This window comes from Vidua chalybeata, chromosome 15, assembly GCF_026979565.1.
Source record: "Vidua chalybeata isolate OUT-0048 chromosome 15, bVidCha1 merged haplotype, whole genome shotgun sequence".
Taxonomy (NCBI): domain Eukaryota; kingdom Metazoa; phylum Chordata; class Aves; order Passeriformes; family Viduidae; genus Vidua; species Vidua chalybeata.
The window spans coordinates 2,496,361-2,713,883 of NC_071544.1; the positions used below are offsets into that span (position 1 = coordinate 2,496,361).

At 48.0% G+C, this 217,523-nt stretch overlaps 11 protein-coding genes and 1 long non-coding RNA gene across 18 annotated transcripts; 1 reads left to right on the forward strand and 11 right to left on the reverse strand.

Moving 5' to 3' along the window:
• Positions 1-37,319: 37,319 nt before the first annotated feature.
• LOC128795543 (protocadherin alpha-C2-like) lies at positions 37,320-130,474 on the reverse strand. 5 transcript variants are annotated; one of them, XM_053956382.1, is made up of 6 exons: positions 127,964-130,474; positions 77,605-77,663; positions 75,429-75,517; positions 41,015-41,116; positions 40,504-40,577; positions 37,320-38,123 (listed from the first exon to the last, which is right to left on the reverse strand). In XM_053956382.1, the coding sequence occupies exons 1-5, from the start codon at positions 130,439-130,441 to the stop codon at positions 40,507-40,509; spliced, it is 2,799 nt and encodes a 932-aa protein (XP_053812357.1). In that variant the 5' UTR covers positions 130,442-130,474; the 3' UTR covers positions 37,320-38,123; positions 40,504-40,506. The 5 variants fall into 5 exon arrangements, with proteins under 5 accessions (XP_053812357.1, XP_053812356.1, XP_053812355.1 ...); XM_053956381.1 differs by having other exon boundaries at positions 37,320-40,577; XM_053956380.1 differs by lacking the exon at positions 37,320-38,123 and having other exon boundaries at positions 40,433-41,116.
• On the forward strand, positions 46,367-52,939 carry LOC128795545 (uncharacterized). Of its 3 annotated transcripts, XR_008433582.1 has the most exons (4): positions 46,367-46,482; positions 47,067-47,120; positions 49,992-50,130; positions 52,494-52,939. It is a non-coding gene; the product is annotated as an uncharacterized LOC128795545 (long non-coding RNA). The 3 variants fall into 3 exon arrangements; XR_008433581.1 differs by lacking the exon at positions 49,992-50,130; XR_008433583.1 differs by lacking the exons at positions 47,067-47,120; positions 49,992-50,130.
• A 4,335-nt stretch (positions 130,475-134,809) lies between the features above and the next one.
• On the reverse strand, positions 134,810-137,427 carry LOC128795840 (protocadherin alpha-13-like). The gene is given in 2 exon segments (XM_053956907.1): positions 134,810-134,926; positions 134,929-137,427. Coding segments are annotated over 2 exon segments (2,616 nt in total).
• Positions 137,428-140,494: 3,067 nt separating this feature from the next.
• On the reverse strand, positions 140,495-143,216 carry LOC128795653 (protocadherin alpha-6-like). Its single transcript, XM_053956637.1, has one exon. The coding sequence runs from the start codon at positions 143,181-143,183 to the stop codon at positions 140,661-140,663; it is 2,523 nt and encodes an 840-aa protein (XP_053812612.1). The 5' UTR covers positions 143,184-143,216; the 3' UTR covers positions 140,495-140,660.
• A 6,595-nt stretch (positions 143,217-149,811) lies between these two features.
• LOC128795841 (protocadherin alpha-3-like) lies at positions 149,812-152,412 on the reverse strand. The gene has a single exon (XM_053956908.1). It carries the CDS (start codon positions 152,377-152,379, stop codon positions 149,812-149,814), a length of 2,568 nt encoding a protein of 855 aa, XP_053812883.1. The 5' UTR covers positions 152,380-152,412.
• A 4,847-nt stretch (positions 152,413-157,259) lies between these two features.
• Positions 157,260-159,794, reverse strand: LOC128795842 (protocadherin alpha-13-like). Its single transcript, XM_053956909.1, has one exon. The coding sequence runs from the start codon at positions 159,759-159,761 to the stop codon at positions 157,260-157,262; it is 2,502 nt and encodes an 833-aa protein (XP_053812884.1). The 5' UTR covers positions 159,762-159,794.
• A 5,163-nt stretch (positions 159,795-164,957) lies between these two features.
• On the reverse strand, positions 164,958-167,660 carry LOC128795651 (protocadherin alpha-6-like). The gene has a single exon (XM_053956634.1). The coding sequence runs from the start codon at positions 167,625-167,627 to the stop codon at positions 165,093-165,095; it is 2,535 nt and encodes an 844-aa protein (XP_053812609.1). The 5' UTR covers positions 167,628-167,660; the 3' UTR covers positions 164,958-165,092.
• Positions 167,661-172,718: 5,058 nt separating this feature from the next.
• Positions 172,719-175,511, reverse strand: LOC128795655 (protocadherin alpha-2-like). The gene is given in 2 exon segments (XM_053956639.1): positions 172,719-174,621; positions 174,624-175,511. Coding segments are annotated over 2 exon segments (2,526 nt in total). The 5' UTR covers positions 175,479-175,511; the 3' UTR covers positions 172,719-172,950.
• A 4,816-nt stretch (positions 175,512-180,327) lies between these two features.
• On the reverse strand, positions 180,328-182,853 carry LOC128795660 (protocadherin alpha-3-like). Its single transcript, XM_053956648.1, has one exon. The coding sequence runs from the start codon at positions 182,851-182,853 to the stop codon at positions 180,349-180,351; it is 2,505 nt and encodes an 834-aa protein (XP_053812623.1). The 3' UTR covers positions 180,328-180,348.
• A 5,174-nt stretch (positions 182,854-188,027) lies between these two features.
• On the reverse strand, positions 188,028-190,730 carry LOC128795636 (protocadherin alpha-13-like). The gene has a single exon (XM_053956610.1). The coding sequence runs from the start codon at positions 190,695-190,697 to the stop codon at positions 188,163-188,165; it is 2,535 nt and encodes an 844-aa protein (XP_053812585.1). The 5' UTR covers positions 190,698-190,730; the 3' UTR covers positions 188,028-188,162.
• Positions 190,731-194,406: 3,676 nt separating this feature from the next.
• Positions 194,407-197,720, reverse strand: LOC128795661 (protocadherin alpha-2-like). Its single transcript, XM_053956649.1, has 2 exons — positions 195,216-197,720; positions 194,407-194,593 (listed from the first exon to the last, which is right to left on the reverse strand). The coding sequence occupies exons 1-2, from the start codon at positions 197,685-197,687 to the stop codon at positions 194,543-194,545; spliced, it is 2,523 nt and encodes an 840-aa protein (XP_053812624.1). The 5' UTR covers positions 197,688-197,720; the 3' UTR covers positions 194,407-194,542.
• A 4,774-nt stretch (positions 197,721-202,494) lies between these two features.
• Positions 202,495-205,107, reverse strand: LOC128795843 (protocadherin alpha-2-like). The gene is given in 1 exon segment (XM_053956910.1): positions 202,495-205,107. A coding segment is annotated over 1 exon segment (2,580 nt). The 5' UTR covers positions 205,075-205,107.
• Positions 205,108-217,523: the final 12,416 nt, after the last annotated feature.

A 217,523-nucleotide genomic window follows, 5' to 3' on the forward strand; every position in this document is an offset into this window, starting at 1 on the left:
ACAGCAGGATGATAAAGTTGTCCGAGGATACATCATCTTAAAGCTATTCTTTTCTTACTGGGTATCACACCTCGCCCGACTTTTACACTTTTCTACGTGGAAAAGATGCTAAACCTGAAGTCCTGTATCTGCCTTAGGATGTATGGCCAGCAGGCGGTTAATACGAAAGGCAAGGAAACAAACAGGGAGCTTCTGAGCTAAACTCCTCCATACACAAATGCTAACGAGGAGCCAACGGAGACAATAGCAAAGATAAGGCTCTCATCACGCTAATTGAGGGCCATTAAAAGAATAATTGAAACGTAGACTTCAGAGGTTCATATAAAACTCTGTAAAAGGTAAAGGAAAAGAAAAAAAGTTCTAAAGATTCTCACGGATTATCAGAAAAAAAAAATGTAATGGAAAAGAGCTAATTGATTACGAAGTTTTTGAGGGGGGCTCCAGGAATTTGCAAGGCTTATTATGAGATCATTAGAGGCAGAATCAAACTCGCTAAGAGTTAGATGTCTAGAGCAGACCTGCTAGGAACAACCGTGGGAAAACGGAGGTGGCAGGAGATATGAGGGGTACTGTGAGGCAGAATTCGTGCCGGGAACCAGATAAAAACCGCAGGGTCAGGCAGGCACGGCTGTCCTCGAAGACAGATTTACACCTCGACTGCTTCTGCGACGAATGCACTGAAGATGTGCACAGCTGCCTGCGAGCCCAATCCAACCTTTTTCTTAGAGAATTAAAAACTGAAGGAGGGAACAAAATAGTGCTTGCATTATTTACCTGTGTCTCAAGCATTTTTAGTTCGGATTTTACTATAAAAGAAACGACGCTATTAAAAATATTATTATAAAGTATCATAACCGCCTTGGGTATGGTACATTTTCTTTAATTTCCTAGATATTTTCCCCTTATTTTTGTTTGCTAAAAGGAGTGACGTTGTTAAACAATACTCAAGAGCTCAAGTCCTAGAAATTCTCTGATGTCTTAATTAGTTTTAAAACAAAAAAACTTCGTGCCTCTATCCGTGGGAGAAAGCAACAACTAGGGTTGGCTTCAGGATTCCTAGAAACTTTAACTACTAAAAGATCTTGCGCGAACGAAGTGATTTTCGGCGATTTCCTCTTATCGCCCCTTGGCTTGGACTCGTGATAAGATCTAAACCACTAACATACATCAAAGGGCAGCTCCTCCTTTCTTCCCTTCCATGCCTCCAGCTGCGATCATTATCACCGACAGAGAAGTCAAACCGTAGGCCAAGCACAGCAGCAGATGTGCTGGGAAAGTGGCTACTTTCTTTAATCTTGCCACGCAAAAATAACTGTGACACCTGTAATCCACATGCTTTGTGCCCGTTTTTTCACCTCCGAGGGGGAAATGTGTATTTCCTTCCACTTATCCTAATCTTTGGCACCACTGCGCAGCACGGGGAAAGACACAGGCCGAGAAGAGCTTCCACAGACATTTCCTACCCTGAGCGCAGGAGCCCCGTTATTGTTTTTGCCATCATTTCAGAGAGGAAATCGTGTCTTTTAGCTTCAGGTGTAGAAGGGCGTAAGAAGAACAGTGATCCCTAACGGAGCTCTTGGCTGTAACAATATCTTTGCTTATCATCTTTGCTGCTCTTCAACAGACGTTTATAGTTTTCCAGATTTTAGAGAAATTATAAAGAGGGTCATTTACCGTGCAGCACTAGAGAGCTAATGCTGGTGTTTTCCTTTGGGTCACAACAGTGAAATGGATGGGTATTAATTAAAAAAAAAAAAAAGAAGTTTGAACACTGCCAGACGGAGACACTCTGTATTTTAGGACAAACGAAGGAACTATATCCATAATAAGGCATATTTGCATAAATGTGCCAGAGAATTCACTTATCTCCTCGGGCATATCGTGATACTGCAGGCTTCCTCATCTTTTGTTTTAGTGATGACATCTTTAGCCTAAGAAGAACCAAAAAAAACCAGTTCTCTTCACTCTGTCATTTAAAACTTTATGCTAGAAAAGCGTTACAGCAGCATTCCTGCTCAGTTCCTGGTATGGCTCCGTGTTTCAGAACACAGAAGTGCTAAAAGAAAATTCTGCCTGCGCTTCCGAAGCGTGAGCAACTTCAATTTCCAAAATCCTTCTTGGTCTTACACATGGGAATTCAGATCTGCTGAATGAAACCGTGCCCGGTTTTGTGGTCCCCTCAGATAAAGGCTTCTTCTCCATCCCTGGAGCCACTGTCCGCTCCCCTCCAGAACACCCTGAGGACAGGATGGCGTGGGAGGAGCCTGCGGAGCAGAAGAACAGATACTTCCCAGAGTCACAGCGTTTTCCATGCCTGAGTGCAAGGACGGACCAACACTCCCGACCTCTCCTTCCCAGAGAGCTCCCGGGATGGATTTCTTCTTTTGTCTCTGTAACAATCAGGCTGCATCCCGAATTCCCAGCTATCCTGCGGAACTGGGGCCGGAGCTCTCAGCTGGATGCAAAGGTGAGGAAAGCTGGGAGAATAATTCTTAATCTTCTGGCTCTCGGCTATGTTGTAAATACCACGGGTACCTGTTCTGAAGCTCATTTCCCGAGACATACACCAGCCTCCTCCCTCTGTCTGCACTCAGTACAGCGAGTGCTTTCCCCATCATCTGTTCTGATCAAATGTGTATTTCTCTCGCTAGTAACTCTGTGCTTACCAACCAAACGACGCTGAGCTACCCCAGAGCTCCGGTGAAATCCTCCCAAATCCCGCACGGATGCCCCTGGGAGGCTGTCTGCGTCCTTCACACTCCCTGTTTCACCTTGTGCTCTTGGCTTTTCCAGGCACGTCTCGATGCGGCGATTCCCAGCACATCCTTTGGAAAGGCTTTAAACCAGGGCATATTCCGGGGCGTTTCTGCGGGGCTCTCAGCCGGAGCCAGCCCCGCAGCATCTCACGGCTGCTGGCTGGGCTCCCCCTGCCCCGCCCAGCAGCAGCAACGCGCGCCCAGCGCTGGCCAAGAGCGCCACTGGGCGGCCAGCGCAGGAACTGCACGGGGGCGTCTGCCCCGAGCCTCGGCTGGAATCGCCTCTCTCGCCTTCCGGCTATTGCAAGGAGGAATTCTGAAATATATTTGCCACCTGGACTCTTTGGCACATAAATGTGCTCCCTTAGTATTTTTTGAGACGTTTGGTTTGGCATTAATAATCCAGGCAAACGTGAAACGTCCTACACAAACCTTCCATCAAATGCTGAACAAAGCACGGGCAAACCTAGCAAACATTGCTCAGTGCTGGGCACTGCTTCTTCCAGAAGCTAGGAATAAAGGCGTCTTCAAGCACAGGCTGTTTCCAGAAGCTAGGAATAAAGGCGTCTTCAAGCACAGGCTGTTTGGAGGAGGCTGAGTTTTGAAGATGTTCTATTTCAGAAGGCGATCTCCGACTGTTGGATGAGCTCTCCTAAAATATTCCACAGTTAAGAACAAATTCAGTGCTAACAGCAGCACCAACCCCTGCTGCCCCTTGGATCAGCTGCAAGAGATTTCCAAAGAATATCTTAAAGATGAGCCTGCAGGTACTGCTGTGTGGCCAGATCTCCCCTTGGTCCAGTGACTCCTTTAAAGTCAGGATTTCAGTGTTTTGATTGAGGCAGTAATGCTGCTGCTGCTCCTCAGACACAACGGAGAACATATTTCTTCCTAGGTAGCAGCATTTCCTTTCTAATGTCACCAGTTTATGAATCTATCTGCTCTAAAACCTCCCTGGGTACCTTCCAGCTTCAAAGAATAACAGAAATTCTCCTGCTTCCAAAGTCTAAGTTCATGTATTTCCTCAGAGACATTCTGCATTCTTCAGTCTCCAAAGACAATTCTGGACAGAAGATACCTGCCAGACTGACTGGGAGCAGGTTTAGATGAGGTATTAACAAGAAATTCTTTACTGTGAGGATGGTGAGGCCCTGAGTTGCCCAGAGAAGCTGTGGCTGCCCCATCCCTGGAACTGTCCAGGTTAGACAGGGCCTGGAGCTACCTGGGATAGTGAAAGGTGTCCCTGCCCATGGTAAGAGGTTGAAACAAGATGATCTTTCCAATCCAAACCTTTCTGTCATGGTATGTGTGCTTAGATTTTTCCCATCCTTCAAAGGCAATAAATTCTCTCCCCTTTATCCATGACAATCTCATTTGGAAATAAATCCTCTCTGCTGCAACACTTTATTATCTTGAATGCCTTTTAAAGGCAAGTATTTTCATCTTTGTAAACTTTGTGCTTAGTGGGATCCAATTTTTCCACCTTCAATCTCACTCCTAGGTCAAATACGCAGAAATTTTCTTCACAAATCCCTAAACCCACGTGGGTTTTTTATGTCCTGAGGTCTCAAATGGCCAACAAATAATATTTCAATTTCTAGAAGTTGTGGGGCAAGTGTCCTCTACTGAGATTGTTTTCCCCATGTTCTTCTGTTCAATTCTTTATGACTCCTTCCACAGTTTCCTGCAGTGGCTGTTTCAGTTGACTCAGAGGAGATATTCAAATGGAAACTCACGTGTTCAACAGTCAAGCAGCACAAGGTTTTCAGGTATTTCAAGTTCACTGGGTAAATAGTCTTGGCTTTCTCCGTGCTTTTCATGAAGCAAAAGAGAACAGGATGATTTTCTCAGTCACATTTGGAAAGCCTTGAAAAAGACATTTCAGGGATGGAAGTGCCACACAGGCATTCATGAACAGAGGCAAGAATCCTCAGGCTTGTGAAGAAGTCTTTCTATGATTGCCTACCCAAAGATAGGAATTAGAAGTGTTTGAAGTCAAACAACTGAACATTATAATAAGAATGTAAGAACCAGGCAGACTGTATGCTGTCCAGGGCAGAGAAACAGCACATTTTATCTTAAAAGGACATGTCAGGAAGGAATGGATATGGGAAGAGGCTGGCTTTGGACAGGCTAATTTTGGAAATCTGACTGGTCATCTGAGCAAGGCTATTGCAAGGACTAATTCTGAAATCCTTGCTTTGTGCCCATTTTTTAACTTCCAAGGGGGACATTTGTGTGTATATATATATCTATATATATATATATATAAATATAAAATTTACTTCAGCTGAGAAGTAAACTTGAAAGTGAAGGAGAGAGGGGGAGAGCAGAAGGAGGGACAGCAGTGGTTAGAGGAGGGAAAGATGCTATGCAAGAGGGACCAAGAGAGGAGAAGCATGAAGCTCTTTGGTTGACAAGGCTGACCAAGCAGGGGAAGGACAAAGAAACACGGGTAGGATCCATGCTGAGAACAGCTTAGGAAGGGCTGGTTGATGTGACACCTGTAAGAAAGGAGCCACAATAGGCATTAAAGGGAGAGTGGGGTCCAATCAACCACAGTAAAAAGGACATTGGGAATTCTGTGGAGAAGCAGAAAGGGCAATAAATCCAGTTTGAAGTCAAAGTAGGTGCATGGATCAGAAAGGAGCCAAAATAGACACAAAGGAGGAAGAAATAAATGAGTTAGGTAGGAGGAAGAAAGTGTGTATATGATCCTTTAAGCTTGCACTGGTCTTTCTCCAATTCTCAGTGTCTGGCTTAAGACTTAGATTGCCTCCCTTCCACCTTTCTTCCTCCGAATGCCTTTCTTTCTGATGGGAGAGTAAAAAAATTATCAGAAGGTAGCAACAAACCAAAAGGAACTCTTCTACCTCAGCCAGTGTAATGGGAGGCGTCCAGTACCCAACTTTCTGTCTCCTGATGCCAGGCTTGGCCCTTTGCAAGGCAGGTTCTGAATCCTGTACCCTTGGGTGGCACAAACATACTGAGATCAGCTCTGGAAACCACGGCCCAGTGGTACCTAAAGGGAAGGTCAGTGGAGAAGGGATTCAAGCACAGCTTCATGGACAGCCTGGTAGGAAAGCAGAAGTTCTGAACTGAGATTTTCAAAGGAGATATCTTGGCGTGATTTTTTTTTTTTTTTTCCTTTTCACAAACGGGCTGGGATCCATTCCTTGAGCCTTATTTGCAGCATCAGCCTCGTTACATGGTTGAGACAGTAGGAAGATGGCAAAGCTCACGTACAGCCCACAGCAGCCAAAGATTTCTTTGTTACAGAGCATCTTAAAAACTTTTTAGCCAATAACACATTGCTACAGCTCACAGACCTCACATTGGTTTAGCCAATTATTAAAAGCACATGTACACCTGCTTCACACAATGCTTGCTTGACTTCTTTCTATTAACAATACACAACACTCCAGTATTAAGCTTAAAACCTTCTACTACCCTCCTAAGCATATTTTTCTGGAATCTTAAGGTCTATCTTAGCCAAGCCTAAGACTCAAGCTATTGCTCAATGTCCTTGCTTGCTATACCATTGTAACTTTCTCTGCTTTCAGATTTTGCAGCTGCAGCTAGCTCTAAATTTTCTCTACTTTCTGTTTCTAAGGCCTGCTCTCCCAGCTTTCTGAAAATCTTCTTACCTTTACTAATTCCCACAAGACAGAGATCAAGGGAGTTGTGGTGTTTGCTCATGGCACAGGTGAACAGAGATGCACCAGCACAAGGGGCTCACCCCTCAATTCACAGTTCAGCAGTTAAATAAGTGGCCAACACTATTTCTAAACCACACCCAGCTGAGTGGTAAGAGCTGTGCAACCCCAGAATAAGGGAAATCTGGCTTCTGTTTTACTGAAACAGCAGAGGTGTCCTTTTTTTGGAAGATACTTGGGAAAGTAAAGGGGTTTGGGGCCCTCTATTTAACTTCCTTTGTCCTCAGGTGCAGGTCACTTTCTCCCACATGATTCCAGTAGCAACTGCAAACCAGGCACTGTCTGGGATCACAGGATGGCCCTTGCACCTCTGACACAACTAAACCACCCCCCAGAATACAGAGTGACCAGTGTATTACCTGGGTTGCCTTTTACACAAAGCAGTGAAGTTTAGACTCTTGCTACACCACTTGTATCTTGTCTTTTATTTTATTTTATTTTAAAATACTTCTGTATTTTGACAAAGTTGGGCAGTGAAAAGCTGTCCTTTTCTTGGATGATCCTTTGACATGCTCAGTGTTTTTGACCAACAACATGTAGATACACTGAAAGAAAAGAGACTTCCAGAAAAAAAGAGACTCACAGAAAAGAAAACATCCATTCTGTAGGCAGAAATCCAGAAAGAGTTTCTTAACTGTTCAGGCAGCACACAGGTACTCATACCTGTAACACATTTTCTAAAGGAGGGGACACACTGGCAAAGACAAACCGAAAACCAATTTCAAGACAGATGCACAAACACTGTTCCTCATGAAAAATTATAAAGTAAACAGATACAAACCCAACACATTTAGCAAGTACCATTGAAAGTGTATGACACTTTATTTTCCAAATAATTAATATCTCCATAGGTGAAACACAGTCCTGATGTCATGATACTCCTACTCCTAGGTTCATACATTCGGGAGAGGGAAAAAAAGTATTTTTATATTAAAACCCCTGGATTGCATCAATGATGGGGAGGGCTAACAGAAAACAGCTGGTAGTGCCTGTATATCTGTCATATATAAAACTATTACCACTTTTTTTGGTCAGACTAGACCAGGTGAGACTTGTAAGCTCCTTGGAATAACTTAAATGCAGTTTATTGACCAGCTGCAAGTTGGTCCTTGCCCTGAGCTCTGCCCTGGGAGCGACAGAGGCAGCGGGGTCCAACCCGGCTGCTGCAATTCCCGCATTTTCCCACCAGATAGCAGCCGCCACAAAGGAAAAAGCCAGCGGAGAATCTGCAAGTCACGGGAAGGAGCGGCGGGGCTGGACCGGGAACAGCCGGACTCGGCAGCATCGCGGGGCCGGCTAGGGAAGGGACAGTCCCGGAGAGAGGCAGGTCTCTTTCTTATCTATTATCTATCTATCTATCTATCTATCTATCTATCTATCTATCTATCTATCTATCATCTTCATTTATAGATCTACCTATCAATTTATCCATCCATTCCTCCATTTATTTATCTACCTACCCATCCATTCATCTGTTACCCACCCACCCATCCATCCAGCAGCATCCTTGTCCACAGGATCTGGGTTCTGTTGTGCTGCTCGCTGCCCTGGGGAAAGGAGCATCCAGGGAAACTCAGACCCAAGGAAACCATTTCAGATCACACTCAGACTCAAAGCAAGGGGCTGGGGAGATGTGAGGTCGTGAGGGAAGCAGTGAGATTGAGAGGGGGACCCAGAACGCTGGACTGAGCGGGGTGTGGGAGGGGATGTAGGTCATGGAGCAGCCACGGGGATCGGTTTATCCCCTGGGGTCCCCAGCGCTGGCTTTTTGTCCTTGCCACTGAACAAAAACCAAATTGCAGCAGTATTGAGCAGTGTGCTGGTTTCTCCCAGCACTGGGGCTGCAGGGCACGTGAGGACAGCAGCCAGCTTAAACCCTGGGAATCTGGGATTGGTGTAGGAGACACCAACAGCTAAATAATCTCCTAACTTGCTTCCCTGTCAAGCCAGTCTCTAATGCAGAAAGTACTTGTACCATTTAAAACATGCTTAAAGAATTGTGTCCACTACATGCTTGTCTTCTGTTTAATCTTTACAGAAGACAAAGAAAGGGGTCAGAGGCACCTCTTCAGAGAGGCAGTTGTCAGGAATACATGTATATAAAATATTTCTCATCACACTTAGTTTCAAGTAAAATTCCCAGGTTTGTCCATGACTGATTTTGTGATTTCAAATACATTTTGAGAAGCAAGCATATCCTGCACTACTGTACGTCTCCCATTTACACCTTAGGGATTTAACAAAATAACTTGTCTCCTTTTTTCTTCTTCTAAAATGATACCTAAAGAAGGTGTCACCTCTGGATATCTGATGACAGGAACTTTAGCACAGGACTGGAGTGATTTTTAACCTTCCACTCCAAACAAGCATTACACTCATTAGCCAGTGGCAGTTAACAACTGAATAAGTGTCTCTTTTCTTCCTCATTATTTTCTTTCATCTACCTCATTCTATTTCTTGATGTATTAATCAAGGTAGCTAAAGAAAGAAATACTCAAAAAAGCACCCCCAAGTCCAAAACAAAGTCATAGGTGATTCTGAGAGTGGTTAAGAATTACTATGGGCTGCCTGGGTGAATAAATCCCTTAAATTGAACTTTTAAATCCCAAACTCAAGTGAATATTCTTTGGAACATATGGGGGGAAAAAAAGCTCTGTGCCCAATACACAAACATCTGCCATTCTGAGGGGAGAACTGGGGTAGGGAATACAGGGACAGGAACAGACAAATGTTCACTACAGTGTTGCTCAGTAGATGGAGTATGAGTTATTTACATTCAAATGCTAAACCAAGTGACTCCCACTTCCTACTAAATGCACATAAAAACGTCACAGAATCTATTTGGCAAAACTTTTAAGACAGAATAAACTGTGTTCTTGCCTTGTACATAATCTTTACTTAGTTATGCACGTGGCTCACAAGTAAAACATCAGAAAAATCAAGACAGATGTTGAACTGCACAGATAATTGAGGTCCAGCATCACCAGACACAACAAAAATTTTCTTAGAAGCAATCTTGCCTAAAGGTGAACTGCAACAGCAACAACAACAAAAGCAAATATGATAATACTGTTTTCATTTCTGTAGCATTCAGAATGATGGCTCAGATGCTCAGCAGCTTTGGAACAGTGAGACACCTCTGGCTGGAAACACAGCTTCCACAAGGAAATACCCAAACTGGTCCAGGGTGTTGCAAGGGAGAAAAGCAGTGAGGCCTGGTACCAGCAGTAAGAGGTGGATTAAAGCAACAGCTCTAATGTGGTAAGACTGAGAATCTTATTTAATTTCAAATCACCACCAACAAAAAAAAATAGGCTTGTTTGTAGCTGATGAGAGAAGAAATTCTGAGAGATCATCACACAAATCTAGTAATACTACCAGCCATTGTTCAGCAGCTTCTGATTTACACTGCCTTTAAGAATAGATAAATATTTCAGGAAAGAGATACCATCTTCTGAAACACACTCCTGCTTGCTGCTCTTACATAGAGGCCACCCATCTGTTGTCAGCTCAGTCATTTGAAATCTAGCTGTAACATTACCACAGTGCACATGCTGTGTAGGGCACTCGATGCTGGACATAAATTGTTGTCAGAGATCCATGACCCCATCACAGAGGTCAATAGCAGTAAGTACAATCCACTTAAAGAATTCCTGAATGGAAGATGCATCACATAATGCAGTCTCCTGCATGTGTTGCAGGGTATTTAAAAAGCTTCTAAAGCTTTGCAGAGAGCTTTGGTTTGGATTAAGATAACAATTAAGAGATATAATAAAGTTCTGTCCAGCAGAGAGAGCACATTATCAATGCCAGGTAGATAACAGCCAATGGGTCCTCAAGACAAAAAAGGAAATGCAAGTTATCAGCAGAACTGTTTTTTCAAAGGTGAATCAACCAAACCCCTGAAGCTTCCCCTGGGAATAAACAATTCTGAGCTGACAGCAAATGGTAAAATCAGAAAAGCTCCCCCTGACTGCCCAAGAATAGCACCTAAAAAAAGCAACCCCCAAGCTGGTGTAGCTACCGACCCACCTGAATACCCAAACTAAGAAGACTCAATAAGAAAGGTCAAAAGCATTTCTTTCAGAAGCCAAAGCAGTGCTCTAACAAAAGGTCTTCATGCATCATTTGAAGTTTCACATCAAATTAGAGGGAGGGAGAGATGAGAAGAAATCCTTCCTATTGGACAGACACTTGCACTTGCCTCTGAAATAAAAATGTGTGAGATCATGCCTAGTAAAATCTCTTGGAAAGGGATTCTCCTGTCAGTTAATGAAATGGTGAGAGACACTGAGGACATTTCAGGGGGCTGCAGGTGCTGGTTTCTTGGCCCATGGGAACAAATTCCTAAATCTATTCTGAAGCTTTATTAATTAACATTGCAAATTCCCCTATATATACTCTAATTACATATTCTCAAATCATAGCAGAATATATACAAATAAGTATGCAGAAGATTTTTCTAACGTAATTGTTCGGAGAAACTGGAAATGGCTGGGTTTTTTTAATGAGGTGTAAATTTCCTAAATTCTTAGAACCCTTTTGTTTCTTAGGACTTAAAAAGAAACAGAAAGTAGATAAACTTTCTTGTTACTCGTGTTATCTGAATGAGTAGAAAAGTTAAGACAGTAATCAATTATTTAAAAATATGTTATAGAAGTATGTCAGTTTAAACATGATATTTTGGTGGTTGGGCCCAAAATGATCATCATACTTTGGAAAAATATGCATGAGAATACTACGAAAGCTGTGCTGGCAAAGACTGCATACTTCAGAGGAAAAACACCTCATATTGTGGGTTCTTTTCCCTTCTGCTCCATGAAATGTTTATCTATAATTTTTAATTATCCAGGAGGTGGCTGTGTCACTGCTGAGATCACCCTGACTTTGTCTCTACTGCTTTTGTCCTGGCAGTGCCTTAGAGATTTCCTGGCTCTTGTCATGGATCCCTACTCAGAGATCCACAAGAAATTTACCATTGCTCTGCTCCTGCCTTTCTACCAGTGCTGGAAGGTCCTCTGTTCAAGCATTATGGAATTGCATCATTAGAATCAGATTTCTGAAGCAGTTTCTGCATAGAAAACTTCCAGTCCTCTGTGGGTGTTCCAGTTACTGTTGTGTGTGGCACAGACTGTCAGCCAGTAGACAACTAATAATAAGAATGAAAGAGGTCAGGTTGATTTATCTGTTTGTTTATTTATTATTTAGCTGTTTGTTTAGTTATTACCTGGATGCCCCATCCCTGGAAGTGTTTAAGGCCAGGTTGGATGGAACTCTGAGCAGCCTGGCCTGGTGGGAGTTGTCCCTGTCCATGGCAGGGGGTTGGAACACGATGATCTTTAAGGTCCCTTCAAACCCAGCCCATTCTGTGATTTCCAAAACACAACTGTGGCACTTGGACACAAAGGCAAATGTCACAAGCAAGGGTCACAAGCAAGGGGAAGGAAGTGCTTCAGCCATCAGGAAGCAGAAGTGAACAGGCCAACCCCCAATTCCTACTGTATCCTATCTTATTCATTACTTTGTTTTAGATATTCCTCTCATTGTGTGGCAACAGCTTAAACTCATCACAAGCCTAACGAGGAGAGTGCAGCTTAATGGAAAGCAGATTGTGTCAAAGAGATTTGATATCTTTCTCTGACAAGATTAAAAATAGGAATCATAATGGAGACTATATTGTTGATATAACATAATCAGACTTTTTTAGACTTCTGGCTTTGTGCCTCTAAAATCAGACAAAAAAAACCTAAAAACAAGAGCATCATGAAACATCAGAATGGCACATACTAAACCAAATTGAATGTGTCAAGCTGATAGTCTCACTGCAATTAACGTGAATGCATCAAATCATTGCAATGAGACTTGTAATGTCCTATAAATGCTGTTCTATTATAAACATATAATCTTATTTTACAATGATACGGATACGTAATGGTAGTGTAAACATACATTTGTTCCTGGAAAGCTTTCAGATAACATAAACATTGAGATGTGGTAATCAAGACAGCCCATGAGCAGATCACAGAGCTGTGAAATATTTGGCATGGCTTACCAAGGCATTTTTAATACAATAAATCCCAGAGTTATTCCTACAGGACCAAAGAATCACATGCAGAGACCTGGCTCTGGACAGACTGGAAATTTCTGTAGGCAACCTCTTGAACACCACCGGGATGGATGACAAAATAACAGAAGAGCACTGAGGAGAAAAAGAGCATTTCTTTGTAGCTGTTGGGACTCAGCTTCCACGTGTGCCCTTCAAAACTGACTCTGGTTCACAGAGGAACAGTCAGGGCAATAACTGGTCTGGAGAACAGGACAGAGACCCAAGGAACTACAGTCTCCAGCTTACCATTGGGAACTTACAGGTGGTTTGATCAGAATCTGATGAACAGAAATCTCTCAGATGGCTCTTTAACCCAGCAAGGGCATTTGACACATCCCTGTTATTATCCAGCAGTTTAAAGAAATGGGAACAAGGAATAAATCACAATTTAGAACACCTAAAGGACATGGCCAAGGCACATGCTGTGTTGCCTCTCATCTGATCCCTTTAAATCAATAGGTGGGGTCTTTCTAAAGGTGGTTCACATTCTGTCATGAGTCAGTGGTCTTGTGGCAGGGAGAGGTGCATGTGAATATGCACAGAGCAGGTTAGATGATCACAAAATACATCCTGTATCTGTGAAATATAAACATTGGATCTAACATCCTCCAGGTCAAACATGGCTTCTGTATTTGCCTCTCCACAATTGAATCCCAAATTCCAGCTAACTGCCAGCTTCCAAAAACCATCTAATCTGCTAATTAACATTCAGAGTGCCCAGAAAATACATTTTAAAGCAATAGAATGAATCAAATCAAGAATTCAGCTTTTACTCTGCTTTGTGTCTCTAGTAGTGATAGACAGCTGAAGATTTTCTCCCAAGTTATTGGAAGAGCAAAGTTTTCATACCTTTGGAAACACACAGAAGTCCCTTTCCTTCTGCTCAAGACATATGTGAGCATCAGATGTTGCTTCCTGGGAGTTCATTTCCCACAGGATTCTCTCAAATGTCAGAATCTCTGTGTTACCTCTCAGGGACTGCACACTTAATATTCTATTAAGTAGAATAAGGTGGTGTGGTGTTCTTTATATTCTGTCATATTTGAAATATAACTTAACAATTCCAATTATCTTCTAAACATAGATAACAAATAGAGCTGATTCTTCAGCTACTGCTTCTGCTATTTATTTTCTCCTTTGAGATGTGTAGAGCCAACTCTGCTCTGCCTTTTCAGTATCACCAAGATGAACTGAAGTGTTAATGAAGATGCATCTGCAGTGCCAGATGTTGGCCTCAGCCATGGCTGCAGCCAGCTCCTTGCCTCTCTGCCATTGTATATTCTGAAATTATGGTTTTTAAGAAGATGAACATTGATGGGATGTGTTACATAATATCTTCCTCAGGCACCTGCCCATTAGACAGGGCTAAGAGTCTGACTTTAACCAGAAATGGTGTTTCCTGATGAGAGAAAACATACTTCTTGCTTATATTAGAAACATGCTTGATCTGTGTTTAGATAGTAAGCATTTGCATAATTTCTGCATTTGCAGCCTGGAAGAATCCATCTGTTAAACCCTCTGTTGTAAAAGTTCCTGTGTTTCTGAAAAGGCAAAAGTACAACACAGAGATTACTTCACTGTTCCAGCACGGCCTGATAGAATCTAATAACTTAAATTAATTATATTTGCAGCTGAAATGGTCCAGAAGGTGTGAAAGAGCAGGCACTGAAGGTAGCAGACCTTTGGATGTGAAGCTGGAAAAGAGTCTGAGGCAGAAACCCTGCTTGAGAAATCCCCAGAGTGGCTCACAAGGAGAATGTGAGGCAAAACCATGGGAAATACTTCCTTGCATGAAGCTTTTGATGTCACATTTATTGAGCTAAAAGGCACTCTGAGATATGAAAACTCAGAATGGGGGAAATATCTCACTAAAGATAGGCACACTTCAAATGTTGTTAGTTACTACTTGGAATTTCAACTGTTTGTCCAAATTCTGTGTTTGTACCTACCTAAGTCTATAAGGCATGAGCTCCAGGATGTGATTTTTGGGTGAATTCTTCTACCATAACATACCTACCTCTGCAAATAATTATTGTCTTTTCTAGTCCAAAGAAAATGCAGGTTATTAAGCCATTTTTCAGTGTAATATAAAATTCATATAATTGTTATTTTTAGTTAAGGCAACACAATTACTTATTGAGCCAGCTTTGTAAATATTGATTTTGGGAAGCATTTTTTATTATCTCTGAAATAATACATTAACATTACATAATATAATCATATAATATAATTATATGATCTGCTTATCTCTGAAATATCCTGAAAAGCATCAGCTCCTCTGGGCTGTCAGCATGGTTTTAGCTGGTGTAATCTGAGGTAAAAGGCAATGTACTCTGCGAGTCACTTGTGCACTTTGGCAATTTTTTACATCACTGCTTGCTGCTTTGTCTGGGTGTTTCTTTAAGCCATCTACTCTAAATTAAAACTACAAGGAGTTCAAATACACCCCTGCATCTCTGTACTCTGGTACAATGATTTTCCAGAAAACTTCCTATTTTCTAAACTGCACTCATGAAGCTTTTGTTATACTTTTAATTAACTCCAGTTCCCAGGTCCATGTGTAATTCCAGCTGATTTTTTTATTCTCTCAGTTTCTCTAATATCCGGATGGCCACAGCACACAGGAGAACTCAAATGCAACATGTTCATAAACTAAGCCAGACCAAAGAAATATTATCACCTGATGAAAGTCTTGAAGGAAATTAAATGTGAGGCAAGAGAGTTTCAAATGTTTAGCTCAGGGAGAAAGAGATGAGAAAGTGAGATATAAGTCTACAAAAATCAAAAGTGTGCCAAGACTGAAGCAAGAAGCAGCAGAGGCACAGGAGCACACAACTAAGCCTGTGCACAGAGTGACTTAGAGGAAAATGTAAACTGAATGCTAAGGAGCTGTTGGGGTTTATTTACATATAGATCCCTGCAAGTCCAAACACAATCTCCATAAAAAAGCACATTCTAAAATCGATTATAGCATTTTTTGTGAATATTCCGGAGTAAAATAGAGACAATGAAAGAAAACAATCAATCTTCTTGATCTACTTGATCGTTTGCTTTCTAATACCTTTTCTCCAGCTACATGTTATATTAGAAAAATTTAAAATGTAGAGGGAAGCACCTAAAATTTAAGAGGAATTACTGCAATTACTGAAACAAATAAGCACACTTAATATTAAAATTCTAGGCTTAAGTTTATCCAGCTGTACAAAGAGAAGGAGAGCATGAATAAAAATGATGAATTTTTATCTCTGCCTTATAGTTGTGCCTTGTATATGTGTCTCTAGTGATATGATCATCATCATGCAAAGGTAGTTTATGTGCTCACCTTGTTTTTATCACCAGCAAGCCCATAATATTACTGAACAAGTTTGATTTTGACCAGGTTGCATAAGGTTTTGGCAAAGAGCACATGGCCTGTGAGTACTCAGAAGCAATCAAGATATCAGCAAAACTGGCAACAGCATTTCAGCCACATGAGAAACAAGAACACCCATGGGAATTACTGAAAAAATGGAAGCATTAAAGCAAGCCACTTTTCCCAGGAACAGCTGTTATTATTTTAGAAAACAAAACATGCTGAAGGGAACTGGAATCTTGCCAGATCTGGTACTTAAAAGAAAAGCAAAAAGAAGATAATAAAAGAAAAAAATCAGAGCATTTGAAGATTAAGCAACTGTGCAAAACAAGAAAACCTCCTTTGCAGCATCCTGAGGCAAGTACCAAAAAATGGGCCAATATTAGCATATGTATTCAGCACACTTCTGGAAGCAAGGACGTGTTGAAAAAGATTCGTGTGTAATACCTGTCTTTTGTACTAAGGAAAATACAAGACTAAAAAAAAACGCAGAAAGGGTAACAGAGGACAGCATTAAGGCGAGATGGAGCAGGCCAGCTGGACTGTTATGATTTAATTAAGAAGAGTTTGACTCAGTGGGATTCACACATGGGAGATTATTCCTATCAAATCTGACGGAGTTTTTCACAGTGGTAACATATCACAGAGGGAAGCTGTAGACATAAAACCAATTTGACACTGTACTGCACACTGTTAAATTAGAAAGTTAATGATTAGCATATATACAGCATGAAAAGCTTGCAAAAGGGAAGAGCTGACTTTGAAATCTAATACATGAACTAAAAAGATACAGTGTAGACCACATTTTAATTCACTCAGCTTCATCAAATTACATGTATCAGCCTACTCCTAATATCTTTTGGTCAACTAACCATAGAGGCATAATACACCACTTCCAGCAAAACATGAATTCCCATCTTCTACCTAGAAATGCATAAATTGCATATTATCTAAATGTGACGAATTCTTTCTGGGATTCCAGACTTGTCTTTTTGTCCTAGCAGCTCACTGTCAAGCACCTTTGTTAAGAACTGTTTTTCCTATAATTCACAGAGCCAAAGAATTATTGAGGTGAGGATGGACCCTGTGAGATTGTCACCACATGACACCAACTCCCTCAACCCCCCAAATCCTGGGTAAGTTAAAACAGGTTGCTGAGGTTCTCAACCAATTGAATTTTGAATTCATCCAGGAATGGAGACCTGTGGTCAACTACCATCAGAGCAGGAAAGCTTTTTCCTTAATTTACCCGAATTTAGTATATTTCCATTCTGGCCTATTGTCCTGTTGGACAACCTGTCTGCATGCTTTACTCCCACTTTACTACCCTTCCAGCTATTTGACTGATTTTTAATTCCCCCTGATTTCTCTTCTCTTCTCTTCTCTTCTCTTCTCTTCTCTTCTCTTCTCTTCTCTTCTCTTCTCTTCTCTTCTCTTCTCTTCTCTTCTCTTCTCTTCTCTTCTCTTCTCTTCTCTTCTCTTCTCTTCTCTTCTCTTCTCTTCTCTTCTCTTCTCTTCTCTCTCTTCTCTTCTCTTCTCTTCTCTTCTCTTCTCTTCTCTTCTCTTCTCTTCTCTCTTCTCTTCTCTTCTCTCTCTTCTCTTCTCTTCCCTTCCCTTCCCTTCCCTTCCCTTCCCTTCCCTTCCCTTCCCTTCCCTTCCCTTCCCTTCCCTTCCCTTCCCTTCCCTTCCCTTCCCTTCCCTTCCCTTCCCTTCCCTTCCCTTCCCTTCCCTTCCCTTCCCTTCCCTTCCCTTCCCTTCCCTTCCCTTCCCTTCCCTTCCCTTCCCTTCCCTTCCCTTCCCTTCCCTTCCCTTCCCTTCCCTTCCCTTCCCTTCCCTTCCCTTCCCTTCCCTTCCCTTCCCTTCCCTTCCCTTCCCTTCCCTTCCCTTCCCTTCCCTTCCCTTCCCTTCCCTTCCCTTCCCTTCCCTTCCCTTCCCTTCCCTTCCCTTCCCTTCCCTTCCCTTCCCTTCCCTTCCCTTCCCTTCCCTTCCCTTCCCTTCCCTTCCCTTCCCTTCCCTTCCCTTCCCTTCCCTTCCCTTCCCTTCCCTTCCCTTCCCTTCCCTTCCCTTCCCTTCCCTTCCCTTCCCTTCCTTCCCTTCCCTTCCCTTCCCTTCCCTTCCCTCCCCTCCCCTCCCCTCCCCTCCCCTCCCCTCCCCTCCCCTCCCCTCCCCTCCCCTCCCCTCCCCTCCCCTCCCCTCCCCTCCCCTCCCCTCCCCTCCCCTCCCCTCCCCTCCCCTCCCCTTCCCTTCCCTTCCCTTCCCTTCCCTTCCCTTCCCTTCCCTATCCATTAGTCTGTAGGAGGAAGCTCTGAAAGCCATAATCAGGTCAGGGTAAACAAATTCCACCATTCCTCCCTCATCCAGTGAACTAGTCATGATTCTGGAAAGACATCAGGTTGATCAAACATGATTTCCCCTTCATAAAATCATGAGTACTACTCACAATCACTTTCTTGTGCTTCATACAAAAGGGCTTACAGGGTTATTTGCTCTGCATCCTCCCAGGGACTGAGGAGAATCTAATGAGCTCTGGTTCTGTAGATCCTCCTTCTTACCACCTTGCTCTTTGTCACCACCTCCCTCACATCATTCAGCAGTGGGCCCTCACTTTATTCATCTCCCTCTTGCTGCCAGCTCACATTGCTTTTCCCACCTTTCATTACATTCAACTCCAGTTGAGCTTTGGCTTCCTTATCCTACACTTGCCTGAACATTTAACAGCTTCTCTATATTCCTGTGGGGTCACTCGTCCCTTCTTTCACCTTCTGTTACACTTATTTTTGATATTAGAGTTGAGCCAGGAGCTCTTTGATCATCTGTGCAGGCTTTCTGCCACGCTCATCTGATTTTATGTACATTCTGGAGCTTGGAGAAGGTAAAACTTTTAAATCTCCAGAGCTCCTCTCCAGAACCATCTTCTACATGGTTCTAATTTTACCAGTTCCTGAGCAGGCCAAAGCCCACTCTGTTGAAACCTGGGAGGCCACTCTGGGGTCCAGAGGCTGCTTTCTGCCCAGTTCCCTCCTCCCAAAATCCTTCCCTCCATTACATGATCCCTAAATCCAAGGCTGACTCAGCCTTCACACTCCAGACCAGTTTTTCTTGTCTATAAGCATCAGGTCCAGCAAAGAACTTCCTCTCCTTGATTCCTCAGTCCCCTGTATCAGGGAGTTACCATTGGGGCACTCCAGAGATTCCCTGGCTTGCTTGTGTCCCTCACTGTCACTTTTTTCAGCAAATATCAGAGAATGGTTTGGTTTGGGAGGGACCATGGGACACCTTCCACTAGACCAGGTAACTCAGAGTCCCATCAATCTGGTTTTGAACATCCCAGGGATGAGGAACCCACAGCCTCTCTGCACCCAGAAAGTAATTTTAGAGGAACTCCAAGACATTGCTTGTTGAAAAACTTTAGAGAGTGCTCCTAAGCTCCCTGCTTGGCTAAGAATGAAAAGTTTGGTGATTTTGGCCCTGAAATTGTACTTAGCTAAGGCTGAAGTTGTTTGTGCAAGTCCACAATGTTTCTGGATAAAGTTTAGGGTTGAAGGCAGTCACTCTAGATATTATCACAAAAAATAACAAAGAATGGTAAAGTTAAAGAATGACTCATTTATTTTACCCAGTAATGTTTACAGCAATGTAATCTGTTACAAAGATCACTCTAAAATAGCCTAATATTTGGAAGGAAATTAAAAGCAGGCTTTGACAGTTATCTGTTCTGAAGATCAGAACTGGGGCCACACATATTGATTCTCTGTAATAACATTCAGTTTGCAGACTCTCAGAACTCTCAGTTTGGCAGCAAGACAGCGACACGTTTATCACTGTCAGGCTGATATTGTGGTTATTTCATAGACAAAAAAAAAAAAAGAAGATAGTAAGCTTCTTAGCAAGAAAATGTAATAACATATCTAAGTTAAGTAATGTCTGGAAAGTTGAGTTTTCATATACATTGCAATACTTTTTATAAGGCACACTCTGGTGTGGCATTTAGTGGCAGATCTCACACATGGCTACAAGTGTGAAAGCTGCATCACCCCTGAGCTGGAAGAGATCAGTGAAGTGCAGCTCCTGGCTCTGTGCCTGAGAGCATTGTCCAAACCCTCCTGGAGCTCTGGCAGCCCTGGGGCCGTGCCCCTTCCCTGGGGAGCCTGGGCAGTGCCTGACCACTCTGTGGGGAAAGAATCTTTCCTGGTATCCAGTCTAACCCTCCCCTGACACAGCTCCAGCCATTCCCTTGGGTCCTGCCCTGCTCACGAAGAGCAGAGATGGGAGCTGCACTCATGAGAAAGCTGCAGACCCTGGTGAGGTCTGACCTCAGCCTCCTCTCCTCCAGCTGAACAAGCCAAGTGTCCTGAGCTGCAGCTCCTGTGGCTTCCCCTTCAGGCCCTTCACCAGCTTTGCACCCCACCTAACAGTTTTATAGTCTCTAATAACTTTAGATCTCTCCTCTGCTGTGGCATCCAAAACTGCCCCCAGGACTCGAGGTAGAACCTGCACAAAGAGGAAGTGCAGCCCTGAAACCTTGTGTCAGTATTATTCCTCAGGGCAGAAGATGCATAAATTATCTTTTTTGGAGTGATTTGCAAATGGAGGGAAAAAGTCAGAGGAAGAATTCTTGCATGCCACCACGTTGTGAGGCACTTCTGTACCACAAATAGAAGGGGATACATTGCACAGAGGCTGTGAGTATAAGGAAACAAGATTTTAAAATTACTTTTCTTATTATTATTCTTATTTTTCTGCAGGTTTAACCTCTAAGGAAAGTTTTATCTTGTGTGTGGATATTTTAGTACCTCTCTGTTCTGCTGGTACATCACCATGTATGTGAAAACTCTACAAATCTGCTCCTCACAGTATCTCACTGCAGCATTTGTTGTTCTCACAACTTTCTGGAGCATGGACTCTGCAATAGTTTTGTCAAGCCAGGCCAAGTCTCACCTGGGGACCTACCTCAGGCTTGTTGTTAGGAATGCCAAGAGTCAGCACTGCCCCATCCCACAGCTGTGCCACTTGTTCTCTACTCAGAATTACACAGCTCCTTCAAACCTTGCTGTTTCTGGGTCCTCCCCGTTACTGCTCTTCACACATCATTGTGACAAAAGGCTGCAAAAACCTGCATTTTGGACTCTGGCCACACCATCTCTCCTTGAATTAACTCCTTTTTCCCTCAAATCTCATTTACTTGATGTCCCCCATAGTGGTCTCTATCATAGCCAGTGCCTAGAATAATACCAGGGAAAACTTCCCAGTTGTCCAAAATGCCTTGACGTCTCAGCTGGCCCCTTGTAACTTTTGTATAACCACTTCCTTATTTCCCTCTACTTACAGAACCTTGTGTGCCCTTGTGTGGTGTCTGAAGAGCACTTACCTTTCTTACAGCTACTTATTTATGCACAGAGACGGAGTTTGTGCTGACTAGTGCCCCAGAAAGCAGACAAGGACATCCTAAAGGTAGGCTTCAGTGAGTTAAAATTCAGATTCAACTCTTTCAGCTCTTAAACACAGCTGAACTACAGCAAAGCATCAAAAGGAAGGAGGATGTAGATATCTTTAAGTAAGAACAAAACGCCCTTGAGCAACAAAGGGATGCAGAGTGAAGGAAGCATGAGCAGAACAGAATGATTCACACATGAGAGACGCTGGGAACTGTGCAGCAAAAGGTGCTTATTGTGCACAGGAGCATCCAATTCCACGGGCACCAGTGGGCTTGGCTCACCCCACTGTGCTGTCAGCCCGGGTTACACAGAATTTTAGTGACAGGAAATGTATAGGGAAATCCCAGACTGCTGTGACACAGAGAGATGGCACACAAAGGAGGGGCTTGCATCACGGGAAGTGGTTACCCAGTAAGTTTTTGATTCTTTACACATACATACAGCTTTAAATACCTCCTCTGGCAGCAATGCTGACTGGGCTCTTGACAAAGAGGTAAATCAAACACAGCTTCTTCAAGGGTTAAACTCCTTAAAATCTCCATGGTTTAGCAGACAGCTTTGAAAAACTCTGTGTGAGTTAAGCCTGCACTGTACATAATCCATCTCAATTCCCATGTTTGCTAGAGTGAGCAACATCTATTTTTGGAGAAGATAAATAAGTATCTATTATCTCTCGCTGCTCTTTCCCTTCATCTGGTTGTTTACCTGCTATCCACAATTTCAGTCTCCTCTTAGAACCCCCTCCTGCCCCATCACTGAGGTTACTGCCCCATTTCCTCTGGTCTCCTTCCATCCTAAGGGAGTTGTTTCCACAAGCAAGACTTGGGGTCCATATCCCAAACACATTTCTGCTGTGGCTCATGATGTTTGGCAATTCTGTAAGAATTTGTCTTTTGGTGATATGATCTGTCTGCTTTCCAAATTATGTTCTTCAAATCTGGTCCACTTCTGACTATAGAAAACTGTGTCTCTTTTCACACTTATTTCTCAACCTCCAGTATGTCTCTTAACTGTCTGCTAATATTCCTCTGTTCCTTTTCTTCCAGAAAACCTTTGTGAATCCTTGTGCCTGGCCTCATCTTCCTTTTCTCCAGAACATTTTCTTTTCTTTTCTTTTGTTGACCATGTAGGTCAACAGTCCTTTTAATGACCTTTTCCTCCAACTCTGACTTCTTCCTTCTCCTCTCCTCAAACTGAAACTTAAATTTTATGTACTTGAATTTGCAAATGGATTTCAGGAAGCAACCTCGTTATATCCTAGAAATGGTGTGGATTAAATCATCACAATGCTGATAAACAATTGGCTCTGAAAAAAACCCAACAAACCAAATCCAGTGTTTAAACCATGGTTTCTGTCAATCTGGGATGACATTTCATGCATAGTCCTACAGGGATCTGTCATGCATCTGAGCCTAAAAAATTATTTTACTAGCACCTTATATGCTACTTCCATGCACACAAAATCTTGGCTGATGCCAAACTAGCACATGGAAATAGGGAAACTTTCTGGAATTGAAAATACCATGTCAATTTGGGAGGGAGAGTTTGAAATAAGACAAAATTTCCTAATGACACATTCAAAAAGGTACAGTCAGGAAGGGCAGAACAAATAGAGCAAAATGAGGAATTAAATGAGTGAGCAGTACTGCAGAAAATATCTGGGGTTATAGTGGTTCACAGGCCATAAGATGACACTTCCAAAAAAGCAGAAAATCTCATTCTGGAGTATATTATCAGAAGTGCTGTGTGTAAGACAAGGGAGGTAATTATTCTGCTCTACTTGTTACTAGTGAGAGCTTGGTTCCTGCTGTGAGTACAGCATTTAAAGAAGCAAGAACATAAAGAATATCCAACAGAGAGCAAGAAAAATAAGGTTTTTATCCAAAATTAAAGTCCTGAAGATTTGTTTATATGATAAATAAGGAGGCTGGGGAAAGGTGAAAAGAATCTTCCAGTTTATCAAAGGTTACTGCAAGAAAACCAGTGATCCATTGTTCTCCGTGTCCTCTGGAGGAGGGCAAGAAGTAATCTGCTTAATTTGCAGCAAAGAGGATTTACATTGCACCCCAGGAACATTTGCCACTCCAAGGATAGTTAAGCCTGTAGGAGGCTAACCAGAGAGTTAACATCCCTTAAGAACAGGTTTGACTGGTGTGTCAGGGATAGGATCTGCATGGGTTTGAAGTTTCAAGTGAGGTAGAGAAACGTTTGGTCATCTCCTGCATCTTCACTGTCACTGTTCATTTTATACTGCATCTACACATCCTCTGTACCTTCTGCCCCTGGACCAGGCTGTGCCTCTGACCTCCCACTGATCAGCATTTTCACGGCACAGTTAGCAGGAATTCCTGCGAGAGGCCTGCTGAAGTGTTTGCTAAATTACATCAGGATGCTTTCCAACCATCTCTGATATAATTTGTTATTTACACACATGCTGACAAGGTTAATTAGCAGCACTATTTGATGACAACATTCGATTATGAACCGGAACAGAAACAAAAGTAAATTATTACAGGACAGGTCCTGCTAGAGCAGCCTGTGACTGTCAGCAGGTTGCTGAAGGATTTTTGACACTGGACTTCACAAATTTCTAAAATTCTTTTGTCAAGTAATACCCACAGAGTACACCATATCTGTATTTGTATGTGAAATATGAAGTGCAATGTTTTCCCATTTGAAAAATTCAATATATTGCTTTTAATTTATAAAGCTTAATTTGTGTTTTTTTCCCTTGGAAATCCTCTTTTTTCCCCACGTGACACTGAGTGAATTCCGAGTTCCTGAGCTGCTCTGACACACAACAACCTTTTCAAACGGCAGAAACCCATTAGCCTGATATTTTCTTTTGGTGACCTGCATGTTGAATTCACCTCCTTCCTAGATATGACAAGACACAATGTTAGTCTCTCAACATAAATGTGATTAGTGGGTTTAATTACACTGAGCCTAGGAGCTTTAGATTTGCAGAAGAATAAGGTATTTTTAAGGACAGAAAATTTGCTGGAATTTTATATTTAACAAACTTATAAAAGTGTCCAGTGGTCCAAGTTAAGTGCTTTGAGTAAATTAAGTTTAAATAGACAGATAAATAATATGCTTATACTGAGCTGTGATCATGACTTAACATGTTTAAATTTTCATAATCTTCCACTTGTCTGTTTCTGGGACTTGTATTTTTTCATGCCAGTAACAGAATCAGAGTTGTTAGAATTTCAAAATATATTACATGTTCTCTTTCTGAAGGATCAATAATGTTTTCTTTCTGAAGGATCAAGAATTGCTTGAGTTCCTTTCAAAACCCCAGTTCTTGCTTTTTTGCATTATTTTAACAGGCAAGCAGTGAAGCACACTGCAAGGTGAGAGACCTGTACCTCCAATGAACACATGATCCAGCAACCAAAACAAAAGCTGGGAGTTCATAGGCAAGAAATAACACCACCAATTATTATTGGATAGAGATGAAAGAAAATATTGTTAATGCAGACTTAAGACAGCTATTTATCATAAAACAGATCTATCTGGGAAAAAAACCCAACAAAATCCAAATTCCAAGAATTACAAAGTGAAGCAACCTGAACCAAAGGTGCATAAAATATTCTAGAACAACAGGCTGGCCCAAACATAAGCCAGTTAAATTGCTGCAGCAGTTAATGACTGAGGAGCTCAGAATTTGATCTGATTCCATTGTTTTAAGCTTGTGAGTAGAAATGCAGCCCATCAGGTGCTTTCCGAGGTTGCAGATTTCCAGTAGGAGCAAAGGAAATAAAAATGCTTTTTCCCTACCACTGTAAAAAACCAAAACAACAACAGCAAAAAAAAAAAAAAAAAAAAAAAAAAAAAAAAAAAAAACCAACAAAAACTACAAAAACTCCAACCACCAAAAAAAACCACACAAACACAAAAAAAAAAGAAAAAAACAAACAAACAAACAAACAAACAAAAACACACACCAAACAAACAAACACAAACAAAAAACCCCAAGGAAACCCCTTTAACAAGTTTTCCTCTCCTCTGGGCCTAGGTAAGAAAGGATTGCTTTTTAATGCTGGGCTGGCCAGGTAGCCAACTGCCAGTCCCTTTATTACATCAAGGAACAACTGCTTTGTTCCAACCCAATGTTTTCCACTTTCACCTGGTATTTAATATTAATTCAGAAACACCCAGCAGAATCTCAGGAAGAAGAGTGGGACAGGTTGGGATGTGTTCTCTTCACTCTCACATGGTAACAGAGGCAGTTCCTGTGTATTTGCATGATAAGAGCAGAAGAGCAATAAGATAAGAGCACCAAGATCAGCACAGGCCACAGTGGATCTACCCCAGGAGTCCTGGGAAAGGCAGACTGGGACACTCTGCTCCAGGAGCTGGAATTGCTCAGGGAATCCAAAGCCTGGTGGCTGAGAAGGAAAGAGAAGGGGGAAGAAAATGTTCTACAGTACTTTTTGTCTTTTACTGCCTGTACTTTCATGTCATGCTTACCATAATTTAGATTTAAAGCAAATGGAGGCACCTTGAACCACGTTTCTAATTTGTCCAACAGGTTAGGGAGATGGAGGTGGAGCTGGAATACATGCAAAAGGGACACAGCTTTTTTTTTTTTTTTCCATTGAGTCAGCAACACGCAGCCAGTGTAAACCACTTGTGTTTGTTCCATGCCTTTAATCTGTCTGCAGTCTCTAGAAGAATACATCCCCAGAGTCTTTAGCAGACCTTGAATTCGAGCAGCTGTCACTTTAAATTTATTTCTTCCTCTGTCTGGGAGCTATTTTAGTGCAAATGCAGGCACACGTGCTCTGAGCAAGGCTCCCAGGAGCAGCCACCATGACAGGTACACTCCCACATATCTCTATTGGCTTCTTTCAACAGGCTTGAAGCCGGTGGCAAATATTTTTCCTTTTAGTGTATTTTTTGTCTTTGGTGTATTTTTTGGCCAGTTGTAGTGGTCCTTTTCCCCACTGTTTCCAAAATCATCTTCTGTGGCATAAAGCCTTGGGTGCAGCAGCTTTGTAGAGTTTGGGGTGGTGCTGGGCTCAGAGCAGCCAGAAGATCCTGGGGAAGGAGCAGCACAGGGACCTGCTCTAGGGATCAGACTTGTCACAGGTCTTCTCCACTGCAATCTTCCATGCCTGCATCTCTTGAGGTCCAGCCTGTTCAGTCAGCAATTGCTTTTCAACCATGAGAAAAGGAAATCTCAGACTCAGGAGTCACGCTGCCCTCCTTTCTGGCTTTTTCATTTTTGCCTAAATCCCTACAACCAGTTCTCCAGCTCTGCCTCTTTCTGTGCCAGTTTGTGCTACATTATGAGAAAGTGACCTCTAGAAGAGCCTGGATTTCATTCCATTAGTCATCCTGTCCCTCTACCCCGAATAAATTGTGTTGTCATCATCCCTTGCTCCCCAGAATATTTCTAGTTTTAGAATTAGGAAGCCAAAGAAACAAGGGAAGCTTTAAATACTAAAAATCAACCCCACTTGATTTGCCTGATGATAACAATAACCTTTTAATTCTTTCATCAACTTAGAAACCTGCGTTTCTCCCACACTCAAACAATAATCTGCTGGGATTCAAACTGGGGAGCAGAGCAGGGTGTGGTAAAGTTTAGGGAGAAGGGAGGCTGGGAGTAATTTAACCAGGGGGAAAAAACCCCACAACTCATTTAACTTATTCACTCAGGGCTTATTAATGACTAATCAATAACTACTTGACTCCAAGAACTGAGCTGCTTGAAGAAGATTAGAAATAACAAAAAGTAATTTTGCTGGGCTTTCTTGCTCTGTCTAAATGAATATTTTAGTAGCTTTGCCCTGTGAAGAGACAGAAGAGGGACCTCTGGCTAGACAAGCTTCCAGGAGCAGACATCCCTAATAGCCAAAGGGTGAGAATCCCCTGTCAAAAAGGAAATGCTCGTGGTGCAGACTGTCACCTTGGAGCTCATTGTCTGGGCTGTGTTGACAAAGAGACAGAAATAGGCCTTTCAAGGGTCACCTCATCTCACTCAGAGACAGGACAAATGGCTAGAATTTCAGAAGAATTTATTTCCCTCCAGTGGATATGAAAGGAGACATCAAGATTAGATCAGATGCAGATATCTGTGATGCAGACTCCTCAGGTTAGGTGAGATGAGTCTCACTGGGCTTTGTAAATCTTGCCCACACACTTCCCTTTTCTCCCATGTAACATGAAATACACAAACACTAGATATAATATGAAATATTAGACATTTTAGTCTTTCTCTAATGAGAATAAAATTCCTTAGTAGATCCCTTACCATGCTGTAACTGAATACAACTGTACTAATTAGGGAAGACTGCTGCCATAGGAACATTCAGAAGCCAGATAAAAGAAAGCAGCTTTAAATTCTAAAAAATCAACCCCACTTGACTTGTTAGATATTAACAATACACACAGTGAATGTTTGTTGGTACTTACTATTAATGACCATCACCACATAGTCAGAGAGGTTATTTTAACAACCTTATTCTAATTTAGCTGTAAGTGGCCAATGCCATGGAGAGGGTGTCATACAGGCACAAGAGCTGCAGTTCTCGATGACCTCTCAGTCCATGAGGTGAAGGTGATCAGTTCTGAGAAACAATTCCCCCTTCCTTTACAACCCACAAATGCAATGTTTTCTCCTTTTCTAAGTGTTTCATTTTCTAGTCAGTTCTAAGCCATTCACTTGTTCACTGCAGCGTGCTGGGGGTGGGACTTTCCCCAGCTACTAAAAGTGTCTTGGCCTGTGACTTGTTTCTTGTTTGGTGCTCGTATTTATGTGTTTTTTTTTTTTTTTTTTTCTTTTTAAATCTCTTGATAAGCTGATGAACTTGCTGCCCCCACCACCACCTCACAGGAGCAGCAGTCCTTTCCCAGTTTTTCAGGGTGTCTTTAATCACCAGTGTCTGATCAGCAATGATCAGTTTATTGCTGGGGCTCTGCTTCAAAATGTGCCTGTGTTTTCAAGGCCTTCACTGCTGTCCTGTGTTTAAATTGTGGATTTAGCTGAAGTTCACACAAGGTTCTTGTAGGAAGGATTGCAGCCTGGCACCATTCATATAAAGCCTGTGAGCTGCTCCTGGCAATGCCATTATTACTTTTACTGGGACACCAGGTACAAAAATGTTTATCCAGTTTGATAGTTGTGCAGTATGAATGTCCTCGTGTTTGAATTCAAAACAAAGTGGTATTAATTATATCCTGCCTATGGACTTCCTACTTCCAGGGGTGCAAAAGGCTTCCAGTTTGGATATGGAATGTTTTGAAAGCTTCATGTTCTCTAGAAAGAGCTATCAGTCTCAAGTGCCTTGTCCAAAATACAAGTACTCATTATACTAATAAAGAAACTGCAGCCTTATTTACAATTTAAAGAACTTCATTCTTCAAGCTGCTCTGTTTGAATTAGTGGCTCTTACTCCACTTGTTTTTCAGTGAGACTTCTATGTTTGCTTTAAAAAGGAGCATAAAAAGTTCAGTGGAGATTAAACAAGACTGTTGCAGAAGAGAATAAAGAGCCTCCTCTGGAAAGTCTGCTAAGTCTTCAACAGCATAATTTCATACTTGTGATTTGGAGTAAAACTATTTATGACAGTTTGCAACACTGGGGACTAAGAAAACATGGATAACATTTCACATAGTTGAAAACAAGGGATTTTCTTTTAGACTGAGTTTTCAAAAACAGCTAAGCTTTTCTTACTTGGTACTGTTCAGGAAAAAAAAGAGCTCAAAAGTCAGCATTTAGACCAACATCCAGCTATCTGAGGTCCCTTCTTAGAAATGCCTTCCTAAAAATTTTCACAGGGAAAGAAAACAACAGATTTCTTGAAGGAAATAAATTTTGCATAGAAAGGATCATAACTAACACCAAATACTACTTGATTTTTTTCTGCATCAGAGAGCTGGTGATTTATTGATAACGATTCTCTGAGCCATTACTGAGAAAAAGTAAATTTAAATAGGCATAAAGAACAGAAAAGACCAGCTCTCCTAACAAGTGAGAGAGCATCTCCTCCAAGGCAACAAGGAAACTCTAAATATTTTCCAGCTGTTTCATCAGACTCCACTTAGTTTTCTAGACTTCTTAAGCAGACAGCTACCAAAATTTGCCAGTTCTGGACAATTTCTCTAACAGCAGTAACAGCACTTCTTGTAGGATCTGGTGTGGTCACTGCCCAGGCAGGCACATGCAAAGAACAAACACTTTTATTAACATTGCTCTGGTGGAAAAGGAATAGTGCCTGTAAAAGCCTTGAGTCTGCACGAGCCTTTTCTTACCCATATTCACAGTAAGCCATGATAATCTTATATTAGCAGGGGAAAAGAGTGGTCACAGTGACCTTGTTGGATGTGTTTGAGGAAGAAGCCCAGCTATGAGGCTGCAGAAAGAATGTCTTATACTGACAGAAAAAAGAAGTGTATGCAATAATTCACTTTTCCCAAAACATGCCAGCAAAGACAAACTTGCCCCCAGCTTTTATTGTGGAATGTTACATTTCATTGCTGTTAAAAACTAGAGGTTGATGAAAGACCTTGTGCCATTTGCCCACTGCATGATCAAATTCCTGTTTTCTTTCTGTTATTTCCTGCTTTTCCTTGTCACACAGAAGGTGTGTCTCCATTTTGAGGGGTTGTCCTAAGTTGCCAGTCAGCGAGAAATGTGAACTGCCACATCTCAAAGAGCTGAAAATGGTGAAATGAAACATTCATAGTTCAAAAATCAATGCCTTTAGCTCTTTCATTTTTACAGAAAAGCTTCTTTATCTACAACTCTCTCCCACATTTTTTCATGTGCCAAAAGCTCCAATTCTTTTCTAATGACTTTTGACACTTTCTCTGAGACTATTTTCTGAGAATAGGACTATCAGGGCTCTAGAGAAAAAAAAGAGGAAGTGTGTCATGTATGCAATTTCATATTAAGGGAAACAGTTCAGAAGAACTGTACTGATTATGTGAGCAACTGAAAAAGAAACCACTGCAAAATTTCTAGTCTTTTGCACCAGGGAACTGTGGAATGAGCTGCTAGAAAGTAGGATTTAGGACTCTGTTTGCTGCAGCATGTACATGGCCTTGGCAATTAGATTTGTGACATTTCTCTGTCCTACACTAAACTGCAGTTGGCAGTGGCATTATTTTGATTATTACACGTCACTGTGGCCCAAGTAAAAGATTTCATCAGAGTCCAAGCTTCAGTACACCCCACTATTAATAAAAGGGTGACTTTTATGAGATAAGAAACAGGCCCTGAGAAGCTGTGAGAACATTGAAGGGAATGAGAAATTGCTAGATAAGTATCTGTCCAAAATGACTGCAAGAAATGAGAACATTTCTGGACAGGTTTCTCATGTGCTATGCATGGATTTTCAGTAGTGATTGTTATTTTATCAAAATATTGCCTCATAGGCTTAATCTAAAATGGCTGTTCTTCTTTGTTAAGTATAAAATAGCCCTTTGGTGTGATGACAGGCTGAGAAAGTTGAGCCTGGAGAAGAGAAGGATGCATGGAAGCCTTGGAGCAGCTCTGATGTGTCAGAAGGGGCCCACAAAGAATCCAGAGAGGGACTTTTCATCAGGACCTGACAAGAAACACTGGGTTCAAAGTGAAAGTGGGGAAATTTAGGTCAGATATATGGAAGAAATTCCCCCCTGTGAGGGTGGGCAGGCCCTGGCACAGGGTGCCCAGAGAAGCTGTGGATCCCTGGAAGTGCCCAAGGCCAGGTTTGTTGGGGTTTGGAGCAGCCTGGGACAGGGGAAGGTGTCCCTGCAATGGCAGGGATTTGGAACTGGATGGGCTTTAAGGTCCCTTCCAACCCAAAGCATTCTGTGATTCTGTTCTGTGATTCTTTTTCTTCATTCAAGTACAATACAAGAATTGGCTCAGGTTCCTTCAGTGACTGAGTATTTTTAACACCTCTTGGAACTCTGGAGAGAGACCTGTAAAAGAGACTGAGCCACTTTGCTAAATTAGTGGGCAAAGAGCCTGAAATTTGTGTCAGGGGAAAAAAAAATACTAGAATGATAAGTAAACGGTAAAAAGCAAAACCATGAAAAATGAGTCTTGTCAAATAACTGCAATACAATTTTTAATTACTCATTGGCCTGATTTATATCAAAAAGTGTGTTAACAAAAAACCCAACCAATTTCTGTGCCTTGGTTTTCCACAACAGTGATGATATATAACAAAGCTGTAATTGAATATCCTGACTCGGATTGTACCCACAAGGGCGTTGAAAGATTCTGGCTACAAAATATCTTACAACAGATAGAACGTGACCAGTGTGAATTTTTGGGATCTTCTGTATGTCCTTAGGGGATTTCTTCTTCACCAAAGGCTGCGAAATGAATAATGTGTAAGAAGATACACAATTATTTAAGGAAAAACATGCAGATGGTGCACTCTATCAGGAATGAGACACTTAGATCAATCACACAGAATAAGCTCAACTAGTTTGGAAGGTGGAGAGCAACAGAGACACATCTACTTCATGACATCCAAAGGCATTATATGATCAAGAATGTAGGTCATGTGTCTGACTGGAGGAATCATATCCACGGACTGAAAAGGGCTTTGGAGCAGTCACTGAATGAATCCAGGGGAGCTTATGCTGAGCTGGGACTGTGCTGGAAGTGTAAGTGTTGCTAGGGAAGGATTGGGATGCTGCTTAGTGGAGTTTGGGGATGTTTGACTTGTTTTGTGTCAGTCACTGGCCACTCAAATTTACAAATGGCTAAAAATCCATGAGCCAGCTGTAGCCAGGAAGGAGGAACGTGGCATTTCAAAGCATTTTTATGAGTTTTCTGTTACAGAACTTGGGGTAGGTGGGTGGATAGGAGAGCAGAAGAGAAGCCAACATGATGGGCTTAGACAGGAAATGTTTGGACAGTTTTTAATTTTAAATTTGTGTTTAGACATGGGCAGAAATCCAGTCTTGCTGAATAAGCCCAGTTCTGCCCTTTAGGGGAGCTGGAGCAGGGGAGGAGAAGGAAGCACATAGAAAATACAGGAAGATGTAATTTTCTCTATGCATTTAAAAAAGGCCACAGGGCTTCTGGATGAGCTAACTTTCCAGAGCAGAGGAAATGACCTCATCCAGCTGCACAGGCAGGAAGAAACTTGGGATCTTACAGTATGGGATGAACCAAATCATTATTTGCCCTGGGTAAGCATCAGGTCATCTATCCCATTTGCCACCATAATGCCATCACTGATTAGCTGCATGTATGGATTTTGGGGCCAGCCCCATGCCTTTACACAGAGCAGGTACCAGCAGCCCAAAGCCCACTGGCACCCACAGCCAACAATACAAACACTCACGGTGCAGTGTACACGTGTCCTTACACACTGAGGTCAGGGAGCACGGCCAAATGCCCCTGGGCTTTAAGAGATTTTAGTACAAACTCTGTGCAGGGGAAGGACAAGACTTTGCAGAACATAAATTACCCCGTGGGGCCTGCAGCCCCCCGTGAGTGCTCATGGCACGGTGGAACAGCTGGGCTGCACACACACCTGCAGTCTGCCCGTGACCTAGTTCTTATCTCACACAGCTGCACGCTTCTGGCAGCCACGGTGGCAGCAGAGCTTCACCACAGATCTCATTTATTAGAGGGGTTTTGCTCTGGAAGTTAATCAATGCAGAACTAACTGCACCATCAATACTGATCAGGCTGGGAAGGCTTTGGCACTGCAGCACTGCAATATCCTGCTCCTTGCAGGCTGCCTTGCAGGAGCCTGTGTGCATGTTAATGACTGAGCCCACACGGCCTGGCAGGTTCACAGAGGAGCCCAGCAGGGCACAGTAAGGGCCTAGGCTAAGATGCTTCATAGGAATTCTAAATTTTTTCTTAGATACTAAAAAAATGGAGCAGTGTAACTCACAGGTCAGCAGTTCCTGCCATGGGCCCAACAGCATATTTGACAGCTTTAAAGATGATATGGGCTGTGCATTTGTGAAAGCCTGCTTGACCCAGGGGGCCATTAGCGAGCTGTGTAAGCAGAGCAGCCACTCCCTGTGGCTGAAAGTAAGTGCATTTAGTGACCTGGACTGACCTGTCACACTTCCAATCTCTGGTACCTTCTAATGTTGTGAAAGAATTCAGTCACATAACCCTTTTATCGCTTTCTGGCTAATAAATATCTCTTTGCCGGTGCTGTTGCTCAGAATCTGACTCAGTGTGGCCAGCTGAGACCCACTCTTGTGCATTTGAAGGGAGCCTGAGGATAAAATAAAACTGGTTTCACCTTTTTGTGTCGTTTGTTCCTTGAGAACAGAAGGAGGTATTTGTGCCTGCCATTTTCAGCACAGTCACCCTTCAGGGTAAGATGCAGCTCATCTTCAGGATTGTATCTATATTGTGACTGCACTAAAGTAGATTAACAAGAGATTGTTACACATGGCTTTGGAAAGATTAAGGTAGCTTTTGTGATGCTTGGTGGCTGCTTATATTTGTACAAAGAACTTTCTGAGTCTACAAGTAGCTGGACCAACACAATTTACACACCCTTGGGGTTTGGCAGATCCTCTTTATTGTGTAAACACCCATCAGGAGCTTTGTGGATCATTTCCTCAAATGTCAGTAGCCAAGTGTTGCATAATCCCCTTTTAAGCATGTAAGACGACAAGCAGATTTTAGGCTAGAATTTTCATTATTTTAGGCTTGTCTCTTATCTAGCATACACCTCAGGAAACTTCTATACTGAAGGGGAAAGGTGAGAGCAAGTTCAGCAAAGTTAAGCCCCTTATCCTGTCACCACGTGGTGCTGCATGAAACTGCTCACAGCTGGGGATCAGAGCATCTGGGAAGAGCCAGCCTGAAAAAGCTGCTCTAGACAGGTCCTGAGCCTCTTGTGCCAGCCCATGGAACAAGATCCTGGGTCCTCACTGGGCCTGAGGCTGTTTGCACCACAGGTGATGATGAGGAAGTTGGACATCAGCCAGTAAAGGCTTGAACAGTGTCGATATTTTGGGGGTAGAAGTGGGAATGTATGGAAGGCTTTAAGTCCTATAGTACAGAGTTGATTTGATTTGGAATTGCTCAGCACATCACTCCACTGAGAGACTTCAGGCTTCTTTAAACACCCACAGAAGGAAGTTCTTCAAGGTAGGGAGTGATTCATGCCTCCCTCAATGGGGGCTAAGACACACTGGGGGCTTGCTTAGGATATTTTCAGTCTGGCTTGCCCCAGAACCACACACATTGCTCCCACTGAGTCTGCACTAAGCAGAATTTGAGCCACTGAAAAGCTGAAGGATTTATCTAACAGGAAAACTATTGCAGGATTAAAAGTCTAGGCTGGCTGTGATTGATGTGTTTTAACAATTACTACATCTTGTCAGCCTTGTTGTGCAGCACCATTCCTGTAATTAATGGGCAAGGACTTTCTAATTCTCCTCAGTGCAGCTCAAGTGGTGCCAAGACACTCGAGGTGTCCATAAAATATTGCCAAAGGAGCTGGAACGGGGCTGCCAGGGCCAGTTCTGTTACCCCACCTCAGTGCTGAAGCTGAAATCACATCGAATGCCCCAGCAGTGATGCAGCACCCACTGCTGAGCTCCCAGGGATGGCACCTTGGTGACATGGTCCCACTTCAGCTAACACTGTGCCCCACAGGTGTCCCCAACACCCCATTTATGTTCCTGTTGCCATGGTGTGCCTGGAGGAGGACATTTCCCACCTGGAAGCATAAATGGGATTTTCTCTTCAGGATTCCTGCTTCCCACAGGTCCCCCCACCACAGTGAAGGAGCAGGGCAGCTGAGGAGTGGGAGTGACACAGACTTAGGGCTGCTCTATTTGGTGTGAAGGCCACCTTAGTATTTCTGACCCTCTGTCAAGGTTTTAAAATCTGGTTTTCAAGCCTAGCATGTCTGTTTTGTAATATGCTTCAGACATCAGTTCCTAAATGTGGATGAGTCACTTGCTGTCTCTTTGCAGACAACAGTGACACAGCTCTGGGCACCACTGCCAGGCAAACATTTTTTGTATTTTCAAGCTGTGTGGCATTCTGAGAGATGTTTACTTCACCACATCTCTGTCATCTTTTGATGTTAATACCTGTGTCAGAGTGATTTCATGGAGGCTGTCCTGGGATGTGAAAGGGAATCCATGGTGCAGTGTAAGATATGCTCTTCTCACCACAGAGATAATTCTGTGCTACTTCATGCTGAAGGATTTCATTCATTAGTTCTCTAAGCCAGCCTAAGGCACCTGAGCTACAAAGATTCTAGAAGTAGGTGCCTAATGTCACCATATCAGAATCACTTTGAAAAATCAGATTTTCATGATACCTAAGCAGGATTATCACTGACAGTGGGTATTGAAGTTTTCCGTACAACAATATAACCATGCCCCAGATTTTTATATATACAATCATAGCATGGTTTGGGTTGGAAGGGACCTTAAGTATGATCTAGTTCCACCCCTCTGTTATGGGCAGGGACACATTCCACTAGACCAGATTGCTCCAAACCCCACCCAGCCCGTGCCAGGGCCTCCCCACCCTCACAGGGAAAGTTTTTTCTCTAACATATAATCTAAACTGACAATCTCTTAGTTTGAAGCCATTTCCCTTGTCCTGTCACTCCAGGCCCTTGTAAATTGTCTCTCTCCATCTTTCTTGCCAGCTCCCTTCAGGCCCTGCAAGGCCACCCTGAGCTCACCCCAAAGCTTCTCCTCTCCAGGTGAACAATCCCAGCTGTGCCAGCCTTTGCTCCCAGCAGAGCTGCTCCATCCTCTGCTCATCCTGGAGCCTCCTCTGGCCTGGCTCCAGCAGCTCCAGCTCCTCCCTGTGCTGGGCCCAGGGCTGGGGCAGCTCTGCAGGTGGGAGCTCACCTGGGCACAGGGGCAGAATCCCCTCCCTTGATGGCCACACCCTGGGATGAGCCCAGGACAGGGTTGTCTTTGTAAATGCTTGGATAAACACCCCCCAACGCTGCAAATGCAGAGCAGTGACACTGGATCCTCCAGGGATCCCTCTGGGGATCCACAGAGAGGAGAATGAACCCAGGAGAGTAGCGAGCACAGCATCCCCATATCCAGAGCTAATGGGAAATTAATGTATGTGCTATCAGTATTGATTCCATAGCATGCTGGTTAAAGCTGCACAAGGTCAGTTCAGTGTGCTAAAGCATTTATTCTGTTAGAGCTGTGCTCTGCATTCTCTCTCTGCTCAGTTTTGGTGCAGCCAAGCCAGCCACTCAGGCATGTGTGAGCCTAATTCTGATTCCAGCCACCACATGAAGCCCTTCCCATTCAGGATTTATTTCTGCTGTGCTTGGAGCCCTCAGCTCTGCTTTCCTGAGTAACTATCTGCTTCATGCAGGTTCAGCTGTGTGTGATACCAAAACATTGTCAGCTGTTCACTCTTTTCTCCTTCAGAGACCTGTAAAGGAAGAAACCAAAGGACTTCAGGGTACACTCACTTCCCAAAGCCAGACTTTTGATTAAAGTGATGTTTCTGCATATTTACAGGAGCCTTAACAGAACACAGGGCTCTTGGCATTGTCTTGAAAAGGTGCCTGTGTCGAGCAACAGTCAGTAGTTTCTAAGCAATCAAATAACAGCAAAACTGAGGAACTTGCTCATTCTTTAGGACTCAAATGAGGAAAATGGCTCAGCTCCTTCCTTAATATTTGTCTAACACAGGATCCACAACACTGCTGCTAGGAGAGAATTGGATTTGGAAGGAAAATTGTACCTGGTTTATTTTACCCAGTTGTTGACACAAGCAGGTCTGAATGAGTGAAGGCGAAGCAGAAATGACAGAAGATTCTAAAAGGTATCAAAACTACCTGCAATTAATTTCATGACTGATCTTCTTATATGAAATTTGGGAAAGGCATTTTGGGTTCCGTGTTCTTCCTCTGATGTGAGAAGACTGGAAAACTTTTAATCAGATCCCCTCATATGATCTGCAATGACCCATGGACTGAGCAGAAAGAAACTGCACAAGACTGAGTCTTAGAAGCCTAATGTAAAATGAGATATTTTTTAATGACAGGATGTAATTAATGTACAACATAGCTCAGGTTTATTGTTATAAAAGCCCAGTAGTTTTCATCAGTGATCTTGTATGCATAGAAACCAGACTTCCAAAGACAATATGCTCACAGAGAGTATATATGGATTCTGAAAGACATGAATTGTTCAAGTGGTAAAAAGCCCCAAAACTGTAATTTCCTTGTTAGCAAACTCTGCAGTGTATTTTGTCGTGCTCATTTCATTGTCAGCAGGAGGATTAAAGAATTTTTTTTTCTTAATCTGTGCTGTTATTGGCCACCTCTGGTTCTCAATTTCCATTGTTGTGTGGTGTTAAAGCAGTAACCCCAAAACTGTGGTGCAGATCCTGCCCCCATCTACCCCTGGTCCTCCAAACTCTTGCCAAGGGTTTCTCCTCCTGGACACCCAAAATCAAGGATGTCAATGGTACAATTTGTATATTAGTTATGAAATAGCCAAATTTCACTGTAGACATCTCAGCATTCCAGAGGGTTCAAATATGGAAAAATCTTTATAAAATCTGGTGAGGTGCATGATTCAGTATTCAGAAAACACAGTGAGTGTGTGGGATGTATCTCCTCCTAGTGCAACCCAGCCTCCTTTCAAACAATTCCAGCAAGAGCTCCTCCTCTCCTCTGAGAGTTTTTTCTCTGTTCTATCAGCTCTCCAGACTGGAATGATGATCATCATTGATAATTATGCTGGAATGATTATCTTCAGATTATGTTTTGTCTCCCCAGGCATGCAAGGACACAGTCTCCCTGCAGTAAGCACCTGCAACAAAGGCAGCATTGGTAAATGTAATTTTGTTGGTAAATGTAATTTTGTGTTAAGACCAGCAAATTGGAGACAGAGTGCAGCTCTTGGTTCATTCTAATAGATGCAAGCCTTGGAAAACCAGCTGTGTATGGCCACTGATGAAAAATGAATGAGTCAGACTGGCTTGCATAGGGGAAAATGCAAGCACTCAAAAGAAAAACCAATATTCCATTAAAATCTAAAAATAATCAAGTGTAGAAGATTCCTATAAGAATTAAATCTTTGTACTGAATTTTTGCCAGAGGCATTGAGAGAGCTATTTTATGATGAATATGTAACAACAGTATTCTTCTGTGTGTTTAAGCTACCACTGTAACTACGGTTGATGAACGTTTTGGGAGCTGTTGGATTAGTCACCAAATAAAAATAAACACCTAAATGTACTTGCATAGCACATTTGCATAAAAGAACAGTTCCCTCCCCAAAGCTTAAGTTTTTTTCCTCTTGCCTAGCCTTTAAAAGTGAATCAAGGGTTCTCTTTCTTAAGTAGCACCTTTTTATTGCCAGTAAAACAAGACTGGTAACAAAAGAAGACTCTAAATAGACCACGAGGCCATTGGTGGTTCATGCTTTGAGATACGAATTCTTTTATTAGAGCTTTGCTGTGATGTTTTAAGATTTGCTGCAGGTCCTTAAAAATGAATAGGAATTGTTCTATTTGAACTGTCAGCAGTTTGGAAACTTAAAACATCCAGGACATGTCTCAAGAAATCCCGTTGTTCTCTTTGATCCTAGATTAAAGGGCCTTTGGAAATTTCAGAGCTATGTAGTTTCTTACACAGTTCCAATTAACACGACACTTGAGCTTTATTCTGTGAATGTACAATAATGTAGAAAACTCCTTGGAATTCCCTCCTCAGCTATATTCTATTTAAAAATACATGTATTGGTTTTATATCAACATCCTCAACCACATTCAATACTCCATTTATACCCTTAGGTTTAGTAATTCACAGAACTTCAGCTTCACAGATTCTTACCAAGAAATCCCAAAATGCATGCATGGCTTGGTTTAAGAAAGATATTTTACTTGTGTTTCATACACAAAAAAAAACTGATAATCAACAGTGGCTTAAAAAATTAACACTACTCCACTTTTCCACAAGTGTACAAAAAAGAAATAATGAATTTACATTCAACGGTAAAGCTTAAAGTCCACTCTAATAATAGTTGCATTGACATTCACATACACAAGCACAGAATAAATATTTCAGGATTCTTATAAGAGCATACAGCATACATACAGTACTTCAATTTTACATAAGGAGTGTTAGTAGGGTCAGAAATTCATAATCTCATAGAAAAGTAAAACTAAAATCAGAAAAGGTCGTGTGGGAGGTAACACCAAGGTACTGCACACAGCTAGCAGGTTAATAAATCCATCTGTGTGAGGAGTTTGCTTCTGCTTCTTCATATTAGGACAGTTGGTTTGCAAAGGTGTATTCAAAGTGCAGAATGATGCAAAAAAAAAAAAAAAAAAAAAAAGAGAAGATATTCTTGTATTTATTAATACATGCAAGAGGCAGCCCCCAAGTCACCCGACAGAATAAAGCTGTTATTGGCAAGTGGCCGATATAATACAGATGTTTCAGGCAATTTTTCTAAAGCACTTTAATAGCAGCAATTGTAATTTATAATGGCTCTAGATTGACTTCTGTTTGGGTTAAAGGGCATCATATTTCTTTAACATTTACAGCTATATTTCTTTATAAATAAATATCTCAAATAACAAATAGCATAGTTAATGTTACTTTTTTCTCTCTTTTGCATAAGTGTCGTGGAAAAACTCTGACCTTTTCAGAGACATAATGTGCAAAATAATGTGGAAATAGGGACACACAGCATCACAGTTACATTCCTGGGATGTCAGCCCAGCCCTTCTTACTCTCTGAGGGCTAGCCTTACCAGGGTAATAATGCAGGGCTTTAAGGGACAATTTTTCCAATGGCTTGCTTGGTAAAGAGATAGAATTTACGGTGTCTTAAAGAGCTGTAAATGTGAGGTTTCATTTGAAGCAGTGTGTACAATACGTCATGTATAGGAGTCAGTATTTCCACACAGTGACTTCTCAGGAGTTGACAAGTCTGCTCATCTCCTTTCAGACATTTTCTCCCCAGCCTGAACATCTTTGAACATTTTGTGTTCATTAGGTGTTTCCTCTGTTGCATATTTACCAGCTCTTCTTGCATTTTATAATCTGATCTCATATCACCTAGCTGACATCTGCACACAAATATTTCCAATCAGATAGAGGGTGCAAAACATTAAAACTTTTAAACCTATCCTGTAAGTGTCATCAAGACAGGAGCACAGGAACCACAGTGCAGAGTCCAACCTCTCACTGGCTGTACTGTGAAGATTCTCCTTTTCGGCGTAGGAGAAAGGAAACTTGTGTCTGCTTTTTAGATTCTGAAAACAAGCCAGAGTGGAGAAAAAGAGTTAACACCAGACTTAATAAAGCTTTTAAGACAAAACCTGTTAAGCAATTTAGACAGACACTGAATTTCCTGCTGATTTTCTCAAGTCTGTACATAGAGGAAATTTGTTAACAGTAGGAAGAAGTTGGGATTTGCTACATAGGAGAAATCTGCCATTATTACAAAAACTGGCTAAGAGGGTTTTTTCAGTATAACTCCCTCACTGGTCACTGTTCTCAGTGGTGCTGTTGCCCTTTTCTTTTTTCTCCTGAGTCTTGTTTCCCTTCTTCTTTTTCTTCTTTTTCTTGGTCTCTTCTTTCTTGCCAAAGGTTATGAAGTCACTTTTGTCAATTTGGCTGTTTGGTGGCTCCTGCCGGATGGAGATGATTGCAGGAGATCCTGGGATAATGAATTTGTCTGGCAACTCACCAGGACCACCTTGTTTGGAATTGCCCGGTCCAAATTTAAAGGTCCAGCTGTTGCTGTTCACACCAGCTCCTACTGGGGGGGACACCTCTCCCGCCTCAGGTTCTGAAAAAGTCAAAACAGCAAGAAAAGCTTAAAGCATCTTTAAACACAGGCACTCAGTGAGCAGCAGCTTTCTGTTTGAAAGGCTTCAGCCTACAGCGACTCTCGCTTGCCCGGCTGCTCATCTGGGGGTTATCCACTGGTTCTTGTCCAGTCTGCTCAGTGTTTGCATGCACTGACCCCCTCCTCGTGCTGTTGGGTGCAACAGGCTCTGGATCCCATTTTGTTCTTTTGGATTTGAAGTGTTTGGAGTAAGAGATCGCTGTGGTGCAGCCCATTGTAGTGTTTTATAGCAGGAAACACAAGCACGTGCATCGCATGGCAAAAGGGTGTGTTTGAGGGTGTTGAGCCTTTTGGGACAGGGTTAGAAGAGTGGCCAGGGCAGGGGGTGACAGCCTTGGCATTATGCACATCCAGGTGGGATTTTAGCAAACCATCCTGTGATGGATGTGTCCAGGAATCCTCGTGCAGGGAAAGAGGGGACAGTGTCCAGAGGGTGGAATGGAGCCAGGCTCTGCGCAGTGGTGCCGAGCAGCAGGACAAGAGGGAACAGGAATGGATGCCCAGGAAGTTCCACCTGAACACGAGGAGGAACTTCTTTCCTGTGCAGTGACTGAGCACTGAACAGATTGCCCAGAGAGCTTGTGGGGTTCCCCTCACTGGAGATATTTCAGAACCATCTGGATGCAGTCCTGTGCCGTGTGCTCTGCTTGAACAGGGAGGTTGGACCAGATGAGCCACTGTGGTCCCTTCCAAGCTGACCCACTGTGTGACTCTGAGCTGGTGCATCCCAGAGAGGAGCCTGGGGCCAACCAGCACGTGTGCTAGTGTGTAGGTATGGATGCAATGTGGCTGAGCAGCAGACACGGCCCCAGAGCAAAACCAGAATGAACTGAATCGTCTGGGCAGAGACGCTGCAGGACTGCTTCCATCAGGGTGCACAGTCTGGTCTCAGAAATCATAGAATACCCTGGTATTCTCTCTAGATCACAGTGTTTTATACAGGCAAATAGAAAGTGAAGTTCTATGCCCAGTTTTAGGCTTGCAGGATGAAGTAAGTTTTAATTTTGTTTCCATTATTTTGATTAGTTTGAGTTAATCAGATTGAAATGTCTGCCTATGTTGCTCTGACAAGGACAAATTTCTAGCAAAATAAAATGCTACAGAATTAGGTTTTGCTGTGAGAGAAAACCTTAAGACTTTGTTGTTTTCTTTCCTTTTATACTTTGAACATTTGTTGTAATTTACATAACTGCCAATTTTGAATAGGAACAGCATATCTATTTTAATGTATCATGGTAAGTGTTTTAACAACTGTGATCAGGGGAAAGCTCAATGTTTATGCACTGATGCTAAAGCCCTCAAATCAGATGAAATTTTCTTATCTACACCCTATAAGTGCAGTAACAAAACATGGGACTCTCACCCTTGTAGCACTCTTAGCCACACACAAATCCTCACAATACCACACAAACAATTCCAATTCCACTGATCTGATTAAATCTCAGCATCATGTGTGAGAGCTGTCCAGCTGAAGAGGCAAAGATGTTTGGGGTAAAGAAGGAGGGGGAACTGTGCTGGAAAACCATTTCAGAGGGATTCCATGTCCCTTGGAAGAAGAGACAAGGACACTCAATGGGGGAGAAGAAAAGGACAAGTCCAAGGTCTCCTGCTGGTTAAAGAGGGCAGGAAGAGAAAACAAAGCAGACATTTTAGAGGGGGATCCCCAATGTTTTGCCAGCAAACACCTGGTACTGCCTGCTCTGTATCCCTGCAGCTGTAATGAAGAATGCTGTATTAACTTCAGCAGCTCCTGTATTTCTCAGTCTTTAATGATTCTTCATCTTCTGTTTTGTTGCTTGTACAATTTTCTATTTTAGGAAATAAACGGTGTATGGTGCATGCAGACATAAAGCTCTGCTTTTAGGTTCAAAAACTGAAAAGCTATATTTTGCTGCCCGATAAACTTTCTCCTGCCTGGCAGCAAAACAAGGCTGGGAAGCAGGATTCCTTTTTTAAGCTTTTCTGTAGTGATGCAGCAGGTCCATGTTACAAAGCCCAAGAAATGTGTGTACAAAACACATCAGAACCATCTCTGAAGCCATCTGTGTGAGAGGTTTGGCACATGAAATCTTTGGCATCTCTGAACCTCCACGGCACATGGACATGACAGGGCTGCTTTTACAATGTGGTATTTAATCAAGAACTAGAAGGCACTGCACACTTCTTTTCCCCCTAAGATTGTATTTAATGATGAAGAAGCTTTGACTTTATGTTCTTTCCAGGAGCTGCTGACATTGTTTTAGTGACCTTAACCTCTCGAGTCTCAAGTAGCTTTTCTGAAGTTATTATTAATGTAAAAATTCTTCTATTTTATCAGTTGTAGCTTTTCTGTATATTTCCTAAGGTCCTAAGTATCAGCTTCAGATTTTTTACATGTTTCCTGTAAGTAACAACAATGTCCTAGAAAGTCCTTTCATAATAAATGCATTAATATGAACCAGCTTTCATTTCTGCTTAATAAATTGTTTTGTTCAGGTATCTTTTATCACTTTTGTTTCTCTGAGATGATAAATTACAAAGGTGGAAAATGTGTGTCTTGGCCTTTTTCCAAATTATTAATCAATTGTCTTTCTGCTGCAATAGAAAATGTGAGCTTTCATATTGCACATAATAAATTAAGCCCTATGTGACAAATAAATCCTCTCTTTCTCCCAACAAACCCACACAATATGCACTCCAAACACCGGCCCAGACCCAATGCTCTTTTTCTGTTCCTGGTAGGAAAAAGGCAGCTGAAGGTGACCTCAAACCATGTTAGACCCAGCCTTGCTGTGGCTGGGGAGAACCCTGTAGCAAGGAATAGTAGAAGCATTACTTTGAAGAGTACAGGGTGAGAACTCTGTGGGCTGCAGGGCCACCACAGCACAGCTGGAGCTGCAGGGCACGCCTGGGCCGCTTTGATGTGAGCATAGAAACATAAAGTCATAGAATGGCCTCTGTTGGAAGGCACCCCAAATTTCACCCAGTTCCAACCCCCTGCTATGGCAGGGACACCTTCCTCTAGACCAGGAGGCTCCAAGTCCCATCCAACCCGGCTTTAAATACTTCCAGGGATGGGGCAGCCACAGCTTCTCTGGGCAGCCTGTGCCAGGGCCTCACCACACTTACCTTACATTCTTCCTAATAACTCAACCTGTTCTCTGTAGGTTTGAAACCATTTCCCTTTCCTGTCACTCCAGGCCCTTCTAAACAGTCTCTCTCCATCTTGTGCACTCCCTTCAGGGCCTGGAAGAGGCAGGTAGGTCACCCTGAAGCTTCTTTTCTCCAGGCTGAGCAATCCCAGTTCTCTCAGCCTTTCCTGGACAGGTGCTCCAGTCCTCTGATCCAGTCCTGAACACAGGGCATGGGACAATGACAGTGACTCGATGTTATCCATTTGACCACCCAAACACAGTCACGTGCAAGAATCCAGGGTATCCCTGAGATAAAGAATCTCCTGCATGAAACCTCCTGCCAGACTAACGGGGCGCACATCCACACCTGCACTACTGAAATCTAACTCAGAGCAGGGAAACGACCCTTTAATCTGGTTCTGACTTGGCAAAACAACTCACCAGATGAAGTCGGTAGCATTTGTCACAAAAACACCTGACTTCATGCATCCAAACACAACAAACCCATCCCACCTACCCTGGAATCTGGATTCTGTCAGACTTTGGGGGTTTGCCTGCACTTATGTCTGGTTTTGTTCCAGCTCCTGAATATGTCTGTTGTCCATACCAACTAAGCATTTTAATACTCCTTAATACTAAGCCAAAGAAAACGAATTATCCTTACAGCTGGGTGGAGAGCTTGCATACAAAAAGACAGAGACACAGAGAATCTAATGAGTTAATAACCATAGTTTCCTGCAAGTGGGGCTTCTCCAGTCCTCAGGAAATGTCTCTTCTGCATGATTTACCTGAGAACCTGTGTGTTTATCTGTATTGGCAGGCTGGAAGGTCACAGTTCAGCTGTACTGACAAAGTCATATGTTTAGGCATTTCGGATCAAGGATAAATGCCATTTACCACCTACTTTCCAAGGCTTCCTTAAACATCTCTTCTGTTTCTTATCAGCAGGGATTCAACAACAAAAGCTTTCTATTTCTGTGTCATTTTACATTTAATGGGATTAGTTGTACTTCTCTTGCATATTTTCTGCATCTTTAATTGAATGCTTCAAATTTGTTTATTAAACTTAGAAGAAAATCTTAATAAAACAAACCCCCTGGTTATATTTATAACACTTAATTTAAAACATTACACTTCTTTTCTTCCTACAGCTAAAGAGGGGGGTTGCCAGAGTTCATACCTAAAAGCCCAGAGTCTGGTCATTTCCTGGGGTAATTTTTGGGATTACTTTGGACCTTTTCTTTTGTTCTCAAGGAATACTTTAGACTTCATGTTCAATGACCAAATAATTAAATTTTTAAATGCTTGCATGCAGCAGAACCCAAAATCTAGACTGCACCTGCAGTTCCTGACGCTTCTTTGCCTGTGTGTCTGCAAGCTAAAACGGGAGATGAACTTTTCACCCCATCCCTTTCCTACTCTCACCGAAATACAAATGTCTCAGAAGACTTTAAATGGAACCCAGAGCAGCAGAGACTCTGCAGCTGAGTAGGTCACATATTTAGCTGGCATGAAAGGACTGCTAGGCTGTCTTTCAAAATACTTCTTTTTCCATCCCGTGACTGCTGTCTGAAGTGCACAGGCAGACTTACACAAGAAAAAAACCTCCATATCCTCAACTCACCTATGTGAAAGCTGGAGGGAATTGGGTATGGTGCAGAGCTAATGCTTCTTCTCTTCCAGAGGCATTTAATGGTCATGTATTGTAGCCCTCTACCTCTCACAGGACTTGAAAAACATAAAAACCCCAGTCAACAGGCACTGATTCAACAAGCTCTAATTGCTCTGAAACACCTGATTTCCTACACAGTGTCAGATATAGAGGGCCATGTCTGCCCAGAGCAGCTGTGGCTGCCCCTGGATCCCTGGCAGTGTCCAAGGCCAGGCTGGACAGGGCTTGGAGCAGCCTGGGACAGTGGAAGGTGTCCCTGCCCATGGGAGGGGGTGGCACTGGATGAGCTTTAAGGCCCCTTCCAATCCAAACCATTTGAGGATTCCATGCTGATGTCACAGTCTCCAAGATTCCAGAAAGGGAGCAGGCTGCAGGTGAGCTGTCCCCTCACTGATCCTCACTTGCCGACTCCAGGCAGTCCTGCTCTCAGCACACAGGTTTTTCAGAGGTACCCATGCTCTGTGCAGGAGGCCTGGACACTGACAAGGAACCAGGTCCCTAAAATTTAACCTGTAGTAACTGTAGGTACCTACATTTTTTTTTCTTATAGAGTTAGACACCCCTTTCCTAAATTCAGACACCAGAAATGTAGGCATCCAATCTACCATGTCTAATTGAATTCATGCTGTAGTCTATAAACAGGCACAGAAGTTCAAACCACCTGGTTTAAATGCTTGTTTTAAGAGGTATTGAATTGGAGACTTTATCACTCTCTTTGGAGCCTTTCTTGCTTTCTACAACTCCCTGACAGGAGGTTGTAGCCAGATGGGGATCAGCCTCTTCACTCTGGCAACCAGTGGCAGGACAAGAGGACATGGCCTCAAGCTGCATCAGGAGAGATTCAGGATGGACATTAGCAAGAATTTCTTCACAGAAAGGGTTGTCAAGCATTGGGAGGAGCTGCTCAGAGAGGTGGTGGAGTCACCATTGCTGGTGGTGTTCAAGAAATGGCTGGACATGGCACTCAGTGCTCTGGTCTGGTTGACACGGTGGTGATCAGTCAAAGGTTGGACGTGATGATCTTGGAGGTGTTTTCCAACCTAAATGATTCTGTTGAAAAAAACCCAAATTTTCTTTGTTCCTCTCCTCTCTCTGCTGGAGACAGCTAACTTTTGGGTAGCTAGTGAAAAAGGAGCTGAATTCTACCCTCAGGAGCCAGGTAAGCAGCACCATGGCTCAGCAGGTGTTGTACTAATGACCATGCCCAAGCATTTTGGAAAAAAGAAGAAGTTTGGAACTAATCTCTTTAATGGTGGCAGCCACAAAAAAAAAATTCTGTGAACTGTTTGCAACTTCCTCAGCCCTAATCCTTTCATGGGATTTTCACTTAGGTAGGCAGTGGCATCTTCTGTCCAAAACTGCCTGAGAGAGCACAGCCATGTTCTTAAGGTTGCCCCATTTCCCCCCACTTCAAAGGCCACATTTTAGTTATGACAGCAATGCCACCAGTAGAGCTCAGAACCTCTGGTGCAGAACTCTGAAGTACAGGTCTGTCACTGAGATTTAAGGTGCTGTCTTTTCACATGTGGAATTTGCAAATTCACTCAGTTGAAGGGCTGGCTTTCACCAGCCTGTAAAACCATCCAAGCTGAAAGCTGATGCTGAGCGATGGGTACAGACAGTCTGAAATTGAGATGTCTCATACATTTGGGGCAAAATGTCTGCTCATGGGACATATCATCACTCAGCCCAGGAATCACTATCCCATCAGGTCTGGGCTATCCCATCAGGCCTGCAGTTTCTATCTCACTGACGTTTTTCTTGCTTTTGGGGAGGCCACATGGTTTTTCCCTGACCCTGCATAGCCCCACAGCTCCAATCTGGTGTTTACTGAGAACAGGTGGTGCTCACTTCCCATAATGCGAGCTGCCCATGTATCCTGAGTGTCATGAACATCCTCTCCACCTCCTATGCCTCTGCTGCTTTCTTAAAGAACCTTTGTCAGAGGAGGGATAACTCGTGTTAGAACAGATGTGCCCCTGCTCAAGGGGGAGAAGAGGAAAGCATTTCTGTGCAGCTCTGTCTCCCTGCAGAGACATCTTTGACTGTGTGACATGCTCAGCCAAGACAGCAGCTTGTTTTCACTCTGTTCCACCCCTCCCCACTTTGTCCCTGTCTTTAAAAATTTGGTAGCTCACAGAATGAGAAAATAGAAAAGCTTTCAATCAAAGGTTCTGTAATATTAAATTTAAAGGAAATATTTTCCAATGTTCTTTTTCAAGACAGCAGAACATGGGGGCTGAAGCCACTGTAAGACTCGGAATACCCCATCATTAATCACAGCCCCTTCTGTCCACAGGTCAAAGTAGCAAAACACATTAATTAAATGAATTTGTTTAAAACTGAGATCAGGCAATAAGCAGGAAGCAAATTGCAGGGAAAGCTAGTCATTAACCTGATTTCTCTCTTCCCTGCCTCCTCCGCTGATGCTGTACTGACTGCAGCTTCTGCCTCTGGCAGGCTTAATGAATATTCACCATGATAAAGAGTCTGAAACAGCACATCCAATGCAAACAGCACTGAAAAACCCTCTCTGTGTCATTTGGAGGATCTCTGCGGACATTCTGGCTTCTCTGATCATCCCTAAGCCTTTTTGGGATTAAAAAGTCCATTTAATCTTTCTCTTTTTTTTCTGAAAAACAAAACAAACCAAAAACTCAAACCCACAAAAAAAGAAAGCGAATAAAACCCCATCATCAGCATGATAAAATGACAGAAATAGAACTGAAAGACAGAAAACCTATTCAATCAGAACAAAACTGAACCAGTTTAACTAACACTCTGCCAAACAATCCCAAACATCACAAATGACTTTGTAAATTGGAGTATTAAACAAAAACCCCAAATAATTCTCACTGTCTGCCCTCTCATCTCTTTGACCTGTTGTGCATTAATGAATCCAGAGGAAGGAACAAAATGGAAACTTCTCCCCACCAGGAGCCTGTAGCTTTAATCCAGCACTCGGGTTCAAAGTCAGCATCATTAAACAGGGTAATTATGGCACCCACCGTGGGAGATTTGCAACCCCCCTGCTGCTCCAACATCCAGGCACCAAGAGTGGGCACGGAGGTCACTTCCAGCTCACTCTCAGGTTACTCTCCATGCTGACACAATTAATTTAAATTGAGATTATTTACCTCATTATAAAAACCAATCTTACATGGCTATGTATTAAGGGAATTGTCTCAGCTATGGAATAGCTCTGCCAGCACATTCTGAGATATTGAAAGCATAATTTGATTTGCTGGCTACCACAGCCTGCTGTGGCCAGAGCACAGCTCAGGGTAAATTGCTTCCTGCAGCTGCTGAAGAAGCAGAGCACAGGATCTGCAGCTCCTCTCACTCTTCTTTGGCTAAAGGATGCTTTTCTTCCCATAAAAATATCGACTTTTTCAAGTAATATCCTTCTACTTCTGTACTTGAGCCCAGTCCTGCTCCCACAGGTAGAATTTTACCCCTTTCCTCCTCAAACTGAGGGTTAATCTGCTGCATCCCTGGCTCTGCATGTGCACACATCCAGGATGCTCCTTATCATCTTTTGAGCTCTAATCAAATGTTGGACCTGGGGGATGCAGCATTGAATGTCTGTGTTGCACAAAGAGGTGATTAGAGAGACATTACTCTTGCAATATATGAAAAAAAATTTGGGGGGTATTTCCCTATGTCTGCAGGCTCACAGGGTCTGTTTTTAAGAGTTCACAGCTGAAAACAGACCCCCCCCCCAAATCCAAACCCAAACCAACCAAACAAAAAAAACCCCTAAATTATTCTAATCTTATAAATGTGTTTTTAGTACAGTGTGGGCAGTTACAGCACCAGCCATCCCGCCCTTGTTTTAATGCAAACAGTGAGGTAAAGAGCAGGGAATAGTGCAGGAAAATTGAAACTGGAGCTGAGGGGACGGCTCTGCCCTTCAGTACCTGGGAAGGGTGTGGGCAGTGGCTGAGGACAATGTGCCCCTGAAGATCTGTGGTGGGTTGGTCTCGATACCACAAAGGAAAGGCTTTTCTTTGCTTTCATGTCCAACCAGGTGCTACGTAGCCTGAATGTCTTAATTAAATGTCCTTAAATGCCCTAAACTGAAAGACCAGAGCAGCAAGCAGCTACCCAGACCTCTGCTGAAGGCTGATTTTAGGAATGCTTGGCAACACATCCCAAAAAAGTGGACTGTGAGTCAGATCTTTAAAAATATTTGAGCTTTGTGGCTCACATATTTTGTATGTGACCAGGAGTGGGGATGGCACTCTAACCATTTTCAGGAGGCTGCTGCTGTGGGTGGGGTTTGCCTCTGTTATATAAGGACATGAAATATTGTAAAGAGAGCAAAAGTCACCGCAGAAGACAAAGCCCTGAATGTCGGCAGGACAGAACATGTGCACTGCTTAATCTACATTATAGAAAGCCAATTCTGGTTACTGTCTTCTGTCAAATTTAAATTAAAAAAAAAAAATCTAACATACAAGCCCTTTTATGTGAGAGACAACAGGCTCACCGAGCGTCATAAATCCTGCTGTGAAGGTGAAAAGGAGGAAGCATTTCCTGGCTGCTGCTGGAGGCTGTACCAGTGCCCTGCAGGCAGCCAGCCCCCTCCTCCCCTCGCTCTCCGAGCTGTTGAACTGAAGCCAAAGCACAGATGTGCATCCTTTCCAGGCATCTCCTGCCACTGGAGGCCACTCTGCCTCCATGGGGTGATACAGCATCCACCTGGGCTCCTGTCCACAGCCACCTTCTGCCTCAGTGCCTGTCCCAAAGCCTGGCTGTGACTGATCCCCAAAGAAGGAAAATTTTCCTAAAGGGAAGACAGGATTAAATGTTCCAGTACTGGATTTCTATTTACAAGCACATCGAGTGGCAGGACAAGGGGAATGGCTTCAAACTGACAGAGGACAGGTTTAGATTAGATATTAGATAAAAATCCTTTACTGGGAGGGTGGGCAGGCCCTGGCACAGGGTGCCCAGAGCAGCTGTGGCTGCCCCTGGATCCCTGGCAGTGCCCAAGGCCAGGCTGGATGGAGCCCTGAACAGCCTGGGATAGTGGAAGGTGGCCCTGCCCATGGCAGGGGATTGGAAACAAGATCTTTAAGGTCCTTTCCAACCAGGCCATTCCATGATTTTGTGATTCTATGTTTTCCTGGGCAGGCTTAGATTGGTTTTGTTTGTGTCCATCTTGGAGAGTGAACACTGCTAAGAGAAGTGACTTCAATTCTGTCCCTCCCTCCTGCTTCCCCTCAAGAAAACTTTATCAATTACCAACCTTTACAGCTCTGAAACCCTTCCACAGGTACCCTTACCTGAGCACAGCCCAAATTACTGCAGGTGCACAAACAGCAGAGTCCAGCACAGCTCCCAAAACCAAGTGGGACAGGCAAGAGAGAATCCCCTCTAACTGAGCACAGTTAATAGAAAGACAGTAACTATGGAAACTTGAAGCATCAATTTTAGCCTTTCAAGGCAGAATCTAATTTTAACCAGCTAATTGGGTGCTTGAAGTGGTAGTGAAAGAAAAAGGGACACATTTTTGTCAGTGCTCTTAGAGGCATCTATTTTAAACATGAATGGAAGTGTGAGCTTCACCATTTAGAGAGGACAGGATAGTAATGGAGCAGGGACACATGAGAAATGGCCTTAGAGATAATTTTTTTCTTACTTTCTTCATCATCTGTGTTTAGCTTATGGACTTGAACCATTCCTCTTGGGCTCTCACCCCAGTAGCCCAAACCATTGCAGGCCAGATGATTTCAGGGTAAAGCTTTCTGTTTGGATATTCTTTAAAAAACCCCAAACACACAAAGCTTCAGACAGTGGGAAATGCAGTTCCTTGTCTCTCAGAGGCTGGAGATGGCTCTGAACCTCAGAGCTGACACTGTTCCCTGGCTCCCTCTGGCTCTGATCTCACATAAAGGGATAATTTTACCAGTATTTTATAGATGAAACCTGAAACTGGTCTTTTCTCTATGAAGGGGAAGAAAGGGTACTATTAATGTTTAATTCAGTTTGATTTTGTTATCCCCAACTGATTTCATAATATTAAAAGTAAGCTACACTACACAGGTACATAAAATTAAATTAGACCTACAAATCCTTTAGCTGACCTACTTTGCTTAGTTTATCACTAAACCTCTGCAAACTTCTCCTCTGAAAGCCAATTAACCAAATACTAACCAATGTCTATTTTGAATCTCTCCAACGTGGCTGTTAGCCAGCAACCTGCCCTAAAAGACATCTGTCTTTTAATAAATACACGCCACAAAATGGGGCTGTAAAACTCAAGACATCAAAGGCCTCAAAACAGACTCTGGCAGTCACAGCACTTTTCCCCTTCCACAAGATATATGTCACATTAGCAGCTTCCTATCATCTCCTGTTAGGATCACACCCCATTATTATTCCTTTTTACTGATATGGGATGAATGGAGCTAATAATATTCCACATCAGTTAAAAAGGAATCTTAATTAAACGTGATGAGTAAGTGCTAATACAATATGATAAGCCCTCTGGATAAGCATGCTACATAATTTCTCTCTTTTCCAGACTCCTTTAAACATTCTTTGAGAAGAAAATGGAGGTGACCTTGCAAAGGCTCCCCACATCCCTTCTCCTACTGCAGAAATAGTTTTGCTCTTTCAAGGGCTTGCAAGGCCCACATTTGGAGGATTTTTTTCTCAGCTAGAAGGTAAATCCAGGTGTTATGATCACTGAGAGTCATCTGGGCCTCTAACTCTTTAAAGCAGATTTTTTGGTGCTGATGAGATGAACGTGCCCGACTGCTCTGGAAGTCTGGACCTGCTGGGTGATGGAGCCAAACCTTCTGTGTGCCTTCTGCTGCAGCTAAAGGTGTCCTCTCAAAACAGAGCCAAATGATGAATTAGGTTTTCAGAGGATTTTTATAGGCATAATTCTGCATGCAGATCTATCAAATATCAAACCCCAGCTCTGGATGGTTGTTAAAATCCCATTTAAATGTGTTTATGAATCTCCTAACTTGGTCAGTGCTTTATTCTGCTTGGTCACACAAACTGAAATCACAAACTGTTAGGTGACGTGCACCTAGGCCACATAATGCTGAAACAAAATAAACTTTTCAAAAAGGTAACTTGGAGGGGGGATAATACACAGCTAGGGAATATTAAGGTATGTTTACCTCAGTAAAGCTAAGATCACATTTGGCAGCTGCTCGAAATGGATGGCAGCACATTGCAAAAGGCACTTTAAGAGTTGCAGCTGCCTTTGTGACTTCTCTCAGACTACACTTCCTTAAATATTCATCAGATGGTGAGCATTAATTCTGGGAGGCTCTTTGAAAGTCTAACACACAAAAAGTGGGCAGAGCTATCTCACTTGATCACTTTAACCACTTGAGAATAGACCACTCATAATCCCAGTGTATGAGTTAGTAAATTATATCCTTTGTATTTCAATATTTTGATTTTAGTTTTATAGCCCCAGTCATGTTTAAGCCAAGAATTGTTCCCTCATTGGAACAGCTGGGGAAATGGCTCAGACTTGTCCTTCCACATAAAATTATGCTTTACATTATACTCAGGAACTGCTCATCTGTGAATGAACTGTCTTTCAAGAAAAGCTCAAATTGTTGTAGTAAAACATCCAAAATTTATTTATTTAATATTCCTGCCCTTCACTTTTCTGAAGGAAATAGTAAAAATTGAAGAACTGGCTTGAAACAAACAGGAAGATCAAATCTGGGAAATTAATTATTACACATAAATGGTAATGGAAGTAAAATGGGTATCTGAGAGCAAAGAAGGGGAAATTAACTTTGTTTCCATATTATTGCTTAATGGAGGCTGACTCTGGAAAAAATCCTACCCTAGTTAAATTGGAGATTTTTTTTTTCTTACTTGTGATCCCTTTAAATGAATAGGCAGGGGAAAACATCAAGGACAGACTGTATCTGGATTGATAGCATAGTTATTCTCCTTCCAGGAAATGTGTCATATGCTCAGGTAACTAGGACAAGCTGTCAAAGAATAGAAACATTTAAAAGATCTTAATGTTCATAAAGGCTAAAAGGTGATGTTATTGCTTCTTGAATCCTTCACTTCAAAGGGAATTTTAATTTGCCATCTGGTGGAATCCACATGTAGAATATTATAAAACTATTTTAACACCATATTAAACTTTACACTTTCATTTTCCCGCTGTAACTGTGTGTATTATACATGTCCATGTTAATATAAAACTGGGTCATTTGTTTTGAGTTTCTGCAATTCTTGAGGTGGTGACTGCCTTCTAAATTTTACACATCAGAGTCCACTTTCCCAGAATCTTTTTCAGTCCCACCACTACCAGGTCAAGTCATGGAGAAAAAAGCTTCTTAAATTATCAATTCTGTATCTGGAAGTAGCTGAGTAGGTGCTGTCACAGAATTTTGAGGAGTGAAAGGGAGCTCTGGAGACCATCCAGTCCAACCCCCCTGCCAAGGCAGGGGCACCTGGAGCAGGTGACACAGGAACGTGTCCAGGTGGGGTTGGAACGTCTCCAGAGAGGGAGATTCCCTGACCTCCACGAGCAGCCTGTTCCACTGTTCTGCCACCTCAGTGTGATGAAGTTCTTCCTCATGCTGAGCTGGAACTTCTTGTGGTTTAGTTTATGGCCATTGCTCCTTGTCCTGTCACTGGGCAGCTCTGAAAAGAGTCTGGCACCATCCTCTGACACCCCTTGGAGATATTGATGTGCATGAATGAGATCCCCTCGCAGTCTTCTCTTCTCCACACTAAACAGGCCCAGCTTCTGTGGTCTCCCCTTATACAAGTGATGCTGCAGACCACTCATCATCTCTGTGGCCTCCACTGGACCCTCTCCAGTGGCTCCTTGCCTTTCCTGGACTGTGGAGCCAGGTCTTTGGTGTATGAGTTGGTAACTGCCTGAGGACCAGCACGTGTCAGAAGGGGAGCACAAAGTGAAAAATGCTTCATCCTCAGACTGTGCAACCTGACAGTTCCATGAAAGGAGATTTTTTTTCCAGCAGTTTCAATACACTCCCTTACTAGAAAGGGGAAAAAAACCCAAACCAGGCAACTCCTGCAGCCAATGCCAGTTGTGTGTTCAGCAGCAAGAGCTGCCATTCATTAATCCTGATGTGCCTTGCCCCACTAAGCTCTAGGTGTGAATGGCTGCAACCTTCAATTGCTTCAGCTGCTCTCTGTGATCCACAACTGCAGCACCAAACATCACTTCAATGTATTCCCTTGACACCAGACTTGAAGAAGAAATAGCTTGGGGTGGCCAGCGGAAACACAGGCCATGACAACAAGGAGAAAAAATCTCTATTTTTATCTCTTCCTGCTGGCACATGGAGCAGCACACACTTCATTCGAGCATACACACAGCTGCTCAGTGGCTGGAATTTCTGCAGCAGCTCTGAGGCTCGAGGAAGTGCAGTCAAAGCAGATATTCTCTGCACCGAGGAGGAAAGACAGCACAAGGATGCTTTGAAATGCTCTGGCTGATCTAGTTCATTCTACTCACCAGGGAGGCAAACAATTTGATATTCAAAAACATGTGTGCATATTTCCTGAAACTAGCACGAATATTTAATACCTCTTCTTGCAAAAACAAGATAATCATGCCTGCAGATCTTCCACAAGCAGCTATGGACCATTTTTGCCTCAGCAATCATCCAATTTGCATCTCTAGTGAAACAACTCAGTGAACAGGCAAAGAGATTTTTATCTCTGTGCTTGAGCAGATCTGCCACTTGCTTAAAGCTTCAAGTGTCAGTCTTCAGGCAGGGACAATACCTGGAGAGAGGACAAATATTTAGGCTCAAGAGCAAATACCAGAGAGAGACTCTTCATCAGGAACTGCAGTGATAGGACAGGGGGGAATGGATTCAAACTGAAATAGGGGAAACTTAGGTTACAAGAGAAATTCTTCCCTGGGAGGGTGGGCAGGCCCTGGCACAGGGTGCCCAGAGCAGCTGTGGCTGCCCCTGGATCCCTGGCAGTGCCCAAGGCCAGGCTGGACAGGGCTCAGAGCAGCCTGGGGCAGTGGGAGGTGTCCCTGCCCATGGCAGGGGGGTGAAACAAAATGATCTTTAAGGTCCCTTCCAACCAAAACCATTCTATGGTTTCATGTTTCTATGCTTCTACTGATATGACCCATACAGCTTTTAGTGTCTGAGAGAATCAATTAGCAAAAATTAATTATGATGGCTTTACTATTTTTTTTTTTGCAAGGCTTTCCCTTGGCACATGTTTTTTAGAGATACAAAAACAACTTAAAAAAAAGAAGTGAGAGGGAAAGCCAACAATATGACAACAAAACAACTGTTTGCAGCTACTGAAAATATCGTGTTAATTGCTCAGCTGCTCTCTTCAGGGCCTCAGACTTTCACCAAAATATACCAAGTGGTGTAAGTGGGGTGGCTTCACCCTTACTGAGGAAGCTCAGATAAACTCATTAATCCATGGACACAGCAGGAATCTTCTGTTTCTCCTTCCAGCCAAAGTCTCCTCTTTGTACAAATATGTCTGCAACTGCACCCAAACCTGCAGAGCTTTCTTAAGGCAAAGCCCACTCTTCCCCCTCTATAAATAACTCGGGAATCAGTTCCTGCTCCTCCCAAATATCGTTCCCACTCCTGCCTGCAGCTTTGATTTCATGCTTGTCTTCAGAAGCCAGAGTGAATCACCCATTTCCTGCCTCCTAATCCTCACTCTGTCACAAAGCTCTGCAGGTTTTCTGCTGCTCCTCCAGGTATTTCTGCTTTGGGCTCACTAAGAAAAGCTGCATTGGGATAGAAAAATGCTGAGCAGGTGGCACTACCATAGTCTAACACACAGAGCAAGGAATCAAGCTTATTTCCCTCGTGGCTGTTGTATTTTAAACACAATTAAATAATGAAAGAGCATAAATTACAGCCTGGATTTTTCTCATGTAGGTTTTTCTCCCCATGTGGGGTAGAGAATTCCACGTGAGGTTTTAGTGTCTCCAGTCTTTGCCATGTAGATTTATGTCATACCCATAGAACCTTGACAGGTATCTTTATTTAAATAGTAGTTTTGTGAGAATCTCAGGTGTCACGTGGGAATAAAGAAACTCCAAACCTTAAAATGTGAATTTTGGCTGTTAACACACCAGAAAGCAAACAAAGTCACTTGAGGCTTAAGTTTGGAATGTTTGGATTGGCAGCATAGGACTGACCCAATGCAATTTCATGGTCTGTTTATCCATCCTGTTCTCTACACCATCATGCATTTTATAACAGGTGCTTTCCCTTACCCAGGCATCTGTGACAAACAGAACATGCTGCAGAGAATGCAACTGCCCTCATAAATCTCATTCCAGTCAATGAAGAGCTCGTGTCTGAGAATCACAGAACTGCATAATCAATAATCATGGTCTGCAAGACAGAAAAATATCTTCTGATGGCTTCCTCCAAAGCTGTGCACCAGATTCTGGATTCTTTTTCAGTATTTCAGGATTATGCAGCTTCCCTAAAGGCTGTGAGGACCAACACTGTTACCCTGCATAACTCTATCTGGCACTTGACCTGAATATGTTTCTCCCGATTAGGCAGTGACATTCTCATCTGGAAACTCTGTTTGTACATTCAAATTGTTGTCTCAGCATAAAGGTGTGCTGGAGTTATTCTGAAAACCCAGATGTGTGTCTCTGTCTGTATTTCAAAAACTTTATTAGCATGATTTGGAAGCTTCCACTCCCAGATTCCAAAATCTGCTGCACCTGATTTCTCCCAGCACACGTGTTATGAAGTGATGAGTCTCTGTCAAGTGGTGGTGCCAACCTCAGCAGAGAAAAAAAGACTTTTTAACACCTAAATAAGAATTAGCCAGTGGCTGCTAGCCTGGATTCTTCCAGGTCACAGATGATGCAGGTCTGCAAAGCAGGTAGAATTTCTGCCCAGCACCTCTTCTGTGCAGCAAACAGGAGACTTCTCTACAAGGTGCAACAATTTGTTCCCTTCCACAAATACTAAATTGACCTCGACACCCAAATATCCCACTTACCTTAATCCATGTTGTATATTTGTCATATTTGCCATGAGAATTGCACAGTCTCAGATCAAATCTTCTGTATGGAAATAAAAGCCTGCAACAGCTGCCACTTTGCAGATCAAATAAAGGCCATTCAAACCAAAATCATCTCCTGTCTCCTCAGCTCCCCTGGGAAAGCAGGACTTTGCATACAGACCAGAAAGCCAAAAACTCAGCATATGGCAGAGCAGAAAGCAAGCTCTGCTCCACAAGAACAATTATTTGGCAGTTCCAAGAGTATCTGAGCTGACCTTAACTATTAATCTAACACAGGATGTGAGTAGTTGTGCTTCCAAAAGTCACAAAATGTTCACAAAAATTAATACCACAGAGTTAACACAGCTCCACTTTTTACCAGGAATTACTCTGAAGTGCAAAATGCCCATTCTCTCATTTTGTGCATGCTACATGCTGGCTGCTGGAGTTTATGAAGGCTCAAAAGCTGTTTCAGCATTACATAATCACAAAATTAAACAAAATTAAATCTATAATCTCTCTGGCTTTAGAAAAAGCTGGGCAAGGGGGGAAAGTAAGAAAAAAATCACAACTCTAATGACGTAGAAAAAAACAAATAAGTTTATTTTTTAAAAAATTAGATGATGTCTAACTACTGAGCTCTGCACATGGGGTTGGTAATAATTAACTTTTCAAGAATCTTCTCAAGTATAATGCTCTGCACAGCTCAAAGGAAAGGTTATTGCCATGAACTCAAAATGGTAGAGCAAATATTTAATTGCTGTTTAATCCAAGTCCTAGGCTGTACCTCAACAGTAGAGTCCAATGCAATCTTGCTCACTTTAGCCAGAATCCATTAGCATATTACCTAAATCCCAAATAGCAGTATCAAAGACTGATGAAATGTTTGGAAAAAAAAAAAATCTTTGGCTTTCTAGGCACTGCATATCATTTTGGAAAGACATCAACTAAGTTGGGCGATTGAACTAAAAATAAAATTTTTAAAGATACAGATAATCAGGGTCTTCAATTAAGAGGCTCCTCACCACAACCTCAGCATTTTAGCTTTTTAACAGGAGCAGGTGCAGGTCAGAGCATGACTGGTCAGCCTGTGTAAGGAGAGAACAATCATTTGCCTGAGCAGCCTCACTTTCCATGGAAAGCACTGGATAAACATTCATGGAAGATTTTCCCTCATTTCCAGGACTCCAGCTGGCTACAGACCCCCTACTCCCACTTCTAGGGTATGAGGTGAGGATTTTTCTCCGGGCTTGCTATCTTTCCAAATAAAAGGTAATTCGGTGGCATTGGTGCTATTTAGATGTCTAGTTCCTCTATTGTCTGCATATATCATCACATTTTTTCCCAAGCCCTAATGCCCTTAAGCACTTACTCCCAGAAATGCCTCCTAAAAGGTGAGGCAAAGACAGACAGACAGTTCTGTCTGGCAGAACAGAGTCCTGCCACCACAGCCAGGAAATCCTGCCTTGGGCAGGTCACTTCGTCCTCAGATGGAGGAAATAGCTGACATTTTTATCAGTGGGCTGCCAGTGATGATTCTCAGCTTACCCACAAATTTCACAATAATTATTTAGTTGTGGATTTGCTTTCTATTGCAATGAAGATAACACTTCCCTTTCTTCTCACACTCTGTTTTTTCTACAGTGCTATTTCTGCATCTGATGGCCATTGCATTTCAGTAGGTTCATGAACAGTGGGCTCTGTTTTGACTTCAGCTTGCTCTTAGAAACACTCTTAGAGGGTGTGGGAAGGGGAGAAGAACACAAATGAGTTCTCCCTTCTCTCTTGTGAATATGCTCAGGCAACACTGCAGCCACATGCAAGAGTGACTCTGCCTACTGGGATAAATTCAGGATAACAGAGTCTCCTGGTGCTGGGTTTCTTCCCCTCAGCCTGCAATTGCCCAGCAGCCATTAAACATTAATCCAACACTGGTTCTCCAATCTGGTATTGCTGCTCATCAGCACTGCTGATTTTATTGCAGCTGGCAGCACAACCCATCTGCAGTGGAACTGGTCATTGATCAGGCTGCCCAGATGGCAGCTGAATGCCTGGCAGCTCTTTGTGGTGAGGATCCACTGAGGCGCTCTGGCTCTGCAGAATCACACCATGGGTGTCATCTTCAGCCTACATTTCCACATTACCACGTGGATTCTTGTACCTGGTTAGTTTAAGACTGGATGGCTGCTGTATCCAGACTTGGAGTAATTTTTTTTTTCCATACCCACATAATGCTTTTTCTCTTCAATCTAAGTCTTATAAGCTTTTAGAGATAAGCACTATACTCTTAATAGCTCAACTACCTCAAGTGGCATAAAAGAAGCAAAATGGCTCTTGTGACAGTGTTAAAAAAGTTTTAATAAAAAGCAAAATAAAAAAGCTTTTTACAGAAAAAAAACAAGCTAAAACAAGAAGTTTTTGCTCTTACTAAAACACTTCACAAAACAATTACTTCTTTTGTTCTCTTCTTTTTCTAGTAAATTACTTAAATGAGACTTTTTAACTTCTATCTAATTACCTATCCTTAAGTTTAAAGTCAAGTCCCTAAAGTCTTAAAAAGTGTCTTTTAACCAAATTAAAGAGAAAAACTTCTACGCTTTTTTTCCTTTTAAAGAAAAAAGAATAATTTGTTTACTCCGTCAACAAGAAACACATCCCTACACCCAGAGATCACTGCTGGTCTTTCCCAGGAAAGGGCAAAGGCTATAGTCATGGCTCTGGGTATTTTCACTTCCAGCTGCAAAACAGCATTTCCAGTAGTGATGATAAAACTACTCGAATAACAGTGAAAAGGGAACTAGGTGAACATAGTTCAGCTGATCTCTTTAATTACCTGCTCAAGGAAATGACAAATTGAATGTAACACATCACTTCTCTCCACCAGAACTTGCCTGAGCTCACAAGTTTGTGTGACCAGCTGGGATGGTATCATTGACACCACAGGAGACTAAAGGTTAACCAAAAACTCATCTTCTTTTTTTTTCCTGATTTTTAGTTTCTTACTTGTCTAACTTGTTATGGCATAGCTGTAACTAAACTGCATTTCATCTGTAATTTCTAAATTTGATGTATTGAGCGCTACAGTTCTATATTCTTCAAGCACATTTCTATTCAACATTCTACTTCATACAGACACTTTGAACCCAACAAATTTTAGAATAATACTTTCAGGGGGTTACTATACTTGTCAAACCCCTTATCAAATGCTTTATTATTCTTAGCATAGTATCTCTTTCATTGTTTGTGTTTTACTTACTCAGATAATGAAAGTCTTTATCTTTCTCTGCTTTTCATCATCTGTTCTGATCAACTCTACAACAGGACCAGTTGTTCTTTCCTCTTTCTGCCTTGTTTTCACAAGTCTGATTCTCTACAATCACAACAGCCCTTTGTTCTGGACATGCAGTCCCACCCATTTGGTCGGTGGTACCCCTAACTCCTTTTGTGCCAGTCTGAGCTCTCAGCAGCAGCTAATTGAGTTGAAAATCGAGCCTCCCTCCACAAGCCTCTTCAGGCAGAGTGGTTCCCTGAACCAGCTAATTCTGTATCAGAGGAGATTTGATAGAGCACTGGAATATATGGCAAGAACTAACAGAAAAAGCAGAACAAAAAATCCCAAGATTTCATACAATAGCCTGGATTAGAAGGGACCTTAAATCTCATCTCATTCCAAACCCATGCCGTGGGCAGGGACATCTCCACTCCACCAGGCTGCTCTGAGCCCCATCCAACCTGGCCTTGAACACTTCCAGAAGAGACCTAGACAGGTAAAAGCTGATAGGGAACTACATAAAGCCACTCATTTAGTACACACAATCTCCCTGAAATGCATGCAAACTATTCCTAAAGTTGAAACACAGCTCTTTCTAAAAAATTAAAATTACTTGCAGGTAGGACTACAGACATCAGGACAGAAATCAGCTTCCTAATGTTTTCTTCAAACTGATTTGTGCAGCTTCCACTGAGGAAGGAAAAAAAGAAGAGGAAGAGCAGCAAAAATCTGTCATGCTCATGATATCTGTGCACTACAGATGAGGGATTTGTATTTTGGTTTCCTAGCAACTCTGAAGGCCAATTCAGCAGTGATTTTATACTGAGCACCGGTTACAGGGTTTCTTCATCTCTTCTCACAGAGAGACTTCAGAATCTTTAACTGCCTCCTTCTCTCCTTTAATGCACAGGTAAAGTGCAATCTTAGGCTGACTGGTGGATCAGTAACACCTACCTTTTACCTGCATTCCATCCTCTGATGATTTTTTATTCCACATGAAAAAATGATGAAGAGCTCTTAAGCTAGTGTTTAATCAAATTGGTCAGGGAAAATGAACAAATGGAAAGGAGAATCTGCAGATTAAAATGAAGCTATCATCAAAGAAGATCAAAGCCAGAGCTGACCTCACATCATAGCTATGGAGGACCCAGATGCAGTTTCTGCAATGTCTGTTACAAAAACTTGCCATCTTTGAATGGGAGAAAAACCAGGCAAGAATAACGAGGTTAATTCTAGACCTTGATAAGCACTAAGCTTTTAAAATGATATTTGGCATATAATTGCAAAATTCATAAAAATGCATCAAGAAATAAACACTGGGAGCATCAGTATTTATGGCTGGGAATATATTTTCCACTGAGAACAGCTCCAAAGCTGGCAGAAATGCTCCAAGCTTTCCATCACGCTGTCTGGCCAAGATGCCTCAGAGAAGATCAGAAGCTGACCTGCATGGATTTAGTCTGCACAACCCCCTGGCCTCCCTGCTGGGGCTGCCAATTAGTTTCAGTTGTGAGAGTGTTTTCTGCGATGTAGCAAGTTGCCAGTGGGGAACTGGATTAAGATCACCAAATTACTGCGCCTGCCAGCCCAGAAGTAAAGCAGTTCTCTTTTCCATTTACTTCTGGATAGGCTCAGCTGCAGTTTGAAAGCCTGTGCACCAGGACGGATGCACTGATTTACAGCATGGACCAACAGAAATGTGCTTTGTTCTGCCTCCAGACTTCACTGCTGAAAACAGTTTTACTCTCTAACTGCACCTGCTCTCTTCAGAGGGGAAAAGGCAGGGACCCAGAGCAGTCACCAGCATGGGTGGTCCTTGAGAAACTCTGTCACCTTCCTTGCCCCACAGAAAATCAGTTCAATTAAAACCAAAATGTGATGTTCCTCACGGTGCTTTATTTCTCCTAACTGAAGGCTGGGAATAAATGAAGCAGATCATCTGACACTAATGTTATTAATTTATTTTAATTCTTTGGTTTGCACTACACGTGTGGGAGACTCTGCTACCTACTTAGCATAAATTTGCAGCAAGATAATAATCTACTGAGAACAGGTAATTTTCCCCGTGAAGAGATGACATTATTCATGGTAACTAGAGAGAGCAAATCACCTGGAAACCGAATCAGCAGGGTGCTGCTGGCCCACTCCTCTTGCTGATAGCCTGTGCATGCTGCAGTCACAGGGTTTTAGAGAATTTATCCTCTACATGTGACTGAAGACATTTGACTCCAGGCATTTGGCAGGGACACTGTTACCATGAGAGTCTGTCTGCTTATATTGTCAGAGATGACAACAGCAGCCGTCTGAAATGGTGCACTCTGGACAATTCAGCTGCTGTAGTTATTAATTATGACCACTTCACCCCCACTATGGGTGGGCAAGTTGATTTACCACTAAAATGAGAGACTCTTGCTCCTGGGAGCATAAATCACAAGTGCAGCACAAGGTAGTGAAAAGCAGAGAGCAGGAGGGAGGAGAATGTGCTTTGCAAATCCTGAGATGTGTTTAATGCGTAGTGTTCCTTGGTAAAGAAAATTCCAGTTGGGATTTTGGTTCTTAAAAGCAAAGTTGTAAGGTCTACAGGCAGAGTTTGAAGGAAAGTTTGGGGAGAAATCGTTTGATCTGCATTTTTCAGTATTATGATAATATATTTATTATTTATTTTGCCATTTTTCACTCACTGCCCCTTTGGTCAAAACATCTTTCATTTTCTTCTGTCTTACAACATTCTTCCTTTAAACTCAGCTACCACATTCAAGTGATTATGTGGAACACAAATGTCAGAAAATTTAATCAAAGGGACTAAAGAAAGCTCATGGCTTTCCTGATTGTTTATAAGCATAGACTGTGTTCTGGATTTTCAAGTGCCTCTCAATGCATTAAAAATCTGCATATGAAAAAAATGCTGAAATGACTTGAAGATCAGAGCTTGCATCCTGGAAATAACTGTTTCTTTTTTTCAAAATTTGAATAATTTCACCAGAATAAGCTATCCAAAGGCTCAGGCACTAGGCCAAGGAGGTGTGGTTACAGGATAAGGCATAACTTCAGGCAAAATCCCTGGGCCAGCTCAAGTAACCACAGGGATAAATGCAGAGAGGGAAGGGCAGAGGACTTCTCTTGCCCTTAATTGTCTAAGTGAGCCTAAGGAGATTAGCTGCACAATTAGGGATCTAATTAGTGCCACTCCCAGCCAGGACAGCAGCCTGTTTTCATGTGCTTCAGTATTATACACTGAGGTCTGACCTGTAAATGGAGTTTAAACGCCCTGTGCAGCCCCCCAAATCCCACCTCACTCCGTGCTGCAGGACAGCACCCACACCACCAGACAGTCTGGGAATCCACGGGCACAGGATTTGCTTGTCAGGAAACAACTCTTGCTTTTTCAAAAACTCCTTTACAGAACAGCCCAAAAAGAAGTCATGCAAGAGAGGCATGAGACAGAACTGGGATGCAAACAGCAAATTGTAGAAGGGCTTGGGGTGGAAGGGACCTTAAAGCTCACTTAGTTCCAACTCCCTGCCATGGGCAGGGACACCTTCCACTATCCCAGGTTGCTCCCAGCCCCATCCAGCCTGGCCTTGGACACTGCCAGGGATGGGGCAGGCACAGCTTCTCTGGGCACCCTGTGCCAGCACCTCACCACCCTCTGAGGGAAGAATTTCTTCTTAGCATCCAACCTAAACCTATTCTCTAAGTTTGAAGCCAATCCCCACCTTGTCCTGTCACTCCACGCTCATCCTTTTGAAGCACTTGTCCTGTTCCTGGTAATCAACTCAAGAGAAAGACAAAAAATTTAATTTCATCACATTCAAACCACTCTCAGCCAGGTCTGTTCTAGCTGCAGCCTCCAGAGCTTTGTTGTGGGATGACCTGCTGCTGTTCACTGGTTTGTTCTGGTCACCTCTTGTATCTGACCCCAGCCCTGCATGCTCAGTGGGGACACCCAGGCTGCACCAAGTCTCCTGTGTTCTCTGAACCTTTTATCCACCTGTGCAGACAGAAGCAGCACACTCTTTTTCTCAGCATAAACACATAGGAACAATTTCCACAAGACCACAAAGGGTTTCTGGTGTGGTTTTTTTTTTCCTTCCTAATCAACCTATTTATTTTGCTAGTTGCGTGCATGCTAAGGGGGGATGCTTTTAGGGATGGCTGACTGTAATTATATAAGACAAGAGCAGAGAAGCTGCATTCAGATTCATTTCCTCCACAGCCAGAGCCTTGATTTTCTGAGAATTAAATTCTCATAATGAAGGGGAAGCCTTTGTGTGCTGCTATTGCTGTTTTACATCTCTCACTGCACCCTTTGAGTGCACACAAGTAATGACTGAATGATTTCAGGGTTTAGCTCTTGGAGTAAAATCAGCATCTCCAGGTCAATGTTACATAAATAGGCAGAATGTGTGCTGGTAAAACATGCACATATTGCTTTCTCTGCCTTGTGCAGCCCTGTTCTGGAGTCTCAGCAAAACCAGGGCACAGCCAAGAGATCAGAGAGGTTCACAAGAGAGAAACATCACTATAGAATCATGGAATGCCTTGGCTTGGAAGTGGCCTTAAAGACCATCTCATTCCAACCCCCCTGCCATGGGAAGGGACACCTTCCACTATCCCAGCTTGCTCCAAGCCCCATCCAACCTGCCCTTGAACACTTCCAACGATGGGGATTCACAATTTCCCTGGGCAATTTGTGCCAGGGCCTCACCACCCTCAAAGGAAAGAATTTCTTCCTAATATGTAATCTAAACCTGCTCTGTCGTTGTGAAGCCATTCCCCCTTGTCCTGTCACTCTGGTGGAAGTCTCTCTCCAATGGCCCAGAGGAACAGGCAGCAGCCTCTCCTGCCTCTTTGCAAGCAGGGCTTGGGAGCTGCTAAAGGTCAGACTTCACAGGCAAAGGGCCTGTGAGCACTGCAGAGAAGCAGGAATAACTGCAGCGTTCAGGAAGTCCTGACCTAATGGGCTCTGCATGGCTCAGCAGCTGGAAAGGAGCAGGGAAGGAGAGCCCCAAAGCTGTCTCACAATGCTGTTAATTCTTCATTCCCTCCTGCTGCAGTGAGAGCATTTTGGGCCAGGTGGATGCTGCTCGCCATCCCCACAGAGCACTCTGTGATAAGAGTAATTTTAATTTTCCTGTTTTTCCCCTTTTTAAACCAGGATAATGAACATGTCCTTTCCCTTGTGTTCCCAGACTTTGTCTGCCCTGCTCATGTCAGTGGCAAGTTCCTTGAGGCAAGGCTTGTCTTTTGCTCTTTGTGTGGGCTTTGTGCAGCACCACCTGACCTGGGAGGCACTGCCACACTCCAACATGAACAACAGACGCTGAAGCAATGCCTGGTTACAAAAATAAACACATGAAAAATACATTTATGACCCTTGTGTACAGCAAAGTGCTGCACACAGGCAGACATCCATTAAGAGAAGATTCAATATCACAGAGTGGTCTGGATTCCCTCAACCTCTTTTCTTCTTCCACCACTGGCAATATAAATACATTCCAGACCAGAATTTCTTAGGATTACTTAGAAACATCCTTATTTTATCCATCTATTTTCTATCAGATAGTGAATTGTATATTGCAAGAGATAACAGGGTTAAACTTCATCTGGAATCATAAATATCACAGGTTGTTTTAACATTTACTTGAGTATATTTTCTTTAAAAAAAATCTAAACAGAATAACTCCCAAACCATGCACACAAAAGTGAGGCACAACAGGGAAAAAAAATAAAGCAAGCTCAAGTGGAAACAATTTGATTACCATCAATTCCCTGAAGTACTGACCAGATAAACACTTGTTTAGTTTATAAGTTCTGACAAGATCACAACCCAAGGTAGTACAGCGGCAAGGGAGTGATTTTTCTATTTATTTATTGAAACTGCTGAGAAAATAATAAAGACAGGAATCAAAATCCATGTCTTCTGTGTAGCTACAAAATATTACCAGTAGGCAGACAAGGCAAACTCACTGGCATTGTTATGAAGATCACAAAGACCAACATGCCTAAAGCAACAGACAGTGAAAAAGTTGTTTGGATTTGAAAATCCGACTTTATTATATTTATAAAAGAATTTCCTATCAGATGTCTAAGAACTAATCACATCATCTGGTAAATGTTATATTTGCCCCCACCCCCGCTTTTATTTTTTGGCTCAGTTACGAAAAATATTTTTATTTTTTAAGTGCAAATTTAGCCTCCATTTTGAGGCAGCAAAAAGATTATTACAGAAAAGGGTGAATTAAATAGACAAAGAGTTATTGCTATTAAACTTTCTCCCAGTGCCTAAATATAGAAATTATAGCCAGATAAACTGCTTACGTAAAATCTCTTTATCACTTCTTAAAATGATGAAGTCTGGAGCTGCAGCAGCTTTTGCTCACAGTTTCAGAAGACTTTCTCCATATTGTTCAGTCACAGAGAACCTCCAGCCTTTTGCCCCCTTTACTCTTATTTCATTGCTGGTTTCAGGAATTTTGCAGGTCCCCTGGGTTATTTACAGCTCAGCTGGAGCTACCAGTCCTGCCTTTAGGAAACCTGCACTGAAACAAGCACCCCATGTGGGGATCAGAAACTGGACTCGATCTCCACTTGGGAAAATTCAACAACTGGCTCCAGTCAGGGACAAAGTGGTCCTAATCCAAAAGGAAGGATGCACATACACAGGGACTGGACTAAATGATGCACAAATGCATTCTGGGCCTAATGAGAAAGGGAAATTCTTCTCACAAAAATTTGCAGCAGGGGAAATCAAGAATTTGCCATAGTAGATGAAGACATAAACTCTTCCAAGACCATTCTCTTTGACAGTTAAAATTAACACAAAGTCTTACTCAAATACATGAAGTCAAAGAGACCATACAATTTAGAAGTTTCCAGCATTAGCCTTTTCCAAATTCTGATGAGTCCTATCCTTTTTTCCTTACACTGAGCCTTCAAGGACTAAGGTATTAAATCTCTCATCCATGTCATCTCATTTAGTTGGTACTCCCTGCTGAAAAAGAATGGACCCCTTGATAAAGATCACAAACACTATTTCAGGTCAGTCATGAGGGCTTTGCAGCTAAGGGGAAAATAAATTAACAGAGAGTAAATTTAACTTTAGCCAAGTCAGGACTGCAGTTTCTGTATAATATCATCTATCATCCCCTCCTCTCCTTGCTCACTCAGCTGAACGGAAATCTAAACTAACCTATTAATTTACCCAGTCCTGTCTCCAAATATTGAAAGTCCAAAGTGCTGCTTCAACCACAGTTTGGATGGGGTGAGGCAGATGAGTTCCTGGCCTTAACAGTAATCAGTTTTTAAAAAATAATGATCTGTATGTCAAGCTGCATCTGTCATAAAAATATATATTTTGGACATGTTCTTTTAAAAAAGTCCTTTTGATTTCAAAATGCTTTTCTTCAGTCCAAGTAGCATTTGAAATTCTTAGTCCTCTCCAGCTTCCATCAGGCTGTCAAAATGAGAAGCATTTATCCCTGAAAATTCTTAGTTCAGTATAAAATATTGAAAAGGTGATGTGGGGCCAAGCTGGTGACCTACATTTCAACATTCCTGAAATAACAATACAGAGGGGAGGCAGTGGACAGATGAGCAGGAGGAGACCAAAGTCATTAGATGAAAGATGAAAACAAGAAAAATTAGAGAGAGAGAGAGGTACATACTTGGTAAACCAGATAGGTAAGAAGAAAGGAGTGAAAATGGAATAAACAGAAGTGGAAAGCCAAAAAGCAGGAAGGATGCAGGGAATGTCCTGGGAATAAAATGTTCTGGGAGCAGAGGCAAAACTGAAGACTGTACATCATGTAGAAAGTCTCAGCAACTGGCTGGAACTGAGTCGAGAATTCAATGACCAAAATCTAAACATAAAATAAAAGAAAGGGATTGAGCCTTACATAGCCCTTGCAGATTATTTCTATTTCAGGTTAGGCAGTGCACTGCATCCACACAAGCAAGCTGGCATGATTTCCTTCCTCAGACCCACTGAGCTGGTAGATACTGCAGCTTCAAATAATTACTTCAGTGTGCTTTAAGGGCAAGATTTTTTCCATGATTCAAGAGGCTGTGAACCAAATCTCTGTGACACTTTCCTACGAATTCTTAGGAGCTGCTTAGGACCTTCATTTTGGGAATTTATTAAATCACTGTTTTGAAGACTAATTTTCATGAGAAACATAAATAACTAGGCTGTTCTGTATTCCCCTTTTCTGTTCTTTAAAATGTTATATATATTATCACAGTGTTTCTTAGACCACTAAAGATATGAATTTTAGGGCTGATATTTTTAATATATATATCTATATATACACACATATATATATTATATTATATTATATTATATATATATTATGCATATATAAATATGTATTCTATGTATTTCTGGTTTTGAAGGTTGGAATTATGAAATCCCATAGAAAATTGGTTATTAATTAAAAAAATAGAGAGAGGCTGTCGATATGCACAGCTGCATTTTCTAGCTCCTTCCATTTTAAACATTCTGCAGGAACCTGGTTCTGTATTCTGGGTTGCTAATTAGCTATTATCTTTTATAGCTTTAATCAATGAACTGCTAAAGCTAAGCCAGAGCAGTGCTGTGATTTGTAAATTAACCTTTAACAGTCTCAAAGAAGCAGCACTTTCAGCCCCTGCACATTCTTTGCTTGATGAGTCTTTTTTCTGTAGGTGAGGAAGGTCTTTTGAAGAAGGAGAATAGAAATTCACTGACATTTCAGGAAGAAATTGTCCTTTACTTACAGTCACAGTGTAAAGCTGCATCATATGAAATATGTTACAACTTAGGTCTCATCACTCTCTGAGTCATTTTCTTAGGCTCTTTCTCTTTAAACTGGATTTTTAGAAGACTAATTCAGTGGCCAAGAGCTTTGTGACAGTGCTGTGGGGCCCTTGAGAGCTTCTCCTGTAATGCCTGCCTGATTTCAAGACCAGTGTCTGTTCTAACAGTGAGACTCAATCCCCTCCAAAAACACTTTCCATTCCTTCTGTGCTGCTGCTGCACGGACTCAGAGATGCACACAATGTCCAATGGTTATTCCATGAAAAGAACAACTGCAGCTCTCTGTCCCACTCATCACAAGCTATCACCCAAGCCCAGGGTGCCAATCTTTCTTTCCCATGCTCAGTAGTCACTTCAAAATCAACACTGCCATTCCCAAGGCTATCTGCCTCCTGCAGACCTTCTACCATCTCTCCCAACTTGCTTCTCTCTACCAGATCCTCTGTGCTCACCTTTCTATACAAGATTTTATTGCTGTGATGTGGGAAATGGAAAGATAGAAACTGCCACAGACATTGAAGGGTTTGATCTGCAGCTTTGGGAGAAGCTTGGATTGATGTAAAAATACAACACACAGATATTAAGCAGACAAATAATAAACTTATGTTCCTATAGTTGTAAGTAAGAATATGCCTTAATTAAGTAAAAAACTGTATTAATAAGATGGTGAAGGGTTTATAATGTAGGGGTGTGGTTCTATAGAGTAAGCTAAGAGTTTAGATGTTGTAACAGAAGCATAGATAGTAGCCTATTGAATAAAAGTATCCACAGTGCACCAAAATTAAGTAAAGGTGATAGGTTAGAAAAGCAAAATAAACTTTGTGACAACTGTCCATTGGATTAGAAAGTTCTATATTGCCTTGTAATGAAGAACTTGTGACAATTTTGAGCTATGGCTGACTGCTTGCTCTCTTAAATCTCACAGTCTCTGAGATTGATGTTTATCTGAACAATAAATTGTTTTTAGCCCAGCTGTGGTCCCATCCCTTCATTAAATAATAGTGTCCCCTCTCATGCCCTTAGGTTTCTCTGCTCAGATCTCTTCTCCTTGCACAACCATCCCATATCTCATCTGGGTCCTTCTCACAGTTTCATTGGAATGAAATATTTCTTTCAGATATAATATTCTGATTCAGGTTGGATTTACTTGCTTGACATCCAAATTAGTCTGTGAAACAAAGAATTGGGAATGCCACAACTAACAGTGGATAATTATAATGATTTCTTTCCCTATCAAGGCATTCTTGGACATTTTTCTTAAAATCCACCCAAGAACCCCTGTCCTTTCTTCACAGTTTTCCCACAGTCATTCTGCTCACAACACCCTACCCCAAACCAGCAGTACAGAACTCACTAGGAAGACTGACTTCACTTTGCAGGAAATTTTGCTTATTTAACATATTTACAGTTGGTTCACATTTAGTTTTCTGAATTCATAACTTATTCTGCATATCATGCCCCACCAATGGACCTTGTCTGCATTCCAGGTGATTGCAGCAGGAACCTTCCTCTGAGAGCAATACAAATTTATTCCAGAGGAACTGTAGTTCCCAGTGTAAACCCAGGGCAGCCTAGGAGCATATGGGCAAGGAATATCCTTAGCTAGCATGGCACATGTGAGAAGGTCACAGGCAGGAAGTAAGAAACAGCAGGAAAAACAGAATAAAACCAGGAAAGTTGTGAGACACACAAATCTCAGAGGACAAATGCTGAAAGATTCAGATTTGGGGTGATGAGATGCAAGAAGCTTTGTATAAAGGGACTTTATTTATCCTCTTGTTCCACCAGCCTGCCATGGGACACCTTCCACTGTCTCAGGTTGCTCCAAGCTCTGTCTAACCTGGCCTTGGACATTTCCAGGGATCCAGGGGCAGCCACAGCTGCTCTGGCACCCTGTGCCAGGGCCTTCCTACCCTCACAGGGAAAAATTTCTTCCTGCAGTGCTCCCAGTCAGTCCATGATGGTCTGTCTGCCATCCTTCTGTCCTTGGGAGAGCCCAGGCAGTGCAGACAGGTTAAAATAATTGCACTGCATCCAACTCTGGGGCCCCAGAACAGGAAGGAAGAAACAGCATTGCCACCTCTCCTCCCCAGCTAATTCCCTGAGAAAAGGAAAAGAAATAGCAGATATATTTAGAAGAATGTTACCACAGCAAAATCTGAAGTAGAAAATGAGTGTATTTTAGGATGGCATTTGCCTAGGCAATCCTAATTCTGTCCCTTGTGCATATTTATAAGGGTAGACACTGAAATCCTAATTTCCTGAAAGTCCATGGGCTATTTGACATGGACTTCAGAGATGCCAGTATTTCACCCACAGCTTCACCTACACTCTTACAAATTTCAGATGCAGATTTTATCATGAGATCCTTTCCTCTTTTACAGAGCTGTCTGAATGGAAGTCTTTTATTTCCCCCTCTCTACATATGGTGTGTGGCCCAGTGCCTTATTTACTGCACACATATAAAGTCTACATTGAATACAGGATTTGAAATTTCTCATGACTATTTTTCACCACAAATCCTTATTGTTCTCCTGAATCTTACATGTGCTGGGAAAGCATCTTTAGATTGTTTTTGTCTAGCAAAAATGCATTTTGAAGCATTTGCGTTGCACCACTTCTGTTTTGTAGATTGGAACCAGCAGCACAGAGAGATACACACAGATTTGTCTAATGCCTACTAACTCTAAGCTCTGAATTATTCATAAGTCTGATTTATTCAGATATCTTCAGTGTTTTATGTCTAGAGCAAAATTTCCGTTCATCTTAATTTCTCTTATGAGCTCTCACCATTTTTGCCAATCAAGCTCCATTTATTCTGAGTTAGTTATCAAAAAAACAGAGTTCACCCACATTAGTGGTCATCTAAAATCTGACAGAATTGCCAAAACTGCCAAAGGACATAGAGCAGAAACCAGAAATGTGTCTTCATTCCCTGATCTCACTATCTTGCATGTGGGGGACTAACAAGATGCCCCAGAGTGCTAAACTCAAAGCCAGAGGGAGTTTGAACCTTCTTGTCCCAGCTCACCCAGAAGTCTCCCAGCTGCAAACCTACAATTGGTTGGACTGGTGCCTAAGAAGATGCAAACACAATTTAAAAAAATGCCACATCCACAATCACTGTTCTTTGCATGGATGAAATATTCAGTAAAGTCAACAGGCATGCTGTCAGTCAAATAAGGGCCAGGTTTTGCTTGGGCAACACATATTTTCTGAAAAATGTGTGATGATGGAGTTCAGCTATATATTGGGAATTAAGGATTTACTGATTTAACACTTGACTTGTTATTACAGGTCTTGAACCTAAACCAAAAAAGGAAAGAAGCACAGAAGTAGATATCTGTGGGAAACTATAGGCAGGATTCTAAAGCAGTGGTAGAAATTTGCTAAATATGTGATGTAGTGAGGCTACAAAAGCTAACACAACCTTTAATCCTGAGATTTCCCCATGAAACACTTTGCTATGAAGGATCAGGGACATCTAAAGCTTTTGGTTACAAAGAGAGGAGAAGAATACTCTCTGAATCCCCCTACAAAAAAAGAAAAAGTCTAATTAATGTAATATCAGGGTCACCACTTGGGAGAGGACAAAGACAAAACAAAATAATCTTCTTTGTGCTGGGATGCATTCATTGCACAAGTGCCTCACAAGTCATGGAAGGAAGCAGCAATAAGAGCCAAGGGTTACTGCTGCTCAAAGAGATTCAGGTTCCCAAAGCAAGTCTAAAATGACAAGACCCAAAATAGAATAGCAAGCAGGACTCCAGACAGGGGAACAGGGCTCTGGGACCCAAATGCCACTGGGCCTCCTCAGATGACAGAACCATGCTACCTTTGCACTTCAATTCTGGTGCTTGGAAATTGGCAGCACCAGCATGAAAACATCTGGGAGGATGTTTGTATCCATGCTGAACTGGGCATGAGGCAAAGCACTGAGTGCTCAGTCAAGGATGATCAGCGCAGCCAAAAGCCTGAGGGAAGCCTTTGCAAAGGTTGGAGTGTTCTTGTGGTGACATTTTCAAATGCAAGCTCAACAGTCACACACCCTGCATATTCTGCAAAGGCTGTGTGCTCCTGCAAAGCCTGCAGCAGAAGGAAGGGCACACAAACCCCATCTGGTCATAGCCTAGGGCTCCATTATACATCAAATTAATTCCCAAATCTGTTTCTGCAAACAGCTCTTCTGCAAGACCAGTGCAGGTTTTGCTGGGCACCATTAATCTGTGGATGTTGTAACTTGATTACAAATCCTCACATTGTTCCTCAGCCCTTTATCCAGGTGAAATTCACATTTAAATAGAAAAAAAGGCTTGCACCAAAAAGATTAAATGAAGTAATTATCATTTTTGCTGCTGGAGACCCCACTGCCCAGCATTTGAGCTGCCTCTGTGATATGGGCATCACTGCTCACATCAATTCCTGACTGAGTGCTCACAGAGCTGCCATACAGGGCTCACCACCCTACTCAGAGCATCCACTGAGTTTACAGTTTCGTCTGGACATGGCTGAAAACAGTGACTGACTGCTCCTCTATGTCTCTATATTATTTCTGCTCCAAAATCAAAAGTGAGGATATTTTTTTTATGCACTGTAGAACATCCAGGTGGATTTTTTTTCTAAACTCCACAAGAACCTTCTGCCAACTCTTATTCACTGCTGTGAAGTCATCAGTCAGTGACAGAGTAAATGAAGCTACATTCTAAACCATGCTTTTTGTCAATTTATTTTGACAAATAAATAACATTTTAGTTTCCATCATCATGTATTAGTGAATGAAAATAGCTAGAAAAAAATTAGGTCTGATTTCACCACAGAAAAGTAAAATGAGAAGAGACATTCAAAGAGACTTACTGGCTTTGTAAAAATAACAAAGGGAAAACTGATAAGCTCCTAGCCCAGTTTTACAGTTCTTTTGAAATGGAGGGCACACCAGCTCTGGAATACACACACCTGAATAGACACATCAGAACTGAACCATTCTTCCATTATTCCATTACACAACCTCCAAAAGCTGGGTGAAAGCTGGGATCAGGGACTCTTATCTCCAGTGCTCATCTGAGACTGAGTAAAGAAAAAGTACTTTATGCTTTATTGTTCCACTCTATTTCGATTCCACAGAATAATTGACAAGAACTTTATATCCAGATCACAGAATATTCTGAGTTGGAAGGGACCCACAAGGATCATCAAGTCCAACTCCTGAGGGAATGGCTCATATCTCACACAGGGACTGAACCCACAACTTTGGGGTTCTTAGCACCATGCTCTGACCAGCTGAGCTCATCTGAGGGTCTTCCCTCAGTGATACAAAACAGAGGAAAAGGTAAATAGCAGCATTAGGAGGTCTACTGCAGTTAACATGCAACCTTCACAGATATTCTGGGTTCTCACATCCTTACCTGCTGTAGCACTGGAGACTGTTGGCCACTGCTGATCAGGCCCTGCTGCTCCTCCACGCAGGACTCCTGCCTCCTCCATATGCACAGCACTGGGTAAGCAAATATCACAGTTGGGTTATACAGCTCCCTTCTGCCCTGGACTTCACAGCATTTCCCTTTCCTGCTACTTTTTAAAATTCATACCTATTTCTCACTGTGCAGCTACTCCTACAGTATTGCATGAGTTAGCAGCATGAGAAGCAGCTGCTTTGACTTGCAAAAAATACCTTTGATTATTTACTAAAACCCAGTCGTGGAATAACTTACAAAACAAACACACCTGCAGGACACTTCACTCTCATTGACTGGGAGTCACTAACAAGGAAGTGACACATCTTTGCTATTAGGATGTAGCAACATTAGGCAAATGATTAAAAAGTTGGATTTAGTTCTGAGCTTCTGTCATTATGCCATTTTAACAAATCCCACCTTCCTGGGTTACTGCACATTTCTCGTGAGCAATTCCAGAAGAGAAATGCATTTTCTCAAATGCAAAAACTAATACAGCAAATTTTACAGTGTCACATCATGAGCCCTGGGCATCAAAAGCACCAATTTGCACCTTACATGGAAGGAAAAGAAAAAAACTGCTATTTTAAATACAAAACCAAGCATGATGTTCATATGCTGTTCCTTAAGAGAAACAGGATTCCATGACTGTGTCCCTGCCTCTGCTCACTGGCTTCACACTTCCAGCTGAACTTAAGGGCCAGTTTCATCCAAATGTGGCAGACATCAAGGGCACCAAATTTCTACAAGTTTTATGAAAAATCGGCATTTAATGAAAACCATCAGCTGGGCAGGGCACACAGGCTCAGAATCTGAGATTTCAGGTAAGGACAGGGGCTGCTGGTGTGAGAGAGCAGAGGAACATGTACAATTTCCCAGAAGGGCCTCATTAGTCTTGTGGGATTAAAAAAAGCTCTTACTTTTCATTAATTGTCCAAGTAGCTTCAGATAAGATCCTGTACTTTGTATAGAAAGGAATGTGGATCCACAAGAGCATGCCTGACTCAGGACCAGCAGATAAGGTGCTCAGGTAGGCAGAATTCCTTCTTCAGGATCTGCTCCCCAGACTGTTCATTGATTTTGCAGTTATAGATTACAAAAAAATTGAAAGTCACAACGGGAATATAAAAGAAAGAAAACAGCTTGCCCTGCAGGCCACAAACTCAAGCTTGCTCTGTCTTCCTTTGTTTTTGGTCCTTGAGGTTTAGATTCCTTTTTACACAGCATCTCAAAGTCACTCTGTGTCCTCACTCACATGAAGCACAGTGTGACTCTGAATTTAGGACTTCAGTCTCATAAAAACTCTTGGATAAAGGTACAGCACCACTGCACCAACAATCTGAGAAACCCATACAATCCTGCCAATAGGAATGACTGCAGCCTCAGATCTGCCTCTACACCTCTACAGGAATCTTATTCATCACATCAGATTGCACCTGAACATAGATCCAGTTTTCTAGGCTGCTCAGGAAGAGTAAAAATATTCTTTGATTTAGGCTCTACAGATGCAATTTTAGTATAATTCTCTTTATCCAAGTGTACTGAGTAGAAAATTATAGCAGAGACTGCTTGTGGTATTAGGCAGCAGACTTTCAAAGATGTCTAAAGAGATTTGGACAAAAGCCTCACTTTTCCTTCTTTGAAAATCCATCTCATATCTTCACAAAGTCCTTTCAACTGTATTAATCTTCTTGATTGCACCATGTGGTTAATAAACCTGCTGCAGGAGCAGCTACTTTTATGGTAACGAGAAACAAGAAGATGGAAATGCAGACTGACTATTGAAACATCAGCACTGATGATTACAGGGAGCTTTAAAATAAACAAAAAGTATATAATGACAATTAAATGATTCAATAATTGGAACAATTATGCCTTGACAGTCAATGGATACAAAAGCAGAAGGTAAAAAGAAAGAACAGCACAGCTCTAGAGCAGTGCAATAACAGCGTAAGATGCAAGTCAGACTGAATCTGTAACATGTGGAGATTGGAAGTGACAGCAGCAGCACTCAGGTGCTTTCCATCTCAGCAGAGATATCATCAGTCTATGGCATCAGAAGAAACTTTGTCCTTTTCACAGAGGAAAAGGACAGAATTCCCCCTCTCTGGAGAAACACCACACATACCTTTGCATTCCTGCCCTCAGGGATGCAGAGTAGCGCCAGTCCGGATTGGGGTGTTTTGGCTGTAGAAACAAAAGCCCAGGACAATGCTGTTAGTGGCAGTAAAACATGCTAAAAAGCATCTGCATCTGGCTAATTTTGTCAGAAAAACCTATATGGATCTAGTCAATTTTTGTGAATTGCCAAATCTTCCTATAAATCGAAAGAAACTTTCACATGGGCACACAGGGAGTGGCAGTGCAATAAACTTGTCTGCACGCCAAGGCCTGTGGCTAGAGATGATCTCTGTGGAACAACATTTAATGCTGCAAACTGCTGGAAAGTTATTTCATACATTCATCAACATTTTGGGCATAGGATAAAAAAAAAAAAAATCAGAAATCCAGAAAATACATTGTTTGTTTACCTGATAAGGCGAGGAAACTCAAACTCCTGTACTGAATATTATCTACCTGAGGGTGTAAAAATGTGAGGGGACGTGGGGCAGTGAGGTTTCTGCTGGAATTCAGTGTACTGCAGAGGACTGCAGTGAATGGTATCAGATTTGCAGACTGCAGCAAGTCTTTTATTAAGGACAGACATGTCCATAATACCAAAACCTATTAGATTCTCCATATTCATGAGAGGGCATAAAAGGTAGAAGGGGAAAATAGCCAGCAATACCCTTTGACCAACCAACCTCAGCATATGCTGATGTGCTGCAGCTAAATAAGGAGATAATTAAGAAATCCTCTGTTGATCAAAAATTGCTCCAGAAAATAGTTTTCACATTGTCAGGGGACTGTCACTGTAATTTTCAACTACAGCCTATGAGTGCAAGCTCAGGTCCCTTAAAATTAAGCCCTGAGGACATACTAAGGTTATTTCTCAGGATACTAAAAACATTATTCTGTGGGTGATAGTGTAGTGAGTGCTTAAGTTCAGGCACTGGAATCCAAAGACAGAACTTATATCCAAAACCATAATGGACTACATTCATTCCTGATGTGTCTTGCACAGTGCCAATCACACAAATAATAAATGACAGTAATGGTTTAATTCTCTTCAAATTATTGGAGGCAGATCAGGAATGAATTTGACCCCATTACTTGAAAGAGAAAAAGAAAGTGTTGAATGTTGTGAATTATTTAAAGCCAACTCTGTCTTTCCTCTTGAGGTTTGGCATATGCTTTTCCCTGGATCAATAGGTTTTATTCAAACAAAAATGGAGCAATTACAACTTACAGTATTGCTCTATCACCACACTTCCCAGGTCCAGCATCACTCAAGGCCGAGATGCTCTTGGATGATGCACATACAAGTATTCTTTATGGTCTGAGCTACACAAAAGGGAGGAGGAGGCTGCTGTTTGCAGCCACACATTCAACCTCTGTGCTAGCAATTTCCTTCCCATTTAGCCCCCTGTCCTCTGTCATGCTCAGGTTCTGCTGAGTTTAGCAGAAAGTGGTTTGACAAGAAGCCCATTATGCATGGTTCTAGTCTTTTCTCATTAATTCCATTTTGGCCCCAGTCCCAGGGATGTCAAAGAAACTCTAAAGTCAAGCACGTAGTAACAGTCGATGGAGGAGGAGAGAGAACAACACACACTGACCAGGTCCTCTCCTACTTCACCTTTCTTGAGTATGAAGGGTGCTGACACCAGATTTGTCTTTTCTTCTGCTGGTTTTTTTTTTTTGTTTGTTTGGTTTTTTTTTAATAGCAGGAGAACTGCTGGACTTTTGTTCTCTTTTGCAATTTGAGAGGTGCAGGTTATTAACTTGTACAGGCTTGTAGGCAATGTGAGGAGGAGGAATCTTACCACAGTCCCAGGCAAAACACAGATGAAGTGGGATTACAGGAAAGCACTGAAAAAGTCTGACACGAGTTGGGTAGGAGTGAGAAAAGAGGAAAACGACCACTCACTCACAGTACACGGATTTTTGGGTTTTGGATGAGAGCTTTCCAGCTCTTGAGTAGAAGATAAAAATCTATGTTCTGTTTGCAATGGGACATCAGATCTTAAATAGGTGATGGTGGCAGGAGAAACTCTTTAGTTAGAAATTAAAGATTTTTTCACTTCACACGCACGGAACAAGACTCCTCATGTCAATAAAAGAGAAATTAAGAGACTGGTATTTTCAAGGCTTACTCTCCAGAAGCTCTGGCATCTTGTGGCTATTCCCAAAGAGTTTTCTCTTTGCTATGACTCCTTGGGTAGGGCTTCAGTGCTGTTCCCAGAGGAGCAGAAGAAGGAAGGAGGGAACAGGATGAGCAAAATGTACTCTGGAGGTGGAACTATTGCCACAGTTGACCGTCAGAGGCTGTGGGGGTATTTTTAACTATGAAAAAAAAAAAATCAATATCTGTGACTTCTTTTTGAAGTCATTAGAGGAAGAACCAGAGCACAAGGCAGTTGGGCAGCAGCCTGCCTTTGTGCAGAGCTATTTTCACCCAGTTTTACCATGGGCTTGCTGCTTGACTGGGTATTTTCAGAGCTCAGCAAGAGGCACATTCATCCCACACTTGTGTTACCACAGGTCAGTGTCCTGCAACTGACAAAATCAGTGGAATTTCTATTTTGTCAGCATAACTGGCTTCTCCTTTTGTTCTGCTACAGACTGTAATTCTTTCAGTTTCTCTGGCCATAAGAGAAAAGTTGTTTCAATACATCTCTAAACGAGCCCGGACTAGAAAAGCAATAAAGTATGACCAGTAACAGAAGTTGGGCACAGCAGAAGCAGCAAACCTATTCAGTAATATCTCTCCCCAGCTCAGCTGCAGCAGTGCTGCTTCTTAGAAATCCATGAGCAATTCACAGTCTACAGGCCTGGGCTGGTTTATATCTCTGGTTAAGAACAGTCCACCTTCACCAGACCCCTCCCTGAAACCTGCCAGGAGAGCAGCTCAGAGCAGAGCTGGCTCCTCAGGCAGCCCCAGGGACTGCACAGCAGCTCTCAGTGGGCTCCTCTGCAAAGCCCTGGCACAGATTTGGCTGTGAGACGTGCAGTGTGTCCTAAACCAACCCCCCCAGGACAAGGTACAGCTGTGTGAGTGCACAGAGGGAGCACAAAGAGGAACAGAGGCTCTGAAGGGGTCTGGGTGCCTCCCAGTTGTAAATCCCCACATTCTCACTACGTCACACAATGCTGATGAAGACAATCTTGTTCCTTTTACCTCCCCAGCTCATTACAAGACTCTGTTTATCACAATCCAGCACATTCTACTAGCTTGAAGTTAATTTTAGCTTGCCACTTCCCTCAGAGATTTTCGGAAGCCACGTAGCAAGTCCAGCAGTCCTGTCAGTAGGTGAAAGAAATCCCATGATCCAGCACAGAAATAATCACCCATTCCCTTTTTTCCCATCAGCTGCTTTTTCTGATTCACTTACAGCACATCATCATCATCATCATCATAGTGTGAGACAAGTCAAAATCTATCCAGGTGCCTGTAGAAGGGGTTCTCACTGCACCTCATGCCACCAGTTTGCTCCTGCTGCTTCTTCCAGGCACCAGGCACCAGGCACCAGGCTCACCACAGACATCAGTGGTGCTGGTCATAAACAACCAACCCCACTGGGAAGTCTGATAATGTGAATGAGTAATGCAAAACAGAGCCATCTTAGGAGCAAGAAAGCTCCTGCAAAATGTCACACAGTTGTTTTCAAGTGGGTTAACTGAAGAATTGTTTAATTGGTTTGTGGAGAATAAATTTAGTTGAAAATGTATTGTTACAAACATTTTCCTCAGCTCTCTTTTTTACCTAATACAGTAAGAATTTCTGCCTGGGGTAGGAGAAATTTCTGATTTTTTAAAATTTTGCCCTGATCCCATATTCAATGGATCAATGCAAACACTACCTTTCACTTCAGTGCTTGCTAGAACAAAACCTGCTTGAGGTAGAGAAGCATGAATCAAATGTTTACAAACAGTTACCAGATGCTGAGACTCATAAAAACATCCTGCTTCATTCTGATTTCCACATAAATGCACAACAGAATGACATAAGGTATATTTATCAAATGGATCTGCTTTGAAGCATTAATAAAAGCCTTTTAGAACCCCTAACCACATAATGGTCTGCTTATTTTCCAGTCAGACAATGCTGACAGGTATGAGGAAACAGAGGCTTCCATTCCTGCTTCCCTTCTGTAAATGTTTAGAATTAACTTGATGTGGAGAACAAACTATTTAAAAATGTGTTTAGCATTCAATAAATCAAAAAGGAAACTGGGAATGGGAAAGTCTGGGAATGTTCATTTGTATTCCTAACGCTGAGAAAACGGAGGGGAAGGGAACAGAGAAGTGCTTCTGTAAAGTACATTTAATGAGTTCCAAGAGGAGGAAAACACCTCTGCTTAATCTTGGATGCAGATTTCTGCTGGCACAGCAGAAGCCTCAAACCCAGCGCCTGACTGCCCTGAAGCACAGAGCACTGTCCCTGCTGAGCTGAGCAGCCTCAGACATTGCCATTAAACAAAAGAACAAACATTTCTAGTTAACCTTTTCAATGTCAGCAGGGCTGCAGAATTTCTTAAAGGCTTAAGTTCTTGAACTGAGACTGTAAGACATTCCACCATTAATACCTTTAAATCCTCTGAGATAAATCTCCTGGACAGACTGCTACAAACAATGCTGTGGGGTTACTAGGTTTAGACACTTCAAAACATGCTTGCATTTAAAGCAGTATCAAAATGTGTTCAACTCAAGTGTGGCTTTCTTTTTTTCCATGTGTTTAGCAAGCTGGTTCTGAAGTGAAAAATACAGAGAAAGAGACAGAAGCAAACAGCTGTAAAACTCCAATGGATCTCCTGGGTCTTACCACCATCAGTGTGCAGTTTTTTTTCCACTTTCTTTAAAAGTGTCCATAGGGTAACACACTTTATTTCTGACCAACACATGAAACGTCATGTTTTTTCATCCACATGTGTCACCACACAAAAAAGGATACAAGGAAATGTTTAATATAAAGAGTTTAGTTCTATCAAGTATCCCGACTGCCCACTCCTCATTAGGAATGTGCCAGGCTGCCTTCTGGGACAGAAAACTCCTGTTAAAACATTTTGGTTTGATTGTTATTTCCTGCATTGAAGGGAAAAGGCTGTCATGAGATGCACGACACGAGAAATGAGCTTAACTGCACAGGATGTAAGAACAAAACAGGAAAGATGAAAAGAAAAACCAAGGACCAGACACTACCCAGACATCGTTCAGCATCTTCACAGGAATTTGAGGAAACAGACTCCAGACTAAAGCACTGAAACCCTTCCTGAAAATGACAGATCATCACTGCAGCAGTGTCCAGTAACAAAATCACAACTTCTTATACGACTTCTTCATAGAGTGCACACCCCTCCTTCAAAAGACAGGAGTCCAGGCTGCCCATAACACACACAGCACCAGAAATGAAGCCACAGTATTTTTTTATCCCTTTATTTTGCCTACACTGCCTGCCTGGTCCCTCTGCAGTAGTTATCTGATGAGAGAGCAATATCCATTAACCCTGCACCACTACCCTTATCACCAGCCTCCTGACAGCAATAACCATGTCCAAAATTTGCTGTGCAGCTGCATTAGTACATTCCCTCTTTTACAAAACACCCTTGGTCTGAGTCATACTTATCAACCCATAAAGGACTGTGCAGGTAAGCAGGGTGAACACAGAGCAGCAGCTATGTTGCAGAAACAAGCCTCCATTCCACCATCACAACACCAGCAGTAAAAAAAAGGAATAGCCACACAAGAGTCAGAACTTGACCAGGTACAAAAAAGCCCCTACTTAACCTTATTGCACTTGTTTGCACTTCTACTGTATCCTTCTAATGACCCAATAAAGTCAGTCACAACTTAGTGTAATTATTTGCATCTTCGACCTTACCAGTAAATATGAAAGGAACTAAGACTCATTGCCCCAAATGTTACTGAGATTAATCCCAACTAAATTGGAAATATTTTTCCTCTCACTGTATAAACAACATTTTTTAAACATTAGCCACTGTAAAACCTTAGGTATGATTATCTGTGCATAGTAAACCCATTCACCCAGTTCCATCAATGAACAACCAATAGAAAATCAATTTCCAAAAACTGTGTGGAAGAAAAAAAAAAAAGAAAGGACCTGTTCACATTATCCAAAAGTAGCACACAGATGAGAGACTGACTTTGTAAATTGGTGCAAGGACAATACTGCCTTGCCATGCCTCCCAAGTGAAGGCACAGGCTCTTAAAGGCTGATTCAAAGTTCACTTTAACTAAAAAGAGAAACACAGTTCTCTGAAAATCTAATAATACAAAGATCATTATCCTTAAAATGTAGAATTCAGTGTTGCTAAGCAATTGATGGCATCTTCAGTGCTAACGCTGAGCTTGAAACAGGAGAAAGATGTGACTTTCAGTGTGTAATTAGCTAGGAACTACTAATTAGTGAGTGCCATTACATTCAGCCATTTCCTCATGTGCACATGGCCTTGATGCATCTTCACAGAATGTCCTAGCACAGGACAGGTTAAGAAGCAGAAAGCAAAGAACTTGTGAAGAGTAAAACTTGTCAGAACTTCACCTCTGTTTAAATCATACAGAATGAGTTGAGTAATTGATTCCCCTTTTGGATGACAACTCCACACTGGCAGTTGGTTCTATACATTTCTCTGCTTTTGTTCTCCAAGTTTGGGCTGGCTTTGCTGCCACTGCCTGATCTCTGCTGGTAATCAAAACTTGCTAATTCCTTGCATTCAATGGAGTGAGTCTCAAAATGTGATAGGAATGTCTTTGTTAAATTGATTCCCTACTGGTCTTGCATCCAAAGTGAAGTCATTTTCAGTTAGTGCTTTTCTTCTTGCGCACCTCCCACCCCAGAAATCAGCTATGAAATGTGTGTTTCACTCTTTGATTCCTCAGCACACATGCTTATGCAGTATGTCCCATATTCCCTCCTATATCAAACACATTCCAGGCATTTTATTACACTCAGAAAAATGTTAAGATACAAAACCTGCAGAGAAAGAGAAAAAGTACTTCCCCTGTACCCTGCCACTGTGATTAACAGAACAATAGTGCATTAATTTTAAATGGATTAATGTTGAATGGATGACGATTACTCACTAAAAGCATTTTTATGGAAGACTTGCTGGTCCTTAAGATAGGGCATTTTTGTTCAACAAAAACCAGTTGCTAAAGGTGCTAATATTTTCATATGTGAAAAAGTAGAAATAAATAAATAAATGAGTGCTATTTCTATGGCAAGAATAGACAAGGCAGGCTCCTTTCTATCCCACCAGTTATTTCCCTGACTCTCCCCTGTCTGGGGCATAGTATACATTAATGCACAAACTGATCTTACACCTGCCACAATTATGGGATACAAACAACACACAGTAATGGCAATATTTTCCTTTTGTGCACCAGAATTAGTCTCTCCTGTGAGTGCTGCTGAGTTCAGTCCCAACACGTGTAAAAAGGAAACTGCACAGATCATGCAAACCACACACCAACTGCAGGTTTCCTGCACGCCAGCATAAAGCAACCATTAATTCTTCACTGTGGGAAAACATTGCAAAGGTTAATACACGGCTGGTCAAACCATAGGTATTAAACAATATTCAACAGCAACCCAGCAGGCTCGAAGTTGTCACTCTGTAACTTAATGATGGTGACTTGCTGTAATTCTCTGCAAAGATGTCACTGGGTTGTCACAGGCTAAAAAGCATAAAATGAAGCACTGGGTAGAACAAACATTATCAGAGGAGGGACTACAGTTTTTAGACAACTAAAACACGCTCACATTAGCAAGATCCTTGCAATAATATGCTTTTCTAAATTCAACAGATTTACTTAGGTAGGAAGACAGCAAAGCAGCAAACACCCATAACTGCCATAAAGTAACCTTTGGATTTCAAGGCTAATCACTGATTATTTTTTCCCCTGCAATATGAGTTTTCCCATCAAAACTGTAAGATTAGATATGTCACTCCTCAGCACTCTGTAGCAGCAGGCAATTTTAGACAGGGAAGGATGCAATACTCAGTACAGCATTTGCTGCAAAAATGAGGTGAATCTCGAACAACAGATGCATATACTGAACTTACCAACTGCACCCTGAAAGTCTCAGTATTTACCTAGAAACAAAATGCATGGCATAGGTTAGATTCATTATAACCAAGTTTCAGAGCTGAGTGCCAGCAAGCCCCTAAGGGAATATGCTTCATCCGAGTTTTCCAGTTGGAACCTCTGCCTGAGTACAGATTTGCTCAGAGCACTGTGCAGACCATTTACCAAGGTAGCCTCACCTCATTAGGAGTAATGGAGTCATTTCTAAGTATGATCAGGTTTTGTGCACTCTGCCCACTTTGTCCTGTCAGATGCCTCTCAGTCACCACTGCAGAGGGACCAGTAGTTCCTGTTGGGCCACAGGTATTGTAAAACATGAAAGTGTCACTTCCTGATCCTGCAGTCAGGCAGGCCTTATAGCAGTAGGTCTTAGTGAGAGACCCATTGCCCCTCACTTCAATGAAATGGGGCTGTACTTTTAAACCTTGGGGCAATCTAGCATCAATGTTGTTGTTGGCCTGCTTGTACAATTCAGCAGGGCTCCGTTCTCTGACCGTACAGCACCCTGCACAGCAGGAGCTCCCATACAGACTGTATCTGTAGCACTTGATGATAGAAAGCCCAACGATTGTGAAAAGGAAAACGAAGGAGATGGCGCTCAAAGCGATAATGAGATAAAGAGTGACCTCTGAGTAATTGCTTGGGCTTTTAAAGTGTCTTCTTCTATCAGGGATGATTTTGGAAACTCTGTCCACCACAGCAATAGTGATGGCTACTGATGAGGACATCGATGGCTCTCCATTGTCTCTCACCTCCACCGTCAGGTTGAAAGTAGGTGTGCTGTCCTCCCCCAGCTTGCGAGTAGTCCTAATCTCCCCAGTATGGAGCTCTATCCTGAACAAACCCGGATCTGAGGTTTGCACCAGGTAGAAGAACAACCAGGCATTTTGTCCTGAGTCCCCATCAATGGCTATAATTTTGGTTACCAAATATCCAGCATATGCCGAGCGTGGGATCATCTCCAGGGCTGCGGAAGTGTTGGTTGAGGTAGGATACAGAATCTGTGGAGCATGGTCATTCTCATCCACCACGTAGATGTAGACAGTGACAGTGCTGCTCAGTGGTGGGATCCCAGCATCCTGAGCCTGGACAATGACCTGGAACTCCCTCAGTGTCTCATAGTCAAAGGACCTGACTGCATACATGTTGCCACTGTCGGATTTAATGGAGACATAGGAAGCAACCGGTAGCCCTTCAATCTCTCCATCGAGTAGAGAATAGGAAACATAGGCGTTTTTGGCGACATCTGGGTCAGTGGCTTTAATAGTGCACAGGAAGGCTCCAAGGGGGTTGTTCTCAGGGATGTAAACTGAGTACACAGGCTCCTCGAAGCGTGGAGGATTGTCATTGATGTCGGAGATCTCCACATGGATCACCTTCTGGGAGGATAGAGGGGGGGTCCCAGAATCAGTAGCAGTAACTGTGATGTTGTAGGCTGCCGCTTTCTCGTGGTCCAGTTTGCCCTGGGTGACCAAGGTGTAGGAGTTCTTGAAGGAGTTGAGAGTGAAGGGGAGGCCGGGGGGAATGCGTAGGCTCACCTGCTTGTTCAGCCCTGAGTCCTGGTCAGTGACACTCATCAGGGCCACCACAGTTCCTGACCTTGCATCCTCTGGTACTGGGCTGTACAGGGAGGTCAGCTGCACTTCAGGAGCATTATCATTGACATCCACAATGTTGACCAGCACCTTGCAGTGCCCAGCCATAGAGACGGGGCCCTGATCAGTGGCTTGTACATAGATCTCATAGGAGGATGCCTCCTCATAGTCCAAAGTGCCATTAACCCGCACCTCCCCCGAATGCGGGTCCACGCTAAAGAGCTGTCTCACCTTCTGGGGGGTGTAGCTGCCAAAGGAGTAGATGACATCCCCGTTAGAGCCCTCATCCGGGTCTGAGGCATTGAGTTTGACCACTAGTGTGCCAGGCAGGGAGTTCTCCAGAAGGCTCACGGTGTAGGTGGAGCGATCAAAGGCAGGTGGGTTGTCATTGGTATCCACAACTCGCACAGAGATCTGGGCTGTGCCAGATTTGGGGGGATCCCCACCATCCACAGCAGTCAGCACCAGCTGCTGCAGGGCACTCTGCTCCCGGTCCAGTGGCTGCTGCAGCACCAGTTCCAGGAGTTTGCTGCCACTCTGGAAGCCTTTAAGGTCCAGGTCAAAGTGGCGATTGGGGCTGAGCAGATAGTTCTGCACAGAGTTGGAGCCCACATCAGGGTCCTGGGCACTCTCAATGTGGAAACGGGCCCCGGGCACGGCAGACTCACTGATCTCCAGCCGGTAATCCTGGCGGGGGAACCGCGGCGCGTTGTCATTGATGTCCAGCACCTCCACCTCCACGTTGTGCACCTCGATGGGCTGCTCGATGACCAGCTCCAGGCTGAGGAAGCAGGAGGGGCTCAGCTCGCAGAGCGCCTCGCGGTCCATGCGCTCCCGCACCAGCAGCGCCCCGCGGCCCAGCTCCAACTCCAGGTACTGCCGGCCGCTGCCCGAGGTGATCCGCGCTCCCCTGGCCGCCAGCCGCCGCGGATCCACGCCCAGGTCGCTCGCCACGCTGCCCACGAAGGCGCCGTGCGGCAGCTCCTCCCGCACCGAGTAGCGGAGCGGCCCGCCCGCCGCCCGCCCGGCGCACAGCCCCAACAGCAGCAGCGGGCCCAGCACCGCCGCCCCGCCGCGGCTCCGCCGAGCGGCCGCCGCCATGGCCGGGGCGGGGGGGTGGCTGTGGGAGCAGCCGGAGCCCGGAGCCGCCGAACCCGGCCCCGGCCCGGCCTCACTCCCCGCCGCCGCCCGGCCGCCTCATGCAAGCGGCGAGCGGCAGCCGCCGGCCGCCTCCGGCCCCGCCGCCGCCCGGTCCATGCTCGCCGGCTGCGCGAAGCGGCGGCTCCGACCTCTCTCCCTCCGGCGGCTCTCAGGAGGATGAGGAGGAGGAGGAGGAAGGAGGAGGGACCGGGACTTGCCGGATCCGCTTTCTCGTGCTCCAGCTGCTGCGCGGGAGGAGGCGGGGGTGGACGCTAAGCCGCGGCTGGCGCCGGTTCAGCACCTGGGCCCGGAACAGCGGCACGGCGGGCGCCGCCCCCGCGCCCCGCCCGCCGCCCGCCCGCGCCCACGTGTTGCGGCCCCGCGGAGCTCCGGGACCCCCGGCGCCGGTGGCCGCCGAGCCTGGAGGGGCGCGGCTCCTGCGCCGTCCCCGCCGCTCCTCGTCTCCGCCCCGGCTTCGCTGCTGAAGCTTTGGGGGCGCGGGGAGGCGGCTGGGGGAGCGGACAGCTGCATTCACTTGTGGACCTGCTGCTGCAGCGCTGAAGTACATCCGCTTGAGAGGGTTAAAAGCGCAGAGCTCCGAAAAAAAATGGGCTTCCAGCCAGGTCTGGTGCCGTTTGTGTACTGCTGCAGTGGGTTTGACGACCTCTTTCTTGGAGACCTGCCCCTCTGCTCCCTCGGAGATTCATCCTTGCTGCAGCACCATCCCCCTGCCCAACCTCTATGGGCACCCCTGAGCTGCCTGCCACCTCTGCTCGGCTGAGAGAATTCTGCAAGTCACACCCATGAGTTATGAGCATTTGAGGTGAGCCTCAGTTTCTCATCCAATGCAATACACAGGCTCAAGGTGATCAGGTGCAGCTGCAGAGATGGTGGAACATGATCTGTTTTCCAGTTATAGTTTTTTTCCTCCTCTCCCCTTGTGACAAAGGACTGACAAAAAACAGTCATGAAATTGAACAAACTCAGCAGTGGGGGTGGAGATGCTGCACCTGCAATGAGTTTTACCCCAATGTCAAAAGTCCCAGCAAAGACAATAAACTTAAACCACCTAAGTCACTAAAGTGAGAGATATAATGAGACAAACCACAGGCTATAGTCCTCCAGGTAGGTGCAGCTATGTTGCATCTACTACCCAATGCAGAAACTCTTTCTCTACAAGTATTTCTTTCCATGTTGAGTTTTTTTTTTTTTCCTCTTTCCCCATAAATTCTTTTGGAGCATCCAAAAAACCCTCTCTAGACTGGGCTGGTCTATCAAGGGGAGAGGTGACCCCAACATTCAGCTAAAACCTCTTTCATTGCCCTTTTGTTGGCCTGGGCACCCCTCACCATGAGAACACTACAAATCTCTAATGTTTTTACTCAAACATATCTGATGCACAAACCTCAGAGCACAACTGCCCTCACTCTGACTCAGCACCACTAAGAACTGCTGCCAATCTATCAGCTTTTATCTGTGGCCACCTCTACCAGAAGAGACAACATTACCCCATTTTGGCTGATGGTTCCTTTATTCTCAGCCCATCTTTGTGGCTCAAATATTTGTCCTCATATTTATTCTGATGTGCCCAGTATCCCAGTATCTGCAATTACTGCTGTCAAACCACGTGTCCTGGTTTAGGGCAAATTTGAGAGAGAACCTCCAAAGAAGGTGTCCTGTCACCCCAGGACACCGCCCAGCCCTGTTTATATTTTTAAGTAGGATAAATGTAGGTCTGTTCAGACCAACAAGAGCAGCTAGAGATGCCAAGTGCCTAGAACAACTGGAAAATTGCCCATTTCAACCAGTTGCCAGGAGCCAAACACTTAGAAAAAAATTAACTTCAATTTTTTTGGCTAGGTATCCACCTTCAAGATCACAATATTCACAGATTCAGAACAAAATATCTTGACAGTGTCACAAAAGAAAAAAAAATTGCCAAACAGCAAAAGCCCCACCAACCAAAACAGAAGAAACCTGTCAAAGAACCCAATTCAGCAGGGGCTGAATACAATAAAAGTTAGAGCTGCACTAACATACATGGACTATACAGCCATGTGTCAAAACAACTTGCAGCCATCGTGTAAGACAGAAGCCTGAAGAGAGACACCCTCAGTCTTCCAAAAACCACACAGTGACTTCTCCAGACAGTCCAGAGATCATCTCTGCCCCACGCCTCCAGGTGTTCACCCACGGAGTCCTCTAACAGACATACAGACAACAATAAAAGGCCAAAAGCCCCAGCAACACTGGCAACATCTAAGGCCCTGCCTTAAAGAATGTGATAGTGAAAACCCTCCAGGAAATGGGCAATGCCCATGGCTGGGAGGTGGAGGAAGATACAGCTCATCTCTGCAGGCAATAGCTTTCTACCACAAGCTGATTTTACTCCGTGTGAATGAAACACATCAATCACACATGCAGGGGGGGTTAATACCAGCAAGGAATCTTTCACAGTGTCTCTGGGCCTCAGTGAGTTACCTGTGATAGACATCCAGGCTCTGCTCTATTGGATTTCAACGAGGAAGGGCTGATGAACCCCCAAATCCTGGCCCACCTCGCTGTTCACACATTACCTTGGTTCATCTTTTCTCACACCCTGTGTCTCAGAGGGCAGCTAAGACTGTGCACAGCCAAAGTTTTGCAAAACACCACAGAACATAAAACTGAACAGAGATAATACACATATTCCATAATATTTTCATTCCCATCAAACTTGTCTCTAACCTCAGCTTCTTAGAAAATTTTTCTCCTACTTTTAGAATTGTAAAATCTAGGATTGCCTGGCCTCTTGCCTGTTTTGTAGGTTTTATAGCACCAATAAAATATTACTCTGATAATCATTGTATAAATTGATACTATAGCTTGGCTTATTTACAGTAGCACTGCACAAATGTCACAGTCTTTCTCAAAAAGCTTGCTTTATGAAGTTAATGCTGACTACAGAGTGAATAAGTGATACACCAAAATGTGTGCTGTTCTGATTAAATGTTCCCCAGGTCCTTTTAAATCTCTATAAAATTCATCAATGGTCATAATAATTTTAGTTATTTCTATCAGCTTCAGTCTTAGTGCTGAGTCAGTCCTGCAGGTTGTGATTTTAATTCAGGAAAAACTTCAATTGGGAAAACACTTCAGGATCTGTCTGTAGTAATATTGATTTTTCTAATAACAGACAAAAATTGAGACACAGAAAAATGTAATTTCAGTTTCAAGTGAATCAAGGTTAAGAGGCTTTCTAGTTTTCTTTTTCTTTCCCAGAGTTTTCCTTTTCAGTAATTTCTTGAAATTTCATCTGAGCATTAAAATTTTGAAACACCTTCAAACCTCACTAAAGAAAAATGTACCCATTGAGTTCAGAACAATGCACATAAGCAAGAGAATCAGAATTCATCTCTGCAGCAAAACCAGCTGATAAACCTGATAACCCCTGGAGTGATTGGGTACTGCCTGTCTGCAGTATCTATATACACAGGCCTCTGCTATTTGCTGACATACAAAAACTGCACTGCTTTAATTAGCTTGGCTAAATTAAATAGCACAAGTACAAACATACAGGTGGAGCAAAGAATACTGATTTTATCAAGTCCTGCACAAGAAAATCAAGTCTATCTCAAGACAGTTATACATTGATACGTGTATACCCCAGCAGGCATTGTAATACAACTATTTCAGTATGGAAAATCCTCACATTTCTCTGCAAGTCTTCCTTGAAACTGTTCTACATATAGATATTCCTGAATTAGTAGCAGCCTGATGCAGTGCCACAGAAACATGTCTGTGCAGATTTTTCTCTTGGAAATGACACAGTTATATACAGATAACACCACTGTAGGTATTTGGGCCCTTGAAAAGTTCATCCATTTCAAATCACACTTATACAAGGATTTTTTTTTTCCTATAAAGTTCTAACAAGGATCTCATAAACTTGCTTGGGCAGCAATAAATTTGTGTTGAATTTGTTTCACTGCAGAACACTAGGCAAAGTCCCTCCTCTGGCTATTTCTGAGCCTCATACAGAAAAAAAGAGAGAGAAAGACATATTAGAAACCAGAAAGATGTGAATGTACAACATGTAAACTGAAGAACTCCAAGGTGTTTTGACATCCAAAAAGACATTTCACTTCTTTGTAAATAATTTCGCTTTCAGTAACTCCTATCCCTTAAACATTTGATTCAATGACTCAGTGTCCTTTCTAAACTGCTGGGAAGACACCAGCTCCAAGCACTGGGCTCCAGATTTCTGCAGGTACCTCACAGCACATAGATTTTTAGTAGCAATGAGATTGCTTGAGTACTGTATAAAAACAGGCTACTGATATCAGCCTATTGATACAACTGTGTGCAAAAAATATGGAGACAAGTCCACAAAATCCATAGTTTAGCCATTAACAAACAGGTAATTTGTGTCATTCTGCAGAAAAAAAAAACTCGATTTCCTCTATGTGTCTGCTTGTATTTGGTGCCTGCAATTTGTCTGCCTTACTTAGAATTAAATCAAGTCCAAGGAAGGGAACATCCATCAGTCACAGGCCAGATAACATCAACCAAAGTGGAAAACATTACCAATAAATTGTAAGGGAATGATGAGTTTGTGCAGTTTCTTATACACAGTTTTTTCCTGTGAGCACCATCTTCTAGTCCATGGGTATTTATGAAGTCGATAGAAAAAAATATTTTGGTATTTTAAGGGGGGCTCGTGCTACTTCTTCAGTTCAGCCCCATCTTTCACTTCATGTTCTTAGGATTCCTGGAATCTTCTGCAACCCTACTGACTTCAATGAGGACCCCCTCAGCTGAAGGAGACTGTACAGGGCTTTTTTCTGGAGACTTCCCAAGCCTCAAGGACTATCTGAGCAGGAAGATCCTGCCTAGAGATATGGCAACATAAAGCTCTGCATTCTGTATGGAATTTCTTGGGGATGTGGGATTCCCACTTTTCCTAAAAATGCTGCGAAATGCCTCCCTGAGGGAATGTGAACTACTTATTTCTACACTCAATTTCTTTGTTTCTATGCCCTAGTCATCTTCCACACTTGAATTACTTGTTGACAAGTCATCTTTTCATTTGGAACCTGCCTCTCCCATGTTTGAAATAGACAGATCCTGTGCCAAATTGCTCAGTTGAATTGGCCCTGTTCTTTCATGGCTTTCCTTAAATCCACTTTCCCATTGGTAGAAATCTAACTGGTGAGAATTTCTTTTTGTATCACAAGCATCTGAAGCCAGGCTATTTAAAACATTGCTGTTATGGGAACCAAGGTTGCTAAACAGCTAGAAAAACCCTGTTTGAATTTAGGTCACAATTTCTTTGCAATAATGTAACTTGCTTGTTCTAGAAAATGTCATGTAAAGAAATTGGGGTAGGGGTATGGAGTGGGGTTGGTGTTATAAATTTCTATTGAGATAAACCACAAAGATACATAGAAAAAAAAATCCTTTTCTTCTCCTGCTCACCAGAGTACATTCAATCATTTCTCACTTCTAGTCTAAATTTTAAGGATGGATATGTCTGACTCATTCTGTTCATCTTCTGCTATATTTTTCTGATGACTTAAAAATGCTTTTGTAATTTATTCCACATAATGTCACACGCTGTGCCATTCTAAATGGAAGGACATCAACAACGTGGACACCAACAAAACAACTTTCACCTTTCTAAATTCACACCAAGCCTGTGTTACTTCTACTGCCAAATATTTTCTTGATGGTTTTGGTTGGTTTTTTCCTTTATCACCATTGTCTCTCTTTGGAGACAGAATCTTTACCACTTGTCCATGCAGGATGAAATTCTCCAGCTCAAGCAGTCACCACTACATTTCACCTCAGTGAACTTGTCGTGAGACACACTGGAGTCAAACAAGTTCCTTCCAGGTGATTATAATTTAATTTGTTTCTCAGCTCTGGCTACATACATTGCTCTGCTCCACACTTCTATTCACATGTGTTGCACACCCCTCTTTAGAGTTTGAGAACTGGGATAAGGTTACAAGGCAGCTCTGACTCTCCTGAAACTGTCTCTGAATGTTTAATTGAATATGTACATACGAATTCATAAATGAGTAAGCACTTGCCTGGAAACTGAAGACTCAGTTTAGTTTTAAAGACCATTTTTTTTAGTTTTAAAGACCAATTTAGTTTTTGTTTTAAAGACCAATTCTGTGCTCAGTTCCCTAAGAAGTGCCTTCATCGTAAGCCACAGGATGTCCACTCACTTTCTCCCTTTGTGCTAATTTTCCATATTTGTTTCCCCTCAACGTCCTAGGAGCTTTGCATTTGTCCTTGTGGCTATACAAGAAATACACTGTGTTCCAAAATGATGCTGATAAGCTGTGCTGAGGTCTCCTTTTCTCCTCGTTTTTGTCTACACAATTCAGATAAGTAGGAAGCTAAGCACCAAACAGTGGCACAGAACCAATGGAAATGGAGACCCAGACATAAAAATAGAGGGCAAGAATCAAAAGCACAGGCAAGGAGTAATATGAGGAACTGTCACCTTCTTCACTGCTGAGAAAGACCAAAGGCATTTTCTTCAGAGCCTGGCAGTGCCTCTCTGTAATAGGGACAAGAGATCAGGTTTGCATTATTAAACACTGTACAAGTACCCAAGTACAGTGGATTCCCTCTCTTGAAAACACATCATGAGTTCCATCTATTAGCTTTGTTTATACTCCCTGCTTACTCCTAAAGTGTCTCTTAGATGTTAACAACCTAAACCCGAATCTGCCTGGTTTGGAACTAACAAGGAACTGGCAATTTGGTAGGCTCGAAACCACACTGTTTTAATGATGACCTGAGTTTGTCTTTGAGTCTGTTGGAAGTATTGACTGTCAATGCCCTAATTGTAACCTGCACACCCTGTGCTGGATCAGATTTTGCTTTTTGGGAGGTTGGAGTTTTCTCCACCTTCATTTGCACTTTTCTTTCTTGCTCTCCTGCTCACTAATGACTTGTCCAGATTTATTCAATTTCCTAATAACATCTCCATGAATTCTTTTAGTTCATGAAAGTACATCAAGCAACAGAATAGTCAATTTAAGTCATAAAAGCATATCTTAAATTTTGATTTCAACGCCTAATTTATTGAGACCTGTATTTGGGCAATCATGTTCAGTTCAGAGCCACAAAACAACAAAGTGAAAATCTCCTTTCCTCAGCAGCTGCCCTGCTAAGGTACTAACAGGATTAGCCCTTGTACTGAACAGTTAACTCATGTTTTTGTTATTCACAGGTACTTTCACTGCAACTTCCTTTTACAAACCTGCCTAATCCATCCTTAACACTTCTAAAATATTGCAGACCTTTCACTGAGAGAGGGAGAGAGAGCCCAGCCCAGACTCACCAGTCTCACACCTGCTGCCACTCTGCCTCCTGGAATTTTGGAACCACCAGCTGAAGAAGGCATTAACCTATTAACCTTTAACTGGGCTGGAATATCAGGTGCATCCTCTCACCAAAGCACACCCACATGCAACTTCAGTCCCGTGTGACAATTTAAATGTGACTTTAGTGCTTTGTGCTTATTCCCTAGACAGGAATGCCTTCCAATCCACATTCAGTGCAGGCACCCCAGGCAGTCCAGGACACAAGGAGGAAGCTCAGATGCACAACTGGAAGATGGTTGCATCATGCAATGGAAGCATCTAAGCTGCGTTCATGTTACTCAAAATTTTTTCTAGTCCTTTCTTTCTCTGTGACACGTAGAATAGTTTGATTAGGAAATGAGCTTTAAGCTCGTCTGATTCCAGCCCCTGCCATGATAGGAACACCTTCCACTATCCCAGGTTGCTCCAAGCCCTGTCCAACCTGATCTTGGACATTTCCAGGGATGAGGCAGCCACAGCTTCTCTGGGCACCCTGTGCCATGGCCTCACCACCCTCACGGGGAAGAATTTCTTCCTACTCTCTCCACATCTCTACTCCAAAGCCGTATGGGATGTTAGCTCTGAACTCCCAGGGTCTGTTTCAAAGCACCAGGATATTCTTACACAGCACCAAGCTACAACTTGCTCCTGAAGTTAAATATGTAAAGCAGCACAGAAGTGATGGGCAGATTTCCTCAGTCTAAAATCAGACCCAAAATGCTCTTATACTGAGCATTGTACAGAGCTGCCCTAAATTTCTCAAATTAATAGAACAAGTTCTACTTAATCACACTTAAAAGTGTAGCAATGACTTTCCCTTTCAAGGTTATATTTTAGAATTAACTGCTTGATTGCTCTTTACTTGATGTTGGACAAAGTCAATGTCAGCTTTGCCAGGAAATTCAATCATTACAGCTATGCTTTTTGAAATATAGAAGTGAAGCAGATCATGAGCTCTACCTGTGGCTGGAACAGTCAGATAGAAGTCCCAAGTTTTCTACAGCCAGAGGCTCAGCCATCACCAAGCCAGAGAAGGCAGAGCTGTTGATATATCATGGGCATTCCTTGTAGAATGGATGAGCAGCCAAAGGTGCTCTGGGCTTCCAGAGCTCACCAGCACAAACACAGGTTGGGTACAGGGTGTTTTCACCACACCTGCCACGACAGGCCAGCCAGATACGGTGTGGAGTGAACCCCTGCACGTCTGGTTCCAGCCTTTCATGGGCTCAGGATTAGTCATTGTTTAGATTTGCAATTCTCTGTGTGGTGGGAAGGAAGAAACTCGACCCCAAGGACAAAGAGAATCACAGAATATCCTGAGCTGACCCATAAGGAACACTGAAGTTCAACTCCTGGCCCTGCACAGGACACCCCAACGATCCCACCCTGTGCCTGAGAGAGTTGTCCAAACACTCCTTGAACTCTGGCAGGTTTGGTGCCTCAACCACTGCCCTGGGAACCTATTCCAGTGCCCAACCACTCCCTGGGTGAAGAAAATGTTCCTAAACCTGTCCTCCTGTCCCTGGTCACCAGAGAGCAGAGATCAGTGCCTGCCCCCCACAAGGAAATTGTGGACTGCTATCAAGTCTGCCCTCAGTCTCCTCTTCCCCTCTTTTCTCCTCTTGGGGAAAATCTCCATCACAGAATCCACTCAGCTTTTAGCACAAAAGGGAAAGGCTTTGCTGAGCAATAGGGGCAAACACCCAAGAACCCTCTACTCTTACCCCCCTTGCAGCTGCACTTTCAGCTGCAGGGCTTCTCCTGCAGCTCACATCCACGTGCCACATCTCATGCAGCCAGATAGAAAATTAAACCCCCCTCAACTATTTTACAGAGCAGCTGAGAGCCATAAAGGAGGCAGGAGGGGATTAGAGTACAGACTCCATAAAACACACTGAATATGTGAGGATTTTTTAATAAGAGCAGTATTCTGCTCCACAGCTTTCTGTAGTTCATGTGTCTGCACGGGAATGGCTAAGCAAGGAAAGTAGGGCAGGAAAATATTTCATTTTGTTTGCTAATTCTCAGCAGGCATTTCTGAGCTTAGAAGATTTTTACTTCAAATCCTATTACAAAAAATCCTTCTGCCCAAACTGTGCTGTTCTTGGACTATTTATAACCTATAGCCACGTATATGATGGACAAAATGTTAATACTGCAGATTCTGCTGATATTATCTGACCTCAGGACACATCCCATTGATTTCCTTACTCAGCAGAACCAGGAGCAGCATTTGACCCTGACTTACACTCTCTGCTAAATGATTTTGGTTTAGATTTGTGTTTCTCTGCAGGGTGCTGGCACACAGCGGGATTCCACATCCTCCTTGCTCCCAACTCTCTCTGAAATAGACATGTCAAAGCTTGGTTTGGGGTTTGGTTTTTAAATTTTTTTTCCAGTTGACTTGGAATCTATATTCCAGCCATTTTATGCCCTTTACTGCACTTTTCAATCTCAGTCATATTTAATAAGGTTACCAGAACAACACAGAGGATGGGATTCCAGCTGTGCACTTCCAAGTAGTACCTGATAATGTACCAAAATAATCTGATAATTATTCTATGCAAACAAAAAAGCCCCAGCAACAATTTAGCTTCCTCATTTCTTGTGAACACTTTATCAGTAGTTTGAGTTCATTATGTGTAACTAATATGAATTTTTCCTGTCTTTAATCCGTGACTTGCACCCATTTACTTTCTTTCCTTTTGCATGCAGAGATTTGCAAAAAATATATATATTTAAGATTAGTATAAAGGCAATATGACTCCAAGTGTGTACAAATGTTCAAGCACACAAAATACAAAACAAGGAATAACAGGAAAACAATGCATTAATTGCTACAGAGGACCCTATAGTAGGTTTTAATCCAAATGAATGAAGAAGAGGAAAATTACCTAAAATAAGGTGCAAAGAAGATGGAGAACTGAAGCTTTAAGATGCACAGTGGGGAATACAAGAGAACTGTGAAATTAAAGAATTTTTCTTAAGATTATAAAAGGTGAAAGGAAACAATGATGCAAAAGATCCCAGACAGAACCTTGCTAATGGACATCAATGACAAGGCCCAGATCAGTCTCTTGTCACAACTGAACGAGGCTGTGAGCCATGACAGGCAATGTCCCTTGTCCCAAACATTGCACACAAGTGATCCTGGTCACCTGTGACCATCAGGCACTGATGCCTGGGACTGTGTGGGTGTGAGTGTGCAAAATCTAGTAAGAAAATGAGTGAGAGTGGGAAACTTCAGGGACTGGCAGAATAAAATCACTTTTCCCTGCCACAAGATCTTACACTCACTTCTGTAATCCTGATTTTCTACATAATCATTTCAGATTCTTCTGTGCAAGACTCAATTTGCACAGACCCTGAAAGGGGTAAGAGTTCAGTCTGAAAGGATGAGAATGATGACAGAAGATGCTGTGAGCAACCAAGTTAGAAGCAGAGCACAGACAACACTGTGTGGAGGGACCCAGAGAAGGAAAAGCAATAATGGTTTTTACAACCCAGAGAGACTTTAGGAAAGGGATGAGGCACAGCTCTATGAGGTCTCTGCTCCAAGTCCACTTCCCTACCTACACACAGACACCAGGTCCTGCATCCTTCCTCACCATTCCTCAGTGTCCAGCACTCACTGCTGCTCTTGCTGCTGGAGAGCAGGACCAGCTCCAGGCAGCTGGAGGGGTGGCAAGGAGCAGAGTAGAAGGGAGATGAGATGGGAGCAGTCAGCAACATCTCTCAACTCATCCCCTGGATGGGCACAGCGACAGAGAATGAGGCAGCAGCGAACAGATTTTAGGAAATGCAAGAACTGTAATATCAAACACTGTATTAAAAAAGGATTTGGCTGCATGGCATGAAAAATATCCTGTGTTGTGCAGGCTGACAGGCACACCTCGGGGTGAAACAGTGGCCAAGGTGTTAAGATGATGGTGGAAAGCCACTGATCACAGCTGTTCAGTTCAGGACCTGCATGCCCAGCTTTAACACTGCTGTGATAGCTCTGTCAGATTCACCAGTGCAACAAATCCACCCCTGATTTATGGCATCTGAGAGTTCTTGGAAAGGGGAGCAAAGAAAAAACATGTGAGGTGAGGCAGATTATGAAGCTCAGAGGAAGGCTGAGAAAGCAGCGGCACTCATGCAGTAACAGGGAGGGAAAAACTACCCTGGAGCTAAAATGGGACTTTAGAAATCAAGAGAGGATAAAAGTGAAGTGGAGGCAGAGGCAATTGATCACACATCATAAAAGCAGGAAGTCAGGGGAGCTGGGTTCTGTTCACTGTTACATCAGGGACTTCATGATTTTTGGCAAGTATCTTAATTGCTTCCTAAGATGTCAGCAATCTGTGGGCTCAAATGGCCACAGCAAGGTTTAAAGCACTACTGCAAAGGATACTTGGGCATTCTCAAGCAATGAGGTACATATGCACATGTATCATTTATTATTTGCACTAGGTGCTAAAGGGAGATAAGTGTTTGGGGATTTTTAAGTAAGCATTAAGCCAATCTGTTTTCAAACTTCCCTTTGGAATTCTTAAAACCTCAGTGACTCAAGCTATTTATGGTTTGAATTTAGTAAGACTTCAATATTTGTTTCCTTGAGCACGAGAGTTCTTACTGAATAGATCAGAGTGATTGACCTAATGAAATATTCCTTTAAAAGCTGGACTACATCTGGTGTTTAGCATGAATTAGTGCTGTAGTATTCATGGAGAATTACTTTTGCATTTTGCACGGATCATACACGTGGCAAAGCCAAACATTTTTGTGTACTGAGGGAAACCCACACTGTTTGTAGCAGTTCCTGCAACAGCAGGCAGAGGCTGTGGGATGCAGAGGACAGGGCATCCTGCCTGGCCCTCAGCTGCTCCTTCCAGAAGGGCACAGATCTCCCAACCTTACAGAATACATCTGCTAGCCCTGGAACACCTCAAATGACACCAGGCTTCCAGATTTTAACAACTCAGCTGAGCTCAGCGTATTCCTTCCATCACTGAACAGAGAAACCACAGCAGGACATGTGAGACTCTGAGTGATAAGCAGGGATGATGATATCAAGTGTATCCTCTGAAATCAATCCCCTCTCCTTGTACTAATCAAAACATTGTCCTCCACAAGCAGATAAAGCTGCAGTGTCTCAGCATGACTCCTTGCATTTGATATTCCTTACAAATTGTGCTCTTTGGAGCCAGATTTTAGGATTGTGCATTTGGAATACCAACTACCACTAGACACATGGTTAGGAAAAAACTAAAATAATGTTTGGCTACACCAGCTACCTCCTGGGTTTCTTTACCACTCTGAATAGTGGGTAAAGACACAGTTTAGAGGGTTTCAAATCCAGTTCACTGAGAAGGACATATCCCCCCAAGCCACTACCATGGTGGTCAGGGGAGCATTTCTGTGGAAACAGAGGCAAAGTCAAGGTTTATAAGAACACAAAAAGTGGTGTGGTTCTGTCTGCTGGTTCAGTGACAACAGGAGACTGCGTCTGGTCCCTCTCTCAGGGGTTTATGAATGTTAAATCAGAATGAAATGAGAAAACATTTGTGAGGGTAGGAACTAGATCTCAGGAGAAGGTAAGGAAAAAGGGACAAGCATAGGGGAAGACAAAATAAAAACAGAGAGAAAAAAGAGGTTTTGAAAGACAGGGAGGTGCAACCAATCCATATTGCTATCATCTGGCTACTTGATCTTTTAACCATGAACACCATAGGTATCTTTCTGCTGTACACACACTGGGAGCAATCTTGACATTGTATTTTCACAAAGACTTTCAGTTCTCCTTTAATCCTTCATTCAAGAATTCTGGCACTTAAATTTAAATTCACCCACAATGGGAACTCTGCCAAATTTCAACACTGATGAGTTATTTTCTGGTCTTTTTATTGTGGTGAAATACAAAAGGCTGTTCAATCTTCAGCCTTGCTAGAATCTCTCTGAAACAAACCATCTTCAGGTAGAAGGAGCAGAAGAAAATAGCTATTAGATTTCTGAGGTATAAAATATTTTATCTATTATCTTCCATCGTGATACAGCTGTTTAATTACTATCCTGTTGCATTGTGCAATTATTTAAGCTGTCTATTTATGCTCATCTGTGATACTTATTTGTTTACTTCTCTTAGTTTCTTACACTCCTTGGATATTTTTTGGGGGACACTGTGAAACAGGCTGCCACACACCAGGTGCTGCCTTCAACAGCACCCAGGACTCACATTTCTAAACCTTTGTGCTAAAATTAGGGACCTTCCTCTTCCCTGCAGCCTGGTCCTGGGCTAGGCACTGTGCTCCTTTTTGGTTTTTTTTCCCTCCCAATCTCCTGTCCTCAGTTCCAGTCCCAGGCTCAATCTTGGTCTGGGGCCACAATCATCCAAGTGCAATTACCAGAAGGTCCTGCCAGCCCTTGGCTGGATCAGGGCTCTCTGCTGGCAGGACTCAGAGGGAGCTGAGCTTTCCAGCTCTACCAAGTAGACTGAACAATAATTTCTCAGAAGTTTGTAACTCAGCCAACCTTAGCAGCTCTTAATGGCTATCAAGCATGACACAAAAACCACTTCACAACAAATACCAAGTCCTTTTTCCAAAACAAACTTCAGCAAGACATTGAAAGGAAAGATCAGACACATTGCACACCAAAAGCAGTGTGGGCAGCAGGTCAAAGGAAGGGATTGTGCTTCTCTTCTTGGCCCTGGTGAGACCCCACCTGCAGAGCTGCCTCCAACCCTCCGGTCCCCAGCACAGGAAGGTCAAGGACCTGTTGGAGTGAGTCCAGAGGAGGCCACCAAGCTGATCAGAGGGGTTCACAGAATTCAGAGACTCACTGGGTTGGAAGAAACCTTAAAGATCATTGAATCCAACCCAGCCCCAACAGCTCAACTCAACCCTGGCACCCAGAGCCACATCCAGGCTTTGTTAAACACACCCAGGGATGGTGACTCCACCACCTCCCCGGGCAGCCATTCCAGAACTTTATCACTCTTGCCATGAAAAACTTTTTCCTAATATCCAACCTGAATTTCCCTTGGGGCAGTTGAGGCTGTGTGCTCTGGTTCTGTCAGTTCCTGGAGACAGAGCCCAAGCCCAGCTGAGCACAGGCACCTTTCAGGAGCTGTGGAGAGTGCTGAGGTCACCCCTGAGTCTCCTTTTCTCCAGGCTGAGCACTCCCAGCTCCCTCAGTTGTTCCTCACAGGGTTTGTGTTCCCAGCCCCTCGCCAGCCTCGTTGCCTCCTCTGAATGTCCTCCAGCATCTCAACATCCTTCCCAAACTGCTGGGCCAGAGCTGGGCACAGCACTCGAGGTGTGGCCTCACCAGTGCTGGGTACAGGGGAAGGATGAGCTCCCTGCTCCTGGATGGAGCACCTCTCCTATAAGGAAAGGCTGAGAGAATTGGGATTGTTCAGCCTGGAAAAAAGAAGCTTCAGGGTGACCTCATTGCATCTTTCCAGTACCTAAGGGAGTCCAAAAGGAAGATGGAGAGAGACGATGTGCAAGGGTCACAGAACAAGGGGGAATGGCTTCCACTGCCAGAGGGCAGGGATGGATGGGATATTGGGAATGAGGAATTGTTCCCTGGGAGGGTGGGCAGGCCCTGGCACAGGGTGCCCAGAGAAGCTGTGGCTGCCCCTGGATCCCTGGCAGTGCTCAAGGCCAGGCTGGACAGGGCTTGGAGCCCTGAGAAATGACCAAACTGTGCAGTCAAACCTGTCTAACAGGTAATGCCCAGTTCCCACCCATCACCACCCTGGGACACCGGAGGGCTCCTGTGATGGCAGGGCTTCTATGCATCAGACCATTTTTGTAGGAAGTAACAGTATGAGCACAGCCTAAAATGCTGAAAGGTTTTGTTCATTCATTAGTGGACAGAGCTGAAAATACACAAGTCTGTTTCCAAGACCCCCAATTGCAATTGCTTTCATTAAATAAAATAGAACAATTTTAAAGCTGCTCATAATGTTGAACTTCCTTTCATTTGTTACTGAGGTGGGAGATGGCACATTAACCTATCCTTTGGTTTAAGCAAAATATCCCCCTATAAGCAATATAAATTGGGTCCTGGAAGCAAATTTAGATCGGATCTTTGGATACAAGATGCTCCTGCTGACAGTAATTACTGCTGGTCTGTTTTTCCTCTGTTAAAGTATTTTGAAAAACAATTCTTTTGGAAGAATTATTACTACATTAAAAATGCATGATATTAAGTGACTCATCACTATTTATAATAGTAACTAAAAGGTGGTTTTCAGGCAGAACACTTTTATATATAAAATTTCACCACCTTTATTGGAAGCAAACCTGGCTTGAGCATTAGCAGTAGCCAAATATAGACTTGGAACAGTCTAAATATACAGCATTAAGGCTGATAAATAGAATAATTCTGCTACCTTTGAGGTGACTGGAAACCCTGGGTACAGAGATGCAATAAGTGATGAGATAATGCAATATACATCTGTTGGAGATTGTTAATGTGTTTGGAATGGCCACAAATTATGGAGATTTTCCAGACTGCACACATAAAACACTTTCACCAAGACTCTGATTAATTTAGAGCCAATATATTTTTTTTACAAAGAAGAAAAAATGCGTCAGCATTTTCAGAGGTGAAAAAAGCCTACAACAAAATTGTAGCTATTGTAACTCCATCCTTGTTCTACTTCTTTCCTAACACGATCTCTGTTCTACAGAAACTGTTAAGAGGGAGTAGGGACATTTCAACTCATCTTTGGATTTTTAAATGACTTGGCCAGCCACTATATTTCATTTTTTCCCCACTCAATCAAATTTAATCCAATACTGTCAGTTTTACAATCTTTCCAGGAGCCTCAATTACCTACATTACCCACGTTTTCCTCCTCTCCTAGATGAGAATACAATCAAAACAGAAGAGAAACACTTCTGTAAAACATTCTATTATTTCATAGAATGGTAACAGCTTGATGGATTTGGATTTTATTCAAAAACATCTGGATCTTCTTTGAGCAGGTAGAGGGAAGAAAACCTTTTTTCATAAAACATGACATGACAATGGTAAAGGGCCTCACCAGACTAAGATCTCTAGACAATATTTTTCAGTGCACATTTGTATTCTGCACCTCTATTCTGACCACGATCAAACTGGCATCTTTCCATGTTCTGTATTAGCTCGGGTTAATTTTTCCTCTAGTTATTTTAAATAAGGTGAGAGGCATTAAAGAGGTGAAATGCCTTGTAGAGAAGCACAGTGCTGTAAAAGAGAAGACAGGAACTTGCTAATTCTAATCCCTAGACAAATATATAATAAGATTAAAACAAAGATGAAAGTGCAAATTGCAATCCTAAACCAACAACCCCAGATCCTTTGAAGCTATTCCAGCTGGCAACTTTGACTGCACAAGTCATTTGCTGGGGTGATTTTACTTCACCAGCCCCAAAAAGGTGAGATAAGGTAGCAGCTATATCTACACTGACTGCAGGGGAAAAATCACTTCCTTTTTCCACCAAATCTCCTTCCAACCAATATGATATTGAAAACAAACAGCTTTAGAGATTGATTATCTTTGGGGTATTCATGATTGTGCAATAAAAAAGTAAGCCAAACACACACACAACAATAAAGCAAATGCAAGTGAAGGATTCACTTGGAGGAATATATATAAATAACAGAATCAACATAGACCATATTCCACAAGATTAGTATTCTACAAAGAAGGAAAGCTCAGTCAGCCTCTCCATTCAGGACAACACAGAATCACAGACTGGTTGAGGTTGGAAGGGATCTCTGGAGATTGTCTTGTCCAGCCCCTGTTCCTAAGCAGGATCAAGCAAAGCAGGTTGTTTGGGACCACACCCAGATGGCTTTTGAATATCTGCAAGGACGAAGACTTCACAATCTCCCTGGGCAACCTGTGCCAGTGCTCAGCATCCTCACAGCAGAGAAAGCCCCAACCAACAAAACAGATTATTTAAGCTTTGACAGAGCATCCTCCTCTTTTCTTCTCACTGGGCACCCTTCAAAAGGGCCTGGCTCTGTTTTCATACAGTAATGAGATCCCCCCAGCCCCACAGCCTTCTCTTCTCTTCTCTTGGCTAAAAAGTCCCAGCTCTCTGTCTTCCCACACATGAGAAATGCTTCAGTCCCTTTGTTATCTTAGAGGCCCACCACTGGCCTGTTCCTGTAGCTCCACATCTGTCTTTTATTGAAATCACAAAGCTGAAAGACTTTGAATTCAAGCTTTTATTGAAATGTCTTCATACTACAGGTATAATCCCAGTCCTGTGAATTTAATATCATGTAATGAAAACTGCTTTAACTATAAGGATATAGCACCAATCTCCATATAACTTTTGGCTACAAAGCAGAACCTAAAAGCTGTCTAAAACACATTCCCAAGACACAGAGCACGCAGCTGTGTAGTTCAAAAGATGAAGAGCCCACTCAGCTGTAAGGCTGCCCTGCTCCCTTGCTTCTGACCCCAACAAAGGAATTGGAAAAGGGTGAGAAGTAACACCACAGAACACTTTGGAATCAGTTCCTTCGGGTTTTGTGAGGGAACATCATAAACTTTGATTTTACAGGCTGATGGTGCAAAGATGTTTGACTTTTGCAGAGCAAGAAAGAAGTAAAAAGCCACTAAAAACAGTGTCAAGACCCATCAGACTGGGACCAGTCATGGGGGAGATGGAAGAACTAACAGATCAAAATATTAAAATCATTCCTTTGGAGAAGAAAGAATCCAAAGAACAAAAATATGTTCATTTTCCTTAGAGAGACTGCTCAAAGACTAGAGGCTTCAAACCTCCTTTTTTAAACTTTTTTTTTAATGTACCTTCTTTCTGTGATATTTAACTTCCTTTTGCCTTATTGGTCAAATTTGCTTTTATTCTCCAAATGCCTCTGATAGCACCAAATCCTTGAGCTATTGCCCCGCCTGTTTCTTTGCCTTACAAATTCTTAACTAAATACCTTCATTCCCATGTGCCTGCTTGCCCCCTTTTTAGTTTGGGTGTTGGATTTTGTCACCGTACTTTTGACTAATTGTGATTTAAAACAATCTTTAGCGAGTCACGACTCCTTTTGTTATTTTGAAACAAGCAAGTTGTAACGCCAGAAATACAGAGCATGAACACAGTTATATGGAGCCACACTAAAATCCAGCAGCTTGTCTCCAATGGGAAGCAGAGGATGCACAAGGCATTGGTACAAAGATAAGGCACACATGGACCAATGATCCCCTAGAGCCACCATTCCATCTTATGACTTTTTTTTGTATTTTCCTCTGTTTTCAGTATCTTGAGTGTGACATTGAGTATGTGACAAATTACTGAGGGGAACGGAAATTGCTGTCACCAAGGAAGAACCAAAAAGCTGAGAGTTAAAAATCCTCAATTCCCCACTACCTGATTTCCATCATAGATTTCTGAAAGAACTGATAAATAAAAGCATAGGAGTGAAGAGATTTTTTTTGTCTTAGTTTGGTTTTTTGTTTTTTTTTTTAAATATAAACCTGTCAAATCTGAAGTAGCATAATCTCATTGAAGAAAAACAGCTGCAGATATTAATTTAAAATGGTGAAATCCAGCCTGTGTGACCAGAAACCTATTATCCTGTTTGTTTGGATACAAATTTGGAGGAAAGACTAAAAGAGAAATGAAGGTACATGAAAAAGGAAGGAAAACAGTCATAGATTTATCAAAGACAACAATTTGCTAGGCTGGTTTTCAACTCTCTTCAATAGGAACAAACTGAAATTCATCTCATCTATTCTGATTTTAGTAAAACATTGAATACACTGCAGCCCTGAAAAGTTTAAGACACAAGAAGTTGGGCTATTCTAACAACAGTCCCAGAGGACAATCATATGGAATAATTCACTTCAAAATCTGGATATCTGTCAAGCTAAAAGTCATTCATTTACTCTCAGTGCTGTCTGTAGGCTTTGTCTAAACAGAGACATATATATATATATATAAAAACCAAAGATGAACAGGATGATTTTTTCTGAGCACGTGACTAAGACTTTTTAACATCTAAGGCTAAAACATCCAGCATTTAGATGGCTAAATTTGGGCAGAAGAACCATCTTGGGAATTAACCTTTACCCATGCACCTCTACCCCCAAAGAAGTTCTGCAATAATTCCTATGTGACTGATTCATCAACTTATTAGAACTATGGAGTAGGTAATTGGCCTCCCAAGAAGAATCCTTGCCTATGACCTGGGCAAGGAAATATTCATATCTACCTAGCAAGTCCTTTCTCTGAAACATGTGTAAGTCTGGTCACATATTTGCAAGAAAAGCAAGAAATATATATCCAAAAATTAAAAACTGACGATGAGAAGGGATATCAGCATGATCAGATAAGTGCAGAGGTGACCATAGGAAAAAAGACTGAAAGAGATCAACTTGGTTAGCTTGGTAAAACAAAGGCTAAGAAAGGATGTGGTTGCTTTCTATGCCGTGGATGAAGCAAGATGCAAAGAGGGAAAGAACTACTCATACTAAAAGGGAATTGCTGGCACAAAATCAAAAGCCTACAAACTCATAGCAAAGAACAGTTGGCAGGATGTCAGAAGAGCATTTCAAAGCCTTAGAGGAATTACTTTCCAATAGGAATAATGGGCACAGCCTAGTGAATTTTTAAATTAAAATCATTCTTTTTACAATTAGAATTTAAATATTTGAATTTCAGTATTTAAGATTAAATTTTGACTGATACAGGAAAGGACTGGACTTGATCTAAATTATGTTTTCTTGTGTTATGCTTTCATACAAAGATTGCCCTTCCTTGGCCTATGTGGTGATTCAACCCCATCCTTCCCTTCCCTTTATCCATCTCCAAATACAATCATATTAATCTCCACATCACCTCAAGCCCTTTTTCTCAACCAGCTCCTCCTGTCACTCTCCTTTCCCCTACCTCTAAAAATAACACTCCAAGGCAGGCATCAGAGCGGAACATTTCAGCCCAGGCATTTGTGGAGTTTACAAGCCTCAGCATTGTTTTGCTGAACACATCCTTCTGTGTGAAAGGAAACTGGAGTGCTCAGAAGAAGGCATTTCCCTCACTGAATTTTCTTTGATCACTGCTCCTTCCAGGATTTTCCAGGCCTGACTCCAAGAGTGACTTTCATAGCCAAGAAATCTTCCTAAAAACCGAATTCTTGTAATGTGGACATGAGACTGCTGGTTCTGGACAGGTTGTTATTAGCACTGACAGGAGGAATTGGGAAGGTGCTTCACTCTTACACTTGCTGTGTTATTCCCATCAGAATGAGCCACAGGGAGGGCTTGCACACACATCTGCTCTTCACTTGTGTGAGGAAGCTGCTGATGCTTAGCCTGCAGCAGTTCAGCCTCAATTGCCAGCCTGTCTCAATGGAAGTGGATCCATTTTTGTCACAGGAAATGCATGCCATGTTGTGCAAAATTATTCCACTCCCATTACAGTTGAGTGAGAAAAATTCTCCTTTGCAAGGTTTGCATCTATTTTTGGATGTAACCTAAATATCCAATGCCAAGTCACAGAGAGGTCACTATGCTCTGAATGTAGAAATATCTCACAGGCCTTTTGTGCAGCACAATGGCCAACAGAAGCAAACAAAGGAAGTGGAGCAATCCATGGCTACATGACAATCCCAGAAATCAGTCAGGGAACCACTGCTTACTTTAGTAATCACTTGTGCCTTTGTCTCTTGTACAGCACAGCAGCGCACTCAGCTTTTCACTTAGCTGCCATTTACGCCATGCTGCAGAAAGACACAACAAAACACTGAAAAAGATACAATTACAGTTTACTCTACTGCTCTTATGGCCATACACAGAGCTATTCATAGCTCTAACCCAAATAGAAAACATAAAAGCACACATGGGTCTCATGCGTCTGCATGTGTAAAAACATTCAAGCCTATTGTTTAATTCAGTAGCAAAAGCAGAACAGGAATAAAGAAATCAACCTAAATTTTGAAAATACACCTTCTTTCTGGAAATTCAATTAAATTTTCGTATATGCAGCCCTTTTTCTATCCTACACATACTGAAAATTGTAATCACCATCTCAATTTTAAAAACCAACAAAATAAAAATCAGGTCTGATAAAATTGTAATTTTTAAATACTTTTCAGTGCTTTGAATGATAACTATGAAGTTGCTCCTAATGCCTTTTAAATATTTGTTGCTTTCTTTTTGTTGCATTTATATTCTTAGGGAGCAATACAATCACCCCTCCTCAAAAGCTCAAAAGGTCATGTAGGTTTATATTTTTAACTCCAAATGAGCTAGTCTGAAAGTACTTACAGACTGCATTTAGTCAACATCCAAAATTAAATTTTAAATTTTTAACCAAAATTTCTAATGGTAGATGCCTACATACATAATATATGTATATATAATTCTACAGCTCAAATCACTGGAATGATCAGCACCGAGTTCATAATACCCAGCATGATTTTAGTTTCAAAGGTAGATGGATTTTTGCAGTCTCTGCCTCTTCTCCCCTACTCAGCTCACTTAATGTAAACCCTTTGGACTTTCCACATAAGCCACATCTATGGTTGCCCATCTCTGAGTATTAGAAGCCAAGGAAATAAAATTGCCAAAGATGACATCTGGGATTTATTTTGCCCACTATCAAAAGCTGCAAAAAGATGTGTCATGTTACAATTCTAAAAATTCACCTGAATGACTGAAATACAGCAAGATACAAAGAGACAATTACAGTTGTTCTGATTATGGAGATTAGGGATACTTGGGCATTTTTATTATTATTTGGTTCTCTAATGTGTTGCTAACCTGAGTTTCCAGAGCTTGTTCAACTGGATCAAAATTAATTAGTTGTGACAGTTTTTTGAGGGGTTTTGTTGGGGTTTTTTGTTGTTGTTGTTGTTATATATATGTCATCACCATTATTAGTTTTGCAATTACAAACTTTACTCTCCAGCCAAAGTTACACCCCCCAGATACTGTCAGGGCTCTTGCAGACACCTTCTGAGTCAAGATATTGCCAAAACACTTTTCACCTCCCCATTACAAAGGTTCTAACTCAAGTTCTGTTTGTTTTTCAGATCCTCAAATAAGCAATGATATTCCCAAAGTATCCAAAGCATTAGGTACAGATTCTTCTTTGCATACTGCCAACTGCTATTTTCCTAGACTCTACAGGCTCTTAAGGAAGGACATCAACTCTTCTGCTTTTGCAAGACCTAGATATTCCACACACCCCTCTTTGAACAGTGAGAAACCCACAACATCTGCAACCCTCTGCTGCTGCAGGGAACAGGATTTAAATCTAATTATGAGTGATTAAACACTAGGAAAACCATCATGTGTAAATCAAATCTGGTCAACACATAAATAAGGGAAGGCATGACGAACTAATTGCATTATGAAGAGCAAATTTGGAACTTATCTTGGAGGGAAAGCTTACCAAAATTCACTACTTGGAAATTCAAGAGGTATAAACCAAAATGTTATATAGTTGAATGTAAATTTGATTGTCCAAAGAAGTTATCGTAGCTACCTTTCCATCAAGGTTCCAAGAGGAGCTGGGCATTTACATATATTTAAAGGTACAATAAAGATTTCAAAGGTGAAAATAAATATAATGCCTACAGATTTAGGACAGCCTGTAATAGTTGTAAACTAGAATAAAGAACAACAGCAGAAAGCAGATTGCACCATGTCTGCCTATCCTGAGTTCTTACATTTCCCTTGGAAACATCTGGAGCAGCTCCTAGCAGACACAGAGCACTGGTCTGGAGAGACCCAGCAGTGGTCAGTTACTGTTATGCACACCAAGGAATTTGACAGTCTGCAGGCAAAACATCTCAAAAGTTCATAAAAATATAAAGACGACTCACAGTACCTATTAAAAATAGATACAAGAGAACTGAATCTTGGACAAGTAATGCAGCAACACCCAGCAGATTAGGCCTGCAGACATAGCCCACCGTGTAGCCCTACGCTGTGATCACAGCAGGATATTTTCTCCTGCAAAATCACTCATACTACTGAGAAGAAGCCAGCTTGGTCAGAGGCCTGGAAGAGAATTATTTTAGATTCACAAAACCCATGGATTGCTTGGAAAGTGAGATGAGCACTCCAAGTCATATTTCCTAAAGAGGTGCTGGTTATGGAATTACAGCTATTCCACCACAGAGTTACCTTAGGCATTGCAAACCAGCATCTTGGCTCAAAAAAATACTCCCCCTCAATGAAAAAAAAAAAAAAATCTCAGGAATGTCAGGGCAGGGATAAAAAAATACTAAAAAAAATCACAGCAGACTCTACACAGTGTATATTAGAACCACACATTGAGTAGAAACTTCATGGACTCTTAACATGCCCCTGCTTAGCTCTCTGAAGGCAATGGCTTGGCTTGCAAGGTATTTCGTCTTCACTTACAATTTTACCTTCAGTCATGTCTGAAGGTCCTTAATGTTCACAGCGGAAAAAAAAAAATCTCTTTTGTCATCCCATGACAATATTTCAGCCAAAGAGATTCATGGCTTTAGGAAATACATAAAAGAAGCTGAAATTTCCTCCAGGTGCCATGAATTGACAGCTGTTTTCCTGCAAATGCCCTCCGAATGTTCTGCACTGAGCAGCCTAGTGCAGGCACAAGGCCTGGGAGAAAACAAGTGAAAGGAAGAAGCACTTACCACGAGGACAGCGCTCAAGCGGTCACTTTGGACCTGCTGCACTTGGATGCAGGGTCCTGGCACTTGTAACCTTGAGCCACTAGGAACATTCCCAGCATCTCCATTTGGGATGCTGCTGTTACTAGGCCCAAGACCTACAGATGCCCTGTACAAGTAGGTGTGAGTGAGTTTACCCACACCAGTGACCTCCAGCATGTCTGGTGGCAGGTGGGAGCTGGGCAGCATGTGCACACTGTAGCAATACTTTTTATAGTCCTCAGCTGGGCAGCAGCAGCCACTGCAGCAGCATGTCCGGCACCGGCAGAGCCGGATGATGGCGAGGAAGAAGATGAACGCCGCGAAGATGAACGAGACACAGGCAAGGGAAACGATCAAGTAGATGTTTGTGGCGTTGAGCAGTGGTGGTGGCTCCCCGCTGTCATCGAAGTCCGGCAGTGCCTGGGGCAGGGTGTCAGCCAGCAGGATGCCCACCGTCACGGTGGAGGAGAGCGGCGGATCCCCGTGGTCCCGCACCACCACAACCACCTTGTGCTTGAGGAAGTCGGTGGAGCGCATGGAGCGCGTGGTGCGCAGCTCGCCGGTGTGCGGGGACAGCTGGAACAGGGTGGAGTCGGAGGAATGGGCAAGGTGATAGGAAAGCCAGGCATTCTGCGCGTTGTCCTCGTCATCTGCCACCACTTTGGTCACCAGGTAGTCCTCATCAGCCAGGCGGGGCACAACTTCCACAGCTACCGAGCCGTTCTGGCTGGTGGGGTACAGGATGGACGGGGCATTGTCATTCTGGTCTGAGATGTAAACATTCACTGTTATGGCAGCACTCAAGGCTGGTGACCCATTGTCCTTGGCTTCCACTTGGAAATGGAAGCTCCTAAGCTGCTCAAAATCAAAGGCACGTTTTGCATAGATGCTCCCATTGGCCAAGTTCATAGACAAAATGCTGGTCAGGGCACTGCCTGCAACTGTGGAATTCCTGAGCGTGTAAGAGACCCGTCCATTCTCCCCTATATCAGGGTCAGATGCCGAGACCTGGTAGAGAAAAGCACCAAGTGGATTGTTCTCCTCCACAAACACATCGAATGCATCAGCACTGAAGACAGGGGGGTTATCATTCACGTCAGAAATCTGCACCCAAACAGTCTTCTGAGTGGTGAGAGGAGGAGAACCCAAGTCCGTGGCAGTAATGGTGATGTTGTACTCACTGATCAGCTCTCGGTCCAGAAGCTCACTGGTGACAAGGCTGTAGTAGTTTTGAAGGGAAGGCTTTAACTGGAAGGGAAGGTTTTCAGAGATCTGGCAGGTTACTTTCCCATTCTCCCCAGGGTCCTTATCCAAAATACTCAGCAGAGCTATCACTGTGCCAGGAACAGCATCTTCAGGAATGGGACTGGAAAGGGATGTAATTGTAATCTCTGGGCCGTGATTGTTCACATCTGTGATTTCCACCAGCAGCTTAGCTGTGCTGGACATGCCAAATGCCCCATTATCCCTTGCCTCAATCAGCATCTCAAGAAGGGGTCTCTGAACAGCTAAAACGCCATTGACTGTCACCTCCCCAGTGTGTGGGTGAATTGAGAACATTCGCTGTAAGTCAGCAGAAGTTGTATTGCTAAAGGAATACCTGACCTCTCCATTTGGACCTTCATCCAAGTCCGTGGCGTGCACTTGGACTACCAAAGTGCCACTGGGGGAGTTCTCCAAGATGCTCGCCCTGTAGACAGAGTGCTCAAATTCTGGTGCATTGTCATTGGTATCCAGTACAGTCACAATGACCGGGACATCACCAGACTTTGGAGGGTTCCCACCATCTTTGGCTGTAAGCACAAGTCTGTGAGTGGCTTGCTGCTCCCTGTCTAAGGCTTTCTTCAGCACCAATTCAGGATATTTACTCCCATCCCCACGTATCTGCATTTCCAAATAGAAATGTTCATCAGGGCTCAGAGTATAATTCTGGACACTGTTAGCACCTTCATCAAGATCTTGGGCGTTGGGGAGTGTAAACCGTGCCCCAGGTGACAGGAACTCTGGCATGTTTATATGATATTCACTTAAGGGAAAGCTGGGGGAGTTGTCATTTATGTCCAAGACTTTGAATTCCATCCTATAAAGCTCTAGAGGGTTTTCTAATACGAGCTCGTAATTCAGAAGACAGACAGACTTTAACTCACAAAGCTGCTCTCTGTCTATGGGCTCGTTAACAGACAAAGCCCCTGTGCTGGCATTTATATTAAAATATTGCTTACTTGAACCGGTGATCATGCGAAATTTCCGAGCTGAAAGTGTAGCTGCATCTATTCCTAAATCCTTTGCTATGTTCCCAACAGACGCTCCACGCTCTGTTTCCTCGGCGATGGAATACACTATTTGCCCGTCCGCGGTGCAGCAAATAAGGCAGAAAACCATTAAATAGCCCCGCATGCTTCCTCCCCTGGCTCAGCTCCCCGCAGACCGGCTCAGCAGGAACATAATCCAGAATTTCAGCAAACACCCCAAGTTCCCGGCGCGAAGCGATCGGGCACCGGGGGCGCCCCGGCGGCAAGTTCGGTGCGGTGCAGGCGCGGGAGGCTCCGCGGCGGCTCCGCTCCCCCCCCGGCCGTGCCGCCGGCTGCCGTGCGGGGCTCGGCGGCAGCTCCGCAGCGCTGCGCCCGCCGCCGCCGCTCGCTGTGACCGGAGCTCCGGCCCCGCGCCGTTCTTAGACGGGCGGCGGCGGCGGCGCCACCCAGAGGCCGCGGCGACACCCGCGGCACCGGGGGAGGGGGCTGCGCTCCCCCCGCCGCCGCTGTCCCGCCGGCCGGCGGCCGCTCCTCCTCCCCTTCTCTTCTTCCCCTCTTGTTTTAACGCCCCGACGGAGATGGAGCGGGGGGCTGCGCGCAGCCGAGTGCGCGTCATGGATGTGTTTCCGTGAAAAAGAGATGCAGAGCAGAGCCCCCTCCTCCCTCCGCTCCTCGCGGGAGAGGCAGCGAGAGGATGCGCTGTCAGAGAGCCGCGGTGGAAGGGAAAGGTGGATGAGAAGTGACAGGCATCGGCTAAACATGGGTCAGCACAGCCCAGACACGCTCCGGCTGAGCACAACATTTCCCAGAGGGGTTTTAAGAGCACAATTAAAGGAGGCAGTCGACTCTACTTCTGTTAAACTTTACGGGGAAAAAAAAAAAAAAAAGAAAAAAAAAAAACAGGGAGAAAAAGAGAATATTAAAAAAGGAAAAAGAAAACGGCTCTTTCCTGCTTCACTGTTTCACCTTCTGAACAAGGGAAATTAACACCAATTATTGGAGAGAAGGGTCTCTGCTCTGACAGTCAGATCACCCTCAGCCACAGAGGAGCTCCCAACCAGCATTCCAAAGCAGGATGGGGGTGGCTCGGGTGGCAGGGGGAAATGGGAGGCTGCAGCAGTTCAATTACTCACATAGAAATAAATATCGGCACCAAAGAGGTTTTGCATGTAGGACATGCCCAGGAATTGTGGGGAGAGACAAGCTGATACCACACAGAGACTGCAAATCATGAGTGAAAAAAAATAACATCAAAGCTCTCTGCTCCCCCAGCTTTCCACACAGAGGGAACGGTTACCAAATGCACCCCAAAGCAGGTACGAGAGGGCAGAAAAGCATTCGAAAATATCCTCCTGGAAAACCTTCCTGGAATGATCTTCAGCAGCAGTTTATACAGATGGGCCCTGACAGCACCTCCATCTCCTCTGTTTCCACTTCCCTTCTGTGAGAGCTTGTTATGATGAGATCCTGATCGATCAAAAGCAAGACGCTATAAATGTGTAACAAGGACAGATCTTAACCCTTCTCATATTCATTTTGTTTCTTTCTGCAGCTGAGAATTTCCAGGCAAGTGAAACAGAACATTTCAATTATATATAGTGTACACAGGGCCTTTCAAAAAGGGAGAAAATCTGGAGCACAGCCAAAAGTTGTACATTAAATTAAAAAAAAAAAAAATCAATACATCTCTTTGCATCTTCACAACTCAGCAAAGCCTCACAGTGAGGTTCTCATCCTGGCACGCTGGAATAGATCTTGGTCTGCTCCAGTACAACTGTCTGCAGATGTGATTTTTTTAACTCCAGAAGGTCCTGGCAGTACCTGAATGTTGTATTTTACTTCTGCTCATTGATGCTACCGAATCCCTTACAGCTCAGGGGTAGTAGGGGTGGCAGCAGAAAGCTGAGAGAAAGCTACAGAGCTGCTGCTGTGCTTCCACCTCAATTCACAGAGGACATAAATCTGTCAATAACCCATTGCACACCGTATACAATGCAAGTACTCATGGTTTGCTGCTTATTCCGTTTTCTTTTCATGACTGTTATGTGCAGAAATGCCCAGTTCCTATCCAATCATTACAGAATTGTCATCCAGACTCCCCCCACTCCCAATCTGCCCTAGATTCCTCTTCTGCAACAATGTCATCTACAATACCTGAAAAGCTGCTGGGTTTTCTGCTCTGTAGTGATGCACAGTCGTTCCAAACACCCTGAACCAATGCAATAACATCAATTAAAGTCACAGGAAAGACTGATGTATTTCCTTAATATTAACCTGCAGCAAGGATGAATCCATCTGTCCGGGAAGAGCTGAAAAGCCACATGTTGATCCCTCAGGTGCACACACAGGTAAAACACACAGCCCCTACCTGCTCGTCTGTGACTCAGTTTACAATGAAGAAACGTAAGAATTTTGGGCTCAGCATCATCCTGTTGAGCAGACAAACCCCCTCAAATGCAGATTTTCCTCAAATATAATATTGGATTGACAAGCTGTAGTTATTCATTGTGGTGCCTGAAATACTAGCAGAAATCAGCAGAAACTGATTAGTGAATGGCCAAAATCAAAGTAATTTCACATTTGCCTCTCAGAAGAACTCATCTTTTGAGAAGTATCAGCAGCCTACAATGATATTAGTCTTTATTCCATTCATTTACTACTCATTAACCATGAAATAAGTTCTTCATCTTTCTGCTACATCTCTAATTTTGCAGCATCACCCAGTGCTTGTTTACAGGACTCTAAGTGAATTTGTCTTCACTTGTTTTTAACATTATTTTTAAACCTCACCACCCTGCTTTAGTTTTGGCATAGCTTGTCCTCTGGTCATTTTCCACTGTGGACAGTGATGTGTCAGATAACTTTGTTCACCAGAATGTGCATGTAGCCAGCACCATCTCGGCACCCAGATCCTACCACGCTGCCTTCCCAATCCAGCACACGAGTGTCTGATCCCCACACCACTCAGGTAAACAGCTCTGGGTCACAGCCAAGATCCCCGAGGGCCAGTTACAACACAGACACTTCTGCCATGAAGGGAATAACACAATTGTGCCACGGGGGCGGAATCCAGCCGTGCCCGTTGTGTGAAGCCACTGCTCTGCTTGGCTGAGTCCCACGCGTGTTCCTCCCTGTTTGTTTGTGCTTTCCCTTCCACATCCAGCTCAAGGCACTCTCAAGTGTGCCTTTATACACAGGGTCCCTACACACTTTTTGGACCACCCTTCCGCCTAATCCTTCTTTTCAGGGTCTCCAGTCTCAAAGGTCTCCTCTCCATTTCAATTCACTGACCCTAATTACATTACTAGGCTGTAGTAAAGAATTAAGTTGTATTACACACCTTTAACACAGACACTTCCCTTGGTATCACAGCAGACAATTAAGCTCTGTTTAAACCCCCTCATCTTACGCTTGCCTTCAGTTTGCCATATCCAAACCATTCCCTATTCCCTTCTCTCCGCTGGACCCATTCTCAGAGCCCGTTTGACCCAACTCACGGAGGAATTCATCTTTGTGATCCTCCTGAGGTACCATTCACTTCTACACGACCCCTCATCGTGTCTCACTCCCTGACGTGTTCAGAGAGCTCTTCCTCCACGTTCCTCTGCCCGCCAGGCGCTTGCCCTTACACCGCCTGGGAGCGCACTCATTCTCCCTCCCTGCTTTACATTCGCAGCCAATCCTCCCCTTTTCCTGCGGTTAGACGTCGCTAGTCCAGCCACGCACGTTGTGCTCAGAGCAGTGGTGGCTGCCAGAAGAAACTGTTAAACCAGCAAAGGCAAAAACGAAAAGTGAAGACCAAAACCGGTTTGTGTTATGGCTGTGGAGCACCACACGAAGGGACACTGGTGTTTGAACATCATCATTACGTCAGCGATGATTTAAAAGCGCCGTTCCCGCGGGCAATGCATCAGAGGTAGTGCCTTCGATGGAGGTTTGCAGGACACGTCCTGCGCGGTGCTGGGGCTTGGGACAATCCCAGGGGCGCTCACCAGAACTGAGGGGCGCCCATTGGTGCTAAATTAGGACACTGAACTTCAGCGGGAGACAGCAGGGGAATCTGTGAAGGAGAACGGATGGAACAACAGCTCTGCTGTTTCTCCTCCCAAGGAAACCGATGAGCTCTGCGCGGTGCAGGTGCCCCCGGAGGGCAGCTCCAGCCTTCACCGCCGCCCGAAAGGAGCACATGAAAAGCTCCCACAGTAATGGGAACCTGGCAGGGCATAGGGTCTGCCTGCGAACCAAGGACGACCGGACCTCGGACCGAGCCCAGATCGACAGCACGGAGCCGCCGATGGAGGTGCAAGCACCCCGCTATCCCCTTTCACACGAGAGGAAGGACGGTGGTGCCGCGGCGACCCGAAACACCGGGCTCCTCCTGCTCGGGAGGTGTGGCAGGCAGCCCGCGCTGAACCCTGCGGGAGCCCCCCAGCCCAGACTCGCTCTCAGCCCCGCGCTTCTCCCGGTGGATGGGACGGAAAGAACTTTGGCAGCATCGCCGCGCTGATCTGCTCTGAGCCCCTCTTCTTTGCCAAGGCAGGCTGTGCCTACTGGCAGAGCGAGCAGTGGTGTCAGAATGCCCTTCAAAAAGCTCGCAGCTGCTCCTTGGGGACGCGGGAGCAGAGATGACTTTTAGCTATCAGCAGCCCCGAATAACAATCTCATACGCAGAGGATTTCTAGAATCCCACGAAAATCCTCATTACCCACATCGAGGCACAGAAACATGGACCACTACATGCTATTCAGTACATCGCAGGCAAGATCTCGTCTCTTTAACACGAGGACACAGATCGATCCGTTAACCCCCACCGGACTTGACGGAAGCTGCCGGGGAGGACACCAGCGACAGCGAGTACGGGGGCTCAGTCCCGCTCGGGCGGCAGGAGCGGCTCCGAGCCGAGCACCCGGAGTCTGACAACTCCGAGGCAGCCGAGCCGAGCATTTCCCTGCCTGTGAAATCTCGTTTGGAAGATGCAAAACATCCCTCGGCCACCACGGCGGAGCAGGCGCTGCTGCCGCTCCCGCTCCGCTTCTCCCGCCCCCGGAGCCGCCCGCAGAAGCGCTCGGGAGCGCTCCCGGCTGCCAGCGCCGCCTCGGCTGCCAGGATCGCGCTGTGCCTGATAGCACCGCCTTAATCAGCATCACTCTCCACAACAACGTGCGGCGGTAAGAACAGCCTGGGCTTGCAGCGACTGACAGCTCTGCGCGAAATCGTTTATTCAGGGCACTGACGGATATTCTAGAGCCTTCTGTTAACCACTCCTGCCCAGACTGTTCCACGAAGTAAAAGCATCCACGAGCTGTTTCTAAAGTTAAGACTGCTTTATGTTTCTAACAGAAATATTGAAATATTTTCTTGATATTGTATGTATATAACAAACCCCGATAAATTCTTCAACTCATTACAGTCAGGGAAACCAAGGGGAAACCGAACAGCAGCCAAATCCTGCCCTGCCCCGAACGATCGGCACTGAGACCCCCACATCGCCCTTAATCATAACATAAAGAAAGGAGTCACTTCCCACACCTGTGCGCAAATGCTGTTTCTCCATCTTCTACAGAGGTAGTTAAATCTGTTTATAAGCTTAAAACAGACGTTTTTCCTTTAGAAAACCGTGGTTCCATCACACCAATGTGAATAAAGGAAAGACGCGACAGTTCTACAGGGCTGGGGTACCGTGCTACTCACGAGTGAAGTAATTCACGCATAATTAAGTGGTGATGACCCACTCCGCTTCAGCACGCGACTCCCGTTCACGATCAAAGGAGACTAAATAAACAATCCCCAGCAAATACACAAAGAACTCAAAGCCGGTACTAAGTGATCTAAGAGAAGAAAAGAGAAAATCGTGGGATACATTCAAATGCTTTTCTACGGATCGACGAGAGATAACCCACTCCTAGGATACTTTTGAAAAAGGACGTGAAGTTTTCAAAATTCGTTGCTGTTTTCTCTACACCTATAAGCACCATTCTAGTAATTTTGGAAACAACGATCCATCATTTAAATTCTAAAGTCTGTGTCCTTCCTCTAAAGAGCTCTGTTAGTTCAAAACCCAACCAAATGTACTTTGCCAAAATAAAAGTACCGCGTTTACAGATATCACTGTAAAAATATGGGGGTTAACCAAAGGAATTGAATGCATAACACGCAATTATGTACGTACTGCTTGTTTTTATTACCCCGGCTGCTTTACACGTTTCACTTTTAAGCTATAGAGAAAATTAAATTAAATAGATCTTCCCTTTTCCTTTTAAAAATTGCTTTAATTTTCTGACACTGAACAAGAAACACTAAACATGACCCCGAAGTCTTCTTATCTCAAAGAGTGCTTTGAAGTTGGCCGAGATGAGAACCGAGTCAATTCAGTGCCATCAGCGCACGGACAAGATTAGCTGAAATATAAGGGTGTTGAAAACAACTTGGTAATTAAACAATCGCTCTCTCCGTCGGGAAATCACTGAGGAAAACAGTACTGAAACTGTTCTCTTGGTATTTTCTGCTCTGCTGCTGAGAAAGCCAAAAGCTTTCAACCTGCCATCACTGAACCACTGAATACCACACACAGAAGTTTTCCGTTATAATTTTCCCTTAATAAATTTCCCGCCTCTCTCAACTCCCACCAAATTTGGACTCTTCTTTCTGCAGCGCATTTCTGTACGGTTGAGATAAAAGAGACAACCCATCACTACGAAGAGTGAGACCAGGCCGTGGGGAATGGTAAATTACCACCCCCTCCCTCAAACAGTTCTCAATTTTCCCACAAAGTATCCTGGATTTTCCTTCACCCCACCCTCACACACGCACATATTTTTGATGGACTTCCAGAGAAAGAACAACGCTCACAACTTCCACCAACATTTCATCCGCACTTATCGCCCCAAAATTACCACATAATGTATTTTACTTTCTCAAGAGGGGCGAATCGCGACAATCACAAAGCTTCTAAATCTAAAAACGCATCAGCGCGTCTTGGCGCTTGACTGATAAGACATCAAATAAGCGTAAAGGCACCTGGTTCAAAGACACGATTACATTCACTTTGAGGAAGATATCAAACTACTGAACGACTCACAAGTTGAAAGGCTCTTAAAACAAGAAAATAAATTATCCCTTAACACCTAGTACTGCAATTTGACTCCCAGGAGGCATTAAAAACCAAAAAATTACAAACGCCATTAAAAAAAACAATGTCCGATGCAAGATACTTTTTTAAAAGTGAAAGAAGAAAACACGGATATTGTGAGGGGCAGTCACGTATAAAGAAAATGAAATTTCAAAATAAGGCAGATTATCAGGTCTAAATGCAACATGCTGCAAAGCCAGGATGCCGCTCTAAAACTCTTATCACAGAAAAGATGTTTTGATACATGGAAGATTTATGTATTAAGTAAATCGTACTACCAAAGACAGAGAAACAAAAACGTAAGTTTTCGAAGACTCTTACCACGCTTGAAGCAAGAGGGGAGAGAGACGGCCCCTTCCCAGCAGAACCGATTTCTGCAGCAGGACCGGGCGGCGGCGGAGGGAAGTTGGGGCTGAAAACCATGAGGTCGCTCTTGGCCGCGCCGTCCGCCACGCACAGGCTGCGGCTGTGGCGCTGCGAGTACGACCAGCTGCCCACTTCGCTGGCGCACACGAGCGTCGTGGGCCCGGGCCCCGAGAGCACGGCCGCCCGCGGCGCCCAGCGCGACGCCCCGTACAGCACCACGGCCAGCAGGAAGAGGCTCGACACCGCGCAGATGGCCACCACCAGCCACACGTTGGTCGCCGCGCTCGCCGCGCCGGGGCCGAGCTCCACGCCCAGCGCCGACCGCGACACCGACGACGACGACGACGAGGATCCCGCGGCCGCGGCCGCCGCCGCCTCGGCGGCCTCGACCAGCGACACGCTGAGCGTGGCCGTGGCCGAGCGCGCCGGCTCGCCGTGGTCGCGCACGACGATCAGCAGCCTCTGGCGAGGCCCGTCCGCCTCGTCCAGCGCCCGCGCCGTGCTCACCTCGCCGCTGTAGAGCCCCACGCGGAACGGGCCCTTGCCCCGCGGCTCCCACAGCTCGTAGCGCAGCCACGCGTTGTAGCCCGAGTCGGCGTCCACGGCGCGGATCTTCGCCACCACCTGCCCCGCCGGCGCCCCCCACGCCGCCCACGCCCACAGCGTGCCCGACTCCGAGCCCGCGCCCGCCGCCGCCTCCGCCGCCGCCTCCGCTGCCGCCACGCCGCCCGCCTCCGGTGCCGAGCCCGCGGGCGGCAGCAGCGCCGGCGCGTTGTCGTTCTCGTCCAGCACGAAGAGCTGCACCGTGGCGTTGCCGCACAGCGGCGGCTCCCCCGCGTCCACCGCGCGCACCTCGAACTGCAGCACCTGCAGCTCCTCGTAGTCCAGGGGCCGCAGCGCCCACAGACGCCCGCTCTCCGCGTCCACCGACACGTAGCTCGACGCCGCCCGCCAGCCGCCGCCGCCCGCGCCGCCCTCCCACACCGAGTAGCTGACGCGCCCGTTGCCCGCCTCGTCCGGGTCCCGCGCCCACAGCCGCGCCAGCTCCGCGCCCGCCGCGTTGTTCTCCCGCGCCAGCACCGTGTACACGGCCTGCGCGAACGCGGGCGCGTTGTCGTTCACGTCCGACACCGGCACCCGCAGCCCGCGGCTGGCGCGCAGCGCCGGCGCCCCGCCGTCCTCCGCACGCACCTCCACCTCGTACTCCGACACCCGCTCCCGGTCCAGCGCCTCGCGCAGCACCAGCGAGTACGAGCCCGCGAACGTCGCCTCCAGACCGAACGGCGACGCCGGCCACACCCAGCACCGCACGCGCCCGTTCTCCCCCGAGTCCCGGTCCGACACGCTCAGCAGGGCCACCACCGTCCCCACCGACGCGTCCTCCGCCACCGGCACCGACAGCGACGTCACCCGCACCTCCGGCGCGTTGTCGTTCACGTCCAGCACCTCCAGCACCACCTTGCAGTGACCCGACAGCGGGGGTGAGCCTTTGTCCATCGCTTCTACAGGGATCTCGTAACTATCCGTTTCTTCATAGTCTAATTTGCCTTGAAGTCTGATTTCTCCTTTGTTTTCGTCGATAGTGAACATTTCTTTAACTTTTGTACTCACCCGTCTACTAAATAAATATATAGTATCACTATTGATCCCTTCGTCAGGATCCGTGGCACTAAGCGTGACTAACAGAGTCCCGATCTCTGAACCTTCTAGAGCTTTAACTTTATACACCGACTGGTTGAATTGGGGCGCGTTGTCGTTTGCATCCAGCACCGAGATCACCAGCTCCATTGTCCCACTCAGAGACGGCCGGCCCCCGTCACTTGCTGTCAGCACCAGCCGGTGAACGGGAATTGTCTCACGGTCCAAAGCTTTCGTTAAAATAAGACCCAAAGACGCACTCTGGTCATTATTCCCCTGATGATCAAGACTGAAATACTCGCTGGGGCTGAGGGTATAGGAGAGCTGAGCATTCGTTCCTATATCCGCATCTGATGCGCCCTCCAGAGGGAAACGAGAGCCCGGCACAGACAATTCCGCGATGTTAAGGGTTTCTTCGTCCACCCGGAAGATGGGGGCATTGTCGTTGATGTCGGTGACCTCCAGCTCCACATGGAAGACGCGCAGCGGCCGCTCCAGCAGCACCTCCAGGCGCAGCCCGCACGGCGCGCTCTTGCCGCACAGCTCCTCCCGGTCGAGCCGCGAGCTCACCAGCAGCGCGCCGCTCGCCCCGCTCACCTCCACGCTCGCCCGCCGGCCCTGCGCCACCAGCCGCAGCCGCCGCGCCTCCGCCTCGCCCGCCTCCAGGCCCAGGTCCTGCGCCAGACGGCCCACCACCGTGCCGGCCTTGGCTTCCTCCGCCACCGAGTAGCGCACCTGCCCGCCCGCCAGCGCCCAGGCCGCCTGCAGCACCAGCACCCGCAGAACGGGCCCCCACCGCATCGCTGCCGCTGCCGCCTCCGATCCCTTCCCTGGCCCTGACCGGCTCTCCGCCACTCCCCCGGCGATCGCCTCAGGGTCTCCCTGGAAGGAGCGGCACGCCGCTCCGCTTTCTGGGCGCTCCGCCCGGGCTCTCCGCCGCATCCTTCCTCCCGCTGACGGCACCGTGACCGAGGCTCGGGGAGGAGCTGCCGCCCTTCCGTGTCTCACGGCGCCTTCGCGGCCAACAGCGGCACCTGGTGTCCGACCGCGGCTCGTTCCGCGAGCAGCCGCCTGCTGCCCTCCTCCCGCTGCCGCTGCGGCTCCGGGCGGGGATGGACCTGCCGTGCTCCGCCCGCTCGGCCGACGCGCTCCGAGATTTCCCTTCCGAACACTGCCTTCCTCCGCAGCGGTAATAGTTGGTCCTTTTGTCTCCTCCTCTTCTCCTTCTCCTCTTCCTCTTCTCCTTCCTTCAGGCACTTTAATTGAGAAGTACACTTGCCAAAATGTACATATAATTGAACGCCCATATTAACGCAGGAGTCATACCTAGGAATATCTTCACTGCATAAAGCCTACCCCACCTCTGATCTCCGGGCTTTATCTTCTCCTATGCCTGAGGAGGCATAACTCAATTTTCTCATGTATGTCTTCTTCTGGAAGTTACTTCAGCTGTTTTCTCTACAGAATAAGACTGTATCCTCGATCTTCCATCTATAGAAAGTACTCAGGTCTTCAGAAGATATAGATTCACATATAATGTATTTGGTCTAGTCCAGGAATGCTCGAAACGAACAGAAATTGCTTACCTTTTCATGGCTTTGTGACACGGATGTAGCTGAGCAATTCCACACAGTGTCCTCGGTTTTTTGTAGAGTAAATAATACAGTAAACACATCATACTACAAAGGGTACCTATCCATTGCAGAATTGTTTTGCCTTCTGCAGTATATTTCCAACCGAGTAAAGCATCAGCAAATACCAATTCCAAAGACTTCCAACTCCATCAGCGACACCCTAACTCTACGCTCTAAACATAATCGACAGAGCAGAAATCCTCTCAGAAGGGTGAAACAGCTCAGGGAACCTGAACTCTCTCATCTTTATGTGTCAGTATTTTCTCTAGGTTTATCCCCCAAGTGTAGCTGCACAATGAAGATCAAGGTCTTGATTATCATTTTTAGGCAGGTAGAAATTCACATTACAGCAAAACAATGTGCCTGTTACTGATGGAGGTGAGCTGCTGCAGGACACAGCAGAATCATTCAACCATGACACAACTGAAGACAAGGTAAAAGGGTTGCACCACTGTTCTGGCAAGGCACAGATTCATCTCATAACAGGTTCCCAGGCTCCCACCTCATCTACTGACATAAATGCAAAGAGCCTCTTCTCTACACAGCTACAGCACTTTCTGCTGCCCTGCCCTATAGGCCAGGCAGTAACATAAACCAGGGAATTTCACAGATTAGTGAGTTGCTGGTTCTACCACAGGAAGAATCAACGATGAATGCCCCTGGGGGTAAAAAACAACAACAAAAAAGGAACATACAAAAAACTAAAAAAGTCCAGATAGGTCTCTCGATAGATATTTTTAATTACACCTGTTGCTATTCTCACTGTTCTCTTGATTTATCTCTAGGCCTCTATTGTTAGGCCTGTGTTCAAGGATCACTATTCAAAATTTCTGGGAAGCAGGACTGAAAAAGCAGACAGGTTTTTTCCCATCCTCTCAAATCCCTGCTGTATTGCCAGCATTTCTGTATCCGTTTCTATGAAGGCAGAAACAAATGAAACCGACAGCCTCACAATTTTCTCTCGAAGTAAAATTGACCTTAAGAGACTACAAGACAATGAACCACAGTGATGGCGAGGGGCACAGACTCTGAAATAAAAGAGCATTATTTGGCAGCATGGCTTTCACTCACAATTGCCACAATTGCCATCTCCTGATAAAGTCAAGCTAAATCGCTCTCTGGAAATCGGGAGTTTCAAGCATCATCCATCTTCGTATTCACATGCTTTTCATAAGGCAAGCACACAATGAGACAAAAAAAATCAGTTTATTTTAAGAAGTATTCTCAGGGAAGGGAAAACCAAAATTAAATTAAGTAAACACAAAAAAGATAATGTCAAAACCCCACAACATCCTAGACATACAATGCCTATGACCTGAGATGCTTCTACAAATACATTAATCCACCAAAAACAAGTCCTCTACCAACAGGTCTTGCTCGGTCTAGCACTAGAGCTGCACATTTTGACATCTACTTCGGTGTGTGTTCTTCTGCAATTAAGTGCCTTACCTTAGAAAGTGCATTTCAATCATACTTAGCAGGGGGAAATGTGAAATACATCTGTCTTTTTCATGCCCATAGTAATTCTGTAGTACTTCACAAACTAATATATGCCATGCACGGTGAAGAGGCAGAAATTTTAGATATAGATTTCCGTTTCAGAGGCGAATCAAAAAGGAGGACAGACTTCTGAGTAAGAAAAGACTGGAAACCAGCAATTCACAGCAGGCAAAAGCAAGGAATTCATTAGAACTGCCCCTGTAATACAGGGAATTGTGGGCAAGTGAAGATCCCCCATTCTAAATGAAAGACTGAAAGAGGCACTCAGACTTCTGATTAAAGCCACAGATGGAAAGAAAACCAGACCTGATAACACCAGCAAGATAAGGTAAACATTGCAGTCAGGCAGAAATCTTTGTCAATAATTGTTCCATTTACTATTTCATGAGGGGATCTCAGAAAGTCATGAACAATGAAGTATCAAAGATTAGAGGAGATATCACCGTATGGAGCAGAGTTCAAATACAGGTCTGCTGAAAAGAACTGCAGAAAGAGCTGAATACTCTGAAGACCTGGGTAGGAAAATGGCAAAATATTTTGAATGCAGGGGATTACAAATCTGAGTACAAAAGAAAAAGATGTGGCTTCAAGACAGACTGTGACTGTTTTCTGAAACAGCCACTGAAGGATCTAAAATTACAAAATAGAGAAGAAAGTGACATATAGATGAATTCCATTCTGAGCGCCACCAAAACTGCAAGACTCACGAGACACTGCAAGCAAGTATTTCATTCAACTTGGCAAAGAGGGCAGCAACATTTAAGTATTTTGCAGATCTGCACTCCTAAACAAGGTAAGAAGAAGAGAAGATCACAGTGGCATAAAAAAACTGCTGCGATGTAACAGATTACAGACCACGAAGAAAAGTGATAATGAAACCAGCATTCAAAGGGTAAACGACCATGAAAGACGGACCGCCCCCGCGGCGGGAGGGCGGAGCCCGGCTCCGGACAGCAACTGCAGTGGGGGCGGGTGGGAGCGGACTGAGCGAGAAAGGAAGGACCACTGACCGTGTCGAGGAGAGCGGAGGGCTCCGGCTGCGTGTCCTTGGGCGCGGGGCCGGGCGGCGGCGGAGGGAAGTTGGGGCTGAAAACCATGAGGTCGCTCTTGGCCGCGCCGTCCGGCACGCACAGGCTGCGGCTGTGGCGCTGCGAGTACGACCAGCTGCCCACTTCGCTGGCGCACACGAGCGTCGTGGGCCCGGGCCCCGAGAGCACGGCCGCCCGCGGCGCCCAGCGCGACGCCCCGTACAGCACCACGGCCAGCAGGAAGAGGCTCGACACCGCGCAGATGGCCACCACCAGCCACACGTTGGTCGCCGCGCTCGCCGCGCCGGGGCCGAGCTCCACGCCCAGCGCCGACCGCGACACCGACGACGACGACGACGACGACGAGGATCCCGCGGCCGCGGCCGCCGCCGCCTCGGCGGCCTCGACCAGCGACACGCTGAGCGTGGCCGTGGCCGAGCGCGCCGGCTCGCCGTGGTCGCGCACGACGATCAGCAGCCTCTGGCGAGGCCCGTCCGCCTCGTCCAGCGCCCGCGCCGTGCTCACCTCGCCGCTGTAGAGCCCCACGCGGAACGGGCCCTTGCCCCGCGGCTCCCACAGCTCGTAGCGCAGCCACGCGTTGTAGCCCGAGTCGGCGTCCACGGCGCGGATCTTCGCCACCACCTGCCCCGCCGGCGCCCCCCACGCCGCCCACGCCCACAGCGTGCCCGACTCCGAGCCCGCGCCCGCCGCCGCCGCCGCCTCCGCTGCCGCCACGCCGCCCGCCTCCGGTGCCGAGCCCGCGGGCGGCAGCAGCGCCGGCGCGTTGTCGTTCTCGTCCAGCACGAAGAGCTGCACCGTGGCGTTGCCGCACAGCGGCGGCTCCCCCGCGTCCACCGCGCGCACCTCGAACTGCAGCACCTGCAGCTCCTCGTAGTCCAGGGGCCGCAGCGCCCACAGACGCCCGCTCTCCGCGTCCACCGACACGTAGCTCGACGCCGCCCGCCAGCCGCCGCCGCCCGCGCCGCCCTCCCACACCGAGTAGCTGACGCGCCCGTTGCCCGCCTCGTCCGGGTCCCGCGCCCACAGCCGCGCCAGCTCCGCGCCCGCCGCGTTGTTCTCCCGCGCCAGCACCGTGTACACGGCCTGCGCGAACGCGGGCGCGTTGTCGTTCACGTCCGACACCGGCACCCGCAGCCCGCGGCTGGCGCGCAGCGCCGGCGCCCCGCCGTCCTCCGCACGCACCTCCACCTCGTACTCCGACACCCGCTCCCGGTCCAGCGCCTCGCGCAGCACCAGCGAGTACGAGCCCGCGAACGTCGCCTCCAGACCGAACGGCGACGCCGGCCACACCCAGCACCGCACGCGCCCGTTCTCCCCCGAGTCCCGGTCCGACACGCTCAGCAGGGCCACCACCGTCCCCACCGACGCGTCCTCCGCCACCGGCACCGACAGCGACGTCACCCGCACCTCCGGCGCGTTGTCGTTCACGTCCAGCACCTCAAGCTCCACGCTGCAGTGTCCCGACAGCGGAGGAGTCCCTTTATCTGTCGCTTCGACTTGCAATTCGTGTAAACGGACGTCTTCGAAGTCCAAAGTACCTTTCAGTCTGATCTCGCCCGTCTTGGTGTCAATCGTAAAGAGTTCTTTGTTAGCGATAGGAGTCGAAGTCAAGATGCTGTAAGAAAACTCTTTATTGCTTCCTTCGTCCGAATCCGTGGCATTCACACGTGTTACGAGCGTCCCCTCTGTAGTGTTCTCCGGTAGCTGCACTTTATACACCGACTGGTTGAACTGGGGCGCGTTGTCGTTTGCATCCAGCACCGAGATCACCAGCTCCATTGTCCCCGTCAGAGACGGCCGGCCCCCGTCACTCGCTGTCAGCACCAGCCGGTGCACGGGAATCGTCTCGCGGTCTAAAGACTTTGCGAGTACCAGAAATAGAGACTTCCTGCTTTCATCAGACGATTTAACATCGAGTGTAAAATACTCACTGGGGCTGAGTGTGTAGGAGAGCTGCGCGTTAGTTCCTATATCCGCATCCGACGCGCCCTCCAGAGGGAAACGAGAGCCCGGCACAGACGATTCCGCGATGCTGATGTTTTTGCGGGCGGCGGGGAAGATGGGGGCATTGTCGTTGATGTCGGTGACCTCCAGCTCCACATGGAAGACGCGCAGCGGCCGCTCCAGCAGCACCTCCAGGCGCAGCGCGCACGGCGCGCTCTTGCCGCACAGCTCCTCCCGGTCGAGCCGCGAGCTCACCAGCAGCGCGCCGCTCGCCCCGCTCACCTCCACGCTCGCCCGCCGGCCCTGCGCCACCAGCCGCAGCCGCCGCGCCTCCGCCTCGCCCGCCTCCAGGCCCAGGTCCTGCGCCAGACGGCCCACCACCGTGCCGGCCTTGGCTTCCTCCGCCACCGAGTAGCGCACCTGCCCGCCCGCCAGCGCCCAGGCCGCCTGCAGCACCAGCACCCGCAGCACCGCCGCACACCAGCGCTCTCCCATCGCCGCCGCCGCCGCCGCTGTGGCCGCCGCCGCTCTGGCTGCCGGCCCCGGCCCGGGCCCCGCACGGCTCCCCGCCGCCGCCCGGACGCACCGGCTCTGCTGCCCGGCCCGCGCCGCCCCCCCGCGCTCACAGCCGGGCTCTCCGCCGCACCGGGGCGGAGCCGCCCACACGCCGTTCCTGAGCCTGCAGCGACACCGTGCGCTGCTCCGCCGCCTCACCCGATCCGCCACAGCGCCGCTGCCTCCGTTCTCTCATGGCCGTCTGCTCTGCTTTTTCTTCTTACAGTGCTCCTTTTATATTTTATCTTTTGGTCCTTTCCCGCTGCTCTCTTCTTTCCCCTTCTGGTATCTCGCCAGCCGTCTCCAGCGCCAGGCAGCAGAAAAAGCCAGCCAGATCCACGAACCCGACTTACGTGTTATTAGCGTCGGACCGCAGAGTATTCTAATCGAGGCGGAGCCTGCTGAGAACCAGCTTTACCCAATGATTAGAGGTAAGGTCCTTGTGTACTGCTCATCTCCTTTGTTGTTGTTTTCTTTCTCCTCTTTCTCTTCTCCCATTCTTAATTACCTCCTTGTGTCATTCCTTCATAGCATCTTCTGTCTTCTTCTTCTCTCACTCATTTTATGTCCCCCTTTCTTGGTCTCCTCCCTTTCTGTGTACTTTGAGAGCATCTGTGCCATACCAGTAAATTTGTCCGTCCTTCCTTCCCTTTTCCCATCTTCCTCCATCCTCCTCACTGTCCTTATGCACACACATACTTACTCTCTTCTTCTTTATGTCTGTTACCAATATATTTTTCCATTACTTCACTCTCCCCATGAAGCACGAACACGACATTGGTGACAGTTCTCATTCCTCTCCATTGACAGTGGTGACAGTTCTCCTTCCTCTCTGTTGTCACCTTTCATCTCTCTGCTCAAGGAGCAAATTTCCTGCTCACTTCAAGTCTATGCCAGACTGACAGAGTGCTCTTTCACCTCACCTTCTGGAAGGAAACCACACTCTTCAGGCCCCATCCTCTCAATGGAGAAAATTCACAGCCCTCTGGAACACACGCCAAATCCCTAGGTATTTCGACATCAGTGCAAATAGACTTTACCAAGCACAAACAACCCTGGGTGATCTTCAGGAACTCAAAGCCATCAAGGCCCAGCACACCAATCCTTCCTGAATGCTGGAAAAAAACATGGAGCAACCACATCCTCCGAACATTCTCCATATACTTCAATGAAGAACTGTTCTTCAGGCCTCATTTGCCACCTGCATGCTGAATGTAAATATCTGGCTTCATATTTCAAGCAGGCCAGCACAATCAGAAACGTGCTGCAAGAATGTCCACCCCCAGGGGCATATTCTCCGTGGAATTCCTCTGTGCAGCCTGATCCACAGGGTAAAGGCAACAGAGTAATTTTATCTGTGTCATTTTCTCGGAGAACACACCCCAGACTCCCAGCACATCCACTCTGAGAGATGTGTTAGGGTCCCTCCTTCATCCGTGCTTCCTGTTATTTGTTCATACTGTGTCTGGAGAAAGACGATAGGAATGAGAGGAGGCAGTGGTGCTCTGCTGATCCAGTAAAGGAATCACAGAACATTTCAAACTGGAAGGCACCCATAAGGATCATCAAGTCCAACTCCAAATCCAGGCACAATTGGTCAATCCAAAATGAAGATATCATGACTAAAGATGTAAAGGTACAACTGTAATTCAGACTCATCTTCTTTAGGTAGCAGGAACTTACCTGAAGCATCCCTGGCTCCTTCTTCAGAAAATATTTACTTTCAAGGGCAGGTATTGGTTCTGAAGCATGTTTTCTTCTAATGTTATCAGAGATTGCTGGGAAAGATGAATAGGGGGAAATGACCCACATTCTGCAAAAGTCTCTCAATCACTGAACAGAGCACAATGCTCTTTCATGTACTTTCACCACATGCGAAGTAGCAGAGACCCTGCAACTCCAAGGACATTCACCCAACCTCAGCCTCAGCTTAGAAGACTGGAAAATCCATCCCTCATACTGATGGTCAGCTGCTGGAAACTCTGCTACCTGACAGCTGCCAAAATTCAGCAGTCTGCATTTCATCCACTGTTACGAACATAATGCAAAAGAAAAAAAAATTTAAAAGATGGATTTTTTTTTTTTTTTTTGGTAAAAGGAGAGAAGAAAACTAGAAGGCCCCATTCCACCATATCAAAATGCCAGGTCTGGCAACTTCTTGGTTATGGACAAAAGTTTTTCTACTCCCTATCAAGACAAGAGTAGAGATGTAAACAAGGAGAGCTTTGGAGAAGGCTGACCAAGCAAGACTGATATTTGGAAAAGCTGCTGTTTCACCAACACCATACTTTCAAAAGTAAGTGATCCAAGTTGTGTATGGAAGATGTCTTCACATCTGGCAGGAAGAACATGGAGAATACCAAGGGTACACAGGACTCCAGAAGGGCCTGAGAGGATCCCAGGCAAGCAAACCAGGGTGACAGGTGTCTTCACAAGGTTTTCCAGTGGAATCCTCTATCCCAAGCTCTGTGAAACGAATCTCAAGCTAAGCAGATGGAGCTTTTCTTCCCCAGTGATCGTGCTTATGTTACACAGCATCCATTTCCTCAGTAAAGAAACTTCACTCAAAGTTACCCTCCCCATGACAGAGGGCCCAAGCAGTACTCCCTGCCACTCAGAGGAGTACAGCTGCCAAAACTGCCTCACCAAAACAGTTTGCCTCAGCAATAAAACCCACTCTGAGCATGATCCAGGCCTTTGCACATCCCCGCCTTCCCTCACAATTCGCACAAAGAACTTATGAAGGGATACAGAGCCACAGAATGTCTGGCAGACTGTGTGAAATTCACCCTAAATGTGCTGAGCTTTTTCAGCAATCTAAGATGGAAACACCACAGAGCTACACATTAGAGATGTTTAAAATTCTGTGATCAGAGTGACAGCTCTGATCCTGATCCAGATTCATTTTATTTTGAGAGAACCACACCAAATGCTGAAGCATAAGCACAGTCACAATATCAGTTGTGGGGGAGAATTTCTATGATAACATCAGAGCTGGGCTGCTCTGCAGGGTTTGGTGTGGCCATGCAGGTATCAGGGCTAAGCATGATGAGGCAACACCCCATTTGTACTGAAGCTGACCCTGCAAGTGCACAGGTAGGAGATATGAGGCACAAACAGATTATTCTCTCTTCCCCATCACATCCTTTTGCAAATCCCACTTGGATAAGCAGCAAGGAACTGTCATGGCAAAATCAACAGATGAGGAAGCTGCTACAGACATGCACCCATACACAACGACTCCAACAAGCTGAAGTCCTACCCTCCCACAAGGCCTTTCACAAAATACGAGGGAACTGGTTCATCAAACAACATTCAGCATTGCATTTCCTCTTACCAACACATTTCATACAGTAATGATGTATCAGCACAAACCTCTTTCTGTTTTGGGAGAGCTTCATCACCTCAAAGGACTTTGTGGCCATTTCAATACCACACAGCATCTCAAGGTCCACAAGGCCTCCGACTCCAGAACATTAGAGTCTTGCAAAGGATCCCAGGCAGAAACACTCTGTGCCCTTCCTGCCTCACAGTTTTCTCTGGATATCCTTCGATCATCACTCTGGGACACGAGTTCTCAAGACAACCACATCATGACTCATTCTTGTCTTAAGACATGGCCCATGGTCTTCTCAATGAATTCCACCTTCCTTAGGCAACTCTTCCCTCAGCTCAAGGTCACATCCAAAAAATCTGGGCCTTATCCTGCCACGGCCACACTCACTTTAGTAAACATGCTAGAGTTTCCTTCCTTTACAGAAAGGGAAAAAAATACGAGGAAAAAAAAAGATAGTAAAAGTCCATACTGCTGTTCCTACTTTCTTAATGAGCCTGAAGATGGGACCTAAATGCAGAATTCTTGTTCCCACAGGGAGTCAAATATTTGAAGTCCCAAGTGTAATTTTGCATCACATCTCTTGCAAGGAAAATGAAAGAAGACAGTTTTCAATATTAAACCAGACCTAATACCAACATGGTCAGAAGTCAGCAAAGGCATTAAGTCAATGCAAAGAGATTGGGGGACTGTCACCACCACGGCTTGTCTTGTATTCCTGCAACAAGCTGACATTGAAACCCATCATGCAAAAAAGTAAAAAAGTTGCCTGCAAAGATGCAGCTCGGGGCACCTCTCACTGTAATAGGCAGTGATTTCATTCCAGGGTAAAACTCCTGCCCAGCGTAGCAAGACTCACCTATGATGGCAACCTGCTCTGGGGTGCCATAATACCTTATTTCTGCTACCACACACCAAGAAAATGCAAATTCACGAAAGGACAAGGCCGAGGATGGAAATGTCCCCTAATATCTTTAAACAACCACTGCACTCAGGCTGCGGGGGCGGGGCCTCGCTCCAAGCAAGAACTCTCTAAGGGGCGAGGGAGAATGGCCGGAGGAAAAAAGAGGCGGCGAGCGAAAGAGCGGGAGGCGAACAAGGCAGTGCCACTGACCGTGTCGAGGAGAGCGGAGGGCTCCGGCTGCGTGTCCTTGGGCGCGGGGCCGGGCGGCGGCGGAGGGAAGTTGGGGCTGAAAACCATGAGGTCGCTCTTGGCCGCGCCGTCCGCCACGCACAGGCTGCGGCTGTGGCGCTGCGAGTACGACCAGCTGCCCACTTCGCTGGCGCACACGAGCGTCGTGGGCCCGGGCCCCGAGAGCACGGCCGCCCGCGGCGCCCAGCGCGACGCCCCGTACAGCACCACGGCCAGCAGGAAGAGGCTCGACACCGCGCAGATGGCCACCACCAGCCACACGTTGGTCGCCGCGCTCGCCGCGCCGGGGCCGAGCTCCACGCCCAGCGCCGACCGCGACACCGACGACGACGACGACGACGACGAGGATCCCGCGGCCGCGGCCGCCGCCGCCTCGGCGGCCTCGACCAGCGACACGCTGAGCGTGGCCGTGGCCGAGCGCGCCGGCTCGCCGTGGTCGCGCACGACGATCAGCAGCCTCTGGCGAGGCCCGTCCGCCTCGTCCAGCGCCCGCGCCGTGCTCACCTCGCCGCTGTAGAGCCCCACGCGGAACGGGCCCTTGCCCCGCGGCTCCCACAGCTCGTAGCGCAGCCACGCGTTGTAGCCCGAGTCGGCGTCCACGGCGCGGATCTTCGCCACCACCTGCCCCGCCGGCGCCCCCCACGCCGCCCACGCCCACAGCGTGCCCGACTCCGAGCCCGCGCCCGCCTCCGCCGCCGCCTCCGCTGCCGCCACGCCGCCCGCCTCCGGTGCCGAGCCCGCGGGCGGCAGCAGCGCCGGCGCGTTGTCGTTCTCGTCCAGCACGAAGAGCTGCACCGTGGCGTTGCCGCACAGCGGCGGCTCCCCCGCGTCCACGGCGCGCACCTCGAACTGCAGCACCTGCAGCTCCTCGTAGTCCAGGGGCCGCAGCGCCCACAGACGCCCGCTCTCCGCGTCCACCGACACGTAGCTGGACGCCGCCCGCCAGCCGCCGCCGCCCGCGCCGCCCTCCCACACCGAGTAGCTGACGCGCCCGTTGCCCGCCTCGTCCGGGTCCCGCGCCCACAGCCGCGCCAGCTCCGCGCCCGCCGCGTTGTTCTCCCGCGCCAGCACCGTGTACACGGCCTGCGCGAACGCGGGCGCGTTGTCGTTCACGTCCGACACCGGCACCCGCAGCCCGCGGCTGGCGCGCAGCGCCGGCGCCCCGCCGTCCTCCGCACGCACCTCCACCTCGTACTCCGACACCCGCTCCCGGTCCAGCGCCTCGCGCAGCACCAGCGAGTACGAGCCCGCGAACGTCGCCTCCAGACCGAACGGCGACGCCGGCCACACCCAGCACCGCACGCGCCCGTTCTCCCCCGAGTCCCGGTCCGACACGCTCAGCAGGGCCACCACCGTCCCCACCGACGCGTCCTCCGCCACCGGCACCGACAGCGACGTCACCCGCACCTCCGGCGCGTTGTCGTTCACGTCCAGCACCTCTAGCTCCACTCGGCAGTGACCCGACAGCGGGGGCCAACCTTGGTCTCTTGCTTCAATACGAAAATCATATATGCTGACTTCTTCGAAGTCCAGGGCTGCTGTGAGGCGAATCTCCCCCGTCTTCGGGTTGACGGAAATTAGATCTCTTCCACTTGGGGGAATGAAGCTGGTCGCTGTAAAAATCATTTCCCTGTTAACGCCCTCATCTGCATCCGTGGCGTTCACTCGTGCCACGAGCGTCCCCTCTGTAGCATTCTCTGGCAGCTGCACTTTATACACCGACTGGTTGAACTGGGGCGCGTTGTCGTTTGTGTCCAGCACCGAGATCACCAGCTCCATTGTCCCCGTCAGAGACGGCCGGCCCCCGTCACTCGCTGTCAGCACCAGCCGGTGAACGGGAATCGTCTCGCGGTCCAGAGATTTCGTTAAAACGAGTTCGGGTACAAGATTTCGCTTATTTGATTTTTGTAAATCCAGAGAGAAATGCTCGCTGGGACTGAGTGTGTAGGAGAGCTGCGCGTTCGCTCCGATATCCGCATCCGATGCGCCCTCCAGCGGGAACCGGAACCCAGGAGGGGAGTTCTCCGATAAACTGAGGTTTTTGCGGGCGGCGGGGAAGATGGGGGCATTGTCGTTGATGTCGGTGACCTCCAGCTCCACATGGAAGACGCGCAGCGGCCGCTCCAGCAGCACCTCCAGGCGCAGCGCGCACGGCGCGCTCTTGCCGCACAGCTCCTCCCGGTCGAGCCGCGAGCTCACCAGCAGCGCGCCGCTCGCCCCGCTCACCTCCACGCTCGCCCGCCGGCCCTGCGCCACCAGCCGCAGCCGCCGCGCCTCCGCCTCGCCCGCCTCCAGGCCCAGGTCCTGCGCCAGACGGCCCACCACCGTGCCGGCCTTGGCTTCCTCCGCCACCGAGTAGCGCACCTGCCCGCCCGCCAGCGCCCAGGCCGCCTGCAGCACCAGCACCCGCAGCACCGCCGCACACCAGCGCTCTCCCATCGCCGCCGCCGCTGTGGCCGCCGCCGCTCTGGCTGCCGGCCCCGGCCCGGGCCCCGCACGGCTCCCCGCCGCCGCCCGGACGCACCGGCTCTGCTGCCCGGCCCGCGCCGCCCCCCCGCGCTCACAGCCGGGCTCTCCGCCGCACCGGGGCGGAGCCGCCCACACGCCGTTCCTGAGCCTGCAGCGACACCGTGCGCTGCTCCGCCGCCTCACCCGATCCGCCACAGCGCCGCTGCCTCCGCTCTCTCATGGCCGTCTGCTCTGCTTTTTCTTCTTACAGTGCTCCTTTTATATTTTTTCCTTTGGACCTTTCCCGCTGCTCGCTTTTTCCCCCTTCTGGTATCTCGCCAGCCGTCTCCGGCGCCGCACTGCAAACAAAATATTCGGGTTCACCAAGTCTAATTACGTGGTATCAGCACCGGAATGCAGTATTCTAACCGAGGCGGAGCCTGTTGACAACCAGCCCCGGCCAGCACTTTGAGGCAACGTCCGTGCGTAATCCTGTTTTAAATTTCTTCTCTTTGTCATCTTCCATTCTTAATTACTTCATTGGGTCATTATTTCGTAGCATATTCTTTCCAATTTTCTTTCTCTTCGTCCTTTCCTTCTTTTTTTTTTCTTTCCTTCGTTGCATTCTTCCCTTTTTCTGTATAGTGGTAGTGCCGGTGACGTGCCAGTAACCTCATTTATAATTTGTCCCCTCTCTCTCTTGTTTTATTCTTCTTTCTTCTTTCCTTCTCTTTCTCTATATCCATCTTTCCTTCCTCCATTGCACTCTTCTTGCTTTCAATTTTCTTCCATTTCCACCCTCTGTTCACTTTTCCCTTACCAAGAGGGACTTCTCTTACCATGCATTCAACATTCTTGACATGGTGTAGCAACATATTCTTTGGAAAAAGCTCTCATTCCTCTTCCCTTCTGACTTCTAGGAAGTGTTCAGACAAGGCTCAGCAGCATGACCCAAATTTCAAACAATTTCTTATAGAAAAAACAATATTACACATCAAAACCAAGTAATTAAAGACACTCAGGGCAGATGTCTTCACAAGCAGCAATACCAGAAAGAACAACAATACCCTAAGATATGCAGAACTTTTGGACGTCCTGATAGGATTCCAGAAGAGCAGCACTGTATGGTGGGGTCATCCTCACGAGATTCTACTGTGATCCTGTATCTTACACCCTGGAAACTGGGATCTCCACAATTAAGCAGAAAGTCTCTATTCCCTCCCCAAACCCCAAAGACCTACTCAAATTCTCTCCCTTTCCCCATGGCTAGCACAAATATATAGAGTGCTGCAAATCCATTTTGTGACTCTTTGACTTTTCCCTCATGCCAGGATGCTTTGTGCATTTTCAGCAATAGCAGATACAAACCGAGTTCTTAAAGGTTCTGTGATTAGAGTCATGAACAGCACTGATCCCAGTCCCCACAGATCTTCTTCAAGAGATCACACCAAAAGCACAAGTGCACTCAAAATGTTAACTAGGCGAGACAATTTCAGGACTAGAAAACCAGAGCTGGGCTGCTCTATAGATGTGGAGGTTTGGTGTGCACATCCAGACACCAGAATGAGCCCTGTGTGATAACAGGACACACCATCTCTACCCAGACTGACCGTGCAGGAGCACAACAAGGGGAAGAAAAGCACAACAAGATTACACCCGCCCCCTCAACTGCCCTTAAAAATCATGTCTGAAGAGATGAAGCAAAGATCCACTACGGCAAGAGCTGTGGAAGCTGCTTTAAGTACCCTACAATACACATGGAAAGCAGTTTGTAGTGCCACCCTCCCACAACACTCCCCAAACAGCAGCAAAGATGTTCATCAGTCTGCATGTTACCAACTGTTACCCAACACATTGCACATGTCAGGCCAGAGGCAGCACAAGGAACTGTCTCTGACAAGAGATATTCATGACCTCGAAGGACTCTGTGGCCGTTTCAATAGCACATATTATCTCAAGACGCTGAAGGTTTGCAACACCAGATCCTTGGAACACAGAAATGATCCTGGGCAGAAACACTCTGGGCCCATCCTGCCTCCTGCTTTCCTCTAAGCATCCTCCATTCCCCAGTCTGTAACAATTATTCTCCAGAAAAGGATAGAATTCCCATTCCCATCCTCCTATGACATGAGCTATTGTGTTACAAATGATTTCAGGTTCCCTCAGAGGAGGCTTCCCAGTGCTCAAGGTCACCTTTCAAACCAGGACATGGCCAGGACCTGCTCAGTGTCACTGCCACATTCACCTCTGTGACAAGGCACAATTCCCTTTCCTAACTCAGGGGTCAATTAGACTTTTGCTTACCCTTCCCAGCAACGAGAGCATTGTGAAATCCCCACAAATCCCCACAGATGGCATCACTTACATGGTCTGGCAGACTCTGCAGGTGCATCCTGAGCTCTCGTTGTGAGACCTGAGATCAGTATTTACTGTAGCAGTCATGTTGGGACAGCTCTCGTGGAAATGGACACTGACAGTGGCTATCAACCGTGTACAAGAAATTGGTTGTAGGATTTTTTGTGGTCATTGTTATTTAGAAGAGGATTTACAGGGAACTTTTAAAGGTCTTCCAAATGTAAATATTGAAAAAACATACCAAAAAAAGATCAGTGTCCATCAAACCACCTCTCCAACCAGGATAGCAAATTATAACTACAGCGAAAAATAACTGGGTGGAAAAAAAAACAAAAAAAAAAAAAAACAACCAAAAAAAAAACATGAAGGCCACAAAGCCTTCCCAGCTTCCAAAATGACATGGGCACAGAAGTCGAAATGGTCACTTTGCCTTGCATCTCTTGTAGAGAACAAATGACAGAACATGAGGCCAGATAAGAAACCACACGTGATACCAACACGGCCAGCAGTCAGCAAAGGCAGTGAGGAGATACACAGCGCCTGGCAGACGGTCACCACCACAGCCTGTCCTGCACACATTCAGCAAGCTCGTGGCAACCTACACAACCAGCACGAAGGAATGTTGTCTCCAAAACTGAGACCTCGAGGCACCACAGGACAGCTGTCATTAAAATCAGCAAAGATTTCATTCTAGGGCAGAACAATGCCAAAGCAATATCCACAGCACTAAATTTCAGGTGCGTACCACAAGGGGTTACAGAGACACCGTCCCTCTACAAGGACAAGGCGGCAGATACAACGGTGCAATTAACACACATGAGCACCATCGACTTCAGCCGGCGGGGGCGGAGCCCGGCGACCAGATCAGCTTAGGAAACGAAGGACGAGGTGCAAAGGGGGACAGAATAGAGGCGAGCACTGACCGTGTCGAGGAGAGCGGAGGGCTCCGGCTGCGTGTCCTTGGGCGCGGGGCCGGGCGGCGGCGGAGGGAAGTTGGGGCTGAAAACCATGAGGTCGCTCTTGGCCGCGCCGTCCGCCACGCACAGGCTGCGGCTGTGGCGCTGCGAGTACGACCAGCTGCCCACTTCGCTGGCGCACACGAGCGTCGTGGGCCCGGGCCCCGAGAGCACGGCCGCCCGCGGCGCCCAGCGCGACGCCCCGTACAGCACCACGGCCAGCAGGAAGAGGCTCGACACCGCGCAGATGGCCACCACCAGCCACACGTTGGTCGCCGCGCTCGCCGCGCCGGGGCCGAGCTCCACGCCCAGCGCCGACCGCGACACCGACGACGACGACGACGAGGATCCCGCGGCCGCGGCCGCCGCCGCCTCGGCGGCCTCGACCAGCGACACGCTGAGCGTGGCCGTGGCCGAGCGCGCCGGCTCGCCGTGGTCGCGCACGACGATCAGCAGCCTCTGGCGAGGCCCGTCCGCCTCGTCCAGCGCCCGCGCCGTGCTCACCTCGCCGCTGTAGAGCCCCACGCGGAACGGGCCCTTGCCCCGCGGCTCCCACAGCTCGTAGCGCAGCCACGCGTTGTAGCCCGAGTCGGCGTCCACAGCGCGGATCTTCGCCACCACCTGCCCCGCCGGCGCCCCCCACGCCGCCCACGCCCACAGCGTGCCCGACTCCGAGCCCGCCGCCGCCGCCGCCGCCTCCGCTGCCGCCACGCCGCCCGCCTCCGCTGCCGAGCCCGCGGGCGGCAGCAACGCCGGCGCGTTGTCGTTCTCGTCCAGCACGAAGAGCTGCACCGTGGCGTTGCCGCACAGCGGCGGCTCCCCCGCGTCCACCGCGCGCACCTCGAACTGCAGCACCTGCAGCTCCTCGTAGTCCAGGGGCCGCAGCGCCCACAGACGCCCGCTCTCCGCGTCCACCGACACGTAGCTCGACGCCGCCCGCCAGCCGCCGCCGCCCGCGCCGCCCTCCCACACCGAGTAGCTGACGCGCCCGTTGCCCGCCTCGTCCGGGTCCCGCGCCCACAGCCGCGCCAGCTCCGCGCCCGCCGCGTTGTTCTCCCGCGCCAGCACCGTGTACACGGCCTGCGCGAACGCGGGCGCGTTGTCGTTCACGTCCGACACCGGCACCCGCAGCCCGCGGCTGGCGCGCAGCGCCGGCGCCCCGCCGTCCTCCGCACGCACCTCCACCTCGTACTCCGACACCCGCTCCCGGTCCAGCGCCTCGCGCAGCACCAGCGAGTACGAGCCCGCGAACGTCGCCTCCAGACCGAACGGCGACGCCGGCCACACCCAGCACCGCACGCGCCCGTTCTCCCCCGAGTCCCGGTCCGACACGCTCAGCAGGGCCACCACCGTCCCCACCGACGCGTCCTCCGCCACCGGCACCGACAGCGACGTCACCCACACCTCCGGCGCGTTGTCGTTCACGTCCAGCACCTCCAGCACCACCTTGCAGTGACCCGAAAGTGGAGGGTTTCCTTGATCTGTAGCACCCACTTGCAGGCGGTAAAGGCTAACATCCTCAAAGTCTAAATCATTCCTTAGTCGAATCTCTCCGCTTTTTCTATCGATTGCAAAAACGTCTTTTCCATCCGGAGGGAACAGAGTCTCGAGGGAATACGAGATATTGCTGTTTGACCCCACATCTAAATCCATGGCATTTAGTTTGATTACTAAGGTGCCATGTTCTGCATTTTCTGGGAGCTGCACTTTATACACGGATTGGTTGAACTGGGGCGCGTTGTCATTCGCGTCCAGCACCGAGATCACCAGCTCCATTGTCCCACTCAGAGACGGCCGGCCCCCGTCAGTCGCTGTCAGCACCAACCGGTGCACAGGAATCGTCTCACGGTCCAGAGGTTTCCTGAGTACCAGGAATAAGGACTCACCGTCCACCTCCGTTTTTTGCAAATCCAGAGAGAAATGCTCGCTGGGGCTGAGTGTGTAGGAGAGCTGCGCGTTCGCTCCGATATCCGCATCCGACGCGCCCTCCAGAGGGAAACGAGACCCCGGCAGAGACGATTCCGCGATGCTGAGGTTTTTGCGGGCGGCGGGGAAGATGGGGGCATTGTCGTTGATGTCGGTGACCTCCAGCTCCACATGGAAGACGCGCAGCGGCCGCTCCAGCAGCACCTCCAGGCGCAGCGCGCACGGCGCGCTCTTGCCGCACAGCTCCTCCCGGTCGAGCCGCGAGCTCACCAGCAGCGCGCCGCTCGCCCCGCTCACCTCCACGCTCGCCCGCCGGCCCTGCGCCACCAGCCGCAGCCGCCGCGCCTCCGCCTCGCCCGCCTCCAGGCCCAGGTCCTGCGCCAGACGGCCCACCACCGTGCCGGCCTTGGCTTCCTCCGCCACCGAGTAGCGCACCTGCCCGCCCGCCAGCGCCCAGGCCGCCTGCAGCACCAGCACCCGCAGCACCGCCGCACACCAGCGCTCTCCCATCGCCGCCGCCGCCGCCGCTGTGGCCGCCGCCGCTCTGGCTGCCGGCCCCGGCCCGGGCCCCGCACGGCTCCCCGCCGCCGCCCGGACGCACCGGCTCTGCTGCCCGGCCCGCGCCGCCCCCCCGCGCTCACAGCCGGGCTCTCCGCCGCACCGGGGCGGAGCCGCCCACACGCCGTTCCTGAGCCTGCAGCGACACCGTGCGCTGCTCCGCCGCCTCACCCGATCCGCCACAGCGCCGCTGCCTCCGCTCCGTCATGGTAATCTCTCTTCCGTGTCCAGCTCCTCTCCCTCTGTGTCTTTCTCTCCTTTGGTTGTTTTTTTTTTTTTATTTTTTTTTATTTTTTCAACGTGCTTCATCATTTTCTCTTTATTCCACTGTTTTAATCTATCCTGTTATCTTTCAATCTTTTATTTTTAATCTTTTCGTTTCTCTTTTTACATTTTTCTTTTCTTTTTTACTCATTTTTTGCCCCTCCTTCTCTTTGTTCTTTCTTCTCTTTCACTTCTTTTTTCTCTTCTTTCTCTACTTTCTTCTTGCCCTGCCTCTCCAGTTTTTACTGCCCTTTTTCTTTTATTTCCATCCTTCTCTTTTAAAACTCTCCCAAGTTGCTGGTGTCCTCCCATGGGTGACTGAGGCAATCAATGCAGGAGCCATGAGCTCTAATTTCAGGGTATCATCTCCTTTGCACGGGACAGGAGCCAATGTAGAGAGCACAGGAGACCAACTTCACTCAGCGATACAAGAGAACGTCCGTGTATCCTGGCAATCTCCTTGACATACCCTCCCTTGATTCCTCCTCCTTGTCACCTTCCTTCCTTTATTCCTTTCTTCTTTCTTTTTTTTTTCTTTTTTTCTCCCTCTCCCCCATCTCATCCCACCTTTTTGTCTACAGAGATAACATTGCTGTATGCTAGCAAACTTATTTAATGTTTAATCTTTCCTTTTTTCTTTTTCTCGCCATTGCATTTTCATTCTTTCATTGTTTTGTTTTCTTTTCTCTTTTTCTTTTCTTTTCCTTGTCCTTCTCTCACTGTCTCTTCTTCCTCCTTTGCCTATTCTCTTTCTCTTTTAATACAGTATTTTCCACATGACTACATCAGCTTCACTATGGAGTGCAGATATACAGTTATACAAAATCTCTTATTCCTGTTGCTCATTACTCCTCATCGAGGCTTGCACAGGGTTCCCAGTACCGAGGATACAGAGGTCCTCCACTGCAGAGAGCTTGTAGAGAAAATGCTGGTGCATGCTTAAAATGTCCTCTGTCATCCCTTCTTTCCTTATTTCTCTCTTTCTTCCTTGCTTGATTTTTTGCCTGCAGAGATTTCCTTTCCATCCTCTTCCTTTCTTTATTCCTTTACTTACCTTGATTTTCTTTCCCTTCCTTTTCCTTTCATTCTTCACACTCCCCACTTTGATTTCTCTTCTCTTCTGCGTCCAAACTTTTCCACCTTTACCAAAATGTTTTCTAAACAAAATGATTTCTACATGTCTACATCCTCCTCTTCATGCATCAGAGACCTGCCCTTTAATGAGAGTGCTCATGGGGACCTTGCATGCCTCCTGATGAGGAACAACTGTCCTGACCTCCTCCAGAAAAAGTCAAGTAAATGGATTGTCCCTACACCTCCTCTCCCCTTCCCTCCCCCTTTGGAAGAAACCCACACTCCTCAGACTCCAGTCCCCTCCTGCAGCAGCAAATAACACAGCAAGGCAATAACATGACAAAGAACAGCTGCACTACACCAGAAAAAGCACACACCTCCCTTGGAATTAAAGACCAAGCCCCAAGTACTTTGACATCAGTGCAAACAGGCTCCAATAAGCACCAACAATCCATGAAATCCTCTCGCTTCACAACTCAAATGCATCACAGCCCAGCACACCATTCTGCCATGAACACTGAGAAAGCACAGTGCAACCGTAATTCCTAGGAATTCTTCATGTATTTCAATGAAGAGCTGTTCTTCCTGCCTCATTTTCCACCTGCTTGATGAATGAGAAACTCTTGCCTCTCCTCTCAGGCAGAGAAGCTCTGCCAGAAAAACACAGCAAGAACTTCCATACTCAGGGGCATTAGCCCCCAAGGAATACCTCTCACTCAATGCCATCATCCACCCAGAAATACCTATGAACCTAAACCCACGGCATTTTCCCTGAGAACATGCTCTCCACTCCCAACACATCAGTTTTGAGAAATACATTAGAGGCCCTCCTCCATCCCTGCTGGCTGCCAACTGCTCAAACCATGCTGGAAGAAGCAAGAAAGAAATGAGAGCAGACTGTGGGGCTTTGTAGGTCCAATCCAGGAATTATAAAATATTTCAAGTTGGAGGGAAGCCACAAGGAGTGTTGAGTCCAACTCCCAATCTAGGCACATTTGCTCAATCCAAGAAGAAGATATCACAGCTAAATAGGTGTAATAATAACTAAATAGGCATTATGGGCAAATAGGCACAGCTGTTTCTCAGACTCATCTTCTTCAGCATGAAGTGACTTACCTGTAGCATCACCGCTTGGTTCTTCAGAAAATAAATATTTTCAGAGCAGGAAACTGGTTCTAACACTAACAGAGACTACTGGGAACGATGGATAGAAAATAATTACGTGCATTCTAGAAAAGCCTTGAAAACATTGGGCAGAGCACAGTGCTCCCATGTGCATTTCTCTCATGGCGAAGAGGCACCACAAAGCTAAGGAAGGACATTGTCTCATCAGCCTCAGCTCAGGAGCATGGAAACATCATCCTGCACACTGATAGAAAATTACCAAAATGTTTGAACACAGACAGGTGCCAAAGCTCAGGATCTCATCTGGTATTACCAACTCATTGCTGACATGAGAGACAGAAAAACAAGACTGTGAGGCTTTGGTAAGAAGGGAGAAGAAAGAAAAATAATCCAATTCTATTGTACAGAAATGCAGGAAGGGAGCAACTGGGCATAAGAATATGAAGAACTTTTGGGGAGCTGCAGGAAATCCCAGGCATTAGTAATGTTTGTGGAGCCTTTTCTTGACATTTTCTACTAGAATCCTCTATCTCACACCCTGGGAAATGGCAATTCCACCTAGGCACATATTCTCCAGTCTTTCACCAAAGACACAGACTGTGTTCTACAGATCATCTCCCTCAGGCAAGACCCTTCCCTGCTGAACGTCACCCTCATCACAACACACACCCAGGTGCCACCTGCAGAATCTCTTTCACAATACCACAAAACCTGCTATAAGAATGTCCTTTGCATATCCTCACCTTCCCTTACAATTGGCACAAAGAACACACGGAGGGATATGAAGCCTCCCACTGTTTGAACCCAGATTCTTCTCATCTGCATATACTTCATGGTTTCTGCATTTCCAGCAATCTCTGGTGGAAACACCACAGAACATAAGAACTGACTCCTTAAGAACTTTATGACATAAAGGCATGTCAGTTCTCACCCCAGTCCACATGGATTTTGCACTTGGAGAGAATGAGAGCAAATGCCAAAGCACAAGTGCACCTTATAGAATCAGCTGGGTGGGAGAATTTGTACCACAGAGAACCACAGCTGGGTTGCTGTGAAGGCTTTTGTGCGTACGTCAGGCATAGAATGAGCCACCTGTGACAACGGGACACGTAACTTCAACCTACAGCAAATTTTCAAGTCCACAAGTACGGGAAGCTGAATACACAAAAATGACATCTACATTATCATGTGCCCTTAATAATTAGCCTGAGGAGGACCAAGGAACCATGATGGAAAGCTCTGTGGCTGTGGAAGCTGCTATAGATGCCCACCACTATAAAAGAACAGGAGGTTGAAGTGCTGCCCTCCTCGAAAAGGTTGTCCAAAACAGGAATCATAAAAGTTCATTGGAATTAGTCAGCAGTCTGCATACCACACCCTCTTTCCCGATGCCTTGTCTGCCTCAGGCAGACAGCAGCACAAGGGCCTGTCTCTGGTGGGAAATACTCATAATCCCAAGGGACGTGATGGGCAGTAAACTACCAGGGAATTAACTCAATACCCAGAAGGCCTTCCACTCCACACCCTTAGGAATGGATCTTGGGAAGGAAATCTGTGCCAATCTTGCCTCATCATTTTCTCTAGGCATCCTCCTTTCCCTCTTCTGGGAAGTGTTCTCCAGACAAGAACATCATCTCACATTCTTGTCTTCTTATGCCATGGCCCATGGTCTTCCCAAGGATTTCCACTTCCCACAGACTGGGAGGTCACACCTCCTATTATGACATGGTCAGGGCCTGCTCAGCACCACTGCCATGTTCACCTCATCTCCTGTGGCTTCCCCAGTCTCAGATGGAAACATTACCCACCTTGGAGAATGCTATTTCTAGAAGGCATGTCAGGACAACTCTAAAGGCCATGGCCAGTGACAGCATGCTGTGAAAGACCAACCCAAATGCTGAAAAATACATCAGTGCCAACAATGATACCTACTGCACAGGAGAATGTGGCGTTTGATGTGGGTTGACTTTTTGAGGTTGGGGTTGTAATAGGTTGAAAATAGGGTTTCCAGGGTTTTTTTTTAAGGGTGTGGCTGTAGATGCAAATATTGCCATAACATGAAAACAGGACAGTGTATGGTCATGCCACCTCACAGGACAATCCAGCTGCAATCCACTTCAGAAAGGCAAGACAAAGAAAAGAAAACATACGCTTTAGGTCACGCTCCTCTGCCTGCACACTTTCTACTGGTAACTAGAATAAAAACATACTTGGAGAAAGAAAAGTGTTTAACTATGTCCCTGCTTTCACAATGACTCGGGTGAGCCAAGCAAATGGGAGAAATTGCACCATGAGGAGAGAGAAGAGTGAAGTCACAATTCTCATCTTGCATCACCTCTCTTATGGAGGAGAGTCAAAGAAGAGTACAGAGTTCTTCATAAGAAACCACATTAAATACCAGCATGATCAGCAGTCAGCAGCAGTAACAGCACAGTAAATAGTACCTAGAGGACTGTCTCATGACACGGTCCATGGTTTTCCCAAGGACTTTCACTTCCATCAGACAAATCTCACTTCTCAAGGTCAGCCTTGATACTAGGAAATGGCCAGGGCCTACACAATGCCACAGCCACATTCACCTCTGCAACCTCTCACCGCCTCCTTTACCTCCACAGGGCTCACTGCAGCAATCGTCAGCAGTGAGGGCACCATAAAAAACCATATAGATGGTATCATATAGACCATGCCCAGCACTCTACTCTTTCTAAAGGTGATGCCAGAATAAGTCCAAATGGCAATGGCATTGATTTCATGTTGTGATAGAATAACTCAATCAATGACAAGCACCCCAACGTAAAGGATTATATTGTTTCTGTAGGAAATTCATGTTTCAGGTTTTGTTATTAGGGACTTTAGTGCTTGTTTAGTTGGTCAAGTTTATTCTTGGTTGGTAACTTTCCAGGGCCTTGAAAAGGACGTGGCTCCTGATACAAATATTCCAAGAATATCATAACAAGCCAGTGCTCTTTGTGCCAATTCTCTGGCCAGGAATGCAAGTCTACAACCATTCCATCAATGACAGCACAAAACCTCCATACACCAGATATTATATATGCTGTGCTCAGCAGACTCCCTGTCATTGACCCTTTGTATTTTCTAATGCTTCAGCTCTTCTGGATGGAAATCCTAATCACCTGCTAATTCCTCTCCTGAAATGTTAGACATCTATTTGTAGACATCATATCAGTATACCTCTAATAACAATGAGCATTGATTTCATTATCTGATGGGAAAAACAAATGCTGATGACCACAGCAGTGTAAGGGATAATATCCATACAGGAGTGTTTGTGTGGTTTTTAGGAGAATGTTTCCAGATAATTCACAACTCTGCCAGTGGTGATACAAATATTGAAAGAACTTCGAGAGAGGCAAGTGTCAATCTCCAGCTATGAACAAAAGTACATGGAATGATTTTCAGGGGGGAGGGGGTTGTGGAAAAAAAAATCCCTTTTCTTACACCGACTCTGAATCTCCAACCTCTATGTAAACAGTTTATAATGCTATCTAGAAAACCAACACACTGGAAAAAGAAAACAGGAAAAGCCCAAGAAGGCCTTGCCGGGTGCTATAATCAATCTGCTGGGAGAATCAATGGGGAAAAATTACACCACAGAGAGAGAAAACCTTGAGGCCTCAACTGTAGCCTTTCAGCACGTCACTTGCACTGGGGAGGACGAGGGCACAGGTTTGACAATGCTGATACCTGCAAAATTAACAACCAAAAGGCAGTTAAGTGGCACATGGTGCCTGTGTGATCGTCATCACTACAGCCTGCGTGTCTTCACCTCCTTCAGCCAGATCGGGTTAAAATGCTACACGCCAGCGAGCAAAAGCGTTGTCTGCAGAGCTGACACCTCGGCGCCCCTATTATCACAATGAACAGAGATTTCTTCCTAGGGGAGAGCAAACGTAGGAGAGATAACGACTCGCACTCGGAGCAAAAACCCTCAGCTACGGTCCGCAAACTGCTGCTGGATGCCGGAAGACATTTCCCCAGCTCAGTAACAGGTGAGGGGCTCCGGCAAGGACGCAGCGGCAGATACAAAGGTGCCGTTAAGATTTTTAAGATTCAGCCAACATTACAGTGCCCTCAGGCCGTGGGGGACGGAGCCACCCTACAAGCAGCAACAGCCCAGGGGTCGGCTGAGATGTGACAGAGCGGGCAGCGAAAGAGTAAAGGCGAGGAAAACAGTGCCACTGACCGTGTCGAGGAGAGCGGAGGGCTCCGGCTGCGTGTCCTTGGGCGCGGGGCCGGGCGGCGGCGGAGGGAAGTTGGGGCTGAAAACCATGAGGTCGCTCTTGGCCGCGCCGTCCGCCACGCACAGGCTGCGGCTGTGGCGCTGCGAGTACGACCAGCTGCCCACTTCGCTGGCGCACACGAGCGTCGTGGGCCCGGGCCCCGAGAGCACGGCCGCCCGCGGCGCCCAGCGCGACGCCCCGTACAGCACCACGGCCAGCAGGAAGAGGCTCGACACCGCGCAGATGGCCACCACCAGCCACACGTTGGTCGCCGCGCTCGCCGCGCCGGGGCCGAGCTCCACGCCCAGCGCCGACCGCGACACCGACGACGACGACGACGACGACGAGGATCCCGCGGCCGCGGCCGCCGCCGCCTCGGCGGCCTCGACCAGCGACACGCTGAGCGTGGCCGTGGCCGAGCGCGCCGGCTCGCCGTGGTCGCGCACGACGATCAGCAGCCTCTGGCGAGGCCCGTCCGCCTCGTCCAGCGCCCGCGCCGTGCTCACCTCGCCGCTGTAGAGCCCCACGCGGAACGGGCCCTTGCCCCGCGGCTCCCACAGCTCGTAGCGCAGCCACGCGTTGTAGCCCGAGTCGGCGTCCACGGCGCGGATCTTCGCCACCACCTGCCCCGCCGGCGCCCCCCACGCCGCCCACGCCCACAGCGTGCCCGACTCCGAGCCCGCCGCCGCCGCCGCCGCCGCCGCCTCCGCTGCCGCCACGCCGCCCGCCTCCGGTGCCGAGCCCGCGGGCGGCAGCAGCGCCGGCGCGTTGTCGTTCTCGTCCAGCACGAAGAGCTGCACCGTGGCGTTGCCGCACAGCGGCGGCTCCCCCGCGTCCACCGCGCGCACCTCGAACTGCAGCACCTGCAGCTCCTCGTAGTCCAGGGGCCGCAGCGCCCACAGACGCCCGCTCTCCGCGTCCACCGACACGTAGCTCGACGCCGCCCGCCAGCCGCCGCCGCCCGCGCCGCCCTCCCACACCGAGTAGCTGACGCGCCCGTTGCCCGCCTCGTCCGGGTCCCGCGCCCACAGCCGCGCCAGCTCCGCGCCCGCCGCGTTGTTCTCCCGCGCCAGCACCGTGTACACGGCCTGCGCGAACGCGGGCGCGTTGTCGTTCACGTCCGACACCGGCACCCGCAGCCCGCGGCTGGCGCGCAGCGCCGGCGCCCCGCCGTCCTCCGCACGCACCTCCACCTCGTACTCCGACACCCGCTCCCGGTCCAGCGCCTCGCGCAGCACCAGCGAGTACGAGCCCGCGAACGTCGCCTCCAGACCGAACGGCGACGCCGGCCACACCCAGCACCGCACGCGCCCGTTCTCCCCCGAGTCCCGGTCCGACACGCTCAGCAGGGCCACCACCGTCCCCACCGACGCGTCCTCCGCCACCGGCACCGACAGCGACGTCACCCGCACCTCCGGCGCGTTGTCGTTCACGTCCAGCACCTCCAGCACCACCTTGCAGTGACCCGATAGCGAGGGTGTCCCCTTATCTCTCGCTTCGATTTGTATCTCGTATAAACGTACCTCTTCATAGTCCACGGTGCCCGTCAGATGAATTTCACCTGTCCTGGCATTTAAATGGAAAATGTTTATTCCCTTATCAGGAAAAGTATTGCTGACACTGAATATCACTTCTCCATTAATTCCTAAATCTGCATCCGTCGCATTCACACTTGCCACAAGCGTCCCCACCGCAGCGCTCTCCAGCAGCTGCACTTTATACACCGACTGGTTGAACTGGGGCGCATTGTCGTTTGCATCTTCCACCGAGATCACCAGCTCCATTGTCCCCGTCAGAGACGGCCGGCCCCCGTCACTCGCTGTCAGCACCAGCCGGTGAACGGGAATCGTCTCGCGGTCCAGAGGTTTCGTGAGTACCAGAAAAAGGGATTCTCGGTATTCCTCACTGCGCTGCATATCCAGAGAGAAATGCTCGCTGGGGCTGAGTGTGTAGGAGAGCTGCGCGTTCGCTCCGATATCCGCATCCGACGCGCCCTCCAGCGGGAAACGGGACCCCGGCACAGACGATTCCGCGATGCTGAGGTTTTTGCGGGCGGCGGGGAAGATGGGGGCATTGTCGTTGATGTCGGTGACCTCCAGCTCCACATGGAAGACGCGCAGCGGCCGCTCCAGCAGCACCTCCAGGCGCAGCGCGCACGGCGCGCTCTTGCCGCACAGCTCCTCCCGGTCGAGCCGCGAGCTCACCAGCAGCGCGCCGCTCGCCCCGCTCACCTCCACGCTCGCCCGCCGGCCCTGCGCCACCAGCCGCAGCCGCCGCGCCTCCGCCTCGCCCGCCTCCAGGCCCAGGTCCTGCGCCAGACGGCCCACCACCGTGCCGGCCTTGGCTTCCTCCGCCACCGAGTAGCGCACCTGCCCGCCCGCCAGCGCCCAGGCCGCCTGCAGCACCAGCACCCGCAGCACCGCCGCACACCAGCGCTCTCCCATCGCCGCCGCCGCCGCCGCTGTGGCCGCCGCCGCTCTGGCTGCCGGCCCCGGCCCGGGCCCCGCACGGCTCCCCGCCGCCGCCCGGACGCACCGGCTCTGCTGCCCGGCCCGCGCCGCCCCCCCGCGCTCACAGCCGGGCTCTCCGCCGCACCGGGGCGGAGCCGCCCACACGCCGTTCCTGAGCCTGCAGCGACACCGTGCGCTGCTCCGCCGCCTCACCCGATCCGCCACAGCGCCGCTGCCTCCGCTCCGTCATGGCCGCCTGCTCTGCTGTTTCTTCCTACCATGATTCTCTTTCTTTTTATTATTCATGTTTTGTGTCGATCGCTGTTCCTTGCAAACAATCCTTCATATCTTGTTCTTACCTCGTCTTTCTTACTTCATGTTGCTTTCTTCGCTCAATTCCCTCATTTTAATAATATTTCGTTTCCCTTCTCTCTCCTACTTTCCCCCCGTCTTTCTACTCTTTCCTCCTTCTCCGTCTTCTTTTCCTTCATCTTCTTCTTCGTCATTGTCCTCACCATTCTTTACTCCTTTTTTTTTTTCTTTTTCCATCCTCCACCATTCTTTAGCCGCACTGCAAAGTTCGTCAGTTGCCTCCAGCGCTGCGACACTGATCATCGAAGTGGGAGCCATCAGCGCCGGATCCCGATGCTATGGCCAGGATGGAGTTTTGTTATGTACCAACTCCAACTCTCTCGGCAGAGGTAGGTGCGTTCTGCTCATCTGCTGTATCGTCACTTCTATTTTTCTATCGTGTACTTTTCTCCCTTACTTTCCTTTTGGCTTTATTTTTACTTGCATAAGCTCCTTACTTTCTTTTAAATCTTCTTCTTACTTCCATTTCCTATTTATTTTTTACCCTTCTGCTCTCTCTCTTTCCCTTCTCTTTCCTTGTTCTGTTTTCCCATCTTTTCTTTCCTACTTATCCCTGTCCTATTTTGCCCCCTCCTCTTCTAATTCCACCTTCTCTATTCTTCACCTTTTTTTCCTTGGCCAAAATGTTTTCAACGTCCTCACAACGAACAATGTAAATGTCCTTTGGAAAAAGATCTCATTCTTTTATTTGACACTGATTCCTTCAAGTCTATATTTAATTTTTTATCTCATTTTCTACTTCTTTCTTCCTGTCTCTTTGTCCTTTCTCTCTTCCTTTATCTTTGTTTTCTTTCCTCATTCTTTGTGCCATGACATTGCCTTTCACATTTTCTGCTTCCATCCTTGTAACTTCTGCTCATTTTTTCCTTCAAGAAATATATTAAAGATATCTACAGCACCCCTGCCACAAACCACAGACATGCCTTTGGGCCAGAGTTCTCATTTCTCTTCCCTACCACCTCCTATCCCTGTGGATAGGGAACAACGAACAACATTTCTGCTTACCTCCCACCCATGCACCTGCAGATTGCCCTCCCTTTAGAACAAAGGCCAAACTCTTCAGCCTCAAGTCCTCTCAAGGAGCTGCAGTAGCACAGCAAGGCAGTCAGATGGCAAAGAACAGCTCTGCTACATCAGAACAGGCTCCACCACCCTCTGACACAAAAGCCTGAGAAACAGCTGCTGAGGCACCTAATGGAAGAGGCTCCGAAGATTCCAAACAACCCTGACGAGTCCCTCATTCGGGAACTCAAACTCATCACAGCCCGGCACAATGATCCTCTGGTGTCACAAACGCACAATGACATCACAGTCGAGCAGTCCTGCTACCCTTCTATGAAGAGCTCTTCTTCCTGACTCATGTTCCACCTGCAAATCCAACCCAAAACCACAAATGTAACACCATGGCATTGCCACTGAGAATATCTGCTGCATGCCCAACAACATCTATCCCAAAAATGCATTAATGTCACTTCTCCATCTGTCCTTGCTTCCACGTGCTCACCCTGTGCCAGGCAGCAACAGGAAAGGAATGAGAGCAGGCTGTGGTGCTCCAAACCCACAGGCATTTCAATCCAGGCAACATTCAGTCAATCCAATATGAAGACACCACAGCTGAACGGGAACCAAAGTACTTTTGCCTCTCACACACAGCTTCTTCAGGTACAAGCAACTCACCCGTAGCATTGCTGGTTGCTTTTTCAGGAAAAGAAACACCAGAACCAGGAGTATAGGATTTGAGGGAACGTGTCCCTTGATGTTACCAGCAATTTCCTGTCCCTAGCAAGACCGAGACCAGAGAAATAACCGAGATAATGTTCCAAGAAGGCTGGCATGATACAAATTTGCAAAACTTTCTGTTTGACCAACAACATTCCACACAAAATACAAGCATTATCAGGCATGTATGGCAGGTAGTGTCACAAGCAGCAATGTCACAAGGAACAAGAGAGCACAAGAATATGCAGAACTACAGGAGGCCCTGACAGGGTCCCAGGGGAGCAGCCCTATGCACATGGGCCTTTTCTCAAGGTTTGCTACTTATATTCTTTATCCCATAGCATGTGAAATGAGATCTCTGTAACTCCTCCCCAACGACATAGATTGTGTTCTACTCAGTAGCCACATTTTCTTTAGGCAACATTCTTCCCTGCTCAAAGTCATCCTCCCCACCTCACGGGTCCAGGCCCTATTTAGTGCCACATGCAGGATCACTGCCAAAATATCAAACATTGCTAGAACCCAGCAATATGACCCAGCTGTAAACTCTGCTCTGCGTGATTCAATTCTTTGTACATCCTCATCTTCCTACATGATTGGCATAGAGAACATACTGAGGGCTGCAAAGCCACACAGCAGCTGGCAGGCTCTCCCCAGCTGCCTGTTCACCACCAATGCTTTGCTCCTTTTCAGCAATCTCAGGTGGAAACACCACAAAGCTTCATTTAGAGTTCATGAAGATTCTGTGATTAGAATTGTGACAGCTCTGACCCCAGTCCACACATCTTTATATCATCAAGAGAACCACAGCAAATACCAAAGCACAAAAGCACTCCCAAGGTCAGTTGAGTGGGAGAACTTGTACCACATGAAACCAGAGCTGGGCTGCAGTGCAGGTTTGTACCTGCAAACACCAGAAGGAGCTCCGTGTGACATCAGAACAAATCATCTCCCCTGAGGCCACCTGTGCAGTGCACAAGTAGGGGGAGTTGAGCACATAAAGATTACAGACTCATTGTCCTTATAAATCCCACCTGAGAAGGAGCAAGGAACCATCATGGCAACACCCATGGCTGTGAAAACATCTATGAATGCCCACCATGACACCAGGACAGCATCCTGAAGCGCTTCCCTTCCACAACAGCAGTTCTGAAACAAGCAGCTCATCCAACAACATTCAGCACTCTCCATCTCACCAGCTCTTACCAACGTACGGCCTACACCAGGCAGGCAGCAGCACAGGGCTTATCTCTGGTGAAAGATACCAAGAAGCTCAAAGAACATTTGTGAGCATTTCAGTATCAAACACTGTCTCATGATCAGGAAGGTGTCCCACTCCAGACCCATAGGGCCTGGGAAATAATCCTTGGCAAGAGCATTCTGTTCCATCCTGCCTCACACTTTCCTTTAGTGCATCCTCCACTCACCACTCTGAGACGTGTTCTCAGGACAAAATACAATCTCATGTTCTTTTCTTATATCATGGCCCGTGGCCGTCCCATGGATTTGCAGTGTCCCCAAAATCATGTTTTCCCACTTCTCAAGGTCACCCTCCAGAAAAGGAAATGGCCAGGCCCTACTCAGTTGTCACAGACCCCAGTTTTATTCCTATCTCAAAGCTCAACACGGTTTTTGCTTATCCTTCTCAGCAATGACAATACTATAATAAACTCAGGGATGGCGCCGTCCATGCAGCTTACAGCAGAACCTCTGATGCTGACATTTCATGTTTTGTGATGCTTCAGCTATATCAGATGGAAACACCTGGGAGTAAAATTCTTTCTAAAGATGATATTGGGACAACTCTACATGGTCACGTCATTGATGTCATGCTCTGAGAAAAAAACCCCAAAGTAATGGTGGGAACAAAACTCTAACGTGATAGTTACTGTGTAGGAGAGTGTTATTTGAGACTTGTTGGGGGGAATGGTGGTTCTTTGATTTTTGGGGCTGTTGCTTTGTTTCTTCATTACAGAAGAAATTTTGAAGGCTTTGAAGGCATTTGAAGTGATGTCACCATTGATGTAGATTTTGAAAGAACACAAAAACAGGCCAGTGTATTTCATGCTATTTCTCCGGCCAGGATCACAAATCCACAACCTCAGGAACAGGGGCAGCAGGAAAAGAAAAAACTTTCTTCCTTGTTACACTTTCCTTGGGCCATACTCCTTTGGCCCTATACTTTATGCTACTTTTAAAGCAACATAATATGTGGGAAAAGATCATGGAAACATGGAAATGTTAGTCACACCTTCCCTACTTTCTTAATGAGTCTGGTGGTAGAATGAAAATGGAGAACTCTTGTCTATGAAAATACAATGGTCACCTTGCAACAGACATTCTCATGAGCAGAATTAGAGGGGAAAAACAGTTTTCCATAAGAAACCAGACTAACACCAGCACGGTCAGCAGTCACCAAAGGCAATAATGCAATACACAGTGCTTGGCGGACTGCAAACATCAGAACCTACATTTTTCCCCATCTTTCAGCAAGGTCGTTGGGAAATACTGCACACAACCAGGCAAGGCTGTTTCCAAAGCTGACACCTTGGGACGCCTCTCATCACAATCGGAATGATATCATTCTAGGACATAAGAGTTCACACACAGAGCAGCAAACTGCAGCTAGAGACCATAACAGCTCCGGGGCTTGGCAATAATCCTATATTCCCCCGAAGGGCAGATCAAAAGCTGCCACTGATATCCTTAAGCACCCGTCAAACACTCATCGCTCTCGACCCATGGGAAGGGAGCTTGCACACCTGGCAGGACAGAAGGCTTAGTTAGGGGTGAGAGACGAGCAAGGTGTTGCCACTGACCGTGTCGAGGAGAGCGGAGGGCTCCGGCTGCGTGTCCTTGGGCGCGGGGCCGGGCGGCGGCGGAGGGAAGTTGGGGCTGAAAACCATGAGGTCGCTCTTGGCCGCGCCGTCCGCCACGCACAGGCTGCGGCTGTGGCGCTGCGAGTACGACCAGCTGCCCACTTCGCTGGCGCACACGAGCGTCGTGGGCCCGGGCCCCGAGAGCACGGCCGCCCGCGGCGCCCAGCGCGACGCCCCGTACAGCACCACGGCCAGCAGGAAGAGGCTCGACACCGCGCAGATGGCCACCACCAGCCACACGTTGGTCGCCGCGCTCGCCGCGCCGGGGCCGAGCTCCACGCCCAGCGCCGACCGCGACACCGACGACGACGACGACGAGGATCCCGCGGCCGCGGCCACCTCGGCGGCCTCGACCAGCGACACGCTGAGCGTGGCCGTGGCCGAGCGCGCCGGCTCGCCGTGGTCGCGCACGACGATCAGCAGCCTCTGGCGAGGCCCGTCCGCCTCGTCCAGCGCCCGCGCCGTGCTCACCTCGCCGCTGTAGAGCCCCACGCGGAACGGGCCCTTGCCCCGCGGCTCCCACAGCTCGTAGCGCAGCCACGCGTTGTAGCCCGAGTCGGCGTCCACGGCGCGGATCTTCGCCACCACCTGCCCCGCCGGCGCCCCCCACGCCGCCCACGCCCACAGCGTGCCCGACTCCGAGCCCGCGCCCGCCGCCGCCGCCGCCTCCGCTGCCGCCACGCCGCCCGCCTCCGCTGCCGAGCCCGCGGGCGGCAGCAGCGCCGGCGCGTTGTCGTTCTCGTCCAGCACGAAGAGCTGCACCGTGGCGTTGCCGCACAGCGGCGGCTCCCCCGCGTCCACCGCGCGCACCTCGAACTGCAGCACCTGCAGCTCCTCGTAGTCCAGGGGCCGCAGCGCCCACAGACGCCCGCTCTCCGCGTCCACCGACACGTAGCTCGACGCCGCCCGCCAGCCGCCGCCGCCCGCGCCGCCCTCCCACACCGAGTAGCTGACGCGCCCGTTGCCCGCCTCGTCCGGGTCCCGCGCCCACAGCCGCGCCAGCTCCGCGCCCGCCGCGTTGTTCTCCCGCGCCAGCACCGTGTACACGGCCTGCGCGAACGCGGGCGCGTTGTCGTTCACGTCCGACACCGGCACCCGCAGCCCGCGGCTGGCGCGCAGCGCCGGCGCCCCGCCGTCCTCCGCACGCACCTCCACCTCGTACTCCGACACCCGCTCCCGGTCCAGCGCCTCGCGCAGCACCAGCGAGTACGAGCCCGCGAACGTCGCCTCCAGACCGAACGGCGACGCCGGCCACACCCAGCACCGCACGCGCCCGTTCTCCCCCGAGTCCCGGTCCGACACGCTCAGCAGGGCCACCACCGTCCCCACCGACGCGTCCTCCGCCACCGGCACCGACAGCGACGTCACCCACACCTCCGGCGCGTTGTCGTTCACGTCCAGCACCTCCAGCACCACCTTGCAGTGACCCGACAGCGGGGGCGTTCCCTTATCTTTTGCTTCAATACGAAAATCATATATACTGACTTCTTCGAAGTCCAGGGCTGCTGTAAGGTGAATTTCCCCAGTATTCGTATTGATGGAAATCACATCTTTTCCGCTCGGGGGAATGAAGTTCGTCACAGTATAGGTCACTTCACTGTTAATTCCCTCGTCTGCATCCGTGGCATTCACCCTCACCACCAGCGTCCCCACCGCAGCGCTCTCCGGCAGCTGCACTTTATACACCGACTGGTTGAACTGGGGCGCGTTGTCGTTTGCATCCAGCACCGAGATCACCAGCTCCATTGTCCCCGTCAGAGACGGCCGGCCCCCGTCACTCGCTGTCAGCACCAACCGGTGCACGGGAATCGTCTCGCGGTCCAGAGGTTTCGTTAAAACAAGTTCAGGTTCAATATTCTGCTCGTTTGATTTTTGTAAATCCAGAGTGAAATGCTCGCTGGGGCTGAGTGTGTAGGAGAGCTGCGCGTTCGCTCCGATATCCGCATCCGACGCGCCCTCTAGAGGGAAACGAGACCCCGGCAGAGACGATTCCGCGATGCTGAGGTTTTTGCGGGCGGCGGGGAAGATGGGGGCATTGTCGTTGATGTCGGTGACCTCCAGCTCCACATGGAAGACGCGCAGCGGCCGCTCCAGCAGCACCTCCAGGCGCAGCGCGCACGGCGCGCTCTTGCCGCACAGCTCCTCCCGGTCGAGCCGCGAGCTCACCAGCAGCGCGCCGCTCGCCCCGCTCACCTCCACGCTCGCCCGCCGGCCCTGCGCCACCAGCCGCAGCCGCCGCGCCTCCGCCTCGCCCGCCTCCAGGCCCAGGTCCTGCGCCAGACGGCCCACCACCGTGCCGGCCTTGGCTTCCTCCGCCACCGAGTAGCGCACCTGCCCGCCCGCCAGCGCCCAGGCCGCCTGCAGCACCAGCACCCGCAGCACCGCCGCACACCAGCGCTCTCCCATCGCCGCCGCCGCCGCCGCTGTGGCCGCCGCCGCTCTGGCTGCCGGCCCCGGCCCGGGCCCCGCACGGCTCCCCGCCGCCGCCCGGACGCACCGGCTCTGCTGCCCGGCCCGCGCCGCCCCCCCGCGCTCACAGCCGGGCTCTCCGCCGCACCGGGGCGGAGCCGCCCACACGCCGTTCCTGAGCCTGCAGCGACACCGTGCGCTGCTCCGCCGCCTCACCCGATCCGCCACAGCGCCGCTGCCTCCGCTCCGTTAAGGCAATCCCCTCTGTCGTCTCCTCCTCTGTGCTCCTCTTAATTTTCTTATCTCCTTTTCTTTATCGATTGCTATTTGCTTGCATAGGTTCATTTCTTTCCCTCTTCTCCTTCCTTTCTTCCTTCCGTTATTTGCCTGGATTTCATCGGTTTGTCTTTCCTTTTCCTTCCCTACTCTTTCCTTTATAGTCTTCCTGTTCTTTTCTATTGCTTCCTCTCCTCGTTGTCCTTTTCATTTATTGCCCTGCCCTAATTTTTAAGCAATCTTCACTTCCTTTCCAATCTTCGCTCTTCTTTACCCCCGTCGGCAATTTGCCAGTTGCCACCTGCGACGCGTCTGAGACGCAGCAGAGCTATCCGAGCTAATTATGGTATATCTCCACTAATTATGGTATATCAGCGCCGTGGCGCGGTGCTCCAACCGGTGGGAAGGCTGTTAGGAGTCAACTCTGCTCTAATCATAAGGTCGGTGTCTGCTAATCAGGTCCTTTATCTTCCTTTTTTTTTCTTCCATTCTCTTTTTTCTTTGTTACTTCCTTGCTCCCTTTCTGTCTTACCATTTACTTGTATAGTCACCTTTCTTGATATATGCTTTTCTCCTTATTATACTTTTGTTATTCTTTCTATTCTTCTTTCTCTCTTTCCCTTCTTTTTCCTGGTTCTCTTTCCCTATGCCTTCTTCATGCTTTCAACTGTCATATTTATTACATCCTTCTTCTAATTATCTTTCCATATCTCTTATGTCCTTCTATTTCCTTCACTAATAGTCTTTCCAAATGTTTATATACTACTCTCAATTAACATGTCCTTTGGAAATGTTCTCATTCCTCTTCCTTGCAACGATTCCTTCCATTGCTTCTTTTATTCCACTTCTTCTTTGTTCATTTTCTTTTCCTGTATACAGTTCTTCTCTACATATTCTTCTCTTGTTTTTTCTTTGCTTTTTCTTTCTCTCCTCATTGTGCAGTCTTTTCCTCCCCTTGTCTGTTGCTGCCTTCCTTGTATCTTCTATTGTTTTTTCCCTTAAGGAATTGTTTTTCAAATATTTACACCACCACATCATGAAGCACAGACATTCCCTCTAGCAAAAGGGCGCTCCCACCTCCCATTCCTCATGACAGGAAATAGCCTTCTTGCTTTCCTCCTCTACCATGCACCTGCAGCTTCCTCTCCCTTCAGGATCCAATCCACGTTTGGAGCCTTCAGACATCTCAAGGACCCAAGAAATAGATCCACAAAGCAATCATACAGTAGAGAACAGCTTTGTTACATCAGAGAAGAGTCCACCCATGCAGACATCTAATGCAAAAAAAGCTCCAGAGTCTAAGTGACACAAGGAAGCTCTCCTTTACAAAATCAAACCCATCAGAGACCAGCATGATAATCCTCCAAGAACGCTGCAAAATAAAGCATGATGGCACCACAATCCTCATTTACCTGGATGGAGAGCAATTCTGCCTGACTCTATTTCACCTCCAGAGCTATTACAAAATTCACCACGGCACTGACACTGAAAGCATCCTCTGCATGCCCAGCACACCTACTCCTAGAAAAGCATGAAGGTCATTTCTCCATCTGCCTTTGCTTCCCTCTTCTCACCCTGTGCCAGGAAGCAGCAGGATCAAATGAGAGCACATAATGTGCTCTAAACCAACAGGAATTTCAATTCAGGCAGTATTTAGTCAATCCAACGTGAAGATACCACAGCTAAACAGGGGATGCCTTGAGAGGCTGCCTGGAACAGAGGCTGGATGGAGTTAAAGGAATAAAGTAGGTATTTATTGAAAGGTCTTCACAGGATACACCTTGGGCAGTACACGAGCCTGGCTGAGGCTATGCCCAAGATGGTCACGAGTTTTCACACTTTTATACGTTTTGGTCCATTTACATTTTGGGGTTAATTGTCCAATGACAGCTTCAGGTTATGAAGTCCCATCCTCCCAGACTGCTCTCCTCAATTCCCTGTTGTTTACACTTTTTGGGCCTGAAGCTGCAATGGTGTCCTTGGTTCTTGGGCCGGAAAAGGAATGTCTTGTGTGACTGAACTGCGAGGAGAACTTGCTAACACTTTATATAAAGTTCAGAGTTATATACTAATGCAGTACAGAATCTGGAAAATATGGAAAATGCAGTACAGAATCTGGAAACTATGGAAAATGTACCAGCAAAGCTAAAACTTAAGGCATCACAGGAATCAAAGTACACCTGTCTCTCACACACGGCCTCTTCGGGTAGGAGTAACTCACCTGCAGCATCACTGCTTGCTCCTTCAGGAAAAGAAACTCCAGGACCAGGAGTCCTTGTTTTAAGGGAAAATGTCCCTTTGTGCCAGCTAGAAGACCAAGACCAGGGAGATGAGTGATGCCATGGCCCAAGAAAGGCTGGCAGAATGACACAAATTTCAAAAAGTCCTCTCTTTTACCAAGACCATTCCACATCAAAGACAAGTGATTAAAGGCATGGATGGCAAGTCACTTGATAAGCTGTAATATCACAGGGAACAACAGAAAGCAAGAATACAGAGAACTGCTGGAGGTCCTGAGAGGATCCCAGAAGAGCAGCACTACGTGGTGGGCATTTTCTCAAGGCTTTCTGTTGGCATCCTCTGTCACAAGGCACAGGAAATGAGATCTCCACAGCCAACCAGACATTCTCCAGTTCCTCCACAGCGATGCAGGCCGTGTTCTGCTCAGCATTTGTACTTCCCTGGGGCAACACTCATCCCCACTCAAATTCACCTTCCCCATCACACAGGCCCAGGCCTTATTTAATGCCACGCACAGGATCACTGCCAAAATATCAAACATTGCTCAACCTCAGCAACATGTCCTGCCTGTAAACACCACCTGCATGTGATCCAGGCCCTTGTACTTCCTCATCTTCCTTCATGATCACCACAAAAGATGTACACAATGTCTAAAAGCTCTTCCCAGCTACATGATCTTCAACGTGAATGCTTTGCTCCTTTTCAGTAATCTCGCTTGCAAACACCACAGAGCTGCAGATTAGAGTTGTTAAAAATTCTGTGTTTAGAGCTGTGACAGCTCTGATCCCAGCCCACACAGGTTTATTCCTTCAAGAGAACACAGCAAGTGCCAAAGCACATGAGCACTCACAGTGTCAACTGCGTGGGACAGCTTGCACCACATGAACTGGGCTAATCATGCAGGGTTTTGGGTGTTCTTGCAGATATCAGAACAATCCACATGTGACATCAGGACACACCATCTCTACTGAGGCCACTTGTGCAGTGCACAAGTAAAGGAAGTTGAGCACATAAACTTTACAACCATATGTAATAAAATAAATCCTTGTAAATCCCACCTGAGGAGGAGCAAGGAATCATCATGACAAAATCTACAGCTGTGTAAACTACTATGGAAGCCCACTACTACACGAGGATAGCAAGTTGAAGCATTCCCCTCCCACAACACCTTGAAACCTTCAACCTGAAGAAGTTGTTTCCTCAGACAACATTCAGCACTCTCCATCTCCCCAGCTCTTACCAACACATGGCCTACACCAGGCAGGCAGCAGCAGAAGCCACAGTCCCTGCTGGAGACACTGCAAGGGACGTTGTGGGCATTTCAGTATCACACTCTCATCTCCTTATCAGGAAGGTCTCCCACTCCACACCCTTAGAACTGAGGAAAGCATCCTCAACAAGAACACAATGTTCCCATCCTGTCTCACCTTTTCCTGTACAAATCCTTCACTCCCCCACTCTGAAATGTGTTCTAAAGACAAATATATAACCTCATGATATTTTCCTTTATGATCCTTGGCCTCCCCAAGGATTTTCTCTTTCCCCACACAAGTCTTTCTGCTGCTCATGGTCCCCCCTCCCATCAGAAAAGGGCCAGGCCCTACTCTATACAACAGATCACAGTTTCCTTTCCTACCACAAGGTTCAGCGTGACCATCGCTGATCCTTCCCAGCAATGACACACCGTAAATATCCATGGACGGTATCATCAACACAGTGTATAGGAGATGCTCTGCTGCTGACACCTCATGGTTTCTAATGCTTCCTTATGAGGAATACAATCTTCAGTGGTGATGTGGGAACCTCTAAACAGCAATGGCATTGACTTTGTGCTCCAAGCTCCAAAACTCTGGCAAGGACACTACTCTAATACATGATACTGCCTGTGTAGGAGAATGTTACTTAAAAATTGGTGGGGAAAGGTGATTCATGGATTTTGGGGGCTATTTGTTTGTTTCTTCATTACAGAAGTGAAAATTTCCACTTTTAAAGACCTTTTAAGTCTTGATCATTGATGTAACGATTGATGCAAATTCTGAGAAAACACCAAAAAAGGACAGTGTACTTCACACTCGCTCTCTGGTCAGAAATGCAAATCCTCAGGAACGTGGGCAGCAGGAAAACTACAGAAAAATTTCCCTCTTGAAACACATACTTTGGGTCACACTCTTCTCCCTGAACGCTTTATACTACTAACCAGAACAGCATGATACTTGCAAAACAAACATAGGAAGATCATAGGAAATCGTGGCCACAACTACCCTATTTTCTAAATGAGTCTCATAGTAGAATGATAATAGAGAACTTTTGTCCTTCAATATCCACTTTACACCTTGCATCATACCTTCATATGACCATAATTAAGGTGGAGGAGGGCCGTTTTCAATAAAAAGACAAATGAATACCAGCACGGTTATCAGGCAGCAAAGGCTATGAGGTGATCCATCCACAGCGCCTGCGAGTCTGTCACCAACACAGCCTGGCTGTCTTGAACCCCTTCACCCAAATGGGGTGGAAATGCTACACATGAGAAACAGAACCCCCTTGCTGTCTGCAAATCTCACAACTCCAGCACCTCATGTGGCACAGAAAAGTAATTTAATTCCAGAGCAGAATTCACATTTAGAGCACCTACAGTAAATGCACAGGGACGCTGCCTTATCTATATTCTGGACCCTCTCAGAAAGAGCCGGGGGCTCCAGCAAGGTCGTGGTGACAGATGCAAATGTGCCTTTGGCATCCTTAAGGACCCGCTAAGTACCCAACGTCCGTAAGCCGTGGGAACTGAGCCCGGCTTCAAAGAGCAGCTTCTCAAGAGGGCGGATGAAAAGGAGCAGAGAAGGGAATGAAGGAAGGACCACTGACCGTGTCGAGGAGAGCGGAGGGCTCCGGCTGCGTGTCCTTGGGCGCGGGGCCGGGCGGCGGCGGAGGGAAGTTGGGGCTGAAAACCATGAGGTCGCTCTTGGCCGCGCCGTCCGCCACGCACAGGCTGCGGCTGTGGCGCTGCGAGTACGACCAGCTGCCCACTTCGCTGGCGCACACGAGCGTCGTGGGCCCGGGCCCCGAGAGCACGGCCGCCCGCGGCGCCCAGCGCGACGCCCCGTACAGCACCACGGCCAGCAGGAAGAGGCTCGACACCGCGCAGATGGCCACCACCAGCCACACGTTGGTCGCCGCGCTCGCCGCGCCGGGGCCGAGCTCCACGCCCAGCGCCGACCGCGACACCGACGACGACGACGACGACGACGAGGATCCCGCGGCCGCGGCCGCCGCCGCCTCGGCGGCCTCGACCAGCGACACGCTGAGCGTGGCCGTGGCCGAGCGCGCCGGCTCGCCGTGGTCGCGCACGACGATCAGCAGCCTCTGGCGAGGCCCGTCCGCCTCGTCCAGCGCCCGCGCCGTGCTCACCTCGCCGCTGTAGAGCCCCACGCGGAACGGGCCCTTGCCCCGCGGCTCCCACAGCTCGTAGCGCAGCCACGCGTTGTAGCCCGAGTCGGCGTCCACGGCGCGGATCTTCGCCACCACCTGCCCCGCCGGCGCCCCCCACGCCGCCCACGCCCACAGCGTGCCCGACTCCGAGCCCGCGCCCGCCGCCGCCGCCGCCTCCGCTGCCGCCACGCCGCCCGCCTCCGGTGCCGAGCCCGCGGGCGGCAGCAGCGCCGGCGCGTTGTCGTTCTCGTCCAGCACGAAGAGCTGCACCGTGGCGTTGCCGCACAGCGGCGGCTCCCCCGCGTCCACCGCGCGCACCTCGAACTGCAGCACCTGCAGCTCCTCGTAGTCCAGGGGCCGCAGCGCCCACAGACGCCCGCTCTCCGCGTCCACCGACACGTAGCTCGACGCCGCCCGCCAGCCGCCGCCGCCCGCGCCGCCCTCCCACACCGAGTAGCTGACGCGCCCGTTGCCCGCCTCGTCCGGGTCCCGCGCCCACAGCCGCGCCAGCTCCGCGCCCGCCGCGTTGTTCTCCCGCGCCAGCACCGTGTACACGGCCTGCGCGAACGCGGGCGCGTTGTCGTTCACGTCCGACACCGGCACCCGCAGCCCGCGGCTGGCGCGCAGCGCCGGCGCCCCGCCGTCCTCCGCACGCACCTCCACCTCGTACTCCGACACCCGCTCCCGGTCCAGCGCCTCGCGCAGCACCAGCGAGTACGAGCCCGCGAACGTCGCCTCCAGACCGAACGGCGACGCCGGCCACACCCAGCACCGCACGCGCCCGTTCTCCCCCGAGTCCCGGTCCGACACGCTCAGCAGGGCCACCACCGTCCCCACCGACGCGTCCTCCGCCACCGGCACCGACAGCGACGTCACCCACACCTCCGGCGCGTTGTCGTTCACGTCCAGCACCTCCAGCACCACCTTGCAGTGACCCGACAGCGGGGGCGTTCCCTTGTCTGTTGCGTCCACTTGCAGGCGGTAGAGACTAACATCCTCGAAGTCTAAGTCACCCGTAAGATGGATCTCTCCGCTATTTTTGTCAATTCGGAAAACGTCTCTTCCATTCTGCGGGGACAGGGTCTGGAGCGAATAGGAGATATTACTGTTCACCCCCTCATCCAGATCCGTGGCATTTAGTCTAATCACCAAAGTGCCGCGTTCTGCGTTTTCGGGCAGCTGCACTTTATACACCGTCTGATTGAACTGGGGCATGTTGTCGTTCACATCCAGCACCGAGATCACCAGCTCCATTGTTCCCGTCAGAGACGGCCGGCCCCCGTCACTCGCTGTCAGCACCAACCGGTGCACGGGAATCGTCTCGCGGTCCAGAGATTTCCTGAGGACCAGGAATAAGGACTCACCGTCCTCCTCCGTTTTTTGTAAATCCAGGGAGAAATGCTCGCTGGGACTGAGTGTGTAGGAGAGCTGCGCGTTCGCTCCGATATCCGCATCCGTCGCGCCCTCCAGAGGGAAACGAGACCCCGGCAGAGTGGTCAGTTCAGTGATGCTGATGTTTTTGCGGGCGGCGGGGAAGATGGGGGCATTGTCGTTGATGTCGGTGACCTCCAGCTCCACATGGAAGACGCGCAGCGGCCGCTCCAGCAGCACCTCCAGGCGCAGCGCGCACGGCGCGCTCTTGCCGCACAGCTCCTCCCGGTCGAGCCGCGAGCTCACCAGCAGCGCGCCGCTCGCCCCGCTCACCTCCACGCTCGCCCGCCGGCCCTGCGCCACCAGCCGCAGCCGCCGCGCCTCCGCCTCGCCCGCCTCCAGGCCCAGGTCCTGCGCCAGACGGCCCACCACCGTGCCGGCCTTGGCTTCCTCCGCCACCGAGTAGCGCACCTGCCCGCCCGCCAGCGCCCAGGCCGCCTGCAGCACCAGCACCCGCAGCACCGCCGCACACCAGCGCTCTCCCATCGCCGCCGCCGCCGCCGCTGTGGCCGCCGCCGCTCTGGCTGCCGGCCCCGGCCCGGGCCCCGCACGGCTCCCCGCCGCCGCCCGGACGCACCGGCTCTGCTGCCCGGCCCGCGCCGCCCCCCCGCGCTCACAGCCGGGCTCTCCGCCGCACCGGGGCGGAGCCGCCCACACGCCGTTCCTGAGCCTGCAGCGACACCGTGCGCTGCTCCGCCGCCTCACCCGATCCGCCACAGCGCCGCTGCCTCCGCTCCGTTAAGGCAATCCTCTCTGTCGTCTGCTCCTCTTTTTTTTCTTATCTCCTTTTCTTTATCGATTTCTATTTACTTGCATAGGTTCATTTCTTTCCCTCTTCTCCTTCCTTTCTTCCTTCCGTTATTTGCCTGGATTTCATCGGTTTGCCTTTCCTTTTCCTTCCCTACTCTTTCCTTTATAGTCTTCCTGTTCTTTTCTATTGCTTCCTCTCCTCGTTGTCCTTTTCATTTATTGCCCTGCCCTAATCTTTAAGCAATCTTCACTTCCTTTCCAATCTTCGCTCTTCTTTACCCCCGTCGGCAATTTGCCAGTTGCCACCTGCGACGCGTCTGAGACGCAGCAGAGCTATCCGAGCTAGTTATGGTATATCTCCACTAATTATGGTATATCAGCGCCGGGGCGCGGTGCTCCAACCGGTGGGAAGGCTGTTAGGAGTCAACTCTGCTCTAATCATAAGGTCGGTGTCTGCTAATCAGGTCCTTTATCTTTCTTCTTTTTTCTTCCATTCTCTTTTTTCTTTGTTACTTCCTTGCTCCCTTTCTGTCTTACCATTTACTTGTATAGTCACCTTTCTTGATATATGCTTTTCTCCTTATTATACTTTTGTTATTCTTTCTATTCTTCTTTCTCTCTTTCCCTTCTTTTTCCTGGTTCTCTTTCCCTATGCCTTCTTCATGCTTTCAACTGTCATATTTATTACATCCTTCTTCTAATTGTCTTTCCATATCTCTTATGTCCTTCTATTTCCTTCACTAATAGTCTTTCCAAATGTTTATATACTACTCTCAATTAACATGTCCTTTGGAAATGTTCTCATTCCTCTTCCTTGCAACGATTCCTTCCATTGCTTCTTTTATTCCACTTCTTCTTTGTTCATTTTCTTTTCCTGTATACAGTTCTTCTCTACATATTCTTCTCTTGTTTTTTCTTTGCTTTTTCTTTCTCTCCTCATTGTGCAGTCTTTTCCTCCCCTTGTCTGTTGCTGTCTTCCTTGTATCTTCTATTGTTTTTTCCCTTAAGGAATTGTTTTTCAAATATTTACACCACCACATCATGAAGCACAGACATTCCCTCTAGCAAAAGGGCGCTCCCACCTCCCATTCCTCATGACAGGAAATAGCCTTCTTGCTTTCCTCCTCTACCATGCACCTGCAGCTTCCTCTCCCTTCAGGATCCAATCCACGTTTGGAGCCTTCAGACATCTCAAGGACCCAAGAAACAGATCCACAAAGCAATCATACAGTAGAGAACAGCTTTGTTACATCAGAGAAGAGTCCACCCATGCAGACATCTAATGCAAAAAAAGCTCCAGAGTCTAAGTGACCCAAGGAAGCTCTCCTTTACAAAATCAAACCCATCAGAGACCAGCATGATAATCCTCCAAGAACGCTGCAAAATAAAGCATGATGGCACCACAATCCTCATTTACCTGGATGGAGAGCAATTCTGCCTGACTCATTTTTCATCTGCAGAGCTATTACAAAATTCACCACGGCACTGACACTGAAAGCATCCTCTGCATGCCCAGCACACCTACTCCTAGAAAAGCATGAAGGTCATTTCTCCATCTGCCTTTGCTTCCCTCTTCTCACCCTGTGCCAGGAAGCAGCAGGATCAAATGAGAGCACATAATGTGCTCTAAACCAACAGGAATTTCAATTCAGGCAGTATTTAGTCAATCCAACGTGAAGATACCACAGCTAAACAGGGGATGCCTTGAGAGGCTGCCTGGAACAGAGGCTGGATGGAGTTAAAGGAATAAAGTAGATATTTATTGAAAGGTCTTCACAGGATACACCTTGGGCAGTACACGAGCCTGGCTGAGGCTACGCCCAAGATGGTCACGAGTTTTCACACTTTTATACGTTTTGGTCCATTTACATTTTGGGGTTAATTGTCCAATGACAGCTTCAGGTTATGAAGTCCCATCCTCCCAGACTGCTCTCCTCAATTCCCTGTTGTTTACACTTTTTTGGCCTGAAGCTGCAATGGTGTCCTTGGTTCTTGGGCCGGAAAAGGAATGTCTTGTGTGACTGAACTGCGAGGAGAACTTGCTAACACTTTATATAAAGTTCAGAGTTATATACTAATGCAGTACAGAATCTGGAAAATATGGAAAATGCAGTACAGAATCTGGAAACTATGGAAAATGTACCAGCAAAGCTAAAACTTAAGGCATCACAGGAATCAAAGTACACCTGTCTCTCACACACAGCCTCTTCGGGTAGGAGTAACTCACCTGCAGCATCACTGCTTGCTTCTTCAGGAAAAGAAACTCCAGGACCAGGAGTCCTTGTTTTAAGGGAAAATGTCCCTTTGTGCCAGCTAGAAGACCAAGACCAGGGAGATGAGTGATGCCATGGCCCAAGAAAGGCTGGCAGAATGACACAAATTTCAAAAAGTCCTCTCTTTTACCAAGACAATCCCAGATCAAAGACAAGTGATTAAAGGCATGGATGGCAAGTCACTTGATAAGCTGTAATATCACAGGGAACAACAGAAAGCAAGAATACAGAGAACTGCTGGAGGTCCTGAGAGGATCCCAGAAGAGCAGCACTACGTGGTGGGCATTTTCTCAAGGCTTTCTCTTGGCATCCTCTGTCACAAGGCACAGGAAATGAGATCTCCACAGCCAACCAGACATTCTCCAGTTCCTCCACAGCGATGCAGGCCGTGTTCTGCTCAGCATTTGTACTTCCCTGGGGCAACACTCATCCCCACTCAAATTCACCTTCCCCATCACACAGGCCCAGGCCTTATTTAATGCCACGCACAGGATCACTGCCAAAATATCAAACATTGCTCAACCTCAGCAACATGTCCTGCCTGTAAACACCACCTGCATGTGATCCAGGCCCTTGTACTTCCTCATCTTCCTTCATGATCACCACAAAAGATGTACACAATGTCTAAAAGCTCTTCCCAGCTACATGATCTTCAACGTGAATGCTTTGCTCCTTTTCAGTAATCTCGCTTACAAACACCACAGAGCTGCAGATTAGAGTTGTTAAAAATTCTGTGTTTAGAGCTGTGACAGCTCTGATCCCAGCCCACACAGATTTATTCCTTCAAGAGAACACAGCAAGTGCCAAAGCACATGAGCACTCACAGTGTCAACTGCGTGGGACAGCTTGCACCACATGAACTGGGCTAATCATGCAGGGTTTTGGGTGTTCTTGCAGATATCAGAACAATCCACATGTGACATCAGGACACACCATCTCTACTGAGGACACTTGTGCATTGCACAAGTAAAGGAAGTTGAGCACATAAACTTTACAACCATATGTAATAAAATAAATCCCTTTAAATCCCACCTGAGGAGGAGCAAGGAATCATCATGACAAAATCTACAGCTGTGTAAACTACTATGGAAGCCCACTACTACACGAGGATAGCAAGTTGAAGCGTTCCCCTCCCACAACACCTTGAAACCTTGAACCTGAAGAAGTTGTTTCCTCAGACAACATTCAGCACTCTCCATCTCCCCAGCTCTTACCAACACATGGCCTACACCAGGCAGGCAGCAGCAGAAGCCACAGTCCCTGCTGGAGACACTGCAAGGGACGTTGTGGGCATTTCAGTACCACACTCTCATCTCATTATCAGGAAGGCCTCCCACTCCACACCCTTAGAACTGAGGAAAGCATCCTCAACAAGAACACAATGTTCCCATCCTGTCTCACCTTTTCCTGTACAAATCCTTCACTCCCCCACTCTGAAATGTGTTCGAAAGACAAATATATAACCTCATGATATTTTCCTTTATGATCCTTGGTCTCCCCAAGGATTTTCTCTTTCCCCACACAAGTCTTTCTGCTCCTCATGGTCACCCCTCCCATCAGAAAAGGGCCAGGCCCTACTCTACACAACAGATCACAGTTTCCTTTCCTACCACAAGGTTCAGCGTGACCATCGCTGATCCTTCCCAGCAATGACACACCGTAAATATCCATGGACGGTATCATCAACACAGTGTATAGGAGATGCTCTGCTGCTGACACCTCATGGTTTCTAATGCTTCCTTATGAGGAATACAATCTTCAGTGGTGATGTGGGAACCTCTAAACAGCAATGACATTGACTTTGTGCTCCAAGCACCAAAACTGTGGCAAGGACACTACTCTAATACATGATACTGCCTGTGTAGGAGAATGTTACTTAAAAATTGGTGGGGAAAGGTGATTCATGGATTTTGGGGGCTATTTGTTTGTTTCTTCATTACAGAAGTGAAAATTTCCACTTTTAAAGCCCTTTTAAGTCTTGATCATTGATGTAACGATTGATGAAAATTCTGAGAAAACACCAAAAAAGGACAGTGTACTTCACACTCGCTCTCTGGTCAGAAATGCAAATCCTCAGGAACGTGGGCAGCAGGAAAACTACAGAAAAATTTCCCTCTTGAAACACATACCTTGGGTCACACTCTTCTCCCTGAACTCTTCATACTACTAACCAGAACAGCATGATACTTGCAAAACGAACATAGGAAGATCATAGGAAATCGTGGCCACAATTACCCTATTTTCTAAATGAGTCTCATAGTAGAATGATAATAGAGAACTTTTGTCCTTCAATATCCACTTTACACCTTGCATCATACCTTCATATGACCATAATTAAGGTGGAGGAGGGCCGTTTCCAATAAAAAGACAAATGAATACCAGCACGGTTATCAGGCAGCAAAGGCTATGAGGTGATCCATCCACAGCGCCTGCGAGTCTGTCACCAACACAGCCTGGCTGTCTTGAACCCCTTCACCCAAATGGGGTGGAAATGCTACACATGAGAAACAGAACCCCCTTGCTGTCTGCAAATCTCACAACTCCGAGCACCTCATGTGGCACAGAAAAGTAATTTAATTCTAGAGCAGAACTCACATTTAGAGCACCTACAGGAACTGCTCAGGGACGCTGCCTTATCTATATTCTGGACCCTCTCAGAAAGAGCCGGGGGCTCCAGCAAGGTCGTGGTGACAGATGCAAATGTGCCTTTGGCATCCTTAAGGACCCGCTAAGTACCCAACGTCCGTAAGCCGTGGGAACTGAGCCCGGCTTCAAAGAGCAGCTTCTCAAGAGGGCGGATGAAAAGGAGCAGAGAAGGGAATGAAGGAAGGACCACTGACCGTGTCGAGGAGAGCGGAGGGCTCCGGCTGCGTGTCCTTGGGCGCGGGGCCGGGCGGCGGCGGAGGGAAGTTGGGGCTGAAAACCATGAGGTCGCTCTTGGCCGCGCCGTCCGCCACGCACAGGCTGCGGCTGTGGCGCTGCGAGTACGACCAGCTGCCCACTTCGCTGGCGCACACGAGCGTCGTGGGCCCGGGCCCCGAGAGCACGGCCGCCCGCGGCGCCCAGCGCGACGCCCCGTACAGCACCACGGCCAGCAGGAAGAGGCTCGACACCGCGCAGATGGCCACCACCAGCCACACGTTGGTCGCCGCGCTCGCCGCGCCGGGGCCGAGCTCCACGCCCAGCGCCGACCGCGACACCGACGACGACGACGACGACGACGAGGATCCCGCGGCCGCGGCCGCCGCCGCCTCGGCGGCCTCGACCAGCGACACGCTGAGCGTGGCCGTGGCCGAGCGCGCCGGCTCGCCGTGGTCGCGCACGACGATCAGCAGCCTCTGGCGAGGCCCGTCCGCCTCGTCCAGCGCCCGCGCCGTGCTCACCTCGCCGCTGTAGAGCCCCACGCGGAACGGGCCCTTGCCCCGCGGCTCCCACAGCTCGTAGCGCAGCCACGCGTTGTAGCCCGAGTCGGCGTCCACGGCGCGGATCTTCGCCACCACCTGCCCCGCCGGCGCCCCCCACGCCGCCCACGCCCACAGCGTGCCCGACTCCGAGCCCGCCGCCGCCGCCGCCGCCGCCTCCGCTGCCGCCACGCCGCCCGCCTCCGGTGCCGAGCCCGCGGGCGGCAGCAGCGCCGGCGCGTTGTCGTTCTCGTCCAGCACGAAGAGCTGCACCGTGGCGTTGCCGCACAGCGGCGGCTCCCCCGCGTCCACCGCGCGCACCTCGAACTGCAGCACCTGCAGCTCCTCGTAGTCCAGGGGCCGCAGCGCCCACAGACGCCCGCTCTCCGCGTCCACCGACACGTAGCTCGACGCCGCCCGCCAGCCGCCGCCGCCCGCGCCGCCCTCCCACACCGAGTAGCTGACGCGCCCGTTGCCCGCCTCGTCCGGGTCCCGCGCCCACAGCCGCGCCAGCTCCGCGCCCGCCGCGTTGTTCTCCCGCGCCAGCACCGTGTACACGGCCTGCGCGAACGCGGGCGCGTTGTCGTTCACGTCCGACACCGGCACCCGCAGCCCGCGGCTGGCGCGCAGCGCCGGCGCCCCGCCGTCCTCCGCACGCACCTCCACCTCGTACTCCGACACCCGCTCCCGGTCCAGCGCCTCGCGCAGCACCAGCGAGTACGAGCCCGCGAACGTCGCCTCCAGACCGAACGGCGACGCCGGCCACACCCAGCACCGCACGCGCCCGTTCTCCCCCGAGTCCCGGTCCGACACGCTCAGCAGGGCCACCACCGTCCCCACCGACGCGTCCTCCGCCACCGGCACCGACAGCGACGTCACCCACACCTCCGGCGCGTTGTCGTTCACGTCCAGCACCTTCAGTTCCACGCTGCAGTGACCCGACAGCGGGGGCGTTCCCTTGTCTCTCGCTTCGATCTCCAGGTCATAAGACTGAACGTCCTCGAAATCCAGTTCACCAATAGTCCGTATTTCCCCGGACTTTTCGTCAATTTGAAAAGGTCCTGTATTTTGCCAGAAATTGCGTCGCTAAAAGAATAATATACCTCTTGATTACTTCCCTCATCTTTGTCTGTCGCTGTTAGATGGTAAAATACAGTTCCCGAGGCCGTATTTTCCGGCAGCTGCACTTTATACACCGACTGGTTGAACTGGGGCGCGTTGTCGTTTGCATCCAGCACCGAGATCACCAGCTCCATTGTCCCACTCAGAGACGGCCGGCCCCCGTCACTCGCTGTCAGCACCAGCCGGTGAACGGGAATCGTCTCGCGGTCCAGAGGTTTCGTTAAAACGAGTTCGGGTACAAGATTTCGCTTATTTGATTTCACTTCCAAGCCGAAATGCTCGCTGGGGCTGAGTGTGTAGGAGAGCTGCGCGTTCGCTCCGATATCCGCATCCGACGCGCCCTCCAGAGGGAAACGAGACCCCGGCACAGACAATTCCGCGATGCTGAGGTTTTTGCGGGCGGCGGGGAAGATGGGGGCATTGTCGTTGATGTCGGTGACCTCCAGCTCCACATGGAAGACGCGCAGCGGCCGCTCCAGCAGCACCTCCAGGCGCAGCGCGCACGGCGCGCTCTTGCCGCACAGCTCCTCCCGGTCGAGCCGCGAGCTCACCAGCAGCGCGCCGCTCGCCCCGCTCACCTCCACGCTCGCCCGCCGGCCCTGCGCCACCAGCCGCAGCCGCCGCGCCTCCGCCTCGCCCGCCTCCAGGCCCAGGTCCTGCGCCAGACGGCCCACCACCGTGCCGGCCTTGGCTTCCTCCGCCACCGAGTAGCGCACCTGCCCGCCCGCCAGCGCCCAGGCCGCCTGCAGCACCAGCACCCGCAGCACCGCCGCACACCAGCGCTCTCCCATCGCCGCCGCCGCCGCCGCTGTGGCCGCCGCCGCTCTGGCTGCCGGCCCCGGCCCGGGCCCCGCACGGCTCCCCGCCGCCGCCCGGACGCACCGGCTCTGCTGCCCGGCCCGCGCCGCCCCCCCGCGCTCACAGCCGGGCTCTCCGCCGCACCGGGGCGGAGCCGCCCACACGCCGTTCCTGAGCCTGCAGCGACACCGTGCGCTGCTCCGCCGCCTCACCCGATCCGCCACAGCGCCGCTGCCTCCGCTCCGTCATGGCCGCCTGCTCTGCTGTTTCTTCCTACCATGATTCTCTTTCTTTTTATTATTCATGTTTTGTGTCGCTCGCTGTTCCTTGCAAACAATCCTTCATATCTTGTTCTTACCTCGTCTTTCTTACTTCATGTTGCTTTCTTCGCTCAATTCCCTCATTTTAATAATATTTCGTTTCCCTTCTCTCTCCTACTTTCCCCCCGTCTTTCTACTCTTTCCTCCTTCTCCGTCTTCTTTTCCTTCATCTTCTTCGTCATTGTCCTCACCATTCTTTACTCCCTTTTTTTTTCTTTTTCCATCCTCCACCATTCTTTAGCCGCACTGCAAAGTTCGTCAGTTGCCTCCAGCGCTGCGACACTGATCATCGAAGTGGGAGCCATCAGCGCCGGATCCCGATGCTATGGCCAGGATGGAGTTTTGTTATGTACCAACTCCAACTCTCTCGGCAGAGGTAGGTGCGTTCTGCTCATCTGCTGTATTGTCACTTCTATTTTTCTATCTTGTACTTTTCTCCCTTACTTTCCTTTTGGCTTTATTTTTACTTGCATAAGCTCCTTACTTTCTTTTAAATCTTCTTACTTCCTTTTCCTGTTTATTTTTTGCCCTTCTGCTCTCTCTCTTTCCCTTCTCTTTCCTTGTTCTGTTTTCCCATCTTTTCTTTCCTACTTATCCCTGTCCTATTTTGCCCCCTCCTCTTCTAATTCCACCTTCTCTATTCTTCTCCTTTTTTTCCTTGGCCAAAATGTTTTCAACGTCCTCACAACGAACAATGTAAATGTCCTTTGGAAAAAGATCTCATTCTTTTATTTGACACTGATTCCTTCAAGTCTATATTTAATTTTTTATCTCATTTTCTACTTCTTTCTTCCTGTCTCTTTGTCCTTTCTCTCTTCCTTTATCTTTGTTTTCTTTCCTCATTCTTTGTGCCATGACATTGCCTTTCACATTTTCTGCTTCCATCCTTGTAACTTCTGCTCATTTTTTCCTTCAAGAAATATATTAAAGATATCTACAGCACCCCTGCCACAAACCACAGACATGCCTTTGGGCCAGAGTTCTCATTTCTCTTCCCTACCACCTCCTATCCCTGTGGATAGGGAACAACGAACAACATTTCTGCTTACCTCCCACCCATGCACCTGCAGATTGCCCTCCCTTTAGAACAAAGGCCAAACTCTTCAGCCTCCAGTCCTCTCAAGGAGCTGCAGTAGCACAGCAAGGCAGTCAGATGGCAAAGAACAGCTCTGCTACATCAGAACAGGCTCCACCACCCTCTGACACAAAAGCCTGAGAAACAGCTGCTGAGGCACCTAATGAAAGAGGCTCCGAAGATTCCAAACAACCCTGACGAGTCCCTCATTCGGGAACTCAAACTCATCACAGCCCGGCACAATGATCCTCTGGTGTCACAAACGCACAATGACATCACAGTCGAGCAGTCCTGCTACCCTTCTATGAAGAGCTCTTCTTCCTGACTCATGTTCCACCTGCAAATCCAACCCAAAACCACAAATGTAACACCATGGCATTGCCACTGAGAATATCTGCTGCATGCCCAACAACATCTATCCCAAAAATGCATTAATGTCACTTCTCCATCTGTCCTTGCTTCCACGTGCTCACCCTGTGCCAGGCAGCAACAGGAAAGGAATGAGAGCAGGCTGTGGTGCTCCAAACCCACAGGCATTTCAATCCAGGCAACATTCAGTCAATCCAATATGAAGACACCACAGCTGAACGGGAACCAAAGTACTTTTGCCTCTCACACACAGCTTCTTCAGGTACAAGCAACTCACCCGTAGCATTGCTGGTTGCTTTTTCAGGAAAAGAAACACCAGAACCAGGAGTATAGGATTTGAGGGAACGTGTCCCTTGATGTTACCAGCAATTTCCTGTCCCTAGCAAGACCGAGACCAGAGAAATAACCGAGATAATGTTCCAAGAAGGCTGGCATGATACAAATTTGCAAAACTTTCTGTTTGACCAACAACATTCCACACAAAATACAAGCATTATCAGGCATGTATGGCAGGTAGTGTCACAAGCAGCAATGTCACAAGGAACAAGAGAGCACAAGAATATGCAGAACTACAGGAGGCCCTGACAGGGTCCCAGGGGAGCAGCCCTATGCACATGGGCCTTTTCTCAAGGTTTGCTACTTATATTCTTTATCCCATAGCATGTGAAATGAGATCTCTGTAACTCCTCCCCAACGACATAGATTGTGTTCTACTCAGTAGCCACATTTTCTTTAGGCAACATTCTTCCCTGCTCAAAGTCATCCTCCCCACCTCACGGGTCCAGGCCCTATTTAGTGCCACATGCAGGATCACTGCCAAAATATCAAACATTGCTAGAACCCAGCAATATGACCCAGCTGTAAACTCTGCTCTGCGTGATTCAATTCTTTGTACATCCTCATCTTCCTACATGATTGGCATAGAGAACATACTGAGGGCTGCAAAGCCACACAGCAGCTGGCAGGCTCTCCCCAGCTGCCTGTTCACCACCAATGCTTTGCTCCTTTTCAGCAATCTCAGGTGGAAACACCACAAAGCTTCATTTAGAGTTCATGAAGATTCTGTGATTAGAATTGTGACAGCTCTGACCCCAGTCCACACATCTTTATATCATCAAGAGAACCACAGCAAATACCAAAGCACAAAAGCACTCCCAAGGTCAGTTGAGTGGGAGAACTTGTACCACATGAAACCAGAGCTGGGCTGCAGTGCAGGTTTGTACCTGCAAACACCAGAAGGAGCTCCGTGTGACATCAGAACAAATCATCTCCCCTGAGGCCACCTGTGCAGTGCACAAGTAGGGGAAGTTGAGCACATAAAGATTACAGACTCATTGTCCTTATAAATCCCACCTGAGAAGGAGCAAGGAACCATCATGGCAACACCCATGGCTGTGAAAACATCTATGAATGCCCACCATGACACCAGGACAGCAGCCTGAAGTGCTTCCCTTCCACAACAGCAGTTCTGAAACAAGCAGCTCATCCAACAACATTCAGCACTCTCCATCTCACCAGCTCTTACCAACGTACGGCCTACACCAGGCAGGCAGCAGCACAGGGCTTATCTCTGGTGAAAGATACCAAGAAGCTCAAAGAACATTTGTGAGCATTTCAGTATCAAACACTGTCTCATGATCAGGAAGGTGTCCCACTCCAGACCCATAGGGCCTGGGAAATAATCCTTGGCAAGAGCATTCTGTTCCATCCTGCCTCACACTTTCCTTTAGTGCATCCTCCACTCACCACTCTGAGACGTGTTCTCAGGACAAAATACAATCTCATGTTCTTTTCTTATATCATGGCCCGTGGCCGTCCCATGGATTTGCAGTGTCCCCAAAATCATGTTTTCCCACTTCTCAAGGTCACCCTCCAGAAAAGGAAATGGCCAGGCCCTACTCAGTTGTCACAGACCCCAGTTTTATTCCTATCTCAAAGCTCAACACGGTTTTTGCTTATCCTTCTCAGCAATGACAATACTATAATAAACTCAGGGATGGCGCCGTCCATGCAGCTTACAGCAGAACCTCTGATGCTGACATTTCATGTTTTGTGATGCTTCAGCTATATCAGATGGAAACACCTGGGAGTAAAATTCTTTCTAAAGATGATATTGGGACAACTCTACATGGTCACGTCATTGATGTCATGCTCTGAGAAAAAAACCCCAAAGTAATGGTGGGAACAAAACTCTAACGTGATAGTTACTGTGTAGGAGAGTGTTATTTGAGACTTGTTGAGGGGAATGGTGGTTCTTTGATTTTTGGGGCTGTTGCTTTGTTTCTTCATTACAGAAGAAATTTTGAAGGCTTTGAAGGCATTTGAAGTGATGTCACCATTGATGTAGATTTTGAAAGAACACAAAAACAGGCCAGTGTATTTCATGCTATTTCTCCGGCCAGGATCACAAATCCACAACCTCAGGAACAGGGGCAGCAGGAAAAGAAAAAACTTTCTTCCTTGTTACACTTTCCTTGGGCCATACTCCTTTGGCCCTATACTTTATGCTACTTTTAAAGCAACATAATATGTGGGAAAAGATCATGGAAACATGGAAATGTTAGTCACACCTTCCCTACTTTCTTAATGAGTCTGGTGGTAGAATGAAAATGGAGAACTCTTGTCTATGAAAATACAATGGTCACCTTGCAACAGACATTCTCATGAGCAGAATTAGAGGGGAAAAACAGTTTTCCATAAGAAACCAGACTAACACCAGCACGGTCAGCAGTCACCAAAGGCAATAATGCAATACACAGTGCTTGGCGGACTGCAAACATCAGAACCTACATTTTTCCCGATCTTTCAGCAAGGTCGTTGGGAAATACTACACACAACCAGGCAAGGCTGTTTCCAAAGCTGACACCTTGGGACGCCTCTCATCACAATCGGAATGATATCATTCTAGGACATAAGAGTTCACACACAGAGCAGCAAATTGCAGCTAGAGACCAAAACTGCTCTGCGGTGGCAATAATCCTATATTCCCCCGAAGGGCAGATCAAAAGCTGCCACTGATTTCTTAAGCACCCGTCAAAAACTCATTGCTCTCGACCCATGGCAACGGAGCCTGCACACCTGGCAGGACAGAAAGCTTAGTTAGGGGTGAGAGACGAGCAAGGTGTTGCCACTGACCGTGTCGAGGAGAGCGGAGGGCTCCGGCTGCGTGTCCTTGGGCGCGGGGCCGGGCGGCGGCGGAGGGAAGTTGGGGCTGAAAACCATGAGGTCGCTCTTGGCCGCGCCGTCCGCCACGCACAGGCTGCGGCTGTGGCGCTGCGAGTACGACCAGCTGCCCACTTCGCTGGCGCACACGAGCGTCGTGGGCCCGGGCCCCGAGAGCACGGCCGCCCGCGGCGCCCAGCGCGACGCCCCGTACAGCACCACGGCCAGCAGGAAGAGGCTCGACACCGCGCAGATGGCCACCACCAGCCACACGTTGGTCGCCGCGCTCGCCGCGCCGGGGCCGAGCTCCACGCCCAGCGCCGACCGCGACACCGACGACGACGACGACGAGGATCCCGCGGCCGCGGCCGCCGCCGCCTCGGCGGCCTCGACCAGCGACACGCTGAGCGTGGCCGTGGCCGAGCGCGCCGGCTCGCCGTGGTCGCGCACGACGATCAGCAGCCTCTGGCGAGGCCCGTCCGCCTCGTCCAGCGCCCGCGCCGTGCTCACCTCGCCGCTGTAGAGCCCCACGCGGAACGGGCCCTTGCCCCGCGGCTCCCACAGCTCGTAGCGCAGCCACGCGTTGTAGCCCGAGTCGGCGTCCACGGCGCGGATCTTCGCCACCACCTGCCCCGCCGGCGCCCCCCACGCCGCCCACGCCCACAGCGTGCCCGACTCCGAGCCCGCCGCCGCCGCCGCCGCCTCCGCTGCCGCCACGCCGCCCGCCTCCGGTGCCGAGCCCGCGGGCGGCAGCAGCGCCGGCGCGTTGTCGTTCTCGTCCAGCACGAAGAGCTGCACCGTGGCGTTGCCGCACAGCGGCGGCTCCCCCGCGTCCACCGCGCGCACCTCGAACTGCAGCACCTGCAGCTCCTCGTAGTCCAGGGGCCGCAGCGCCCACAGACGCCCGCTCTCCGCGTCCACCGACACGTAGCTCGACGCCGCCCGCCAGCCGCCGCCGCCCGCGCCGCCCTCCCACACCGAGTAGCTGACGCGCCCGTTGCCCGCCTCGTCCGGGTCCCGCGCCCACAGCCGCGCCAGCTCCGCGCCCGCCGCGTTGTTCTCCCGCGCCAGCACCGTGTACACGGCCTGCGCGAACGCGGGCGCGTTGTCGTTCACGTCCGACACCGGCACCCGCAGCCCGCGGCTGGCGCGCAGCGCCGGCGCCCCGCCGTCCTCCGCACGCACCTCCACCTCGTACTCCGACACCCGCTCCCGGTCCAGCGCCTCGCGCAGCACCAGCGAGTACGAGCCCGCGAACGTCGCCTCCAGACCGAACGGCGACGCCGGCCACACCCAGCACCGCACGCGCCCGTTCTCCCCCGAGTCCCGGTCCGACACGCTCAGCAGGGCCACCACCGTCCCCACCGACGCGTCCTCCGCCACCGGCACCGACAGCGACGTCACCCGCACCTCCGGCGCGTTGTCGTTCACGTCCAGCACCTCTAGCTCCACTCGGCAGTGACCCGACAGCGGGGGTGTCCCTCGGTCTCTCGCTTCGATCTCCAGGTCATATGACTGAGTGTCCTCGAAATCCAGTTCCCCGGCAGTCCGCACTTCCCCGGACTTTTCGTCAATTTTGAAAAGGTCCTGTATTTTGCCAGAAATCGCGTCGCTAAAAGAGTAATATACCTCTCGATTAATTCCCTCATCTTTGTCTGTCGCTGTTAGCTGGAAAAACACAGTTCCCGGGACCGTATTTTCGGATAGCTTAACTTTATATACTGATTGGTTGAACTGGGGCGCGTTGTCATTCGCATCCAGCACCGAGATCACCAGCTCCATTGTCCCTGTCAGAGACGGCCGGCCCCCGTCACTCGCTGTCAGCACCAACCGGTGCACGGGAATCGTCTCGCGGTCCAGAGATTTCGTTATAACGAGAACTACGTATATTTTGTTTTCGTCTTTGGATTTCACTTCCAAGCCGAAATGCTCGCTGGGGCTGAGTGTGTAGGTGAGCTGCGCGTTCGCTCCGATATCCGCATCCGACGCGCCCTCCAGTGGGAAACGAGAGCCCGGCAGAGACGATTCCGCGATGCTGAGGTTTTTGCGGGCGGCGGGGAAGATGGGGGCATTGTCGTTGATGTCGGTGACCTCCAGCTCCACATGGAAGACGCGCAGCGGCCGCTCCAGCAGCACCTCCAGGCGCAGCGCGCACGGCGCGCTCTTGCCGCACAGCTCCTCCCGGTCGAGCCGCGAGCTCACCAGCAGCGCGCCGCTCGCCCCGCTCACCTCCACGCTCGCCCGCCGGCCCTGCGCCACCAGCCGCAGCCGCCGCGCCTCCGCCTCGCCCGCCTCCAGGCCCAGGTCCTGCGCCAGACGGCCCACCACCGTGCCGGCCTTGGCTTCCTCCGCCACCGAGTAGCGCACCTGCCCGCCCGCCAGCGCCCAGGCCGCCTGCAGCACCAGCACCCGCAGCACCGCCGCACACCAGCGCTCTCCCATCGCCGCCGCCAACGCCGCTGTGGCCGCCGCCGCTCTGGCTGCCGGCCCCGGCCCGGGCCCCGCACGGCTCCCCGCCGCCGCCCGGACGCACCGGCTCTGCTGCCCGGCCCGCGCCGCCCCCCCGCGCTCACAGCCGGGCTCTCCGCCGCACCGGGGCGGAGCCGCCCACACGTCGTTCCTGAGCCTGCAGCGACACCGTGCGCTGCTCCGCCGCCTCACCCGATCCGCCACAGCGCCGCTGCCTCCGCTCCGTTAAGGCAATCCCCTCTGTCGTCTCCTCCTCTGTGCTCCTCTTAATTTTCTTATCTCCTTTTCTTTATCGATTGCTATTTGCTTGCATAGGTTCATTTCTTTCCCTCATCTTCTCCTTCCGTTATTTCCCTGGATTTCATCGGTTTGCCTTTTCTTTTCCCTTCCCTACTCTTTCCTTTATAGTCTTCCTATTCTTTTCTATTGCTTCCTCTCCTCGTTGTCCTTTTCATTTATTGCCCTGCCCTAATCTTTACGCCATCTTCACTGCCTTTCCAATCTTCGCTCTTCCTTACCCCCGCCGGCAATTTGCCAGTTGCCACCTGCGACGCGTCTGAGACGCAGCAGAGCTATCAGAGCTAATTATGGTATATCTCCACTAATTATGGTATATCAGCGCCGGGGCGCGGTGCTCCAACCGGTGGGAAGGCTGTTAGGAGTCAACTCTGCTCTAATCATAAGGTCGGTGTCTGCTAATCAGGTCCTTTATCTTTCTTCTTTTTTCTTCCATTCTCTTTTTTCTTTGTTACTTCCTTGCTCCCTTTCTGTCTTACCATTTACTTGTATAGTCAGTTTCCTTGATATATGTTTTTCTCCTTCATTATCTTTTTCTATTCTTTCTCTTCTTTTTTCTCTCTTTCCCTTCTGTTTCCTGATTCTCTTTCCCTATGCCTTCTTCATGCTTTTATCTGTCATATTTATTACATCCTTCATATAATTTCCTTTCTGTATCACTAATGTCCTTCTATTTCCTTTACTAATAGTCTTTCCAAACGTTTATATACTACTGTCAATGAACATGTCCTTTGGAAATGTTCTCATTCCTCTTCCTTGCAACGATTCCTTCCATTGCTTCTTTTATTCCACTTCTTCTTTGTTCATTTTCTTTTCCTGTATAATCTTCTCTTGTTTTTTCTTTGCTTTTTCTTTCTCTCCTCATTGTGCAGTCTTTCCATCCCCTTGTCTGTTGCTGCCTTCCTTGTATCTCCTATTGTATTTTTTTCCCTTAAGGAAATGTTTTTCAAATATTTACACCACCACATCATGAAGCACAGACATTCCCTCTAGCAAAAGGGCACTCCCACCTCCCATTCCTCATGACAGGAAATAGCCTTCTTGCTTTCCTCCTCTACCATGCACCTGCAGCTTCCTCTCCCTTCAGGATCCAATCCACGTTTGGAGCCTTCAGACATCTCAAGGACCCAAGAAACAGATCCACAAAGCAATCATACAGTAGAGAACAGCTTTGTTACATCAGAGAAGAGTCCACCCATGCAGACATCTAATGCAAAAAAAGCTCCAGAGTCTAAGTGACACAAGGAAGCTCTCCTTTACAAAATCAAACCCATCAGAGACCAGCATGATAATCCTCCAAGAACGCTGCAAAATAAAGCATGATGGCACCACAATCCTCATTTACCTGGATGGAGAGCAATTCTGCCTGACTCTATTTCACCTCCAGAGCTATTACAAAATTCACCACGGCACTGACACTGAAAGCATCCTCTGCATGCCCAGCACACCTACTCCTAGAAAAGCATGAAGGTCATTTCTCCATCTGCCTTTGCTTCCCTCTTCTCACCCTGTGCCAGGAAGCAGCAGGATCAAATGAGAGCACATAATGTGCTCTAAAGTGACAGGAATTTCAATTCAGGCAGTATTTAGTCAATCCAACGTGAAGATAGCACAGCTAAACAGGGGATGCCTTGAGAGGCTGCCTGGAACAGAGGCTGGATGGAGTTAAAGGAATAAAGTAGGTATTTATTGAAAGGTCTTCACAGGATACACCTTGGGCAGTACACGAGCCTGGCCGAGGCTACGCCCAAGATGGTCACGAGTTTTCACACTTTTATACGTTTTGGTCCATTTACATTTTGGGGTTAATTGTCCAATGACAGCTTCAGGTTATGAAGTCCCATCCTCCCAGACTGCTCTCCTCAATTCCCTGTTGTTTACACTTTTTGGGCCTGAAGCTGCAATGGTGTCCTTGGTTCTTGGGCCGGAAAAGGAATGTTTTGTGTGACTGAACTGCGAGGAGAACTTGCTAACACTTTATATAAAGTTCAGAGTTATATACTAATGCAGTACAGAATCTGGAAACTATGGAAAATGCAGTACAGAATCTGGAAACTATGGAAAATGTACCAGCAAAGCTAAAACTTAAGGCATCACAGGAATCAAAGTACACCTGTCTCTCACACACAGCCTCTTCGGGTAGGAGTAACTCACCTGCAGCATCACTGCTTGCTTCTTCAGGAAAAGAAACTCCAGGACCAGGAGTCCTTGTTTTAAGGGAAAATGTCCCTTTGTGCCAGCTAGAAGACCAAGACCAGGGAGATGAGTGATGCCATGGCCCAAGAAAGGCTGGCAGAATGACACAAATTGCAAAAAGTCCTCTCTTTTACCAAGACAATCCCAGATCAAAGACAAGTGATTAAAGGCATGGATGGCAAGTCACTTGATAAGCTGTAATATCACAGGGAACAACAGAAAGCAAGAATACAGAGAACTGCTGGAGGTCCTGAGAGGATCCCAGAAGAGCAGCACTACGTGGTGGGCATTTTCTCAAGGCTTTCTGTTGGCATCCTCTGTCACAAGGCACGGGAAATGAGATCTCCACAGCCAACCAGACATTCTCCAGTTCCTCCACAGCGATGCAGGCCGTGTTCTGCTCAGCATTTGTACTTCCCTGGGGCAACACTCATCCCCACTCAAATTCACCTTCCCCATCACACAGGCCCAGGCCTTATTTAATGCCACGCACAGGATCACTGCCAAAATATCAAACATTGCTCAACCTCAGCAACATGTCCTGCCTGTAAACACCACCTGCATGTGATCCAGGCCCTTGTACTTCCTCATCTTCCTTCATGATCACCACAAAAGATGTACACAATGTCTAAAAGCTCTTCCCAGCTACATGATCTTCAACGTGAATGCTTTGCTCCTTTTCAGTAATCTCGCTTACAAACACCACAGAGCTGCAGGTTAGAGTTGTTTAAATTTCTGTGTTTAGAGCTGTGACAGCTCTGATCCCAGCCCACACAGGTTTATTCCTTCAAGAGAACACAGCAAGTGCCAAAGCACATGAGCACTCACAGTGTCAACTGCGTGGGACAGCTTGCACCACATGAACTGGGCTAATCATGCAGGGTTTTGGGTGTTCTTGCAGATATCAGAACAATCCACATGTGACATCAGGACACACCATCTCTACTGAGGCCACTTGTGCAGTGCACAAGTAAAGGAAGTTGAGCACATAAACTTTACAACCATATGTAATAAAATAAATCCTTGTAAATCCCACCTGAGGAGGAGCAAGGAATCATCATGACAAAATCTACAGCTGTGTAAACTACTATGGAAGCCCACTACTACACGAGGATAGCAAGTTGAAGCATTCCCCTCCCACAACACCTTGAAACCTTCAACCTGAAGAAGTTGTTTCCTCAGACAACATTCAGCACTCTCCATCTCCCCAGCTCTTACCAACACATGGCCTGCACCAGGCAGGCAGCAGCAGAAGCCACAGTCCCTGCTGGAGACACTGCAAGGGACGTTGTGGGCATTTCAGTACCACACTCTCATCTCATTATCAGGAAGGCCTCCCACTCCACACCCTTAGGACCTAGGAAAGCATCCTCAAAAAGAACACAATGTTCCCATCCTATCTCACCTTTTCCTGTACAAATCCTTCACTCCCCCACTCTGAAGTGTGTTCTAAAGACAAATATATAACCTCATGATATTTTCCTTTATGATCCTTGGCCTCCCCAAGGATTTTCTCTTTCCCCACACAAGTCTTTCTGCTGCTCATGGTCCCCCCTCCCATCAGAAAAGGGCCAGGCCCTACTCTATACAACAGATCACAGTTTCCTTTCCTACCACAAGGTTCAGCGTGACCATCGCTGATCCTTCCCAGCAATGACACACCGTAAATATCCATGGATGGTATCATCAACACAGTGTATAGGAGATGCTCTGCTGCTGACACCTCATGGTTTCTAATGCTTCCTTATGAGGAATACAATCTTCAGTGGTGATGTGGGAACCTCTAAACAGCAATGGCATTGACTTTGTGCTCCAAGCACCAAAACTGTGGCAAGGACACTACTCTAATACATGATACTGCCTGTGTAGGAGAATGTTACTTAAAAATTGGTGGGGAAAGGTGATTCATGGATTTTGGGGGCTATTTGTTTGTTTCTTCATTACAGAAATGAAAATTTCCATTTTTAAAGCCCTTTTAAGTCTTGATCATTGATGTAACGATTGATGCAAATTCTGAGAGAACATCAAAAAAGGACAATGTACTTCACATTCGCTCTCTGGTCAGAAATGCAAATCCTCAGGAACGTGGGCAGCAGGAAAACTACAGAAAAATTTTCCTTGTGAAACACATACCTTGGGTCACACTCTTCTCCCTGAACGCTTTATACTACTAACCAGAACAGCATGATACTTGCAAAACGAACATAGGAAGATCATAGGAAATCGTGGCCACAACTACCCTATTTTCTAAATGAGTCTCATAGTAGAATGATAATAGAGAACTTTTGTCCTTCAATATCCACTTTACACCTTGCATCATACCTTCATATGACCATAATTAAGGTGGAGGAGGGCCGTTTCCAATAAAAAGACAAATGAATACCAGCACGGTTATCAGGCAGCAAAGGCTATGAGGTGATCCATCCACAGCGCCTGCGAGTCTGTCACCAACACAGCCTGGCTGTCTTGAACCCCTTCACCCAAATGGGGTGGAAATGCTACACATGAGAAACAGAACCCCCTTGCTGTCTGCAAATCTCACAACTCCAGCACCTCATGTGGCACAGAAAAGTAATTTAATTCCAGAGCAGAATTCACATTTAGAGCACCTACAGTAAATGCACAGGGACGCTGCCTTATCTATATTCTGGACCCTCTCAGAAAGAGCCGGGGGCTCCAGCAAGGTCGTGGTGACAGATGCAAATGTGCCTTTGGCATCCTTAAGGACCCGCTAAGTACCCAACGTCCGTAAGCCGTGGGAACTGAGCCCGGCTTCAAAGAGCAGCTTCTCAAGAGGGCGGATGAAAAGGAGCAGAGAAGGGAATGAAGGAAGGACCACTGACCGTGTCGAGGAGAGCGGAGGGCTCCGGCTGCGTGTCCTTGGGCGCGGGGCCGGGCGGCGGCGGAGGGAAGTTGGGGCTGAAAACCATGAGGTCGCTCTTGGCCGCGCCGTCCGCCACGCACAGGCTGCGGCTGTGGCGCTGCGAGTACGACCAGCTGCCCACTTCGCTGGCGCACACGAGCGTCGTGGGCCCGGGCCCCGAGAGCACGGCCGCCCGCGGCGCCCAGCGCGACGCCCCGTACAGCACCACGGCCAGCAGGAAGAGGCTCGACACCGCGCAGATGGCCACCACCAGCCACACGTTGGTCGCCGCGCTCGCCGCGCCGGGGCCGAGCTCCACGCCCAGCGCCGACCGCGACACCGACGACGACGACGACGACGACGAGGATCCCGCGGCCGCGGCCGCCGCCGCCTCGGCGGCCTCGACCAGCGACACGCTGAGCGTGGCCGTGGCCGAGCGCGCCGGCTCGCCGTGGTCGCGCACGACGATCAGCAGCCTCTGGCGAGGCCCGTCCGCCTCGTCCAGCGCCCGCGCCGTGCTCACCTCGCCGCTGTAGAGCCCCACGCGGAACGGGCCCTTGCCCCGCGGCTCCCACAGCTCGTAGCGCAGCCACGCGTTGTAGCCCGAGTCGGCGTCCACGGCGCGGATCTTCGCCACCACCTGCCCCGCCGGCGCCCCCCACGCCGCCCACGCCCACAGCGTGCCCGACTCCGAGCCCGCGCCCGCCGCCGCCGCCGCCTCCGCTGCCGCCACGCCGCCCGCCTCCGGTGCCGAGCCCGCGGGCGGCAGCAGCGCCGGCGCGTTGTCGTTCTCGTCCAGCACGAAGAGCTGCACCGTGGCGTTGCCGCACAGCGGCGGCTCCCCCGCGTCCACCGCGCGCACCTCGAACTGCAGCACCTGCAGCTCCTCGTAGTCCAGGGGCCGCAGCGCCCACAGACGCCCGCTCTCCGCGTCCACCGACACGTAGCTCGACGCCGCCCGCCAGCCGCCGCCGCCCGCGCCGCCCTCCCACACCGAGTAGCTGACGCGCCCGTTGCCCGCCTCGTCCGGGTCCCGCGCCCACAGCCGCGCCAGCTCCGCGCCCGCCGCGTTGTTCTCCCGCGCCAGCACCGTGTACACGGCCTGCGCGAACGCGGGCGCGTTGTCGTTCACGTCCGACACCGGCACCCGCAGCCCGCGGCTGGCGCGCAGCGCCGGCGCCCCGCCGTCCTCCGCACGCACCTCCACCTCGTACTCCGACACCCGCTCCCGGTCCAGCGCCTCGCGCAGCACCAGCGAGTACGAGCCCGCGAACGTCGCCTCCAGACCGAACGGCGACGCCGGCCACACCCAGCACCGCACGCGCCCGTTCTCCCCCGAGTCCCGGTCCGACACGCTCAGCAGGGCCACCACCGTCCCCACCGACGCGTCCTCCGCCACCGGCACCGACAGCGACGTCACCCACACCTCCGGCGCGTTGTCGTTCACGTCCAGCACCTTCAGTTCCACGCTGCAGTGACCCGACAGCGGGGGCCAACCTTGGTCTCTTGCTTCAATACGAAAATCATATATGCTGACTTTTTCGAAATCCAGGGCTGCTGTAAGGTGAATTTCCCCAGTATTCGTATTGATGGAAATCACATATTTTCCGCTCGGGGGAATTAAGTTCGTCACAGTATAGGTCACTTCACTGTTAATTCCCTCGTCTGCATCTGTGGCATTGACCCTCGTCACCAGCGTCCCCACCGCAGCGCTCTCCGGCAGCTGCACTTTATACACCGACTGGTTGAACTGGGGCGCGTTGTCGTTTGCATCCAGCACGGAGATCACCAGCTCCATTGTCCCTGTCAGAGACGGCCGGCCCCCGTCACTCGCTGTCAGCACCAACCGGTGCACGGGAATCGTCTCGCGGTCCAGAGGTTTCGTTAAAACAAGTTCAGGTTCAATATTTCGCTCATTCGATTTTTGTAAATCCAGAGAGAAATGCTCGCTGGGGCTGAGTGTGTAGGAGAGCTGCGCGTTCGCTCCGATATCCGCATCCGACGCGCCCTCCAGAGGGAAACGAGACCCCGGCAGAGTGGTCCATTCCGCGATGCTGAGGTTTTTGCGGGCGGCGGGGAAGATGGGGGCATTGTCGTTGATGTCGGTGACCTCCAGCTCCACATGGAAGACGCGCAGCGGCCGCTCCAGCAGCACCTCCAGGCGCAGCCCGCACGGCGCGCTCTTGCCGCACAGCTCCTCCCGGTCGAGCCGCGAGCTCACCAGCAGCGCGCCGCTCGCCCCGCTCACCTCCACGCTCGCCCGCCGGCCCTGCGCCACCAGCCGCAGCCGCCGCGCCTCCGCCTCGCCCGCCTCCAGGCCCAGGTCCTGCGCCAGACGGCCCACCACCGTGCCGGCCTTGGCTTCCTCCGCCACCGAGTAGCGCACCTGCCCGCCCGCCAGCGCCCAGGCCGCCTGCAGCACCAGCACCCGCAGCACCGCCGCACACCAGCGCTCTCCCATCGCCGCCGCCGCCGCCGCTGTGGCCGCCGCCGCTCTGGCTGCCGGCCCCGGCCCGGGCCCCGCACGGCTCCCCGCCGCCGCCCGGACGCACCGGCTCTGCTGCCCGGCCCGCGCCGCCCCCCCGCGCTCACAGCCGGGCTCTCCGCCGCACCGGGGCGGAGCCGCCCACACGCCGTTCCTGAGCCTGCAGCGACACCGTGCGCTGCTCCGCCGCCTCACCCGATCCGTATCTTCGCCCGCGCTGCCGGGCCGAGATGGGTATGTTTCCTGTCGTGTCTTGCTCTCGCGCTCCTCTTTTTTTTCCCTTATATCTTCCTCTTTCTTTGCACGCCGTCTTTCATTTCTTCTTGTTCTTCTTTCTTCACAGCCCTTTTCATTTGTCTTGCTCCCTGCAATTCCTTCTTTTCGGTCATGTTTCGATTTTCTTTCTTTTTTTTCTTTGTCCTCATTTCTCTTTCTTCATTGTCTCTCTTCTTTTTCGTCCTTGTTATGCCACTCTCCATTCTTTCCACTCCGTTCCTATCTCCTTCCACTCTCCTGTAGTCTTTAGCCGTGCAGAAAGATCCCGTGCAGTTTTCTCTGGCTCCGCAGAGACCACCACATGCGGAACCATCAGCTCTAATTAGGGAGCATCGTTGCTGGAGAGCTCTGCTGCTCCAGCCAAGGCTGTTAGGATCCAGCTCTGCTCAATGTCTACCGATACGTTTGGTGCGTGCTGGTCAGCTCTATCGTCTGTTTTATATTTCCATTCTTCCTTCATTTCTTACTTTCATTCTGGCTTTATTTTTATTTGCATGACTTCATTATTTACTTTACTACTACTACTACTACTAATACTACTACTACTACTACTAATTATTATTATTATTATTATTATTATTATTTTCCTTATGCTATCTGTATTTTCCCCTTCCCATACCATTTATCCTCTTTCCCCTCCCTTTCCTTGTTCTTTCTCTATGTCTTTTCATTCCTGCTTATCCTTGTCCTATGCCTTTCCCCTCCTCCTCATCTGTTTCCATCTTGTCTCTTCTATCTTTTTTTTTCCTTCACTAAAATATTTTCAAAATCCTCACAATGTATCACTTGTTATTCTTCTTTTACCTGACTCCTTCATGTACCTCTTTATTTAGTTGAGGGTTTTTTTTAATCTTCTTTCTACATTCTCCCTCATTGCCTGTCGTTGCCTCCCCTGCTTTTCTAGTTCCATACTTACATCTTCTGGGTATTCTTTCCTTCAACAAAATCTTTTTTAAATACCTACAGCACCCCTTCCACGAACCACGGACATGCCCTGGGGGCCAGGATCTCATTTCTCTTCCCTACACCTCCTGTCCATATGGAGAGGGGGCAGCCTACTTGCTGTCCATGCACCTCCAACTTCCCCTCCCTCCAGGAAAAAGGACACGCTCTTCAGCCTCCAGTGCTCTCAAGGAGCCAGCAATAACACAGCAAGGCAGTCAGAGGGCAAAGAACAGCTCTGCTACATCAAAAGAGGTTCCACCACTCTCTGACACAGAAGCTGAGCCCAAAATTATTAGGATATTTGTGCATAAAGGCCTGAAAGAGTTCAAACAAATCAGGGAATTTTCCCATTCAATAACTCAAACCTCTCACAGCCCAGCATGACAACCCTCCTTAAAGACTTGAAAAAGCACTGGGCAACTACAGCTCCTGAGGACTCATCACGTACCTCAGTCCTTCCGGAGTCACTTTCCTCTGGCATGTTCAAAGTTCTCTTCCTTTCTGGAAGGCACTTGCTGCCTACACAACACACCAAGAACCTTGGCATCTACGAGGCCCCACGGAAACTCTCTCACTCACCTTAGAATGATCCACTTGTCACACAGCCAACAAAAGCCACGAAGACAACACCACAATAATGTCGCTAAGAACACTCCCTTGACCTCCTACACATTGTTTAGTGAAAAGAATTTCCTCCCTTCCCGCTTGCTGTCACCCACTCAGGCTGTTCCTGGAAGCACCAGAAAAGGAATGAGAGCAGGTAACAGCTGCTCTGTTGGTCCAATAGGGTGAACATTCTGCTGATTCAACAAAAAGATGCAACAACTGAACAGGGAACTAAAGTACACCAGTCTCAAGAACATCCACATTCGGTCTATGACTTACCTCTTCTGAACTGGTTCCTTCCCAAAAATAAATATTTTTGGGGCAGGAAAGTAGATTTTAATGGATAATTATGCTTAACATTATCAGTGTTTCTGGGGAAGCTGGACAGAAATATATCACTTATGTTCCATAGAAACTGGACAGCATGGAGTGTCCATTACACACTTCTAGGGGAAAAAGGAAGCAGACCTGTAAGCTACAGAAATTCTCTCAAAGTACATCTTAGAAGACAGGACTAGGCATCCCCCACACTGATGGAGAATGGCCCAAATATCTGCCACGTTGCCAATGAGAGACAGGAAGTAAACACAGCAACGAACAAACCCAGCAAAACAAAAGCATGTGCAGTTTAACAGATAAGAGAATTTTAAAAAATAAATAAAAGAGTCCCATTCTCCTGTATTGAAATGCAAACTTTGGCAACATCTTGAATACCAAGACCCATCTAGCGAGACAAAAAGCAGAGAGGCAATGAGGGAAAGATTTAGGGAAGGCTCGGCAGCATGATCCAAACTCCAAAAGGTTCTCTTTGACCAATAACATTCCACACCAAACCCAAGTAATTAAAGGCATAAAGGGTAGATGATTTCACTAAGAGCAATACCAGGAAGAACAACAGTACCCGAAGTTATGCAGAACTTCTGTGTGACCTGAGAGGATCCCAGAAAAGCAGCACTGTGTGCTAGAACCATTCCTGAAGTATTCTACTGTAATCCTGTATTTTGCACCCTGGGAACTGCGACCTCCACCGCTAAACAGACATTCTCCATTTCCTCCCCAAAGATGTATTCAAATCCTCCCCTTTCCCCATGCCTGCCACAAAGAATTTACAGAGTGCTGCAAATGCATTCTGTGATTCTTTGACTTTTCCCACATGCCAGGATGCTTTGTTCTTTTTCAGCAATTTCAAGTACAAACCGAGTTCTTAAAGGTTCTGCAATTAGAGTCATGAACAGCACTGATCCCTGTCCCCACAAATCTTCTTCAAGAAAATGACACCAAACGTGAACCACAAATCCAAACGTTAGCTGGGCGGAAGAATTTCTACAATAGAAAACCAGAGCTGGGCTGCTCTGTAGATGTGGAGGTTTGGTGTGCACATCCAGACACCAGAATGAGCCCTGTGTGATAACAGGACACACCATCTCTACCCCGACTGACCGTGCAGGAGCACAACAAGGGGAAGAAAAGCACAACAAGATTGCACCCGCCCCCTCAACTGCCCTTAAAAATCATGTCTGAAGAGATGAAGCAAAGATCCACTACGGCAAGAGCTGTGGAAGCTGCTTTAAGTACCCTACAATACACATGGAAAGCAGTTTGTAGTGCCACCCTCCCACAACACTCCCCAAACAGCAGCAAAGATGTTCATCAGTCTGCATGTTACCAACTGTTACCCAACACATTGCACATGTCAGGCCAGAGGCAGCACAAGGAACTGTCTCTGATGGAAGATATTCATGACCTCGAAGGACTCTGTGGCCCTTTCAATACCACATATTATCTCAAGATCCAGAAAGCCTCCAACATCAGACCCTTGGAACTTGGGAAAGAATCCTGGGCAGAAACACTCCGTGCCAATCCTGCCTCCTGCTAGGCATGCTCCATTCCTCACTTTGTAACATTAATTCTCAAGAAAAAGGCATCATCTCACATCTCCTCTTCATCTCTTCTGATGTCATGGACCATGGTCTTACAAATTATTTCCAGTTCTCTCAGATAAGTCTTCCCTGCTCCAGAACACCATCCCAGTTTTCACAATGACTCTGCTGGACCAACCAAAATGGTGAAATCACTCTCTGCTGATTGAAAATGCATTAGACCAGAAGTCCAAATCGTCAGCTGTCCCCATATCTCCCATAGAGGAAAATGACAGAGGATGAGGACAAAGAACAAATCACAGCTGATACCATCAAGGTCAGCACTCTGCAAAGGCAATACGGCGGTACAAAGTGCCTGCGGGTCTGTTACCCGCACAGCCTCCTTCTTTTGCGCTGCTACAGTAAACCCGGGAGAAAACACAACGTACCAGACAGCAAAAGCGCTGTCTGCAGGGCTGACTCCTTAGAAAAGTGACTTCATTTTAGGAGAAAACATTTCATATCCACACCAGCAAACCTCAGCTGCGGACAGGAATATCACACGGGTGCCGCTATACCTTTTTCTTTAGCAAGCCTTCCCCTCCCACCAGCAGGAGTTCTTGGGCTGCAGGAGGACCCTGCGACAGCTGCAAAGGTGCCTTTGATTTCTTAAGCACCCGTCAAGCACCCACCGCCCTCCAGCCGCGGCAATTTGGCCTGGATCGCAGCAGCTACTGCACGGGGCACAGAAGAGAAGGCGCAGAAAAAGGAGAAAATAAGTAGATATGAGCAAGATATTGCCACTGACCGTGTCGAGGAGAGCGGAGGGCTCCGGCTGCGTGTCCTTGGGCGCGGGGCCGGGCGGCGGCGGAGGGAAGTTGGGGCTGAAAACCATGAGGTCGCTCTTGGCCGCGCCGTCCGCCACGCACAGGCTGCGGCTGTGGCGCTGCGAGTACGACCAGCTGCCCACTTCGCTGGCGCACACGAGCGTCGTGGGCCCGGGCCCCGAGAGCACGGCCGCCCGCGGCGCCCAGCGCGACGCCCCGTACAGCACCACGGCCAGCAGGAAGAGGCTCGACACCGCGCAGATGGCCACCACCAGCCACACGTTGGTCGCCGCGCTCGCCGCGCCGGGGCCGAGCTCCACGCCCAGCGCCGACCGCGACACCGACGACGACGACGACGACGACGAGGATCCCGCGGCCGCGGCCGCCTCGGCGGCCTCGACCAGCGACACGCTGAGCGTGGCCGTGGCCGAGCGCGCCGGCTCGCCGTGGTCGCGCACGACGATCAGCAGCCTCTGGCGAGGCCCGTCCGCCTCGTCCAGCGCCCGCGCCGTGCTCACCTCGCCGCTGTAGAGCCCCACGCGGAACGGGCCCTTGCCCCGCGGCTCCCACAGCTCGTAGCGCAGCCACGCGTTGTAGCCCGAGTCGGCGTCCACGGCGCGGATCTTCGCCACCACCTGCCCCGCCGGCGCCCCCCACGCCGCCCACGCCCACAGCGTGCCCGACTCCGAGCCCGCGCCCGCCGCCGCCGCCGCCTCCGCTGCCGCCACGCCGCCCGCCTCCGGTGCCGAGCCCGCGGGCGGCAGCAGCGCCGGCGCGTTGTCGTTCTCGTCCAGCACGAAGAGCTGCACCGTGGCGTTGCCGCACAGCGGCGGCTCCCCCGCGTCCACCGCGCGCACCTCGAACTGCAGCACCTGCAGCTCCTCGTAGTCCAGGGGCCGCAGCGCCCACAGACGCCCGCTCTCCGCGTCCACCGACACGTAGCTCGACGCCGCCCGCCAGCCGCCGCCGCCCGCGCCGCCCTCCCACACCGAGTAGCTGACGCGCCCGTTGCCCGCCTCGTCCGGGTCCCGCGCCCACAGCCGCGCCAGCTCCGCGCCCGCCGCGTTGTTCTCCCGCGCCAGCACCGTGTACACGGCCTGCGCGAACGCGGGCGCGTTGTCGTTCACGTCCGACACCGGCACCCGCAGCCCGCGGCTGGCGCGCAGCGCCGGCGCCCCGCCGTCCTCCGCACGCACCTCCACCTCGTACTCCGACACCCGCTCCCGGTCCAGCGCCTCGCGCAGCACCAGCGAGTACGAGCCCGCGAACGTCGCCTCCAGACCGAACGGCGACGCCGGCCACACCCAGCACCGCACGCGCCCGTTCTCCCCCGAGTCCCGGTCCGACACGCTCAGCAGGGCCACCACCGTCCCCACCGACGCGTCCTCCGCCACCGGCACCGACAGCGACGTCACCCGCACCTCCGGCGCGTTGTCGTTCACGTCCAGCACCTTCAGTTCCACGCTGCAGTGACCCGACAGCGGGGGCGTTCCCTTGTCTCTCGCTTCGATCTCCAGGTCATAAGACTGAACGTCCTCGAAATCCAGTTCACCAATAGTCCGTATTTCCCCGGACTTTTCGTCAATTTTGAAAAGGTCCTGTATTTTGCCAGAAATTGCGTCGCTAAAAGAATAATATACCTCTTGATTACTTCCCTCATCTTTGTCTGTCGCTGTTAGATGGTAAAATACAGTTCCCGAGGCCGTATTTTCCGGCAGCTGCACTTTATACACCGACTGGTTGAACTGGGGCGCGTTGTCGTTTGCATCCAGCACCGAGATCACCAGCTCCATTGTCCCACTCAGAGACGGCCGGCCCCCGTCACTCGCCGTCAGCACCAGCCGGTGAACGGGAATCGTCTCGCGGTCCAGAGGTTTCGTTAAAACAAGCAGTACGGAGATTTTATTTTCGTCTTTGGATTTCACTTCCAAGCCGAAATGCTCGCTGGGGCTGAGTGTGTAGGAGAGCTGCGCGTTCGCTCCGATATCCGCATCCGACGCGCCCTCCAGAGGGAAACGAGACCCCGGCACAGACAATTCCGCGATGCTGAGGTTTTTGCGGGCGGCGGGGAAGATGGGGGCATTGTCGTTGATGTCGGTGACCTCCAGCTCCACATGGAAGACGCGCAGCGGCCGCTCCAGCAGCACCTCCAGGCGCAGCCCGCACGGCGCGCTCTTGCCGCACAGCTCCTCCCGGTCGAGCCGCGAGCTCACCAGCAGCGCGCCGCTCGCCCCGCTCACCTCCACGCTCGCCCGCCGGCCCTGCGCCACCAGCCGCAGCCGCCGCGCCTCCGCCTCGCCCGCCTCCAGGCCCAGGTCCTGCGCCAGACGGCCCACCACCGTGCCGGCCTTGGCTTCCTCCGCCACCGAGTAGCGCACCTGCCCGCCCGCCAGCGCCCAGGCCGCCTGCAGCACCAGCACCCGCAGCACCGCCGCACACCAGCGCTCTCCCATCGCCGCCGCCGCCGCCGCTGTGGCCGCCGCCGCTCTGGCTGCCGGCCCCGGCCCGGGCCCCGCACGGCTCCCCGCCGCCGCCCGGACGCACCGGCTCTGCTGCCCGGCCCGCGCCGCCCCCCCGCGCTCACAGCCGGGCTCTCCGCCGCACCGGGGCGGAGCCGCCCACACGCCGTTCCTGAGCCTGCAGCGACACCGTGCGCTGCTCCGCCGCCTCACCCGATCCGCCACAGCGCCTCTGCCTCCGCTCCGTCATGGCCGCCTGCTCTGCTGTTTCTTCCTACCATGATTCTCTTTCTTTTTATTATTCATGTTTTGTGTCGCTCGCTGTTCCTTGCAAACAATCCTTCATATCTTGTTCTTACCTCGTCTTTCTTACTTCATGTTGCTTTCTTCGCTCAATTCCCTCATTTTAATAATATTTCGTTTCCCTTCTCTCTCCTACTTTCCCCCCGTCTTTCTACTCTTTCCTCCTTCTCCGTCTTCTTTTCCTTCATCTTCTTCGTCATTGTCCTCACCATTCTTTACTCCCTTTTTTTTTCTTTTTCCATCCTCCACCATTCTTTAGCCGCACTGCAAAGTTCGTCAGTTGCCTCCAGCGCTGCGACACTGATCATCGAAGTGGGAGCCATCAGCGCCGGATCCCGATGCTATGGCCAGGATGGAGTTTTGTTATGTACCAACTCCAACTCTCTCGGCAGAGGTAGGTGCGTTCTGCTCATCTGCTGTATTGTCACTTCTATTTTTCTATCTTGTACTTTTCTCCCTTACTTTTCTTTTGGCTTTATTTTTACTTGCATAAGCTCCTTACTTTCTTTTAAATCTTCTTACTTCCTTTTCCTGTTTATTTTTTGCCCTTCTGCTCTCTCTCTTTCCCTTCTCTTTCCTTGTTCTGTTTTCCCATCTTTTCTTTCCTACTTATCCCTGTCCTATTTTGCCCCCTCCTCTTCTAATTCCACCTTCTCTATTCTTCTCCTTTTTTTCCTTGGCCAAAATGTTTTCAACGTCCTCACAACGAACAATGTAAATGTCCTTTGGAAAAAGATCTCATTCTTTTATTTGACACTGATTCCTTCAAGTCTATATTTAATTTTTTATCTCATTTTCTACTTCTTTCTTCCTGTCTCTTTGTCCTTTCTCTCTTCCTTTATCTTTGTTTTCTTTCCTCATTCTTTGTGCCATGACATTGCCTTTCACATTTTCTGCTTCCATCCTTGTAACTTCTGCTCATTTTTTCCTTCAAGAAATATATTAAAGATATCTACAGCACCCCTGCCACAAACCACAGACATGCCTTTGGGCCAGAGTTCTCATTTCTCTTCCCTACCACCTCCTATCCCTGTGGATAGGGAACAACGAACAACATTTCTGCTTACCTCCCACCCATGCACCTGCAGATTGCCCTCCCTTTAGAACAAAGGCCAAACTCTTCAGCCTCAAGTCCTCTCAAGGAGCTGCAGTAGCACAGCAAGGCAGTCAGATGGCAAAGAACAGCTCTGCTACATCAGAACAGGCTCCACCACCCTCTGACACAAAAGCCTGAGAAACAGCTGCTGAGGCACCTAATGAAAGAGGCTCCGAAGATTCCAAACAACCCTGACGAGTCCCTCATTCGGGAACTCAAACTCATCACAGCCCGGCACAATGATCCTCTGGTGTCACAAACGCACAATGACATCACAGTCGAGCAGTCCTGCTACCCTTCTATGAAGAGCTCTTCTTCCTGACTCATGTTCCACCTGCAAATCCAACCCAAAACCACAAATGTAACACCATGGCATTGCCACTGAGAATATCTGCTGCATGCCCAACAACATCTATCCCAAAAATGCATTAATGTCACTTCTCCATCTGTCCTTGCTTCCACGTGCTCACCCTGTGCCAGGCAGCAACAGGAAAGGAATGAGAGCAGGCTGTGGTGCTCCAAACCCACAGGCATTTCAATCCAGGCAACATTCAGTCAATCCAATATGAAGACACCACAGCTGAACAGGAACCAAAGTACTTTTGCCTCTCACACACAGCTTCTTCAGGTACAAGCAACTCACCCGTAGCATTGCTGGTTGCTTTTTCAGGAAAAGAAACACCAGAACCAGGAGTATAGGATTTGAGGGAACGTGTCCCTTGATGTTACCAGCAATTTCCTGTCCCTAGCAAGACCGAGACCAGAGAAATAACCGAGATAATGTTCCAAGAAGGCTGGCATGATACAAATTTGCAAAACTTTCTGTTTGACCAACAACATTCCACACAAAATACAAGCATTATCAGGCATGTATGGCAGGTAGTGTCACAAGCAGCAATGTCACAAGGAACAAGAGAGCACAAGAATATGCAGAACTACAGGAGGCCCTGACAGGGTCCCAGGGGAGCAGCCCTATGCACATGGGCCTTTTCTCAAGGTTTGCTACTTATATTCTTTATCCCATAGCATGTGAAATGAGATCTCTGTAACTCCTCCCCAACGACATAGATTGTGTTCTACTCAGTAGCCACATTTTCTTTAGGCAACATTCTTCCCTGCTCAAAGTCATCCTCCCCACCTCACGGGTCCAGGCCCTATTTAGTGCCACATGCAGGATCACTGCCAAAATATCAAACATTGCTAGAACCCAGCAATATGACCCAGCTGTAAACTCTGCTCTGCGTGATTCAATTCTTTGTACATCCTCATCTTCCTACATGATTGGCATAGAGAACATACTGAGGGCTGCAAAGCCACACAGCAGCTGGCAGGCTCTCCCCAGCTGCCTGTTCACCACCAATGCTTTGCTCCTTTTCAGCAATCTCAGGTGGAAACACCACAAAGCTTCATTTAGAGTTCATGAAGATTCTGTGATTAGAATTGTGACAGCTCTGACCCCAGTCCACACATCTTTATATCATCAAGAGAACCACAGCAAATACCAAAGCACAAAAGCACTCCCAAGGTCAGTTGAGTGGGAGAACTTGTACCACATGAAACCAGAGCTGGGCTGCAGTGCAGGTTTGTGCCTGCAAACACCAGAAGGAGCTCTGTGTGACATCAGAACAAATCATCTCCCCTGAGGCCACCTGTGCAGTGCACAAGTAGGGGAAGTTGAGCACATAAAGATTACAGACTCATTGTCCTTATAAATCCCACCTGAGAAGGAGCAAGGAACCATCATGGCAACACCAATGGCTGTGAAAACATCTATGAATGCCCACCATGACACCAGGACAGCATCCTGAAGCGCTTCCCTTCCACAACAGCAGTTCTGAAACAAGCAGCTCATCCAACAACATTCAGCACTCTCCATCTCACCAGCTCTTACCAACGTACGGCCTACACCAGGCAGGCAGCAGCACAGGGCTTATCTCTGGTGAAAGATACCAAGAAGCTCAAAGAACATTTGTGAGCATTTCAGTATCAAACACTGTCTCATGATCAGGAAGGTGTCCCACTCCAGACCCATAGGGCCTGGGAAATAATCCTTGGCAAGAGCATTCTGTTCCATCCTGCCTCACACTTTCCTTTAGTGCATCCTCCACTCACCACTCTGAGACGTGTTCTCAGGACAAAATACAATCTCATGTTCTTTTCTTATATCATGGCCCGTGGCCGTCCCATGGATTTGCAGTGTCCCCAAAATCATGTTTTCCCACTTCTCAAGGTCACCCTCCAGAAAAGGAAATGGCCAGGCCCTACTCAGTTGTCACAGACCCCAGTTTTATTCCTATCTCAAAGCTCAACACGGTTTTTGCTTATCCTTCTCAGCAATGACAATACTATAATAAACTCAGGGATGGCGCTGTCCATGCAGCTTACAGCAGAACCTCTGATGCTGACATTTCATGTTTTGTGATGCTTCAGCTATATCAGATGGAAACACCTGGGAGTAAAATTCTTTCTAAAGATGATATTGGGACAACTCTACATGGTCACGTCATTGATGTCATGCTCTGAGAAAAAAACCCCAAAGTAATGGTGGGAACAAAACTCTAACGTGATAGTTACTGTGTAGGAGAGTGTTATTTGAGACTTGTTGAGGGGAATGGTGGTTCTTTGATTTTTGGGGCTGTTGCTTTGTTTCTTCATTACAGAAGAAATTTTGAAGGCTTTGAAGGCATTTGAAGTGATGTCACCATTGATGTAAATTTTGAAAGAACACAAAAACAGGCCAGTGTATTTCATGCTATTTCTCCAGCCAGGATCACAAATCCACAACCTCAGGAACAGGGGCAGCAGGAAAAGAAAAAAATTTCTTCCTTGTTACACTTTCCTTGGGCCATACTCCTTTGGCCCTATACTTTATGCTACTTTTAAAGCAACATAATATGTGGGAAAAGATCATGGAAACATGGAAATGTTAGTCACACCTTCCCTACTTTCTTAATGAGTCTGGTGGTAGAATGAAAATGGAGAACTCTTGTCTATGAAAATACAACGGTCACCTTGCAACAGACATTCTCGTGAGCAGAATTAGAGGGGATAAACAGTTTTCCATAAGAAACCAGACTAACACCAGCACGGTCAGCAGTCACCAAAGGCAATAATGCAATACACAGTGCTTGGCGGACTGCAAACATCAGAACCTACATTTTTTCCGATCCTTCAGCAAGGTCGTTGGGAAATACTACACACAACCAGGCAAGGCTGTTTCCAAAGCTGACACCTTGGGACGCCTCTCATCACAATCGGCAGTGATACCATTCTAGGACATAAGAGTTTACACACAGAGCAGGAAATTGCAGCTAGAGACCAAAACTGCTCTGCGGTGCGCCAATAACCCTATATTCCCCCGAAGGGCAGATCAAAAGCTGCCACTGATTTCTTAAGCACCCGTCAAAAACTCATTGCTCTCGACCCATGGCAACGGAGCCTGCACACCTGGCAGGACAGAAAGCTTAGTTAGGGGTGAGAGACGAGCAAGATATTGCCACTGACCGTGTCGAGGAGAGCGGAGGGCTCCGGCTGCGTGTCCTTGGGCGCGGGGCCGGGCGGCGGCGGAGGGAAGTTGGGGCTGAAAACCATGAGGTCGCTCTTGGCCGCGCCGTCCGCCACGCACAGGCTGCGGCTGTGGCGCTGCGAGTACGACCAGCTGCCCACTTCGCTGGCGCACACGAGCGTCGTGGGCCCGGGCCCCGAGAGCACGGCCGCCCGCGGCGCCCAGCGCGACGCCCCGTACAGCACCACGGCCAGCAGGAAGAGGCTCGACACCGCGCAGATGGCCACCACCAGCCACACGTTGGTCGCCGCGCTCGCCGCGCCGGGGCCGAGCTCCACGCCCAGCGCCGACCGCGACACCGACGACGACGACGACGACGACGAGGATCCCGCGGCCGCGGCCGCCGCCGCCTCGGCGGCCTCGACCAGCGACACGCTGAGCGTGGCCGTGGCCGAGCGCGCCGGCTCGCCGTGGTCGCGCACGACGATCAGCAGCCTCTGGCGAGGCCCGTCCGCCTCGTCCAGCGCCCGCGCCGTGCTCACCTCGCCGCTGTAGAGCCCCACGCGGAACGGGCCCTTGCCCCGCGGCTCCCACAGCTCGTAGCGCAGCCACGCGTTGTAGCCCGAGTCGGCGTCCACGGCGCGGATCTTCGCCACCACCTGCCCCGCCGGCGCCCCCCACGCCGCCCACGCCCACAGCGTGCCCGACTCCGAGCCCGCCGCCGCCGCCGCCGCCGCCTCCGCTGCCGCCACGCCGCCCGCCTCCGGTGCCGAGCCCGCGGGCGGCAGCAGCGCCGGCGCGTTGTCGTTCTCGTCCAGCACGAAGAGCTGCACCGTGGCGTTGCCGCACAGCGGCGGCTCCCCCGCGTCCACCGCGCGCACCTCGAACTGCAGCACCTGCAGCTCCTCGTAGTCCAGGGGCCGCAGCGCCCACAGACGCCCGCTCTCCGCGTCCACCGACACGTAGCTCGACGCCGCCCGCCAGCCGCCGCCGCCCGCGCCGCCCTCCCACACCGAGTAGCTGACGCGCCCGTTGCCCGCCTCGTCCGGGTCCCGCGCCCACAGCCGCGCCAGCTCCGCGCCCGCCGCGTTGTTCTCCCGCGCCAGCACCGTGTACACGGCCTGCGCGAACGCGGGCGCGTTGTCGTTCACGTCCGACACCGGCACCCGCAGCCCGCGGCTGGCGCGCAGCGCCGGCGCCCCGCCGTCCTCCGCACGCACCTCCACCTCGTACTCCGACACCCGCTCCCGGTCCAGCGCCTCGCGCAGCACCAGCGAGTACGAGCCCGCGAACGTCGCCTCCAGACCGAACGGCGACGCCGGCCACACCCAGCACCGCACGCGCCCGTTCTCCCCCGAGTCCCGGTCCGACACGCTCAGCAGGGCCACCACCGTCCCCACCGACGCGTCCTCCGCCACCGGCACCGACAGCGACGTCACCCGCACCTCCGGCGCGTTGTCGTTCACGTCCAGCACCTCTAGCTCCACTCGGCAGTGACCCGACAGCGGGGGTGTCCCTCGGTCTCTCGCTTCGATCTCCAGGTCATATGACTGAGTGTCCTCGAAATCCAGTTCCCCGGCAGTCCGCACTTCCCCGGACTTTTCGTCAATTTTGAAAAGGTCCTGTATTTTGCCAGAAATCGCGTCGCTAAAAGAGTAATATACCTCTCGATTAATTCCCTCATCTTTGTCTGTCGCTGTTAGCTGGAAAAACACAGTTCCCGGGACCGTATTTTCGGATAGCTTAACTTTATATACTGACTGGTTGAACTGGGGCGCGTTGTCGTTTGCATCCAGCACCGAGATCACCAGCTCCATTGTCCCCGTCAGAGACGGCCGGCCCCCGTCACTCGCTGTCAGCACCAACCGGTGCACGGGAATCGTCTCACGGTCCAGAGATTTCGTTAAAACGAGAACTACGTATATTTTGTTTTCGTCTTTGGATTTCACTTCCAAGCCGAAATGCTCGCTGGGGCTGAGTGTGTAGGAGAGCTGCGCGTTCGCTCCGATATCCGCATCCGACGCGCCCTCCAGCGGGAAACGGGACCCCGGCACAGACAATTCCGCGATGCTGAGGTTTTTGCGGGCGGCGGGGAAGATGGGGGCATTGTCGTTGATGTCGGTGACCTCCAGCTCCACATGGAAGACGCGCAGCGGCCGCTCCAGCAGCACCTCCAGGCGCAGCGCGCACGGCGCGCTCTTGCCGCACAGCTCCTCCCGGTCGAGCCGCGAGCTCACCAGCAGCGCGCCGCTCGCCCCGCTCACCTCCACGCTCGCCCGCCGGCCCTGCGCCACCAGCCGCAGCCGCCGCGCCTCCGCCTCGCCCGCCTCCAGGCCCAGGTCCTGCGCCAGACGGCCCACCACCGTGCCGGCCTTGGCTTCCTCCGCCACCGAGTAGCGCACCTGCCCGCCCGCCAGCGCCCAGGCCGCCTGCAGCACCAGCACCCGCAGCACCGCCGCACACCAGCGCTCTCCCATCGCCGCCGCCGCCGCCGCTGTGGCCGCCGCCGCTCTGGCTGCCGGCCCCGGCCCGGGCCCCGCACGGCTCCCCGCCGCCGCCCGGACGCACCGGCTCTGCTGCCCGGCCCGCGCCGCCCCCCCGCGCTCACAGCCGGGCTCTCCGCCGCACCGGGGCGGAGCCGCCCACACGCCGTTCCTGAGCCTGCAGCGACACCGTGCGCTGCTCCGCCGCCTCACCCGATCCGCCACAGCGCCGCCGCCTCCGCTCTCCCATGGCCGCCTGCTCTGCTGTTTCTTCCTACTGTGGTCGAATTTCTTTCTCTCTTTGTCTCTTTTGCCTTTCCTCCTTCTTCTTTCTTTCCTGTCTTCTCTTCATTCCTTAGCCTAGTCTACTTTCCCAGTTGTCTCCTCTCGTTTTTTTTTTTCTGTTTTAATTCCCCTTTCTTCTCTTTGTTCTCATTTTCCTCCTTTCCTTGTCATGCCCTATCGTTTGCTCCTCTTTCCTTTCTCTTTCGATCCTTCTCTCTTCCTTACCCTTCCTGGTAGATCGTTCGTTGCCTCCAGCGTGCGATCGACATCATCAAACAGGAGTGATCAGCACTAATTACGGACATCAGCGCCGGAGAGGTTTTCTCCGTAGGCCGGACGTTTTTAGGGACCAGCTCCGTTCCACATCTAGAGGTAATTCCTTTGCGTGTTGGTCATCTCGTTCTGCTTCTCTCCGTCCTTTCTTCTTTGCTAATTTACGGATATATATTCCTTCTTAGCTTTCTCCTTCATTCCTGTATTCTTCTGCTATATATTTGGTGCACTCTTGTAATTTAGGGGCTTCACCCTATTTTCTTTTCTTTGTAATCTTTTTTGCCTCCTTTCTTTCTTACTTTCTCACCTTCCTTTCTTTTTGTGTGCAGTGATACCGTCAATGATATGTCACTAAAAGAGTTTATGGTTTCTTCAGTTTTCTCTCTTTCCATTTATTTCTTCATCCTTCTCCACTTCTCGTTTATTTCTGCATTGTTTCTTCCTTCTCCTCTTTCTCATAGTCTTCTGCTTCCCTGATTCCTTCTCTTCTCTTCTCTTCTCTTCTCTCTCTTCTCTTCTCTTCTCTCTCTTCTCTTCTCTTCTCTTCTCTTCTCTTCTCTTCTCTTCTCTTTCTCTTCTCTTCTCTTCTCTTCTCTTCTCTTCTCTTCTCTTCTCTTCTCTTCTCTTCTCTTCTCTTCTCTTCTCTTCTCTTCTCTTCCTTTTCTCGGCTCCACTTTGTCTCTTTAACTAATTTTTCGTATGATTACATCACTCTCAACATGGAGTGTGGACTTGGCTTTTGGTAAGAGTCCCTTTCCTCTTTCCTGCCGACTTTCATCTCTCCAGATGAGGAACAAGCTTCCTGCTTTTCTGCAATTTATGCAAGACAGACAGACTTGCATAAGTCCCTTCTCCATCGCTTCCCTCCTCTTTTGGAAGACGGACACACTTCTGAACCCCTTATCTCGATGAAGAGAATCCACCTCACTCTGACAAAGTCGCCCAAACCCCAGATATTTCAACATCTGTGCAAAAGGCTTCGATGGCACCAAAACCCCAGGGGATTGTTTGAATCTTTCCTTCGGAGATTCAAACCCATCAGAGCCCAGCACACCAATCCTCCAAGAACGCTGAAAAAGCACGGGACCACCACAGCTCCAGTACGCTATTCATGCAGCTCGATGAAGAGCTGTTCTCGCAGTCTCCTTTTCCACCTGCATGATGAATGGCAAGCTCTTGCTTCTCCATTCCGGCAGACAAGCTCTGCCAGGATAGAGCAAGAACCTCCTTATGCAGGGGCAGAGATCTCCAGCTAGCAGACGTTCTGCAGTTTGTCACCAATGACACAGCCCACGTGCTACAAAGCATGTCCTTTCATCAAGGAAGATTCTTCCCTAACCAAATTCAGCCTCCCTCTGACAAATCCCCAATCCCTACGCCGTGCCACTCAGAGGGAAGGATCACTGCCACAGTACGCAGACACTGCCCCACCGCAACAACATTCCTCATTAATGGGGGGGGGGGGGGGGGGCGGGGGGGGTGGTGGGGGAAGAAAATAAAAGAAAAATAAGAAAAACATGTACAGTCTCCCTTTCTCCATCCCGGCAAAGCCGATTTTGTGGCTGTGGGAAGATTTTCTACCACTCTTTGAAGCTTCAGGGCAAAATCGTTCGCATGCCCACACAGCTCTCACCGGCCCTCGTTGACATTCAGCACCTGCCCCCGGGCCCCGCAGGCACCGGCCCCGCGACCACAGCACCTCCCTAAGGAGCACTAAGGACAGGAATAACTTCTGCTGCTACATCTGTAGCTTCTGTACACAAACCAAGGCTCAAAACATTGTTAAATACGATTGTGCTACTGACCTGTTTGTGTTCCTGCTTTATTATCTCCGCAGTGCCACCGGTTCATATGGAAACCTGCCGCTGTGGGCAGTCAGGCTTTCTGTGGGTATAAATGATGTCTTGATTCCAGATCCATCCCTGATGCCATTTTTGTCTGGCCTATGCCATCAATGCAAAGATGAATTCTTCCTACTGTGCATTTGTAACTTACCTGTATTTTCATATCATAACCAGCAACAGGGTTTTCTCCTCGAGGAAGGCATTCAGACAGTTTATATTTCATATCCCAAATCCTGGTGGAACTAGGCTTTGAAGATAAAGAGTGGTCCTCCCCTCCAGCGCTTCTCTCGAGCAGAGCAGCTCACGGTAAACAGCAAAAGGAGCCTCTGGCAGGCACTGCTGCCGCCGAGAACTCGGGTTTATTACACCCATTAGTACATAATTTTCTCATTCCTAATATCCATACGAGTTTTGTCCATCTCTTCCTTGGATTAGGTTTGCAGATTCACACTCAACCGTAGACCACAGGTAAACAGACACAGGCAAATCCATTCTATCAAGTGGAACAGCATTTGTTAACTTTTTCCAGGTGCAGGCAACAGAATTGATCTTTTTCATAAGAAAGGACTGGCGAGAAAATCCTGCACAGCATAATTTTTGTCAGGTTCATCTGGAGACATGTTCACGAACTTGTGAATTTCCTGGACTTTTCTGGCAGTTTGTTTTAATCTCTGTAGCAAAAGGAAACAGAGTAGTTTGGGTGGAGATCACTGTCTTGACTCATGGATGGGAAGAGATGCTGGGGATGATCTTCTATCAACAAATCAATCATGTTTGCTCCGTGTGAATCCAGGGCAAGAGGTGTTTAAGCACGACAGATTTCGGCTTTTGGCTTGGGTTTTTTTCGTTTGATTGGGTTTTTAGTCTGATTCTGTTTTGGGTTGGTTTTGGGTTGGTTTTTGTTTGTTCGGTTGGTTTTGTTTTTATTTTTGCGGTGAGTTTGTTTCGGTTGATTGAGGGTTTTCCCCCCTACTTACCTGTTTGCTAAATTTATTCACTTACCTGGAATAAGTAGGTCTTCTCTGGAGAAGTATTTCATGCCGTGTTCATGGAGGTGAAAATGTAATGCCGATGTCAGCAAATTCGATCTACAAGTATTTTAAGAGCTGTACTAAGTTAGGATTGCTGTATGTTAAATGTAGCAGGATGTTTTAAATCAGTAAAACAGCTGTTAATGAGATGACAAGCACTGACGTCGAGGACATAGGACATGGTGTCCTTTTTTATTTTGGTCTGAACACCTGTCTATATAATTTTCATATCCACCAAGTAGCAGCTTCACTAAATGGTTCCACAGCGCCAAATATCTGAGCTTAGCTGGAAATAAAAATGTTTCTAAACGCGAAGATAGAGTCAAAGATTCCAAGATCACCTACAGGAAGAGTTGTTTCTTGCTTATTCAGATCCAGTCCATGCGGGATTCTCACACTGATGAAATCCAGCTACTACCCGAGTAGCAGTGGGGTAGGGGGTGACATTGGAGAATCCTTAGGCATTGCAGCCTTGCATTACTACCACAGATGCACAACTAAGCGCCTTTTATTCCACCTTCACCTATAAGGGGAACTCACAAAAGTCATACGAAAAAGCTGAAATGATCCTGCAAAAAGCACACGAGTTGGTGGAAGGCTTGGTTTAGCTATTTCAACTTTGGTCAGCCTCACAGCATTCCCAGCACTTCTGACTAAGCAGCGAGATGCGAGGAGTGGTGATCCACAGCGAGGATCTGTGGAAAAAAAAAATCAGTACAAATGACTCATCTTAACATCCTGAAAGCCCATCAAGCGTCTGAGCGTTACTTTGAGCCTCCTTCATTTGGCAGGAATGGATGAAATCCTGGTTAAAGTCCTGAAAAATAATAACCACGTGTTTCTACATCCCAAGTTCAGAGCATCCATCAGAGCTCACGGACTGACCGTTGCACTCTTAGAAAAGCAAGTATAGCCCAGTGGCAAACACAACTCAAAAGGTTCGTCTCCTATTGTTCTTCAGAGAGTGGAGAAACACACAGACTTTTCGAGGGGTGTTTGGAATGCTCTGTTTAGACCCTCGCTGAAATTAGATCATTACTCCAGTTACACTTGGAGACAAGGCATGGAGAATTGGCAAGAGAAGGAAAAGCAGCAGCTCCGGCAGAGTCGGTCCCGTCATACAGGACACTTCCAGCCCCACCACCCCAAGATGGACAGTACCGCACAGCAGCTCCACATCGGCCGCCTCAGGGCGACTGGCTCCGCCGACGAGGATCCGGAAAGAAAAGCCCGTTCCCTCCAGAAGGGCAGACGAGTCCCGAACTCGCATCGTGGGATTTGTCTTTGTGTTGTTCTCGCCTCTTTGGCGCAGTTTAGCGGTTAGAGCACCGCACAGAAAAGCCGGGTCTGATTTCAAAGCCTCCTGACGCCGAAAGCTCTTCTACCATTCAAGACTACTCTAAGCACCGAGACAAGGACTGCTCACAGGCTCCCATCGGTCTTTCGGCATTCCTCCCTGGACAAATGCGGATGGGGGACGAGGAAGGAGATGCCGTGGTGGCTCAGCAGCTGGAGCACCCACGCCGCGGCGTTTAGTCCTCGCTCCTGTACATCACCTGCAGCAGTCACCGAACAGAAGGGGTCAGGCTCAGAGAGCGGGGCACGGACAACAAACCCGTCCCCTTCCCTCTCTGTCTCCGGGACTTGGCACAGCTGAAGTCCCGACCTTCGGGAAGCTGCTGGCGATGCCGGTGACCGGACCCGCGGTGGGCTCTGAGCTGTCCCGCTTTCCCGGGGCACCCAGCGCCTTGTCAGCTCCTTCATTTTCTCCGCAGAGGCCCAGCTCCCTGCTCGGCCGGATTTCCACGCCTCAATCCGCAGGAAGAGAAGAGCGGCACCAGTCGGAAAGCGCGTTAATAAAATATATTTTAAAAAATTAATAACAATAAAACAATAACAGCCACTGCCAAGCCACTCCCGAGGCAGCGCGTCCCTCCCGGGAGCGCACGGAGCCTCTCGGTCCCGAAGTGCGGGCGGAACCCGCTTCTCTCCGCCTCCCTCCGCCTCCTGGTCCGCCCCGCCCCGCCGGAAGCTCCCGGCAGCCTTCCTCCCATCCGCGGCGGCGGCGGCAGCGCCGGGATCGGCATCGCTGGCGAGAGATGGAGCCGTCGCCCGAGCGGGTCCGGGCTCTCGCTCATCCCCCGCGGGCTGACCCCGCTGGCAGCGGCTCTTCCCTCGCTGTGTCTCTCTCTCCTGTCGCTCGAGGTGTCGTCCTCAAGCACCCTTTTTGTTCGGCCGGAATTCCTCTGTGTGGGGTTTATGGAAGCCAGGATTTTCTCACGTGTTGAGAGTTTTAGTGGTGCCTGCCTGCTGGCCGCTCCTGGATTCTCCCTCTAAGGGAAGGTATGTCTGCCCACACGGACTGCGGGCAGGCGGAGATGTCCTTCAGCAAGAAACATTTTCCTTGCTTATTCCGCGATGAAAGCTCATGCGATAACCGCTCCACTCTCCCAGCCTTGCTCAGTTAACATAAGTGACATCCAGACACTGGCAGTCGCCCAGGGAGTCCCCGTTTTCCCGGGAGACAGCCGGCCCCGAGCCCTGGCCGTGGGCTGAAGGGGTTCTGCCCTGCCCGATCCTTCGCTGCTCAGCGCCGGGAGGAGCTGAGCTGAAAATCCTCCGAGAAAACACATGAGGGACCCTTACAGGTGGAGGATAAAACGTGGAGAGCAATATTTATGGGCGGCAACCAGCACTGACCCACAGGAAAAGCGGGCGAGGTCGGGGTCCGCGCCCAGGGCTGGGGACACAAGACAGCCCCTGGGAGCGGGGTTTCTCTGGGGCAGGACCCTGGAAAGGATCTCAAAAAAGAGCCTGACTTCCCAGGGAGCTGGCCGAGCCTACGAGGCTTGCAGAGATGATGATGAACACCCACGCTGGGCTTGAATCCCCGTTCTTTGCGGATCCATGCGGGCGCTGTCCCGGGGGTGAGGGAAGCTCCGCGTTGTCCCTCCCTGGAAAAGCCGTGCGGAGTCCGGGCACGCCGGGAGCCCGGCTGGCCGATCCCATTGCTTTCCATTTGCCAGGTTCATTCCCCAGACACCATTAGAGCTGCCGCTCGGGAGCAGATGGTTCCCCTCCGTCCCGAGCTTCATCCCGGACAGATTGCATACAATTTATTAATAACCCAACAGATGCTCGGGCACTTTCCAGCTCAGATTATATTTCCTGATTGCTCAAATCCCGGCGGGGGGGAGCTGTTCTTTTATCTTCCACCGTTCCTCTTTGTGCCTTACCAGCGCCGACCCCACAAAGAGGGAAAGGGTGACATTCTTGTGTGTGTGCCCCCGTCCTAATTCAGGGTGTAAGTGTCTGATAACTAAACGAGGCCTGATGGCAGCCTTGGTTCGGCCGTCCCAGCCCCGTGCCCGGGAGAACAGCGGCTCTGTGCTGCCGGGCCCGCCCCGCTTCCCCCCGGCACTGCACGGACGGGGCCCTCCGGTGCTGCTGGTGCCCGGCTCGCCAGTGTCTGGCACATGTCGTGATTCCCAGTGAAACATCAGGGACTTACGCCCTTTAATTCCGAGGGTTGTGCTAACTGGGCCGCGAAGAGCCAGGTTCCCCCTCCCGAAGCTGTGGGGATTGCTGCATCCAGGTGAAATCAAAGCATCATCATGAAAAAATGCTCGACACGAACTCCCCCAGCCTTGGGCAGTTCGGTCAGCGAGACAGGCAGAGCTGAGGGCCGGCAACCTCTTTTCCCTCACAAACACATGGTCTGAAGAGAGGAGTATTTGTAATTTAAGGAGGGGGATGTACAAGGAGATATACAGGGCTTATGCCCTGTGAGACCCCTCCCGGAGCAAGATAAAATGCTCTGAGCTCCAGAAAAAGCCATCACAGACCTTTCAGCAATGCTATGTTCAATTTTAATGTATAAAATGGGCTTTTCTTTGCCCTGTAGGGAGAAGCACAAAAGCAGCAGGTTGTTTATCCTACTGAATAAACTAAATGCAGGTCTCTGAGGGATCTTATGCAAACCACTTACCTTGAAACACAACCCCACGGGAAAGTGAGCTATGGAGAGAGGCACAGTTAATGTTTTACATCTTCAAAGCAGCATCCAAGTGCCTGGCTCAGCACCAGCTACCATCAGGTATCAAGGAAGGTAGGGGCTGTGATTGTAATTAGGAATGCAGGAACCACTTTTAAGACGTAGGTAACAAGATATTTGGGGCTGGAGTTCACTGGAGCCTGAGGCAGGGGTTAACCCTAAAGGCTCAAGGCTAAAATTAAATCTTGAGGCTGAAGGTTAATTGCTAAAGAGACATTTTGGAGGCAAAATGCATTTATTATTAGGACACATGCCACAATGTAGCTTTAAAATAAAAATAGGCAATCACTTCTGCTCAGTGGTAAAAGGCACTTCACTTTCTGTGAATGCAGGTGAGAGACACTCTCAGCAATAACAGCAGAAGAATATTAAAGTCTGTTACATTTTTCATAGCCCTTGACATTTGCAATATAATTCCACTTCCTTGCCTTCACCAAGCCAAACAGATTTAGTGCAGGGGGGCGTTTTCCTCATTTCAGCCTCTGTAAATAAAGTCAGAGAATGATGTGGTTGCAGGAAAAATAGTTCCTTCCTCCTTGCTCTAAAGCAAGAGGGAAGAGCGGCATGAAATGATGGAAAGGGAAATCAGGGTATAAAAGCTGAGGAGATTGTAAAGATGGCCAGAGAAGAGGATGCAAAGGGGGGCTGTGGGCTGGCAGAGACTGAGCTCTTTGCAGAATCCCTCTAATAGCTTGCACCCGGAACCCACAGCAATTTCATTTCTTATCCAGAGGTTCCCCTAATACCTCAGGTTCCCTGAAATGTCCACCAGAAAGGAAGTGCAGGGAAATTCCAACACTGGTACAGGTTTCCTGGTCAGATAGTAGCTTTTAAATCCAATTTTTAATACTTTGTCCATCCTTCTTCCTTGTTTTTGCAATAACAACTACAAATATTATCCAATGGCAGAAATTCTTAGAGTTGGTTAAATGAGACAAATCTCTACCCGTAGTTCTTTTCTTTCTCTTTTCTGTACACCATTTGTGCAGGTCCTGAAAGCCATCTCCTTTATCTTTCACAGGCCTTCCAAATACTTACATCCTAATGAGTTTTCCTAGGTCCAAGAATAAAGCAAAGAATGAGCAAAACCTGCAACAGCAACAAATTGTTTTCTGGATTGATCAATGTTCTTCAATCACTCACCACTTTCTGTCACTGACAAATTGTCACCACCGTAAGTAAATCTTCTTCAGTCACACACATATTTTAAAGGAATGTTGTAATGATGTGATCTGATGCTGTTTTGCTTATTTCTAGTCCTGACCTCCTCATTAATAAACTCGAGAAATGGGAAATAGAAGCACAACCAAAATACCAGAGTTGCAAAGTAGAACCTTGTGACAAACCAAACTAAACTGGTATGGATTCACTTCCTACATTTCCCCCTTTATTCCGATCACAATTGCCCTGTGAATGAAAGGCTCAGCTGTACTATTCATCACTTGGAGGGAAGAAACATCCATAAAGACCAAATGGAATCATCCTCTGAAAGATCAGCTGGATAAACTTGCAGGAGAGACCTCAGCTGGGAACTTCAGCTGTCACCAGAGAAAGGGCATGTGGAAATGTTTGGGGAAGAAGGAAAGAGGTGGGGAACTGGGGCTCCTGCAGCAGTTATTCCAAGTAGGAAAAACTGTTCATTATCTGCACACTGCTTCTACCTGTACAGATTTCTAACCAGGCACAGGTAGTGATGAAGGTCCAGGCTCTGCAGATTGTCCTTGTACTGTTTGACAGGAAGACATTGAAGTTTTCTCTTAGGTACAAATCTCTTCTGTCTATATTCTAGACAGAAATGGTTGAATTATAAGTGTTTGCAGAGGCTTGGGCAGTTTGGAAAATTGCTATGACCAGTTGGCCTTTTTCCACATGTCTTAAATCAAACTACAGTCTAGCTAAAACTCCTCTCCTCTCCTCTCCTCTCCTCTCCTCTCCTCTCCTCTCCTCTCCTCTCCTCTCCTCTCCTCTCCTCTCCTCTCCTCTCCTCTCCTCTCCTCTCCTCTCCTCTCCTCTCCTCTCCTCTCCTCTCCTCTCCTCTCCTCTCCTCTCCTCTCCTCTCCTCTCCTCTCCTCTCCTCTCCTCTCCTCTCCTCTCCTCTCCTCTCCTCTCCTCTCCTCTCCTCTCCTCTCCTCTCCTCTCCTCTCCTCTCTCCTCTCCTCTCCTCTCCTCTCCTCTCCTCTCCTCTCCTCTCCTCTCCTCTCCTCTCCTCTCCTCTCCTCTCCTCTCCTCTCCTCTCCTCTCCTCTCCTCTCCTCTCCCCTCCCCTCCCCTCCCCTCCCCTCCCCTCCCTTATATTCCCAAAATTTCCGGTGTTTAAACTCAGATAAATGATCCTGACAGCATCACAGAGACACTTTTTTCTGCTCAAGCAATACCAAAATGACAAGGTTGCCCTATATTTGAGGTGGGAGGCCAAAAATTTGGGTCAGTCAGCAGAGCCTGATGGGTGTGCAACTAATAGGAGGCATGATTGGTGCAGGGCACATCCAGGCTTTGGGAGATTCCTGGGAAGCCTGGCTCCAAAAGAGAGAAACAAAAACAAGGTTTGCTTGATAACTCTGCGGAATATTGCCCTGAGATACACAAATGTGTACAAATTGTACACAAATGTGATGCAAATATGGAAGTATCCAAATTGCCTCATTTCTTGCTGTGGTCACAGCAATGTGTTTGGCTCTTTTGGGTTAATGAAAGAAAAATGTCATCACATAATCCCAGAATAGTTGTTTTTAGAAGAGATCTCTGGGCAATACTTGGTGTGTCATGTTGTGTTCCCCTTCCTCTGCTCACAGCAGGTTCCTCAGGACTGAATCCAATCAGTAATTTTACTGTTTGTTTCTTTGGGATCAGCTTCCAGCATTTGAAAGCTGAAAAAAAAGGATTTATTTGAAGGGTTTTGCTTGGTTTGTTTTGATGGAGATGTGTCCACATCATTCTTGTTTCAGAGGCCTTTCTGTGTACATGAGCTTAAAAATGTTCCCTGTCTTTGTCGAGCCTGCTGCTCTCTGCTCATCTTTAAGGCAACAACCAGCTGTATGTGTGCCAAAAGATTTTACTGGGAAAAAACCCATAAAGCAGCAAGCAATCCAGTTAAGCCAATGAATGACAGCACCACAGCCCCAGCCTAGAAAGCACTGAGAGCTGCATCCAGGCTGATGCTTAATTTGCCACCAAAATAAATAAATAAATCAAGCCTTAAGCACCCTGAGGTTCATCAGGGAAACAAAAGCCAGTGCAGATTAGCAGATTCCTCACTAGCAACTGGGAGGAAAGGAAAAAAAAACCTGGAGCCTGACTCACAGGCTCAGCCCTTGGAACAAATCCAGGCACTAGTCTCCCCTATATTTTGCAAACTGCAGGATGTCAGGGGCTGCAAGTTTCCATCAGCCACCCTGGTCAGACTTGCAGCATGGAAAGCCGTCCTTGGCCTCTAATTTTTTTTTTCTTTCTTCAACATTTTGGTCTCTTTTGGACAAAAGCACACTCAGATCTGCCCCACAGGAAGATCTGTTGTCTCTTCTCTCTGTCCAGGGCTTCAGTTCCAAAGGGCTCACTAGAAAGCTGCAGCTTGAGGGATTCTGCAGCTGCTTTATTTGTTCTGGAGAATATCAGACAATGCTGTTTTCCCAGTTTCTTTGCTAATACAAACTTCTTGTCAGGCTTAGTCCACTGCCTTGTTTACCACTTCATGGCTTTCCCACTGAATCCCAGAAAGAAACCAGACATACAATCCTAATGAAAAGCTCAGCATGTAAAGAGAGAATTTATATTTCAGTTCTTGCCTTTGCTATTGGTTTTACAAGTGATTGCTCATCAGAAACCAATTACCCCAGAAAGACTTGGGTTTGGGTCCCTACTGATGTTAGCAGGATGAATAGCCTCATTTACAGTCTCTCAACTGGAAAACAAAAAGTAATGATAATAAAAAAAAAAAAAAAAAAAGTATTTTCTAATTCTCTCTGCCTCCATTGTAATTCACAAGAAAATTAAACTAATAACTCTCTCTGTGAGCGTGTTATGCAGATGCCAGGAGTCAGGGATAAATGTATGAAACTCTCCCAGGGAAAGTCCCCCGGGAAGGAACCTCTGAGCAGACAACTATTATGCCTTGCAACACTCAGGGCTTCTCCAGCAATGCAATCTGTGCAGAGAGGAGGCTGTTTCAATTTCCTTTCTTCTCCCTCCCCCCCTTTTTGGTTGAATTCCACTTGCAGGCAGCAAAAACTTCCATGATTTTTTGCTGGGCTTATTTCCCACTCCATCTCCATTTCCCATTTGCATATAGAGGCCGTTTTTTTCTTTATGAAAGAAATTCTCCATGCCAACAGAATTGAGCTCTTCAGAAATGGCTCCCAGAGTGGTCTTCCTTCCTAATCCCTTCAGCAACCAGGCAGGAAGGCTTGTGGGGGTGACACGAGGGTCCCCACTCTGTTGCCAGGCTCTGTGCTCTGATTATCCCTGCAGCTCACATCCAAGTTTTATATTCATTTTTTTATCATTTTAAAGAAGAGATAGCATTAAAAAAAGGGAGTGTGTGATTTGTCTCTGCCCATCTCCAAGAGAGGAGGAGCAGGAACAAATTTCTAGCTCCTCCCTTGCAAGACTGGGAATGTCTTGCTGGTCCCTGTGATTCCCTGTGTGGTTCCAGCCTGGATTTTGGACACCACAGGGCTGGGCACAGCAGGGCTCAGGAGGCACAAGCACAGCAGGTGGGATGGTCCTGTCCCAGCTGGGTGCTGATGGAGCTGTGCTTCATGTGGGTAACATGGAGGGGGCACCATCTCACCAGGATTTGGGAATTTGCAGCCAAATCTTCGTGGATCTTTATGGACATACAGGAAAAGCAGAGCAAAATAGGGATACCTGGAAGTGATTGGGTAAGGCTTCTGCTCAAAGCAGGGTCAGATTTGGTTTAAATGCACTAGGGAGCTACAGCAAATATAAAATTTGGACCCAA

What these genes read in the sequence shown, in the direction of transcription:
- LOC128795543 (XM_053956379.1), bottom strand. Translation starts at nt 88,378, where the DNA reads ATGGCGGCGGCCGCTCGGCGGAGCCGCGGCGGGGCGGCGGTGCTGGGC. An exon ending in ACTCCATTACTCCTAATGAG is followed by an intron (nt 77,664 to 85,861) that starts GTGAGGCTACCT and finishes TTGTTTCTACAG; the next exon opens with CCAAAACACCCCAATCCGGA. An exon ending in AGTCTCCAGTGCTACAGCAG is followed by an intron (nt 41,117 to 75,428) that starts GTAAGGATGTGA and finishes TGACTTTTTCAG; the next exon opens with AACCTGAGGCGGGAGAGGTG.
- LOC128795653 (XM_053956637.1), bottom strand. Translation starts at nt 143,183, where the DNA reads ATGGGAGAGCGCTGGTGTGCGGCGGTGCTGCGGGTGCTGGTGCTGCAG.
- LOC128795841 (XM_053956908.1), bottom strand. Translation starts at nt 152,379, where the DNA reads ATGGGAGAGCGCTGGTGTGCGGCGGTGCTGCGGGTGCTGGTGCTGCAG.
- LOC128795842 (XM_053956909.1), bottom strand. Translation starts at nt 159,761, where the DNA reads ATGGGAGAGCGCTGGTGTGCGGCGGTGCTGCGGGTGCTGGTGCTGCAG.
- LOC128795651 (XM_053956634.1), bottom strand. Translation starts at nt 167,627, where the DNA reads ATGGGAGAGCGCTGGTGTGCGGCGGTGCTGCGGGTGCTGGTGCTGCAG.
- LOC128795660 (XM_053956648.1), bottom strand. Translation starts at nt 182,853, where the DNA reads ATGGGAGAGCGCTGGTGTGCGGCGGTGCTGCGGGTGCTGGTGCTGCAG.
- LOC128795636 (XM_053956610.1), bottom strand. Translation starts at nt 190,697, where the DNA reads ATGGGAGAGCGCTGGTGTGCGGCGGTGCTGCGGGTGCTGGTGCTGCAG.
- LOC128795661 (XM_053956649.1), bottom strand. Translation starts at nt 197,687, where the DNA reads ATGGGAGAGCGCTGGTGTGCGGCGGTGCTGCGGGTGCTGGTGCTGCAG. An exon ending in CCTCCGCTCTCCTCGACACG is followed by an intron (nt 194,594 to 195,215) that starts GTCAGTGGCAAT and finishes TTGGTCCAGCAG; the next exon opens with AGTCATTGTGAAAACTGGGA.